The sequence below is a fragment of the Vulpes lagopus genome, chromosome 5 (assembly GCF_018345385.1).
Source record: "Vulpes lagopus strain Blue_001 chromosome 5, ASM1834538v1, whole genome shotgun sequence".
NCBI classification, from domain to species: Eukaryota; Metazoa; Chordata; class Mammalia; order Carnivora; family Canidae; genus Vulpes; species Vulpes lagopus.
The window spans coordinates 22,355,480-22,643,837 of record NC_054828.1 but is presented as its reverse complement, the minus strand read 5'-3'; the positions used below and the strand labels follow the sequence as shown (position 1 = coordinate 22,643,837).

Here is a 288,358-nt window from a genome sequence, read left to right as displayed (position 1 = left end):
GTGGTGATATCTGTTTACTCAAGGTTGTATTAAATTTAAAGAAAAAAAAAAGAAGTATTTATTCTGTTCTCTGAACTGGGCTTTGGGGAAGCTATGGGCTCTTGACACTCTCTACTTGCATCCTGTCACTCATGGCCATTTCAGAGAGGGGACCACAAAAAGCAAACCATCCCCAGAGCTGCAGGCCCTCTCGGATTCGTGGGTGTGCACTCTGGAGGGCCTGGGCCCTGCTGCTTCTAGAGAGCTGGGGAAGCCATGGCCATGACCTGTATGTGGCAAACCCACGAGCACATGCAGAGAAGCCCCTGCCAGCTTCCTGAGATGAGCTCCACCAGGTGACCATTTGTATGTGCCGTGTAGGGTGACACTCACACCTGACGATGTCTGGAAAATCCAGAAAATTAGCTTTACTCACTTTCCCAGCAGCAAACCAGTAAAGTATCTGCACAGCGCCTAGTCCTAGGACCCACAGCCTTAGTTAAGATGCCATCTGGGAAAGAAAAAGAAGGTAGGCTTTCACTGGATGAAAATATTTCATGAGGAAAAAAAAAAAAAAGAATTCTCTTGAGAGGAACTTTCTGAAGAGGACAGAGCATTTTCCAGTCGTCTATGGCTTGAAACCCTGTCTTGAGCCCTAAGACCTGCCTTGCAGCTCTGGGCCGGTCTGTCTTGGATTTGCTCAATCTCTTTGGTGTGTAAAAAGTGTTGAAATGAAACCTGCTCTGTAAAAACTGAAAAGGGAGGGGCAGGGAGGAGAAGCCTGGGTGATCTGAGTGAGCCTCTGACATTCTTTCTTCTGTTGGAATAAATTTTGCTTTCAAGTCTAGCAGGTTATAAATGAATGAACTACACTTTTAGAAGCAGGAAAAAATATTTGTGAAGAGAATTAAAGAGAAAACATGAAATAATAGGGCATCATCAAATTGCTCTCTGAATAACAAGCTACGGGGGGCTGATAAACAATGATAATATAATAATTTAACATCTTACTGACCACTGAATCCGGCAGACTCTCTTTGAAGTATGGATAAAGTAAAATCTCAATCCTGAAAGAAAATTTGATTTAATCAGAGAATTGGGACTAATTGACACAAGAAAGACAGCATAAAACGAAAACACCGTAAATACTCTGCAAATAGTTGGAAGTGGATGAGCATCTTTGAGTGTCTATGCCGGGAATCCCCAAAGATGTATAAGAAGAAAGTTGAGAAATATTAACCCAGACTCTTCTGAAGGCAGAAGAATAGACCAGATGTTTCTCAGCATCCCTCCCGGCTTTATGAGGCAGACTGCCCTGGGGCTCGAGCACCGAAGAAATCCGGAGGGTTCGGGACAGGTGGACTCTGCTTTCAAATCATGATGTGTGAAAATTCAACTATCGAAAAAGATAAGCCAGTGACTATTCACTCAACAGCGAAATTTTAATGTAAAAAAAGTCTGAAGTATAGCATCCCTTCAAAAACCCTCGAGTGCATTTTAAATATGATCTAATTTACAGAAATTTGAGTAGTTTTTAAACAAAGCCAACTATTCATGTGTATAAATTACAGTGTTTCTGCGTGTATGCTATTTTTACGGACGTGACAATGCTACACTTTGACATTGACTTTCCTTCTTGTGTGCTTCAGCTTGTTTGCGTATGAGCAAATGACTATCTGAGTACACTTACCTCCCGTAAATATGAATTTAAATATCAGGGATTCATATTTGACCCTATATTCAGTTATTATTACTGTTGTGGAAGGTCTGTTTCAACTCTTGGAGGGAAAGAGAGCTCTAAAAGAAAGTGTCTGTAAAAGAAAGTGTCTATTCGTTTCTGTGCTTTTTCCTCAAAACAACCAGGAAAGAAGCCAAGGGGTTTAAATGGTTTTCCTTCTACTTACTTCCTTTGCTTCTGAAAATAGTTGATGGAAAACTGTAAGCTAAAATAATTGTAAGCTGCAGGCTCACAGAGAAGCCATCATTCTCTCTTAGTGGCACAGGGAGTGAACCTGCTGAAGCTCCCAACAGCGATCTGGAGAATAGTTAAAACAGGGGAGGTGCCTAAGGAAATGCAACTATGGTTGCAATGGTTTTGTCCACAAATGAAGGGAAATGATGAGGTGAATGATCAGCTAACAAGCTTGATTCCTGCAAACAGGCCAGTTTATTCACATCCAGACTGTTGTCTTTGCTTATCAATGAAATTGCAAGACAAAAAAAAAAAAAAAAAAAGAATTCAATCATGGCTTCTGTCCCTGGATATTCAGTGATACCTTCATCCATCACTTCATTCCAAGAACTTGAAGTTGGAACTAAGCAGAACCCATTGTTATTGGATGGTTTTAGCTCCCAAGTGAAATGAGTGCTTAGTTTCCCAGCGGTAGATTTCAGGACGCCAAAAATTCTGCATAATGATGCCTCTCTGGTGCTAACACTGAGAGGTAAACCTGAAAAGAGGGAACCCAACTGTTTTGAAAGCTAGAGCATTGCTCAGAAATACAGTTTCCAACTGGGGGATCCAGTGGAAAATGCTAGGGAAGAAGGCTCTGGATGGGTGGCTACACCGAAAGAGAGGTGGAATTCCCAGCATTCCACACACCTGGCATGCCCTTCACCTGGTGCCCACCATGTGACACATGACAACACATCCTGTACCTGATGCTGCCTGTGGTGTGTGTGTGTGTGTGTGTGTGTGTGTGTCTGTCACATACATAAATTCTCCTGTTGTTTTATATTCTCCACCTCAGATGATATAATACGTTTTGGCAACCTTGGCTCCTTTTGGGGTGTGAAAACTGTGGCTCCAGTTGAAGTCACAGGTAGCATAATCTGCCATGCCAGTAAAACAGAAGCATCGGCCCTGAGGTGATCTCCTTCAAAAACGCCTGAGGGATGAAAACGTGGCATTTCTTTCACTGGGCATATGGCATTAGAACTCATGAGTAAAATTTGAAGATGTCAACGGATTTTGAGGCAATGTTTCTCTTTGGCAATTGCTTGCTTATAAAGTGATTCACTGAGAGTCAACAGCCTGCTAGGAAAACGCACTTGGCGTGAGAAACACATACATTAAGGATGAAAAATTAATTCTGCTTCTTTCTGATGCTATCCGACATTCATGTAGCATTGGATCTGACTAACACCCTTTGGGTTTCAATTCCATTTATTCTTACTAATTTTCTAATTTCTAAGGGGAAAAGCATGTTAAATAGGTACAGAGCATCCAGTGGAATTCATTGGTGATGCTTTGTTGAGTTCCATATAAATGGATTGGGGGCTCAGGGTCACATTTCCCTGTAAATCACTACACATAGTCAAAAAAAATAGCTTAAAACTTTATGGGCACTGCAGCTGGAAAAATAATTGAAGACATCTAATATTTACATTTTCTTCTCGTGACCAATTAGTATTTAGGATCCAATAATGCTTAAGTCATATCCTTTTGCTAACTAAACACTGTGATTTATGACAAGATATTTTAAACACATAGAAGACTTTTTCGTGGTATTTTTTGAATATTCTTTAGCTTATTTGTATGATGGTGTGTGTGTGTGTGTGTGTGTGTGTGTGTGTGTGTTGTTCCTGTGTTTATAAAGAAAATGAAAGTCCAAGGATAACTTCCAGGTTATGTCTATGAAAGTAACCTTCTGTGTCATATTAATTCAGTTTTGTATCTTGACACATTTAGTGATTTTTTTTTTTTACAGATCAAAGAAGCAACAATTTTGGCAAACTAACGCCCTCATTAAAAAGGAGTTAGAATAGGGTTATACAGATCATCAAAAGAAATTTTCACTTAAGAGTCAAAGTAGACCACGGAGTGAAGCCAAGCCCTTCTTTTCTTGAATCAGAGATGTATGCATGCCAAGCAACAGGAAATCTTGAAATGTGGAAAATCTTAAGGGTCTTCATAGCCTGTTTTTTGGAATTCTGCGTAAGGACAACCGCTTCAAAATGTGAGACCCAAAACCAAAAAAAGGATTTAGTATTTTCACTGGGACTTAGATCAAACTGACAGATCTAACCTCTACTTTCAAGCACAAATGGGTAATTTAAAAATAAACTTTCATGAGTCTATTTGCATATGCTAACTTGCCCATCCTGTTTTGTGGGAAGCATTATGTATTCTCAGGGCTCAAAGAGCAACAAACAGGATAGAGAATATCAGATCCTCCTGTCCCCTGGGTCCTGCCTCTCAGCCTTGATTCCAAACCCTTAGCAATGCCCAACTGTGATTATTTATGGGACGCTCTTTTGCTGTTTACTTCTCTGGAAAAATCAAGGCTGCTGGCTGCTAAATTTCAAAATGCTGCTTATAGACTAACAGGAAGCTGAGGCAAAGGGTCTCTATTGTACTCTCAAGGCTCAGAGTCCCTGAAATGGGTTTGGGCCAGCTTACTTTTACAATGCTAAGAAATCATTCTTTCTTCTTCTACTGGCACATGAGTTACTATAACTTGAAAGATGCTGGTGAAGGAGCCTGGGGAAAGCACCAACAGCTGACCGCGGTCAAGCTACATTTGATCAACTTTGTGAAGCCAGACTTCAACTTGAGTAGAGTTCTTACCATCTGTTACTTTAGAGAGAGGCAAAATGTTGTAACCTAGCACCATCTACTTTTAAGGTCTATCTCGGGGCTGATTTAACCTGAAATTTTACTCCTAATCATATGCCTTTATCTCTGTAATTAGCAGAATGTCTCTTCTTTGGCTTTGCTATTTACCCACAAGTATCATATCATCAGTACCTAAATAAAGCGTGATCGCCAAAGCATGATGCCTTAGGATTGCATGATCAGTGGTTCCGAAGACCAACTCCCATATTCCCCAACTCTGGACACTGTCCCCAGCCTTCTATCTATCTAAATATCTAAACCCAGAAATTTTTAAAATTTCTCATAGAAAAAAAGTCAAATAAGTTTCCCAAACCATTTGTGAATCTTCTATTATATATTAAGCACATTTATGATTGCTAGATGCCACCTGAGAAACCAGATCATTCGCAGTAGCCGACATAACTCATTTAATGACCTGAGTACTTCAGTGACAAACACAGGCTGAGCTCTATTTTTATAGTCATTTAATATTCAAGTATTGTTCTCAAACACAAGCTAATGGTTCTAATGATCCCCCTAAAAGAGCCAGCTGCCTCCCATACTTCTCACCTGGAACCCAAAAGTTCCCTTTCTCTATCTGGGCAATTCCATGAAGGACCTATCATCCTAATGTTTGACACTACGTTACTCTTTTTATCCAACTGCTGTATAAGCGCCATCCCATTAAACCTTGCAAAGGCCCCCTTCCAGAAACTCGAACACTTGCAATGTATGATGAAGAATTATCATAAATAACCAATATAAAAGGCTTTCCTATAAAAATAAGTGGAAGAGGACATTTTGTAGTACAGGACTGCTGATTTTTCGTATTTATTCATGTCCTTGCTAATTTGCAAAATTCTATAATTCACAATGGGTCCCCCTGTCATTAGTGCTAATTAGTGGGATTCTACTGTACTAATAAATCAACATTACCCAAGCACAGTGCATGGAGATAGAGGTTGTCATATATCCCTGCCTATGAATTTTTAAAAATTAGGTAGTGTTCACCCCTGGCAGTCCTAATTTTCACTGATATTTTAGCTGGGTCCCATTCTATAGCTGGATCTTTACAGAGAGAACATGAGCATTTTTAATGATTGTGTACTTGTAAGTGAGTGTCACACACTGGGTGCAAGGAAGGAAGGTGCTAAGGGCAGGAAGAGACCTCTGGTCTCCCATCATCTAAGGCATAAAGGTAAGAGCTGAGCGAGAAAGGAACTTCCCCAAAGTCTAATGGGAACTCAAACTGGCCATTCATATCAAAAATGTAAGCAGACAACTCTGCTAAAGAGTTATTTTCAGATGCCCTAAACTACTCATGATTCTCCTCCAGGCACATTCTCCTCCCAGCCTGCCAACTCACACCTTAACTGGTCCCAATTCTGCTGATCTTGCATTCTCCCTGCACTCCCCCCCACTTTTTTTTTTGCTTGGTTGTGAACTGTGTACTTCCTGTTCATATAATATCGTGTGTGTATGTGTGTGTGTGTGTGTGTGTATGTGTTTTCTCATGAGAACATTCAGTCGATTAAATTAGACTTCATGGTTGGTATGTACCTCTGCTCTTCTAAGGCATTTATCTGACCTTGGGATCCATTTATTGAACAGTATACTTTTCTTTCAACTTCACATCATCATTTAATTACAATAGACAAAAATGGTTTTCTTGGCCAGTCAGCACGATGGAAGGTCATATGGTCACTGACCCACATCTATACAGCTGTTTCTCAGCTCTCTGCATGGCCTAGCTCTCTGGTTGGCCAGTAATGGCCCATAGCCAATCAGTGCAAATGCTTTTTGATTGTGCTGCTATTTTACAATAAGTAACATTCAACAGTAGCTGTGCAAGACCTGGTATTTCTTGCCTCTTTCCAAGAAGATGGGTTTCAAAGGGAAGTTTCTTTGTTCTTTCTTTCTTTCTTTTTTGTATTTTTTTATCCACGAGAGACACAGAGAGAGGGAGAGAGACATAGGCAGAGAGAGAAGTAGGCTTCCTGTGGGGAACCCAACGCAAGACTCCATCCCAGGACCCCGGGATCATGCCCTGAGCGAGCCAAAGGCTGATGCTCAACCACTGAGCCACCCAGGTGCCACAGGGAAGTTTCTAGATCACAACAGCAGCATATCATCCAGTGTCACAGACAGGCGAGAGGCTAGTGGGTCTTCCTCTACAGAGAATCTCTCCAAAAAGCGCAGTTTTCCTTTGAAATGGGAGGGGGAATTTTCTAGGTGACCTTCCAAGGTGCTTTTAAGTTCCATGACTCTTTGATTCCCTCAGCAGTTGCTTTGAATTGTAATTCCTCCCAAATTTTTGTGATCTTATAACTGAATGTACATTTATATGCACAAATGAATATTCAACGTAGCTATGCACAGTACATTGAAAAAAAATTGAGGATAATTTTAGTATCCCCATACTATACAAAGGGTATTCAGAATCTTACTAATAAATACATTGGCATCCTTCGCTACCCTGTAATCCAAGATGAAGAAACTGTCTGGTTTTTGTTAAGGCTGGATGAATTAAAAAAGATTGCAAGATTGCATTTGGGCAAGTATCCTGAAGTTTGGCTGCTTATTCAAATCTTGTGCAAATTTCCGTAGACTGCTGAATTGGTCTGAAGCAAGAGGTTAGCCTGTAAATATTATGGACTTTGACATGTCTTTTCATCTGCTATTTTTTTTCTATCAGATTGTAAAATAAACTTGAGGTGGTTCAGTTAAGTGAGAAAGTATTGAGAGACACACCCCAAAGCAAAGCAGGAGGAAAGAATGATACAAAGACGGGTTATATTGGGTTTCAAATTAAGCATATCATAGTGGATATGCTAAATATCATATTTTACCATACGGGAAATATAATATGTTTTTCCAACCATTTAGTATTGAGGAGGCCTAGACCATATTTGCAGAAGGAAGTCTTTGATTTGAAAGAGATTCTGATTAGTTTTAAGGTCTCATCTGAAACTTCTAAAATACAATTTCTGTTGGAAATCACGATTGCGTGTGAGCATCAGTGTGTGTGCAGGAATGTAGGGCCCAGTAGGAGGGACTGTTGTATCTATTCACCACAGGTTTTCACATATCAATTTCCCACTTTATGATGAATTTTGAATAAACTGGAAATGGTGAGGCAACCATGGGAAAAAGAGAAATTCCTTTAGTGTACTAACAGTATATTTTCAAAAGCTGTTGCATTCAGTTGGATTTAGGTATAGACTTAGCCCTTATTTACAGAAATAATGGCCAAGACCTTGTTTTAGCAATAGAGCTGTAACATCCCAAACATTTCTCCATCACTGCATTTAGCTCTCTTGGAGTTTCATAAAGTGATAATCATATCATTGTGTATCGGTTATAAGTTGTCCCATTATAAACAATGTGATACAGAGAAATCTAATTTTCTAAAAATGAATGCAGAGGTAAAGTAAACCGTCATGGTGAGTAATCAGCACTGGATTTTCCCAGGTGACTCATGCAAATTCTAAAAATTAGTACTGACTTCACCTGCTTCATGAGCAACAACAAAAAGCGCAGACAGCTGGTTGTAGAGATTCGGGACATAATTACAATTAGTAATTGCTATGTTGTTTCTAAACAGGAAGTTCACAGGGAAGATCTTAGGATGCTATCACTGTTCTGCCGCAAGATTCTTTTCATCGTTTTAAGTTGTGAAAAGAGTCATCGATGGATTGCCTCACGAAAACCAAAACTCTTCAATGCCTTGCTGAGGAAGACATGGCTCCTCCAAATTCCCTGCAGGAGGGAGCAAAGAGAAAGCATTGCAAATAGAAAATGTGTGTGCAAATGTGCACAGGGGCCTGAATTTCTAAAATGTGAATATTTTGAATTTCCGAACAGGGATCCTCCTTTGTCGCTATTATATGGAACATACGGCGTCCTGGATGCAATTTGATCCTGGTTGTTACCGTGCAAAAATATTACAAGTAAATCCGTAACAGGTCATCTCTATCACTGTACTATAATACATACCGTTCGTCCATCGGGGCATATTCCAAGGGTGGGTAGTATGTTCCAGCAAGTTCAACTGGGGCAGTCGTCCTCCACCAGGGTCAGCGTTGTCCCCCATGGGACAGGTGGCAATGTCTGAAGACATTTTTGCTCTTAATGCCTGGGGAGCAGGAGGGCAGACACAGGCATCTTAGTGGATGGAGGAGATGCTAGCCATCCCGCAGCGCTCAGAACAGCTCCTACAACAAAGATTATCCGGCCCCAAAAGTCAACAAAGCCAAATTTGAGAAACCCTGAACTGGGACAGTTGCCAGGGTCTGGTAATATATTAAAGTGCCAATAGTCTAAAAGTCTATCACCTGGACGCTCAAAGATAATGTTCTAAATGTCTCGCCAGTGCGAGACCCTCATGGGTAACTGATTGCTCCTTACAGTAGGGTGCAGCTGGATGGAAATTTGCCCGAAGCAGAAATCCCTTTTGTCTCTCCCTATTTATCATCATCATCATTACTTTTTTTACTTTGGTTAGCAGATGTTTCTTTAGTGCTCTGACATCCTTTTTAATTTGCACATTTATTAATTTGGCTGGCGGAGAGCAGAGTGCTTTACCTGCCGAATCTTCCCTGTACCTTGGGGCTAGTGGGGTCACACATAAAGAGCTGCCCTGGCCCACCAGCCAGCATTAGGTAGCATTTTTAACTATCACATCTTTAAGTGGGATCATCGGGTGACTGGAGCAATTTTGGCTTTTCTCCTCTCTCACACTCCCAATGAAAGGGACTGATTGCCCCCAAGTCCATTTACCCATCCACTCTAGGGGGAATTGTTTGGATTCTAACATGTACCCTCACAACATCCCATTTATAGCTGTGACAAAGAAGTAAGCAATTAATCAGACATCCCTGCTAACAATACTGACCTGCCAGCATTCAAATGCTTTAATTAAAATCACAGCACAATATATGCCAGGGGTAACAGCCTAGCGATGTCTCCACAAGGCAGGAAGCGACTCTCCTTACCAGCCCTGAAGCAAACGCATATTACGGGGCAGCCCTGAGAAGCAAAGAAGGTCTCCAGGGATGGTTTGTGCACACGGCTGCTCCCCTACCAAAGTAGATTATGCCCATATCATGTTCATTCAGATGCTTGAGCATGAAAAGATGCACCCAATGGAGAGGTTTCTCCAGCTCCTTTCCTTTTCTTTCTTTCTTTCTTTCTTTCTTTCTTTCTTTCTTTCTTTCTTTCTTTCATTTTTTATTTTTTCTTTTTATTTTTTCTTTTTATTTTTTCCTTTCTTTTTTCTTTTCTTTTTCTTTCTTCCGTTTTCCTTTCTTCTTTCTTCCCCTTTCTTTCCTCCTTTTTCCTTCTTTCTTTCTCTCTCTCCCCCTCCTCCTCTCCCCTCCTTCCTCTTTCCCTCCCTCTCCCTCCCCGCTCTTTCAGGGGTGCTAGTGTGCTTACGCAGATGAGGAGGAGCTATATTACACCCAACAAGGTTAGCCTAAATTCACCTCTGCAGCTTCAAAAATAAGATGTCAGTGCAACTTGGAGATTTGGAAATTTTAAATATCAGTAAGCGCAGGAGCAGATTTTTTTCTTCCAATGTTAACTCACCCTTGTGACAGGTTTTAGCCTCTTGATGATATTCATGCCTGCTCCCCAATTCTTCCACTTTTCCTGTACATGGTAAAACCAAGATTTTAAGATTTTAAGATCATAAGGATTTATGATAAGCATTTAGAGATACATGATTTTGGAAGAATTTGGAAAAGATTGCCATCCACTTATTTTTTTTTTCTACTTATACATAGTTTTTCCTGAGACAGCATAGAGTTTCATCGAAACACATCAGCAGTCTTTGAAATAGTCACAAAACCCAGTATTCTCTTCTGGAGTTATACCACTTCCACATTTAATAATTGCCTGAATTGTTTATGTTTTACCCATGAATGCAGACACATTAACAGGTAATATATAACATGGGTTAATTACTTCTCAACTTGAGCTAGCTTAAAATGCCTCTAAACTCCTCAAGCCCTGTGGTCACTGTCTTACCCTTTGAGTTAAGCATTATTTTCTCTCTGGCTCCTAGCTAACATTCTCTGACACACCCCTGTGCAAAGGATTTTTTTAAAGAGTTGGTCTCAGGGCACCTGGGTGGCTCAATGGTTGAGCTTCTGCCTTCAGCTCAAGTGGTGATCCAGGGTCCTGGGATCGAGTTCTTCATCGGGTTCCCCCGCAGGGAGCCTGCTTCTCCCTCTGCCTGTGTCTCTGCCTCTCTCTTTCTGTCTCTTACAAATAAATAAATAAAACTCTAAAAATAAAAAATAATAATAATAATAAATAAAGTGTTGGTCTCCTTTGTCCACGTTTCCCCAGAGCGACCGTATTAACGCTGTCAATACCACTCCCCCAGCTCCTGGGGTGTCTGGTCCATGTGCAAACCCTACTTGCCTTTTTCTCCAGATCCAAACCCTTAATATCTTTATTTGTGTTTCTCCCCCAAGCGGCCCTCAAGACTTGTGACCTTTGTGGATTCAATGAGAAAGTGCTTTTAGAGCTTATCTTTCCTTCCACATGTGACTCGTCAATGTTTGGGGCATCTGTGGGAAGTCGCCTGCCCCCCTCAATGCCTCAGGAGCAGCCTTTGTGTTCCTCTTCCCAGCTGCCTTCCCTGGCCTCAGGTCTGGGTCCCCCCATTACTTCCGGAAGTGAGCCTGCCTCTCACTGTGTTTATCCACCCTTCCCTCAGGACGCTGCATATGGTGAGCTTCCTTCTGCACTCAGCAGCCCATTACACCCTCTCTTGTTCATATCCTGCCCCCTTTCAAGTGTGTATCCTTTTTCCTCTGAAGCACACTGATACTTCCCACAATGGTTTTCAAGTTGAAATATGAAACTTCAACCTTTCCTTCATTTTCCTCCTCCTCCCCCTCTGTACTTCCCTTCTGTGTTTATTAAAATAATATCTCTCCCCCCTCTCTCTTTCTCTCTCTCTCTCACATGCACACACACACACAATTCCTGAGCTGAGCTCAAGTTCAGAGAAAATGACAACCGTCTTTACTTCCCATCTGCCTAATCATCAGGTAAGACAATGAATGAGCAATCTCAACAGAGAGGACATGGATCCAAATACAATTTCATTATTTTAAAAGGAATTCAAAACATCATAAAGACTGACACAAAGACATCATTTCTTTAACCAAAGTTGGATTTTTGCCCCCCTCCCCCATCCTCTTCATTATTTTCTCTTAATCTCCTTTGGCCTGTTTTCCTAAAATGTTACCTGGAGATTGAATTCTTAGTCATGATTCTCCAGAGAAACAGAACCAAGAGGGCATATATAGGGAGAAAGAGAGATTTTTGTGGAATGGGCTCATGAGACTGTGGAGGTTGGCAACCTGGAGACCCAGAGGAAAGTTATGGTTTGAATCCAAAGAAAATTTGCTGGCAGGGTTCCTTCTTGCTCAGGGTTCCTTCTTGCTCAGTGGTTCTATTAAAGCCTTCCACTGATTTGGTGAGGCCCACTCACCATAATGTAGTGAAATGGGCTTTACTCAAAGTCTACTGACTTCAAAGTCCATTTCATCCATTAGAAAATACCTTTGTAGAGACATCCAGAATAATGTTTGGTCAAGTATATGGACACGATGGCCCAGCCATGTGAATACACAAAATTAACCATAGGGACTCCCAAAACATGTTCTGTGGAACATTGGCTCTTTGGATTAAACACTGGACAAAACTGATTTGTCTCCCAAGTATTTCCTTTTATTATGGAAAGGAGGGGAAATGAGTGTTAATATGGGCACTGAGGGGGGCACTTGATGGGATGAGCACTGGGTGTTATTCTGTATGTTGGTAAATTGAACACCAATAAAAAATAAATTTATTAAAAAAAAAAGTGGTGCTGGGCTTGACGGGATGAGTACTTGACGGGATGAGTATTTTGTATGTTGGCAAATTGAACACCAATAAAAAATAAATCTATTATTAAAAAATTATGGTAAACATCTCCTGGATGTCAGGTGCTTTCTCAGTCTTCATTATCTCATTTAATTCTTATAACAATATTATACAATAGATAATATTATCAGAATCCTTGATATGACAAACATCTTACAGAAAATAACATATTAATTAGAACTATCACTTTTTTTCAACCTCACACTTATGAAAAAAGATGATTCACACTCCATCAGAGTCTTTGCCATCATTATTCAAGTCACTTTGAATCATCTAAATCAGTATGGCTTTGCCTCTATGTACCTCTGATTTGCTTGAGATACAGAATTCTTAATCCATTATCTCAAGCCACAGAGTGGTAGAACAGTTGTTTATCCCATGGAAGTACCTTTACCTTAGATTTTCTGAAATATGATTTGAAAGTTCACAAGCTTACAAGATAATAATAGAAAGTCCCTAGCTTACCTCCATAAGTATCGAAAGCCAGAACTAATTGAAATGGTTTCAGGCTCTAAAGTTTTCCCCAAGTGGTACTTTGCTGAAAAAAAAAAAAAAGATTGACAGAACACCCAGTAGAAAAAGAAAGGTTAGCAAAGAGTCAAATATAAGGCAACTGCCTTTTTTTTTTTTTGAGTGATAATTTGGTGTTGATGTGGAGAAAAGAGGGCTTTTGCCTTATACTCTGACACACATGGCAACAGATTTGATCAAAGTCATGCAGCAGCTTAGCTGATATTGGGTCAACACACCCTTTAGCCTCAAGGGTCACAAGAAGTAAAGCAACGCCCAGAGTTTTCATGGCAGGAGCAGGGAGGGCCTGAAGATAAACAAGAGAAACGGATGTTGAGGGAGAGGGGAAGAGGAGAAATACTGCAAAGTCTCCTGATGTTGAGGAGAGTAGGTGATAAACTCCAAGGTCAAGGACATCTCTGCCATGTTAAATTCTCAAAAGCAGGATTCCAAAAACTAGGGCTGAAAGTCAAATCCAGCTCACTGCTTGTTTTTGCAAATAAAGTTTTATTGGGCTACAACCATGCCTGATCACTCATGTATTGTCTATGGCTGTTTTCCCTACAACCACGCAGTTGAGGAGTTATGACAGAGACCGTCCCTGGCTTCTGACAGAAAAGTCTTTCAGCCTCCAGTTAGTGCAAAGCCAGCACACTAAGGGAGCCCATCTTCATGGACAGGTTCACATCCCATGCCTGGACCTTTGCAGCCACAGGCCCTTATGAAGACAGCCCATATGCATTCTGCAGTAAATTTTTTTTTTTTTTTTTTTTGCAGTAAATTTTTTTTTAAACATCCTATTGGCTTCTGTGGAGCAATACTTGTTTCTCTTGATCTGAACCGGATGACTCCTGAGAAAATTATCTTTAAATTGCTTTGCTCAGATTAAAAAAAAAAAGAAGATTTTTATTGGGATAAAAACAAGAGATTTGATGCACTGGAGAATCTTTTAAAGGAAAAACACTGTAATGTTCTAAAGAACATGCAAGATGACATAAAACCCTAGTTAGGGTCAGTCAGCCCTGGCGTGAAAGAACCACTGCCTAGGTGCGACCCCTGAGACAAGTGCACATGCCTTGAGACCACTTCCTGATCTGTAAAGTGGGGCTGATGATACCCACCTTCCTATGTTTTTTTTTTTTAATGAGGATTATAGGAATATAACAAAACAGTGATTAAAAAAAATAATTTAGGGAGTCCTGGGTGGCTCAGCAGATGAGTGTCTGCCTTTGGCTCAGGTCATGATCCTGGGGTCCTGGGATCAATCCTGCATCAGGCCCTGCACAAGGAGCCTGCTTCTCCCTCTGCCTGTGTCTCTACTTCTCTCATGAATAAATAAACAAAAATCTTAAAAAAAATTATAATTTCTCACAATTGCATGGTTTTCTGGGTGCTTTGATGGGACTCACTTGAGTTGACACAGGCCCCCTCCATCAACTGCAGTGGGCTGAAGGCTGTGTCAGGCAGCTAGGCCTTTCTTCAGCATCGCCCATCCTGGGCTTCACTGTATGGTTGCTCAGGGGAGCCTCGGGGCCTGCATCACCAAGCTTCTGCTGATCCACATCAGCTGAATGGGATTATTTGGCCCAAATAAGCCATGTGGCCAACTGCTGGGGGTGATGCGGAAGCAACACCACACCTGCCTCCTCATGGGAGGAGAGGCTCAGCCATTTCCAATGCTCCACTATTCCTCAGGATGGTGTTAGTAAGATAATTTTGTGTTTCTCAATCTGTTATTTCTTGTTTCTGCTGTACCCCAGCCACTTTTGGGGTGTAGGAATGTTCTAATATGCTAGCATTATGTCACATACTGTGTTCCATCCTATGAATAGGTATGACTATTGGGCTGTTACTATCCTCATCTTTCAGATTGTAGGAAAGCTCATGAACTTGCCCATGATGGTGGCTAGGAAAGGGTGGAGAAGGATGTCAAACTCAGAGCCTAGCTCCCACACCCATCCCATTCCTACTGCAGCCCCTGCAGCTAGTTTTGTCCAACAGGGTCAGAGTGAGTTTGACAGATGCCCTCTTGCTTAGAGGACACCGGCCATGCAACAGCACTGGCGGCAAGCCCTGGAATCCAGCATGGTGGTGAGTGTTCTAGCCCATAGGGAGGTCAGTATAAAACCGGGCCCCCTTCTCACCTCTGCCTGTCAAGACTACAGCTAGGCCATTCAACAGCCTCGAATTTTCTTTTCTTTCTTTTCTTTTCTTTTCTTTTCTTTTCTTTTCTTTTCTTTTCTTTTCTTTTCTTTTTCAGCACTCCCAGGATGCCAAAGTGCTCAGAGAGGGCCTAATGGTGTGAACTGAACTGGAAATTAGGGCCAGGAAAACCCTGGGAAGTTGCCCTGAGAAACACCTAGGTCCTGGGCAAATGAAGATGGTCGATCACCTTGCTTACTGTACTAGCCTGCTCTCTGCTAGGAGTCTCAGAAAGCATTGGTCTCTCACTGAACAGCTGATGGAATGAGAAAAGGCCCCCTTGATTGCTTTCGTTCACTCGGTCTTCAGAGCCTAGTCTAGCGTTCAGCACCAAATTGGAACTCAAAAAGTACCTGTTGAATAAGTGGGTATGCGAACATATGAATGAGTGAATTTAGCTCAGATGTGGTGTCCCCTGCTTACTACTACCCAAGAGTATGGGTAACACCATGGGAACCCAGGAACATGTGACACAGCAATCACCCTAGAATCTGCAACAAAAAACTTTGTTTTTTTGGTTCCTTCTAAAACAAGCAGGAGAGGACAAAGTGACTCAATGATTCAAGTCAATCTAGTTTCACTCAAATAAACAAAGTTTCCTAGAATCATATATAGTCCCCTTGAACTTCCATTTGGTGGAATTCTAAGCCAACATTTTTACAAACCAAGAAAAATCGTATTTTGTACAATGGAACCATCTTAAATTCTGTGGATTTTTACACTTCAGAGAAGACATTTCATAAAAGAACAGCTATTTTAGACATCTATTAAAGCTATGAATAAGTCAAAGAGTTTCTTAGCTAGAGGGAAGGGAAGGGCTATGGGCTGAATGTTTGTGCTCCCCAAATTCATATATGGAAGCTCTAATCCCCAGCATGGTGGTATTTGGGAGGTGAATAGGGTTCCCAGGGTGGGGCCCTCAAAAATGGAATTAGTGTCATTAACACCATTAGTGGAGAGATACCAGAGAGATCATCTCCTTGAAGAAACAGCAAGAAGGTGGCTGTCTATAAACCCAGAGGAGGGCCCTCACAAGCAATCAAATAGTCTGGCACTTTGACTTTGATTTTCTTAGCCTCTGGAACTGTGAAAAATAAATTTCTGTTGTTCATATCATCTAGTTCATGATATTCCGTTATGACAGCTTGAGCTGACTAAGACACACAATGTAGTCCAAGTGGTTAAAGGCAAGCATATTGAAATAGAGCAAACTGGCAAACCATGGAAGGACCCTCAATGTCCTCTGAGATGAATGGACAAAGAAGATGTGGCCAATATATACAATGGAAAATTACTCAGCCATCAGAAAGGATGAATACCTACCGTTTACTTCAATATGGATAGAACTGGAGAGTATTAAGTTGAGTGAGGTAAGTCAATCAGAGAAGGACAATCATCATATGGTCTCACTCATTTGTGGAGTATAAGAAATAGCGAAAGGGACCATAAGGGAAGGGGAGAAACTGAGTGAGGAAAAATTAGAGAGGAAGACAAACCATAAGAGACTCTTAACTCTGGGAAACAAAGGGTTGCAGAAGGGGAAGAGGGTGGGGGGATGGGGTAACTGGGTGACGGCACTAAGAAGGGTGCATGATGAGGTGAGCACTGAGTGTTATATGTTATATGTTGGCAAATTGAATTTAAATAAAATATATTAAAAGAAAGAGCAAATTTGTCTTTGAATTCTGGCCTTGCCACAATGCTGGCTATGGGACCCTGAGCATAGCATGTGACTCTCTAAGGCCTTATTTGCTCACCTACAAATGGACATGGCACTGCCTGTCCTTTGGAGCTATAGTGACAATTCACCATGAAGCCATATCCCAGTTAGCCTGAGGATAGACAGGGGCAATTATCCATAGGCCTACTTTGTGCCCCAATTTCTGGGTTTGCATGGCACCCTCTATGTTCACCAATTACTAGAAGTGCTCAGCCTCAGTCCTGACACACAGTGAGTGCTTGTTAAGCACCATGGCTGAGCATACTGAATTTTCTTATACTTTGCATGAACTTTTAAATGTGTATACATTTCAAAGCTACTGTTAGCATGGTGAAAAAATTGATATTGAAGTTCAAGATTGTGCAGTGTTGCCGTGTCATACGGGCACCAGAACCTAAAAAATTAAATGGCATTTTGGAAAAAAGAAAACAGCAGTAATGCTACCCTACTTTCATGTGTATGGGAATAATGCACTACTAACACTCGCATTGGGCTATGTATATGCCTGGAGCTGTTTAGTGTGTTTCACATTTATCAACTTCTCCACAACCTCACACAACCCTCTGAGGCAGACTACAGTTCTCAACCCCATTTTACAGGAGGGGAAACTGAGACACATAGGGCACCCAGGAAGTAAGCAGCAAAGCTGAATTAGAATAGCCAGACTGGCTCCAGAGTCTGTGCCCTTGACCCTGCTGAGTGCACTGAGCACGTAACTCTTATCATATTGGTTGTCATGTTTGCTCTCTGTCTGGAGTTGGGAAACCAGATAAAATAGGAGATTTTGCTATGAAAGAAATGAGCTTTCCTGCCACTCAGACTATCTGACACTATTTTGGCCTCTTGGGGTCTTTTTTGTACTTCTTTCCAAGCACTCAACTGTGTTCCAAGATAGTTGAGGTTCTGGGTACATGGTCTGACTGGCTGGAAAAAAGGAGGGACTTTTCCACTTAAAAATCAGCATATTTTGGGCCACCTGGGTGGCTCAGTTGGTTAGGCATCTGACTCTTGTTTTTGGCTCAGGTCACGATCTCAGGGTCTTGAGATAAAGCCCCAGGTGGGCTCCATGCTCAGTGGGGAATCTGCTTGTCCCTCTCCCTCTGCTCCTCCCTTATTTGTGCATGCATGCATGGTCTCACTCTCACGCTCTCTCTCTCTCTCTCTCTCTCTCTCATATAAAGAAATGGGTAGGAAATATCAGGAAGGGAGACAGAACATAAAGACTCCTCACTCTGGGAAACGAACTAGGGGTGGTGGAAGGGGAGGAGGGCGTGGGGTGGGGGTGAATGCGTGACAGGCACTGAGGGGGGCACTTGACGGGATGAGCACTAAGTGTCATTCTGTATGTTGGCAAATTGAACACCAATAAAAAAATAAATTTATTATTAAAAAATAAATTAAATAAATAAATAAATGAAATCTTAAAATATAATTTAACATATTTTATCTATGAGAGGTTTTAGAATATCTTACCTCTCTATAAGGCTGATCATTTTTCTCAAAACTACCTGGGTTTTATTTTTCAGTCATACCTAGAGAAGACATGAGCTCCACTCTAAGATAATAGGAATGGCTCAGATTCTACTCTCATTAATATAATGATTCCATAACACAATGACAGATAAAAGAACTTTCTTTTTATTCTACTCAAGGCTGGTTTTACATAAAAATAGACCATAACTCAGAGTCTGTAATGTCTATGGAAAGGTTACACTCGTTACCATCCAAATAGGCTGAGCTAATAAAAATTATATTTGTTACAATCCAAATAGATTAACCGGCCTTAAGGGCTTAGCTATGTATTACACTTTTCAATTTTCTTATAATTAAATTAACATAAAATAGTCTTCACAAATAAATGGCTGTTTCAGAAATAGTTAAGCTCTGTTTAACAAAAATAGCCATTCTATTTACATGTACAGCCACTCAGGTAGATCTGGAAGTGGAAAGAGGCACTTCTCCATGGAGTGGACTCGTGATCAAGAGATTAGCAGAAATATCCCCTCTCTGGTTTGTCCTACTGAGGCCATGGGTGCTGGTGGCCCAGTACAAAGCCAGGACCAATGCAGGAGGCATATTCTCCTGTTCTTGCTGGGTGCTCCCGGCCATTAGCCAGTGGGCACGATGGTGAGATCCAGTCCTACACCAGGGTTTCCTACTGGTCTTGAAGCTGTCATTTTCTTGGCTTACCTTCTCCTTTCTTCTCCAGGAATCTCACCTCTAGATATTTGCCTCCAGCTAGAAATTCCATTTGAATGTTGCTTCTATTTGTAAAATTATTCTGGACTTGTATGTGTTCATTCAGGTGCCATTTTATTACTCTACCCCAGAAGTGCTCACCTCATTGAATAAATGATGATAAATAAATAATGATTTTAAGTCTCTCATCTGAAAAAGTCTTAGACAAAGGAATTGAAGCCCCTAAACTGGTTGAAGTTCCTAAGTGTTAGGATCCTCATCAAGCTAATTAATTTCAGATCAGTCTTTTGTTTTATTCTATAAATGTCTAAAGACGTGATAAAGAAATGGAATAAGTCGTGGAGCTGTTGCCATTTGAAACAATAAGAAGCTGAAGGTTTCTCGGTTCTAAAAGTCAAGAGGGAGACAGTACAAGGCAAAGAGATAAAAGCCCTTTTAACAGTGGCTATGAGCTTAGATGCTGGGGCTGGGGGCTATGCACCAGGTGCTATGAACATCTTCACGTGCTCCATCTTCTTTAATCCACACATATTTCTGAGTATTAGAAAAAAACTTTCCAATTTAGAAATGGAGAAATAGAGGTTGCAGAGCTTGTGTGAGCCAGAGCAAGCTTCACCAATCCAGAAGTAAGGAAAATCACTGAAAATGGTGAGATGCCAGGTATGGGTTTGCAAAAGTCCTGAGTTGGAGTATTACCAAAAGCTTGAAGCTGAATGGCCACCAATGGTCAAATTTGTATTCAAGGGTTTTGATGGGACTCTGAACTTGGCAAGATGGTCAGAGACCATCAATCATGAGTGCCCTCCTTTGAGCCCAGTGGTTGGACTGTAGTGAAATACAATCTAATATGACTCTATGACAATATAATACAAACTGTCACACCAGCAGCACCTGACACCCCTGCTTGTATATTATTGTAATTATCTCCTTGAAAATACATAGAGTTTAGAAAATATCTTGATAATGTCAGGGCTGAGGATACAGGATCTTTAAATCTCCACATGCCCCCTGCTGCTGCCCACCTTTTGGGTGACTTAATCCTCATTAGCACCTCCACAAAAGGTTGAGCAAGAAAAATAGAGATGAGGCTCAAATGAGTCAATTTTGCCACACATCAGCAGCTTTTGTTGAAGGTTTGATGAGGAAAGAGGTCAAAAGTAATGGTGCAATAAGAAAAATAAATTATCTGTGGAGCTCATCTATTTATGGCACCCCATCTCCATCATCATGGATAAGCAAGACTTGGCCATACACTTAAGGAGATTAAAAACACTTTAATTCAAAGTGTTCCAAGCAAGGTGAGTAGGTGAGAAACATTGTAATTTGCATTTTATAGCTCTCCCCCATCTGTAGTGGGCGTGAGAGTGACCGGATTCATTCACATCTCCCACATGCCTCACACAAAGTAGATGCTCAACAAATGTTACTTGGAAAGCACCACTTGTTTGCCATATTCTACACATTCAAAGTTGGTTGCACTTTGCAGCCACATGAAGAGCTTTAAGAAATACTGATGTCTTGGTCCTGGTGGGGTTTAGGAAATACCACCCCAAAATAAGGCACCTTGGCATGTTGGACGTTTCTCTACAATTATTTACTCTTTATCAAACCTACCATTAAAATACTTTGGTTGAACTGTTTGTCTTCATTTCCTTGTAAAGCCTCCCTTATCACGTAAAACTTATATTAAGTAATTGTGTATGCTCTTTTTCCCATTAATTTGTGTCAGAGGCCCTCACACTGGAGAATCGGAATGGCTTAGCGGCAAACGCATGGCTTTGAAGACCAAGTGGGCTCCAATTCCACCTCCACTTGGTAACCCTCAGAGCCCCACTGACTCATGAGTACACTAGGGGACTAGTGTTGGCTTCTGGGGTTGTGGGGAAGTTGATGAGGGTATAATGGACTCGCTGTTGTGTCTCCTCAGAATTGATATGTGGAGGCCATAACCCCAATGGGATGGAATTTAGAGAAGGGCCTTTAGGAGATAATTTGGGTTAGATGAGATCATATACGTGGGGCCCTTGTGATGGGATTACTAGTCTTATAAGTGGTCTTCTTTTAAAAGACGATCTCTCTCCCTCTCTGGCCTCCTCTCCTTCCTCCTCCCCCTTTCCTCCCCACTCCCTCTCTCTCCCCCTGTTCATGCACTGAGGAGAGGCCCTATGAGAAGTCAGCCATCTGCTCCTCAGGAAGAGAGCCCCCATCCGGAGCCCAATCAGCCAGCACCTTGATCCTGGACTTGCAAGTCTCCAGAACTTTGAGGAGCCAATGTCTGCTGTTTAAGCACCCCTGCATGTAGCACCCTTTTCTGGCGGCCTGAGGAGACTAGGCCAGAGGCCGAGTCCACAGGGGGAAGGGGCACATGGTGGGCACCCAGCCCAGGCAGCCTGGCTGACACAGACACACAGTGTATGGACATGGGTATACACGTCTGTACGTGCACCACCTTCCAAGCCTGTGGCAGCATGGAGTCTGAGAGATGATTTTGAGGGCGTCCTTGCCAAAACCACTTCCTATTTCCAGACACAAGTATAAAATTGTCTTCGCGGAAACTCAGGGAGAAAAGAATTGGTTCAGGGACCAGGGGGTGGGGGTTGCTTATGGTCCCTATCTTAGTTTTCTTGAGCCCCTACAACTAAAACATCATAAACTGAGTGTTTTATAACAACAGACTTATTTCTGATAGTTCTGGAGGCTGGGACGCCCAAGCCTGGGTGCCATCAGACTCAGCATCTGGTGAGATCCCTGTGTCCCCACGCGGTGGGAGGAACGAGTTATTTCTTTAGTCCCCTTTATAAGGACATCAATCCCATTCAGGATGGCTCTGCCCTTGTAACCTAATCACACCCCCAGGTCCATCTCCTAATACCATCTTTTTGGGGATTAGGTCTCAACAGATGAATTTTGGGGAAACACTAACATTCAGAGCAGATCATCCGTCGACAAAGCAGAACTTCCCCACCTTGTCCCTTGCCTCGTGTTGGCCATCAGCGCCACAGCCCCGCAGCACAGGACGGCAAGGCCTCTAAGAAGCCTCTAGCACCTTCCACCGGTACCCACCCGGAGCTTTCCCTTCCTGCCCCCCATTTTTCCCTTCTCCCCTCCTCTGCCGCTTGCCCAGTGGTCCTTTCATGCTGAGCTGACAGACACCTCCCTGGCCTAAAGGGTATCAGTTCATCCCACTGATCAAAAGCTAAATAGCTCCTACTCCCCCACCCCTTTCTTTTTGAAGCCTATTTTTAACCAGAGTGCAAATTCTCCATTTCAGCAGAGCCCAAGGCCTCTGGGAACGTAGCATTTAAAGTCTTCTTCTCATCCCCAGTGCCGAGATGGTTACGTCCATCCTGTCATATTGCGGGAGAATGGCTGCCTTCCCAGACCCACTCCTAACATGAAATTAGGCCACACTTAAAACAAACAGTGGCGCAGACAGAGTGGCAGGAAAACACTGGCCTACATATAAGAAACACTGGGGGCTTTCTATTTCAGATCCCAAAGCAGAATGAAATGCCTCCCCACACACCTGTGACACCTGTACTAAGAATACTGGGTAAAAAAATCAGTTGTCAGAGTTAAAAAAAAAAAGGGGGGGTGGGGGTGGGGGAGGCCCTGGAGACAATCTAGCCCAGGGATTTTTAAGTAGGGATGCACATCAAAAGGGTGACACCAATCAGAACCTTGGAGAGGGTTTTCAAAGCGGACAGGAGAACCTGATTCTCTTATTTGAGCTGAACTGGTAAGGAATTTAAATGGTGCCTGTTGATTCTGTTTGGCCATCACTGTTTGGGTGGACAGGGAGGGAGGGCTACTTTCATCCCTGTAATATTGTGCAAAATGTTAGAGCACAGATCATGCACAAATGCCGGCTCACCCTCTCACCTGGGCCTATGAATTTTTCTCCCTCCTCAGCATCTCTGATGAAGTAAAGAACGTAGAAAGTGGGGAATGGTGGGGCTCATAGAGGAACAAAGGAGATCCAATGAAGTTGAAATATTTGATCTTCTCTCCCTTTTCCTTGAGAGAAGCCCTGTCACATTTCCTCTCCTGCCGCTTCAATTGTTCATTCATGTCATTTCTTTGCTTCATTTGCCTTTCTCATCTTAGAGATTTTTTTTTTCTCCTTTACTCCTTCTTTTGGTCCCGTCTCCTTCTCACCTCCCCATTCCCCACCACCCCCACCCAGATCCTCCAGGGTAACAATGAAAATGACTTCACCATTACCTCCCACCTCTCACCTGTGTTTCATGAGGTGGAACAAGGGTCCAGGCTTCAGGGGACACACAAAAGTGGCTTTTTCCTGAGAGACCCTCTGTGCCACTCCACAGAGTGTAGCTCGGTGACTCTCAGACCCCTAAGAACCTGCCAAGTCACCTTGGATGGCTTGTGGGAATGCAGACTCCTGGGCCTTCCCTGCCAGACTTTAATTCAGCTCCTAAAACTTCACAAAGCAGAGCACAAAATGATTTTACCGCAGGTGGGTCCAGCAATCAATGTGCATCAAGAAGGCCAGGGAGATTAAGGGCTCTTCAGGTCCCTGTTTGCAGCCTCGGTCCAGACCAGCAACTCCCCACCCCGCTCTCACATCCCCTGTGATGAGACAGGAATTACATCGTGGGCACCACACACACAGTGGGTTGGGGACCAGAGGTCATCAGTCGGTCAAGTGCTGAGGCCCAGGTGTGCACACGGCAGCAGGCAGTGTTGTGGGTGCCTCGACCCCCACCTCAGGTCTCCTGCACAGGCTGGCAAAAATTGCAGGTGCTTCGGCTAAGTGCGGTTTTAAGAGAAAATGAAACTCTTGCAGAAATTCTGCTTTTGCCTTAACCTCAGAGGTCCTCCACATATAGCGTGTCCTGAACCTCAGGAACTTGAGACGAAGGAAATGGTTCCCTTTGGGTCCCCGCCTCTGTCATCACCATCTCCAATAACCCGCTGTGTGACAGGAGTCATCTCGGGGCAAAGACAACAGATTTGAATTCCCCCTTTCATTAGGATCCTCTCTGGGAGGAAGGAATGGACTCCTCCAAGAGAGGGCCCCACCTCATCTAGCCAAACTGGTCCCAGCCTTCCTCAGCAGGGAAGTCCCTTCCCACCGCACATCAGGCAACCTCTGGGTTCCGCCAGGAGCCAAGCTGATAACCCTGCTCCCCTGCTTCTTCCCCTTCAAATGCACTTCCCACCTCCACAGGATGCGCTGCTTGCTGCTCAGGTGCAGAGGGCTGGAGGCCTCTTGCAGAAGCGATCTTGATTGCTGGCATCCCTGCCTTTCTTTTGGATTTGTTTTTCAAATTCTATCCTTTTCTCTTTTTTTTTTTTTCTCAAGTTTTTATGTGCATCTCCAGCCCTGGCCCTGGTCCACTCTCCAGGCAAGAAAGATTGTCTTCAGCATCTCTGAATCCCCAGCTCCTCATCCAGAGTGTGATGGGCACTGAGTCTTCGGTGATAGGTAAACAAACCCTGATCTCTGGATTTCTTAGCATTAAAAAAAAATTGAGAAGATTATGGGAGAAACACCTAAAAATTGAATCAGGATATCTGATACATAAAGCAAAGACATGGGCCTCCCTTTCCAGCGTCCCTAACTCTTCTTCCTCCAAATTTTGGGACGATTCGTTCTTTCCCAAATGCACACTTGACTCTCTCTCGGGGGTTAGCAGTACAAATTGTGCCCCGTGCTTCAGGAAGAGGGATGTGGGGACAACCTCTCAGATTTATTTAGGCTTCCTGTGTACCTGTAACGTAAAATTGCAGTGCAATATAAAATTGTATATTGCTTAACCCATAGAGGGGACCCATAGACATTCATAAAAGGGACGACATTGCATTGTTGCCATTAGTGCCATTCTAAACTGTGATCTTTGTTGTATGGGGTTGCTTCAGAACTTTTACAATTGGGTTGGGGGGCCAGTGGATTTATACTAAGTTTTATTGTTTCAAAATATAAATCACTTGCACTTACAGTTTTATAGTTTTATAATACAGTTACTCTTCTTAAGCACTGCATTAGTTTCCTCGGACTGCAAATTATCACAAGCTGGGTGGCTTAAAACAACAGAAATGTATTGTCTCATTGTTCTGGAAGCTATAAGTTCAAAAGCCAGGTGTCAGCGAGGAAATGCTCCTCTCTCTGAAGGCTCTAAGGGAGAATCCTTCCTTGCCTCTTCTTGTATCTGGTGGTTGCTAGAAATTCCTGGTGTTCTTCGGCTTATAAAAACATCCAATCTCTGCCTCTGTTTTCGAGTGGCAGTCTCCCTTGTGCATCTGTGACCAAATGTCCCTCTTCTTCTAACATAGATTTAGGTCCCTATAGGGCCTCATCTTAAATTGATTACAGCTATCCTTCCCAGAGGGTCTCTCAAGCAAGGTCACATTCAAGATTCCAGGTCTTTGTGAATTTTGGTGGGGAGGGGGGAACAGTATTAAACCCAGTTCAGGCATTGGCTTGTCCTGAAAACTGCAAATATGTAACATTTACTGAAATTCTCCTTGGCTAGTTGTTTTGTGTAAAAAGCAAATGTGTATTTCCCTCAAGCCTTGACTTTCCCGGTTAGGTCAGAGCACAGAAGTTAGTGAGAGAACTATTCTAGAGGGTTGGCCATTTCCACTTGGACAAAGGGCCAGGCCTGTGTTTCTGGACTGAATCCCATCCCAGAGAGAAGATTCTCAAGTCCCAGAACTGGGCCCGTCAGGGAAAGAGAGAGGGTAGAAACTGCCCAGTTGCCACTTAAAACCTCAGAGTCAGATGTTGTCTTAGTCAGCTGGGGTTGCCATACAAAATACCACAAACTGGGTGGCTTCAACAACAGACATTTATTTTCTCGTAGTTTTAGAAGCTGGGCATTTAAGATCAAGGTTCCAACCAACTCGGTTTCCCTTGAGACCTCTTCCTGGCTCTCAGGAGGGTGGCTCCTCACTGTGTCCTCACATGGCCTTTCCTCCATGTGCATGGAGGCAGAGCAAGAAGGATCTTGAGCATCGCTTCCCCTTTGTAAGGACACCAATCCTGTAAGATCAGGGTCCCCCTTATTATGACCTAGCGTAACCTTAATTACCTCAGAAAGGCCCTATCTCCAAATACAGTCACATCAGAGTCGGGCTTGCGCATGTGAATTTGTGGGGACACCATCCAGTCTACAGCCGAAGGGACCCTGAAAATAATAGCCTAGATCTCCAATTTCAGAGACAAAGATCATTGTACAAGGTGGAAGAGTCTCAATAAAGGTCACCCAATTTGACAGGGCTGGCATATTCTTAACATTTGTCCACTCTACTGGAAACTCTAATCAAAGTCTTGAATTTTCTTATTTCTTTTTGTCAGAATACATAGATGATAGATGATAGATAGATGATAGATAGATAATTTCTTAAGTAAACAAACATGAATGGTATCCCCTTCATTTGACTTCTGTCCAAAGGCAATATGTAAAAAGCTTTATCTGAATACCCTTCTATGAATGATCACAAATAAAAGTGGGTAGCCATTTTGGATTTCCTATGAACCTAAAACTGTGTCTTGTACATAGTTGGCATACGTTAAACGTAGGTAATACTCATATTAATAGCTAACTTTGTATTTAGTACTTACACTATTCTAAGCACATCTATTAACTGATTTAATCCTCAGTAATGTGATGGATAGGTTCGATTATGAGTGGCATTTCACAGATAAAGAAGTTGAGGCATGGAGAAATTTATTAATTTATTCAAGGTTCATGAATGAATCAATCAATCAATCATAATATCTGAGGACTAATTCAAGCTCTGTGCTTAAACTCTGCCTAGCATTACTCCTCTCCTTCCAGCAAGCTCTCCCCTGAATTTACTTTGGAGGGTTTTGCTATTGTTTTGTTGCTGTTGAAGGTAAGAGGATGCAGACATCACTAATAACAAAACTACCAACTATAAATATTCAATACTCTATTATCAGTGTTCTTATGAACACTCATATACACACTTAGGCTAAAACATTTCCTGGAAATAAGACTTAACCTCACTATATACTGTAATGTATTCTGTTATTTACTATCCTGTTCCATTTCAGTTTAGTCTATTTTCTTCAATTTAATTTTTTAATGCAGATCATGACCAACAAAATTGATTTCATGAGCCACAATTGCGTCACGATCAGCTGTATGGAAAACAAAACTGCTTTATATAACAGGCTATCTTAATTAGTAAATTTTCCTTCTGCCTTCATTTGCTGAAGTTAGAATTATAAAGATTTGTAACATGTAAAATGTGTAATGTGTATATGCCTAAAAGCTCTCAGAGTGTTGTTTTTAATGAATGCTTTGCTGTTAGCCCGGAGTAAAAGGGACTAACAGATGTCAGAGATTTAGGCTCTGGAAACTCATTTAATTTTTCTCTGGTCATATCACCGTGTGTTTCCTTCATTTCAATGTGATCTTCTTAAGAGAAACACATTTCATAGTTAAAAAACAATTTAGATCAGACAGCAGATTGGAGTTCCATCTAAGTTCTAAATTGTGTAACCCCAAATTTTGGAGGTGAATTCAGGTTCTTCTGTGAATTGCCGGCACTGTAGTAACCCTATTTTCTTGACACATCGACTATGATGCAATCAAACCCCTCAGAGTATAAGATTCAAAGCTCATGTTCTGATCATTTGGTTTGATACACTGGGTCAGAGGCAACAGTAGTAACCTCCAATACTTCAGAGAGGAAAAACATCAAGGAATGAACTGAAATGCATTTTGGAATGATGCACTCAGGATGGTAAAAAGAGCTAATATATTTTAAAATGCTGATAAAAAGATAGGTTCGAAGTATTCCCTCTTTATCTATTCTATTTAAGTCATGCCATAGGAGGAGGGCAGGAGGGAGACAGTGCATACCCAATTGAATTGAAAAGTTTCCTGAAAATATTCCTATCTTATTTATAGGAGAAAAGGCATTATAAAGACCAAAAGGACATAAATGAATATGGCATCACTGTACTAAAAAGTTGTAGGAGTTAACTTTCAAAGAGATTTACTGATAAAAGTTTTCTTTCCCTCAAAAAATGCCAGTCCCCTTGCCCATCCCCTTCCTAAAGCAAGACTGAGTCATCTTAAAATAAGCCATGCCAAGAGATGATTCTAAATATACTGAGTAATCCAAAACAGTATTTGTATCTGGCATTGGAATGTACTTTGTCAGAGCAGTGTTTCTAAAGGCAGTCAAATTTGTGCTCGCTCCCTGAGGATCATGATGTGGCATATCCTCCCAGAAGTCTGCTAATTTGGGGGAGTGGGGGTTGGGGGGCAAGTCAAGGACACTGATATTGCAAATAGATCATTGGTTTGTAGTTCATCGAGACTATAGCCCAGCGATTCTCAAACTTGAACAGTCAGCTGGACCACCTGGGCCACTGACGCCCCCACTGCCGCCCCCTCACTTCTGACTTAGGGAGTGGGGCCAGAGAATTCACAGAGCCAACAAGTTCCCAAGGCATCCTGCTGCTGGTGGTCCGAAACACGCTTTGAGAACCAATGCTCTAGTCCTGTTTTATGGAATCAGAGCACTTCAACTTAATCCCAGTGGTAAAGCAGAGAGCCTTCCTGTTTTCTTTGGAGATATCAGCTGCAAGCTGGTGACCACATGGATTGAAAGCCAAAGAGCACCAAAGAAAATGATCCACCAACGAAAAGAGGAGGGCAACCTTTCTAACCACAAGAATGCCATCCCCAATCGCTAGAACCTCCAGATGGCTCAGCTCGGCCCAAGTCCTCAGGATTTTATCTTTCAAGAACGGGAAAGGAAAACAAGGTGGAATGATTATCCAAAGTAATGGAGCAGACCTGGAAGAGCTGACTTCTCATGCCACCAGACAGAGAAAGGGCAAGTGGGATAGGCCTGAGGATCACAGGAGTGAAGCCTGTCATCAGTGTGCAGGTAAAATAAGGATTTAGGAATGCACGTGCTGTGAAAGGCTGAGAGTGTTGAAAGTAGAAAGGAAGAAAGAAAGAAACAAACAAACAAAGGTAGAGAAAGAGAAAGAGAAAGAGAAAGAGAAGGAGAAAAAGAAAAGAAACAAAGAAGGAAGGAAGGAAGGGAAAAAAATAAAAGAAAGAGAAAGGAAGGAAGGAAGGAAGGAAGGAAGGAAGGAAGGAAGGAAGGAAGGAAGGAAAGAGAGAGAAAAGGAGCTAAACAGAAAGGGAAGGAGAGAAAGAAGGAAAGCATGGAAGGGAAGAAAGAAGAAAGAAAGAAAGAAAGAAGAAAGAAAGAAAGAAAGAAAGAAAGAAAGAAAGAAAGAAAGAAAGAAAGAAAGAAGGAAGAAAGGAAGGAAGGAAGAAAGAAAGGAAGAAAGGAAAGGAAGACTGAAAAAAAAAAAGCCAGAAAAATTGAGGGAAGCAGTGCCCTTGGTAACCATCACGCTGCAGCAGTTGAGCACCTGCCGAAGGACAGGGCAGGAGCCTGGCCCGAGCCTGAATGTGCTTCCATTTCCCACAGTCCCGCGGGGCGGCTGGAGCAGAACAAAGGTGCGGTTCTCTCCCTAAAGGGCCCAGGGAAGCCATCGAGCCCTGCCCCGGGGAGCAGGGCCCAGCAGGCTGCTTTAAGAGAAAAAAAGGCTTTATTAACATTCACACAAGAAGAAACAAATAAGCAGAGATGATTTAGAAAGCATTATGCATTTATTGAACAAACACTGCTAAAGACATTTCAGCAAAACCGTGTGTTTAAAAAGTAATAAATAGCTATTGTGCTTACTTCATAAACTTGTCAGACTGTCTTCATTTTATTTTCCTGAACAAACTGAATTTCTGTACTGCTCATCCCCAGCCAGTTAATAAATACATCACCCTAAAAAGTGCTGTGGTATTAAATTTACAGCAGATAAAATATGGATGAAGTTACGGCGCCTCAGGTACGTCAAGTGTGATTTAATATCTCACACTCCTCTGGTGAGGAGTAAAAGATTGCCGGGCTGCTGCAGCCGCCAGAGAGCGACCTTTGCCCCTGAGTAACAGCCACTCAGCAAATAGCACCAAATGAAGACGGAGAATAACATATAGATTTGCCATAAGAAAAAATTGATCTAAATCCACATATCAAATCTGCTGATCAGAGCTCAGGAGAACCGCCTCATCGTCTTTCCTATGCAAGTGGAGAAACTTCGGGCAGAGAGGGCCTGGGCCTGAAAGCCTCGAGGCTGTTTTCCGTTTTGTTGGTCAATTTGTCACCTGATGACTAGAATTATCATTTGCCTCTTAGGGCTCAGGAGCAAGATCTCCTTAGAAGAAGACACTTTTGACCTCCTGCCTTCCTGGGCAGTATTTTCCTCCCTCTGTGGGAACTGGAAGCTCTTAGAAGCATCTCGGTGATCAGGAGAATCTTACAAATGAAGGTGGCGTCCCCCAGGGAAATTTCCCAACAATCTGATTTAATTTATATCTTTTTAAAAAGTTCTGCCTAAATGATTTAAAAAAAAAAAAGTCTCAGAGGAAAACATTTGTTAGCACAGAAAATAAATTCCTATGATTAACATTTTGCCATCCAAAAAGGCTTGGTGACTAAGAGAGTTCTCTGCACTTCAAAGGTAGGAGAGAAATGAGTTTTAAAACAAGAGTCAAAAAGAAGCAAATTGCTGCTGAGCTATTTTTATTTCAAATATATAAAAGTAGAGTGGGTAACTGCCATGTATAAATCTTCAAAGTGCGGATTGCCAAGGGTCTTCCTCTAAAGTCTGCTGTGAAAAAATAAACTTTCACAATTAAAGCAGCTTTTTCCTTTCGCCACGGAAGTCAGGGAAGTGGCCCAGTGTCCCAGGGGCTCCTGGCATCCTCTCTGTTCCCAGGGAGCAGTGCGGGCCTTTGCTAATTTACAAAAAAAAAAAAAAAGAAAGAAAGAAAAGAAAGAAAGAAAGAAAGAAAGAAAAAAACCTCTCCAGCTCTGGGCCTTTGCAAATAAAAGCTTTTGTTGCCCTCCCCTGAAATGCGACTGACTGCTCCCTGTTTTGAGGGTTTGTTTGTTTGTTTGTTTTTCACTGAGCACTTTTATGCTCAATTGGTAATTGGTTTTACTGAGCCAGAGGAAGAGGGTGGGGACAAGGCTGTTTATTTCGAGTTTCTTCAATGGTGAATATGAGGGGTTGGCGCTAGGAGATAGGTTTACACAAAAGCTATGATTCTTATATGTGAACTGGGGGAAATATTCCAAAACGGGTGAGAGAGGGGATTGAGACAATGGGGTGGAGGGGTGTGTGTGTGCACATGTGTATGAAAGCGCATATTTACCATGGAAGCTCTCCTATTAGAAATGAAAAGTCTCTTTAAAGGAGATTTAAAGGTTGTGGGGGCAGGGGGAGGGCACCTGGGTGGTTCAGTGGATTAAGTGGCCAACTCTTGATTTTGGCTCAGGTCATAATGTCAGGGTCCTGGGTTCGAGCCCCAAATTGGTGGGCTCCCTGCTCAGCAGGGAGTCTGCTTGAGATTCTCTCTCTCCCTCTCCCTCTGTCCTTCCTCCCACTGACATATTCTCTCTCTCTTTAAAATAAATACATCTTTTTTAAAAAAAAAATGTCTTTAAAAAAAAGAGAGATTAGCTGGACAGAACTGCATCCTCCTTCCCAGATTGGTCCAGATCTCACTCAAATAGCTGTCTGTCTCTACACCTTTCTGAACCAGTGCTTTTTCTATTCCAATTGGCCAAGGCGGGGTAACATTTCTTGAGTGACAGATGTGCCTTCTGAGGGGGCTCCACGGCTCTCCTGCTTCCTTGGATCAGCTACTCCAGGAGGAGCCTGGGACTGGTCCCTTGGTCTGCTGGGAGATGATCTCCCCAGGGGATTTATGCTCACCTGGCCCTTTGATGGCAACAAGAACCTGGGCTGATTTCTAAAACAAATCTCTAGAGTTAAGAACATCTCATTTCCACTTAATAAATGTTGAAAAGATCTGCCCGCAAGCACTGTGGACTCGAGTTCTGAACCATATTTGCAAAACTAGCTTGTAGGGAGATAAACTTGACTAACTGGAAATGATCCCACCATAATTCATTAGCATTTCAAAACAACTAGTAAGTGGCCATTTATTTTCCAATTTTTTAAAAAGCTAACAATACCATTAATTATCCCTTTTATGAATCCTGGTAATGGCTGCTTACTTGCAATAAATTAATATTACACTGCCAGTGACATAGCAGTCTTGCATCCTACAGCATTTTTTGCTTTCAAAAGACCACAGCGTAGACCTCCACAATTCTCTCACGACAAAGCAGATTACAAGTGTCACTCAAAATCTCACAACTCTTGGTGCTTCCAGTCCCCGGAGCCACTTTTTTTGTTTTCTGCCTTCCCCTCTGCTAAGACTCTTCTGTAGAAGGTGCCCACTTGACATCAGGGCATAACTAACAAGAGATGGTTTTAGTGTTCACCTCTCCACTCCAAACACTTACTGACACTCCAGTCCTCATGCCAAATTTAATTGCAACTCATGTTTTGTTTTTAATCTAGTTTAATTTGTTTTTTTTTTTTTAAACTCAAATTAAAACCCACATCAGGTCCTCCTGTATTTTTTTTGAGACTACATTTTAGAAGAGTTTTCAATTCTTCCCAGTATTTTGTATTTTGTGGGATTGTTTTAAGATTTTATTTATTTATTTATTGAGAGAGAGAGAGTGTGGGTGCAGGAGGAGGGGGAAGGGGCAGAGAGGGAAAGCCAGAGAATCTCAAGCACAGTCCCTGCTGAGCGTGGAGCCAGACATGGGGCTCAATCCCCTGACCTGAGATCATGACATGAACGGAAATCAAGAGTCAGTTACTTAACTGATGGAGCCACCACTGATGTTTTTTTAATATTGTCTTTAAATTTGCTTTCTTCATTCAACAAACATCACTGAAAATATTTGAAAATTATAAACCATGGCTTTTGAGCAGCGTAGACTAGGATGTCTAGCCCCTAAAAGAATGGTAAAGCAGAAAATGTCATTCAGAATTGTTTTGATGCTATGACAAAAAATAAATTTGCTTGAAATGTTATAAAAAGAAAAAAGGATGGGGAGATAAAGGTCATTAGTATCTATAAAGGAACTAGATTGTTTATTTTGTCTCCCTTTGGAAGTCTTATAGATGAAATTGTTGGATTAAAGGAAAATACATCTTTAGAGTGCTTGCAATATGTACGCACAGCACATGCACATACATCGTTATTCCCTCCCCGAAAAGGTTGTACTAATTAATACTTTTCACATCCATTGAGGAGAAAATGCCCATTTTCCCAAAGATGAAAAATGCCACTTATTCTCATTCATTTTGTATATCTGTCATAAATTGTATCTTGTTTTGTTTTTTTTGTTTTTTTTTGCATTCATTGATTTCTTCAGTTTGAAATTTTTCATATGTTTTTTTCTCGGGCGAGTTTTTCACGACCTTGTCTCATTTATCTATTGGGACGTTCCCCAATTTTTCTTATGGCTCTAAGAACACTTTTTTATATTATTAAAAAGGTTAACCTTTACTGCTTAATGAGAATGTTCTTCAATTTTGTTATTTTCCATCTATTTTTAAAATGTATTTGTCGGGCAGCCCTGGTGGCCTCAGCCGTTTAGCGCCTGCCTTCAGCCCAGGGCATGATCCTGGAGACCCGGGATTGAGTCCCACGTCGGGCTCCCTGCATGGAGCCTGCTTCTCCCTCTGCCTGTGCCTCTGCCTCTCTCGCTCTCTCATTCTCTGTCTCTCATGAATAAATAAATAAAATATTTTTAAAAAATGTATTTATCTTGGTTAGTTCATTGTTATGTTACAGAAACTGAAAGTGGAGGTCCCTAAATTCTTGTTTCTTACAATATTGTAAAATGTATCCAATATCCCTTCACATCACCCCCTCCAGTGCAATGCCTAGAGAGGCTTTCGCAACCACCCTCAGGAATATATACATCTCTACCGTCCTTTTCATTACGTTCCAGGAGATCGGACTCTTGTCGTACTAGTGTCATATTGTCTTCCACTTTAGAGCATAGTGTCTGTTACAGCAAATCTTCCCTCATTTCTAATTCCAAAATTTTCCTAACCTTCCAGAGAGTTTAGCCTTCCTAATGGATTATTTAAAACAATGTAACATTCCAAATTCTCATTGTGGTTTTATTGAAATTTTATTAAATTGACTTTTTTTTTTAACTTTGGAAAATGTTAATGTTTTTATCATCACTGAGTCTTCCCACCCATGAACACTGCAGTCTTTTTATTCGTGCGAGCCTTTTTTATCTTGTCACTCAGTAGAATTTTAGCTTCTCATATATGACAAGTCTTCCCAAGCATATTGCTAGAGATAGGATTTTTGTACCATTTTTAATACTTTTTATAATTCTAGGAGAATGTTTTCACATTTTATTTTTATTTTCTTACCAGACATTTTCTTACTATTCCTGACAGCTGGTAGGTTGACTCCTTTTTCTTTTATAAGTCCATACTCCTGTCATCTACAAATAATCATCTTATTTCTCCTTTCTCAATATTTACATGACAAATTTTGACTTCCTGTCTAATGGCATTTGCTGATTCTTTCTGAAAAGCTAATAACAATGGTGATGGTGAGTAACCTTTCCCTCTCCCGTATTTAAAGAAATACTTTTTTACTACTTTATCCCAAAACATGAGATTGGGTTGGGATATTCTATGTCCATTTTGCCACAAGTTGTTATAATCAAGAACAGATGTTGAATTTTGCATTCATTATGCAATGACTTATTGGCCTCTATAAGATAATGTTTCTTCTTTTTCTATAGATATAATGTATTTTAGCAATATATTTGAAGACACTTTTACAATCCTAAAATAAACTGTAATTGGTCAGGGTGAATAAAATTTTAAGATACTGTTGAATTCATTCAAAGAATTCTTTCATTTATTTAAGGATTTTGTATTTATATTTAAATGTGACATGGATTTAGAGTTTTCTCTTTTTTTAGTCCAATTTTTGGCACAATGTCATATCAAGGTTATGCTACCTCGTTGAATAGAATTAACAAAATGTGCTTCATTTTTATTCTATATAACAGTGTGTGTAAACTGGGAAGTAATTATTTCTTGAAGTTTGGAAGGGAACCCTTGGGGCCTAGAGCTAGCTTTTGCTATTTTTTCCCACAGTTATTGGTCTATTCAATAATTCCATTTCTTATTGAATATTTTTTATAATTTGCACCCTACAAAAACACCTACTTTGTACAGTATATAAAATATGTTAGTATAAAGTTGCACATGTAGTCTCCTGTAGTTCTTTAATCTCCTTATAGTTCATTATGTATTACTTATTCCAAACAGCCAATTACTTGTCAATTTATTTTCTTTCTTTCTGTTTCTGTGATCTATGAGTGGGTCATTAGAGGTTTTAAAATTTGACTTCTTCTATAGCTAAATTAGTAGAAATTTATTTCAAAGATTCACAAATTATGGACCTTTAATTTTGGGGGCTGCTATCACTGTATTCCTTCTTTTTCTCTGTTTTTGTCTTTTAATAAGAAGGAAGAGGAGGGGACGCCCCGGAGGCTCAGTGGCTGAGCGTCTCCCTTCAGCTCAGGGCATGATCCTGGGGTTCTGGGATCAAGTCCCATATTGAGCTCCCTGCAGGAAGCCAGCTTCTCCGTCTGCCTGTGTCTCTGCCTCTCTCTGTGTGTCTCTCATGAATAAATAAATAAAATCTTAAAAAAAAAAGGAAGGAAGAGAACAAACATGACAGCTCAGTGAGCTTTAATTACAGCCTGCTTTTCTTATTCACTTAAAGTCATAAAAATTATTTTTAATATTTGACCAATATTTTGCTGTTATAACTTAAAATATTACTTTTACCCAATTCGTACATGTACATAATATATAAAACACATATGGTGAGCAAAGCTTATAAAAATCCTAAGAATATGAACCCAATAATTCCTAGTCACCACCCTGATACATTTACCCACCTTTCAGTCCAGAACAAACTCCTTTAAAGTCTCTTAACTATATCCAGTGTGTTCTTGGTGTTTCTAACTAATAGCATTCTGCTGTGTCTTGATTCAGCGTTTTAGGTTTCTATCTCCGTTCTCTTTTATCTCCACTACACTTAGCTCTTACCAAACCCCTCCAAAAAAAACAGTAACAACAATAAAAAAACAAAAATCGTGAGTTTTCCCATTTGCATTAAAGTCATGACAGCCAGGCTTGTCAAAAATGCTTATTACACCATATTTTGTGCTTTTAGTTTTCTTAATCCTTTCTTGATACTTTTTGAGCTTTCTGCCTTTTTCTCTTTTGGTCATTATTTTCATTGATTTCTCCCTCTTTTAACTTTGGACTTACATATCCTATCTTTAGTCATTGACACTTTAAAATTAAAAATTCATCTCTGCACCTAGGACCATTCTCTACAAAAATAAAATGAATACTATTAACTTCACCAGTGGACTTACCACCGCCCCCCACCACCACTTCACATATTTTTTTCTGAGATTTTTGTCCTGCTGTTTAGCTTCTATTATTCCATCTTTCTTCTTTCAAGCTTTATAACATTTATAGTCTTCCTAATCTCGAAATGATGACAGTTGTTACTTATTGAACTGTTTAAATGGTATTATGGGCACTACAGGCTTTTTTTACACCATGACTTTCCAATTCATGAGTTTCAAAATTTATTATATGTTTAAGGTCTCATCTGACTTTATCATAACTTCAAATATTTTTTTCAGAAATGAAATATAATTGATAAACCTCCTCCTATGTTCCTTCTATATCTGGTAATGCCTTTCTGCTCCTTTCACACATAAGCACAGTCTGGTTGGTATAGAATTTGGGCATCATACCACTTTTTCCCCTAGCTCTCTACAGACAAAACCCTATTATTTTCTGGCATCTAACTTTTGTACAACACTATGGCTGACCTGAGATTATTAGTGTTTTAAAACTACTTTTTCTGGGTGCATAGGTGACTCAGACAGTTAAGTGTCCAACTCTTGATTTTAACTCAGGTCACAGATTCAGGGTCATGAGATCCCTTCTTTCTGCTTCTCTCTCTTTCTCCTTCCCTCCCTCTGCCCCTCCCCCAGTCTCCCTCTCAAAAAAAACCCACTACTTTTTCATCATATTTTATAGTTTTCTCTGCCTGAGTGATGTCTATAGCCTTAAAATTCAATTTTTTCAGCAGAGTATTTGTTAATTTTGGTGTTTGCTTGGTACCAAGTGAACATTTTTAATCAAGGTGATTAAAAGACATGGAGGATGATACACAGGCCCTTTAAACCTCCTATACCTTTTCTAACATAGTTTCACTTTTACCATTTGATTCATGTTCGGGGGTTTTGTGTATTATTTCATTTGGGGGAAAATGTTGGCTGTGAAGAAAACTACATTTATTTTCCAATTGTAATTTTGAACAGTATTTCTCTTCCAAGTCTTCTGTTCCAATTCATTGATCAATCATTGATCAATTGATTCACTGATCAATTTTCTGCATTATCAATTTTCTTCACCTTTCTACACTCTGCTATGGCATAAATTTTAAAAATATATTTTTTTCATCTCAAATCATTTTTTGTTTCAAAGTTTTCTCATTCTCTCATCTTTCATTTCTTATTTTGTAGGAACTATCATTTTAAAATTGCTATTGTCATCCAAATTCTACCTGTTTTTTAGAGTAATCTTTCTTTTGTTCCAAAATATTCTCTTCAGCTATCTCTTGAATGCTCTGATTATCTTTTTCTTTGAGAATGCAAATTTGTTTTTTAACAGTCTGATTATTCATTTGTGATGTCTTTTTTTCTGAAACCACTTCTGATACCAAATGTGTAGGGATTTTTCAGACACCGATATTTGTTGTGTTGCCTTCCACCAACACTCATTGGGTGTTCATCAATTCTATTCAATTTTGGCACTAATTAGCTAGAGTTAATGCAGACCTCATAGATTAAGGGCTCGGTCCCACAAGACTGTCCCCACTTCAGATGTATATATAAAACAAACATAAGAAGAAACTGAAGGGTGGAGAGAAGAACGTAGAATGGCAAGGGACCTTAGATCCAGAGGAAAGACATAATGATGAGATCCCTGAATTTTCTTTTTGCTTCATATATCCTGTAGTTGGAGCTGAAAAGCTACCAATGTGGAAATCCAATAGGTTCAGACAAAAACTCCAACAAAAGCCTACTCTCTGTAGCCAAATGACCAGAAAATGTGAAGACTAGCAAGACAGAAAACTTTTAGACAATAACTATTCTATTCCAAACAAACATCATAGAAGAAACAGTCTCCAACCTTACCCATACCAGCAAAGGGTGAGTGAGGGGCAAGGGTCTATGCTTCTACTGTCACATTGTCATGAATGATCCAAACCTCCTTCAACGGTGGTCTCAGAAAAGGGCCACAGTGAGCTAGGACTATAAACTACACCAACAGATAACAAATCTAGAACCTGAACATCTACCTTTACCTAATGGTAATGAGGCACCTCTCTCCTGCTCCTCCAAAATGATATTAAGGAAAGTATAAAGAAGTATCAGGACTGACGTGATCAGTCAGCAGTAAGGAGGTTACTCCCACACAGTGTTTGTGGAGAGACCACATGCAAAGTGAGAACTCCCATACCTTCCCAGCAGTAACAAGGAGGCTACCCAGAGGCCAAATGGGAGACCTGGATTTCTACTTCCACCTGGGAATAACAAGGCAGCACTCTCTGCTCCCACTTCCCTTACCAGAGCAGTGTTACAGAACACCAGATGAACACCAGAATATTTAAACAAGAGTCTCATAACAGGACATGACCAGAAATGAGGAAGATCTCAAATGAATGAAAGAAAAATTGATAGAGCCCAAAAATAAAATAGTAGAGATGTTAGAATTATCTGCAGATGGTTTTAGAGCAATCATGTTAAAATGTTTTGATGAATATGGAAGCATTTGAAACAAATAGAAAACATAAAAAATGTCAGAAAAATAGAAGATATAAAGAAGAACTAAATGGAAACTTTAGGGGCATCTGGGTGGCTCAGTCAGGTGAGCAACCAGCTCTTGACTTCAGTTCAGGTTATGATCTCAGGGTCCTGGGACCAAGCCTTGTATCAGGCTCTGTGCTCAGTGGGGAGTCTACTTGGGGATTCCCTCTCTATCTCTCTCTCTCTCTCTCCCCCTCTCCTTGCTCACTGTTCTAAAATAAATAAATCAAAAAGAAGAAGAAGAACTAAATGGGAATTTTAGAACTGAAAAACACAGTAATTGAAATAAATGCACAGTGAATGGACTTAAAAGCAGAATGAAAAGGAATAAGCAAAGAATCAGTGAACTGGAAGACAGGACATGAGAAATTATCCAATTTGGGCAATGGAGAGAAAATAGACTGGAGGAAAAAAAACAGACTCTAAATGATCCGTATGAGTCTCACAAAATATCTAGTATTTAAGTCACCAAAGTTCTGGGAGGAAAAGCAAAAGAAGATAGAGCTGAAAAAATCTTTGAAGAAGTAACAATAGAAAACTTTCCAAATTTACCAAAACTCACATATCTACAGATTCAAGGAGATAAATGTACTACAAAGAGGATAAATCAAAGAAATCCACACTAAGATAAATCATAAATTTCTGAAAACTAAAGACAAAGAAAAATTACTGAAACCTCCCAGAGAAAGATGATTCTTAATATTTTAGGAGAAAAAGAATTAAGTTGGGAGCAGATTTTTTCCATTGAAACCACGGAGATCGGAAGGAAGTGGTGCAATATATTTCTAGTGCTGAAAGAAAAGAATCATCAACTCGGATTTCTAAACCCGACAAAAATATTCTTCAGGAATTAAGAGGGAAACAAAACATTTTATATGAAGGAAAAGTAAGATATTTGTCACCAACCAAGCTTCCCTAAAAGAATGGTTAAAGGAAGATTCTTAACCAGAAGAAAAGAAATAAAAGGAACTTTGGAATGTCATGAAGGAACAAAATACAGATAGGTAAAATTTGCAAAATATGTGTAAATATAATGGGCCTTTCTTCTCCCTGTAAGTTTTCTAAACAATGTTTAAGAATATTATGATATTTAAGAATATTACTAGTAAATGAAGAAAGTAAATAAAAAAGCAAAGGAAGTTATGATTTCTATAGTTTACATAAACTGGTAAAACGACAGTAATCTGTGATGTTATGTATTTATAATGTAATACCTAGAATAACCACCAAAAAAAGCAATATAGAAATAGATATACTCATAAACACTATAAAAAAATGGAAATCTAAAAAATATTCATGTAATCCATATGAAAACAGAGAAAAGTAAACAGAAAAGATAAAACAAAAAATACAAAAATGTAACATTTAAAACTACAAAACCTTTAAGAAAATTATCAGAGAAAAATATTCAGGATCTAGAACTAAGGTAAGTGTTCTTCCACTTGACACCAAAAGTACAATCTATAAAAGAAAAAATTGATAAACTGGACTTGATCAAAATTTAAAGCTTTTGCTTATAAAAGACTTTTTAAGAGGATGAAAGATAAAATACAGAGTGGGAAAAATATTTGTAAACCACATGCACACATAAAACTAGCATCTAGAATATATATATATATATACACACATATACACAGAATATATATATATATATATATATATATATATATATATATAGAGAGAGAGAGAGAGAGAGAGAGAGAGAGAGAACTCAGAACTCAACAAAGAAAAAAACTCCAATTAGATCCAGGGCAAAATACATGGAGACACATTTCACCAATGATACTCAGATGGTAGATAAGCATAATAAAATTATTCAACATCGGGACACCTGGGTGGTGTAGTCATTTAAGCATCTTGACTCCTGGTTTCAGCTCAGGTCAGCCCCACATTGGGCTCCGCACCCAATGTAGAGTCTGCTTGAGATTCTCTCTTCCTCTCCCTCTGCCTCTTCCCTCATGTGCGCTCTCTTGCTCTCTCTCCTTAAAATAAACAAATAAATCTTTAAAAAAATTATTCAACATCATTTGCCAAAAAATTAGAGAAAACCAAAAAATTAAAATCACAATGAGATACTACTGCACATCTATCAAAACAGGTAAATAAAAAATAGTGAAAATACCAAATTTTGGTAAGGACATAGAGAACTGCAGCACAGATACATTACTTCTAGGAATGTAAAATACTACAATCATTCTGGCAAATAGTTTTTCTGTTTCTCTAAAAATTGAACAAGACACCACCATAAGACCCAGCAATGGTACTTTGGGGCCTTTTTGCCAGAGAAATGAAGACCTATGTTCATAGAAAAACCTGCACAAGAGGTTTATGATGGTTATATCTCTAATAGCCAACAATTGGAAAGAATTCAAACATCTTCCAGTAGCTAAATAGTTAAGTAGATTTAGTACATCCATATCATGAAATACAACTGCACATTAAATAGAAGCAACAACTTGGATGAATCTCCAGAAAACGAGACTGAATACTGAATGAAACAAGCCAATCCCAAAAGATTATACACTGCATCGTCCCATTTATATAGCATTCTTTAAATGATGATATATGTAAAAACAGAAAAGAAATTAGTGATTACCAGGAGTTAAGAAGTGGGTGGGAATGGAATGAAAGGGATCATTGTGGTGAGAAACATTCTGTATCTCTATGTGCCAATGTCAATATCCCAGTTGTAAAATTGTACCGTATTTTTCCATGGTACCAGTGGGTGAACCTGGGTAAAGGATATACAATATCTCTCTGGTATTGTTTCTTACAACAGCAAAATTAATCTACAACTATCTCAAAATTCAATGTTTAATTTTTTATAAAAAAGGTAATGAGACCCAGCTACTTGATCAACACCTGAAAATAAGTCAGCTTGTGGAGAATACAAAAGGCAAAAGATAAAATCTTCCTCAAAAGTTCCAATTTCCTTCTTTCATCGCCCACTTTCTACCTTTCTTTACATCCAGTGGGTCTTGTCAACTTGCAAGGAGTCTAGTCTGAGACTTATTAAATGAAAAATCATCACATGGGAAGCAGAGTTCAGCTGACTCCTCCAACATGAGATTCACTTTTATCATTAACATTATCAACTATTCAAGCCTTCATTCATTTTCCATTAAGTTAAATGAAACAAGGTCTATGAGAGCTTGAGTTGAGCCAGATAATCTCCACGATTATTTTAAAGTCCTAAAACTAGTTGGCTTTGCATTTACCTGCTTTGGCAAAGGATCTCACTTGATTCTGAAGAACTGGGGAGAGTCCGAGATTTTACCCTGCTTGCAAGGTAGTTTGCTTTAGTTTCATGGGTGCTAAAATAAGACACAAGATTCCCAGGTCAGTGCAAGAGACAGCTCGTTACTCACAACACCAGAAGTAGTATCAACATTAGCACCAATTCCCCTAGCTCCAGTTCCCACAAGGTGTCCCCAAGAGGATAAGGTGACACCTGTATATACTGGGGGGCTAAGTGAACCCTCAGTTTGGAGAATGTGAATCTTTTATACTGGGCACTGAGCCCACTTCCTCTTTGCTCTAAATTAAAACATTATCTTCCTTAAATTACCAGGCTCCATAGTACTATGGTGAACTAACTTGTAAGCTTGCAAATGAGGTAAGATCTCTTTCTTTGCTCCAGATGGAAATACTCCCTCTACCTTCCAAGGCTGTTTGCTATACTATATCCTTTGAAAGTTAGTCAGTGCCTTTGTTCAAAAGATGTCCAGAGATACAAAAGGCTCATGGGGAACAGGCTCCCAAAACTGATCTTCTGAAAACCAGAACTTGGAATTAGAGTAGTTTTCCATGAGCTCTGAAATGTTTAAATTTGACCTTCTATGGGTCAAAAATACTGGTTTTACGAAAACCCAGATCAGGAAAATGATCACTTAGGTTTTGAGGTTTGTTGCTTGAGAATATATAGAGTAGAAATTTCATGGCATTTTGGAAGGAAAATAGGAAAAAGTTTATATATCACTCTTCCAGTTACGTATTGCTGCCAATCACAGAACCCATAACCTGGTGATTTCAAACAATTGATTGTTATCTCTCATGGTTCTTGGCCCAGCAGGGCTAGCGGTGCTCAGAGCCTTTCTCATGTCGTTGCTGCCACATGGTGGCAAGGGTGAGTTTTCTAGAGGCTTCTTCACTTCCATTTCTGATACTTGAGTTAGGACAGCTGAAACCGCATGTGGCCTCTTGATTAGCTAGGCTTCTTCCTAGCCTGGTAATCTGCATGTGGTCAAACTTCCTCTACAGTGGCTGGCTTGCTCCAGAGTGAGGTGTCCAAGGCACTAAGGCTGAAGCTGTGAGTCTTCCTAGAATGTTTACACATTACATCAATCAAGAATCAGAAACCCAAAGTTCAAATTCTGATTTTTGACACTTACCATGTCATCTTAAATAAGTCATTTGTCTTCAGATAGCCTGTTCCGCTGTCTTCAAAGTAGAAATAATATTACCTCATGCACAGGTAGACAGTGAAGAATGCTTAAAATGATATGAAAGCACTTTGCAAATCCAGCAAAAATATACAGGTTAATACTGTGACTTTATCCAGACCAAATTCTTCTTCTGACTTGCATATTTTTGAGATTGTAACTTTTGTTTTATACAGTGAAACCCACCCTTCCCCTCAACTCATCCAAATGTACCTCAGAAAGTGTAAGTAGGCATGGAGCTTGGTTGTGTTTCAACCAAGGCATGGAGCCTTGATTCTTGCCAGCCTTGATGTGTCCTAATACAATCAAGATCCACAGTGCCTCACTGAATGAGGAATGTTGCCTCTCTACATATCACAGGGTGACAAGAATACAAGATGGGTGGCCAGCTCCCAAGTTATACTCTTAAATTACAGTCTGTCCAAGGAGAGTGATCTCTTGTTGCAGCAGCAAGTACGAGTCCCAGAATCTATAAAAACCCCAAGCATTCTAAAATAGGCTGTCACATAGAACACCATAAATTATTACAGTCAAACATTCCATCATTCATTCATGCTAGAACTTCACACAAGGAAGGGTGGTCTGCCTGAGGGAGGAAAACACAAAATCAAAACCTTGTTTCTGATTTCTTTTCATTCCCTCTCTCACCCAATTCTAGGAGCAGCTAGAAGGCAGCTTTATTTAATTATGTAATACCTTTTTTAGTTTTACATATTTAAAAGCTTCGTGGAGCTGCTCAGGAGGGAAAAGAAAAGATTCTATTTCAGAAACAAGAGTGAGATAAGCATTCTTAGGTGCCACACAGCTGAATGTGTCAAAATAGTAAGGAAATTATACGCAAAACAAAATATAGAGAAACAAATATATTTTCACCTTGATCTCCATTATAATTTCAAATTTGAATACTCATGGGAAATTGATCTAAAATGTCATACAAATCACCTTTTAGAATCTTTTCCATCTATTCCAAGGAATGCCCTGCCTTTATTGGCATGCATTCTATGTGCATGCAATTCCCTTCAGTCAGCCTCTGCTAAAATAGCGAGTCAAATAAACAATCGGTCCCCGAGATCTTGACACACTCACTAATATATTACAGTGTACCACTCAGTGAATTGCCATTTGTTTAGAAGGTCTTAAACACTCTATCAGTCTTATGTGTAGGAGTTCACAGGAGCCACACCATTGTTTCAGATCTCCAACAGAATTTAGAGCCCAGCCAGCCACAGGGAGGTTACTTTAGGCTGAATATGGGCTAAACCACTTTATTTTCATCACACAGTTATCAAAAGATCGGTATGGAGTGAAAGAGTCTCATTATCTGTTTAGAAGGACTTCCTATCAGTGCCTTCTTAGCATCACCCATTAATATAGGTGTTAATTACAATGGCCTTTCTCAAATGAGGAGAGAAAAGAGACCAGAAAAGCATACCTGCAAAATCATTTCTATAATTTTATTGTAGTTTTTGTTTATCTCCAACCAGCAGAAAAGCCAAGATCACTGCCAGATTGACCTACAATTTATGTATAGATAGGTGATAGGTGGGTAGATAGGAAGATGATGATAGATAAACAGATGGATGACAGATAGAAATAGATAAGCCAATGAACTCCCATTATTTTTAACTGAACAAAATAGAAACTAGTCCAAGTCAAAATGTAGAGATCAAGGCTGACTTACTATCAGTGAGAAAGGAACTTCCAAGTTGATGGGATTTATTCACAATGACCTTGTCATTTGCCCATACACTTACTTGTTCATTAAACATTTTTTGTGTCAAAGACTAGGGAAAGGATCCAGGGATGAAAGCCGTAGTCCCTATTTTCAAGCAGCTCCCTCTCTAGAAGGGGAGAGAGGCATGCCCACATGCAATCGTTATCCAGTGCAATCAGAGGTATGTTGAGATCATAGGGATGGGGTGGTTCTAGAGAGTGCGACTTAGGTCCATGGCAAGGATGGGATGGAGAGGCTATGTGAAGGTGTAGGACCAGAAGAGACAGATACCACGAGACAGAAGAAAGCAGGGCTCTCCCAGGCTGAAGAGTCCACATGAGGGGCGTGGCAAGGTCAGAGTGGTGAGACAGCTCAGTGGGGGCAACTGAGAACCCCTGGGAAGACATGGGCAGAGGGGACAAAGCAGAAGGATGCCAAAGCGGAAGAGAAGTGATAAGGCACCTTTGGCACCATAGACACCTCCTGGGCCACCCAAAGCAGTTCAGACTTGCTGCCAGCAACAGGAGGTCATCCATGGAACAATTTCATCTAATTCTGCAAACACAATTTTCATGTCTGTTTGGATAAATAAATTTGATTTTTTTAAAAATATTTATTTAAACATGTATGTATGTCTGTATTTGAGAGAGAGAGAGAGAGAGAGCGCAGGGAGTGGAGAGAGGCAGAGAGAGAGAGAGAATCTCAAGCAGACTCCCCACTGAGCTCAGAGCCAACTCGAACTGATTTCATGACTCTAGGATCATGACCCAAGCTGAAACCGAGAGTCAGGCACTCAATCAACTGAGCCACCCAGGCTCCCCAAACTTTTTTTTTTTAAATAGCATTTTTTCCCAAGACCCAAAGTTTTATCACAATCCTGTCCACCCAGCTAACAAATTCACAGGTCTGGCCATCAGAGGTGAGATAAAAGGGTGTGAGAAGGTGCATGTGGCTGAACATTCCTGGCTGGTGGAGGGTGACAGGGATGCTCAGATGACGTGTGCTGCTAGGACAGGAAGAAGGGACATCAACTTCATAGCAGAAAAAAATTCAGAATTCCTGCCTTTTGTGGAGTGACTTCAACTTAGGAAAACAAAACACTTGACAATACACTGCAACGATGTCTAAAGATGTGAAGCTGCCTGTGTATTACAGAAGTCCTCAGACAACGTGATACCCGAAAGCCATTCATGTGCTGCAGATGGCACTAGTTCCATCAGAAAACAGCAATGAGCATGAAAGTCACTAATATGACGTGAAAAGCCAAGAGTCTTCAATTATATTAGAAGCACTAGTCCGTTATATTAATCTTTTACACAGTTCCTTTCTATCAAATCAGATTAGTAAATTTGGTTTAAACTAATGTGCTATATAAAAATCTTATCATTTTTATTAACTCTAAGACATTTGTGGTTTTGCTTATACTGAATGGTTGATCTCATTCATCCTTCCACGTCAGATTAGTAGTGATAAAGGAAACCCGTGCTGTTCTTTATTCCTTGTTTCTTAATGATGAAGACACCAACCTTACCACTCATGTTAGAGCAAGTTTGGACTAAGATAAAAAGAAATGACAACACGTTCCCCACCACACACACACACACACACACACACACTCGCACAAGCACACGCATATGCGCGCACACACACACACACACACACACACACACACTATAAGAGCCTAGAGTTTAAACAGAGGCTAGAGTTCCAGCTTCTGTGGAGCTGCCAACCAGCTTACTCATGGTGCTCACCTCCTATAGGATATGCTTCAACCTGAACATGGTGATACCACCCCAGGACAACCCTTATGAAGTATCATCTCCATTGAAAGAAGACAGAAAAAGTTTTCTTCTGGTGCTCACTAACTGGAGCACCTTGAAGGAGGTCTGTTGCTGTGGTTCCCTCCCCCTGTCCTCACTGTCATCCATGACCTCACTTCCTACTTCTCCAAGAAAATCGAAGCAGACAAGAACTTCCACGTCTACTGTCTAGGCTGTTAAACTCAATTGTCCAATAACTGTTCTCTTACTTGATGAAGCAACGTTTAACACCATTAATCAAAACAAACAAGCAAACAAACAAAAAAACACCATTAATCACTCTTTCCTCCCCGATGTGTTCACTTCTGGGGTGGGGGGAGGGTTGGGTCACCGTACTTCCTTGGGTTTTCTCCTGACTCCCTGGAGGCTCTTTCTCAGGAATTGCCGCCTCTCTCTTCCCCCAGATGTCTCAATGATGAACGTCTCCAGGGTCAGCCTTGCCCTTTCCTCTCTCTGCACTCTTTCCCATGGTGATCCCATCAGGACTTGCCCACCAGCAAGACGTCCCCATCACAGTTAACACCAATGACAGCACATCTCTCCAGCTGCTCAGCTGCTCAAGTGTTAGCCTTCCTTGACTGGTCCCTTCCTCTCACACCCACATCCAACCCATTAGGGGTTATACTGGCTTTGCCTTCAACATGGATCCAGAGTGCAGCTTCTCATCTCTTCCATGGTTGCCACTTTAGTCAAAGCCACCACTCTCTTGCCCAGATTACTGCATCAGCCTCCCAGCCAGCACCCTGCTTCTGCCCTTGCACCATCAAAAGCCCCACCACTGCCAGAGAAAGCCTTTAAAAGCAGCCATCATCCATCTTCTCAAAACCCTTTCATGGCTCTCCGTTTCACTCCCAGTAAAAACCAAAGTACGTCCAATGCCTACCAATGCCCCCCAGGGTCTGCCTGCCCCAGCTCTCTGGCAATTATCTCTCTGATCTCAGCTACTATTTTCTCCATGCCCCCAATTCTGCCCCAGCCTGCCAGTTCCCTGCTCTTCCTTCAGAGCAATTCCTTGTCCAGGGACTTTGGCACTAGTAGTTCTCTCTGCTTGGAATGGTCCTTTCCCGCCATTATCTACATGGTGAACTTCCTCATCTGCGAATATTTGCTCCTGCGTCACCTTCCTTCCCAAGGAGGCCTGATGTGACCATGTGGTTTAATACCTCAACCTGCCTGTCTCCCTAATCCTATTTTCTTCAGGGTCCTTGTCTTTTTTATTTTTAATTCCTCTTATCCTATTTTGCTTTTTATTTTCATCTAGCACTCTTACCACCATCCAACATACTGTATGACTCACTTATTTGATATATTTACTATTAATTTTCTGTTGCCCACTGCTCAAATGTAAGTCCTACATTGGACTGATATATTCTAAGCACCTGAAACAATGCCAGATATATAGTAAAAGTCAATAAATGTTGTATACATGAATTAATGTGCCAAGCACTCTGCCAGGTATAAAAATTATTTATGGGGCACCTGGGCAACTCTGTCCAGTTGAGCATCCGCCTCTTGATTTCAGCTCAGGTCATGATCTTAAGGTTGTGGGTTGGAGCCCAATCAGGCCCTGCACTCAGAGTAGAGTCTGCTTGAGATTCTCTATCTCCCTTTGCCTCTGCCCTTCCCCTGCTCTTGTGCTCTATTTCTCTCAAAATAAGTAAATCAATAAAATCTTTTTTTAAAATTGTGAATACGATGTTTTTATTTTGCATTTTTCTAGTGATTCGAGTAAAGCCAACTGATTTGGAAATTTTCAAAAATGCATCATACATAGTGTATAAAGATATAAATATAAAAATCATTAACAAGCCCATACATCAATGGAAAAAGTTAAATTTTTGCATATTTTCTATTATTGCTTACACATTAGATTATAGGCACCATTATGTATACTGCCTTTTTTGTTACATCTCAAAGCCATTCCATGAGAGAAGGACTGTATCAAGCCTTGTGTGATGGCAGTACTGTCACCAATGAGGTTTATCTGAGGCAGGATTCTTGCTAAAAGAATGTATCAAAAACAAATATTTTTTAAACAGTTGATTGATAGCCCATAATGTAGGTTACCATGTTCTGCTTAATTGTGACCATTAGTATTGTTTCTAAGTATTTTATATTATCTGCTACTAAAATGAAGATCTGTGTGCAGACATCTTGTCCACCTACCCAATTCTTACTTAGCACTAATTCACAGAGAAGGAGGAGGTCCTTGGACAAATGGCATAGATTTTTTTAAAAGATTTTATTTATTTATTCATGATAGACAGAGAGAGGTGGGGGTCAGAGACACAGGCAGAGGGAGAAGCAGGCTCCATGCAGGGAGCCCGACGTGGGACTCAATCCCGGGACTCCAGGATCAGGCCCTCGGCCAGAGGCAGGCGCTAAACCACTGAGCCACCCAGGGATCCCTGGCATAGATATCTTAAAGGGTTTTTAGCTACATTGCCATTTTGCCTCCCAGAAAGAGGATGCCAATTTATGCTGCCACCTACAGCATACCTGTACCAAAGAGAAATCATGACAGGATTAAGTATCTAGCATTCTCTAATCCTGCAAATATTATATGGTTAAAACCATAAGTTCATGATCATAGCAAAACTACACATTTTTTCACCTGCTATCGACTATTTCTATTTCTCTTTTGAAAGTTAGCTTTCATATCCTAAGCCAATTATCTACTAAAGTCTTTGTTTTTCTTACTGATTTGAATGCGCTCTTCATATATCAGAGGTGTTAAATTCTTATCCTTTATATATGTTACAAATATATTCTAGTGTGCTGTCTTTCCTTGAGATTTTTTTGGCATACGTGTTTCCACCTTTACATAGTTGCGTTTATTAATATTTTCCTTTGTGATCCTTTTCATGCTTTTAAGCCCTTATCCATTCAAAGATCAGGCAGGTGTTCATTACAGTTTTATTCCATTTTTATAGCTTTTTTTAAGGTTTTACTCTTAATTCCTAATTAATTTGGAGATATGAAAGGAGTTGAGACTGCAATGTCTTTTTCTCCCACAAGACAGCTAATTGTCCCAGCATCTCTTTAAAGCTTCTTTACCCATTGATTTGGAAAGCCATCTTTGTCATCAATCAAAGCCTCACATATAAGTGTCATTTTGCCATGCTATGCTTGTTACATAAGATCTTAGCATTTTCATCTGATTTTATTGGAGCATTTATTATTCTGTATTGTAATCCTTTGCTTATTCCCCTCTCTCCCCTACTAGGTTATGAGCTTTCTAATTCTTTCCCAGGATCCAACATGGTGCCTGGTTCACAAAAGCTGGTAAATAGATTTTGATGAATTGGTGGCAAGTCAAGAGGCCAGGTGGACAGGGTGAGGGGGTTGAAGCCAGAGTCTTTTAGCCTCTCTCTGCCTTCAGGAATGTGTACTGATTTTGGAAACAAAAACGGATCTCAGACTGAGGAGGAATATTAAAAAGGGTAGTCAGTCTTTCTACAGAGCCTGTCTTAGAAGGAGGTGCAATATTTAGATGTTAGGAAGGCTCCCTGGCTCTAAAATAAAATTTCTAGCATCCAAGTCCCCAAAGCCTTAATTTCCATAGCTATACAAGCATTCTTTGGTTTCAGAATCTGACCTGAACAAATCCAATCACTTAGTTAGCTCTGTTCCCCCTAGGCTGTAAGTCCCCACAGGACTGGCGGAAATCCTAACTAGCTTATAGATTGCTATATTCCTATAGTGATTTGCATAGTGATTAGCACATAGCACACAATAAATCCATATTTTTCTGAGTGAATCAACAATCAGTAGAGATCAAAACAGTACATCTCAGCAGCCATTTTCACTTATTGTATGTCTATGAGATACTTTCCTCAAAAACAGTTTTCATGGAAGTGAAAATACACATACACAAATTAATGAACTAAGACATAGTAGATTAATGTATTAAGATAAAAGAAGATAAAAGAGCAGGAATGGAGGATAGGCTACCATCTTAGGTCATTAATGTTTTATCCAAATTACCCCAGAAAAGAAAAATCCCCACCTTAACTGTTTAAGTCAGAAGTGTTGTTACTCATCATCATAATCTTCAAGTAAGGATATTTCACAATGCCCCTTCCAAGATATTTTTTCCTGAGTTTTAAAAGTGCTGCTGTTCTAGTTATCTAATGCATAACAAACCACCACAAATTTGGGTGGCTCAAAACATCAGTTCAGGAGTGACAGGCTCAGCGAGTCTCCATGCGTCTCTCCATGTGGTTGGCTTGGGCTTCCTCACAGCATGGTGGCTTCAGGATAATCAGACTTTGGGAGCCCCACACTCCAAAATGATGCTTCTCAGAGGCCCAGGAAGAAGGTACAAGGCTTTTTACCCCTCAGCCTCAGAAGTTTGAAAATGTCATTTCTGCTACATTCTTTTTGTCAATCAGGCCAATGTGGATTCTTGAGGAAGGGAATTAGACTCTGCTCTCTGTAGGAAGAATGTTTAATAGTTCTTACCCATTTTCAGTCCTTCACATTGTTTTTTAAAGATTTTGTTTATTTATTCATGAAAGACACACAGAGAGAGGCAGAGACATAGGCAGAGGGAGAAGCAGGCTCCATGTAGGGAGCCCAATGTGGGACTCAACCCCAGGACCCAGAGATCACACTCTGAGCTGAAGGCAGATGCTCAACCCTGAGCCCCCAAGTGCCCCCTTCACATTTTTCTCTAAGAAAAAAAAAAAAAATGTCTTGGGCAGCCCGGGTGGCTCAGAGGCTTAGCATGGCCTTCAGCCCAGGGCATGATCCTGGAGACCCGGGATTGAGTCCCACGTCAGGCTTCCTGTATGGAGCCTGCTTCTCCTTCTGCCTGGTCTCTGTCTCTCTCTATCTGTTTCTCGAATAAATAAATGATATCTTAAAAAAAAAAAGAAAAAAGAAAGAAAGAAAGAAAGAAAGAAAGAAAGAAAGAAAGAAAGAAAAAGAAAAAATAACAAAACCTTTCTTATTATAATTTAAGGCCATTTTCCTTATTCTGTCTTCATGGAGTTAGTCACCAGGTGACTGGAAAGCCTTTGTTTGACAGCCTGAGTGTCTATAATTAAAGAAATTTACATCTTTTCTGGAACTGGATTGTCCCTATCTGCACCATGAGTGGCTAACACGTATATGGTGTTTTCTGACTCCAAGTTTTGGGAGTCTATCTGGGACTCGTTACTCATCCTCTGATCTTGTACAGAAAGTCTAAAAGTGGCTTTATGGGGAATACTTATTTTAGATGACTGAACTCTAGACACTCAAATAACTGACAGAAATTCCTTTCTCTCAGTTACTAACGACTGCTGAATTATTATTGTCCAGATAGATACAGTTCTGAATTTACACATAAAAGATAAAGTTATTACAACATTTTGAAGAAAATCTTTGAAGCTAATTATCTAAAGATTAGAGAAAGAATATCTTTTAATTAATTTCAAACCCTGGATTGAGTACTAAGAAAAACACGAAAGAATGATTTCCAATAGGAAATGGTGGTTATGGAAGAGTCTCCCTCCCCTTGAGGATTACCATTTAATTTTCAACATCGATTTGAAATAAATGCTGGTATGATCTCCAAGGAAAGACTGTTTTAGTTATAAACCTAATGAAGAAGCATACAGTTTAGCAAGCAAAATATATGTTGTGCTTCTTTGTTAACCTAACTTCCACACTCTCGGCTTTGGTTTGAATGAGGGTATTTATTTTTACGCATTCACTGTTCTCTTCAGTAAATAGCGTAGAGGGTGAGTCTCCAAGGAGTGTACCTCAGGCCTTTACTGATCTTTTCTCTTTATTCTCTCTCTACATAGCATCCAACCCACTGCTTGGCACTTGGAGTTTTGATTAAGTGAATTGCCACAAATATTCTTGCTTTTCCTTGTATTAATGAACAAACTTAAAATTTAATGTTATCTGATTTATGATATGGTGTGCACTGTGTCAAACGAAGCTTAAAATGACCTACAAGTTTACTCCTCCAGCTTAATAGCAAAAAGCTAACAATCCAATTAAAACATGAGCTAAGGACTTGATTAGATATCCCTCTGAAGAAAACATACAACCAGCAAACATGTACATAAAAAGATGCTCAACATCACTCATTTAGGGAAATGCACCTCAAAACCACAATGGGATACCACTGCACACCTCTTAGGATGATTATCTTTAAGGAAAAAAGATGACGAATATTAGGGAAGATACGGAGGAACTGGAGCTCTTGCGCACTGCACTGTTGGTGGGAATAAAGACTGGGGCAGCCACTCTGGAAAGCAACGTCAAGGTTCCTTAAAAAATTAAACACAGAACTACTCTATGATCCAGTAGTTCCATTTTGAGGTATTTATCCAAAAGAATTGATTATCAGGATCTCAAAGAGATATTAGCTCCCCTATGTTCATTTCAGCACTATTTACAATAGCCAAGATATGGAAACAATCTAAATGTCCATCAATGGGTAGATGGCTAAGAAAATGTGGAATATATATACAACAAAACACTCTTTAGTCATAAAACAAGGAGGAAATCCTGGTGAACAACACTGGTAAACCCAGAGGTCACTGTGCTAAGTGAAATAAGTCAGTCCCAGAAAGACAAACACCACATGATTCCATTTATAAGAGGTATCTAGAATAAATTCATAGACTCAAAGAGTAGAATGGTGATCAACAGGGGTTGGAGAAAAAGGGAGGTAGGGAGTTATCAATCAATAGGCATAAAATTTCAGTTGAGCAATATGAATACACTCTGCCCTACTACATTGTACCTATAACCTACAATATTGTAGAAATAAATTTATTAAGAGAACTCATGTTAAGCGTTCTTGCCACAATAAAATAACTTTTTTAAAAAATTGTATGCAAACCATACAATCAAATCAAATACCCATCAAATAATGCACTATTCTCTGAGTTTTTATTTATTTTAATATTTTGGTGGTTTTTTAAAAAAATGTTTACAAAGTACCTACAGGACAGCAGACAACAAGTGTGTGCTGAGGATACAAGCTCATGTGAAAAAACAGTGAGAGAGTAGGGAGTTTCCATGAGTTTCCCAAGATTCCTCGGGCTTTTAGAAGCCAAAATTAATTTTCCAAACTAGTCTACATGGATGCAACCATCTCTTCCTAGCTCCCATTATAGTGTTCTACTTCCAAGATTCGTTGTTAAATTACCTCCAAATACAATTATTTTATCTTTGGAATTGTAGTCTGATGTATAATCTATGCTCTTTCAAACATGCTGCTTAAATTTAACAGCAACGACTAAAAAGAGCCCTTCACTTCTTCTGTACCACTGGCTTTCTGCTAAATTCACCTTAACCTCCCCAGATCACTACCTTTGTGTTCCACAGTCTAATGATAGCCTCTCTAGCCTGCAACAGCATGCTCCTCACAAAGGGTGTAAATCTTTCCGTTCACCTCATAACACCATCCTATCGAATCCAACAGCATATGGATAGGTAAAGACAAATTTCAAATGGTAGAGCCATTCCCGGATTGATCAACAAGAAATTTTCCAATCCTAATTAAGACCCACTTTAATTTAATGTCAATTTATTGACACAAATTAAATGCAGTCCTCATTCTTTCTCTTTTAGACTATTAAGTAGCTCCCAGCTGGATTCTCCTCTGTCATTAATGCCTTCATTCATTCATCCATTCATTTGTTCATTCATTCATCATTTACATTTTATATTTTTAACAACAATCTTGCCATCATTTATTTATTCATTTTTTAAATCAGTTGACCTTCTATTTCCCAGGCATGGGTAGCTTACATTTTGATGAGGATAATTTGGATTCAGGAACATTTTGACTCTTCATAAGAAACAAATGACTAGGGATACCTGGGTGGCTCAGTTGGTTAAGCATCCAACTCTTGGTTTGCACTTAGGTTGTGATCTCAGTGTCCTGAGATCGAGATCGGGATCTGCACTCAGCAGGGAGTCTGTTTAAAGAGTCTCTCCCTCAGTCCACCCTGAAATAAATAAATAATCCTTTTAAAAATGACTAACTCATGTTTACTGCCACATAATGTAATAGTAGAAACCCTTTCCTTATCTGTGGTCCTTGCTTCACCTGAGCAAGAGTTCTAGTACCTTGACACGGGCAGAGCAAAAGCTAGTATTGGAGAGGTTTGACAGGTGTGAAATTATGGGAGACTGTGAATATCTATTGGAACTGTAAATTGTGGAGATCCACTGAAAGGTTTGGGTGGGAGGATCACATGATCAGACAGGAGTTCTGGGGAGCTCTCTCAGCATCAGGGAGGATGGATAGGGGAAAGTAGTGTGGAGGTAGAAACCAATAATAAGTATATTATACCCACCTAGACAGGAAGGTGGGACTGAGTGGTATTGGGGATGGAGAGAAGTCAGCAAAATAATATATTTAGGAGTTAGAAGCAACACCCCTAAGGTGTGAATAAGAAGGAATCTAAGATGACCACCAATTTTCTCACTAGGGATGATCCAATGGAATGTGGAACATTAAACAAGTTAGGGAACATTAGACTATCATGCTTGAGGGAAGAGATAATGAGGACACATTAACTTTAAGATGTACACGAGACATTCAAGAGGTCATTTCCAGTTGATACTTCAATGCTTTCCAAGGCTTTTTAATAATAGCACCATCTAAGAAGAATTAGAAAATGCAGATACCAAGTCACTCTTCCCATACTCACCTCAAACTTAATAAACCAGGTTATCTGGGGTTGGACCCTGGGATTCCAATCATCTGGATGAAAATCACTGAGGTAATATAAAATACAAGTCTAAGGCTTAAGATTTACATTTTTAAATCTAGATTTGAGAATCATTACTGTTCAGGTGGTAGTTGGGGTCCTGGATGTGAGTGAGATCATCCAGATATATTGAGAAGAATGAGAGAAAAGCAGAAGAAAGATAGAACATGCATGCCATCCCAGCATTACAGCGGAACGAGGGGAAATGGAGCCCACTGAGGGGGACAAGAAGGAGTCACTTGTCAGTTGGACCAAGCTGTGACGTGGTTGAGAATGTCATGAAAATACAAGGTAGAACTGATAGAGATGCTTGAAGACAGACGTGAGAGAAGAGAGAATCAGTGGCCTAATCATTTAAGAAACTCAGTGGTAAGACTGGGAGTCATTTATGAGGGATTCATCTTGAATTCCAGGAGAAGACAGAAAGAACAAGAAGGCCAATGAGGACTGAGGTAGCTAAGTTGATAATGAAGGTCATGATTGAAGGAAAATGGATGCATTCTGCAACAAATAGCCTCATTTTCCTCTGTGAATTATGAGAAGAAACTTCCTGAAAGTGGGCAGTCCTTGAGAGTCAGAGACAGCAAAGAGGTTGGATGATGCAGTTTTTTGCAAAGTTCCCCACATCTGTGGTTCAGCAGCAGGAAAAGCAAACAATTGGTTAAAGCAGGTGTGAGGATGCAGGGGGCAGGGGTGAGCAAGGCAGTGAGAAATTTGAACAACTGCCATGAAGGAGGTCAAACCTTGGAGTGCAGGCTCAACTGGAAAGAAAATGAACCCATAGATGGTGATGGGTAGAGATGATAGGGAAGAGCTGAAATAGTAAGCGTGATGCCAGCTCAAGAGCAAGCTGGAGAAGGGAGGGCTTCCAAAAACAGTCCATGGGGTTAAGATTCCAGAGGTAGAGCCAGTTTCAAATGGCTACAGGAGTCAGCTGCTGCATACAGTAAGGTCAAAGCATTTTGAGCTTGGATTGATGGGAGGGATGTTTAATAACATGGTTGCTAAAATCCCCCAGGATCAGTGGATGAACAGGGATGGAAAGGAAGGCAGTGAGCCAGGCTGCCATCCTCAATGAACAAGGGGGAAAGGACACTAAAGAGAAGGGACAGAGAGGGCCGAGCTGATGGTGTGATTTTTTAAAAACATGGAGTTTTTTTTTTAAAAAAAACATATTTTATTTATTCACTCATGAGAGACAGGGAGAGGCAGAGGCACAGGCAGAGGGAGAAGCAGGCTCCCCACGGTGACCCCGATGCGGGACTCGATCCCAGGACCCCGGGATCACGACCTGTGTCAAAGGCAGGTGCTCAACCACTGAACCACCTGGGTGCCCCCAAAACATGGGTTTTTACACTAATCTAAAAGTAAGGGTTTGGCAGCATCAGGAAACTGCCCTCATTCTACCCTGGGTTCTCCCTGCTGAAGCTGCCGGGAGCTCTCTGACACATGCATCTATGGATCTCATTCCTCTTTTTAAAACGTGCCATGGCTGCCTCACCCTCTGAATAAACACAGCCTCTGAGGTCATGGTGATCGGTCTTGCCTTTGTTTCCCTCTCCCACCCGAAGGATCATGGTGACTGCTTGATGCAGCCCCAGCACCTGCTGCTCTGTGCCACTGTGCCTGCACGCATCCTACTCTTTTTGTCTGTGACCTCGTCTCCTGGGCTGACCTTCTATTTCCCAGGCATGTGACCCGCATGTGACCTCCTGGAAGCCCATCCTGTTGGATGCCGGACGCGTTGTCTGCTGTCTATGCTCTTCTAGCACCCACTCAACTCTCATCCAGCAATTTTCACATTGTGTCGTGATTAATGTCATAACGCTCTCTTCCTCTATGGGACTGAGCACTTTGAGACCAACTATGGTTTTCCATCCGTTCTCCATCTTCAGTCCATAGCATTCTGCCTGAAATGTAGCAAGTGCTCAGTGTGCATTGACCTCCGCGATATTTGCCTGCCAAGCTAGAGTTGGTTCTTATCATAGGAAGCCTTTGGTTTGTACATAATTCATAATCTCACAGAGTCACCACAAACTCACACAGAGTTGGCAGGAATGATTGTAACAATCTAGTTCTCAAATTGACATACATAAATAGCATAAATGTTCATTAGGGCCTCATCCTAACATTTGTATGAAGGCGACAAAATTACATTGTTCCAGAAGCAAAAGAAAGAAATTCCTCCTCTCCTGCTCCTCTTAAGTGGCCTTTGCCACCCCCCGCAAACTACAGCAAAGAACTTTGTTTTTCTTGCAACTTCTATATTAGGCTGATCATGCCTCTGAGGGGTGTTGGTCACCTTCCATGAGGTCTCTAGTGCTGTTCTTGATGATTATGGCCCTTGAACTCTGCTGGAGGCACATTCCTTTGTGGACAGGCCAGAGGCAGGACAGTTGGAACACTTAAGCGTAAACATCCAGAAGGAGGTAGATGAGATCTTTCCCTGTCCTCCACCTTCGTTATTTGTTATCTACATATTCCACGCAGGGTGAGCCATTGCCAATCCATTTTTGTATGTGCTTATTCTGCACCTGCCTTGACTCTTCTTCTCATCTCCTTGTCCAGTTGTGCTCAGCTACCAAAATTGCTACCGACTGATTGCTCCTGGTAAAGGTAGAAATCTTCTCTTGGCCGTGGTAACAGAGAAAGTCATTACCAGAAAAATTGCCATTTCCTGAAACCTCTAATAATCCTGGTATATAGGTCTATAAATTCCACATCAAGATTATGCACCACTTTAGTAAAAATGTAATATAATAAAAACAGCTGCTGGACAGCAATGCCTCAATTGTTCTATTTTATAATACAAAGATAATCTTTGAAACTGCCCTTCATGTTTTGACAACTGTATTGAAAGAAAAGTATTAGCCCATAAAAAGCAAGATCAATGCTAATCCTTTCTTCATATCCCTAAATGTAGTGCTCTAATTATTTGTTTTTAAAAGCATAGCCATTTTTAAGGCACCTGGGTGACTCAGTCAGTTGAGGGATCAACTCTTGATTTTGACTTAGGCCATGATCGAGGTCCCTGGTCAGCGCAGAGTCTTCTTCCCTCCTTCTTCCTCTGCCCCTTCCCCTTGCTCTCACACACTTTCTCTCTCTAAAATAAATAAAAAAATCTTAAAATATATATATATATATATATATATATATATATATAGCCATTTTCACTCTTTCATTGGCAGCAACGTTGGCTACTTTATTATGTTGAGCAGCCAAAAAGTTGTCTTCCTTTCAATTTCTAAGCTGAAAGTCCAATCCAAACTTTTGAAGAGAGGCATCTGAGGCAAGTGGCACCAAAGATTTTATTAATATCTGTGCAAAATTAAAAAAAAAAAAGATTTTATTAATATCCGTGCAACCTCCTGTGCTCTCCCCTCACTTTGAAACTTTAATAACAGAGTTTTGAAATGGGTTGTTTGGCCAAAGTTTTTCACTGGGCTAGCCACTGTCCCTCTGGCCAGAAGTCTGTGAAAAGGGGCACTGGAGAGAGTAGGCTCATCAGAGCCCCCAGACATCCTTGTGGAAAAACCTCTCTCCCCAAGGAATTTGGTCCCTGCCCTTGAGCATTCCAAAGTCTGCAACTTTCCATGGCTACATATGGCCCATTGACAGTTAGCAGCTGTCAAGCGGACAGGCCGTGCAAACCCAGCTGGCCAATTGAGGCCACGTCTAGACAAAATGAATGGACACAGCTCATCAGTTCCATTTGGCCATCCCAGCAATTGATGCAGATCAGCCCTGGGGCTCATTGCAACTGCAGAGATGAGCGTGGGAGCGTGGAGCTCACCAGGGTGGAGCAGACAGTCACACAGTGGCCCTGGCTGCCCGGGGTGAGCCCCGTACACCATGCTGCCAAAGGGGACAGACCTGCTCCACAACTGTTGTCCATGTTCATTCCAGTCAGTGGCTCGTTCTAATCTCGAGTCTCACCACCAAGCCGTCCATCTCAAGAAGCATTTTCTAAAATCACTTCGCTGAGTGTTCTGTGAAGCAGAAGAAACCAACTCAGTGCTCCCAAGCCAGGCCTCCCTCCCCTTACCAAAGATAGGCCGTGGTGGAAAGGAATATTTTTAAAAAATTAAGGGAGTGGTGAGATTTCCCCCCAACTGCCATCACACCACATCTGTTGATGAAAGAAACTGCAAAGCGTAACATAGTCACAAAAATAAAATGTCATCATCGAACTGACCGTTCCATCTTCAGCCTCAACTTTACGATCTTTTTAAAAATCTTTTCTGAAGAATTTCAAAAAAATCATCACAAAATCCTCCCTTAGACATAAAATATTTCTCTGTAAACTTAGTAGCAATTCCAGCGAGAGGCTAGCCTTTGCGATGGCAAAAGAAAGCTGGTCATCAAAGTAGTCCCGGCACGCCTCAAAAGACAAACAAGAAAGATAGAAGATGCCCCAAAATCCACTTGAGGAAACGAAAGTTGTATGGCCTCCAGCAACTCCGGGGCTGAGGCGATGAGCTCCAAGCTTCTCACCAAACGTGTGGCCTCATGCAGGAATATGCCAAAACAACACAGTTTGGGCTCATTGTATCCCAATTAATGCTATAATGAGCTTCCTTAGATAGCCAAATCTTTAATCAGCCCTATCAAAACTATGTCTGCTCAGCAAAAGACTCCTGTTAATTCTGCTTAATGCCTGACAGTGGTTAAGCACCATTAATACTCCATAATTTCATTGTATGTTATTGTAATCATATCAGCTTATATCTCAGTGGCTTCGCAAGGCTCAATAGGCTGCCGTGAATTACAGGTCACGTGACTCTGCTTCAGTAAGAGACTATCCTCCATCACAGCCAGACCTCCTTTGCCCTCCCCGCAGTCAGTAGCCTAAGCAGGTATTAATAAAGGTCTCCTTTTTTAAATTGCATAGCTCTAAATGGTCTTTAAGGGACCCAGCAGTAATCTCAAGATCCCTATATTTTAGCAGGAAAGCAGGACAGAGGAATTAATAAGAGCCCTTTCTGTGTAAACTGCTCCCTGCTCTAAGGCTATAGCGTGATGTCAGGGCGCTAAGAGAATTTTAAATGCACAGGATGGATTGTTTGTGTTGCAAAAGCGAAACAGAGGCCAAAGGCTAAGAGACTTGAGAAAATTGAAAGACTGCCAGGGATGCTGGGATGCAAATAGCAACAAAACAGGGATAAATGCTCCTACTCACATATGCAGGAGTCCTGCAGAAGGGGAAAAAAAAAAAAAGGTTATTAATTTTCACCAGGCTGTATCTTACAGCTGGTGGCTCAGCATCAGTTTTTGGTGTAATGAAAATGGTCTGAGCAGAAGATAAATGGTTCATAAAGTGGACCATTTAGATGCAATCGAGGCTCAATCTGCCCAGTGACTAATCACGTCCCCCCAGTAAAGCTGAATTCCACTAACAGACTTTTTTTTTTTTTTTCCGGCTGTACCAGTGAATTGTAGCCGGGTCTAAGTTCAAGGCAGGCAGAGAATTATCTTGATTTATTAGCGCACTCCCTGGCCGTGCCACTCGCTCGGCTGTGCCTTTGTGGGCTTCTGCCCTGTTGCTGTCGGAGTATAATTTTTACCGTTCCCCTGTGACTAGTACACAGCATCATTTTCAGCTGCTAGAAAAATGGGCTGCTTTTGCACCTGTAATTTTTCTTCTTTTGCTGCTGAAGGTATATAATATATCTCTAAAGTGCGTAATAAGTTTCTGAAAAACGTGTTTTTAAAAGAAATTGATTCCAGTGGTTTATAAGCCTGAGCAAGGCCACATAAGGAAATGCGCCAGATTGCAAAGGTATGCCTGGTTGGCAAGGAAGCCATTTCTACCCTTCCATTTAGTAAATCCTGACTCCTGGTCCAGAGTGTAATTCCAGAGATTTTTCTATACCGTAGTTGCTTCTCATAATGAACTCTGATCAAATAAAAATGTTGTTTATGTGGAGACTTTACAAGTCCTGATTACGTAGAAAATAGAGTAGAATCCCTCATAATGACATTTAATTGTGAGAAAGAAAAGATCCCAATAGAAGAGCGTTCAGCTGCATTTGTTCAGGGCTCCTCTGCAAAATGCCGTTTATAGATCGTTCAATTATGACATTATTATGAGCTGCGTAAGAGTAACTCACTGGTTCTCCATATTTTTAGACCTATGGAAAATAAACGTGGGTGTGATTTGCATTATTTTGACTGGGAGTGATTCACAAAAGGCCCTTCATGTTTATGAGGATTGACTGTCCCATTTGGCTAATGAATTCTGACGCTTCACCCATAATCTTGTGAGCATCTTCAGAAAGGCAATTCGCGATGCTGAGGCCACTAGGAGAAGCCAAGTCTCCTCCTCTTTGAGGCTCTGAAGATTCTAACCGAATGTTATTAATAACCCAACACAGGGCAGCAAGAGGGGGTCTGAGCTGGTTTACTCTGAGCCCTCCGATGTGATTTTTCCATTTTCCTAGGGACCTGACAGATGTGATAGGTAAACTATCAGGCTATAAGCAGGCGGAAATGCTGCTGCAAACCTCAGTGATCATACATCTTCTAGAAAAGGAGCCCAAGTTCTCAGGTAACCTGCCTCTGTGGTTTCATTCCTTCAGGAACACCCAGTTTTCAGAAGGCTGCAGAAGGTGTAGACCCATTACCTCCCAAGTAGCCTCTCAGACCTGCTTCTGTCTATTTGGCAGGGTAAGTGTTCAACCTTCTTCTTCTCTCTTCTGCAGGGTTTTGTCCAACACAACTGCGAACTGACTTTTGCAATAGGACAAATGGGCCTGTGCAAAGCCGACCATGCCTACAGTTTGGGCAGCAAAAAAAGATGGAGGAGCTTCTCAGTCACCATTTGCAGCCAAGTGTATCAGCGGAACATGCCTGTAATGACACAAGCAGAACAACCAGTGCTTCTGTCATTCATGTAGCAAACATTCATTGCATACTTATTATGTGTCAAATACTATGATGGGTCTGCAGAACACACAGATAAATGAGGCAGAGCCCTTCTCCGACGAACTTGCAATCTTGAATGACTAATGACTAAATGAATGAATGGATGGGTGTCTCTGGCTTGGATGATGCTCAATAAATCTGAAGGAATAAGGCCAAAGGTCAGTTACCTCCACTAATCAGAGTCAGCTAGGATCAGTGTGGCTTTGAGGAAGTCACTTAACTTCTCTGTACGTTGATCTCATAACAATAAAGTAAGAATAAATATCTTTGCCTCATTCATCACCCCAACCAATTTGGGGAATTAATGAGATGGCATTTGTGCAATTGCATTGATGGGCCTTAAGAATACCGGCGATTATTACTATCGCCTAACAGGTCAGGGACTGTCATAAAGTCATGAACACCACGTCCTGCCAAAGGGCGCCTGGTAGAGCTGAGATGGGTGAGCTGAAATACAGCCCACTCTTGGGGCACCAAGCCATGTGGTTGGACATGGGGCTGGATCTATCATGAAGAAAGGGAGACGTTTTCCTAATTTGCACAAATGCACCAGATGAGCTAGCAACCGTGTGTACAAATGTGCAAAGTATGTCAAAACAGCTCTTGGACCCATTCCATCACTAAGCATTTCCATAAATCGTAAGTACTTGAGCTTTCACTTGCTTCTGTTACATTTGACATTGGCCTTTGACACAAAGCTATAATATCTTGAAAATTTACATCTTGCCTAAGAAAATGATTTTTAAAACTTATTTAGTCCATGAAAACATGGACTGAATTTTTAATTCACAAGACTATAAATGTGCACGGGGAGAGAAAGTTTTCAAATGGAAACCATAGGTTATACAGTGAATGAATCAAACTCTTTAGAAATATTCCCTGACCGAACTCCCCAGCTGAAAGTTCTGTCTGACATGACCCCAACACAGGACTCATTCAACTGCAAGCCAGAATGATCCTTTATGTGTTCTAAGCCTTCCCCAACAATCCAAACTAAATAGCCCCATCCCTATCACTGACTCTGCCTTGGCGTGTCTTATCTTTATAGCATTAGTCAATCCTGGAGTTCTATTTTGGGTTTTGTTTACTACTTTATTTCCTATTTCGCCATCTAGAGGACCTTGAGTGAGCTTCAAACCTCAGTTTCTTCGCCAGTCAAATGGTGACACTAACACCTTTCAGGGCTATTAGTTGATAATGAAGATAAAGAATCCAATGAGGGATCCCTGGGTGGCTCAGTGGCTTGGCGCCTGCCTTCGGCCCAGGGCATGATCCTGGGGTCCCAGGATCGGGTCCCGTGTCAGGATCCCTGCATGGAGCCTACTTCTCCCTCTTCCTGTCTCTCTCTCTCTCTCTCTCTCTCTCTCTCTCTCTCTCTCTCTCATGAATAGATCAATAAAATCTTAAAAAAACAAAAAAGAAAAAAGAATCCGATGAAAGCTACAATGAGCCAAGTACGAGTACTAGTCCAAGAGCCTCCAGAATGCTGGAACCCCTGCCCAAAATGCAGCCGTCCTTCTACACCAAGTCCCTGAAGGATATGTTCTAGTGGTGGCAGGAAGTAAAATTAGATAACCCTTCTCCTGTGAGGCCACAGCAGTGACAGGCCCAAACCAATCTGTCTAACCTGCCTCCAAGTAGAGTAATGGATACACTAGAGGAAGGAGGAAGTTAAACCAGGTTCCCCCTTTTCTCTTTCTCTATCTGTGGTGTGTGTGTGTGTGTGTGTGTGTGTGTGTGTGTGTGTGTAATGGAGGGAAGCAGAGTTGTTGGAAGAGAAAGGTAGATAAGCAGCTTGATTTCCCCTACTGCAGCCAGCAGGAGAGAAAGAACAGAGCACCAGACAGAAGGACATCCATGGGTCTGAAATTAAACTTGCAGTGGCCTCACCTGCTGCAAAAATTGCATTTTGCCATATGATCCACAAATAGCCGCTCTTTCTTGAAAGTTGGTGAGTCAGGGGCAGGGCAGCTGGCAGCTGAAGCAGGTAGTGAACACTTTACCACCCACACCGAGGTTTCAAGCACCTGACACCTACTGGGTACTCAGGACTGGACAGTAAACAAGATGATGATCCATAACAGACCATTTTCCAAATAAAATGCAATAAAGAGAATTCGCTCCTTTTTGAATGACCGAAATGAGAGCAACCTCCAGGATTTCTACATAGCAGGGTTATTCCCTGTCTTAGTTGGCTTGGGCTGCTGCAGCAAACTACCACAGACAGGGTGGCCTAAACAACAAAAGTACTTCTCCCAGTTCTGGAAGCTGGAAGAATCCAAAACCAGGGTGGCGACAGATTCAGTTCCTGTTTGCAGACATCTTTCTTCATATTGGATCGTCACAGAGTAGGAAAGGAGAGGTCATCTCTCGCCCCTGTCTTCTTATAGGGGCACTAATCCCTGATGAGCTAATTACCCCTCAAAAGCCCCACCTCCAGATACCATCACATTGAGGATTAAGTTGAGGATTAAGTTTCAGTGTATAATTTTTTTCCTTTGGGGAGTCAGGTGGGGACCCAAACAATCACTCCATTGCATTCACACTGGGATGTTTTGTTTTCTAATTGGAATAACAAAAGATAAATTTACACTATTCCAGAACTTCTGCCATTCTTTTTAAGGAATGCGTAAAACATAGAGTGTCTCACGTTTATGTGGGAAAACAAGTGCTTATTGTTTCTACTAAGTTTTAGAAAACGGAATGCCTTGCTAGTTCTGTGTCGCAAATAAAATCAACACTTCTCTCTATAATTTATCAGCTTGTCTCTAAAAACACTTGGATTAATCTAGTATCTACTTGTCTCCATGTTAAGATAATCATGACAACTGGGTAAAATATTTATCAATAGAAAACTGAATCCAACTACACTAACACACTCACTGAGCCACTTTTCCAAGCTGGTAGGAATTAGGCATAAGACCTACATTCAAGGTAGTATCTTCCTATGTTATAAATATTGGAGCCTAGATTGGTAAACTGGGTCTGAGAACAAAAATAGGAATGAAGAATTCACATCGTCAGAAGCTGTCCTGTCAATGCCTTACACATTCACAGGTTCTATATGTTTTTGTGAACCTCTTTATATATATAGGTGTGACAATATATTTGTCCTGGCAGTAGGCAGGCGTGGGGTTGTGAGGTGGGGGATGGGCAAAGGAGTATCCGTTATTCATGCTGGGACACAAGTATACTAATTGGCTAATTATTTATTGATTAGAAAACTAAAGATGATTTTTAAAGCCCAATTGGCTGCAAATTATTGACTTTTTCCCCCGCTGCTTGGGAAAACTGTTCTTTTAAGTGGAAAATTGCATTAACAGTAATAATAAAAATAATTAGCATCATTTTCCAAAAGCTGATATCTCAATTTTGTCTTCATGTAGTGCCATGTCCTATTACCGTCACATTCCTTGAAAAATGATCGTATGCACTTGCACAGCTTTCCAGCTCGGAAAATGACATGGTTTAGCCAAAGCCTTGTGGGCTCCATCCTCTCCTTACCTAGAATCAACACTAAACATGGGAACTAAGTGGACAACCGGCAAGAACTTAGGAAAGCCTCCAGCTTCAGGTTCTACTTCTGTTTGAGCTTCCTACCAGAGGATGGCTGGCGATTCTCCAGGAGATCATGTGTGGGGTATGGAAGCGGGCAGACCTGGGGGATTTACATCAGAGGTGCCAGCGCTCATGGGAGGCACCTGAACCTGCTACAGCCTGAGCCGGGAGCAATAATCAAAACTCCTCTGGTCCCCCTTTCCTCAGAACCAACTTTGGATTTGGGGGCAGAATCATACCTGGCAGCTGCAATTTCCTCTTCTGCCTCTCCGCCAGTCCCAGGCTGTGCAGGAGAGCCTTCCTGGCAGTTTCAGGAGCCAAGGTGGGTTCCTCTTGTCCCTAGTTGTCCTTGTCTGGGATTTCCATCTCCTGCTATGCAGCAGAAAAGGCAGACCAGACATCTGGTTCTTCTACTGAGATCGCCAAGCACTGACTCGGCCCCTACCCCACACATGATGATCACCCATGCAAGAACAGTTGAGGATTTTTTAAAAATCACTGCATTCATGCTCTTTGTTCATATCTCAAAAGAAAGCATCTGGATAGGAGAGGCACTGCAAGCCCTCAGGTTGGGGAAAGGTCACATGATATTTTGAGACCTTCAGGATCCAGTCCCTGGGCACTCCTTCTGGGTTTGAGAGGGTGCATTCTTCACTCGCTAACTACCTCATCAGCAACCTGAAGTCTACAGTGTTCAGGATAAATTTTTATTCTAACCAAAGCATTCAAATGATGTGTGGGAAGGAAGTACAAATTCTCAACTCTCTGAGTTGTGGTGATATTTTTGTGAACATGGTTGCTATAACCTCATAAAGAAGCACCAGCCTAGGAATCCAAGTTGAGTATCTGAGCAGTTGCAAATATCAATTCCCAAAATGTTCACAGTCAGAAAGAAGAGAAGTCTTCTTGTTACCACTTGATTCTCCACAAGAGAGAACATATCAAATACTGGCCTGATACTCCAGCGACTGGCAGAACCTGCTCCTCTGAGAGAATATTTTATATAGGCAGGGTCAAAATAGGATATGCCTGCATTGGGCCAAGTTTCCTTTTAGGGGCAAGAAGAGGCTCAACTACTCTAAAGCATTAAACCAGAAGCCTTAAATTTCTAGTGCAATTGAGTAATTGGAATGCTCATAGCTTTGAGGTTGAAAAATCACTGTTTCAAACAAATGATCGGTGCCTTCAGTCAACAGATCTTTGCTGAGCACATGCTATGGGCCAGCCACTGTTTCAGATGCTTAAAATATGTCCACCAACAAAACAGACAAAAATCCTCGCTCTCTTGGGGCAAAAAAATAAATAAATAAAATCTTGGTTATTTGATTTGATAATAACATTCTCAACCTTTGGACTTGACAAAGATTTTTACCAAGACTACCTGATTCCTTTTTGTGCGCAGTGTTAGTTTCCAAGCTTTGCTTGTAATCAAAGGCACTTTAATACACACTTGGAAGTGGTGATTAAAAAAAAAAAAAATGGCAGCAGTGACCTAGAACACTGGTCCTCTGTTTCTGCAGGGCTGAAATTGTCAACTCAGTGAACTCGTGAAAATCCCAAATGTTATGTTTGGAGTTTAATTCAGCCAAACCTACCATGAACCAGTTCCAGGAATGAAGGGTACACGTGAGAGTCAAAAACTCTTCAGTTGGTCTTCACGTCGGTACCCGTTCGTTCCATCCCTCCTGGTATGTGACCTGAGACCACCAACTCACCCCCACAGACCATGCCCACACGGGCGTGGAAATTGGCCTTTGGGGGTCTTTTTGGGCTGTGGTTGGATGTCAGCCAGGCATTCAGAAATGAAAACGGTCTAGCCTCTGACCAAACCCTCCTCCCCCAGCCACTCAGTTCTCCGAGACATAGAATGGCTTGCCTATGCTCACATTTCTTTTTTCCACCTTCATTTCCATTTATCTTTATCAGTGGATGTCTGGAAAACCTAATTGCTGTTATTTCCATCTTGAACAGGCTAATAGGTATCAGAAAGGGAAAAGCTTTCTTCCCCCATTTTTTTTTTGAATTTACCAAAAAAATAATAATAATAATAAAGCAATAAGATAAAAAGCCCTTATTGATAAGGGAAATATAACTGGGTTTTTCGTCTTAACGAAATTTGCTTTCATTAAAACAGAATCTGCAGCATGGCTCCTTGATTACTTTGGTGTGTTGCATTCACCAGCATAAATAAACCTCCTGCTTTCGAGCCGGGAAGCCCTGCTATTTTAAAGATGAAAAAATTTCAGCTTCTGGATGGCTGCTTTCATTTAACACAGCTTCAAATGAATTTATGAACTGTTCTATAATGTTTTCTGCATACACCAAATGGCAGACTTTAGGCAGAAACCCAATATATGTTTAGTTAGTATATAATAAACATAATATTTACATGGGCTATGCACTGTGTTAAGAATCAAGAGCAGTTGCTCTATAAACTGTTATTGAATTCTCTAACATAGAGCCCTAACCAAGTAGTCCATCAAGATTCCAGAAGAATTTTGGGGAAGAGACCCTGACCTATTCGAAGTGCACACACACATGTGTGTGTTTGTGGGCACGCATGTGGGGGCACGCTAAACCTGGGTCTCTTTCATTTAAAAAAAAATCTCCCTAATCAAAACCTTGACAACAATCTCATTTTTCTCTGCTGGCTAGGATGACAATGTAGTTTAAGACATTGTTTTTAACTTTAAAGGTGTCTCTGTGGTTTTGAAGAATGTTTCAGGAACTTAAAAAAATTTTTTTTTAAATCCCAGTAGATAGAAAAGGCAGTTCATTTCTTAAGCAATAAACAGAAAGCCAGGGGAGGGGTGCTGAATAAGCATGCTTATATAGAATTTTTCTTTGAAAAGCCTACTAGTTAGGCACTATAACACTTCAGTTGATATTTCTACAGTGCAAACACGATAGTGGAAATTAAGTTGCCCCAGCAAATTCAGTTTAGGGGGAATTTGTTATGAATAAAATGCTGCTGTTGGCTCTAGAACATTGAATTTATCCACCAAATAATATCTTAGAAATACCACTTCAGAAGAAATCAGCTCTAAATAATTGATAAATTTGGTTTGTTTAGAAACCTTTTGACCTCTGTAATAGAAAGTAAAAACACATTTCAGTTATTAAAGTCACATATATTCCCTCTGGTAGGGGGAGCTTTTAATTTTAAGCTGGGCTCTGTAGGGGCCATTTGATAAAGCTTAGAGAAATTTTTCAACTGCTGCTGTTGGATTTGGGTCAGCCTCCTTTGGGAAAATGGAAAAAGATAAATTTGTTGCTTTTCATAACACACAAGAAAACTTCAGAGATTTTAAACATGAAGACCTATTGGAAGTGAAAGATGGTTTTTTTTTTTTTTTGGTAGCCCCTTCTGCCTGCCTCCCATCCCCAAACTCTCCCTTTCTCCCTTTTCTCTGGGAAGAAGTCTTCAATGCTTGTGCTATTAAAATAAAGGAAAAGAGAATCAGCATTTCCTACTAACGTAAGACATTCCTTTTTAGATAAGTACTGTAGCTCTTGTTGGCCGTCTTTAGAGCAATTCTGTTTTATAGAAAAAATAGCAAGAGACTACATAAAGTGATTTCTAACTGCAACATTTTTTGTTCAAATACACTTATTTAACAAATAATTTTATTAGCTATTTTTCTTTTGCGATCCAGCATCTCTTAGTGAATGCTCTCTGACGTGGCTTTCCACATTGAAAAAAATGTGCAAGTAATGCAAAGGATTTACATCTTACAACATTATTATCGATATCATTAATACATATTTGAAAGCGCAACTCCTCTCTATAATGAAAAAATGAAAGTAAAGAATTCATCTCTATTGTCGTATTTATGTAAGACATGTGCTCAAATTACATTGCGCAAGTAAGTGGATTTTTATGAGTTCTTTATAAATGCTACGTTTTAAGAAGGTGCATTGAAATTGTTTCTACAACCCACGTACACCAAGCACAGCTGCAATGGTGTTTGGACATTATTTTATTATACTGTGGGCTTGGGAAGGCAAAGGATCGTATCTGATCTCTATTATGTTCTTTAGGTTCTTTTTAGGAACCTAATTTACCCTTTTTTTGCCTAATAGATTATCGAAATGCACTGGCCTTCAACAAAGAGCTCATCCCTCACCTTGACTTTGAAGCCGCCTGACAGAAAGAGTATTTGGAATCCATATGGAATGACGCAAGGAAAAAATACATGTAAATAAGAAGTAACTTTCTTATTTCTCCAGTGATTATAAAGAGGTGGAAGATTTGGGAGGCAAAAGGAAGAGAAATAGCTGAAGAAATCAGGGTGAGCACATATCTCAGTGTCCAAGGAAAGAGTTCAACGAGTGCCAGAAAATGGGGCCATCCACAAAAATAAATATCCTCATATCCCTGGGTTTAAAAGAGGTACTCCAAGAAGCTCTGGTACTCGGTAACACCATAAGACTCTAGTGTATCAATGCCTTCAAGGCAATGGACAACCTTGCCCATCAGCAACTTCCTCCGTGCACTATTACATGAAAACATAATGGTTGCATGATTGCATCCCAGTCCCTCAAAAAGAAAAGAATCGTGCTTTGTCTTTATCATCTGGGATGAATGCTTCCTCAGCATACATATATTTAGATTTTTATCTTTAGGAACCAATTGGCTAAAACTAAATGATGTGTGTCCCAATTCACATGGAAAGCGGATTCTGAAGGACCAGTGCCCACACTGATTAAGACGGTGATTACCCAAGAAAAAAACAAAAACAACAACAACAAAAAAAAAACACCAGAAAGTCAGAAAATAAGTATTGGTGAGCATGTGGAGAAATAAGAAGCTTTGTGCAACATAAAGGGTGCAGCCACTGTGAGAAATACTATGATGTTTCCTCAAAAATATTAAACAAAATTACCATAAAATCAGCAATTCCACTTCTTGGTATATGCCCAAAGGAATTGAAAGCAAAGACTCAATACATTCATCTTCTTATTAACATTATGGACAAGAGCCAAAAGGTGGAAGCAACCTAACTGTCCTGTCAACAGATGAATGATGAAATAATATGTGGTCTATACATATAGTGGAATATTATTCAGCCTTAAAAAGGAAAGAAATTCTGGCACGTGCTACCACATGAATGGACCTTGAAGACACTCTGACATTAAGACATTATGTGAAGTGAAAGAAATCAGACACAAAGGGACAAATAGTGTATGATTCTATGCATATGAGGTACATAGAATAGCCAAATTCATAGAGCCAAAAGGGAGAATGGTGGCTATGAGGGGCTGAGGTGAGAGGTTGGGGAGGTTAATGTTTAACAGGAACAGAGTTTCAGTTTGGGAAGATGGTTTGTGGTTCTCGAGTTGAATGGGGATGATGGTCACACAACAATGTGAACTGTGCATATAAACATGGCTAAAATTCTAAATTTTAAAATTCTAAAATTCTAAATTGTGTTATGTAGGTTTTGTCATGGTAAAAAACACACAGTGCCACTGTTCATCAAAATCTCATGATAAAAATCAAGAAATCAAATGTGAGCAGATCTTTCTGTTCAAACCAATTTTAAAAAGCATGTCCAAAACAATAATCCCTGTTTAATATTTTTGCTACTTATTCTTCTGTTTCATATTCTCTTTCGTGTTAGACCGGTCATGTCGCCATGTCTAGATCTTGCCACGTGCGAGGGCTTCTGGTCTTCTTCTTGACTCTAAAGATGTCTCTGTAAGTCCTTGGGCTTGGGTTTAACAAGTCCTCCTTAAGTTTGGGACACTTTCATCTGTTCTCAATTTACTAAAAATTCTTATTATGCAGGAAGAGTTTATTCTACCAAACTGATGACTCAAATGTATTTGTTTCTCTTCAAGGACATCAGTGTTCTTTGGTTTCACGTAATGTTGTTTTTGATTACAAAGATTTTTAGGATATTCACGTGACCTAGTTTTCTCGCACTTAAAATGAGTTGTAGGTTTAGTCATAGGAACATCCTTCCAGTTAATTTCAGCAGGTTGGATATCCTCATCTCTGGTGCCAAAGTTTTCAAGGAGCCCTGAGCATTTATCACAAATATACTTCTTCTTCCTTTTTTTCTCTTCATTCTTGTACCTATGTTCATTAGGGCATGCCTATCATAACCTTCATTTCCTTCGTATTAATTCACAAATGTCTGGACGTTCTGTTACCCAGGGTCAGATCAAGCCTTCTGGGAAAGAGGATACTGGCACTTCTAACTCAATGCATTTGTTTTTTAAAGGGTTTCAAAGTGAAATTTTATAACTAGTTTGTTCATATGTCTCAGTTATTATGTTCAACCAACATCACTTAGGTCTATCTTGCGTGGTGTCGATTTGAGTTGAAATTAAAATACCCTTTATGTGATCAGAAAATAATTTCATAATATGAAATACTATCAATAATACTATCAACAATTAAATTCATCGCTATTCAAATGCTTACTCCATAAGTAATTTATTTTTTTTCTATTTTCTACAGCTAATTCTGGCAAAGATCAGATTAAAGGTACTATTTAAGAAAAACCTTCATGGTTCTCCTAAACAAACCAGCCTTTGATGAGCGCCCTGGTGCCCAGTTACATGCTTGAAATTTGTTGCCTGATCATTTGACCCTGAGTCCTGCTTTTATTACATCAATCACTCACTCAACAACTCCTTTTCCCTCAAAAGATTTTTTTTCTGTGTTCACAAACTCCTGGTTGTGAAACATGAGTTCAGTGTGGAGAGCTTCCATTCATATGGCACTTTGTTTAGCGGGAAGAGAGGTTGCATGTTTCATGTTTCTCCACACACACATCTTTATGTTTTATCACACACACAAAAAGCCAGAATAGAATGCATTCTTTACGTTCAAAAATATAACAAGAGAGCATAGTTCCATCTAAAGTGATTTTATTTGACTTCTCTTAAATGACATACATTATATTTGTGTGCTATTTCCATTCTACTGTATTTGTATGCTATTCTATTCTACTGTAATCTGCAAAGTGTGTGGTGAAAGGTATCCCATCGCTCTTCAAGCATGTAGATGAAGCCTCCATTTGTGACTTGTTAGATCTATGGATTCATAGACAATCCTCATGACGGCACATGTGGACCTACTCCTTCAACCAATGCCTAGTCTAACTTTCCATTGGGTGTTTTATTTGAAATGGTTATCATTTTTTCCCTATATATACCCCAAGCCATGTATTTCTTCCCTAAGCAAATCAGGAAGCCTATTCCTGCCAGCAGAAAGACCATGATCCTGGTCCCCCTTGCTGGTTCCATCTTGGATTTATTCATTACCTTCAATGTTAGTTCAATGACATCATTCTATCATCAATTCTGTACTGACTGTCTAGTAGGTGCAGGCTTTTTTCTCTCTGATGTATCCAAAACCATCCCTTTATTTTCCTGTACCCCCCAGGTTCAGGTTCTCATCACCTCTCTCTTTGATGACTGCAGATTATCTTGCAGTTGTCTCTTCTGTCCCAGGCACCCCCTCAACCACCACACACACATACCAGCAGACACCAAGCCCACCAATATCTAAGCAATATCTCAAAAGGCTATCTTTCATTAAGTCATGCTACTACACAGAAGCACTCACTGATTCACATTATACCACCTCAAATCTAAGCTCATTTACTAATTTACTGTAAATTTATCAAGTGTCTGATCTATCTATCAAGACTCTTCATACCCTGGCTTCTTATCTTCCTAACCTGCTTACTGTCACTACCATAGATAATACAGACTCTGTCTAATGGTCTCCATCATAATACGGACTCCAGACCAGGCTGGACTCATTCCTGCCTCCACACCATCTCTTATGTTCTTTCTCCACCTCCACTCTCCTTTATTCTTCCTGCCTTCAAACCAAATCATTTCTATCTTGGAAAGCTCTCCTAATAAATCCAAACTTTATTGATGTCACATTCCCCTGGAAGACACCTTGTCAGTTCAATCCAATTTCATATTTACTCTTTGTCATTGAATACAATTTCTTGCCCACCAACTGATAGGCTCATTCAGATAAGACTCTACCTCACATTCTTCTGTAACTCCTTTGGGGGTGCCCAAAGTGCTTTGCATGTAGAAAAAATATGTAGTTGATTAATTACTGAGTTCTCTCCCACTTGTCCTACTGTATGCACTAGGAGACTTTATTCATAACTGTAAGTCCTTTACTCCAGGAAAAGCAGGGGGACCAAATAATATTAATGATTATTGAATAAGAACTGATAGTCTTCAGGAGAGATAATGCAGCTGGATAGCTGCTATAGAAAGTCATTTGGTAGAAGTTGGGCCATATTTCTAGATAGTTTGACCCCCTCCCAAGATAAGGCACACTCCGGTAGACAACTATGTCTGGTATGAAAATACATTTTGGAACTGTTGAACTTGGGCTCTTCTGATCATTTGCCTATTCAAGACTGGAAATATCCACTAATATTCGAATTAAAAGGGTGGGTAGGGGTGTCCGCAACTTTCCCCTGACTGAGATCTCAGCCCCAGTTCCCCAAATGATTTGCATGTGCAGACCTTGTCAATATGTTTCTGGAGAGTCTGGTGAAAAATGCAGGAATAAAGATCAGAAATTGCATTTCCTGCTTGGCTTAAACGAGGGGAGACTTGAAGGGTGGGAGTTGCCTTCCCCCTTGGCCATGAGACAATTGTATCAGAGTGTTCTGTTTTGTTCTGGCTGGATAGTGTCTACTTATCAAAAGCAGGAAATTGCATTTTAACTTGGATCTGCGGGATCCTGCCGGGGAGGGGTTGATCTGGTTAGGAGGGTGGAAGTGGGAGGAGGGCTAGGGCAGAGAACAGTCAGTACCAGACCTTTGCGGGGCCTGCGGCCATCAGGAGCTTGGCAGGAACAGAAACTGCATTAAAACAAAACGAAAGAAAACAAAAGACATGGGTTGAAGATATGAGCAAGCATGTCCTCTCCAGATGTGAAGATACCGAGGAGCTATTTTTCTGATCTAGAGAGGATCAGTGCTCTCACCGTAAAGTTGGCGCATCCTCACCAGCTACGTAATATGCGCACTGATTCATTTATAGCCCTGAAGAGGGAAGAAGCAGCAAAGTTGTCTGATGCCAGATTACAGGCATCATTGATATCAAGATAGGAATATCTACACACCCGTGAAGGAGCTTGGCGGCGGGGGGCCGGGGGGGGGGGGGCGGTGGTGAAGGGAAGGCAGATTTTGTGAGCAGCCTTTTGTTTGTGTTCAGTTTATAATGAATGTGGTAAGAGATGTGAGGATGAATTTTAGCTAATGAAAAGACAATGAGAGCTATTAAGGAATTTTAATATACAGGAATATGAAAGCAAAATCACATTTACTCACTCTTCTGTAAACAAAAGCAAGTAAATACTAATTGGACGTTCAGCAATTAAAATTTGATCTAATAGAATGCAAAGAACTGGTTGATTCTTACCTTTTAAATAGGTGTTTGGAAAGCATGAGATTCATCCACTTTCCTAGTGAAAGATGTAAGTGTGTGTGTGTGTGTGTGTGTTGCAAAAATGCCAAAAAAAAAACCAAAAGCAGACTTCAGATACTCAATAAATATATATGTATATATGTATAAACATATATATACACATACACACATCCAGAGAGACATAAGGAACTGTGGAATCTGTTAGAAGACAAAACAGCATGAAAGAACATTACTAAAATTATAGCTAAAATCTAAGCTGGAAGAATGTAATAATATGTCTTCTTAGACTTCTCATTCTTTTATACTCCTGTAACTCGGGCCACATTATAAGTACCACTCTGACACTACGTGCAAGTACAAATGATAAATTAAGTACACAGAAACACCATTATACTTTCCTAAATCTAGGTTGCTTGCTCTCTATTGGCCCTTCGATAAGGAAGTCACTGGAGTGGACGTTTCTTGCTGCCGTTCTATACCTCGACGTAACTGATATTCCATCTTCTCTAATAATGTTAAAGAATTGCAAATCAGAAAATAAACCAATTCCACTAAGATTTATCTTCATTTGAAAACGTTCTGTATTTGAGACTGGTGTACACAGACGAGGAACCAGATATTTGCTAGGGAGATCTTCCATAGCATATTTCATACTAAACTATACAGGCAGAGGATATTTTGAAGGTAGAATCAAAAGAGAGAGAGAGAGAGAGAACTTCCTCAGACTGAAAGTGATCTCAAAGTCATTTTTAAAAATGCTAATGCTTGTAAATCTATTTAATTAAAATGTTAAAGGCCTGGACTCCATTCCGTATTGTGATACTTACAGCCAGAAAGACTGAGATTAAACCCTTTAACATTTTTTTCTTCATTGCTGCGGCACTTTGCCTTCCCCCTGGAAGAGCCTGGGCTTTATTTTTTTATTTACTTACATCCCCAACAGCTCTGGTTAAAACATAGTTAATGTACCAACTGCAATTAGCCAACTGTCAAAGTCTCAACTCCCAACCGTTGATAAGCTTCATTTAACTAATTTGAGAAGTGGAAGTTTGATTTTTTTTTTTTTCCAGGAAGGTAGCTTGTTTCCTTATTTCCCGTCAAGAGAGCCAAGTCCTGTGACCTATGGTTAAAAGGGCTCTTTGTAATTAAGACAGGGAGTCTCCAAGTGAACAGTTCTCACAGTAGGAGGGAAAAAATTAAAAAGAGAGAGAGACAGAGACAGAGACAGGGGAGGAAGCATGACACCGCTTAACGAAGTAATGGGAGCGCAGCCAATGCCTGGTCCCCTCGGCCGCTGAGCCCCGGGTCCCCGCCACCTTCAGCTCCATTGGTTCTGGGTCCATTTCTTGGAAGCGCCGAGTCTATTAAGACCTTGGCCAGCGGGCCCCTGGCAGGATATACTCCCTCCGCGGCGCCTGTGCATAGACAACCAGAAACTGATCAACCGTGTTATATCAATAACATTCTCACACCAGGTTGTGTAAATTGATCTTTTACAATTTCTCTCGGTGACAGTCTCTGTAACCAACAAGATAAATCATTCCTCCTGTGGCTTTTTTATTGATTGCTGAGACCTGTATAAAAATTACACTGCTCAAGCTGTGAAGTGAACATCCTCATAAAAGAAGACTTTTTATTTACAATCAAAATATGTTTGGGCCCAGATCAAGTGCAGATTTACTAGCTCAGAACTTACAAGAACAGTGAAATTTAACAGACTTAGGGAAAACTAGAAATTCAAAAGAAACACGCCCCCCCATCACCAAAAAGCAACCATCACCAACTGCAAGAACACACACAACGTGCCTCAAATTAAGACCACTCTTTTTTTTTTAAAGAAAAACTTTACACATTTGATTTTAAGCTCAACAGTGAGCAGAAAGCCATCTGCTAAAAAAAACGGAAGAAAGAAAGAAAAGAAAAGTGCCACAATCAAATTAATCTTTGCAATGAATTTTATAAACTACACAAATTGCCTTGTGATAACACCTCCACCCAGCTCTTGTTATAAGACTGAAAACAAGAGCCTAGAGCCCCTTTTGTCTGGTCAAAAAAGCTTTGGTAGCACAGACAAAAATCATAGAACAAGATGCACTTCAGAGATGAGACTTCATCTTTTTTTAAAAAGTTTCACTCCCATGATTTTGCAATCATGAAAATATCTTCAGTTCTACTGCAAGAGTAATTTAAAATTCTGGAGGACTTAGAATTTTTAAACGTCGTTGCAATACAGACAATTGATATCCTTGAATACACATTTTACACAAATAGCATCTTGGAATGTAAACTTTCTTTTCAATTCTATATTCTACTAAAGACATGAACACAATTGCAGTTTGAAAGCACTGTGCTGAGGAGAGTTTTAAAGTGACAACTACTCTGTGCACAGTTTTCCTGAAACTTCTTGCAGTCAGCTTTCCTCCGGGTGCGCAATGTTGAATCACCTGCTAAAAAATACGGTGCCTCCCGAGGCCGAGGCAGAGCTCTAGCTCCAGAATCCACTTTTTTGAAAAGTGCAAAAGCAAAATGTTCACTATTTTTGCATCATCTCAGAGTATGAGTTAATGATGTTTATAAACTAGAGAGAATCACCCTAAGTTATGGCTGCCTGAAATAGCTTTCCATGCATGCCCTGTGAGGCGGGTATTGTGTTCAATTCAAATAGCATTTCACAGACCTAAGAATCTGAGCATAGCCTTTTGTATACATCTAAGAGGGGAGGACAGAGATGGTTCTCTTTGTCCCTTCCCCTTGAGCCTTTGCCTGGTTTCTCTGAAGCTGGGCTCTTTATTTGCAGTTTTAGAGAAGGCCTTTTCAATGGAACAGGCCAAAGAGGCTGGCGGGCGGGCGGGGGAGCGGGAAGGGGTGTTTGGGCTCCGTTCCCCACTTTGCTGGCCAGGAGGAAAAGTGACAGTGTGACAGTCTGGAGGTGAGGCTCCCTCACCTCCCTGGGAGACACCCTCACTGGGGAAGGGGCAGCAGCAACGCACACCCTCCGGACAGACCAGAGGACACCAAAGAGGAGAGGGAGCAACCGGCTCAGGAGGCCAGGCCAGGAAGGGGCTTGCTGCACACAGCGGATGTGCCCTCTGGCCAAAGGAACCCTTGCACGAGCTCATCTCCTAGCGACTGGCAGCCCGCTCGGCCCTGCTCCTGCCTCCCTCCCCGCGGCCACCGGCCCGGCTCCTGGCAGGCGGGGCTCAGCCTCCTGTTTACATCTGGGCAGTCCTTGCCCCCGCGCACAAAGACCCACTGTGCCCAGGTTCACCGACTGTCTTTTGGTTCTTTGTGACTCTTGACGGAGTCCAGTGGGAGGCGATCCCGCAGCTCCGCCGCAGCACACTCCCGGGCGCCCCCGCCCGCGCCCCGCGCCCCCGCCCGCGCCCCCGCCCGCGCCCCCGCCCGCGCCCCGCGGCATCAGCGCAGCCCCAGGGCCGTGGGAAGCGGGGCCGGGAGCCCAGTGCGGGCACATCCTCTCCATTTCTCCTCGCCTGCGAGAGTGACCCGTCTGCGGCCGCACATTGTCGCCGATTGTGGGAAAGGTTCCGCCAGCCTTTCCGCCGCGCGGGCCGCCCTAATGAGGGAACAATCGGGCTCCCCGGAGCTGCCGGCGGGGTCAGGCCCGGCGCCCCAGCCCCTGACAGCGCCATAAATTGGCCGTGCAAAGCCGAGCGCTAGGTGGTCCCGGGAGGAAAGAGCCGCCGCCGGGAGCGCGAAAAGGCGAGTCCGGGAGCCCGCCGGGAGCCGGTGGCGTTCCCCGCGGATCACCTTGTCGGACCTCAGGAGTAGCGGAGGTCAGGCAGGAGGGACAAGGGCAGGGCGCAGGGGTGACCCCGGCGGGGGGCGGGGCGAGCCCGGCTCCGGGGCGAGCGGGACCAAAGGGGTGGGCGCTGCGGGCGGGGCCCGAGGGGCCCGAGTCGGGGGTCGCAGGGCCGGGCCGGCCCGACCCCGCAGCCCCTCCCTCCCTCCCTCCCCACCCCTGAGAAAGGAGCAGCCCAGACCGCAGGAGAGATTGCTGCCGCTCACAAAGCCTTGTCTTTTTCTTTTCTTTTCGCTTTTTTCTTTGGAAGATATTATCGGATAAGGACAAGATGAAAAAAAAAAAGAAAATCAGGAGGTGTGGACTTTTTTTTTTTTTTTGTCCCAGACCCTGTACGATAATGCAAAGTGTCTTTTATTTTCAACCAGAACAATTTTTCCAAGAAGAGCAATAATTTTTGTACAGTTCCCAGAGAAGTGAATGACATAAGGTTGCTCTTTCTGGTTTTTATTTAGCATCAGTATGGGGTGAGTTTTTTTGTTTTTTTGGTTTTTTTTTTTTTTTTTTAGTTTGTTTTTTGTTTTTTATCTCTCCAGGGAGCAGAGGGAGAAAAAGAAGGGGAGCTAGTAGGGGGAGAGAGGGAAGCTTATATGAGCAGGATTAAGTCAACTTTTAACTTGAAAAAATTGTATCAAAAAAAAAAAAAATGTTTGTCAAACTAACATCAACAAATGTGGCCAGATATCTGGTTTTAATGGGATGATTCAGGAGTTTCTGCCTGTTGCAGGCCTGGGGCTGCCAAAATCCTCCACCAATCATGACCTCCCCAACCTCACAAGTTTCAATCAAATGAGCCCAAAGGGTTGATTGCTAGACATGATAGCTGCGAAGAAATTACGTTGACACAGGCTGTGGTTGTTGGGGGTTTCCCCTCTTTTTCTCAATTCTTTTGGAGGTGAGACTATGACCCTTGAGAGGACAAAGGGTCAGTGGAATCCTGGGCAGGTGATGACTCTGTAAGTCTACCCCTCTCCTGAGTGAGAAGGGACTCAGCCCAACCCTGAGCGCTTCAGGTCCCTCCCCACCTGCCCAAGCCCCTATCTTCTCCCTTCAAAGATCTAACTCACATCCCATAAGAACTTCACTAGCCCCAATCAGCTATGCTGATCTATTTTTTCCTGGTATAGGAGGAGCACGGTGGCATAAGGAAGAAGAAAACGTAGGTAGCCTCTCCAGGAAGCAATGTGACCTCACATTCTTCATACAGAACCACAGAATTTGATAAATACGCATGTAAATGTTATCCCTGAAAGTCTGAAAGAGAAAACTTACTTCTAAAGCAAATCGGATTGAGTTTCCCTCTTAATCTGATTACCTTGGAATAGGTGGCTTGCTTCCTGAGGGTTGGTAATTATTGATAACTTCTTAGAGCAGAGAGTTACTGAAAAACCATTTGGAGGCAAAAAGCAAGGTGTATGCATGTTCTAAACTAGAGCTCCAAATTAAATTGGACAACAATTTTGTTTACATTCTTCAGGTGCTTTCTCCAAAGATTCCTATTAAAATCACATTTTCTCATAATTTATCTAGAAAGAAGAAGCCAAAAGCTTATCGTTCAAAGTGTGGAAAAACTAGTCACAAGCAGTATTCTGAATAAGACAAACACAAATTTTCTTTCAACTAGAAATGGGGCTTTGGGGGAATGGGAGATATTCATTTCTAAGTTACAACCTGTTTTTCTTTATGAATACAATACTGATCCTCAGAAGCACACCCAAGTGAAGAATACCCTAACTGTTCCCAAAGTCTCATGTTGAAAACAATACTAAGTCAACACTTTAGCAAGACATTTCAAAGGGTTCTATTCCCTGAGACCTGAAGTTGAAAAACCCTTTTCCATTAACAACCTGTTGTTTTAACAGTTTAACAGTGTTGCTTTTACCTGGAGGGGTTAAAAAAAAAAGCTTGAATGGAAAATAAACTTGAGAGATAAGTTGATATTAATAGTCCTACGGCTTTCCGTTGTACGTTGTTCATCAACTGAGACAATTAAAAAAGACCTTTGAAACGGCAGCACTTATTTGTGATACTACTAATATCTATTCTTCACCTCTTATTATTGAAACATATGTGATATAGGAAAGAGCGTGGTTATCTTTTTGGCTTGACTGCATTTTCCAGCCCCTACGGGAAAAGCCCAAATACAGTTCTGGATTCTTCAATGGTGCCCCTCAGTTGTTCCATGCAAAAAGCTTGAATGATTTCTTCTTTCCCATCTACTTCCAGGTTGCTGAAATAATACATTAAAAGGAGAAAGACCAATTCCAAAAATGGAATGAGGGATATTGTCATTCCAACCTTGTATTATAAGCCTGTCATGTGTTCTAGAAGAATTGTTCATGTAGTGAAGGAATAATAAGAAAGAAAACACAGCCAAGAGGCCCTGTTGCTGAGTGTTCTTGACAACAGACAACCCCTAAGGATTCTTGCCTGCAATCCTGGCTCTGCCATCAATTCACCGTATGCCTTTGGGTAAGTCACTTAACCTTTCTGGGTCTCACTTTCCCTGTGGGCAAAATGGCGGTTATTGTACTAACCCTCTTACCAGTATTTTGCAAAGAACAATGATTACAAATGAATGCAAATCATCTTGTGTGTGTGTTAAGAATGACATACAAGTGCTAAGAAATAGCATAAGCTTGTAGTTCACAGTACACTTTTCCAAGAACAACAGGCGGATATTGTAAGCATGGAATGATAACAGGGACCACCAAGCAGATTAGAACCAAGAGAATCCTTTAGAAAGAATTTGTGATGACTCACTGGACCAAAATGGGAAAGTGGGAAAGGATAACCAATTCTCATTTTTTCATATGAATTTTGTCAAAAGTGATTTGGACGTTAACAAACCAGAAGATGCGCTCAGTATAGTTAATCTAAAATTGTTGTAGAAATAATAGATGTTGTATATTTTACATGTAGAAAAAAGATACACAATTTAGAGAGGGGATTTACTTACTTATAGGCAACTCAGAGATTTAGTATTTATAACGCATGTCTTGTTCTGTGATCCAGGAGGATTTTACATGTGGCTTTGTAAGAGGATGGCAGATAATAATGATTAACTAAATGTTTGGTAATGCTTTTTTAGTTTGTTTCTGAAGAACAACAATTACCAGATTTAAAGACAAATTATATTTAAAAACACATTTCAAGTCTTTTTTCTATTTTTTAAAATCTCAAAATTGGAGAAAAATGTCAAATGAGGAACATACAGAATATTTATGGTAACAAAAGGTTAATATTATTAACAGAATTATTACGAATCAATTTTAAAAAATGAACAACCAGAGGAAAAAAGAATTGATATGAGCAAGCAATTAGCAAAATAATAAATACAATTGTCCAACTCACAAAGAGGTGTTTAACCGCAGTAAGAAACTCAAGTTAAAATACCCTGTGCCTTGTTTCATTAATTAGTAAGCACTATAAAAAGTGCTGTGCCCTTTATCCCAGCTACTTCACTTTAGGAGTTTGTGTTAAAAAAAAAATCATCATTGTTCCCTAAGTCTTAACCATAAGGATGATGATGACAGCATTGCTTGTTACAGTGTATAATTGCAAACAACTCTAAATACGCAACAATAGGACAACCAGTTCAATACACTGTGGTATGTGCATGAAATGCATTATGATATAACTAAGAGAAAAGATGTTGTGGTGGCTATGAATGCATACTAAGTAGAAAGATACCTAGATACAAAAGTAGGTGAGAAACAATATAAAGGGTCTGATCCTATTTTGAGGACAGAAGAAACAGGCTGGATGGCTAGTTGATGCAGTGATAATACAAACACTTCAGGATTTAAGTGGCTTATAATAACAAATGCTTAATCCTCACTTGTATTTCAGGTTCTTCCTGGAGCACCTGTGGGCTCTGCTCCACATGTCCTCACTCTGTGATTTGGGGTGAAGGGGCCACCATCTGAAATATGGCAGGTCACCGTGGCATAGGGATAGAGCGCCACTGTCCAAAACAGTAGCCACTATCCACATGCAGCTTTGAGAACATGAAAAGGGGCCTGTGTAAATTGAGATGGTTCTAAGTCTAAAATATGCACCTGGTTTCAAAAACATTGTAGAAATTATAATAATAAAAGAATGTAAAATATCTCAATAACTTTAGGTTGACTGCATGTCGAATCTATTTTGAATAGCTTAGGCTAAAGAAAATAGCTTGTAAAAATTCATTTCACCTGTTTCTTTTACTTTTTTAATGTAGCTACTAGAAAATTTGAAATTACACAGGTGCCTGAGAGTCGTGTGAGCCACAGTGTTCTAGAATGCCTTGAACTAGCAATTCTATCACCTCATTGGCTACAATCAATCACATGAACCCACACAATCCAAAGAAGGCCAGAGAGTGCAATCCCACAATGCACCCAGAAGGCAGCAAACTGGAAATATTTGGTGAGTAGTCTTAATAAGTGCCACAGAAAGAGAGAAAGTGAGAGAGAATGCACAAATTCTGAAGAGTAGTTTGAGACAATCTGCATTAAACACAGGCTACTTGCTATAAGAAAATTTTCCCCCAAGATGTAAGTGGCCAGCCTCTAGAGCAACTAAAAAGGTTATTTGATGGCCTTGTAACAGCTGATGGGGAGAAAAATGTTATATATATTAGGACACTGCAGGCAGAGAAGACAAAGGACCAGCAACAATTTGAAGAAGGAAAAAGTCAGCACTACTCGCATACACACACAAGGGCAGACATTTGCAGAGATGACATGTGAACTCACTTTTGAGCTGTTCACTGTGCAAGTCCCCAAGAAGAGAAGCAATAAGGATTGGCTGAGCCCTGGATACTTGTCTCCCAAGGAAAGCTGAGGACTCAGCAAATGTGTGTGTGCGTGCAGATATGTCCATACTTATTGGAAAACCTTGAATTCCATTCTCCAAAAGCTTTGCCATCTTCATCGCTTGGGAATAGGATCCCATGTGATTTCAAATTCATTCTCTTTGCTTGTTTCTGTTGTCAGGTCATTCTCAATAAACTAATGATATTCAAAATTACTTGTCAAACTCTTTGCTCAGGGCTCAAAGCAATATGCAGTCATACTGATTGCAATAGGGCAAGACAAGATAACGTATTGTGTGTTCTAGAGCAGTTCTGGATTCTTCAATGGTGCCCCTAGTACCAAGAATAGTAGCCAAGAAGCAGAAGACGGAGGATGAGGTATTAACAAGTAAAGGTGACGCATGGGCCAAGTACATGGCAGAGGTGAAAAAGTACAAAGCCCATCAGTGTGGCGATGACGATAAAACTCGGCCCCTGGTGAAATGACCCCCTTCCCTGCCTGCCTACGGCCTGGGACTCTCTGCGATGTACATAACTATTTAATGCAGCGGCAGCGGCGGCAGCCTTTCCCCCCCAAGGACTTCTACACAGAAGGAAATCGAGATGCTTCTCGATTCTAGAGACCCGTTCTAGAGACCGGCTGCCTGGGGTCAAATTGCTAGCTGCACAACCCCTCGCAGTTGCATAACTGCCCTCTTCCTCCATCAATCTATCTGTAAAATGGGGATAATATCTGTATTTATTTCATAGGATTGTGAGCAAAGATCCAAATGTGTAAAGAAGTGAACACCCAGCTAGATTCTGCTACCAAATTTCAGTTTTCAAATTTATAATAAAAACTAAAATCAGCCGAGCTGTACTCCACTCTGCAGCTGGTATTTGGAGAAGCATTAGCAGAATTCCCTTCATCCTTGCTCATCCTTTCCCTTAAAAGATCTCCAGTCTGGAAATGTGATTTTCCTCCTTACATCTGCACAAGCCACTGACTTGTCAGGATTAAAATACAAAAGACTTTCACATTTTTGCATCTTTGTCTCCTGAATTAGCACTCCACTTCTGAATTTAAGGAACCATAGCACCGTTCAGTGTTTTAAGAGTGAGTAAAATATAAAAAAATTAGAATGGCTTTGACAAGTTAACATCAATTTGAATGAGACCCGAAAAATGAAATTCTGTAGATGAGTGCTTTCATTTCAAATGGCTTTACCGGTTTTCAAATGATTACACAATTTTGTCTCATTCCCTTCAAATTTACAAATTAATATTTTTAAGAGACGGAGTTAATAACCAGTTGAGTTAAAACGTATTAAAAACTATAAAGGTTTCTTCAATTGAAGTTCGGAGTTTTGCTATATAAAACTTAGAGTTACCATAAAAATAGCAATATCATGCAATACCATGTTTATATTTCTCAGTTCAATTGCTTTTTATTTTCAGAGTGTAGGCCACTAAGACATGCCTGAATGAAATTAGCTAGGAGCCAAATAATTAATCCAACATTCATCCAAAATGCTGAACTAACTTACATAATTCTTCAAATGAATATCATACCTTGATGGTGATATACAAATTGTTTTGAACCTTAGGCTTAAAACGGTATTCTGATTAATCAAAAAGAACACCTTGTAAATTGTTACATGTGTAATGTAGCTACCCAACTCCCTGAATATTTTAGCAAAATACTTGTAAAATTGCACCACCAAAACCATACCTCCACCAACCAAGAGTGAAAGATGGTGCCAACACCAACAGAAGGTAAGAGAAGGATAAATTTCAAAAGATTCTAGCTGTTTCTGTACCCTCCACACCCTCAAAGTGAAATCAAGAATTGAAAGGGATTTTAGGCTTCAAGTTCAATTAAAATAAACACTTTAGACTTAATTATTTTACTATTTAGAGTGAAAAATAGAATTTTTGCGTCAAGTGTTTTGGTTCTTCGCCTCCTCTTTACTTTTTTGGTATGTGTGGTCTTATTTTAAAGTTCCATTGAGGCAATACACATATGCCAACCAGAAAATGCAGATATTAAGGGATTTTATTCATAACAGGCTAATTTGTCTCTTGTGAAAGATAAAAGCACTTTGAAGTTGATGAGTCTATGATTTTAAGTAAAATCCTCATTCAAATGTGATTGCTTTATAGGTTTCACTCTGGTCAGAGTAATTTGTGTTCTTCCTATATATTACTCCAACTATAATAAAGCTGTTTATGCAAATGTGAAATTGTTGCTATTGCAAAATTTCTCCGACCATGTAAGGTTGCAATGTTAAATTCCCATTCAAGATCAAAATTCCACATATTCACAACCTGCAAACATCCAAAATTCACACTTCGACATCTGTGTGGCTGCCAACTTCCACTGCAATCTATATCATGCTTTTTCAGAAGTGAAAGGAAAAAAAAACAAAACAAAACAAAAACCTTGAGGTAAGTACAATTCAATAGTTATAGTAAATATTTACCAAATGTTTGTGATGCCATATATTTTATTAATTGATAGCACTTAGAAAGTGCATTATGGATGCGAAAGCCATCAAAGTTTGCGAAATGCTATGAAACAACTGTGGCTCATGTGTGCCTGACAAAACCCACCAAGTGCCCAATTCTGACACAAACCTTAAAGATTTTTTCATCTGCAATTTTGAAAGTTCTTTGCATTCCTTTTGTTATCTCAACTATGGAAATCTTCCAACCATGTGTATTTTTGCATCCTTAATGAAACCATTCTTTTTCCATATTCCCTCTCATTGAAAAGTCAGAAGTTTCTATCACGTCAACTACACCAAATACCTTCAAAACAAACAACTTAAAATGATTACATGTGTAAACAATTATTTCTCAGACCTCTTAAAGGGTGTTTAACCAATATGTCATGCTTTTGCACCAACGTATGTTAGCCTAATCACGAATTGCTAAAACTCAGACCATAGTACCCATGAGCAACCAGATTTCTCTGCTGACTGCCTTTATCACCCCTGTTATTCCTGCAGCTATACTCTAGGCCCTCTTAATTTGGAGATGAACAAGGATAGCAATGAGGATTTCAGAAACAGTAAAATTGCAGGCTGTTCAGATACATGGGCCGATTGCTGAGGTCTGGGGAAGAAGGAATTTCAAGCTAGGTAAGAAAAACAGCTCTGGGGGTGCCTGGGTGGCTCAGTGGGTTGACTGCCCCACTCTTGGTTTAGATTCATGATCTCAGGGTTGTGGGATCAAGCCCCACATCAGACTCTGCACTCAGTGGGGAGTCAGATTCTCTCCCTTTCCCTGTCTCTCTGACCCCTCCCCCCTCAAAATAAATAAATAAATTTTTAAGGAAGAAAAGAAAAATAGCTCTGCGCCGTACATCTGGTCACTCTCAGGCATCCCAGTTTCCTTCAAGGCTTGACCCTTATCATTCTCAGTTACTATGGTTCTGCACCGCAAAATTCTATTTTCTAGTATGTTCACTTCCAGATACATTGCATGAGGCCACTTCTATAAAGTTTCCTCACCTGACATTTTCTACTCACCATTGTATCCCCAGAATCTCATTTATTTCCACATATAGTGGGCCATAGGCTTATTTCTGCCATTAAATCTCTGTGCTGACCTTAAGTGTGAAGCCTCTCTGAGCCTCAGTTGGCTCATATGGAAAATATGACACCTCATTTGCTGTCTTAGCGAGCTGGTCACTGCACTCTATTGATGTACAGTTTAGTCTTGTTTTATTTTTGTTTTCTTTTCTGGCTCTATCTTCCAATAAAGTAACAATAAACACCACTGAGAAGTTGAGGCCCAAAAAGCAAAATGCAGAAGGAATAAATATGAAGCCACACATTGAAGTTTGGAAATCAGTGCCAGAAGTGGAGGGTTTATACATTTGACAGTCACTTTTATTAGGCACCCACACCATCCAGGCAGTGTTCTCTTGATAATGCAAACATTAAAAAAAAAAAAAGTCTTCATATTTAATAAGTTCACATGCTCCAAGTATTGGCAAGTAGAGGAAGAGAGATGACAGACACTTAAACAAATATCTAGAATGCACGTTGAAATAAATATTATGATAGAACTGGAGTACTTATTCTATAAAAGCACAACAAAGAGAGACACGAATTTCAGTGCAGTGGGGTACAGATCAGGGATGCCAGAGAACATTCTGAAGGAGGAAACACCACCAGGTATTTGGGCAGCAGTGGCTGTTAACATTGATTTACCCAGCTTCTCACTAAGACAACTATGGAGACTGACAAAATAAGAATTCATACTATCACCAACTAATAAGTTGCAGCTAATAAGTTGCAGAGCTGAGCCATAAAGCCAGGGGCATCCTATGGCTAGCCACTAAACTATGCTGCCTCTCAGTCTAATAAATGATCAAGTTCCATTCCAGCTAAGCTTATTACACAATTGAGACACCAGGACTATTAAATTAAAAATGCATTTTTTCTTCCATGCTATCTGTAAATAAAATAATATAGTGAGCATTTTTATTGCCCAAAACTTGAGTAATGATTTATGGTATCTTTACCAGAATGACCTAAACCATGTGGGATTTTTTTTCTTTCTTTTAATTGGTAAAGACTGCTGAGGCACCCAGGACAACCGTAATCTGTTGTCAAACTCCCCTCAACATACTCTTTTACATGGAACCTGTGAATCCCCCTGCGCCAAGTGATTCTCAAAAATTTGAGCATATAGTATGCTTTCTATATATGCATAGAATAAAAGGGTTCTAAGGAAATACACTGAAATGCAGGGTGAGATTCTAGGATATTCCCACTCTCTGGGCTTTTCTACATTTTTCATACATTCTCCAAAGAGCACACACGTTTTTAAGTCAAATAAATAGCACATATACTTAGGGTTTTTTTATTCTATAGGATTTTGAATTTGCTTCTAAAATTCATAGAAAAAAATGAAACTAACCAAAATGACACATAGAACTATGGTGATTTTTGTTTTATTGCATGATTTATTTTTTCATATTTTCTGAAATGAACTTCTTAAAGTATTAATTTGCATATTAAGAGCAAACATCCATGAGCAATAATAGGCAAGCAAAAGGGGAAGGAAGTTCTGGAAGAGTTCTCCATGCAGAGGAGTGGACGTCTGAACAGCCCTGGCCACATGCGGGGGTACAGCCTATCCAGAGAATGGCTTGGAGCCCAATGAGATTAGAGAGAGAGAGAGAGAGAGAGAGCCTACACCCTTGCTGGGTGGGAGAAAATGGGCCTGACATCCCAGGTGAAGGTACATCCCTCAGAAAAAAAAAATAGAGCTGCTCCTCCTGGAGAAAAAAAACTCATCCAGATTGGTGAAGATACTCTGCTTACAGGCACAGGGTGAGGGAGTAGCAGAAATGTGTCTGCCCTAAGCTAAGAGACATGGGGGAGGGCCTGTGGATCAGGAGCCCAGCACTGTAGAGCAGTGCTGCCGTTATAAATGGAAAAGTGGACCAGCAGAGGGGATGAGATGAGCAATCTTTGGGAAAGGCTTGAGGTGGCCAGGTTGGTGAATGGATGCAGAATGGGAGGCAGCATCTGGACTCAGGGCCTGAGCTGGACCACTGACCAGCTGTGCACATGTGGTCAAGACCCAGCCTCTCTGTGTTCTAACTTCTTCCTGAAGAAGAGAAGGTGTTGTTTTTCCAAGCACACTCTTTTCTCCCTTCCTCAAATCTGTCTAGTTACCCACTGAACAACCCAAACGTTTGCTGTGGACTGTGTACCGGGCTGAGTGACTGGCACGCACAGGGAGGCAGGCCACCCCGGCATCTCAAACAGATGTGTATTGGTGAACTCTGACCAAATCAGAGTTGATGTAGCCTGGGCCTAGGGCACAACCACAAGAAGAGCCTTTAATTAATTCCAAGGTCATTCTCACAGAGGAAGTTTCATTCATTTCTTCTCCCCCTTTGGGAAGATCGTTTCTGAGTCTCATCCACAAATTTACGTTCTCTTGTTTTGTTTTGTTTTGTTTTGTTTTTTAGTCAAAGAAATAGCTCACTCCATTTCTTGAAGTAAACTGCTTATTCTAAATGAACTCTAATTTTCAAAACCCTCTCTAAGTGAAAACTCCCCTGGAGCCTGGTAGGAACGGGACTCCCTAAGAGCCTTGCCAGGAGTGCTTGGCCTCAGACAGACCGGGACTACCATAGTGCCCTTTATTACTGGGTTTCAGTATTTCCATTTTAAGCCCTGGTAAATACAGGGCTATGAGAGAAAAAAAATTAATGGGAATACTTTCAAACCTTCGGAAAACTCAGGATTTGATATTTGGCAGGAAGGCTAAGAGGGTGGTTAAAGAAAAAAAGTGCAAATACTCAAAACTTTCTTTAAGGTTGAGTCTGAGTCCAATTGACTCTGCTCTTTTTTCACACTGGCCTGAGCAAGAGTGCATTTTTCCCCCTGCTAACAACTCTTCCCTTATTCTATGGAATGTTTAATTTGCCCTTTGAAAGAAAGTATGATTTGTCCTATTTTTCCATGTGCAATTTCTGTGCTATTTACAGACTAAGATAAGAATCAAGAAGGATTCATGTGCCAAAAGCACAAATTCAAGGCTGAGAGAGGAAATCAGAGTCCTACGTCCCAACTTGGACTGACTTGCTGGAATTCTAGTTACAGAGCCCACTCCATGATGTGTTCTCCTGCACCTCCCGTGGTGCATCTCTGCTCACAGAGATCCCTGTCCCAAGCCCCCGGGGGGAATCGAAGCGCCGTCCCCTTCAGAACCCAAGTGTGTGTTTGGCAAAGCAGCACATCTGGAGGATTTGCTGAACAAAGCTACCAAAGATTTAAAAAAATTACAGTGTTAATCTAGTCAATCCTTATACCTCAGCAGTAACAGCGTGATATGGAATCACCAGTTACTATCTACAACTACAGCACCCCTATCACCAAAGGATCTAACTTAAAATTAATCCCTATTGCTAGAACAGATGATATCTAACTGGGACCTTTTAAAAAATATATTTTTTAAAGATTTTATTTATTTATTATTTATTCATTCACAGAGAGAGAGGCAGAGACACAGGCAGAGGGAGAAGCAAGCTCCATGCAGGGAGCCCAATGTGGGACTCGATCCGGGGTCCCCAGGATCACGCCCTGTGCCGAAGGCAGGTGCCAAACCTCTGAGCCACCCAGGCTGCCCTAAAAAATATTTTTAATAAAAAGATACGTACTGGGGTACCTGGGTGGCTCAGTGGTTGATTGCCTGCCTTTGGCTCAGGGTGTGACCCTGGGATCAGGCCGGCATCGGGCTCCCTGCAGGGAGCCTGCTTCTCCCTCTGACTCTGTCTCTGTGTCTCATGAATAAATAAATTAAATCTTTTTAAAAATAAATAAATAAAAAGGTACATACTAAGCAAACTCAAACCTGTGGCCAAAACAATGTGATTAACAAGTTACACAGGTTATGAAGAAAACCAGTTAAATCCAATTAAAAATCATCATTTTGTAAAAACCAGTCTGTTACTGAGCTCTATTTACATAAGCTCTGTCTTTTTCTCGACATCTTGGCTATGGGTTGTCTCACGGATTTTCACCGTCCTGAGTGGTTTGCTTTCTGTTCCAGTCTTTTCTCAGCTGTCTGACCCAACACAAGGGCTGGCAGTGCTTACTCACACCCACTTTCCCACTCTCCAACCCGCTTTTCACTCTGAGCATGCCTTGCTCCGATCAGCTCCCCAGAGCACAGAGAAACTGCTTCTCATTTGTTCAGACAAACGTGGTAATTGCCACCACACTCACAGGCAAAATGAAAGAAAGACTTTCTCTTTTGCTCAACTCAGTACACACGACAAGCAACACATACTACAACCCCCATCTCCTGGAGGCAAGAATCAGTCCCTTCCTTTCTAAATAGCACATATTCCTCCAAACAAGCAAAAAACTATAGTTTGAACACCATGTGCATGCACACACACACACACACACACACACACACACACACACACTTCACATTACAGTGGTGGATATAGCTTATTGTATTGACCTTACTGGTTACAGAACAAGTGAGAAAAAGGACTCAAAAACTATTAGGGCATCTAGAAGTAGTGACTCCTGCATCTTCTGAACTCATTTACCCCACCTAATCCCATCACCCATGCTTCTCCACCATGGATTGTCAGGAAGCAGTGTATTATGAATAAAAAAGATTTCCCTTTGATCCCTCTTTAAATGTCAAGAGCAAGCCCTTAGGCATACCCAATGGCATGTACCCAGAGTTGATCTCGCTGTGGGAGAAGCCACCGCTCACTCTCAGGACGCACTGTTATCCCATAAATTATGGGAACAATAAAACTGCTATGGTCAAGCACCACAGATTAATTCTCAAATAAATAACATTAGTCTTATAGACATTTAAAAATAAGTTTAAGATTCCTCTGCAAAATAATTTGTAATTGATTAACGGTTGATTATTGTTAATTAAGCTGCACTTAATTTATCTTAAACTCTTAGAGTTTCACTTTAGCACTCTGGGAGGAAATGCCTAATAGAAATCTACCCTATAGGTCTGTTCTCCTAACATCACCAAAAACTCACTCCTATAACTGAAGCTGATGAAATGAATAGTAGTACTCTAAGGTTTCCTGTTACCAAACAGGCCAGCAGTCTCCAAAATGGATATTGTGCATTACTCATCATTGGTCAAGGTGTGATTGAAATAAAAACTCCTACATATTGCTACAGAGAACACGAATTAGGGCAAACTTCCTAGAGAGCAGATTGGCCCCACGGATCAAGATTCTTACAAATGCTCTGGTCCTTTGACCTAATAATTACACTTCTTGGAATTTATCCCAAGGAAATTATCAGAGAAACAAACAAAGGATTATGTACAAGGATGTTCACTGCAATGCTATTTATAATAGCAAAAAATTGCCGCTGCCTAATTAACCAACAATAGAGATTTAGTTAAGTAAAATTATAGTAAATCCATAGAACAGAATGCTATTCGGCCATTAAAAATCATGTGTCCAAAGAATGCAAAATAGCTCAGGGAAATGCTGACAAGATAATGTCAAGTTAAAAAGTAGGCCATAGCACATTAAATGCAATGGGATCCCAGTTTCGTAAATACTTGTACATGTGTGCAATGTAATGTGCATGTTTGTATATACATTGGAAGAAAGAATAAAATCTACATTGATTGAGTTCTCCTAAATGCCGAGGACTGTGATTAAACTTTAATTATTTTATTTAATCACCAAAATAATTCACAGAAAGTAAACTATTTTGATCCCTATTGTAACAGTGATGTGACCAGAGCAGAGAGATTCAATTACCTGAAATCATTCACCTAATAAGTAGCCAGTGTTTAATCCCAGACGAGTTGGTCCTACATAACCCTGTCCACTGTGTTTTTCCATGGGTTATTTTTTCCTTCACATTATTTTTGTAGTTTTCCAGATTTTTGCAATACATGTTTTACTTTTGCAACCAGATTCTAAAAGGTTTTCGATATTGTGCAAGATGCGATTGCCATAATGATTGAAATTCAGCATCGTATTCTTGCTGACCCGAACTGGGTACTTCTTATTTGTCAAAAGCAGAAGGAGGCTTTTTGTTTTAGTTTGGGTTTTTTGCCGATTCATTCATTATTTCGATTTTGAAAATGAACCACTTGTTTCATCTTTTATATTTTGGCACTTCTCTATTTCATGGGGCGTTTCCTGAAGCAGGAGAGAAGCACTGATCCAGGGACATGTTTAAAGGGTGAGGAAAAATACAAAAAGCGATCTTTCTAGGTGTTTTCAGTCTTCTTAATAGAAGATAAAGTAAGCTTCTCTGAGTGAGTCAGGCAGAGGTGAAAATTGGCGTTAAAGAGAGTAACAGATCTGGAATAATTACCATGGTCTGAGCCAATTCGAAGTAAATAAGGATGAAATATCATCACTAGTAATAAAGATGACAAAGGATAAGTGAACAGGGAGAAAGAAGGTGATGCAGAATTTGGGCACATGACATTACGCCACTGGCCCCAGGAGCCCCAGCTAGGCAGTGACAAGCCACTAGCAGGAGCATAACTGCTGCTAGAGGGAGTCACCTTGATTTCAGGTGCCCAAGCCTAGAAGTCCGCAGTTTCTGATGTCCTCCGGGAAGCTGGCTGTGGTCCAGGAGGCCTCGGTGGCCGTGAGTTGCCTTGAGTTTTAATCAAGTGGCGTGAATTGCTAATAATGAAAAGGAGGAAAGTGAGGTTTAATTATGATGTCTTATGAAAACAAAGGTTTCATATGTACAATGCGCAATCCCCTTTTACAACTTTAGCGCTGACTGGTAGTACTGCATCAATAGGTCACCCTACAGAAAGGGAGAAGGGGATAGTAACTGGGGATATTGTAGAGCCATTAAGAGTATATCGATTGAATTTTAAAAACAAATACAAGGGCATTTATACAAAGTTTTATAAAAAATAATTCAGAACATTAATATGACGTTGTTGTTTTTCTAAAATTTGTAGAGGAAATAAGCAGGAAACCCCATAAATTTCAGCAGTTGTTTCCCTTTAGGCGGGAAAGTTATGAGCGATATTTTTCTTCCTTATGCTTCTCTGTAATTTCTAAGTTTTTTCAGAAAATGAGATATTTGGAAAACCCTTTGGTGGCTCAGACTGAGATCATAGACGCTATGCAGGTCTGCCACAATCATCCCCACCCAGCACACCGGCCCATCCCTCACTACCCTCCCTCTCCCATGCAGTGTCCCCCTCCCCTACACAGGAAATCAGGACGTGCCCACGTGCCTCATCCTACTCATTTCTGATTCCTGGACTTTGTGCCTCTGGCATCGCCCCTGACTCTAAAATCCCAGCCCTAGTTTAAGGCCCATCAGCACGGCAAACTTCTCTCTCAAGCTTTCCTCCACTCTTTCTTTTGTTCTTTCTTTCTTTCTTTATTTCTTTTTTTTTTTTTTTTTTTTTTTTTAGATTTCACTTATTTATTTGACACAGAGAGCACAAGCAGGGAGAACAGCAGAGAGAGGCAGGGGGAGAAGCAGGCTCTCCACTGAGCAGGGAGCTCAACCTGGAACACGATCTTGGGATCCTGGCATCATGACCTGAGCTGAAGGCAGATGCTTAACCCACTGAGCCACCCAGCCCCCTCTTTCCTTCATCCTTCCACTGAGAAGATGTAGCTACCAATTTGGTAACTCCAGCACTTCACATCTCTTTTCTATTCTGCATTCTTTTCTGTTTTCTTTTCTTTTTTTTTTTTTAAGAGAAACAGAGGGGAAGGGCAGAGGGAGAGAGAGAGAGAAAAAGAAAGAGAGAATCTTAGGCAGGCTCCACACCCAGCAGGGAGCCTGACATGGGGATCAATCTGACCACCCTGATCACAACCTGAGCCAAAATCAAGAATCGAACACTTAACCGACTGAGCCACCCAGGCACCCCCCGCATTCTACGTCATACACATGTGCAAATAGCTTTCCTCTACCAATCCTTGTCAATGACTGGACCTTTCCCATTTGTATTTCTGGATCTACTCTCCCTGCCCATCCCCGCCAATGGCACCTAGTATCTGGAATATGGTAAGTACACCATCAGATTTATTGAACTGATTTGAAAGTATTCCTTGGGGAGCAAGAAGTTTGATGTCTTTCTTTCAGCTCACCCCCTGTGCTCTTGGGTGTGGAGGGTGCAACTTCCACAGGAGGAGTGGGAAGTTAAGATCTTTGGAGAAAGACAAGGCCCAGTCATGTCAAGAATGTGAAAGAAGAGATATGAATTGTGTTTCCAATATATAGGCTCTGCCCACTGTGGAGCACAGAGATCACAGAAAACAGACCAAGGGTTCTGGCAGGGGACAGTAAGACATACCACTTGGCAATAACAAGTGGGAGAAAATGAATAAGAGGTTGAAGGGAGAGGTCTCTGTAGAGTTTTAGGGGATGACCAAGTCACTGAGAAGAAAGAAAAATAAGTGCTGTGAACACGGAGCCCTAAGTCAACATATGTACATGTACATGGGGAGGGGCCCCCAGAACACAGTGGAATGCATTATTGAATCCAGAATGCTCCTCTCTTAACCAGTATGATTTTAATCAACATTTCTGGCAAAGAATTTAAATCCAAAGACTTAGTCTTATTTTCCCACAACCATTTCCAAGTTGGTCTCTTCACAATCAGATCACAAGCAACCTGTAGTCGTGTTCGCAGAGATTTCAAGTGGGAAAATTTCATGGAGCAATTTTCTTCACCTACTATTTAAGGCACGCAGAAACGAAGCCCTAACAGTAATATCTTACATTGTCCTGCAGCTGGTACTGGGGAGACTTAACCACACTCACATCTTCCTAGAAAGCTACAGTTTTACTAGGGAATACTTCATCATGTTCATTATCGCCTATTTATACTCATGTAAACTGACGCTCCAAGAGTAACCAAACTTCAAAATGTTAATATAAACATTATACCTCTTTTAATTGCAATAGACACATTCTTAAGTAATTTAATTCCAACAAGATCCATTACCAATAAACAAAAAACACATTTTTGGCAGCTTCCCTGCATAACACAAAGTAGGAAGGAAAGTAAAGGGTTTCCACAGCAAGGACCAGCAAACAGCCTCTCACTCTTTGTGTCTGGAGATGGAAGCTGTGGGCAAAATGTCTGGTTCAAGGTCAATCACATACTAGGTGGAGGAACATCGAGAGACTAAGGGATGTATTTGAACTTGGCTACTACCTCTGGGCTGGTGGGCGAGACAAGTTCGAAGAAGCTGTAAGTGTAAAGGGTATCCAGTGTTGACCTTGCCAGAATTCATCATGTTGAAGGAGGAAGAGTCCAAGACATTCTCGAAGGTAAGTGACTGAAGCCACCAGCTCCCCATGACCCAGCTGGCACCCAGACACCTGCCCACAGAGCAGCTTCATTGAGGATTCCGTTGTCCCTGGGAACCACCAAACTCAGATTGAGGTGATGCCGTTAATTTGGGCCACTTTCATAATAAGCAATTACAAAAAAATTTGTTTTTATTAACTAGTTGGATAATTTGATGTAACATGATTGCATTTGCACACAGAAGACTGAGAAGAATTCTTGCTGCCAGTTGAAGAGCCTAACTATTTATCGTAATGGATTTCCTTTCTCAGAAGCTCAGAATCATTCAAATGTACTTCTGGGTCCCCACATTCCAATTTGAATTTTAGTTTACTAATAACCAGTTACATGTATTGGTTTCTTCCCTTTCAGTCTTGATACAAGTGTCACGGAGCCTAGTTGCACCCTGGCACCCACTCTTAACTGCTCAGTTTTCAAGTGGCAGATATCTTGAAAAATATAGGGTTCAATTAATATCATTTTAATCAATTTTTCCAGCATAACAGTTATGGCTCAACATATAGCAGTTCGATTCTCCTAGAAATGGATAGAGTCTATGTGTTTGATTTTTTTTAAGACTTTATTTATTTATTCATGAGAGGCAGAGAGAGAGGCAGAGACACAGACAGAGGGAGAAGCAGGCTCCCTGCAGGGAGACCAATGCAGGACTTAATCCCAGGACCCAGGGATCATGACTTGAGTCACCCAGGTGTCCCTAAGTGTTTGGTTTTTTGTTCGGTTTTTGTCTTCTGCTTCGGGCACCCAAGCTTTCAAGCACTTTTGTTTTGTTTTGTTTTGTTTTGTTTTAGAAAGTGCACGTGAACAACTCGGGACATGTGTTCAGCACTTGGAGATCTGTATATTTCAACATGCAGTTGAATTACTGGGGCAGATCAACTTTCAGACTTTGAGTATGGATTTGGAAAGTTTGTGTGGCCTCGCTCTCTTTCCAAATCCATCTGAGCAGCGATTTCCCCCAGCCCCTGTGGCGGGAAGAATTTGAGTTATTTGTCCACATGATATTTATGTCATTGCATCAAAATCACACTGAGCATAAATGAGATTTTTAATGTGTATCTACACACATTGGGAAAGAACAACAGAAACCATAAGCATGGACTCCTTAGACACTTCAGTGTGGTCTTCAGTTAACTCCCTAAGGTAATAGATTTCTTTAGGTCTGCAGAGTCCATTAAAATGTGATTTTTTTTATACTGTGTTTAATACATAGAAATTGTTCCTTTTCATAAAGCAGCCTGGATAGAGAATGTAAACGCTGTTAAGAGATACAGTTTTTGCATTTAGGAGATTCATCAAAGAACAAAATTCTATTGCCTTACCAAGGTACCTTTCTCATGAAGGCAAATAGAGACACAGCTAATGTTAGGGCTGAGATTTTACCGAGTGGCTCTAGAGGGACAAACAAGGCTTCGCTTGGGATTTGTGGCAGCATGCCATCCTCGAGACTCCTCCGTTCTTCTGTGGTTGCCATAGGTACCTGGTGTTTGCCACTAAGCAATTTCGAGAGAAGGCAAAATGAACATTCAGGCCCACTCCCAAGGGCTGAAGAGCTGATGTCGAAATCCCTGGGTTAGAATTCAGAAAAGTGGCATCAGGTACTTGCTCGGGCCCCATTTTCCACACGGTTCATCTCAGTCCTTTGTCTCAACGGTTCAGTGTAAGTTTGGTAGTAAGAACAAGTGCTTGGCTGGTGGGGGCGGGCAGGGGGCTAATAGAAGCAGGTCAGAGGCTCTCTGGGCCCGTTTCCTTTCACCGAGCACCTGCAGCCCAGAGTCTTCAAGCTCTGCCCTGCAGTGCAGTCTTGGCTGGGCCTCAACCCTCCGCAGAACATGGGGGGCCGGGGGTGCACACCCTAGATGTGCTTCAGACGGCTTGCAAGACGGAGAGGGAAGCGAAGAGACAACCAGCCTAACCCCCAAAGGGGAGGTCGATGGAAGGGGATGGGATGCTGAAAATAAGGAGAGAAAGGAGTCTTTCAAGATTCAGGGCCTCGGAGTGCCATGAAGTAAGTGCAGAATGAGAAAAATCACCAGTAAAATAGGAGAATCACGACAGAACTATTGTCCTCCATCTGTTGTTGTCTAAGTGTCTGTATTTAGATATCATTGCTGATGGTAATGATTAATTCAGGCCGTGCTATTTTCCCCATAGGCAGTACATTCTCTTTACTCAAAAGAAAGTGTCCCTCTGAGACTGAGTTTGACTATACTCATTAAGATTTAAATTTATATATACCTTTTAATATAATAATGGCAACAGCAACAACAATAAGCATTTTTGAGCACTTGTTCTGTCCCAGGAATTGCTTTCAATGTTTCCCATGTACGAACCCTCACAACTCTATGCGTGAGCTCTGTCTGTAGTAACCTCGTCTTGTAGAAGCATAGAGAGGGTCAGTAACTCGCCCAGTGTTGTCCAGCTGCTGAGGGATGCAGCCGGGATGGAGACACAGGCAGGTGAACGTTACAGCTTGAATGTTTTCACAGTTCAGTCTTTGTCCACATATATCTGCTTATATTTGACTCCTAACTGAATCCTGGATGTAAGGGAAGTTTTAACATATGCAGATCCTTTTTTTAAATTTATTTTTTTATTTAAATTCAATTTGCCAACAGTGCTCATCTCATCACGAACATACGCAGATACTTTTAAAATAATACAAGAATTAAAAATGTAAAACATGGCCTGTGAATCAATTAAGAAAAAATTTGAGGAAGAAGTGAAATTATTTTTTTAAATGTACTAGCTGGTAAATTTTAAATCACATATAAAATATCCAAGAATCCTCACCATGGGTATAGCTCATAGACTATTGCTAACCAAGTAAGATCAACTCTCTCAACTCAGGTTACATTGATTCTCACCTCTGGGTTTTATTCAGTAATAAATGGACCATATGTCTGGCCAGGAAACTGTGTGCTATTGTTAGGTATAAAGAGAAAAGATTAAGACATTGAACTATGGCCTTTCAACCCAGTGAGGTGTCTTAGGGCCTTCACTCATGCACTCTTCACAGTGACACGTGATACCATGCCCTATGAAAAACATCTTAGCATTCTCTCTAAAAAAAGACCATTTCTACAACTCAAGGTTAATATTTTTCTTTTAAAAAAGATTTATTATTTACTTGAGGGGGGCAGGGGAGGAGCAGAGGGAGAGAGAGAAATCTCCAGCAGACTCACCACAGCACGGAGCCCAATGCGGGCTCCCTCTCCCGACCCATGAAACCTTGACCTGACACAGAAACCAAGAGCCGGTCACTTAAACAACTGAGCCACCCAGGTGCCCCTTGAGTTTAATATTTTTCAATGACACTAGGTTAATGTTGGTACTAAGACATACACTATTTACTGGAATGATGTGCCAAGGAATTTCATTTGGATACATGTTTTTCCTTTCATCATGTATCACATAGCCAACATTCAGTAAATATTGGATACATTGTATAATTTGATAAACAAATGCCAAGTCAAATATGAGTAAAGAAGCATTTCCTAAGGAATTATTATCCACAGACTTCAAGTGAGTTTTAAAGTTCTTTCTCAGTCTGTTTTTCTCTATTTTCCAAAATTGATATCTATTATTGCTTACTAATTCTGTAGCTATAGATATATCAAATTATTGAAATTTGGAGGCCATTGGCAACACAAGCCCAGATTTTTAGCCCATAAGAGAACTTCCTATGGGTACTGATGTATTTTTAAAGAGGTCAATTTAACGAAAAAAAAAATCAAAATTCTGATTTCAGAAAGAAGAGCCAGAATGACCATTCTCTTAGGTTAAAAAAGAATTTCACTCAGCCATCAAAAAGAACAAAATCTTGCCATTTGCATTGACATGGATGGAACTAGAAGGTATGATGCAAAATGAAATAAGTCAGAGAAAGACAAATTCCATAGGATTTCATTCATCTGTGGAATTTAAGCAACAAATGAGCATAGGGGAAGGAAAAGAAGAATAAAATAAGATGAAAATAGAGACAGAGGCAAACCATAAGGGACTCTTGACAATAGGGAACAAAATGAGGGTGGCTAGAGGAGAGATGGATAGGAATGGGGTAACTGCATGATGGGCATTAAGGAAAGCATGTGATGTGATGAGCATCGGGTGTTGCATACAACTGATGAATCACTAAATTCTACCCCTGAAACTAATAATTCACCATATGTTAACCAAATTGAATTTAAGTAAAAAATTTTAAAAAAGAATATTACAAATGAAATATTCATTCATTGATGTCAGTACAAAAGAAGGAAGGAAAGAAAGAGAAGGAGAGAGAAGACATGTAAAAGGGAAACAGGGGCATCTGGGTGGCTCAGTCGGTTAAGCATCTGCCTTCAGCTCAGATCATGATCTCCGGGTCCTGGGATCCAGCCCTGAGTGGGGCTCCCTGCTTAGTGGGGAGTCAGCTTTTCTCTCTCAAATAAATAAATTAAATCTTTTAAAAAGTGGGGGGGCGGTGGAGGAGCTAGCAACAGAGAGAGGAAAGCAGCAAAGAAGGAAGGAGGTGTCCTGAGAGCACTGATTATGTTGATGTGTGCTGAACTGTTTTCATTTTTCACTTGTCTTCCCACTACAGTGGAAAAACCCATGCCAAAATTTCATCTGGTGTTAATTCGAGTCCACGTAAAGAATCTCAGAACCTCATTATCAATGTAAGATGGGTCATTTAAAATTGAAATCACACCTTAAAAAGCCATATTCGAGAGTGGGAGCTAGCAGAGAGAAATCACTTCCAAGACCCCAATACAAATCTTGAATTTACAGAAGAAATACACTCCAGTACTTTTTCATTGTCTTATTTCAGACTAAGTATTTTTCCTAACTCACCTTTGCTTTCTGATAAAATTTGTACATTGGTACTCCTAATTCCCAAAAGTGAGATTGGACTTGCTAGGTTGCCCTGTTATCAAGTTTCATAGGTTTTTAGTCACCATGCCCTTTTCAGATCCACAAAAAATCCTATATTAAGTAACAAAGAAATATGCCTGTTGAATAGATGATTTTCTAAAACAGGAGAATTTGATACCAATTCAGTAAAAAAACAAAACTTGACTAAAATGTTGGGTGTTGAACAATGGTTACCCAAAACTAAGCAGATTGAACATGGAATGCAGAAAGAAAAGCATGGCTCCCCCTCTAGAAATTTCCATTGGCTAGAATGTTCCTTAGCTTAGCATCTCTGTGTATGGTCTCCAGAGTTAATGTACCATATTTTCCATGGTTTGATGAAGACTCCAGAGCCCTTAAGATATGAATTGCTATAATTCCTAAATCAAACAGCATTCAATTCAGTTCCAGACCACTGCAGGGTAATAAGACCGGTATTTCTTATTTTAATTAGTCACTTTATACTTCTAACAACTTCTTTGACAATCTTGGATTACTTGTTTGTTTATATGTGATAAAAGCTATGTTTGGCTAAAAATATGAATGCTACATTTGAATGTCCATTTACATTTTAGTAGTTTAGAAATAAACTTTCTAGGCCTTTAGATTATAGCTTTTTATAGACACTGAATTACAATCACCTAATCTATTTTAATATTATCCCTTTCAGCTGTCTCATGAGTATCTCTTAACACAGCAGAGATATCAAGTTGATAATATGAATTCAAGACAAAATGCTTGAACACTCATCAGAAACTGTCTCGTACTTTGCTGAGAAATTTGCTTCTGACATTTGAAATTTTCAAGATAAATAAAAAAGTCGTGTGGCTACAAAGAAGTATTGTGTGTTGTTACTAGATTAGAAGTAAAGTATAAAGATTCACTTATCTTTGTATGCTGGATATGGTGTCTTTAGGTATGATACTTGATCAATAAATATTTAATAAAAAATATGAATAAAAGTCATATCATGATTTAAAACTATTTTTTCTCAAAATGTATATGCCAAATAGTGTGAGTATCCCTCAAGCTAATATAATATGGAAAATTATATAAGTATATATGTGTGCGGGGAGATAGATAAATATTCATCCTTTGATCATGGACAGACCTATATTTCTATATTTCGCATGCTTTATATTTCACATAATGTTTTTTAATGTCTTAGCATAAACATACAAAAGGCATTCAATTCTGCATATTCCAGAAGAAATAAAGCAACATGGACTAATGACATAGCTAAATGCCCCCAGTCAGGGTTCCTGTGTGCCTCTGACTTCAAAGTCTTCCCGTTGACCAGCACTGCCTCATCTTTATTGATTTTAGGAAATGCAAAAACAGTTTTTGCTTCAATAGAAAACGAACTCAGGAAATACATTTCTTGGGAATGTGGTCCTGACAATCGACAAGGTCATCCCAAAAGATTTGAGGATCTGTAAGAAGGATAGCTGTGTCCCTATGCTTTACCCACCAAGCTTCAGGTATGACAGTAGATCATTTCAGCCCTTGGCAAAAGAACACTGAACTATCTCTGACCTTGTATGCAAGTTCCAGGACCCTGGAAGCCATACCTGTTAAAGAGCCCTGATACTGATCCAGTGTGCCCAGGTGATTTCATGTTTGCTCAAAGGCCATTAAAAACTATGAGACAAAAAAAAAAAAACAAACAAACAACAACAACAACAACAAAAACTGTGAGACCTGGGATCCCTAGGTGGCTCAGCAGTTTAGCATCTGCCTTCGGCTCAGGGCATAATCCTGGAGTCCCAGGATTGAGTCCTACGTCAGGCTCCCTGCATGGAGCCTGCTTCTCCCTCTGCCTATGTCTCAGCCTCTCTCTCTCTCTTTCTCTGTGTCTTATGAATAAATAAATAAATAATCTTAAAAAAAAAAAACTGTGAGACCAAAACACCTACAAATATACATGCTCCTCAAAATTAGAAATGGTGAAAAGAGAAATGAAAGCTTAATTTCCCAAACTCAAAATGATTTTCAGTATTACAGAGTTGTATGTGTTTATGTCTGTGTGTGCGTGTATACATGTTTGTACATACATATGAGTGTATCTTCACATGTATGTACGTAGAGTTGGGGCTATTCTCAAGCCCTCCCTTGAACAAACTGCAATTGGAATCAAAGCTCTAGTCCGGGCCCCTCCATTCATCAGCGTGTAGCTGTAGCAATTTACTTGTTTCCTTGACTACAGTGGTCTCTCCTCTGATGAAATCATATATGAAATTAAAACACAGAAAATAAATGCAGAGGAACTTGCTAGAACTACCCAGTCTCCCACTGCACCTCAAGGGACAGCCCCAGGACCTCACAATGACATTCTGGGACCCTGAGAGACACTCAGGCTCCTTCCAGCCCTAACCCATATACTCCTGAGACTCCTGACTATATCTTCAATTAAAACCATTTTCCAGAATTCTTTTTAAAAAAAAAAAGCCAACTTACAAAAGAGAATCAATGAGCCATTACCTGACTATATTGGACACCAAGAAATATAAATTCCAGAATGTATCCTTGATTTCTGTAACTGCAAAAATCCTGAAAAGGTTGAACTTAATTCCAGACACAAAGAATAGAATAATAGTTGTTGCTTCACAAGCAGAGGGACCACATAATGCAATCCCAAACACCTTAAAGTCAGTTATGACGAACTAAATGTGGAGCTTTCAGAGGAGCTTGCCAATGTAGGGGTCATATGTGTAAAGTGGTGTCTGATCCAAGAAGATGAATGAGAACATCCCTGGGAGAGAGGGCCCGTGAGAAAACATGAACCTAGCTTGGAGTCCCAGAAGTGAGGCCAGCATGGAACCCAGGGGTGAACCCAGCATGGAACCCCAGGGGTGAGGCCAGCATGGAACCCAGGGGTGAGGCCAGCATGAAACCCAGGGTTATGCCCAGGATGCAGCTTGGGTTCACTCCAGAGCAGCCAGGGTGATCCAGGTAAGAACCATGAGTTCTAGGAAAGAGCTTCTAGAGCTTCCAGAGCTCCTGACCCAACTGCCCTGAGTGAGGTATCAGTGGAGAACAGGGCACCCCTGCTTTTGGCAAACCTGAGAAGACCACCAGCACAGTGGGAAGCAGGAGCCTGGCTGGAGGAAGAAAGGGAGACAACATGTGACCAGTGCAGCCGTGCTTGGAATGGAATGCCCTGTGGTCACCCTCTTGAAATTAACTCTATCTTTGAATTTGGGTTTTATAAGTGAAATCTTATGGGACAACAGGATAGTAAAGTATGTGTGGTGGGGGGCTTGGCTCACCCTTCCTGGGATGGGCTCTCAGTCTCCTGCCTCCAGCACACACCCCCACTGCCCCCATCTGACCCCCAACCCTGCACCCCAGACCTCTCCCTTCTGCCTCCATCACATTGGCGATGAGGAGGAAAACTGAATTCCATCATCACTCTCCACCTAAACTGGGGCCTGAGGGAGTTCAAAGGCTGGTTGGAGTCAATCATCAGGCCTGGGCCTCTCAGGATAGGACAAGTGCTGGCTGTCCACCCCATGGATCATTGGGTGGGTGTCTCAGTGGGATCACCTTGCCCACCTCCACGCAGGTCTGTAGCATGTCTCGGCACACAGGCTGCAATCCCTGAAGGACTGGCTTCCCCAATGGTTGAAGCAGTTACCTTAGGAAGGGGACAATGACTTCCCTGCTTCTGACCGGGCCATATATTTTTATTTTACACAAGGCCTGCAGATTTACGTAGCCAGCCCTTAGTGAGGGCAGTTCCTTTACACCATCTGACTTTGACAAGGAACAGAGAAGTGTGGCCAAGATCAACAGAAGACGTAGGTGGAAGAGGGTTTAAAAAGGTATAGAGAAGCCGCAGGTCCCCGGAGAGAGCTGGAAGGTGTGGTACAAGGGATGCTTTCCTGCACACCACTTGACTGCAGTGTGGGTGTTTGCTATATTTACCTGTTTATTTGTGTTTCCCCTCTCATCCCGTGAGGATGTGGGCTGTATTCCCTCCCCAGACACTGGGTCTGGCTCATGGTGGGATGTATAAACAGTTGTCAGAAGCAAAAGCAAACAAGAGTCAAACAAGAGGGATGATGGTCTCATGAAATCACTATTCATCTTTAGTCTGTGTCTCCTAGATAAAGAAAAAAAAAAAAAAGGTGCACCTGGCCAGATAATCAGAACGCAGTTTGCACCTTTATTAGTTGATATGACCGTACAGTGGCCTTATGTTCTGGATGCACTAAATGGGACTCCACTCCATCCAGGCAAGACCAAACCTGCTTTCCTAGTCAACTACTTTTGTCTTCTTACCCCTCCAGCACATGGGTTGTGTTCTGTTTTAGACCATCCTCTTCTCTGGCTTTGCAGCTCTAACTTCCCTTAGGGTAAAGTGGTCCTGAAGCCATTTGTCTTCTCCCTGGAGAGCTAAGCCCTTCTAACGGGGTTGGGGGTGGATTGCAATTCCTTCCAGAGGTTCCATGAGAGCACGCTAAAAATTGAGTCAGAGGAAGAGGTCATTGCTATGAATAAGTTCAGGCTCTCTCCAAAATCATATCTGCATGAGTGGGTGAGTTGCTCCTCAGGAGGAAGTACTGGTGTCTGGGCACACCAGGGGAAAGGTTAAGCAGACATGCACCAGAGCAGTGTCAACCAAGACCCATGGGCAGGGGAGCCCCTCAGCATCCCCACCGGAAAAGATTTAAAACCCTGCCTCCAGGAGCTCCTGGGAGGTTCAGTGGTCCAGCATCTGCCTTCGACTCAGGTCGTGAACCCAGGGTCCTGGGATCAAGTCCCACACTGGGGTCCCCGCAGGGAGCCTGCTTCTCCCTCTGCCTGTGTCTCTATCTCTCTGTGTCTCTCAAAAATAAATAAATAAAATCTTTAAAAAAATAAAAAACCTGCCTCTGATGGGCTAAATGCAAGTGTTCTGCTCTTGAGCTGAGTATTTAGATCCAACATACATTTCTGGGGTGTTCTAACTAGAGCCTATCTTCTATATAACAACATGCAGATAAAGGCAATCGCTTAGCAATGACTTACAACCATAGGGAGCTTTTATGTCTTCAGCACACTTCCTCATGCTGACCAGTCTTCTCTACAAAGCACTCCTCTGAACTAAACTGGAGGTCAGGTCCATCCTCCTCATTTGACCTGTAAAGGCATTGTGTGCAAAGTGACTCACAGATCCTCCTGTGGGAGAGTACTTCCCAAATTTACATGTTCACACCTGTTATTTCATTTGATTGCCATAACAACCACAGAAGATGACCTGGACTCATATGATTGTGAGAGCTAATGTTGCAGTTGGGAAGTGGTAAATTCAGAATTAGAACGAACACAAGTCATTGAGTTGCTACTTTAGTGGCCTTCAATCCCTCTCCTCTTTCACAACCAGGTACAGGCCGAAGATAGTCGAGTTCTCTGTCAGCTGCTCCAGATGCCAAAAGGAATTATCCGTTAGTTCCCTGGGGACTGGGAATCCCTTTATTCCTCTCTCAGAAAAGAGGGTCTACCCCTCCCACTACAGGCCAAATAGTTGGATGGAAATGAGATTATTGGCCTCCAAGGGAAAGAAACTCAAACACATTCATAGAACTAAACCTCACAGGTAAGTGGTCAAAATCCAAATTCCCCTTATTCCATGTCAGTCTCCTATATAGAATCAGCGAATGCAAACAGACATATGGCTAAGGGACGTCACTCACCTCCCCGGGGCTCCTTCCAAGATTTAGATGTCAGTAGAGGCACTGGGATGGATGGCATGGAACCACATGCCAATACAGCACCCAGAACCTTATTATGGCCTTTGTGAGCCCCAGCCTCTCTTGCCCTCCATGGGACCTTTCCTCCATAAAAATAACATTAAAAATTACCTCTTCCAACTGTGTTGATATAAAGATGTCACATATTAAAACATATTCTTTGACCCAAAATTCGTTTATTTTTCTTCTTCTGAGTTTAAAAGAAATGCAAACATTTCTGTGAACCCCTGAAAGCAATCTGGACCATCTGTGGCCAGCTCCTACCACATCCCCAGCCCCACCACCCTTACCTAGGGATTCAGCCCATCCCAGCCCTTGGCAAGTTACATGCTCTAGGGGCACTCTCCCTTGTTCTTTGCTGTTGTGTTTCAGTTTCCATAACTGATAACTGATCACACTGGTGTCATGTATCAGATCAAAGAAGAAAACTTCTATTTCTTCTCTATGATGTCAGAGAATTCTCAAATCTCTAGCTATGATTTTAATCTCTCTGCTTTTGCTCAGCTTCCAACAGTTGAGTTGTCACCAAATATGTGAGTACTACAAAATATCGTTAAGTCAGCTGAGCTCACCCTTCCAGCTGTTACAATAAATGGACAAACTAAAGGAAAACCAAAACCCCAAGCGATTTTAACGACGCGATGATGGATGATTGGTTTCTATTTCTCTTTCCTCCTTCTCTGTATTTGGCTGCAAACTACTTCCCTACCTCCCCAGTGTTTTTGGCCCTTGAGTAGGAGTATGCCCTTGCCAACATGGAGAAATTGAGCTAGGTTTTCATGCCTTGGAATCCACTATGTACTCAACCCCCAAGCCTTTTGAGCTTCAGCCATAATTAGTTGTAATGTGTTTATGAGGCCAAGAGAATTTAAAACATGCAAGACATGAGTCAGGAAAGGATGATATCAAAATCCTTATTTATTCTGGGTTTTAGTCTAATCTCATTGGGTTTCACACACATCATTGTTTTTCTTGAATATTAGCAATGTAGAGAGAGACAGGAAAATCCCCCCAGAATTTATACATTCAGGCCTGTACCCAACTGATGCAGATTTCCATGTGGAGGAGTTTATGTTCCTGAAACTCACATTCTAGATATGGGCTCAGGCCGAGAAGGTCATGTTTTGTTTTCTTTTCATTTGGCTAATAACCCAGTAAATATTTGCTCTCAAGACCAAAAATTATCTTGAAATATATGTAAGCATGTTGAATGCCAAGAAAACATGGCACACGGTGAAAAGCCGTGATGTAGAAAGCAAGTGTGACATTGGGAGGCTGTCTTCAGTCTCCGCAGCCACTAGAACAGTCTTGAATGAACTCTGGATACAGTGGTTCCAAATCTACGCTGTTTCAAGGACCCCTTGTAAATTCTTCCCATTTCCAAGGCTCATAAATTCTGTGAACACTTTTTTTATGAAAAACCAAGTTTGGACTGGCTTCAGAGAGCAGCAAAATAGGCAACAAATTCCACAGTGTAATTTAAAAACCTTTGAGAAAGTGTTCTTTCCGCATACAGATACTCGCCTACACTCCTCTATGTCTCCACCCCACAGACTTACCAACCTATCAAGACTCCATCATTTAGAATATTATCCAGACTCAAGAAAGAAGGAAATTTTTTCAACACGAAAGAGATGCCACAACACGAGTGAACCTCGAAGATGTTGCGCTAAATGAAATAGGCTGGTCACAAAAAGACAAACACTGTATGATGCCACTCACATGAGGTCCTGAGTATAGTCCCATTTATGAAGACTGTACCATAGTGGCTGCCAGGGCTAGTGGGGGTTGGGGGTAGAAGAATGAGGAGCTAGTGCAGAATGGGGACAGGATTTTAGCTGGGGGTTCTGTGAATGGTGATGCTGATGGAGGCACAACAATGTGAATGTCCTTAATGTCACTGAATTGTACACTTAAATACAGTTAAAATGGTAAGTTTTATGTTATGTATATTTCACCACTATTAAAAAAAAGAAAGAAAGAAAGAAGATTCCACCATCATGTCATCCTTTGTGTAATGGCTTCTTCTCCATTACAATACAAGCACTTTCCCCATGGTAGCTTGTGCTTGCCGTCACTAATGCATGACAGCAGGGATTCTTAGCCAGAGGTCTGTGGATTTTGCTGTGGAAGGGAAGTCTATCAAATGTGTGCAAAATGGTTATGTGAAGCAGGGTCATGAGAAGGAGAGAGGCTTCATAATTTTCATTAGGTTCTCTGATGAGTCTGAGCCCACCCTCCAAAAGTCCCAATCTTACAATGCATTAGTTTGTTAAGTTAATAATGCCTTGCTTTGGAGTGGAAGGAAAGTAATAGTAATAAACTTCATAATGTCATAGTTGCCACTTATGGAGCACTCGCTATGTGTAAGACATTCATCTACATATTTCCACTCTGTTACTGCCAATGATTCTTTCTTTTATTTTTTTTTTAAGAGAAAGAGAGAGGCTGTGGCATTAAGTACATTCACATCATTGTGCAACCATCACTACAGTCTATCTCCAGAACACTTTTATCTTTCAAACTGAAACTCTGCCCATTAAACACTAACTCCTGACCATCACCCCTCCTCAAACCCCTGGCAACTATCATTCTACTTTACAAACTATTCCAGGTAGCTCACATTAAATAAAATTATTCAGTTAATAACTAATAGTTATTGTGAATAATGCTGCTATGAGCTTGGGTCTATAAATGGATTTGATGGCGTTCTCTTTATTTTACAAATGAGGACACAGACACAAAGAAGGAAATCATGCTAAAGGTCACATGACTGACAGTGGTGCAGCCAGGATTTGAACCCAAGATGAGCTCCAGTGCCCATATCACACATCATATTGCACTTTGATCCAGCTATTAAAAGCAAGCTAAGTCAGGTTGCCCAATACTGATGTTTACATCAAATTTCTTTCTTCGTACCCTATTGACATCCAAGAAGCACTTACAACTTACTAAATAATTAACTAGATAACACATAATACCAAACCAGTAAAACAAAAATGAGCAAAGACCAAGTAAGAGGAGATATGTGTTACAGGATAAAGGTATAAGAAGCTTTAGTTTCTTACTGAGTGTAAGGGGTAGCAGGTGTTTCTGGAAGGTCAGTTTTACTTAGCTATGTAAATATTTGGGAAGAAACATTAGGTTATTTCACTGGTAATTTGAAGCCAAATTCTAGAAGGATTGGGTTCAAGATGGTGGTGTAGGAGAATCCTGAACTCACCTCTTCCCACAGACACACCAAATCTGCAGCTACACATAGATCAATTGATTGTGAAAAAGACCTGAAAACTAGCTGAGCAGCTCCTCCACCAGGACAAAAGCACCACATCAGAGAGGTAGAAGAGGCAGAGACGTGGTCTCACCAAAAACCCCACCTCTGGTGCAGACGCCCCCACTCAGGAGGTATCTCACAAATACAAAGCACCTCCTGAGGAGCAAGGGGTCCATGCCCCATATCTGGCATCCGAACCCTTGGAACCTTCACCAGACAGATGAGCCCCCAAAATATCTGACTTTGAAAATGAATGTGGTTTATGTGTAGAAGCATGGGCTGAAGGGAATGGGAAGGTCACCCTTAAAGGGTCCGCATACAGACTCACTCATCTACATCATATGTGAAGATGATTAATTAGTTCATCTTAAAGTATCTGCCAGAGACAAAGAGGTCTATTGGGTCTTTCTCTAGGGATGGAAAGGAGGGAGGGCACCATTTGCACTCCCTCTACCTTGCTCACACCAGCAGATTGCCCTGCACATGTACTCTCCCATGGCCCCACTGCAGCCAGCAGGTGTGCCCCTGCCTGGAGCTCCCCCACAGCCCTGGCAACACCAGTAGATGTCCACAATCCATGCAGCAGATATTCCATGAGTGCTGGCTCCGGTGGCCAGGGGGTACTGCACTGCTGGGCCCTATGGGACTGAAACAATTGGAGAGACAGTTCTTGGAAGGTTCCCACCCCCCAAAGCATGGCACAGAAAGCAGTCTTCCTGGGAAAAATGCCTATTTACTTGTCCAGAAGGGCAGCTTCAGGTTTGCCACACACCTAGAGGTTATGTAGGAGCTCTCTAGGAATATAGATCAGGAGACACCATCTTGGCTTTCCCTTGGCCTCTTTATCCTTACAGCTCCCTGGTACCTCTTAGGAAGAAGCTTACGTACTCACCTGGAGTCTCAATTTTTGCAACTGTCACCAAGGGATGCCTCCAAATCACCTTCTCTAGAGGCTAGCAGAAGTTACAATTATGGTCTCACAGGACTATATATGTACGCATACCTTTAAACCCATTGACTGAGAATGTGACTTCCAATCAGACTTTGAGCTGCCTGCCTCAGATGGACTAAATGCAAGTCTCCATCAATAGACTAATGGATAAAAAAGATGGGGTATATCTATAATAAAAACTACTCGGCCATAAAAAGAAGGAAATTTTGCCATTTACAACCAGTAGATGGATCTAGAGGATATTATGCTAAATAAGTCAGATAGGGAAAGACAAATATAGCATGATTTCACTTATATGTGGAACCTAAAAAGCAAAACAGATGAACAAACAAAACAAGATTCATAGGTATGGAGAATAGATTGGTGGCTGAGAGGAAGATGGTTGGGGGTGGGTGAAATGAGTAAAGGAGAGCAATTGTATGGTGACAGATGGTAACCAGACTTGTCACTTTGTAGTGTATATAAAGATGAAGTTATTATGTTGTACACCTGAAACTGATGTAGTGTCATATGCCAATTTTACCTGGATCAAAAAGAATAAATAAAAATAAATTTTTCTTTGGAGGAAAAAAGTTCTAGATTCAAACAAATACTGATAGTTTAAGTTACAGTATAAAAGATATATAAATTCTCATATTTTGTAGACTTTCATTATGCAAATCTTATTGTGAAAAATTTCACACATAAGCAAAAGTAGAGAGATTTTTGATATCAGGAGTTTTTGTATTTCCTCACCAGACTTAACTATTATCAAGACTTTGTATCATTTATTCCCTATTCTCTTTCTTCCTCCCTTCCTAATTCTTCAACAGGTAAAAAATTATAAAATAAATGTCAACCTTCATGTCATTTCACCTCTCCATAGTGAGCACATATCACTTTAACAAAAAAAAAAAAGAAGAAAGAAAGAAAGAAAGAAAGAAGGAAGGAAGGAAGAAAGAAAGAAAGAAAGAAAGAAAGAAAAAGAAAGAAAGAGAGCACATATCACTTTAACAAAAAAAAAGAAGAAAGAAAGAAGAAAGAGAAAGAAAGAAAGAAAGAAAGAAAGAAAGAAAGAAAGAAAGAAAGAGAAACAAAGGGAAAAAAAGGAAATCAGACATTTTCTCACATAACTACCATGCCATTATCACATCCTTAAAAAATTAAAAATAATTTCTTGGTGTCATGCAACACCCATTCCATATTCAGATATCACTGAATATCTCTGTTTGTTTGTCTCCTGCCACGTGGCACAAATGAATCGGGATCACAACAAGACTTATGTATTCTATGGCTGATAGTCTTTTAAGTCTCTTTTAATCTAGAGTTGCCACTTGTCTTTTTCACTTTTTTTAATGTTACTGACTCTTTGGAGATAAGCCAGGTCTGTTGTCCTGTACAAATCTCTCTCTCCCTGGATTCATCTGTTCATCTCTTCTCATTGCCATTTAACTTGCAGTTCTATCTCTATATTTTCTGTAAATTGGCGTTCACTCAAGATAATCCATTAGATTCAAGTTCAATGCTAAGTCTTCTGCATTTTTCCTTTCTTACAAAAATATTTCCCAAAAGAAGAAGAAAGATGATGGTGAGGAGGAGAAGGGTGTGGAAGAGAAGAGGAGGAGATTTCCCAAGCTGTGTACTCCCTCTTGCATCACATTAAGAGGCACCTACTATCTGGCTCTCCCATCCATGGAGATGTTCCAATGGTGGCAGCCTGCTCTTTCCAATGTGAAAATTTCTACCAAACTCATTTATTGATTTCCTCGTTAATAAGCTGTGCCTGAATTGGATACTTCATTGTAGGTCACAGAACAGTGACTTTCTAATTATGTTGTTGCCATTACATAACAAACTACCCCAAAACTTAAAGGCTTAAACCAATGACCATTTCATTTGCTCACAATTCCACACATAAGGGTTGCTCAGAGCTTGACTGGGCAGTTTTTCCTGATCATTCATACAGCACTGGCTGAGATCATTCATTCTACAGCATTCAGCTGGCAGCTGGGCTAGGCTGGTAAGTTCAACAAGGTTTCCTGTTTGGCTCCTCAGCTCTCATCCATGCGGCCTATCTTTTCACATGGCTAGCTTGGGCTTCCTTATGGCACGGTGGTCTCTGGGTAGTCTTATGAGACAATTGGATTTGAAGAGGGAGTGTCCCAAGTGATAAAGACAGAAGTTGCAGGTCTCTGAAGGCCCAACCTTAGAAGGTACATAGCATGACTTCTACCTCATTCCATTGGTCAAAACAAGCCATAAGGTCAGCTTAGATCAAAATTATTGGGAAGACACTCTATCTCTTGATGAGCAATCACAGGTCACACTAGGAAAGAAGAGGGGAGATGTCACTGGGGCCATCTTTGGAAGCACAATCAATCATAATTACAGATGATGAATCAGGTGGTGACAGCCTGATCTTTCCACCATGAAGCTGCCATCATACTTCCATTTAATGGTTTTCCTCCCCTGATGACCTTTGCTTTAGTCAGATCACTCATTACATGCTATAAAAAGTGACATTCTAGGTGCGCCTGGATGGCTCAGTCGGGTAAACATCAGACTTTTTTTTTAAAGATTTTATTCGGGATCCCTGGGTGGCGCAGCGGTTTGGCGCCTGCCTTTGGCCCAGGGCGCGATCCCGGAGACCCGGGATCGAATCCCACATCAGGCTCCCGGTGCATGGAGCCTGCTTCTCCCTCCGTCTGTGTCTCTGCCTCTCTCTCTCTCTCTGTGACTATCATAAATAAATAAAAAAAAAAATTTAAAAAAAAAAAAAAAAAGATTTTATTCATTTATTCATGAGAAACACACACACACAGAGAGAGAGAGAGAGAGAGAGAGAGAGAGAGGCAGAGGAAGAAGCAGGCTCTCTGCAGGGAACTCAATGCAGGACTCTGTCCCAGGACCCCGGGATCATGACCTGAGCCAAAGGTAGACACTCAATCACTGAGCCACTGAGGTGTCCCTAAGCATTGGATTCTTGATTTCAGCTCCAGTCACGACCTCAGGATCCTGGGATCTAGTCAAGCGTCAGACTCTGAGCTCAGTGGGTTGTCTGATCCCTTCCTTCTCTTTCTCTTCCTTGCTCACAAACACACTCTGTCTCTCTGAAATAATAAAAATAAATAAATATATATATATTTTTTTAAAAGTGACATTCTAATTGAGTTGAATTTTCCAAATTTTTAAACACGTTATTTATTTATTTAATAGAATGTGTGTACAAGCAGGAGGAGGGGCAGAGAGAGAGAAGGTGAAGCAGACTCCCTCACTGAGCAGGGAGCCCAACTGGGACTCGATTCCAGGACCCTGAGACCATGACCTTAGCTGAAATCAGACATTAAACTGACTGAGCCACCCGGGTGCCCTCCTGCCCCACATTTTTTGTAAAAAAAATTTTCCTTCATCAACTAGCGCTGCCACATCTGTACACAAAAAAAATAGGATAAATGTTCAGTTCTTTTTCTTTAGTTGCCAGGGTCCCAATGATTTGATTTTTAGTTATCTGGAATGGTTACTAACGAATTGTTCTGTTTTATATGTACATGAGCATTGTTTGGTTTGTTGTCTTTAGCCACTTACTGTTAGGATCACTGAGAGCTTACATTTTTCGTATTTCTTGTATTTCAATTAATTAGTCACCATTTTTTGATGCTCAGATTCATTCTACTGTGCATTAGATCGCTATGGTTTATTTACTACTCATTGCAAGCCTGTACCCTGAAACATCATCAATTTGATCTCTCCACCCCCGACATCTATAATTTAATTGAGTAAATACTGAAATATTCAATGTGCCTTGCAGGAGCTTTGCTTATCTCCTTTGAATTTATACTCATATGTCTTTGTTCTTACTCCAAAAATATTGGCTTCAAGTTACTCATTTGCTTTAGCCTACAAAATACGTAAAACAAGCACAAAGTGATATTACCAATATTACTACTAACAATGAGATTACTGATTGAATTTGAACATTGTATTGCAGCTCTATTGACCCTATAAAATATTCCACTATGGATGTGCAAGTTAAATAATGTCGTCTAAAGTTACTTGAAATCATTCTTTTCTCTGTGTGATAATGTCACCAAACGAGGACAGAGTGGGTTCATTCATTTCAGTGTGTTTTGAAATTTAAATTGTGTGGTTTTTTTCAAGCTGCAAAATATTGACATGATTCAGAGAAATCTCGTTTCCCTCTTGTCCTGTGTGCCCTCTCCTTTAGGTAATGATTTGTATTTATTTTTGGTTTATCTCTCCAGTTTGCTTTTTGAAAATAAACATTAGCAAATTGGTAAATATATTTATATTGCTTCTTTTATGCAAACGGTTTGTGTTTGCTGCTTTCTCTCTATGTATAGAGATCTTTCTCATTCCTATTTTTTGGGCCATGCAAAATTTCTTTGTAAATTGGATGCTCTGTTGTTTATTCCCACAGTCCCAGATAAATGGAGACACCTGGGTTATTTACAATCTTTCACTAATACTAATACATCAGAGTGAAATATTTCGTGCATATGCCTATTTTTGGCAGTCTATCTATGGGACAGCTCCAGAGAAGTGAGATTTCTGGACCAAAGGATAAAAGCATATATAATTTTTCTAAACATTTCCTAATTCCTCCCCCTAGATGTACCATATTACATCTTCACCAGCAATAAATGAGAGGGCCTGTTTCCTCACAGTCTCACCCACAGATTATGCTAATTTCATTTTTTTCTGTCAACCACCTGCTTATATCTTTTGTCCATTTTGCCATCAGATTGTTCACCTCAAATTTCCATCTCAAATTTACAAAGCTCTTTCTATTAATGGTATTCACCGTTTATGGCATAAGTGTTTCAGTGTTTTTCTTTTGAATTTATATATGACAGGTTTTGCCCACACTGGTTTTGGGGATGGCACCTGATGTTTTGAAGACATTCCATGGTTAGGGGTCTCATAAGGTCAAGGCTGCACACAAGCAAAGTTCTATGGAGAAGTCCAAGAAGCTGCCATTTAGACTCACTTATGCCACTGCAACTGGTAAGGGATTCAGCTCTGAGCCTCTTATGTTTCCATTTCATAAGCCAATGCAGCCAGAAGTGTCTTGGCAAAAGGAAGGCTAGGGCCTGGTCCCTTTGCCTGAGATGCAATGGAAACATCTATCCTCAGGGAGCCCTCTGGTCAGGGGGCTTTTTCAGAGACCTTCAGTAACAGGCTAGGACAGACAAGGTGCCCCCATTCCCACCTACATCTACTCATCTTACATGGGAGCAATGGCTGTGGTTTCCAACAAGGGAAATCCTACACTTATGTCACAGGGCATTTCCTTGACTGCATCTGAGGAAAGAATGTTCTTCTGACTTAGTGAGGGCTCAACAGGAGTGCATGATGTTTGTGCTACGAGGGTTCTGAAAAATGGCTCAGAAGGACTTCGTTATGTTATGCCCGGACACACATGTCAACTCAGGATGACAAGTTCTTGGTAGCTAACTTACTCCCAGGCCCCAATGACTAGTGAGAGTGGGAACCTAAGACAGTAGGCAGAAGGCAGTTGTTGGGTTTTGTTTCATGGGGAAACCAGATGGTGTATTCATGTGATCCGAATCCCACGGAGGCTGGAGGAATAGCGAGTCACTGTAAGGCAGGGAAGGAAAAGTGAAGACTGCATTGGGTTACATCATAATTTTATGCATTCCCAGCCCTTGATCACAAGCCCATGATGAAAAAATAGTAACATAATTGCAAGACAGAACATAGTTTTATATCATGCTTTAAAATTTGCAAAGTGCTTTCACCTTGTAAGCTCACAGCAAGTGTGAGGGAAAGCATGTTTAAGGACCCCACTGGAAAGACCAGGAAACCCAAGCTAAATGAGGTTAACTTAGTCAATAGCACACAGATGGTGAAGGCGTGGGGATTTGAATCCCACTGAGGCCAACCCTAGGCCAATCTCAGGTGAGTTACTCCATGCATTCAGACAGGGTGCTGAGCTTAGAAGGGCCCATGCTTGGATCAACACTCTGCTCTTGCCATTTTATGGTTCTTAAATTTTTGTACAGAAGCCCTGCATTTCATTTTGCCCAGGATCTTGCGAATCGTATAGCCAGGCCCGCCCAGATTCCTTTATTTTTTCTTCTAAGAATTAAAGTATTCAATCAAACTTACCGAAACAAGACTCCTTGACCATCTTTTTGTTTCAGATAGACCTAATCATTTAGGTTTTCTTTAAATAAAATGGCAGATTATGAAGATCCTAACATCCACCAGATCCAGCTCCAGTTGCTTCATCAGACTTAGCCACCAGCATGAGGCCATGTGTAGATAGGGACCTGGTGACCACCTCTGATACCATTTTTTTGTTCCTAAATCACATAGAAAAAAACTGCTTTATTAGTTGAATCAGAGTATCTTTCAAAACAAACAAACATAGCACAAAGATTTGTAGAAAGTAAGAACGAGAGAGAGAGGGAGGAAGGGAGAGAGGGAGAAGGGAAGAAGGGAGGGATGGAGAAAAAAAGAAAGAAGGAAAATTATTATTTTCATAGAATTTTGTCTGATTCAATATGGATACTGTGATGTGAGGCTCCAAATTTTTTCTTTTTGTAAAGAGATATATGTGAGAGCTCTGTTTGTGTGAATAAGATTTAATCAGCAAACCCCTAGTGAGCTGGGAGCCTTTTGCCCCTTGCAAAAATACCTGACGTGACAATAAGACCCATAGAGGTCTTATTTATGGTGTCACTCGAGGATCACAAAAGCCTTCCGCTTGAAATGCATATTTAATTTTTCTACAGAAATGTCTATAGGTTGCTATCTAACACTTGAAAATTCACAATGTAATTAATATAAGGCATGTTAAATGGCAAGAAAAGAGAAAATGAGCAGTGATAGCTAAAGATAAAGAAAGCCCAATCGATGTCTAGCCGCTTATTCAAAAAAGCATTTTATAGGGACCCTTACTATTTCTGAGTTCCTTACTAAGCACTGGGCTTCCAAAAAATAATAATAATAATAATACAAATAGAAAACATTTTCTGGTAAATATAATTACATGGGCCACAATTACTTAGGGAATATATAAAAGATCCATTTCGTTCTTTACTATCATGGGCAATAGGTTAAAATGCTATATAAACTAACATCCATTAGTTGGAATAGCAAGATGGCCAGTTTAACCAGTTTCTTAAACAAGTCGATTAGAGAAGATCTTTGAGATATCCAATTTGATTTATTATTCACTTGGGAATTAACACAGAATGGATCTTGATATAAATTCCTCTGTAGGTTTCATTATATTGACATTTCGGTGGATAGATAATATATAGAACCCCTGGGTATATTACTATCAAGGATGCTATTGATTCTATCAGCAGCATTATCCTGCAATTTTCCCTCATAACTATTTATGCAACTCTCTGTGATTTGTAATTCAGCAGTAATCATTTTCTGTGGCTGCTGTGATTTTCTTTCCACGGGGTCCCTGGGCTGCGTACTGAAACAAGGCTTGATTTTTAAGCCCGAAGATTTGGGGTTTAGTTTTAGGATAATGGAGAGGAGATCAAAGAAGTTTTAAAATTGGCATTAATTGTTCAGGATGAGAAGGAAACATTAGTCTTTTATTTTATTAGTTTCGTGAGGTGGATCAGAGATAAGCTGGGGCAAAGTGGGCGAATACAGATAAAATCAGAGACGTTTCCATAAGGGCTGCAGGAGAGGAAATGAGCAGGAACCTGATGCTTGAACAAAGTTGCCTCTCCTTCTCCTTGATCTGGGTCCCCGCTGGCTCCTCTGGGAGCTGCTTCTGAGTGCTTCACAGGCCAGAACTGGGGGACACCAGCAAGGTCTGGAGTTTGGGGGGTGGGTGTGCAAGGTGGGGGTGGCCATTGGCTTTTCTTTGAGTGAAGGATGGCAACATCAAGGTGGTTAGGCAAAACGTTCTGGTTCTCCCTTCTCTGTTCGTGGTGTCTTGGTGAGGACGAAACAAGGGAGGGAAATGGGCCTGGCCAGACACCCCAGGGCGAGGCATCCAGGTTCCCCGTCCTAATTAGAGAAGTGCCTTCGCAACTCCAAGGTGATGGGTACCCAGGCCTTCTTGGGGGAGCTCTAGGGAACTGGGACATGACAACTCCTCTGATCGGGTCTCTTCGACGGAGGGTAACCAGAAGCCCAGAACTGGCTCGCAGTCTCCAAAGCAACAGGCTGTGGGTGGCAGGACGGACAGTCCGTGCATTGCTCGAGGGCCCCGGGCAGCCCGGCCCGCAGCGGCCCGCAGGCTGCAGGTGTCCAACCGCTGAGCCGGTCCCCGCCCCCCGGGATGCCCCCCTCCCAGCTCAGTCCCCCGGGGTCGGGGCTCTTGCACGCCCCGCGTCTTTACACTGGGACTCCGACTCCGGGGAGGGACTCTCTGGCCAAGGCTGGCGGGCGACGTTATTCCCCTTCCCTCCACCGCAGCACTGGCACCGAGACGCAAGGCTCCCTCCACACTGGCTTTCTTCATCTAGGAAATCCACGGAGCCTCTCGCCTTGTAATACACAGTCTGTCTCATTCATAAAGTCTTGTCCTGGAAAATGCCTCATTCATTCCTGCAGAAGACCCACAGTTGGGAGAGCAGGGGCATTCAAAACCTTGGGAGGTGGGAGACAATAGTGGAGTGCTTGGCAGCCGCTTCCAGGCTGCTTTAGCAACGCGCACCGACGCCAGGGAGAGGATAAAACGCTGCAGTTGTTTACTTGTCTCTCTGGAGCAAAAGGGTCTCTTCGCCTATCCTGGGGATGCCAAGTCCTCGGGACCTGAGCAAGGACATGATGAGTTTCGCCGTGGATTGGCATGAAGTCGTGCACTCCAGAACAGCCAGGCACTTTGCTTGAAAGCGTTGGTTGTGCAAAGAGAAAACGCGCATTGTGGGATCCCGTTGTCAATCAGGGGTGAGCCCGCTTCCTCTCCCCCTGGCCGCTGCGCAGGATGCCCACCGTGCTCCCCCTGCACCCCCAGCCCGGGCCGGGCCAGGGAGCCGGGTGGGCCCTCGGCCCTGCCACCCCACGCCCATTCTGCCGTTCCAGGATCTGATCACAGGCCAACTTAAATCTTCCCAACGTTCCCCCACATTAGTAATTGCGAAATAATAAACATGACCAAATTCAGATTAATAGAGCATCCAGTGCAAGTCCTTTTGCAGAGAGAGCCCTCTGGAATCCTAAGCATAATAGGGCTGTGTTTACTCCTCCACCAGCCGCATAATGTGACTGATTTACAAGAGTTTAACTCAAGTGTTAATCTGACAGTGACGAAGAGCTCCTCACTGGTACCGTCACTGACACTATCATATTAGTTGCCTCCTCTATTAAAGCAGTGTGGTCGATAATTGGAATGCTTTTATGTCTAGTGGTTCTGACAAGCCTCTCTTCAAGTCACATATGGGCGGTCTAGCTCTCCGCTCAGACCAACGGTGGCAAATAATTTAAGCCGAGAAAGTATTGTTCTCCTCGTATTGTGGAGCAAGGGCAGTTCAAGGAAAGTGAGCCTGTGTGCATGGCTACCTGCTGGTGTGTAGTAAAATAAGATGGACATGATACCGGGTTGGGAGTACAATTAAATCTATTTTGCACCAATGTGTTGCTGGACAGATGAGTTTCCACATGGCAGAGCTTTATGATCTTTAAGGTAGACTGAACTAATAGATTGGTGTGGAACGCACTGAAGTTACCAAGGATGAGAAAGCAGGCAGTAGTACATTTGAACTACAGGTTTCTCATATGCTCCACGTCATGCTGAGTTTTTATAGCTCCTGGCTTTCAAAAAGCCTGTTTCAAAGAGGTTTGCGCTAGACTGGGCATGCAGTTTTGCTCTGCAGATATTGTCGCTACCGATTTAGTGGAATGCAATTAGGAAGCCTAAATTAAGTGGTAATGGAGAACCAGCTCTTGAAACTGGGGTTTCCACGGCAACCACTGCTTACAATACAGCCTTCAGTTAGTTTTCCCACTTTATCTGCAAAATGCACAATTGAGCTTTAAAACAGCTCGGCGCTGAAAAACGCACTGTAAACAACTGTTTGCAACGAGAGTTTTACACTGTCTTTAAATACAACAAACTATCACATAAAATTCACTTGTCCTCACTAATAAAGCAAAATCTGAGTTGCCAATCAGTGAGTGATCTTAAAATTTATTATCCCTTTCCCATTTGGGGGTTTTATTTTTAAGGGAGGATGTCACGAGTCATTAGGTCTCTTAACTTTGGTCATTCTTGCTCCATTTTCAGCTCCCCTGACGATCTGTACATCCTTCCAGTCCCTCGCTGAAATGCATTTTTCATTTCAGCAAACACACAGTTGCCTTGAATAAACACACAGTGCGCTTCTTTTCAGGGTTCTTTTCATATTTTGATAACACTTTGCAGATTATTCTTTTATTTCCTCTTTGTAGCATGTCATGGACTTGCAAGACTTTTATATTTACTTATTTGTATTTATCCTCTCTCCAGATTACTACCCCTTTGAGTCTTTGAAACCTTGCGTTCCCTTTCTCTATACATCCAACGGTAAACCAACTGGGAACTTTTGTGCCAACACACGTAGACAAGACAAGACAAGAGTTCAAAGACGCTGTCGAAATAGGTGTATTTTTTAACATACAGTTGTTTAAAAGAACCGTGGAGAGTTTGTACTTTTGCAAAAAGCATTTTCTTTCATGGTAGGGAATCCATATTTGATTATTTCAAAATTCTCACTTTTGTTTAGGTGCATCAGGAATGCACACACACACACACACACACACACAGATGAACAATATGTGTGTATGCATTTTTTTTTTTTTAGTGGCAAAAAATCAAATTGGGCTCCGCAAAGAGAAGAGGATGGAATCAAATTTGGGGTCTTGTAGCTATCACACTCTGTTTAATTGCCAGTCTTAACGGGATGAGCACTGGAACATGTCCGGGCAGATTCAGGCAGCTGGTGGAAACTCATGAATCCTCCGCAGCACAGAAGGTAACATTTCCCTACAGTTTGTGCTCTCTCAAGGTTGTCGTATTATACGTGTGCTATTTTCACTGCGAGAACACACAGAGAGAGGGGCAGAAAGCATGTGTGTGTGTCATTACAGTAACTCCCACTTACATGGCTTTGGGCAACACAACTAGATTCCAAGGTCAGTGGTCATGTCTGCGTCTCCACTGGATGTGTTCGCTGTAGACTTGGTAGCCCAGGTGGGGATGGCGCCCTCCCTTACTCAGCCTGTACCTTCAGCCCTATGGCCTGGCTCCCTGCATTCCGACTTACTGCAAAGTCTTCAGTTTTGACCCACAGTCAGCAGGTTGAGGTGGTGCTAGTACTTTATGGAAAACCTTTTTTTCTCAAAGCCACTCGGTGATACCATCAACGTGGCTTCCGCAATTTTCCCAATTCTGAGAATATAAATATTGGGGAAAAAGAAAAACAAAGAATCACATAAAAAAATGTTGGCTGATATTTTAATAAGGCTGGTCGTATTTTGAAAAACGTCTTTGTGGCATATCTTGACATTGCTGTAAACTCAACTGAAGCTTGGTTATAAGCTCTTTGTTACCAAAATATGTCTGTCCATGTAAAATCTTTAAGAATGTAAACTTTGGAGCAATTCTATCTATCCTTTCATTCAGTAATTGATAAACTCGAGACATATTATCCAATCGCATCCCAGCTACTGAGGAAACATGCAGTGTATTTTCCCCATGCCTCAAAATAAAATATTAATTCAGGGGGTTCTAAATTTAAATCTTCTATGGGAAGAAGCCTGGAGTAGTAATGTGCTCACAATTTTTTGGTTAGCGTCTCTTTCAACATGGTTGGCATTTCCTCCACTGTACAGGGCACACTGAAATGAACCTACTCTCGAAAGAAGGTGCACATGGATGTGTACCTCTGTTTAAGCCCATTTGACAAATCTTTGGGGCAAAGAGAAAGTTCTAGTGTGAGGAAGTATCTTAGCATATTCTATAACTACATTTTTTGAAAGCTACAGTTTTAGAGTAAACACAAGTTCTATGATTTTCCCTCTCCAGACAGCAGATTCTAACACAGCCCCCTGATGGTTTGGAGGCTGTGTCACGGTGAAGGTCATGAAGTGTCAAAAATGGGTCCCCTTGGTACTCTGTGGTGGAGCTGTCCCCCCAACTGTACAAAGAACCCCACGCATCAGGGGGTCAGCAAATCAGCCACCACCAGGGACAGACTCTCTGCCAAGCGCCTACCTCTGTGCACACGCCCCCCCTCCCTGCACAGAAAGGTGTCCACACCACCCAACTCCCACCGGCTTTTGGCCTTGGTAAGCCATTCTCCAAAAAGAAATGCATCACCGCCGAGTTCTTACAAACTTACAATTACCCTTAACTCCTTTAATTTCCGTCTTCTTCTACTTAAACTTTAATTTCAGGTATCTTCTACATAACACAGAAGTCACGTTCCAGATAGAATTAAAAGAAAATTAACTGGGGGTATAGGATGGAAGATTTTTTTGCCTTATATTCCATCTTAATAACTCAGAGTCAACCTGAATAATAGGAATATTATTAATCCATCTTCACTTTCTACTTTAAGTCACAACTTACATTTTGGTTCTAATTGGTGTTATTTTAATTGCGGTAATGAATATTCCACGTTTCATTATGAGGGCAGCATGTACAAAATGGTGCTGGGAAAGTTCTTTTGGATCTCTGCGGTTCATTTCAGTTTTGAGTATTAACTGCATGTTTCATCTTTTAATGAATATATAAGTGTTGAATTCCTTTCTCAGAGAGAAACTATGGTTAAATTATTGTGTCAAATTATTATATTTCACTCCATCTCCAGTGGGGGGAAGGGAGAAGGTGGATATGTGTGGGTTTTTTTCCTCGAGCAAGGTTAGTTTCAGACATGTGAGGAGCCCAAAGGTTAAAGTGGATTAAAATGCTGCCTGCCATGAACTTTAGAAATTGAAATAAATATGGTCGGTAAAAGATGATCTTTGTTTTGATTACACGGAAATGCCTTTGTGATCCTTTTCTTTCAGGCGAAATAAACATCTTTGGAATAAGCACAGTAAATATGTTTCTAAGCACGGTGTATTGTGATTGTAATTAGCTCGTCCCCCTTTATGAAGTGGCAGGCATCAGTTTGTATCTAATTACCTCTGAGCAGTTTGCTGCTTTCCTATTTTGGTGAAAAGTCTCACAATACATCTTTACAGCCATAAAGACACTCATTTGCTTATACTGAGGGCTTTATAGGCACCTTGCTTTCTTTTTTATTTGAGGGGAAAAATTAAAGGTGAGCTCCTTTACGGATCTCCCTTTAAGCCCAGCAAATCTGTGCACACTGAAGAATCAATGGCCGATAGGCTGGCTGATATTCCGTAATAAATTCTTGCGTTTATAGACTTTTCCTTGACTAGGTAGCTGTAATGCCACAGAAATTGATTATTTGTGATGTTCTTATCACTGCTTAAAATACCTAATTACTTTTCCGGCACAGATTTGGATTTGGCTTGCTGGATGCCTGGTGACTAATGAAGGAAGCCCCTTCGCTGGACAGACTGTCCCGGGGCACAAGGTGGTGTCGATAGCAAATCTGATCGGAATGAATTATGTCAGAGTTGACTTCTATGGAATTTAAGATCTCAGAAATGAAGATGCAGCTGAGTTTTCTGTGCTTTCAAAGTCTCTTTTAATAAGTCTTCACAGCCTGTAGAAAGTGCATATTGCTTTACTTAAAACATCAGGACATTTATAAATCTATCTTCTATAGATATATCCTATAATTTCTTCTGATTAACCGATGGGGACATGTGACTTGGAATTCTACAGATAATCTTCAATGCCTAATATATAGGTTAATACAACTAAAAACTAAATTAAAATAAAAAACAAAATAGATGCAAAAGACTAATCTTCCAGGAAAAAAACCCCCACAATTATAGAGCAATGATCTTCTAGTAGCTACACTTAATTCTATGCATGCAGTTATCAAATTTAACCGTTCTGGATATTACTTGGTCTCCTGATTAAATAAAGATATATCAATTCATAACCAACTATTGTTTCAAAATAGTTTGTGCCTGTACACAATCTTCTTAGAGCAGCATACACTAAATATGTATTGGACACATCTAAATTCTAAACCGATAGCCAAACAATAGGTACTTTGACTTTGAGTCATAACTTTGACTTATAATGCCCTAACAATTTTGGGTTAGTCAAAAAAACTGCACTTCTGTCCTAATTGGAAATAGCCCCTTTGATCTCTCAGCTTGTGCACATCCGCCTTTGGTAAACTCAGGTGGAAATTTTGTTCTTGCTAAAAACTACATAGACCAATTCCTTAGGTGAGCTTTCCTAAAATGCTGCACTGTGTCTCAGGCTCGGCCAGTTTTGCCCTAAAGAAAAGGTCAAATCTGCCGGCATCTGCATCCGCAAGTCTCTTTTGCATTTAATTTAAAGGTATTGAATAAAGGAGCTTAATAATGATCACATGACATATTATGCTATCTCGTAATTATCTGCTAAGGTAACTGTCTCCAGACCACACCGCAAGCCCTTCAAGAACAGGAATTCTGTCTTATTTATCTTAATATCAGTAAAGTTGAAATAAGAATCTCATGTGATGATGCTGGGTCTGACTTTGAGGGATGTGTGCGTGGGTGCACAAGCGTGTGCTGGCTCACTACTAGTCTGGTCCGTACCAGGAACAGAACAGGAGAGTGTTCATTACACTAGACATTGCATCAACAAGATGAAACTATGATAAATTGAGAATGAATAATTTTAAGAGCTAAATATAATTTTCGAACAGCCCCATGAGAATGAACATCATTTGTTAAAAATACACTTCACCTCTCGAAGAAAATAGGACAAGTTCAAGGCTTCACTCCAGCACCTTCCAACCCTGTGATCCAGGGAAAGCTACTCATCCTTTCCAATCTTCTGTTTTCTCCTCCTAAGTGAGGAAAACAAAATTCTCCTTGGACTTGAATGTAAAGACTCAATGAGATTCATCACGGACAGTTCTTAGATTATAAACTCATATATGACTTAATTCTTTTTTCTCCTCTCCTGATTTCTGATGATTGTAATCCCTGATTTATATGCTGAGATATCAGGAGCACTGGACTTCATTAAAGGTTTCATTTGAATTGGCAATAAATTTTCAGTCTTTTGTATTTTTCAATTGTTGGTTTTAATTATTCTTCCAGGATTATTTTTTGTCTGCCTGGCTTTCATTCCCCATCATCTGTTATTTCATCTCTATAGTAAAATATCCTAAATCTTAGCATCTGGTAACAACCCAGAAACCTGGGTATTTTTTATGACACAAAATACAACATATTTTTGTTCATCACACATCTTCATATCATTTAGGAGTATGTAATTTTGATTTTTACCTCATCTCATTTTAAATTTTTAATTTTTTTCCAGAATCTTTCTTTATGGTGTCAGTTCCAACATCTGATAAGTTGCTTATAAAAAGTCTGAGGCACCAAATTTTGATTTTGGTTTTCAGAAATCTTTGAGGAGCACAGGAATCTTTGTCTTCCTAGAACAGTGCCTGCCTGACACATAATTGGCACTCAGTAAACTTTACGTGTGGAACAAAAGATGGATGAATGTAAGGGCATTTAAAAAATTAAATAAAATCATCTGTTAATTTATTATGAAATTCATATTTTCAGCATGTAACCATGAGCAAAGCTTAAATCTCAAGTGACCAAATTTCACAGAAAAGTTAAAAAGGAGCCCAGTGTCAATTCATTTGGATATATAAAAAGCCCTTATGTAATCATAACTGTATACTGATGTAGACCACAAAATTAATGGAAATTATGATGCATTATCTATCTACACATTGCCTAAGAAGAACAGCAAAGAGCTACATGAGCTCAGTGCTTTAGAAATATTACTCATTTAATCCATGGTATAGCCCTGATTTCACAGTCCCATTGCACCGGTGAGAAAACAGAGACAGAGAGATCCAGTAACCTGTCCAAGGAAGAAGTGGGGCCAGGCTTTGAAACCTGCAGTCAGGCTCCATATGTATGCAATACAGTATGGTACCTCGCAGCCAAATAGTTGTAACAGCAATAAGTTTTTGAGCTTATTTTCCCGTCTTCACTGCACGAGACTACATATGTATAGGCCACACCTGTATGTGTTTTGTGGGCTTATTCATCCAATCTTAAGAGTAAAAATTGAGAATACTAACCCATTCACAGGCCTCATTTGCCTCCCTTAAGCTCTTCATCCCACCATCTTTGTTATTTTGGTTATTCTGCCCACATAAGACCCTCTCAGCATCGTCTTCTCTTCTAATGCTGCCATCAACAGTGCCAGATACCTGCCCCAAAGTACTGTCTCCTTTGCAATGTACCCCAAAATACACAACTACACTATGTAGTGTAGCAGGAGGAGCACTGCTATTCTTTCTCCTATGTCTCTAAAATAACTTATTATTTGTCACTGAGATTTTTTTCCATAGACTTCTTTAACCCATTTCTTCACTTCTATTGGGAAAGGGGATGTTTCAAAATTAACAAAATTACACGTTAGGTTGTCTTGCTCTTGAAAACCTTGTCAAAAAACTGAGGTTATATTTAATGAGCCATGTAAACTCCATTGATGTGTTTCAGGAAATGAAATACTATCCCTATTTTCATGACTTAATTAAAAGAAAACTATATATAGTGTATCATGATGCTTATCTTCTGAATCTACCAGATGAAAGTGACAAAGCAGATTACCAGAACAACCCTTCAGTGCCACCTCAAGTTTTTTTGGCTCCTCCATCCATCCACCCTTTCCTTTCAAAGAATTTTGTCCTTTGCATAATTAGTCCACATTCTTCCAATATAGAAATTATTTACTTAAGATTTAAACTATGTCTAAAAACATTCTGTTTGAAATTTAGGCTTTTCAACAAGACAGTACTATCATTGGAAACCAGGAGTTGTCCTTTCTTCCCACTGGCAACTGGGAGGAACAATTGTCCAGGAGTTTGTGCAGAAAGAATCCTGATTGTTTTGCAGCTAGAAGAAAACAGAAAAGTGTGATTTGGGCAATGTTCACCCCCATCTGAACCAGGAAAATGTATTTTCCCTGTTCTCCCCCAAATGAAGGGCAACTGAGCCTCATGCTTTCATTCTACCTTTACTGAACATCTGCGTACCAGAAACTGCTGGGCAGAGTCTGCATGGGAAGGAAGATGTGTGCACATATAAACAAGGTTTAAAATAATAAGGATTACTCTAAGAGCAAATGCAGAATGCTATTGGAGCCTGAGTGAGAGAGCTGTTCACACTGCCCATGAACCTTCTGGAAAGGTTTCTTGCAAGAAGTCTACATGACACTTTCCCATTGACAGAAAGGTAGGAAGACATGACAGCAATAAAAAAATTTTTTTAAAGCATGTGAAAGGTATGGAGGAATAAATATCCTGGAGTATTCAGTGAAGAGGAAGAAGTTTGATACAGCTGGAAGCTTGAAAACGTGGGGAGGAAGAAGCAAATAAGATGCTTTAAAGACATCTACAGGTAAAGCCATTTATTTGTTCAAGCAACAAATACTTATTGAGCATATCCTAGAGCCAGGCACATGATAGGGATCTAGCAGTGAACAAGCAGACTTCACTCTGGCCCTCAGGGAAACCTGAAGTCTAGTGCGAGAATCAGGCTTTGAAGGAAACACTGACCAGGGAGCTGAATTGTGAACAGCATTGCCATGCCCTGTTACTTTAAGGTATCATAGTACGGGAAAAGTCAAACCTCAAATTTTCCAAACCAAAAAAGTTGGCACAACCCAGCTTGGCAAATTTTTACTGTGTTATGTCTTCTCATGTGTAGAATTTTTTTTGCCACTTGACAATAGCAACAATACTGTTTTTGAACAGTAAAATACCAAAAATCCATGTAATAAGAATTGCTTGTCACCTAAATGGAGAAAGATGCAAAAGTCTATTGCATGGCTTCAAAAGAAATATCGTCACCATCATCATCATCTCCAACATCATTACCATAATCACCATCATCATCACCATCACCATCATCACCATCATCACTGTTATCATCATCATCATCATCATCATCATCATCATAATCAAGAATCCTGGTTAGTACTAGTATTTTCAGTGTGAACCTTGTTCCAGGTGCTCCACTGAGAGTTTTGCTTTTCCTCTCATTAATCCTCAAGAGAAATGTTTTAGTAGTTGCAGTATTCCTCTCTCTGTTACAGAAGAAGAAACTGAGAATCAGAGATGAAAGAAAAATACCCATATTTTTGGAGATTACTAGACACTGACTCTGAGTGAATGTCAATTCCTGGGGAAAAAGAACACCACTGTGGTCCACCAGTCAAGTGCCAAGTTAGAAAGATAAGTTTTGAGATCTGTGAACCCATCCTGTGGTTAGTGCCTCCTTCCTAAGCTGGATAAGATGTGGTTGGAAATTGAGCCATAGCATGAGGAAGGCCAAGTGGAAATCTTTGGGACTGTATTCCCATACCATTATCTTCACACAAAATAGTAAACCAAAAGCAATACCACACATCACAGGTGGAATCATGGAGTTAAGAATCACCACTGAAGACCTGAAAAGATTCAGGACAATTCATTCACATCCCAAGCTTACTGAACTCAATCATTTAGTGTATGTAAAAGTAAAGGGGGTCTTGCAAAATGTTGGATTTTCAAAAACTTTGTTAGATTGTGATATTAAAGACTCTGCTGTTCCTAAAGTAATCTCATTATTGAAACAAATCAACAGATCATGATACCCGGTACTGATAGTTCACCTATCAGTCTGATGAAATTCTTTTATTTCCCATTAACAAAAATTCACTACAAATAATTTGCCTTCACCTGGAAAAAGTACACAGCATCCTCTTATCTGACTCTGTCATGATTGATTCCACAGAGACATTAACCATCTCGCATTGATTAAGGCAGAAGTTGATAACAGTACCCTAGATTTCTTGGTGAGACACAGGAACACCAGGATAGGAGATAAAAAATTCAAAGACTTGGCCCTACATCAGAAGTTCAGCAGTTCCAGTTGTCTGGAACATACTAGGAAATCCTCTTCAAAGTGCAAGTAATATACTACATCATAAACCACTACAACTGAGAAAGTGACTTCTTTGAACTTTGGAGGTAATATATACTACATTCGCTGCTGTTGCTTCCATCCATTTATCAAAAAACCAAAGGGGCACCACACTTTAGGGTGGCCCAGGACTAGAGAAGGCTTTCCAGAGGGCCCTGGTAACCGCAAACATTCAGACCTTGAGATGCAGAAGATCCAGTTGTGTTCAAAGCATCTGTGGCAGGGTTGGATACTGTACCGACCCAAATTAAGACAATAATAATCCAAACTCATAAGACTTTGAAGCAAAGTTATGTTCCCAACAATATAATTATTCCCCTTCTGAGAAACAGACCTTGGGTTACTGCTGGATCCTGGTAGACTGAATATTTGACTATGGGACAATGAGTAACCATGTGTCCTTAACTGACCATCAGAACTGGGTGTTATCTGAGTCACCAAGCCATGAAGTTGGATGTACCCAGCACTCAAGCATGTCAAGTTCAAGTCCCATGGGGAGTTCTTTATGGAAAGTTGCTTTAAAAATTAAAAAATGGAGCCTGATTTATGGACTGTCCTACATGATAATACTGGTAATAGCCATGAGTAGACTTTAAACACATCACATCAGCACTCCCTGAAAGTCAATGGAAAAAGGAACCCCCCCCCCTTTTTCAGCAGAACTTCAAGTGGTGCATCTGGTTGGTTTGTTTCTGTCTTATTTTGTCTTGTTTTTTCCTTTGTCTAAAAAGAGAAACAGGTACAGATCTGCACTAATCACAGGACACAGGTTATGGTTTAGCTGTATGACAAAAAGTTTGGAAAAACCAAAAGCAAAGGATTAGTAACAAGATGGTTTGGAGGACAGGTATATGAATGAATATGCTAGAATGGTCTCAAGGTGGGATGTGAATGCTCACCAAAAGGTCTCTTTGTGGAATAAGTTCTCAACAATCAGAGGAACAAGACAGGATTCTCTGGACATCCGTCAGCCTCATTCTCCAATTACCCAAATGCTTTCTTAATGGACTCAAGAATTAAGTAGCTAGGGTAGCAAAAATGGGTGCCATCATGGATTTCTGGTCTAGCTGTTAAGTCTCATAAGTCAAAGTGCAGCCAGCCACCAGGTAGCAGATTAGTTATAACTGAACCCCTTCCCAAATGGCAGGTGCCTCGGTGTCCTCTCTGGCATGGAAACATCTGGAAATGAAGGTTTTCTTTGCTTCTCACCTTCCTTCTACCAACTAATCCCAGGAATTATTGAAGGCAATATTGACATAGTATCCAATTCATCGCTTCTGACTAAGGAACCGAGTTTATAGCAAAGAAAGTGAGAAGATAGGATGGCACTCAAAGGATTCACCAAGTTTACCATGTCTTATATTCCCAGAAGCAGCTGGCCTTAAAGAACACCAGAATAGCCCACCGAAGCCTTGGTTGTGGCATCAACTGAGAAACAATGACCTTGTTTGTATACAGTTGCAGTACATGCTCTGAACCAGCAACCAACACGCAGTGCTGTTTCTTTCTTGCTGGGAAATGTCAGTCCAGCATGCAAGGGAAGGGAGTAAGGCTCACGTTTTTCACTTTTCCACTTAATAATGCACCTTCAACAGGATAGGGAATATAGTCAAGGACCTATAATAGTGTTGCATGGTGACAGATGGTAGCAACACTTGTGGTGAGCATGGCATGACACATAGAGTTGTTGTCAGATGTACACCTGGGACAGATGTAAAACCCTAGGTCAACTATACTCAAATTAAAAACAAAACAAAACAAAATCACACCCTCATAATTATCTGTTTCCTGGGCCTGCATCTGTGGGCTGCCTCTCCGCAACTCCAAGGACACCTGTTGACCATTGTCGGTTAACATGATGAGACATCCTTTCGACAGCATAGATGTTAGTGGAGGCAGTTAGGACTTACGTCCAGCAGCCTCCTGATTCAGCAACTTCCCACCACAGCACGGGCTGCTTTCTTAATCACGGCACAGGTAACAAGATTCCAAGACCTAGTTGTTTCCCTATAGGCTCAATCTAGGAATGGATCCTCCAGGCCTCCAATGATTCTAAGCACCAAATAACTGGTAATAAATCCCTTTTTGTTTAAACTAGCTAGGTAGGTTTTGGTTGTTTGGTCAGTAACTGGTCAAGCAGTAGAAGTGCATTTTGGTAACATGTCAAGTACCCCTTGAATATCTGTGCTCTGCATCACAGAACTCTCTCCTAAGGGAATGATCTGAAGAAAATAAATGGACAAGAGAACAAAAATATCTTTTCCAACTGGGAAATGTTGACATTAACCCCAATCTCTAACAAATGATGTGATTGATAAATGAACACGAGCAATCTACATAATCAAAATCATCCCAGAATTTGGAAATAATGGTTTATTCCAAGAACCTATTATTTTCTCTACTAAGGAACCCAATGTAGAACTTGCACTGACATTTTTTTACTGCCTTTATAAAAATCTATAGGTAGCTAACTGTTAAGGCATGTGTGATCTTTGATAAAATATTCTTTTATCTTTTCAGATTAAAGTTGTGTAAAAGTTTCAATATCTTGCCTCAAATTGGTTAACTATTCTTTCTAGGATTCAAGTATTGTGGTATTTTAAAAAATATATCCAATTTTGATACTTAGACTTCAGTTCAAAATGGACTAAAAGCCCCACTACCATAATCCATGGATTTACTTACATACTGTTTGATTAGCAGTGCAAATATGAATGAATACAGTAGTCTCATCTATAAGAACCAAATACTTTAATTATATTAAGTATACAGTTACTGTATATACAGTATATACAATTAGCCAAGATGTATACTATTTTAATTAATACCTTGAATATATTCAGTGGATTGAATGTGACTTTATAACTGTACTATGATTGTATTAAAATATTTCTGGAATAAAAAAAATCAAATCATCCCAGAAATTTCAGGATTATAGTCTACCTTTCAATAGAGAAGAAAAATCTCCTAGAATTTAGAGTGAATATATGTGTCTCAAAGAAAACACAATCCCAGGATACACGTAGCTTAGTATTCAACTTCCCATAGATGCTTATTGGTTGGTTTGTTTGTTGTTTTATGTAGTTGGGGAAAAGGGGAAGGAATAAGGAATAGTAGATAAGACTCTAAAGTGCTTTGTATATTTTGGTAGATGTCCTATTAAGAAGTAATACATGCATTTTTTGTCATTTAAATGATCAGAATAAAGTCCTAGTGTACATTTTGGTCATCATTTACCTCATAGCTGTTTATTGAATGCTAAGAAGACCAAGATGAAAAAGACACAAGCCTGCCCTACAGAAGTTTCGATTGAGTAGGAGGGACTGGACTTGATGATTAATTTCAAAAGTTGGTCCTTGTTACACTGGTGCTCCCTCTTGATTGTCACCCTTTCTTGCTCCTTCCACACATCATGAGGGAGCGGCTAGTGACATCAGAAGTTGGTCACAGTTCAACTGTAATGTATGACAAGTGTCTTCGATCACTTCCTTCTGCTATTTTAGGGAAGTTGTCACATAAGAACTTTAAAATATTTTCCAGATCTTTATTCTTTCTTTTTAGAATTATGGATTTTATTTCTAACACACTAGCTGCCACCTTATCTAACGTCAAACACTGGCTTCCTTGGCACAGAGCAAATGCTGGTGCAGTCAGCAGCACATCATTGCCAGGTTGTCGTGCCTTGGCCTGAGTAAGTTCCCTTCAAGTGATTGACACCTCCCCTGTTGTATTCCATGGCACACATTCTCGACTTCCTGCCATGCCTGGAGCTGAGCCAAGAGACGCTGAAATCCGCGGATGTGTTTGATGGATAGAGGACCACTATAAATAAGCCTTCCTTTGCCCGATTGCCATGTTCAGGTATTAAAAACTTCCTGAGCCTGATGTCTCTAGTCATTGCTTCACAAATTTTTATGAGATGGAGAAAAGAGCAATGTCATCGACTGTGCTTTTGGGTTTTTAAAAATCAACACTCAACTGCTGGGATGTATCAGGAAATTCACTAGTGCAACCCTCCACACACTGCCCATAGGAATTTGGGTGCTGCGTGAAATAAAAGTATTTCCTTTACAGTCAGAGCTCCCTTTTTAAAAACCAACCAGTATTTATTTTTCACATAGCCTAAGTCCTACCACATCCAAGACAAGATCCTGATACTCAAAAGCACTCTAGCAGCATGGAGAGGAGGAAGAGATAAATTCAAACAGTGTATATAATCATTACATTCTAGGCTAGCAGAGCTTACGGTAGGCATGAACAAAGATAGAGATGAAGAGATAGGGAAAGAGATTGAGAAATCAATAGAGATTGGAGGGAAGGGAAAGATAGATAAGATGGAGATGAGCAAAGAGAAGATGAAAGATGTCCCAGGTAGAAGGGGGCAGCAACCCTAAGAGGAGCCCACGCTGAGAGCGAACGACTTTGAAAAGTTTGTTCAAACCATTTGTCATCCGCATGCATTATACAAAAACCAGCCAGGGTGCTGTAATGATGCCTGTCCTTGGGTTCTATCTTACATTTATCCAAATTAATCCTCTGTATGACCCTAGCAAGTTAGCATGATTAAGAGACAAAGACACTGAAGCTCAGAGATCATAAGCAGGTTGGACAAGGTCAATAAACCAAAAAAGGCTACCATTATAACCAAAGTCCAGATTGGTCTGGCTCCAAACCCTGTGCTCTTTCCCCCTCTCCCTACTGCCTCACCAACAGCAGCCTAACTTCTCATGCCATAAAATCCACATGCAGGAGGAATCCCTTTCAGCTGACAGGTGAAATCAGGTCCATCCTAATTCCTAGAATGGCCCAGTTCTGCCCACATGGTGGAACCCTGCTCACCATCCAGGTTGTCTGAAGGCAAACCTTGTAGGCAGCACATTTGCGGATGAGGGAGCTGATTGGTTTCTAGGCCTGTCCCCTGAGGGCACGCTGGGGAAGTTGGGGTCACAATAGCCCTACACCAGCCTTCAGAGACACCTCCTTTCTGCCCTGGAAGAATCACTCTTACCGGATTCCCCCAGGGCACTTAAGGAAGCAAAGAAACTCATTAATTATCATCACCATGGTGAATACTGTTATAGTAGGTGCTGGACCCTCAACCACCACTCTGAAAACTAATGGTGTCTGCCTAGAAATTCTGCAAATCCAGGGGAGCCTTGTCTCTCACCACACAGGCATCAGGAGGGAAAATATTATTGCACAGAAGAGATAATGGCATGTTCAGTCATTCCATCGAAAGTGAGCTCAAGCCCATGCCAAAAAAAAAAAAAAAAATCTGCAAAAGGAGAAGACTAAGATAAATTGATGAGCTTTCTGCTTTTAGCTAGCATGGCTATATGACTTGTCCAAACATGGACATTTCTAACAGTGAAGAGGAGTGTCGCTAATAAATATACTGCAATTACAGGTGGAAAATCATTTTCCTTCTACTTCTCAGATGCCCTGTGAAAACTAGATTAAAAAAAAAAAACTGTATTACTTGTTCCTCTAATAACTGCTATTAAATGCATTATTTGTGACCTTGAAAAGAGGTAGGGTTTGGCTAAAGAAAAGCAGAGAGGATGATATATCAGCCAGATACAAAATCAAGCTGAAGTAATAGTTGATGTATAATTACGTATGACATGTTGAAATAGTAGTAACCCTAACAAGTGCTAAGGATATTTGTACACACAAAATGATCAATAGTATCATACAAAGGAGTATAATTTTGCCCATAGTGCTTTACAAAAAAAAACCTGTTTTCTTAGAGAATAGTAATGGCTATGCTTCTGAGTTGTCATTATTTGAAAACAATTCAGCAAGAGGTTTTAATTCTATCAGTTAGCTATTGCTCCATAACAAACTTCCCCAAAACACAAACATCATCTTACAGTTTCTAAGTGTCAGGAAGCCAGGGTTGATTTAGTGTGTGGTGTGGGGAGGGGGAAGGGGCAGGTTCTGGCCCAGGCTGTCCCATGAAGTGCAGTTGCTCCATCAGCTGGGGCTACAGTCATCTGAAGGCTTGCCTGGGGATGAAGGACCTTCTTCCGTGCCCACCTGTGGCTGTTGGTGGTAGACTGTATTTCTTTCCTGTCTGTTCTTAACACCCAGCCTTCTTTATGGGACTGTTCACAATATGGCAGCTGATTTCCCCCAGATCCACAATCCAAGAAAAATAAGCAACCAAAATTGAAAGCACAGTGTCGTTTAGAAACTAATTTCAGAACTGACTGATGTCACTTCTGCTGTATTCTGTTGTTCACATAGAGCAACCCTGACACCAGTCTTCTTCAAATGTGTGAGTATGGCTACATAGGGATCGTGGGAGGCAATCTTGGGAGCCTGACTAGCACACCAACTTTTCACTTCACTATTTTTTAATTACTATCTGATGTCACAATTATTTCATAAATATAAATGAAATTTTAATTCTAAAATTCTAAGGATACATAATATTGGTACATAGGCAATATTTTAACTTAAATTCATATGACCGTATGACAAACATACTACATTCTCCTTATATTTTTTTAAAGATTTATTTCTTTATTTATGATAGACACACACACACAGAGAGAGAGAGAGAGAGAGAGACAGGCAGAGGGAGAAGCAGGCTCCATGACGGGACCCCGACATGGGACTCGATCCTGGGACTCCAGGATCACGTCCTGGGCCAAAGGCAGGTGCCAAACCACTGAGCCACCCAAGGATTCCCTCTCCTTATATTTTTTTAAGATTTTTTTTTCATGAGAGACACACAGAGAGGCAGAGACATATAGGCAGAGGGAGAATCAGGCTTCCTGCAAGGATCCCATTGCAGGACTCAATATCAGGACCCCAGGATCATGACTGAGCCAAAGGCAGATGCTTGATCACTAAGCCACCCAGGCATCCCCTACATTCTCCCTATTTTTTCTTATTCTGCCAACAAGAATTCTATTTTTGTTTGCTTTATGCACTCTGGCCTATGCACTATGGCCCCAATGAGGACAGGTATTTCGTGTCTCATTTGACTGCTGTATAACCAGTGTTGACAACAGTGGGTAACATCAAGTAGGAGAGAGAAACTTTCCTTGAATAAATGAATGACAGACACTTTACCCTGGATTGGTGATTGGCAGCAGACCAAAGCTTGGGAACAGCGACCTTGGGCCTCAATTCTAAAATTATTCTTTCTGCCCAAAAGGACAGAATGGGTCCAGTCCAATGCACACACTATGCGCCAAATCATGGAATCACAGGGCCCCTAGTTGGAGACAAGTGGCACAGGCAGAAAGACAAGACCTTGTAGATACAAGGTCTCAAGAGGCATAAATTTGTCTATGACTTCAAAAGATCAACCTCCTGAGGAATAATATTTGGTCTTTAAATGGAACTTAGATCTATTATAGGTATAGACACTAAGAATAGCAGTCTTAAAGGGAAGAGTTTCCCATCATTAGCTGAATCCCCATGTCCTTTTAAGGGGTGGTGCCACTATGGCTAAGAGGTGGCTAAACCTTTACTCAGGGTCACAGAACCAGGTTCCAATCAAGGGCAATAGTTTCTCCTCCTGTTCTTCACTAATCTTCACTTTCTGGGATCACCTCTACCCATTCCCACCACCCCCAAGAAAGGAACGCTCAGCCCAGGACACCTCTGGAGCTCCATAAAATATCTACCTTCCCCTCAGAGCGAAGCCTGAATTGAATGCCATGGAAGTTTCTACCACCAGGACGAACCTGGAAGCCCCAGACCACCCAATTCCCAGAGGCTTGAACGTCTGAGTTCAGTAGTGACTTGGAGGTTTGTTTCTGAAAGATCCCTCCTCCCAAACGGAGGCAACCTGGTACATATGAGTTATAACGCAATCTTAAAAATGAGTTTAACATGGAGAAAAACCATTCAGCTCTTCTTAATTTGGACACAGCTTGCTTTATGCAACAGGTGTGTTTCTTTAAATTAAAAAAAAAAAAAAGGAATCAATTTTAAGACATACACACACCAGCAATTTAAATTCACTAGAGAGTTAGCTATTTAGAGGAACCCTGTTGTAAATCCTTTCACAAACTGAAGAACATTTAAGTAATTACCCTCTAATTTATGTGCTCTGTAAGGTCAACTATTTAAATGTCTGACTTTCTTAATTCGAGGCACACCCGCGTTTATAGAAGCTCTTTAAAACTCATTATGGCTGACAAACGTATTTTTCTTTCCGTTAGCAATAACAACAAAAAAACAATATTTTGGTGAAATAGGTGGAAGATATTTATTATCCTGGCAACTGTTATAACATTCACTTATTGCAAAAGGATTTCTGTTGAATTGATCTAGGCTTAATGTGATCTAGAATCAAACTGTCTTGTATTTAAGACCATTTTGTGAGCACATACATCTTAAATCCCTGTCATTTATCTTTAAGCTTTAAATTCCTGTAATTTGTTTTCCACCCAGTCATAATGTATTTGGTGTTTAACCATGATGTCTTTTCATTTCTCTGGAAACTTAACCAAAAAAAAAAAAAAAAAAAGCTATATCAACTGGTATAAGTTCATAATAGGGATATGAGAAAGTATTTGAAATACTCTTTACAGGCTTGGAGTATTTGTAAACATCCTTAAAAACATTTCTTTAACCAATAAACTGCCTTTTATATGTCATGAAACCAAGATAAAAAGGCTCAATGAGAGTTGTGCTCCTTTTTTGTGACAATGTAGCCTTCTAAACCTGGTCTTCAGCTGGTGGAAGCGAGCCCCTGCCCGGGAGGCCAGAACTTACACACCCCGAGGGAACAAAATTCTGGGTATCCCTGGGGGTTGGGGGAGCCCCTCACCCTTCAAAGTGAGCAGCTTGAAAACACAAAAGCAGGCAACGGAGGCGGACTGCTGAGGCCTGTGGGCAAGACCAGACGTACCCAGGAGATGTCAAATCTCCCTTGTGCCCTGGCCCAGGAGGAGCAGAGCCACCGCCACCCCAGCAGGCAGGTCTTCACACCTTCCAGGGCCCCGGGTCCCACGGAGTGTGGTGTGAATGGCGCCCCCTGGAGCACAGTTTAGGAACAGCTTGTCCCTTAGGGGACCCGTGCCACCCCCTCTGCCTCGCAGCTATCCGTGCCCCCACCCACCTGTCCTGCCCCCCCCCACTCAGATTCAGTTCCACGAGGAAGATTGTCCCCACCCGCCGTGCCCCTGGCCATACTCAGAATACGACGGTGGCAAACCCGGACAATGGAAGCTCTTAATGTCTACACTACCAGCAACGACTCGGAGCACACCAACGTCAGCACTGACTAGAGGATGTCGCCTTCCAGGGTGACCCCGGGGAGAGCGGAGGGACTGGAGCACGAGGCACCTTGGCTGGGTAAGACGGGGCGGCTCCTCCCTGGCGCCGTTCAAAGGCATGTACTTTAAACATCTGAATCGTGCAGGAAACCGGATTCAGACTGCCCAGAACTGTTGACGTCAGGGAGCATCAGGGACCCTTCTAGGGTATATGACAGCTTCCCAGGAGAGAGAGGAGCACGCTCAGGGAGTACACTGGTTCTTTTTTTCTCCATGTGATAATGATGTTGATGTTGATGATGGTATCGTCACCACCATCACCAGGCCATCATCGTCATGGTCATTGTCGTCACCACCAGAGCCAACGTTTCTTTAGAGCTCTCCATACACCAGCAACATTCTGGGTACTTGACATAACTTCGTGGTGCCTTCACACCACCCTGTGAGCGCTACAACCTCAGATGCTCCCACCCCCACCCACTCCCAACCCAGCACAACTGCAGGATCGCTCCCATGGGGGCTCCAAGTTCAGGTGCCACAGGGCACGGCTTCTGCTCCCTGCACCCCCTAACCCCGGTTCCCGGGTTCCTCTGATGCCGCAGGTGGGCCCACAGAACCAGACTCAGCACTCCCACACACGCACCCAGAAGTGCAAGGCTGCTGGCTCGTCTGGCCCCAAAGGTGCGTGGATCTGAGGCACGTCTTCCAAGCCCCCAGGACCGAGCAGTCAGCCACCACCACAGCCTCCTCGGGGACCCGTCAGTACAGGCTCTCCCTGCCTCCAGGCCTCTATCCCCCAGCTCCCTACTCCTGTTCCCATAAACTGCTCACACCTGGGCCTTGTCTTTGGCCTCCACTTTAAGGCCACTGAGCTGGGATGCTTGGTACCAGGATGGTTCTAGTAAGCAGTTGCTCCAAATAAGGTATGGGAACAGGACCACTGGCCATCAGATAGCAGAAGGATGCCATCGCTGGGGGGTGCCTGAGGTGAGTTGATGACAGTCCCAGGGACCATTGCCTGAGACTGACTGGGAGGAGGGACGCAAGAGGTGGTGAAGCAGAGGTTAGCAGTAGTGTGGCACTTCAGTGGGGCAGGCCAATGGTGGCTGTAATTATTGCAGAGGGAGTTTTGTTCATTGCTTTGGAAATCTTAAAAAAAGAAAACAAATGTCATTGTGCATTTGGCAAAACCGATAGAATGTACAACACAAAGAGTGAAGCCTGATGTAAACCATGGACTGTAGTTATATAATTTTATTGGTATTGTTGAGAGTGCATATTGTGAGCCAATCAACACCGGCCCATCTCGTGGGAACGATGTGCCACACTAATACAAATGTTGCTGACAGAGGGGGCAGATGTTGCTGTAGATAGAGGGGGTACAGGGGAACTCTCTACAGTCCCCACTCCATTTATCCATAAACCTAAAATGGCCCTAAAAATGAAGTGTTAATTTTTTAAAAAATGGGTATGAGAAAGTCCCAAATCAAAGAATAAAACAACAGACTCTGAAGGTCAGCTCTTACCTCAAGATGGGCCTAAAAGCAAGAGACTTTTTATGGCAGCTGATTAGGAGGAAAAGCTGCAAGCAGACCTCTAAGAATCAGACTCACAGTCAAATTAAGGGTTGTGGGAACCCGGAGGAGATGCGAGTGCACAGCCAGGGCAGGTCTCCTGCGTCCAAGTCCAGGAAGGGGGCTTGGGGTTTGGCCTCTGGGCCTGAGAACCTTCTACACTGCCAGGAGCAATGTCCTTCTCCTTGCCAGAGGACGGCAGCCTTCGTCTTCCCCGTAGATCTGCAAAGATCTCATCCAGGGTGTCTTCTCATACCACCACCATCTGGCTCAAACCCATCCCACACCAGGAGCGCACAGCACAGGCCCTGTGGTCACTTGTGCACGCCGCAAAGATATCATGAGGATATAAAATCTTTACAACAGACAGACCTTAGTTATTTCCTGTGGAATAAAGGCCACTGTGGTAAGAAGAGCAGGGGACACCTCTGAAACTACCCCCCCAACACACACACACTCACGATCTAGGAGAACCAGAAACAATCCTGCTTCCAGAAGGAAGTGCAAAATCAGCACCACTGTCCAAGATGAAAGACGGCCAGGTGGTGGTTCCCACCATCTCCTCACTCAATCCACATTTCTGGGTCCTGCAAAAACCAGATGGACTTGGCCAGTGACCAGGGACTGCTGCAAATTCACCAACAACAGTTGCCATGCCACTGGTGGTGTCTTTCCTAGACAGATGGAGTCCCCAACATTGGAGTAACCTGCCACCCACAGTGGTGGCTGTCCCAACAAGTACATCCTCCGATTGGTCCTCCTCTGTCCCCATATATCACTCCCCCTGTCCTCCTTGCTATCCGGGATCCCATTCTCATATAAACACCTCAGACAGATCCCCTTGTTCACACTCGGCCTCTAAGAACATCCAGGCTAGGACTGTCTATCATTATCCCATTTTGCAGGTGAAGAAACATTTGCAGCTTGACCAAGATCACACAGTGAGTGAGCAGAGCTGAGCAGGGATATGAGCCCAAGCAAGCTGACTCCAAAGCTATCCCCCTTCACTGCTACAATTAGTTAATCACAGGAGACAGGACAATTTGGAGGAACTGACTTAATTTCTGGAAACCCTTACCCATAGACCCGGAAATCCCGAATCAATTTTCTGAATAATCCGAGTCTAAAGTTGTCCATTCATCTAAAAATGTTCAGGTAATTAAGAAAAATTACTTTTTTTGGCTTGAAGTATTCAAGCCATTGCCTCAATGCTCCTCTTTTCTCTGACTCTCAAGAAGCGGTCTTTTTCATCCCTGATCCTTTATCACCTTCTGTTTGACAATGATAAAGCTGTTAGAATGATGATAGAAGGCCAGGGTTTGCACCTAGCCTGGACAAAGCACCATTTGAAGAGGAGGAGAAAGTATTTGGAGCAAGTGGGCCTTCGTGGAGAGCGCTAGGCTCCTGCTATGGCTATTGGTTGGTCTAAACCAAGTTTTGGGATCCAAGAATAAACTAGCTATTTTTTTCTTCATTGAATTCTTTTTGAAATTTTCTTATAAGAATAATTCTTACAGAACAAAAAGGAAAAAAGCAAAGCATCATCTCATCTCAGAGAATAAAGAAATACAGCGGCAAATGTGTATGCTGATTGGCAACTTCTTCCTTGGTTCTATGAAACCAGTGTGTCCTCCCCCTTATATTCCTGGTTTCTTTTGCTCCCTACACTTTCTCTGGCCATCCCCCAAATGTTAGTCTGCCCTGAGAATCTAGCCAAGGTACCATTCTCTCTTGCTCAATATGAGGTCTCTAGTCATCCAAGACTCCCAGACCTGGTCCCCACTCCCTTTCACACACACACACACACACACACTCACACACACACACACACACACACACTCACACACACACACATTAATTTCCACCAAACCCAACTGCTTGCCATCCTCCAGAAACACCAAGCAGCTCATGTCTCCATGACTTTGTACCTGCAGTCCTCTATCAACTTACACTTCAAGGTCAAGTTTCTATATGACCCACAATTCAAAGTTTTTGCTTCCAGTGTTTTCTCCATAGTAATGCTTGGCAGGGCTTATCTTACATTGCTCATCATCTTGTGCTTTAGTTTGTGTGGTTTGGGCATGGTCTGTAGGACCATATGAGCTGCCTCCACTATTTAGCAAAAGGCGAAGGCATGACTATGTACATGTAAATAGGCATATGATATTTTAGTGGCTTACACGTGGCAATAGACTAAATAATGGCACCGAAGATGTGCACATCTTAATCCCTGGAACCTATGGATATATTCCCTCACAGGGAAAAGGGAACATTGCAGATGTGTCTAAGTTAAGGATCTTGAGATGGGGAGATTATCCTTGCTAATCCAGGTGGGTTCAATGTAACCACAAAAAGAGTCCTTCCATGAGGATGGCAGGGTCAGAGTCAAAAGGGAGGTGAGAGGACAAAAGGGGAGATCACAGTGATGAAGCCATGAAGCAACAATGCGAGAGCCTCTAGAAGCTGGAGAAGACAATGAGTGGATTCTTCCCCTAGAAACTTCAGAAGAAACACGGCTTTCTGGCTCCTTGCTTTTAGCCCTATGAGACCCATTTCAGACACCCTTCTGTCAAAACTGTAAGATAACAAATGTGTGCTGTTTTCAGTAAACCACCAAGTTTGTGGTCATTTGTTACAGCAGCCATAGAAAACATAGAAGACCCATGTCTCTCACACAGGAGGCTGATTTCTCAAAAGCAAAGATAAGCTATGGCCATTTTTTTTAATCCCTGCTACTCTCTCGGTATCTGGCAAAGAGCGAGTACTTCAGAAAGGTTTACTGGAAACCACAACAAGTCATCACCTCGTGCCTGTTAGGATGGCTATTATCAAAGAAATAAAAGTTACAAGCTGTTGAGGTTGTCGAGAAAAGGGAACCCTGGTACATTGTTGGCAGGAACATAAACTGGTACAGCCGTTATGGAAAACAGTATGGAGGATCCTCAAAAAACTAAAAATAGAACTGTTATATACTCTGGCAATCCCTCGTTGGGGTACATACCCAAGGTAAATGAAATAAGTACCTCAAAGAGATATCTGCACCCCCATGTCTATTGTACGATTATTCACAATAGCCAAGATATGGAAATTACCTAAGTCTATGTATGTTGACATTGACAGATGAATGAATAAATTGTGATATATATATATACCTATCACAATTATATTATCATATATATTATGATATATATATATAACATGTATATATAATTCCATTAGGAGATCTTGCCATTTGCAAAAACATTGATGAACCTGGAAGCCATAACACTAATTAAAATAAGCCAGACACAGAAAGAAAAAAAGTGCACAATCTCATTTATAGATGGAACCTAAAACAGTCAAATATATAGACGCAGAGACTAGAACAATGGTTACCAGGGGCAGGGAGGTGGGGGAAATGGGGAGATGTTGTCCAAAAAGTGCAAAGTCGCAGTTATGTAGGATGCACAAGTCCAGAGATCTAATAGAGAGGGTGATGACTAATACCTTATTGAGCACTGAAAATTTTCTAAGGGAGTGGATTTCAGGTGGCCTCATCACACGCAAACACACAAAATGATCACCATGTAAGAAGATAATATGTTAGAGGTGATGGGTGGCCAGTTGGTTAAGACTCCAACTCTTGATTTCAGCTCAGGTCATGATCTCAGATAGGTGAGACTGAGTTCCCGTTAGGGCTCTGCACTTAGTCGGGAGTCTACTTGAGATTCTCTCTCTACCTCTGCACCTCCCATTCACACACTTTCTCTCTCTCTCTCAATAAATAAATCTTTGGGAAAAAAAAGTTTTATCCATATGAAAAAATATGTTAATTAGCTTGACTCTGGTAATCTTTACACTATATTATGTATATCAGATCGTCACATCATACATCTTAAATATACACAATCTTTAAGAAATATAAACATATATTTAAAAAGAAATGTCTGCTGAATTGAACTCAAGTGAACATAATGGTACAAATTATTTTTATTGCTTTCACTGCATACCTCACTTTAAATACAGACATAGCCTTAACTGGGGGTAAAGATAGGTCTCCATGGGATGCCTGGGTGGCTCAGTGGTTGAGCATCTGCCTTCAGCTCAAGGCATGATCCTGGAGTCCTGGAATCGAGTCCCACATCAGGCTTCCTGCATGGAGCCTGCTTCTCCCTCTGCCTATGTCTCTGCCTCTCTCTGTGTGTGTGTCTCTTGTGAATAAATAAATAAAATCTTGAAAAAAAAAAGAAGATAGGTCTCCAGTATACAGAAAATCAGCAATGACCAAGTGGTAGGTTAACAATACTTGCTTTTTAAAAAAAGATTTATTTATTTATTTATTTATTTATTTATTTATTTATTTATTTATTTATGAGAGAGAGCACATGTACAATCTGGGGGAGGAGCAGAGGGAGAGGGACAAGCAGACTCCAGGCTGAGCATAGAGCCTGACACCCAGCTCTATCCCACAGTCCTGAGATCATGACCTGAGCAGAAATCAAGAGTCCAATGCTCAACTAACTGAGCCACCCAGGTGCCCAGCTTCTTTTTAAATTAAGTGTTTTTAAATTCTCTGACCTTTGGGTTTATATATCTCTGGACTTTTAGATTTAGGTATTTTTATTCATTAATAACTAGAAAAATTCTGATACGTTACTCACAAAGCACAAATACTATCTATCTTCAACTTACCTGAAAAGTACCTGAAATGTGTTAGCTGTTGATTTCCTAAAAAAACTGTTTTAGTTTGGGTTGTGACTAAGCATGGAAATTTTAATTAAGTGGCACAATTTTTTGAAAGTTACCAATAAATGAAAATAAGAGTTCTGCTGCATATTACTTTAAATTTAAATATTAACCCGGCTCAAGCTGCTCTAAAAATTACCCTGGGTACCAAAAAGAGAAAATTATCACTGAAAATCCAATTCTAATTAAGTTGTATGAAATTTTTTTTAAAAGAGGGGGAGGAGGACCAAGACAACAGGCAGTTCTGTGATTGGCCAGAATTAGAAGTTAAGAATTAGAATGATCATCAAAATTAAGATCTATATTCACCCAAAGTACCAAAGAATTTTACCATTTCCATAGAGCAACCACATCCCAGTAAAACGAAGTCAGGGAACTCCATCACACAGTAATGTCACTACGGAACAATTTAGATCACAAATCACTCAGACTATAACGAGCGATAACATCGCTAAGCTCTTCATCACTGTCTTTGTGTGATTGCTGTATATTTTTTATCCATTCTCCACCTCCACTCCTCCTTCCTCATTGTGCACTTACCATTCTCTCTCACTCCCTCACCCTCTCTCTTATTAATTATTGAAGTGAGGGTCCTGGGAGGAGAGGATTAGGAAGATCCAGTTAGATTGAGAAGAAGCCCTTTACAGGGCTCAGTGACACAAAGTGGCCATGTGTCTACACTAGTCTTAGCTCACCATCATTCTGAGACAGACCTGGGCTGTGAAACCACCATGCTCCTGGTGCTTTGAGCTACACATCCATCTGTCATTCACTTAGTAACATGTATTGATCATCTACTTTTTCCCAGGTGCTGGACTCTATCCTCAAGGGTACAGTAGAGAGAAAGAGACATAACAGATCAGTGTTATCACTCAGGGTGTGGTGATATATGCAAATTACTGCAAAGGCACTAAGCAGGCTCATGAACCATCTTGGAGGGTCACAAAAAAATTCCTGTCAAGTGACATCTAAGTCAAGACCTGGAGGATGAGGAGGAGTTAGCAAAACTAGGAGGATTGGGGAGCAGAAGAAAATGGGGATGGGAGACAGGAAGGAGGCAAGCAGCAAAAATAGAAGAAATGCAGGGCGTCTGAGTGGCTTGGTCAGTTGGGCATCCAACTCCTGATTTCTGTTCAGGTCATGATCTGGGGGTCCTGGGATTGAGCCCCGCATCAGGCTCCATACTCAGTAGAGAGTCTGCTTGGGGAATCTCTCTCTCTCTCTCTCTCTCTCTCTCCTTCTGCCCCTCTCCCTGCTCAAGTACTCTCTCTTACTCTCTCACTATCTCTCTCTCTCTCTCAAATAATTAAATCTTTAAATAATAATAATAATAATAAAAGTAAATGAAATGGGACTTGAGATATTGGTGGGGATGAATCATTAAAGTTTAAGGCATATGGAGAGGCTCAGACTTTATCATTCATTGAAGGATGATATGGAGGGGCATGACATAATTAGATGTGCTTTAAAATGTTTTGCAAGATGGTAAGGAAAATATCTAAGATCAAGACCAAAGAGAGAGAGTATGATAAGGCTATTGCAAGAAGCCAGATTAATTCAATTATTCATTCAACAAATATCAAATATGAACTAAACTTCTACCATCTACTAGGTAACCAGACAAGGCAAACCAAAATGAGCCCAGTCCATGTTCTCTTGGAGCCCACACTTCTAGACAGAGAGAAGCATCACATAGTCCCACACATTTATGATTGCAAACCAAGATAAGTGCTGTGAAGGAAAAGCATGGGCAGGGGAATGGCATGGATCCTCCAGCAGGAAGAAACCAGAAGTCTGAAAGAAATGCCAGGTGAGAAATGATGGGGACCTGAAATAAGGGAATGCCTGGGAACATGCCAGTTTGATCCCCAATGAATTGATGGATTGATGGATGGTGGGTTGGAGTTGAGGGAAAGGGCATCCTGGGCAACTAGATAAAGAGGGAGCACCAGTGGAGACAGAGATGTAGAAGGAAGTATAAAGATGAAGTGATAAAGTGAGATTTAGATATTTTGAATTTGAGGGGTGGTGAGACAGATGGGCATGTTGATAAGTAAGTGAGGCTGAAGATGCATCTGAAGTTTGGTAGAAAACTCTGCTCTGAAGGGTGCAGGTATGGAGTAGAAAGGAAACTAAAACCAGCGATGGATGAGATGTCCCAGGACCAGAGTCGAGTGAAAAAATTGTGATGGCCTGTAAGGTGCCATGAAGAAATCCTCATTTAAGAAACAAAGAGCCCCAGAAGCGGCAGCCCAAGATGTAGGAGGAAAACAGGAGATGTAGCCTTCAAATAGGTCCATGGCATTCTTTTTTTATTGAAGTAGAGCTGACATACAGTAATATATTAGTTTCGGGCATACAACATAGTGATTCAACAATTCTCAACCTGACTCAGTGTTCACCATAATAAGTGTAGGCACCATCTGTCACCATACAACGTTATTGTAATATTATTGCCTATATTCCTTATGGACTTTCCATCTCTGTGATTATCGATTTTATAACTGAAGTTCGTACCTCTTCATCACAAGCGTTATATTGAGTTGCCTTACCTGGAATGATAACAGCAATCCAGCAATCCACACCTCTCTCTCATGCCTGTTCATCCTTGCAGCCTAATGATAGACATGGGCAACATGGTTGGTCAGGTTTTGGATGCAGACAGTAGGCCACAAGGCCAAAGAAACCATGCTCCATGGTTGACAAATCAACAACATTTGCCTTAATCTTATAAAATGAACAAATCAGTCACTGATTGCACAGTACCTCCTTGTAGATTGTAAACCCATGTGTACTTGTTCCTGTACTCAAACTTTTCAGCACTCAATTTTTATTTAATATTCTAAACATTTAATATATAGTATTCAATTGATTGGTAAACAGGGGCAGTTTGGATTCTATGAAAAATTGCTTCAACCACTTACATTTTATATACAAACACAACTATATAAATTCATGAAAACAACCAGCCACAGAGGTAAAAGCATCTACATATGACCAACAAACTGGGCGCTGGTGTCCATTCATTTTGTTCAACTTTTTAATTGACTCTGATCACTGTAGTAAATCAATCATGAACTTTTCTTCCTTGATCACTGCACTGCCAAAATCGATTCTTGAACTCACTATGTTCTGAGAATGCTCATTGCAACTATAACCACATCTTTTTGATCAACTGATTTTCTAAAACAGTACCTGACACCATTCCAGGCCAAACGTGTGATTCTTGAATTCTTAGATGAATGAGAGACTGTGATTGAAAACCACTCTTAATGCAGCTTTAAGATAGACATAAGCCTGGTCATGATGATTTGTCTTCAAAACCAAAGTTCATGGAAGACTGAATAGAATTGCATCACATACCATCTCACACTGGTCAGAATGGCTAAAATCAACAAGTCATGAAACAACAGATGTTGGCAAGGATGTGGAGAAAGAGAAACCCTCTTATACTGTTGGCGGGAATACAAACTGGTACAGCTGCGTTGGAAAATAGTACTAGGGCTCCTTAAAAAGTTAAAAATAGAGCTATTCTATGACCCAGCAATGGTACTATTAGGTATTTATCCAAAACATACAAATGTAGTGATTCGAAGGAGAACATATACCTCAATGTTTATAGCAGCAATGTCCACGATAGCTAAAATATGGAAGAGCACGGGAGTCCATTGACAGATGAATGGATAAAGAAGATGGGGTATATATAGACAATGAAATATTACTCAGCCATCAAAAAATGGAATATTACCACTTACAATAATGTGGGTGGAACTAGAGGGTATTATGCCAAGCGAAATAAGTCAATAAGAGAAACAATTATTATATGATTTCACTCATATGTGGGATTTAAAAAACAAAACAGATGAACACAGGGGAAGGGAGGGAAAAATAAAATAAGATGAAATCAGAGAGGGATACAAATCATAAGAGACCCTTGACTTTAGGAAACAAACAGGGTCACTGGAGGGATTGGGTTGGGGGATAGGGAAACTGGGTGATGGGCATTAAGGAGGGCACGTGAAAGAATGAGCACTGGGTGGTATATGCAACTGTTGAATCACTGAAATCTACCTCTGAAACTGATAATAGACTGCATGTTAATTAACTGATTTTAAATAAAATAAAAAAGAAATTGCATCATAGCCCTCAGTGTCTTTACATCAGAGCTTACACTGTTGATTCTTACCACTTACTACATTTTCATAAAGCCTCCACTGTACCATCTGATTAAACAATACAATGCAAAAAAAAAAAACAAGCCACGTGACACCTGTCTACAAAACACCCAGACAGTGCTTTTTTTAATATACACAATACCATTATAAACATCACACAAGCACTAATGACAGTCCCATTGAACGATGTGTTTGTGTATTCAAACATTCCCTTGGACTCCACCCTGTCAATCAAATATGATGTAACAAGTCAAATGCAAATCCTGAAATGCTATGAAAAATGAAAACTATATAACATATTTTCAAAGATTTATTTATTTAGTTTAGGGGAGAGTACATGAGTAGGGGGAGAGGCAGAAAGAGAGAATCCTCAAGCAGACTCCCTGCTGAGTGCAAAGCCAGACGAGGTGGGCTCTATCTCAAAACTCACAAGATCTTGATCTGAGCAAAAACCAAGAGTCAGTCACTTAACCATCTAAGCTACCCAGGTGGGCCTACACAGCATAATTTTTATGTTTAAAAACATCTTAATTTTTTGAGATCTTTAAAAGGCTTGGCACAATTTGGTTCTTAAAATCTTGAATAAATCATAAGGAAGCCAATCTAGAAGTCCATCCCCTCCTTAATCTCATGAAAACACGGATCTTTGTCCTTGCCTTCACATCCTATACCAGGTAACCACCATCAGCAATGGGAACCTGTGAGAAGTTGCCCTGAACCTCCAAACATCGTTTATTAAACACAGGATATGTGTCAGATACCATAGAAATATTACTGAAGATGATCTACCAACTGTAAAAATGAATGAGATTGGCGTCATCATTGCCATGTTATAGTTTAGGGACTTGAGGATAAGTCAGGTAAAATCATAGACTGAGGTGCCACTAGATTTCACCTGCCAAAGCCCAAGAGCTGTCCACCAAAGCCTGACCCTGGAGAGGTGAGCTACCAAGAGAGGTTTTCCCATTTTCTTCCCTCAGGAAAATCTTACACACTTTGCTTTTCATTCTTGTTGATAAAGATTTTATTTATTTATTTGTTCGTTTGTTTGTTTATTTATTTATTTATTTGAGAGAAAGAGAGCACAGAAGGAGAAAGAGAAGCAGACTCTCTGCAGAGCAGAGAGCCTGACATGGGGCTCCATCCCAGGACCCCGGGATCATGACCTGAAGGCAGAGGCTTGGGCAACTGAGCCATTCTTATGTCTGCACCCTTTCACTAAAGAGGTGTTTTAGTAATTGGTAACAACAGTTGCGCCCATCATTAACTCAATTGTTAAAAATTTTATGAGTAAAGTTTTGAGTGACCAACCAACAAAGAAAAATGAAGTCCTGTGTTGGATAAACAACCCTTCTGATCTCAATACTATCAGGCCAAATAACCAGACTGGCTATTTCTTCCCAAATGGATCTATAAATGTTTTGTTCAGAGAACTGATTATCTGTTGAATCCATGTCCCCACAGCCTAAGAATCTCTCTTGGTTCTATGCAGAAAAGGATACCTTTTCCTTTAATTATGATGCATAAGCCCTAAGGTCTACACATGATTTTAGGGTAAAAGCTACTTTTAAGGACAAAGAAGCTTTTTTCCTGCCAATCCAGCAGTAGGGTAAGTCAGCAGGTGGCTCTGCTCCTTGCAGAAATTAGAAGAGTTCAGTTCTTTCCATTGCATGTGTCCATCAACGCCCCAGGATATTGCTATCATCTGCATTTGAAGCTGGTCTTAGACTATTCTGTATTTCAGTATCCACCAAAGGGAAAGGCAATGTGTTTGGACACAGGCCTTAAAATGTCTCCTATCCCTATTGCTCACATTTCATCGGTAAGAATTTCAACACATGCCTACCAGTGAGGTTTGGAAGACAGTCCCTAGCTGAGAGGCTACATGCCCAGCTACAACATTCATTAATTCAAAAGAATGGGGAAATAGATTTGGGGGTCAGCCAACCATCTTCACACTGGGATATGCCCACAATCCTTGGGTATGTGTCCAGTAGAAATGGAAGTCCACACGACACAAAAGAAACAGTGAGTGAAGGAAAAAAGAAGTCCTAATGAATTTACATAAACAACAAACAATACTATTTCATCCAGGTATAAGACTATGAACTTGATTTTTTCCATATATTTACTTCAATTCTGTTTACCTTAGAACAATCTTTTGAGAACGAAAGGCCATAACACCTTTCCAAGCATATGGAAAAGGGAATCCTCTAAGAAGAAGAAGAATGGATAACAAAAATATTGCCACATGACACGGAGGGTCAAGGACATACCCAGATGCCTCCAAATCTGAAAATGATGCTGAGTTGGAAATCAAAACAAAATCTAAGACTCTCCAAGCCCTAACATATGGGCCTTAGACACACATATGGTTTCCATCTCTAGCTGAAAGAGTTGGATCTAAATGGAGTTTCAAAGCACATATGCAGTTTCATAAATAGAATTAGGTAGATCAGGATACCTTCCAACCCAGAAGTTTAGCAATGTCCTTTGCACAACGAGAGATCTGCTGTTCTAAAATTTAGTCTTTGTTAAAATTTCCTGGCTGGTCCTGGATCCTCGTAAAGTTTGGTTTTTACATGTGTTGGGGAAGCTTTAAAGGTTTGCTTTGGGAGAAGGCTAATGAGAATCCCAGAATTTTCATTTTGGGGTAAAGGATATGAACTAAACCACCCACAGTTTGAACCTCTGAAGAGTAGACCTCAATACCAGAATTTGAGGGACTGACCTTTCAATAGAATGTATATCCCACCCAAAGGGCTTAACCAATGAGAGACAGCAATCAAAGTTAAAACTAAGACTTTTTATGATCAAGCAGCATTTACAGAATCTAGAATTGTAGCTCTTTCAGATTCCACTGTCAAAACATAGTACTCAGCCTCCTCCAGGGACTGTAAACATAAAAATATAAATGAAAAATCCAAAATAATGAACCTAAAGTGAATAAAGGAGGCATGAGGATGTACCCTAAGGACCTAATTGTCACTATTTGCTTTAAATTTATAAAGCCACTGGCCAACTCCCAACCCTATCAAGGTAATGGAGACATTTGTAAGAGAAGTCCTTGTTGAGGGGTTGTGTATATGAAAATTTTATATCCTGCCTATTTCATTTTATAAGCTTTGCTCTAGTTATACATTGCTTCCCAAGAGGCCTCTGTTTGACTGGAAGAGGGTTCTAATGGTTTGCTTTTCAACTACTTTTGCGCAGGGATTGACTAATTTATTTGCCCAATATCACAATATAATTTCTTCAATTGCTATAATTCTAGAAAGAAAAAAGAAAAGGTAGAATGATGTTTATCCTTTTCATTGGTAAATTGACCCAAACTGCATAGTTTTAATAGATTTCTACTCAACCAGCACTATCTAAACATAATAGCAACTGAAATAATTAATTTAAATGTTCCATTTGAGGTTTTGCAAATTAACCATATCAGCTGTACAACTACCACATTTCTCAGAGAATGCCCAACCTTGCTCCTCTGCTTGACAGTAATTGACTGGATTAATTAATACACTTTGTTAGGAAAAGGATGGATGTCAGCCAGTGTACAAGTCTTATGGTTATGTTACCAGAATTATCTTCAATATGAAATTAAGATAGTGCTAATACTAGGTGATTCAGAGCTCTCTCAAACCAGTCTACAGAAGCATGGCGGAAGAGTGAATAAATACACGTTTGTTGGTGTATTTATTTGGTGGTGTTTTCTCCTCTGGAGCACATTTTTTAGGTCTTATAGGCTTTAGTAATTAGAAGCATTTTAATCCACCCTCTAATCTAGAGTTGATGAAACCAAGTTTCAGTGAGGTGAAGTAACCTGCCCCAGTTTACAACAGCTCTGGACTCCTATTTCAGGGCTCCTCCCTCACGATGAAGCTTGCTACCAAACTTTTCCCAATATTCATCTTGAGGAAAACTAGTTATAAGAACTTGAGACCACACAATCAATGCTCGAATAACTAGAAAACTGATTTAGTTTCTAAATCAACCATTTGAAAAGCTGATAGAAAGAGAAGGGGAAGACATGACCATCACAAGATACTACAAAAAGAAGATCAAATTCTCGAGGACAACAGGTTCATGCACAGACTGTTGTTCTTCTGAGTCAGGTTCACAGGAATCTTCCTGGAAAGCATCCTGGAAAGAAAAAAATAGAAAAGTTTCACTTGCTCAGTCTCTCTTTTCTCAATAAGACAAGTAAACGTTGGCAGCCCATCCACCTGGAGAACTTGAGAATTCACCATCAGAGACAGGGTCACTGAACAGAGGGACAGTACCCAAAGTGCCTTGTTGAGTCAAGACAAACCTTTCTCTCTCTGAGAGGTATTAAACTCAAGAGACCCTTTTCCATATTCTAAGGTGAAACTGCAAAAGTTAGAAAGGAAGTGTTCAGTTAGACGGAACCTCTGGCTCTGTCTGGGAGTTAGAAGGAGATTTCCCCTTTAAGGAAGTATATCCTCTTATATCCTTGTGTTAGTTCAGTACCTCTTTTTGTAAAAAAGGGTTTTCTAGAAGCTGCACTGATAATACACAGGAGTGGGATCGCTCATGTGCAATCCTTTCGCCAACGGTTTGGTGTCATCACTAGAAGGAAGGATTGCAGATGTTGCCAGCTTTGATTATATGTGGCTAGAGTGTCCCCATCCCCAGGAATAGCATCAGAGAATATAGGACAGAGAGTTAAACTTGGCTCATCATGGGGAGGCATGCACACCGTATGTAGGTTGAGCTGTCCCAGCCCTTGCCTTTCTCTGTGCTGGAGAAGATAATATGGACAGGGATTCACATACTATTTCTGCACAACAGAATGCATTTTTAAACAATTTCTACTACTAATTAACCCATTTATTCTTAACTGAGAGTCACCATTGAATAATTAAATATTCACTTTGTGCCGTATTAAGCACTATATTTGGCACTCTTTGGGCTTCCAGGAGCAGAACGTGTGAATTCTCTGCTACCTTAATCATCTTTAGGGTTGCCGTCCCCTCTCCCACCTCTCTAACCACTTGTGCCACTTTGCCAGTATTTGCAACAGATTTTAGACTTGAACAGAATGGACGCAGAGTATCCTCCTGGGGTTTTCTAGTCTGGTGTGATACGCGTTTAATTGTTATGTTTGGTAATTACTAATGGAAACAGAGCCTGGATTCTCGGCTGCTGTGTAAGGTGCAATGGCAGCATATGGATTGAGCACCACATTCTCCTTTTTACTAACCTGCAGGAGCACCATGTCAGACAGAATTGTTCCAGGACAGCATATCAATTAGGTAAGCAGAGGCTTGAAGGGGTTTTCGGGAACTATCCTGCCAAGTGCTTCTCTCCAATTCTCCGTTGCTGTTGCTATTTAGTAGCTGCCACCTTATCACCCGGTGTCTTTGAAATTATGGCCACTTAAGGGGGAAAAAACCCCAGAAATAATAAAGAATGCAGAAAATCCTTCCTTCTTCCAATCCCAAAACATCCCTTGACCATCAAAACTTTGGAATCTGTTAGACGTCCAGGAATAGGTCACTGGTAGAGCTGAGCACAATCTCTATAAATTCCACATTATCTGTATTTGACACATATTATGCCATGCTATGGTAACCAAGGCCAAAATAGCAGGAGCTCTTCTGTCTGTTGGTGTTTCTCTCAATACCTATCACTTGCAAGAAGTTTCTATGTTGTGCATGCCCAGTCCAAAGCAGGTGAGCAGGGCTCATCCATCTACTGTCTCAGGGATCCAGGCTCCTCTTACCTTTCTATGCTATTATTTCAACACATGGCTCACAGGGAAGAGAATGGAAAACTCTTAACTGCCTCAGACCAAAAATGTCATGTCTCTTCACGCAAAGGCCATGGGGCAATTCTAGCCTTTCCATGTGTTAGGAATGAAGGGAGACCAGATAAGGAAAGCACTAGTCATCTATACCACTTCCACCAATGGCCAAACTCATACACCAGGGAACAGATGTTTTCATGGCAACCATCTGCAAAATTGTTAGCAACTGCCACATCCAAAGACTGCAGCAAGTCCCCCTGCATCAGGGACAATGAACTCAGTATAATCCCGAGACCCTGCCTTCAAGCCCACATGATGAGCCAAGGCTCTTTCATCACCAACATCCACGAGCGTCGTGTCATCTCTTTCTTACCTGAAGATATATATATATATATAGATTAATTCCTGCTGTATGGATCCAGCCACCAAAACATCAAGAGTAACAAAAGAAGGAACCTTTCATTCTCCAGAATCTCTTATAGCATAAGGAATCAGTTTTTGTGAGGAAAACACTTTAATCAGTGGTTGGATATAAATTCACAAATGCTGGGGAAGCGTGTGTTTAGCAGATAAAATTGAAGTGACTCCAGAGGTGGGAGAAAAAAAGGCAGGAAGGTGGTTCCAGAGAAGACTTCACCCCAGAATAATATTTCCCTGGAAATCCTTCTAGTCTCCGACAAATCTACTAAACTCAGAAAAAAAAAAATGGGTAAGAGTGACCTTTGATGAAAAACAGTGATGTAGGAAAAGTAGCATCTGGGTATTGAAGCAAAGACATAAGGGAGCAAATACTAAGAAAAAGACATAGAATAAGGATTCTAGTCCATTCTGACCAAACCCCAAAGGGTGAGAGCCCCACTGACAGCTGGTTCCCACAGGGATGTGACCTTAAGGTCCTCCTGTGCGGGAATATGGGCTGGTAAAGGCCTCCAGCTACCCCATAGGAAAGGAGAGGCAGCTGGAAGAAAGCAATTACCTCTTCTTTTTTTTTTTTTAGTGTCCCTTCTAGTGCCTTAACAATATGTCTCCTGAATACTTACAGCAAAAATACACCTGCGTTCACCTCTTAGGGAACTTACCAACCTGCCTTCCATTCACTTGGGTATTTAGAATAGCTTCTTTCACTTCACTTCCACTCTTCATGTTTGCACACTGAGAACCAGGACCCAGAAAAATATGCCTCCTCCTCTAGAACCAATAGAGTCCCTGGCCCGACCTGGAGATCAGACAGGATAGAGGAGAGGCCATGTGGCATAATGATGAGCACTGGGCTAGGCAGTACACAGTGCTAGTGTCGATCCTGGCTTTAAGTCCGCATCTCTATGAAGAGAACTTATCTCCTGGGGCTTTGCTGGGAAGAATGAGAAAAAAAAAAAAAAACCCTAAAGCTGTGAGTATAAGAGCTGATGTGTCGTAAGTGCCAGCTGCTGTAATAGCTACTTGCCCTCTACTTATATGGAAGCAGAAAGACATGGTATGACCATGATACCAGCTCAGCTGGGCTGGAGGATTGCTGACAGGGAAAGAACTAGCACCAGAAACCCTACAAGTGACCTGGGAAAGGCCACAGCATAAGAAGGTCCACTTTGTCTTCATGAAAGACTCAATGCTGTTGAGAAAACTTAGGCATCAGCTAAGTGGAAGGGAAGGCACAGGGCACATTCCAGAAGCCCTGAAATCACATGATTGGCAGAGATCACAAGCATTCCCCCCACCCCATGCCAGTGTGTTCTCCACTTCTTCCATAGCACTTCTTCTTTGCAGGGCACTGGCAAAAGGACAGAGCTAGCTAGGGGTGGCCACGTGACTATGGCCTGGGCAGGGATGTGTAGATGAAGGTACTATGTAGGAGCTTCTGGGAACCTTCCATATGATGACAGCAGGCATCTGTCCTTTTCCACATCCTCCCCATCCCTCTTTCTTGCTGGCAGAAATGCAGGTGTGTTAGACAGCTCTGGAGCAGTTACCTTGGACCAAGAGATATCCTTGGGAATGGAAGCCCACATGTAAGCACAAGAAAGAAACAGCAAGAGATGGAGGATATGTATCCTGGAGCCTAGTGTCTAGACAAGCAAAGCCATCATCACCCCAGAGGAGAGACACAAAAGAGTGGAGGGTAAGACTAGCAGAGTCTTGACTATCCAGGTCCAGACTTTCATGCAAAAGAAAAATAAACTCTATCTTGCTGAGGCTACAGTTACTCTGGATCCCATTTTATGCGATGGTAGTAACTTTCTCCACCTATGTGGCTACCGATGACATTTCCACGTAACCAGCCTAGGCCATTCATTATATTTCTTTCCATCGTCAGGGCTGTTAGCATTTACGATGCCATTAATCTTATTTTAACAGTATTATCATCTCACTCCCATTTAAAAGCGCTTCAAGATGAGGATGGAATGCCAGTCTGACTATTGTCCATCATGCCTGGACATTGTAACAGTTTTCATAGATTTAATTTAAAAAACAAACAAACAATGGAACAACAAAGCTTCAAAGCTTTGCAATATTTGCCTAGCGCTGGTCCAAGAAACATCTTCTGCAGCCATGGGAAGATATATGAAAGGTAATGATTACTCAAAAAAGGCTCCTGGGCTGCTTCTATGCAGAAGAGTCGTCCCATATGTGAACTCCGCATTGTCTAAGACTCACCCAGTGTAAAATGGTATTCCTTCGGAGTGATTGCTGAATGCGGGCAGCACCCACCCCGCACATTCAGATGGCTCCTCCACCCCAGACGCCAAGTCTTGGAGATAACCGTCTGCTGGCACAGTGGCTCGTGCTACCGACAGGAGCCAGAAGGGGAGAATGGCAGTGAGAAGCAGCTCCAGCCAGGTGGCACCTGGAACCCTGGCCGTTCCGCACGCCAGTATCCTCCACGACTGATGACAGGTCACCTGACAGGGTCAAGCCACCACCCCACCTCCTATGACTACCACCAGTGGCCACACAGAGTTTGGCCATGGGGTTCTAACTCATCTGTTATTCAGTTGGCAGGGATTCCTTTTTAACACCTGTGTATTTATGCTGTTTTACCCTTTTATGAACACCATCAGGTATTATTCCATTTCATCTTCTTAACAAATTTTGCAAAGTAGGCATGGGTAGTCTTGTTCTTGGTAGCTCAAATTGAGGAAATGAGGTCCTGAGAGCTGCCAACCACACCTCTATGACTGAAGCACCTGCCAAGTAGTAGGGAGATTCAGGCTGAGACTGGCCCAGGGCGGGGAAGGGGGGGTGCTGGGGATCTAGGAGGGTGGGCTCGGAAGACTGCCATGAATACATACAGGGAGGAGGCCAGAGGAAGGTTTCCCCGGGCTCCTCCCTCCACTCTGCCTTCCCCACCCACCTACCACCTAGGTCCCTGGTGCCCTTCCCCCTCCCCCCCCACTCAGAGTCTCCCCCTAGCAGGATAGGAGTTCCCAGCAGGCAACCACTCAACCTTACACAAAACAGAAATCCCTGGGCCTGACACATCAGCCCCTGTGTGAGCCCAGAAATGACTCGAGAATCAAATGGTATCTTTCTTACTTCCACAGTTTGACCACTTTTTCATTAGAGATGGGAAACAGATGCATTTTGTGGTTGTTGGTCTTTTACTACAGTCCGAATGCTAAATGCCAAATACTGCCCAAAGCGCAGGAGGCTGCTCTGTCTGCCTTTTACAGAGTAAGGGGACATCTGAACTGAAGTACAAAGTGTGTCGTTGAGAACTAATGAGTAAAGGGGGGCGGGCCTTGGTTTGAAAAATAAGTCAAGATTTTAATGCTCTCGAGCACAAGCCTTTCCATCAAGCAATACGATGTGCTGTGCGGGTTAATGGGCTTAATAGATGGATGGGCAGCTCTCGGATTGATTGGGGGACTGTCTGAACACCGTGGAAGGAAGGGCCTGGACACCCGGGGCATACTAGTTGTTCTTTTCACACGGGCGTAAATGAGCAATGTGCTCATCGAGCTGCGTGTTTTCTGTTATGCTTTCACCACCAAAGAGCTGGGGGTAGGCTGTGATGGAACTAACACAGCAGAGTGACCTGTGACGGGGGTTAACCTGCCGGGGCAGAGGCCGCCGGAAATCAGCATCCTGGCTTCACACACTCCCCGCAGAAGGGAAGCGTGCAAGGGGGCTCCGAGGCAGCCAAATGAAACAGCACCACTATATCTAGACAGTGTTTTCTTTTCTAGAAACTAGAAAGGTCTTAGAGACAGATGGACTTTTGGTTTCCGAAAACTGTAAAACAGGGAGATGAGATGCAATATGCACAGAGAATTGATGTCAGTTGTATTTATGCTTTTTCTTTTTCCTTGCCAGAAAAATAGTAGACTCTGTTTTATTATGTGATGAAGTTCTGTGCTCTGTTTTCTCTAAAGCCTAATAATACTTTTGGTGGCAAAATAGAAAAATCTGGACTTTCCTTCTTTTTCTTGAGAATTGATCAGAACTCATTTATGAACAGGCCTTAATTTCTCATGAAGTTAAAAATCATCAGTTGAATGCCTACCATGTGCCAGGTGTTTGCATACCTTTGGCGTTTAATTTTTTTTCACAATATCCCCTCCGAGGTAGGTTGCTTTGGAACCACCCTGCAAATGATGAAACTAAGGTTGGGGAAAATGAAATAATTTTTCCAACATCATGCAACTAATAAGTATTAGAACCAGAATTCAAAAATCCAGAGGACAAACTTCAGGTTTTGAACTCAGAGAACTGAGGTTGTTTTGACATGTGTGCCCTGACTACCCCACATTGGCATCGGTAAGAATTTTGCTTAGGGTAAAGGTAACCCCATAATAAAATGTTTATTCTTGATGGTTGATTCTATGCCAACCATTTTATTTGCATTGTTTGAGAAGGTCAGGGTTAATTCCTTAATACACTATCTTCCTCATAGTCCACACTTCATACATGTGGTTGGTGTCACTTCATGCATTCCCATTAACTCCCCTGACACCGATATATTTCTATCCCCATTGTAGAGGTAAAGAAAGTAGTAAGACATGGACAGATGACCTAACTTATTCAACATCTCACAAAAATAAGCATTAGTGCCTTAACCAGTGGAGACATCTCAGATTCTCTTGACTTCTAAAACCCATGTCTCTCCATGACTTCTCATAGATCCCATTCATAATTCAAGATAGAGGAGACCTTGAGACTCAGCATTCCAAACCCCTTTATTTACTTATTAAAAAAATAAAGCTCCTATGAGGGGGAGTTGGCCAAGGTCAGAGGTAGGCAGAGAGGGGGAGCCCGACAGGAGATTTCCCCCGATTAACCGAATATCCAGGTGTACCGCTGCAAAGAAGCGGGGCCCATACATCAGCACCAGGGGCTCAAAAGGAATACGTACTATTTCATTTCGAAAACTACACAAGGATTCAGGGAAAGAAGATTTGGATAAAAAAGGAATGGACCTTTTACGTGAAATATGAGCTCAGAAATGCTCACAAGTGACCAATGTTACTAAATAATTAATCAAGAGCAGGCAGGAGGCGGTTTGAAATGTAAATGGATGGATGAAGGTGTGATGCTGTCATCCAGGGGAGGGTGATGTGACCGGAATTGTGAACCAGCCTCACCTGCCCCCACTAAGGGCACAGCCACAGACGAAGGGAGGCTATCAGACCAGACCACCCCAGAACCCTGAATTCCGGACTCTGACCTGCTGTTCACTTTCATGTCTTGTTCCCAAAGAGATGTTAAAAAAATGATGAAGAACCAGCTAGGCACGAGGGAGGGGAAGAAGAAGCCATCTAAAGAAATGTTCCCTGACAAGGCTGCAGGCGACACACTTGAGAACACCTTTATTTTCCCTATGTCTTCCTGCTTCTTGAAAAACAACGCACCTTTTGTCTCTCCTCCCCACCCCCCTTCTCCCCAAATTCTCTAGAGCTCTTCCTGCAAGTGGTTCAGGAGACTCAAAGACAGACAACAGCTGCAAGCAAAGGAACAAAAAAGATTGACAATGAGGGAAGAGGCAGACAGAGAAACTCCTTTACCTTATCACACCAGATAAAAAACAAACTAACAAAGTCTGCAGAAGACAGAATGTCTCTCCTCTAACTAAACACTGATCAAAAAATCTCTATTCTAGAAAAATGTGACAGCTTGGCATTCGTGTTGCAGCATCTTAGATTGGGAAGACACATCCACGCTGGCACAGCCCTGGTACACAGTAGGCGCTAAATGTATGCTAGTTCTTTTTTTCGTCTCTCTCTTTCCTTGTCTAATAGGTGTTCCCACAGAGGCAAGATGCCCCTCGGCCCATGAAGCCCTCTAGGCCTCAGTTTACTCCTCTGGAACAGTGGAGACGATCCCGGTGCCTCTCTCAAAGGGTGAAAGGCTAGCCCACGCCTGCGCTCACGTGAACTCCCCCAGGGGTGGTGGTTCTGATTCCAGATTGAAGGCACAGCATGTGCAAGGCTGTGAGGAAGAGCGTGGCTGGCCTGGGGGAGCCACCAATCCTTCTGGGTGGCAGAAGCACCAGGTCCAAGGTTGGGGGTGGGAGAGGCAGCTGGCAAGGCAGGAGCAAACTAGAAGCCAGAGCATGGCTGTCTGGGGTGCTGCTGTGAGCCAGGGGAGCTGCCCGGGCTCTAGGATGGGGGTGCGGCCAGATAGTGGGAAGCCTGGGGAGGCCCTGAACTAGTTGTTAGATGGGAGTGGAGAGAGAGCAGGGAAGTTGTCAAGGACACATTAAGTGCAGCCTTCCCAATGTGACCCTATTATCACCCCTGGGGCCTAGGGGTGGGTGGCAGAGAGGCAGGGGTGCTGAGCTGCCAGATGGTTGGGGGGCCAAATCCGAGGAGCAAGTTTTGAGCAGTCCTGAGGCTGCTGCACCTTGAGGTGTCACGGTTACTTGCGGCTTCTCTTCCCAGACACCGACAGCTGTTTCCTTGCCTCTCCCTCCCCTTCCCCTGGCACCTTCCCTCCCCCTCTTCTCCTCCTCCTTCCCTCCACCGCACTCCCCCTTTCTCTCTTTCTTTTTATCATTCTTACCTTCTGTCCTTTGCAGCAAAAGCAGAAGCGGTCCCCTGTCCCCCAAGAAATTTGCACCCACATTGTGGGCCTCTCCAAACATCTTCCGGGGTTCCTCTCGTTTCTGTGTGTTGCTGGTGGCTGCGATAGTAAAGGGCAGTGTCAGGAGTGGAAAGGAGGGCCAAGAAGAGGCAAGAAGGTCTTGTTTTGTCCCCATGTCTTCCACCATTGTCCCAGTGCCCTCTCTTCACTCCCCGCCCCCCTCCCCCCAGGCCTTGCTTCTAGTGTGGTCCAACTGGAAGCCAACCGGCTACCTGGCTGTTCCTGGCTCCTCTATCAATAGAATCTCATCAAAATACCTAAAGTAACCCATAATGGAAATAAAAATAGAGCAGAGCCAAGCACTGAGGCTTCTCCTCTTACACAGTACAAGCTGCTGTGGCACATACATTTTTCCAAATTTAAAAACCTAGTTCCTGATGCCGTAAGTTTCAGGGAGACAATATCACACAAACCCTTAAGTTCATGGACACTTTCATTCCAAGAATTTATTATTTATGACATGTCTTTCCATGGGAAGACTTCTAGTTCATATTTTCAAAGTTTATTGGCAAGACTTCTAAAACTCCATAACTTAAGAATTCCCTATTTTCCTATACAACATATGTATGGAAATGGTATCAGCTAGGACATATTATTTTCGAGAAATTGAAAGTTATTTTATATTTAATCTGGGGAATATTTTCCAGAGGGGAGAATGTAATCCTAAAGGTAGAACTCTGAGCTTTCTGGGGTGTGCATGTGTGTGTGTGTATGTTCATTTCTCCAAGAACTGTGGATTTACACACAGAAGATTGTAACCAGCTGCTCCTCATCCCCATCTAGTAGGGAGTGAGGAACTAGTGGCTTGAACTTGAGTGAGAAGAATTTTAGTTCAAAGGCAGAAAGGAGGTCCTGACAATGAGGATTGTTAGGACATTAGGGGTGGTTTGCCAAAGAGGGCTGTACCATCCTTCCCTAGAGGGCTTTACCATTTCTGTAGCTTCTCATCTCTGTGGGCGGGCTTAGGCTTGCCATCCTCCCAAAGGAGTCAGCTTAAGAGGAAAGCAATGAGACAATCCCCCAAGATCCCTCATCCCACGCATCTTCCCCAGGACCACCTCAATGTCCTCATGAGAGGGAAATTAGAGAGACTGTCCTCAAAGGCTAAAAGCCAGCTCGGCCACTTGCCTGTTGTGGGATATTAGGAGAGTCACTTACTCACACTGTGTCAATGTTTCAGTCACCCAATAAACGTGACAATTGCCATCCCTCCCTCCTAGGCTTATGGTAAAGGTAAAAGTAGGTGTGAAGATGCCTCTCAGGGTGGAGCTTCCTACGAATGTTGGCCCTCACTAGATGCTACATGAAACACAGAGACTGAAGGTCAAGATCCTGTGGAGGTGCTAATAATAAAGTTTCCAGGTCTTTGTGTCTCAGTTGCAGCTTTTTCTTCATATAGGAAATGCATTAAATTGGACAAATAAGCAGTGGAAAGGCCAGAGCAGCACACAAGCCCATCATGAGTGACCATGAGTCATGACAATTCCCTTCAGCCCAAGCTCTTATTAAGAAAGGCCATGGCATCCATTTGAGCAGTGATCCTCAGTTAGCTACAGACTCGGTGTCTGTCATTCTGTTATACAGAGGGCCAAAGACCCCAAGCGTCATTCACCCCAACCACATCAATGAACTTCACTTGACCAGCAATTCCATGGCTGGAATTGCGCAGTAGCATTTCCTCAGGGAGAAAGCCCAACAGACTCATCATGGTCTTCAAGCCCAGAAAAGGTGAGGCAGAGTGATCTCCTGGCTCACGTGGCAAATTCCAATGCAACAGCCTCTCAAAATCTAAATTCAGATAAGGCTAATCCAGCAACCTGGACCTCACAAGTGAACATCACCACCAATTTCCCTTTTAAACGCTTTTTAGATTCCTTCCCAGTCACCTCTCAGTAAACTGAATGCCACACACAGTGAGAACACAGTGAGAACAAGATCTGGCTGTCTCTCGTCATCTGTGACTTTCCTTTGAATTTGACTTGATAACATCAGGTCCAGATTATTAACCTACAGTTGTCAGAAATGGTAGAAGGTGGCAGGGGTTTGTTCTCTAACAATATTTTCTGTATATAATCTTAGAGCTAAGATTGTATCTAGAAGAGATACAGAAGAGAGAGGGTGGAGAAACCTGTTGCTGCCTTTCTGGGGATGGAACCCAGGAAGAAGTTGGTCTGGGTCGCTTCAATTGACCATCACGGTCCCCACCACTAGAGTCTTCTGGTCCCATGAGGCCCAGGACCCTGAGATGACAAAGAACCATTTCCCATTGGCAGGAACACAAGACACACCTCCATGCTGGGTGGAGGAAGCAGCCCTCGCAATACCTCCTATACCATGTACAGAGACAGGCTTTGGTTTCTAGAATCCACAACCTACCAACTTCCACAAAACCTGGTGGCCATTTGAAGTGACCTTTTCTTCATAGGTAGCTCTTTTTATTCCTGAGCTTTTTGCATGAAATACAATGCAGACGCATGTATGGTCTGCATATTTTTATGGATTACAAATATAAACACACATATATAGAATACTTTTTAGTATCTATGAATATGTCCAAGCTTCAAACACTCCTTTACTGTTGCCCTATGCATGAAGGACTTGTTGACTGCTTTGCTGGGGGAAGGGATAGCAGGCAAATGGAGAGAAACCTTGGCTAAAAGCAGCAAGAAATGCAGAATCTAAACATTTTCATGTTTTAAACACATTTTTGTGCACTAAGAACTGGTGGAGGGGGAGGGCAGACAGGAGGATTTTAGAGAAGAATGATCTCTCACTCAGTAAGTATCAAGGAATAAACAAAGCAGAGATGGGTAAGCACCAAAGTCCAACCCCAGAGCAGGAACTCAAAGCAGAGATCCATGGTGGGCTTCTAGTTTCTAGAGAAGGGGAGGAAGTGGTGGGGATTTATCACTTGGCTGAGGATTTAAGGGCATCCCAAGGAGTATGACACCACAGCGAAGGAGGACTAGCAACATAATTTCTAAGCAGGATTTCCTCCTCCACTAACCTATCAAATAGTGAAAAGGGAACATCTTGCTTAACCCTTCCTTGAGGATGTGTAAGAACAGGAGAGAAGTCTGTGCCTCTGACTCATTCCTGGGGCACTAGCTGCATGCACATGGCCTCAGATGTCACAGCTCTAGGGTGAGCTTCTTCTAGAGCTCATCCTGGGCCCCAGGCTGCCAGGGTCAGCCCCAGCTGGAAGGCCAGCTCACCTCCAAAGGAGTATGTGTTCCAAAGGATTCAACCTGAAATTATTAGACGAAGAGTTGTCTTGCTAAAGCTTGAGGACTGTGTGGGCTCGTCACTGTCTTAGAGAAAAGATATTCCAGGTGCATGGAGTATGCCCACTTGAATGCAAGAAGAGGGCTCATTTGATTTACAAATAGCCCAGGAAGTTAGCACTAGCCTCTCCCTCTACCCAGTACTGCCTTCCTTGAGCTTCTCCCAAACTCCTATTCCTCTGCTGAAGTGCCCAACAAGAGCGGAAGATAAAATCATTGAAAATCAAGAAATATGGAAGAGGCAATAGACTGTAATATAATGAATTCTGTTCTCAGAATCCCAAGATCAGAGTTCAAAAACCATCTCCCGGGGCGTCTGGGTGGCTCAGTCAGTTAAGAGCCTGACACTTGATTTCGCCTCAGGTCATGATCTCTAGGTAATGAGATGGAGCCCCACTTGGGCTCTGTGCTTAGCCTGGAACCTGCTTAAGATTCTCTCGCTCCTTCTCCCTCTGCCCCTGCCCCCACCCTTGCTCTCCAGCACTCACCCTTGCTCGCTAACGCTCTCTCGCCCTCTCTAAAAAAAAAAAAAAAAATTCCAGCCATGACTAGCTGTGTGATGTAACTGGGAACCAGTTATTTAACCTCTCTGAATTCCAGTTGCCCCTGCCTACACCACAGAGACTCTCAAACCCAGGCAGGCATGGGGGAACCTGCCTCCCAGCAGTGGAAAATCCTTGCGTAACCTTTGACTCCCCAAAATCTTAACTACTGATGGCCTACTGCTGACGGGAAGCCTTCCTGATTACCTACACGGTGGACTGACACATATTTTGTGTATCATACATATTATATACTGCGGTCTTACAATAATACCTCTTCCTTAATTTTTTTTTTCTGTATTTCTAGGCTATGTAGTTGTCTATGACTTTTTTCAAACTGCTGGAAATCTCCAAAAAACTTCCAATACATTTATTGAAAGCAATCCACATGTCAGTTCAATTTTGTGTTAGTCAAGGGTCCGCTGGACTCCCTGCCCTCATAGGACTTCGTGGCGGGGCTTACATGAGGTGAGGACGCATTTGACCCCTGGGCCCAGGCCCTACCCCCACACGAGGTGCTCCCGGAGGCGCATCTACTGAACCCACAGTGCTCATCTCGGAAATAGCGGGTTAGACCCCTAAAGAGTCGGCCCGGTCTGTGGAAGAGCAGGCAATATCCTCATCTCTTCTTTGAGGCCACACTCTGCATTTCCCCAGGAACATGTTTTTTGTGGGAGAACCTGGAGCTGCTCCCCTGAAAACAGCTCCTTGGGGCCTCTGAAGCCAAGGCCGAGGGAAGCGCTACCAGAAGGCAGAGCAGCTGTGGCTTCAAAGTGGGAGGATGAGCCCCTGGTTCTCAAATCACAACCTGCTGCCTGCCTGGAATTCTCTCGCTAGAGAGTAAACCCCTCAGGCCGCGGTGGTCGGAGGACAGGATGAGAACACCACGCTCCCGTCCTGACCAGAGCCCAGAGGGGCAGACCCCGCCGCTTGGAGCATCGCGCTGCCCTGTGCCCGACGCAGAGCCCGGCACCCGGAGGCACCCCCAGGGCACAGAGGAATGTGTGTGGCCCAGAGGAACCAGGCTGGTGGCACCTGCGAGCCCCGGGCACCGAGGCAAGCAGCAGGTGCAGTGGGGGCGCCGCATGGGGCTGAGGGCGAGCCCCGCAGTCTGAAAGGAGCACCTGCTGCTGAGCGCTCCATCCCCTGCCTCAGTTCAGCCCCAAACCACGCAGTGCCCGTCCTCTGCCCTGCGGATTGCTCCCTGTTCGCACCCATCTGGGTGCCCCGTGCAGGAGCGAGTGGTTGCTGAGAGCTCGTCAGCCTTGGGAAGCTGGGAATGTGCTGGAACAGGCAGTCGGGAACCGCCTGAGCCGGGACTTTCTGGACTGGGGGTAAGCCAAGTGCTCACACATACTTGTGCACCGTTAGGGGGCGGCTCCTGTTCTGGATGAGGGGGTGACCTCCTCCCCACACTCTTTCCACTCCATGTCCTCCCTACTGTCCTCTCAATCTTGGGGTCCTGGCCCTCAGCCTCATCACCAGAATCTCCCCCAAGCACCCCCCGTCTCTCTTTCCACACATCTCTCTTTTTGTTTATCTCTCTCTGTCTCTGTCCCTGTCTCTCTCTTGGTACCCCTCGCCCCTATCCACCTCCTCCCATCTTCCCCTCCCCCCCCTTGTCTCTCGCTCTCTCTTCCTCCATTTCTCTGCCTCTCTATATCTCTGTGTCTCTCTGCGTACGTCTGTCTCTGTGTCTCTCATTTTCTCCTGCCTCTCCCTCCCCTCTTCCCCTCTCTGTCTCTCTCCCTGGTCCCTCCTATTTCACTTTCCAAGTGTGTCCCTATTTGGGTCCTACCCCACCCACCAGGACAGGCTTCACAACACCTTGTCCAGCTGCCTTGCACCCTCCATACGGGTCTTCTGATCACAGCTCAGCACCCTCCACCTCTCCTCCTCCTAACTCATGTACGGAAATGTCTCCAAAGTGTTCCTTCCAAGAACAAACCCAAGAGCATCTTCCCCCTGCTGTGAACTTACCCATAGAGACCCCACCGCCCCCAGGGCTGCCTCTCCAGGCCCTGCTTCCACACACACACACACACACACACACACACACACACACCGGTTACAGGGCCCTACCACTGTCCGAGCGCTCACAACCACCAGGGCCTCACGAAGCTCCTTCCATAAAAATCCCCAGCGAAGCCTCAGCACATCGGCAGGCAGGGGGCCCTGCCATCGCTGTCTCATGAGTGAGAAAGCCAAGATTTGGACGTCTCTCTCATGTGTAGACAGTTAGGAAGTAGCAGAGCAGGGGTCTCTACCCAATGGGCAGGTCCAAGGGGCACTGCCCTCCTCTCCTGTCCTCAGCAGGTGGGGTCACTCAGAAGGTCTTAGTCCCTCCCAGGCCCCCGGAACCAAGGGGAAGGGGCTCGTCAAGGCATCCTCACACCTGAGGCTTTCTTAGGAGTAGCTGTCCTTCTCACAAGACTGGATGTCCTGAAGATAAAGATCATTTTGCGTCCCCAGTGCTGAGCAAGAGCTGGGGCTCTTGGAGGCTTAACTGAATCAAGCAATGGTCAGATCAATGAATGAGTGGATTTATGAATGTCTTGCTTGCACGTGGTCACATTTCTCTGTCTCTCCCATAACAAAATTCAATTTATGTGCCTGGCCATGTTAGAAATTTTGGCAGTGAATTTGCTGGTTATGGAACATCATCAGAACGAGTCTAGACGCCCATCATTTAAGGACAGGATCACCGTTACAATAGCAGAGTGCGTTTTCATCATTGTTGTTGGCCATTGTTGTTTCCTGTGGAATGCCACTGTGCCTGAATTTTAAGCAGATGGGTCTGGGCTCCATTCATAATGTCCCTGATTTAGGAAAAATCGTTTTCACAGACGGGGACAGTACACCTGCCAACTGCCAGAGCCCAACAGCAGCTTTGGTCTTGGCACACGTGGATGCGATTTTACTTCACTGGTGATGTCTCCACGAGCTGCTTATGCTCTTGGTCCCGATGACAACGGGGCAGAGGATGAAGCCGGGGCTCACCCTTCTTGGGGCGGGGGGCCACTGAGATTCCTGGGCATCGTACCAACTCAGCCATATGTCACCACAGAAAGTAACTGCTTTTTCCATATATGATCATAACTAATGTTGCAAAGCCTGTTTTGCCTGGATCCTTTTACAGGACCTATGCAAAATATGCTGTGAGCTTTCACTCCAGATTTCTTCCCTAGAATGAATGGCTCTGCACACACACGGAAACAGGCTCTTATTCCGTTCATCAGGAGTGATAATTATTCCATAGGCTAATTCCCCAAGTGTTAGTTCTGTGGGGTGAGGTTCTGGCTCATAAACAGGAGCCGATGGAAACAGGGATCCTAATGGCCAAATACATCCTAATGTTCTCCTTTTAATTCTTTCGGTTTTCTTCCCCCCTGTCTTTACCTTTTAGAAAATGTTAATGTATTCCTGATGAATTCAGTGTGAAAAAAAATATGTTTATCAGCTTGGGTTTCAAATTTTTATTCATAATAAGAATATAGTAGCACCACCAACACTTTCCAAAGTCAGTCCTGGCAACTCTGCCAGCTTTTCAGGGCATCCTAAACGAGATGACCGCCCGGAAGAGTCACAAGTCAGGAATTCCGATGCCAAGACGATACGCAAGTGTATCTTAATCAGGTATGGGCGCTTTGTTCTTGCCAGGCGTGGAGTCAAGGAAAGCGTGCTCTGGTGGCAGATAACCCTGCAAGATGTCATTTGGTAATTACGTAAGTTGTGCCTTTAGCCAGGGCCAAATGGATGATAAGGTTGTCACTGTTAACAGGTGCTAGCTATTTGGAGCAAACCATACTTCTGCTTGTGCAATCCAGCCACTGAATTTCCTGCTCACATTTCTTACTCACTCCCGTCTATCAACCGCAGTGAGGGAAGGTGAGCTTTGCGGCCCAGTCAGCCTCTGATCCTCAGTACCCCAATATCCATCAGGCCCTCAGTTTGGTCAGAAGGCCGAGCCCCAGCCACCTGCCCCCCAGCCAGGCTGGCACTGTATTTTACACGGAGCCCACCTGAGCAGCTGAACCCGCTCCATAAATGAATGCACGCAGAAGCCCGCAGCTTCCAGGGCTGCATCCAGAGCCACAGCTGGGTGCTTTAGTTTGTTGTGAAAAGCATTCCAGCATGACACAGCTCCTCTCAGTACAAAGAAGTGCTGGAGCACCAGAGAGACAAAAAAAATAAAATAATAATAATGCCCCTGAAAGCACTGAGCAGCCCGGCCCTGGTCTGCTCCCCTCCACGGTAAACAGACCGTGCGGGAACTACCGGCCCCAGGACGCGGGTCCTGGCCACAGGGGCGCCTCCACCGCCTCCCGGGCGTCTGGAGCAAACAGTGCCACTTGCTCTGTGGTCAGATCAGGGACAGCCAGTCCTCCCGTTGTTTGATTTCTAAACTTGCCTCCACCTCCCCGAGGCCTCTGAGAGCTCAGGGCTTGCAAATCAACACAACATTTAATTAACTGCACATTAAAGTTTCCATCTTTCAAGGAAGGGAATTAGGGACAGTACACTTTCTGAAGCATTCATTAATGAAAATATAAATTCTAAAGCCTCCCGAGTTCCGGGTGGTCCCCCCCCCACCCTAGGTGGCTGCCCACCCGAATTCTCAGGGCTGGGCCAGATCCTTGGAGTAAGCTGCAGTGTCCAAGGTCCCCTTCCAGGCAAGCACTGTTAACCCTCGGAGCTCCAGGCTTGGCTTTGACTCACCCCAGAGGCCTCGGAATTGTCCTCAAGAGTTTTCAGGAAATACTCCAAAATGTTGCTATTGGTACTGAGTTGTGAGTGCTTTCTTATCAAAATGAAAGGTGTGTAGAAAGCACTGTTAAGAGAGGCAAGAGGCATGAATAATACAATTAAATACTGTCTGCTGCCCGCGGAATGAGTGTGAGCTACTGTCACTCCCCGAGGACGACAGAGACACATGGACCACCAGAGAGGAGGGACATAGCACAACCAGCCTGACTTTAGGGAGATGAGACAGAAACACAATGAGACAGACCAGAAGATAGATATCTAGGACAACTTCCCCCCAACAGGCTGGACCCTCCACGACACCAAAATCACCTGATGATTCAGGCTGAGGCCACACACACACACACACACACACACACTGACCAGAAACCACAGTGAGTGAGAAGTGCATTGTTCAGGAGTCGGGGATGCGTGCCCCGTTTCTACCATGAGCCCTGGGCCACAAGCCCCCCCTGCTTCTCCGCTTACCCTTCTCAGCTGCAGAACAACTCACACCTCGCGCAAGATCACCGGCCGCACTTCCTACCAGAATTCATCGCCACGTCTCTCTAAAAGGGGATGGTCTTGCAATGCATTTTGTTACTTCCCAGAATATACGTCTCCTCCCGATGTTATGAAGTCTTTGAGAAAAAAAGGAGTGGATCTTATTTAATTTTCAACTACGCATTCTGCATATTTATTTGGTTTTGCTCGTTCTATGCGCACCTACTTCTATGAAGCACCCGGGACTGCTAGCGCCGGGATATACACGCTGACTTTGCCCTTCTAGAGGAGGCAAACAAATAAGTAAACAGGTAAATGAACTAATTGTAAATTATAATTAGCGTTAGGCAGGGAAAATAACCAGGAAGGGTCTAAGATAGCAAATGACGGAGAAGAGCAACTTCGGAGTGAGTGTTTAGGACGGCTTCTGTGGAGGGGACGTTCGAGGTAAGCCGCAGAAGGAAGGGCGAGAGCAGGCTGTGCAGCCAGGCTTCGCGATTTGTTGGCCAATGTGTATAAATCAGACCTAATAAATTCAAATTCTAAGAACATCTAGTCAAGGGGCACCTGGGTGGCTCAGTGGTTGGGCGTCTGGCCTTTGGCTCAGGTCGTGATCCCGGGGTCCTGGGATCGAGTCCCACACCGGGCTCCCGCAGGGAGCCTGCTTCTCCCTCTGCCTGTGTCTCTGCCTCTCTCTGTGTGTCTCATGAATAAATTAAAAAAAATCTTTCAAAAGAAAACCTAGTCAAAATATACTTTTGGAGAGACAAAGCAACCAGAGTGTGAGTTCTTCACTCTCCAGAAGGAGGTAGAGCACAGTACAGCCAAGGGGCTCCTTTTCACTCACGGGCTCCCCGAAGCCAGCAAAATACACTCCAGACTCCACGCTTGCCTACCCTCTGCCTCGTCCTCTACTTCATATTCCAGGCCCCTGGGCAGCACTGGCACGGTGACCAATACACCAGAGAATTCTAGTTTCTGATCCACAATTACTTTAATCGCGTCATTTCTCTCTGGTCTTTGGGTTTTCTCACCAGTGTGACATCACACACAGCATGTTAATTCCTTACATTTTGTTCCTGGGATGTCGCCTGTGATATCTACTAGGAGAAGGGGAGAGAGGTGGACATGGTCATCGGACCCCACAGCAGGTGCAGCAGGTTCTGGATCACTTAAGTGTGTCCCACCTCAGGATGCCAGAGTGAACTGGACTCTTGCAGACACTCGGCCACTTGGCTCTCACAGTGCCATCACCAAGCCCCACTCCTCTTTCCCTGTTTCATGGTCCTGGGGCTGGGACACATTCTCCTGCTCCCCTTAGGCTCTCTCTGTCCAAAGATGACCTTAGGTGGAGATTCCAAGATAAGATATACCTTGTGAGGTAGATTTTTCCTACCAGACCTTGAATGATAGACTCACCCCACTCTCCTATTACTTCACCAAGAATTACTGCCCATGTGCCCAGAGGTACCTGTAATGTGTGCCCAGAGGTGGAGGAGGAGAGGCGAAAACATCTGTTCTCTGTTACCTGATGTCCACAGGCAACGTCTGGCTGAAAGATGTACCCACCCACCCCTTGAAATTGTCCCATCCATTGGCTGCCTTCCCCTACCTTTCTTCCCTCTGCCCTTCATCATTTGGGGAGGGGGGGCGGGCAGCCCTACATTACACCAGTAGGGCCACACATATGATGACAAACCCAGTCCTGACTCTCGAAATCTCAGTCTATTGGGAATCCGCAAGCAGACGGCACCACAACAGGGACAGAGTGGTCACTACCATGATCAAAATAAAGGTGGCAGAGGGTATGGAGGGAACACGGCCGATGGCCCCATGACCAGCCCCATGGAGGAGGCAGGTGGAAGGCTTCTAGGAAGAGCAAAAGGCAGAGTCACCTTTTGAGCCAGTGGAGAATGACCAGTTATTGGAAAACAACAGGAAAATTCAGGAGATGCTACACCAGGAAGCACATTCTGAGCATATGGTCCTTTTTGAAGGTCTATGGATTGGTGAAACGGATTCTGACAAGTGAGCCAAGACCAAAGAAGGCCCTCACCTCCATCCTGAGTGTCTAATCAGCAGGTCTGTGTTATGGATCCAGACTCCAGTTGTTTGTCTCACTCCTCTGATGGGGTATGTAGTAGGCATCTGATGATTTCATTCTTGCAACATATTTTCAAGAATCCATTAAAACCATGAGCAAGGATCAACCACTAATACAAGTATGGAGCCTTTAGGTCATTCAGACCCAGGAAGTGAACCCCAGGGGTTGGCCAAATGTTTTCTGCTGCAAAATTTTGATGGATGTTGCTTCCATAGCCTGAGCCAACATTTAATTTGTGTTGCGATGGAACACTTTCAATTGTCAATGACAAAAGGCAATATTTCCAATATTCCTTGAGAATAGGCTTCAAAGGTTTCAGCTCTTTTTTAAAAAGCTTTTCAGCTTTATTTTGACGTGGCAGAAAAGTTTTGCATGCATCCTCGCATCCACTGTTGTGACAGCTGCATTTAATGAGTGCAAAATGATCAGAAAAACATCCTTTGCTGTGGGTTGCCAGTTGGTGACAGGGGAGAGGTGATGCTGTAATCAGAGCAGTGAAGTCATGCACACATCTGCTGAGGCAAAATTTCTGCCTGTCTGGTCTATAGCAGGCAGCTCAATCCATGGCCTCGAAGCCAAATAGGACCTTGCAGACCTACATCCAACCGGCCCCATCTTCAAACAGCAGGGTAAGACTCAATTGGGCCACATTAGGCCATTGTTGCTGGAGGTTCACTCACATATCCTTCTAAATCGTCCTCATATTTATCTTACTGAAAGATCTTTCTGGCTAATCTAACATATTTATAATTAACAAATTCAGAGGGGGGAAAAAGGCAAGCTTTACGTAATTCATGTGTAAAGACCCAAATCAGAAAATGAAGGTCTTCCTTTAAATACAGATAGTCATAATAGATTAAATTTTTTTCTCAGCAAATTTTCACTTCCCTGCCCTCCAACACACACACACTGACCTCCATGGGAAGGATTTACTGCCTTATCCCACTGGTATTGAGCTTGACAATGGGACTTCCTTTGGCCAATGAAAGGTGGGCAGACATGACCCTAGGCCTATTTAGAAGCTAGGTTGTAAGGCACTGAACATTTACACTCACTCCACTGAGAGCCTCCACTCTACTTTGAAAAGATCATGAGATAATTGTCAGATGACCCTTACAGAATGAGAGGCAGGTGAAACTGTTGTTCCAGCGACTCCAGGCACCTGCAGAGCACACCCACAGGAAGAGTCGCCTACCTGACCCCAGCCTGGATCAATCAACCAGGCCACAGCTGACCTGCAGCCCAGGAAGCATGAGCATAAATGGTGGTGAATCTAAGTCCTTGAGATTTGGAGCTGTTTGTTATTCAGCATCATTGTGTTGTTTCGTAAGCTTTTCAGAGAGATCACCAACAATGTATGCCTGATTGTGTGCTAGAAAAAATATTCCAGCTGTGCTAGATGCCTATCGCTCCACTGACATGGTGTAAGGGAAAGCAGATGGAGCAAATACCCAAGCCAATCAATCCTATTTATGCAAGGCACGATGAATAACAACACCACGCTTAACTGTGTTTTTCACCTTTCGGTTCCATGTTGGGGTCATGGAGTTGTACTTAATATTAATGGAGGTACAACTTTGTAGGGTTTCCCAAGGTTTCCCTTGACCCCAACACTCTTTATTGGTTGTTACCTTCTCACACCTTACAGGGGAAAATTAAAAGTACCTACTTGTGTCAATATCTTCATCTGGAGTCCCTGTTTCCTTTCCACATGGCTCCATTTCCAATCTTCACTCTTTCCTCAATAATAAACCGTCACACTGAACCATTATGACAATTTACTCTTGAGGGGAGAATCCTGTGGGTGTCTAAAAGCTTACTGTAAGTTATATTTACTTAATTTATGCTTCTACTGACAAATAATTAGGGCAGCAATTAATTTTAAAATGCAAATGCGCAATGGGTCTCACTGTTTTGTTTTGTTTTGTTTTAAATACTCTTTGTCCTCCATCCTACTTGTGTTGGAGTCTTAATGGATTTAGTTTAGCAAAGGAATGAAATTATTTTTTCTAATGCTTTATTTACTTGATTGAATCGGACTTTTTATCAAATATTGACTACAAATGTTTGTTCAAGATCATATGCCGTAGAATTTAATAGAAATAAAAACCCGTGGTACAGACCATCATTTTTTACGTGTCTTGTATATAATCTATCTGAATGATGAATCAATGACAGGCAGGAGACGTTTCTAGCAATCTACCTCTCTATATGGACCAGCTGCTGTTTTCTGGTAAGCGGGAAAAATTTCTTATTATCTCTGAAAAGGTCACAAAGATATTCTTTAAGAAAAGAAAACTTTTCACCTGTAAACACGAGTAAAATTTGCTTTCATTTATCTTACATCCTGCAGTGCTGGGAAGATTGGGAACATAGGTATAGGTCCACTGAATGCTCCTTTCCTTTGTTCATTTATTCGATATTTCCTGACACCTCATGTATGTGAATACTCCACTCCATGCTAGATTCACCAGCACCTGCTCTGGTTCACAGTAAGCTGGGAAAGTCAGACAGGAAAAAAAAAAAAAACAAAAACAAAAAACCTCTGTATATTTTGTCATCAGACTACCTAGTGTCATTTTATATTCCTGTTTATTCTCTTTCTCCTCAACTAGAATGTGGGCTCTGTGAGGGCAAGGACCAGATCTATATTCTCACCATACGAACAGGGCCTACTTCAGGGGAGACCCTCAGTAAATATCTGGGCATATTAAAAGAAAAAATGTGATACTGTAGAACCATGAAGAGGATGACATGGGAGGCCGAACGAGAGATGCCTTCTCAGCATAGAGCATGGTAGAAAGTAGATTGACCAGAAAGGTATCAAAGAGGAGGTGAGCATGGAAGCAGGGGGGTCTCCAAGAGAAGATATTCAGGAGGTTGCCCAACGAGCAAAGTCAGGAGCACACAGCAGGTGTAAAGTCACATAGGAAGAAGTGATCTGGGCAGGTGTGGGAATACAGCAGTTTCCCTGAAGCATAGGATCCCTTGGGGAATGTCAGGAACTGGGGCGAGACAGGTAGGAAGTCCTAAGCAGACATCGTCTTATACCCAGAGGAAGAGCCTTCATCTTTCTCTGTAATCAGTGTTGATTGCTGATTGATTGGAACTTTGAGATACCAAATTACTAATTAGGGTGAGCATGCAAGAAACACAGTTGTCCACTTTGGGCAGAAAACTGAGCCCTCTTTGATGATGAATCTATAATGCTTCTCCATTGATATGTGACTTGGCTTAGGATACAGCCAAGACCTAATCAACTCACTCGAAAAGAGTACTTGGTCATGAACCACACAAGGCAGATGTAGCTAGATTTTTCTGCCATTATCTAAACATTTAAAGGGAAACCAGCATTTTGGTCTAAATGACAATGCTCTTTGTCCTTTTGGTACACATTCAAGTCAAGGTAAATTTAAAAATAAGTTCCACTTAGACTAAACATTATTCATGTATAAAAGTCTGTTTTAAAACACCATCAAAGTTATTTGCCTCTCTTTTCGCCCATGTGAAAAAATATTTCATCCACTGAAAACTAATGAAAGACCATCACACAGCCTGGTTTTATGGATTGCTTTCTTTTGTTTCATGGACTTTTCTGGTTTATTAGGGGAAACCCCATTAAATGGAGCCCGTATGCAGACACAATCACTTGCCTTCTGTGTGCTGCAGGTTGAGGTCATCAGTAAGTGGTAGCAGGCCACTTCTAATCTAATTGTGAATTCCTGTCATGTACAGACTTCAGCCCAGGGATGACAAGGATTTTTGAACTTCAAAAAAAGAAAAAAAAAGGAATCACAATAAATATTTCATTGTCTAGTCAACCCAATTTGCTAAGCCTGATTATCTCGTTCAGCCTCCAGAGATTGCTACAGGAAGCCTCCCCAGATGTTCTCCTTCCAGCCAAAATTACCACTGTATGTCAGGGAGGTGGCCCAGCAACTGCATTCTGGAAACCCAGCTGTCAAGGAAGGGAGAGGAGAGAGAAGGTCGCACCCACTGCGGGAGAGCCCTGCAAGTCACTTGCCACCCTGCCAGGCCACTTAACCAGGGCCTGAATTGGGTTAATTGACCAATGATCCACCAAACCTTTTGGCTCAGATTTATACTCTGTTCCAAATTGCGATGGTCAGAGAACATGTGCATGGAGAGTTCCTGAAGCAGCGGGGAGCTAATTACCCCCACTTCCCTAAGTCAACAGAAATCCCGAAAGGATGATGCTGAGCAAACAAATATTGAGCAAGAGCCTGACAAGCCCTTTGGCTTGGGCCCGACTCTCTCACTTCTCTTTCCAAGCAACACAGCCCCTGGTTTTCAGTAACAATGGGGCCCCATGTGCTTGTGTTATTTATTATCAGCATATCTTTTTAAATTCATTTTACTTATTATAATTCTTCAGATACTGGCACTTGTAGTAGGAGTATATTTAGGACTTTAGTTTGTCCTTCTATCTACTACCCTTAAACCCCGTCCATTCCTTGGACGTGATCATGGTGGCTGTAGTCACACATAATCTGTTGCTAGAAAAGAGCTTGGATGTAACAGGGAAGAAGACAGGACCTAATACCTTATGAAAGATCATCCTGTCACAAACTAGCCCCTGGGAGCCGAACCAGCCAAGTAAAGATTACTGAAGGAGCTATTCCAGAAGAATTCCTGCTTGGGGTTTGGGGAAGTTACAAAGCCAAGATTTTGAAGGTAAACGTGATACTCCTACAGCTTGGCTACATGAAACAAGGAGTACAGTAAGCTCATGACAAAGAATGTCGTGCTGGCAGCGACTCCATCTGCAGGGCACAAAACCTGAGTTCACACAGGAGATTAGAATGAGTTAAACATCACACTTCAGAGAACTCAGACAATTCCCCCCTCGCTTGGTGATTTCACAAAAGACATGATTTTGGGGTGCCTTGCATATTTCACTTTCTCAGCCCAATTTTCAAGGGATGAAGAGTTTCTAGGGCTGTAGGTAATGATAAATCATGTATTACATACTGACTGAGGCTTAATGGTACCACTTGTGTCTGCTAATGATCTAGTTTTACTAAAAATCAAATTAAAGCATGAATGAAATATAAATCATTTTGTAAGATACTGGCTATCTATATATGTTTTTCACAAGAAACTCTATGTAGGTCCTATAAGTGAATTATTAAAACCAGAATTTTATAATACTGGTACAACAACTGAACTATTTTACCCATAAAACAACAGTTATAGACAGACATTGGTTTCTTTGACATTAATGAGGGACCAAAAGCTTTTGATCCTTAAAAAAAAAAAAAAAAAAAAAAAAGCTCTCAAAAAGGTGAAATAAAATCTAAAATCCAATTACCAATTACCTAATTAAAAAATATCCAAACTGCAGTACTAAAATTTTTTTAAGCTGGCTTTTATGGGCCTAAAATATAAAGCTTTATGTAAACTGTCCCTTTTAGACATGACATTTTCATTAACATCACTGTGATATATAACTAATAAAAGTAAGTGTAATTATAGCAGTATTTAGAAAATAATTTCGAGGGGCACCTGGGTGGCTCAGTTGGTTGAGCATCCCTTAGGCTCAGGTAGTGATCCCAGGGTCCTGGGATCGAGTCCTGCATTCAGCTCCCCGCTCAGCAGGAAGTCTGTTTCTCCCTCTCCCTCTCCCCCTGCCACCCCCCTGCTTGTGTGCTCTCCCTCTCCTTCTCTCTCTCTCTCTCTCTCTCTCAAATAAATAAGTAAAACCTTTTAAAAAATATAAAATAATTATAAGACAGCATTTTGTGATTGAGCTTGTGCTACACCCTTTTATTCTCATGTCTACCTACTTGTAGCTTCTCAAAAAAAAAAATGGGGATCACAAATACCAGAGAGCACAAGATAATTCTCATGCTTTATATTTGTACATTATGTTCCATGTTGTTTTTCGTTCATTTATGACTAGCTCTTTAGGCATGTCTCTAGGCATGTCATATTAGGAATGGAATTGATTACATCTATAAACAAAGCATAAAATGATAAAAATGACCTTAAGTTTTAAAATATGCTTGACTTTAAAAATAAAATTTCTATCTTACCAAATGTCTGCTAGGCCCTGTTATAATCCTGTTTTGTCTTATTGTTTGATTTTTTCTTTTGCCCCAGTAACTATGGATATGCTTAACACCTGCATCTAAGTCCATGGACTCAGAAAATACCCAAAATGAGAAGTTAATATCGGCATCCAGGGGAATGTCTAGTTCCAGTTACTGTTGTTTTAATATTGTCTCAGTGGTAAGTCGCCATACTGAGCAGTTTAACAGAAAAGAAAAAGATTTCAGAATGAGGTTTTTGGGGAATTCACAGGAGGTTACTTAGGGATTTGAGAAGAGATTAAAAAAAATAGGGAAGAATCCAAAGGAAAATCAGAGAGAAGTTCTATAAATAGAGAGCTAGGTGAACACATAAGAATAGAGTCATGTTCTCTTAAACAAAACTCAGAATAATGAGTGCTAGAGGATCCAATATGTTTTAAATATTACTATATCACAATATATAACATATTGACTAAAGTCTTCACCCACAGTTTTGCTGAAGACTCGTTTTTGTCAGAGAGCTGAATATTGGGAAGAAATATTTAACAAGATCCAGGAACTATATAAAGAAGGGCATAAATACACCACATTAACAAAATACAGGACAAAAATTAATGATTTTTCTCAGTTGATACAGAGAAGCATTTGGAAAAAAAAAATCAGCATACTTTCCTGATGAAAAAATTAAATTAGCAAAGAAAGAAACTACCCTAACATAATAAAGTCCATATATGAAAAGCTGTGTCCATTGAGCCACAGCTCAATGGTTAAAGACTGAAAACATTTCATCTAACATTAGGAACAAGAGAAGGATACCCTGTCTCACAATTTCTATTCAACATAGTACTGGAAGTGCTACCCAGAGCAATCAGGCAAGAAAAAAAAATAAAAGCATTTAAATTAGAAAAGAAAAGTAAAATTATCTCTGTTCACAGATGACATGTTCTTACATGTAAAACACTTTAAAGATGGGACACCTGGGTGGTTCAGCAGTTGAGAGTCTGCCTTTGGCTCACGACGCAATCTGGGGTCCAGAGATCAAGTCCCACATTAGATTCCCTGCAAGGAGCCTGCTTCTCCCTCTGCCTATGTCTCTGCCTATCTCTCTGTGTCTTTCATGAATAAATAAATAAAATCTTTTAAAAAAAGAAAACCTTAAAGACTACACACACACATACACACACACACACACACTCAGACTATTAGGACCAATAAACAAATTCAGCAAAGTGGTGGGATACAAAATCAACACACAAAAATCAGTTGTGTTTCTATACACTAACAATGAACTACCCAAAAAAGAAATTAAGAAGACAATCTCATCTATAATAGAATCAAAAAGAATAAAATACTTAGGAATAAGCTCAATCAAGGAGGTTAAAGACTTGTACACTGAAAACTATAAAACACTGTTGAAAGAAATTAAAAACACAAATAAATGAAAAGATATCCCACATTCATGAATTGGAATATTGGTAAGAGGTCAATACTATCCAAAACAATCTACCAATTCAACCCAATTCCTACCAAATCCCAAAAGCATTACTTAAATTTTTAGAAATCCTATAATCCAAATGGAAATTCAATGAATCTCAAATAGCCTAAACCAACAAAGTTGGTGGATTCACATTTCCTGATTTCAAAACTATTACAAAGCTATAGTAATAGTGTGGTACTGGCAAAAAGACCGACATATAGAAAAATGGAATAGAATAAAAGCCCAGAAATAAACTCTGTGTACATGGTCAAATGATCTTTAACAAGGGTGCCTAGAGCACTCATTGTAGAAATAAGTTTCTTCAACAAATGGTGATGGGAAAACTGGATATCCAAACGCAAAATTAGGAAGTTGGACCCTTGTTTTACAACATTTACAAAAATTAGCCCAAGATGGATTAAAGACCTAAATCTAAGAGCTCAAACTATAAGACTACCAGAATAAAACATAGAGGAAAAGCTTTATGACATTGGATTTCACAATGATTCCTTGGATATGACACCAAAAACATAGATAACAAAAACAAAAATAGACAAGTGGGACTACATTTAGCATTGGGACTACATCAAACTTTAAAACTTCTCCACATTAAAGGAAACAATCAACAGAGTGAAAAGTAAGACTAAAGATGGGAAAAAATATTTATAAATCATAAATATCTGATAAGGAGTTAATAGCTAGAATACATAAGGAACTCAACAACAATTATATTGTACACCTGAAATTAATATTACACTGTATATTAGTTAACTAACTGGATTTGCTTGGATGGCTCAGTTGATTGTCAGACTTGTGATTTTGGCTCAGCCCATGATCTCAGGGTTGTGGGATGGAGCCCCACATCAGGCTCTGTGCTCAGTGGATGGAGTCTATTTCTCTCCCTCTGTTCTTCCCCCAACTTGCATGAGTGCGTGCTCATGCTCTCTCTCTCTCTCTCCCTCTCTCTCTTTCTCTCTCTCTCTCTTTCTCTCTCTCTCTCTCAAATAAATAAATCTTAAAAAAATAACCCAAATAAAAAATGAACAAGGACTTAAATAAACATTTCTTTGAAGAAGGCTTGCAAATGGCCAACCAAGCATACGAAAAAATGTTTAACACTATGCATCTTCAGAGAAATGTGAATCAAAACTGCAATGGGATATTGTCTCATGCCCCATAGGATGGCCACTATCAAAACAAAGCAAAATCAAACAAAAAGTACAGAAAATAGCAAGGATTGGTGAAGATGTGGAGAAATTGGGATCCTTGTGTATTAGTAATGGGATTATAGAACAGACCGATCACTATGGAAAAGAGTATGGAGGTGCCTCAAAAAATTAACACTACAATGAGATATCACCTCACACCCACTAAGTGGGCTACTATCAAGAAAAGAGAAATTAATAAGTGATGGCAAAGAACTCCTGTGCACTCTTGATGAGACTATAAAATGGTCCAGACATAATGGAAAACAATATGGCAGTTCCTCAAAAAATTATATAATCTAACTATCCCACTTCCAGGTATAAATTCAAAAGACTGCAAAGCAGGATCTCAAAGAGATATTTGCACACCCATGTTCATGGCAACATTATTCACAATAGCCAACAGGTGGAAGAAACCCACGTGTCTATCAAAAGATGAATAGATAAAGAAAATATGATATGTACATACAATGAAATATTATTATTCAACCTTATAAAAGGAGGAAATCCTGTCACATGCTACAACATAGGTAAACCTTGAGGACATGACACCAGGTGAAATAAGCCAGTCACAAAAAGACAAATACTGTATGACTCCACTTATATGAGGGACCTAAAGTAATCAAATTCATAGAAACAGATATTAAAATGGCAGTTACTAGGGGACTGGCAAAGGGGGGGAAATGGAGTTATCGCTTAATGGGTATAGAGTTTCAGATTTTCAAGTTCTGGAGATCTGTTTCACAATAATGTGAATATACTTAACGCTACTGAATTATCTGATTAAAAATGGTTGAAGGTAAATCTTACATTATGTTTTCTACCATAATAAAAAATGTGCTTACTTTTTAATTCCTTTAGAAAGAGGAGGGGAGGTGCAGTAGAAAGCAAGCCCAAAACAAAAGTTCATTTGTGAGGATACATGGGGGACAGGATAAATGGGGAACTAAGAGATTTTTGAGACAGGGAGGAAAGTCAGCAGGACAAAAAAAAAAATGTGTCCAGAGATACAGAAGAAAAAAAAAAAAGCATATTGATGAAATTAAGTCTCAGAGCAAGCCATGACTCCCAGTGGGGACTAGCTGAGCTGACTAGAGAAACTGCTGGACATGACATTAAAACTTTTCTTACCCAATAGTCTCAGTTGCCTATTTGAACAAGTCAGTGAGATTATCCTCCAAAGCAGAACCCTGGCTCCCCTCATCACTTCTCCCAGTTGGGAAGAGAAACAACCTGCATATGAATTGAGATGTTTCTTTAGATCCCAAACCAAAGCAAGCAATGGAAGAGTTCTCCTGATTGATACTACTCCAAGATATCATTCATGTCATTCATTCACTCAACAAGTCTTTCCTCTGTGCTGGGCACTATTCTAGGAGCTGAGGACAGAAGAGATAGAACAGTGTCAGGATAACTGTCTGCGCCCAAGAGACTTGCATCTCAGAGGCACCCATCAGTTGTGCTCTGTGCATCACACAGATCCAGCTCGAGTTGTGTGTCTCTGCATCCTTGCTTTTCCAACTCCTCGAGACGTTGGACCAATCCTATAAGACCATCCACCCATGGATCCATCCATCTGCCCATGCCAGCGTTTGTCCAGATGTAACAAGTCCAAGTCCAAGATGGGTAAGGAAGCAGGGTACTTCCAAACCGGGGCTGTGACCACAAAGCAGAGGAGAGGAGCTGGATCTGCCCACGTGGCTTAGGAATTGGTTGGCCAAGTACGAGTTCTAATTGAGAAACAGCACTTGAGAGAGAACACAAGTATAGCTTCAAGAGCGGGGGAAGACTTAGAAGTAAGGGGAGGGTGTAAAAGAAACTCCAAGAGACAAGCTCGTTCAAGTCACTTTCAGCAGCACCTTGTTTCCTGGGCTCACAGCACCCCAGTGGGCAGTTTGGACCCGACGGAGCACTAGGGAAAGAAGCCTTGCCCGGAACACGTGTTTGCAGTGCCCCTGAGGCCCCTCAAAGTTAGACTTTTCCCCTGTGGTCTACCAGTCATGGGACATGACAAGCAAATATTGGCACTTCTGTTTTTTAATCCCATCATTTTGAATTTTCACATTTATGTAAATTTTATAAAGTATATCATCTATTAGTATAATCACAGAGGCACACAACAGATAGGTAGGTAAGTAGATGGCTGGATAGATAGGTAGGTAGGTAGATAGATAGATAGATAGATAGATAGATAGATAGATAGATAGATAGACAGGTATGTATTGGAAGCCTAAACTCAAACTATTTTCATGATAAGGATAAGCAATTGAAAAGCTCGCTGGTCACTGCTCTCAGGCAACCCCTCCTATATAAGTAGGACGTAGAGCACCATGCATCTTTTGTATCAGACCAACTGGACAGAAGGAGTGGGGAGAAAAAGTGAAGAGTGGGCAGGTAGGGACATATTTACCAAATGACACTAATTCCAAAGGACCATAAGAGGTGGACAAGCCCTAGAAGAACTCAAAAAGGAAGGTAAGAATTTCCAAAGGGTTGAGTAATGATTATCAAGCTTGATGCCAAACCGCAAGTTTTATCAGATGTCTCTGCAGTTGCCCCTGGCATCCACAGCCATGCTGCTCCAGTTGGAAGATAAAAGAGTCCTACAGGTAGAAAGGTTTTATCCTCAGAGGGATGGTTTCTGTCTTCACTTGGTTTATTAATTCCCCGAATCTGTCTTAAAAGGGAACAGAACCCCTCTAGGTAGCTGGGGCGTGGGACTATCCTCAGCTAGATGCTAGGCTCTCTGTACTGCACACTCACAGGCACAAACAGATGCATGCATACATGCATACAGGAGTGCACACACACACACACACACACACACACACACAAGTCCACAGTCCTAAAACATGGATTTGTATATTTCAAGTTACATGTTAAATGTAATGTCTCTGGTAGAAATAAATACGTAACATGTTTAAAGGTATGTAATAGCCATCACGTTTACAAGGTTGGCAATGGGGTGCATTGTTTTACACCGTAATGGATGGGTTAAGAAGATGGGTTTCTTAAGAAAAGATGAAAACAACCATAAATACAGGCTTGATTTTAAAAAGAATACTTAGAATCTATAGCAATGTCGAAAATGCTACCTTACCTACAGTGGCTCCTTGAAAAAACATCATATGGATATATCACACCTTATTTTATCAAATCCTACTGGGTGGAGGAACTAGGGAGCTGATGGGCAAGGGTACAAAGTTTCAGTTTTGCAGGATAAATTCTGGAGATCTACCATACAGCACAATGCCTACAGCTAACAATTCTCTATTGCACACTTAAAGCTTATTAAGAGGGTAGATATTACTTTAAGTGATCTCACCACAAAAAAATAAAATAATAATAATAATAAAGGGTTTGGGAGGAAACTATAGGTTGTGGCTGTGGCCACGATCCTAATGTCGATAATGGCTTCATGGGTATACTTGTCCTCAAACTCATCAAGTTGTATAAACCAAATATGCAAAGATTTTATATGTCAGCTTCCATAAAGTGGGCTTAAAAAAGCCTGCTTAATGAACACAGGGTGGTGTATGGTAATGTTGAATCACTTTATTGTACACCTGAAACTAATATACTGTATGTTAACTAACTGGAATTTAAATAAAAACCTTTAAATTGTTTAAATCAAATAAATTTAAAAATAAAATAAAATAAAATAATAAAATAAAATAAAATAAAATAACCTGCTGCTGAGAACTAAGATGGTCTCCAAGTTTTCACTGCAGCAAAGACCATCTTTTATTTTTTCTATTTCTGTTGTTTACATGCTAATTTTGACTCATGGGATCCACAAAGAACTTCTTTATGTTGTTCTTCTATATTCTAAATGTCCAGGATGTCAGGTTACTGACATTATTTACAAAAGGTATTTACATTTACAAATGTGATCTATTCCACCAGGTTTCCCTCCAAAAATACTGACCCCAAGAAGGTATCACAAAGCCTTTTTCCCCTCACCCTTATCTTTGTCAGTCAGATAAATACCAACAAAAATGACATCTTATTTACACCAATGTTGCACTGACATTAATTATTTGCAGAGTTCAACACTCATAGTATCATGTTTACTGCCCATTTGCATTCACTGCATTATTACTAGTTTGTATATTTCCCCCTTATTTATTTTGTTCTGTTCAGATTCTCATTCATTTCTTTGTACTCTTAGAGACATGAACCATTTGTCTATAACAAAAAAAAAAAAACTTTTCCAAGGTTAATTTTGTTCTATCTTTCAAGCTTTACTTACATTACTTTTCTAACACAGAAGTCATACATTTTAGCCAAAGTTATCAAAATTTAGCTAAGTTAATCAATTTTTTACCTTCTAGTGTCCCTTTTCAAAGCTTAAAAGGGACTTTGTGCTACAAACTTACTAAGGTAGTTACCAACTTTTTTTCTGATACTTTTATATATTTTTATTCATTTAAATATTTTATTCCTCTGGAATTTATTTCAAAGAAGTAGAAGGTGATTCAGTTTCATGATTTCTACGTGGTTGGTCTCAATGAGACATGCTCAACACCCTCTATGGGCTAATTCATCTCCTCCCAGCTGACCTGAAAAGCCACCTTGATCATATGTTTATGTCCCTCTTTTAGTTTCCAGGCTTTTCCATGACCTGCTTATTTCTGCACTAGCACTACTATATCTTATGTCCCTTTCTTAGCTTCCAGGCTTTTCCATGACCTGCTTATTTCTGCACTAGCACTACTATATCTTATGGCTAATATAGCTCCAGGACATATGTACTATGTTGTAGGGCAAGTCTTCCCCCACAACCCACCTTTTCCACAATAGTCATAGCCTTTCTATTTGTTCATCCAGCTGAACTTGTGAATTATGTCATGAGAAAAAATAAACTATGTTGAAACTTCAGAATTTCCATATGCAGGACTAATAACAAAGTTTCCCCCAAAATATTATTTAGAACAGGAATCAGCAAATTTTTTTTCTGCAAAGGGTGAAAGAGTGAAAATTTTAGTCTTTGCAGGCCGTACGGTCTGTCATGATTACTCGACTCTGGTGTGAAAGTGCAAAAGCAGCCACAGATAATCTGTAAGTCAAGGGATGGGACTGTGCCTGTGAAAACTCCATTCCAAAAACAGGCAGAGATACAGTGGAATATTACTCAGTCATCAAAAGGAATGAACTATTAAAACCTGCTACTGCATAGAAGAGCCCTAAAAATAATGTGAAATGAAAGAAGCCAGACACAAAAGGTCACATATTTTATGATTCCATCGATATGAAATATTCAGAATAAGCATCCATGTGGACAGAAATCAGATTAGCTGTTGCCAGGCACTAGAGAGGGAGAGGGAACTGGGGAGTAATTGATAGGTATGGTGTGTTTTTCTGGGGTAATAAAAAAGGTTTTGAAATTAGAGACAGGTAGTGGTTGTATATCACTGTTTACTCCAACACCACTGAGTAAACGCTACTGAGTCTTACACTTTAAAATGGTTAATTTCATGTTATGTAAATTTCACCAATAAACAAAACACTATACACTAAGAAAAGCCCCTCTCCCAGGTCAGCATGCGGGTATGTACAGCAAAGGGAAAACGCGAGAGACAGGCAGACGCTCCTCCTACTTGGTGCTAAGGGGGTCCACTGCTGAGAAGTGCCTGTGAGATGAGAGGGGACTCCCTAGCAGATGTGGGGGTGATTAAAGACACAAGGAGCAGCAGGGCTGAGGGACGGGCTGTAGGGTTCATCCCTGAAACTCCTATCCACACAGATTCCAAGCTCTGCTGCACGTTGGGATCACCTGGCATCTTTAAAAAAAACTCCTGATGCCGGGCTCCTACCCCCCAAAATTCTGACTTAATTGATATGAAATGCATCAGGATTTTGAAAAGGTGCCTGGACATGTGGTCACGTTAGGGAATCACTGGCCTACAGGCAAGGTGATGGGCTCCCCGGACTCTCCCTTGCGCTATGCGACCAAGTCAGAAACCTACCAGACTTCACTTGCAAATCCCCTGGGGGATAGTAGACATCACCGATGCCTGGCCCCATCCCCCGACTTTCTGATCTGGGGTGTCACCTGGACTCAGGGGCTTTTGAAATCTTCCCAGGTGATCCGAAAGGCAGCCATGCCAGGTACCCTGCACTAAACACTGTTTCCAAAACATCTCTGAAAATAAGAATCTGTTGGAACCCTTTTTAAAAACAGAAAAAAAGAGAACAGGATGGAAGGATGGATTCCCACCACCCACCCCAGACCTGCTGACTCAGGGAAGCTCCCTGGCAATGAAGGAGTTTAACAAGGGTCCAGGTTGATTCTTAACAGTAAAATTTGGGGAATCCTGCACTAAGAATAGAAGAGAGGGGGAAAAGGGAGGGAGAGAGAACCTCCTTCTCTACGTTCACACCTGAGAGAGCCTGGGGTAGCAAAGGAAGTCTGAGGCACGATCTCCGGCCCCCACAGAGGACTCTCCCTGGTACAGCAGCCTGAAAACTCAAACTCACATTACCCTACACACTGTGGATTCCTTACGGTCTTCACAAGCATTATCTCCTGCGAACAGTTAGGCTGGAAAGGCTCCTCCTACTCCAGAGCTCAGAGCACCTGACGGACTATCATTCGCTGCCCTGGTTAGTGGGGCACCCAGAATGATACCCATTTAATTTTGCCTCCCACACCAGTGCTCTTTCCATAAACGGTGATTCTTGGAGCCAGAGTCCACTGCATGGAACCCTGCACTCCTTCTAAATAATTTGTGGGCTTGAAATGGGCATCAAAGAGAAACCAACAGGGGGGAAAGAAAGCACCTAAGAGTAGATGCTTGAGAGCGGTGGCCTCTGGGTGATGATCAGGAGACAGACGGGAAGCAGAGGGACCCGCCCCTCCCCACCCGGGCCTCCCCTAAGTGTCTGCCTTCCTCCTGCTCCCCCACACAGCACAGCACCCACTGAGGCATCCAGCCTATTTAGGTGAAAGTAAAATGTGAGATGGGAAGGATGAGATCTGAGCCCAGGGTCAGCAGTCTGAGGCTTACCCTGCTCTCTGAAGGCCCCCCACCACTACCACCCAGCATTCACTTATTCAAACACTGCAGAACCATGCACCCTGAGCTGGGCTGTGCTGGGTACCCAGTGCTGAGCAAACCAGACCAGTCCCTGAGCCTCACTTAGCCTACTGTCTGAGGCCTTACCGTTCCAAGTCGCTGCATCACCTGAGAGCTGTCAGAAAAGCGAGGTCGCAACACCACTATCCCCTCAACCTCCTGAACTAGTCTCTATTTTAAATGTGATTCCAGGCGATATGATGGCCATTGCCAGGAATGGGAGCCAGGCCGGGGACTTCAAGAAATGCAGTGTGGGCTCCCTTCCCTTGGCTTCCATGGAAGTCGGTACTGGAGAGAAGAGCTCTCCAGCTCCAAGGGATGTTAGAATCCACTTCAAAAGATCTCCTCCTTTGGTAAGCAATGAACTCGGAACCCAAAGAGGTCACATGACTTCTAAGGAAAGAGCCGGGACCTGAACTGAGGATTCTACTCTCAGGTGCCATGTGCCTGTCACATGGCTAAAGAAAGCAAGCCAGGCAACAGTGTCTGTAGGAGGAAAGGGGACAAAAACAAAACAGGATGGCAGGGAGCCATACCATGGCAGATTCTGAGGGGTCTCTCAAAAACAGTTAGGAGGCAGATCATTTCTGTAGCCCATTTTCAAGTCCGCTTTTCATCCAAATAAAGGAACACTGACCTCCTTTGGCTTCCCAGCATGAATGCGCTTTTTTTATTTTAAGGTGATGCTCTGGTCCATGACACCTACCAAGGCACAAGAAGATGGCCATCAGGTATTACCCCATCTGTGTTCTTCCAGCAGGGCTCAATAGGGGAACCCCCCGAGTCTCAGACACCCTCACAATACCTGCACCAAGGTCCTCATCACCTTTGGCTAGATTGCATGAAACAAGCAATATGCTCTCTGTTAGGATGTGTGTAAATGAACGCACCCTACACGGAGGTGTGCTACCCAAACAAGCTTACCCACCGGAAGCCCCTGTGACATCTAAGCAGCTGAACAAAGATCATAAAGGAAGCTGACAGCTCCCTACTCCTCCTCTCCACTCACTGGAAGCATCCGGCCCTGGGCCACTCTAAAACTCAAACTTAAATCAACTTGAAAGACACCCCCCTGCCCAAGAACCAGAACATTTTGTCAAAAAACAGAGAGATGAAAAATGAACACACATAGCCACCACCCCTCGAGTATCATAGCACAGCTTTCTGAGCCGGGGGAGCGGAAGACTGGCAGATCTGAGTGAGGGGCATGTGATGGGCCTGTTGCTTCTTTTTCTTCCCATCCCAGTGATAAATAATCGATTTGAGAGAGCTGATACGAAGAGACAAGAGTGAAAAGTGGGCATGACACATTTACCAGAAGGATTTTTCCTGGGCTTCTTAAGTATAGTGTCTGGAGTTTTTTCAATCATATTAAAAGTAGAAGGGAACACCTGCTTCATGTTACCCGACCACAGTTCGGAAGTATGATTAGGTGGCTCATGCACTATCAGGAAGAAAAAATGTATATATCATGGGAGAGAATGGCTTGACAAGTTAACAAAAATTTTATATTGTTTCCAATTTAGAAACAGAGAGACAGACACCAAATCGCAGGAGGATAGAAACACTCCTTTTCTAGTTGAATTCTCAATAAAAGGCTCCAGAATGCAGTTATTGACATCAGAACAGAAAAGTATTTTTAGGATGGATTTTTTTAACCCTCTCCCTGAAAGACGAGATTTTTGTAATCACAACTTAACTGCATGCCTGCCAATCATGATGACTTAAGTAGAAATAGTATTTGCTGGCTTCACGAGCTGGTGTTTCCATTGAAGCAAATGGAGTTGAGGATTTGTGACTTGATCTAATGGCAATGGCTTTCCAATAGACATGCACGGAATCATTGATCAGTGTGCCCTCTCCTTGTTTGCACTGGAACACCGTTCAATTTACACCAATTAAAGAATGCTTGGTTTGGGTATTGAAGAATAATTAAGGGATGCAAATCCCCAAGGGCTTCTAAAGATGACATCTGACCAGAATGTTGATTACGGCATGAAGGCAGCGTTAGTATTTGAATAGTTTGACTGATATACAAAATCATTACAACGTCTCTCCAGGAAGAGTGACATTAGGTCAATGTATGTACTTGCCTGGTCACCCTAAACAAATTTGACAAGTCTAATTTTAAGTAATTGCTCAGAGTTGAGTGGCCGCCTCTGTCCCCACAAGGGCAGCTGTCTGGACCACATCTTGTAATTGAGATGTGTCTTTAAACTATATGTGTCAACCCAACATGCAAATGTGCTCTCGAGAAAGGTCAAGGGTTGGTGAGGCTCCGGTGAATCATTTTCCAGTCAAATTTCACCGTGAAAACTTTACTGTAGTTATTAGTCAACTCATCGGCTAATTCTACTTCACTCCCTATAGGAGAGATTATATGTCCTCATGGTGTTGGACTCTATAGTTCAGGTGGAGACCATCTCAGAATGTGTCCTCTAGACCAGCCGCAGCAGCAGCTGACAACTTGTCAGTAATGCAAAGTCTTGGGCCCAACCCCAGGCCTGCTGGATCACGGACCGTGGGGGTGAGGTCCTGTCATAAATGCTTTAATAAGATCATGGTGGTCTAAAGCCCGCTAGGGTTTGAGAACCACTGACCGAGCCCACCAATTCACCCTATCAATGATGAGAGTTAGGTAAGTTGCCTAAGGTTGCACAGCTAAAATGACAATGGAGGCTAGAGTGGATCATCTTGTGTTTGACACATTTAATTTCTGACTTTTACCATTCAGGGAAAGTTTTGCAAATGGCTTGCTGCCCTGTTCTTTGTTCTCTTATGTAGCCCTCCACTGATTCCTGAGAATGTGGGCAGGATCTGTCCTGGCGGATGACTGGTTCTCCTCCTTCTCTTGGACACAAGAGAGGGAGCCTCGTGGCCCCAACAGTAGCGTACAGCCATTGGACTTAGTTATTAGGAGGAGCACTGTCTGAGCCAGAAATTTAATTGCCAGTGTGAGAGCCTTGAGAGGTACCTACTTCTGTCCATGGAGATCACGGATGGACGTATAGATGCTGAGCCTCCACCGCCCCACGTCCCTGAACAACTATGATGAGCAGAGCTCCCTGCTGACCCCCACTGGATGTATAGTGAGAGCAAGAAACTAATGTGTCAAGCTGCTGATACTTGGGGGATGTTTGTTACTACTTTATAACTCAGCATATCACAGGACCCTTTGGGACTGCAGAGCAGCCCCCTTGCACTCAAAGTGAGCCATGGGGAGGACAGAGAAGCAGACAAAAAAAAAAGGCATCTTCTCTGCTTAGAATATAATTAAATATAGTGATATTTCCAAGAGGATACAAGGTGGGAATCAAATTTGAGTTACTACCCAGAAAACAGATTTCCAGATTCGATTGTCTCTTTTACAAAGCATTGTGTCCTTTGCCATTTTATCCCAATCTGACCACCCTCGAGCTGCAAGGAGCTTATTTACTTAACTGCCAGCAAGTTACCCAGAGCAAAACTGAATCTGGAGGGCGGTTTGGTTCACAGGGGCTCCTTCTCCCAGTGCCTCGCCCAGCAGCTCAGCAAGTGCAAAGCAAAAGGTCTCTCCAGTGTGTGCAGGCTCCCGGCAGACAGATAAAGCCCGTTCACGTTGCACGCAGCCCTCCCTCTCCCGCTCCCTGTTCTTTTCTTCCCCGACAGCCTCACCACCCAGGTGAGCCTGTGCACCCAGCTCCCCACCTGCCCCTTCCCCTCCACCCCCCTTTGCCTTTCCGCCTGGGTCGCTCCGCAGCAGCAGCAGCAGCAGCAGCAGCAGCAGCAGCGGCAACGCTGAGCCTTTCAGGCCTGCGTCCCGGGGCTCCCGTGCGGGGCGGGGGTAAGATGTGCCTCTGAATGGGGAGGAGTAGACAGGGTGGATTAATGGCAGCGGCAGAAGAGTGATACAGCCCGAGCAGAACAAAACGAGGGCGACCCGGACAAAACAAAGCGCCACAATAGATCATTTCTGAAAAGTCATCCGGGCAGCTTTGAAACCCAGGGCTGTGTGTTCCAGGGCAGTTTCACATCCACGGGCTTTCAAGACACATGAATGGAAGAGGAACAGTAACTCTTTTTCATACCTCTTTTCAGGGGTCTTGTCGGCGCAGAAGGATTTACCATTCAATTCCCATACTTTTATGTGGGAAATTAGGAATTTGCCCCTTAAAAAAGAAATTGCCTTTTAAACTCTCATAAATTGTGGCGACTTTATAGATTTACCAAAATTTCTTCCTCTTTCTCCTCCTTTTGCTTCTATTTCACTTTTAAAAATACTCATAAACACACACACACACACACACACCACAAACATTTCCATCCTCTCCACCTTTCTCAGGGACACTTTATTCAGAAAATCTCCAACCAAAGGACAGTTCCTCTTTCCGGGCCCCATATGGCGCGGGGGTTTCGTTCTCAACTAGGTCTTCATTTGGCCACATTTCATCACAGACCCAACTGCTGTTCGGAATAAAAGGACCCATCCCGGAAATATTAATCACTGTACGTTTGCAAAGGTGGCAAGGGTTGGGCCAAGTTGGTGAAAAGGTCAGAAGCGAAATAAAATAAAATAAGACGTCCGCTCATTCACGGACCCAGCAGGCATTTACTGGGCAGCCACTGGTGCGACCAGCCCCACTGAATTGTCAGTGCAATTGATTGTGTTTGCAATTGATGCAAAACAATCCAGTTTTACTGGAGGAGAGCTCAAGAAAATGTCCCCAAAGGGAACGGCCCCACCGCGATTTTCACAGTGGCCACATGGATCTGGCTCCTTTTCTCAGAAGCCCGCAGTGTTTGGCCACGTTAATCTCATTAACCTTCCCTATCAGTTTCAACAGGACAGAAATGAAGACTTGAGAACGAGTCCCTGGTCTGAGACTCAGGCTGGGACAAGTCAAGCTTTGGCTATGAGCCAGTACATTTGATCTGACTCCCCAGGCCTCTTCCAGGGGCCCCCTTTTTTTGGAGCAGAGGAAGAAAGCACCCGCAAGGAAGCCTTGCCATAGGAAATCCAGCCATGTCTGACCCTGCATCCCTCTTCCCTCCTCCTGCCCCCAGGAGAGCCCGGTTCCAAGGCCGATTCTGGGAGCAGCTGTACAGACAGCAGCCATTCTCCAGGGGCATTCAAGCGTACCCCGGTTCCCTCGGAGAATCCTTTGGGGTAAGAGATGGGAAGGGATGGGGGGCAGGGAAGAGAAAGGAAGGTTTTTCTCCCCAGCAGGTCTGTAAGGCGAGCCTGGGACACACTAACCATTTCCTGATGTGCAGAAGCTGAAACTTGCACTTCTTTTCTTGTTAGATTTCTTAGATACGCACACACAAAATAAAAAAACCTCACCCAACAAAAGAGGGCCTCACAATATGCTTAATTTGGTCCCTTTCAGACTCCAATATCACTTGTCTGTCCCCCTCCCCCTTCAAAAACAGGATAAACAATGATGTCCTATTTCTGAAGATAATTGTTAAAAAACTCAGAAATGTGCAGTATGTAAGTGTGTCAAATCCACACACTGTATATCTGAACTTACACAATGTTATAAGCCAGTTATATCTCCATGAGGCTGGGGAAAAATAAAACCTGAGAAAGAACACCCAGTAATAACTGCATTGACATCTGCAAGTCTGGGAACTGTATCATTTCCTTCCTGAAAGAACCTGCTTGTGAATAGTTATTTCAAAAGGAGTCAGGATATTGCTCTTTAAGAGGCAAAATCTCACTCAGAAAAATTAATATTTGAAGGAAATGATGGATCTTAAATCCAGCCTTCACTGGCTTGAGAAAAAACAGGTAGCTTTAATGGTCTACAAAGTTTTATAAATTAAAATGTGCCGATTTCCTTCTTTACTGTCTCTAAACCAGGAGTAGAAATTCCAAAGACCAGGATACAGAAGCTCTCAAAAGTCCCACCATGATAACAACTCCTACACCCCCCAGAAACGGCAAAGTTCAGTATCTCTGGGGGGACTCCCTTTTCAACAACCTTACCCACACCCCCAAACTACAAATATTGAGAGGATGACAGTGCCTCTAAACTCAAAACCAGCATTTCCCAGCCTGTTTGGAATTGACAGCATATTGCTTACGAAATCCTCTTCCAACTTAATGCTTAAAACTACTGGCTTGTACTTATTTTTTTTAAGGAGTCTCCGCAATCAGCATGGAGCCCAAACTCACAACCTCAACATCAAGAGTCACATGCTCTACTGGCTGAGCCAGGCAGGCGCCCCTGTACTTATTATTTTTCCTGATTTCAAATATTATATGATTAAAAAAGTTCTTTTGTGATTTTTTTAAATATCCTCTGTGCTGCATTTTTCATCAATGTGAATGCAATTTTTTCTTTTATAACCAGTCTCCATCCCCACTGCTAGGACCATTATAGGCTGTGCCAGCTGTAGGAATTCTTACCTTTTCACAGTCTTTTGTCTATAAAGCACTAAAAGATGATCTTAAACAGCAATCGGGTGCACTCCCCCTCCTCCCACACACACACACAGACACCTCTCATTAAAACTTTTCAATAGGCAGTGATACCCCAGCCTCCAGCCATGCTGCCGATAGGAATTGTGTCTGTCTGTCGTCCACTCTCATTCTTGTCTCCCGTTCCTTGTGCTTATAAAGTTCTTCCCTATCTGGGGCCTTTGCACATGCTCCCATCCACTCAGAAGGCTGCGCCCCCACTTTCTGCATGCCCAGCTTCCTGTCTTCCTTTTGGGCTCCGCCGAAACACTCCCTCCACGTGGTGGCTTCCCCTGAACATGCTGTCTGGGGTGGCTTTCTCTTGCCCACTCACCTGTATTCCAAACCCAAGTGTATGTCCTTCACAACACATATTCCATCTGTAGATGTTTTAATTTTAAACCTGTCTATGTGCTTTGTCTCTCTTCCCTACTAGAACGGAGGCTCCCACATGACAGGAACACAACTCTTTTGCTACTTGAGCATTGCTGGTAGAGAATTGGTGCTCAGTAATATTTGTGGGAGGAAGGAAAGAAGGAGAAAAGGAGGAAAGACAAGATATTGACTTGAAATCATTTCCCTGCACTCTAGCCCCAAAATGTTCTATATTATTCAGGGTGCAAAACCTTAGTTCTCCTGTTAAACAGACCCCTGAATACAATGGCTCCTAGGATCGAACTGTACTCTCTTTCACGTTCTGGAGTTGGACAGTCCAGGCTGACAGGATGTTCTGTTTCACACAGTGACGAAGAGATCCAGATTTTTCCCTTTTTTTGTCCCAATCCCACAGGGCCCTGAACATCTGCTTGGTTTAACGGGGTTGCCAGCACATCCAGGTTCCAGCCCATGGGAAGGGAGAGAGAGAGGAAGCCCAGGAAGAGCCAGTTGCAATGAAGACGTGAAACAAGTTGTGCACATCGCTTCTGCTCACATTTCATAGGCAATAAGTTAGTCTTAAGTCCAGAAAGGGAGGTTAAGAAGTAGAGACTCTAGCTGAATGACTTCCATGTCCAGGGAGAAAAGAACAGACTTAGGGAAAACTAGCCATCTGCCACATGTTCTTCGACTCTTTTCTGAGTAGAAAACTTTCTGGGTCCTATCCCCAGGTAGCAGAACCTGTGGGTAGCCTGCCTTTGATTGGAGGAAGGAGAGCTCAGCCCCGTCCCCCAGGACCCCCACTGCCACGAGGGAGCTGGTGGAGGGGGTTGCACGAACCCCAGGGTGGCAGGCGTTGCAGCCACCTTGAGCACTGAGATGCCAACATGCTCAATCCTTCCCTTCTTCTTTGACTCCAAAGCTCAGCGAACATCCAGATGGGTTTTTGTTTTCAAAAGCAAAAATTTCCCATCCATTTCCTCACTCCCTGTGCCAGAAGATGCAAAATGCAATTGACCAGAGTACGTGCTGCTCTAACAGGAAGCAAGGGAAATAAAATAGGCAGACCTCTTTGGTGTCCCTGGGACAATTCTAGTGTGGCAGCTTCCTTCAATGTAATTTTGAGTAAATCATTCAATATCCGTAAGACTCATTTTGCTCGTGTCCAAAATGGGAGCTACAATACCTTGTCATGGGGTTATTGTTAGAATTAGCTCATGAATGTAAAGATCTTAGTTCTTCTTAAGAAATATCTGGCACCCGGGTGTTTATTTGTCCTTCATTCATTGGCTTTTCTCTTGCTAAATCTCAGCCTGATGAACTATCTCTCTTCCTCAATGGATATCTCGGACCCACAGCCTTGTCTTAACAGTCCAGTACACTTTGTCTCTCGTTCTCTCTCAATTCCTGCCCCACGCTTATACACATTTTTAATTTAATGCCTTGTGATATCCACTGATTGTTTCATCAGTATTTGTCCAGTCTCGCTGGCTGGATTGCAAGCTCCCTGAAAGCAGTAGATCCCAATATAAGTTCCCGCAGCTCATGACATCTAACACAATGAGGGGATCACATAACATCAGTCACACAAACACTCAACAAACGCTCCACTGGGTTGCCGAAATAAAGATACCAGCAGATTGACGCTAGATCTACATGACCTTAGAAAAATAAATTAATTCAGCATATTAGTCCCAAATGTTAGTTGATTCGGGATTTCTTTTTCAAATAGTAAAACGTTCTGCTTCTGTGAACTGAATGACTAACTTAGTATCCTTGTGTGGAAGAAGCTGAAAGTGTTGCCGAAAATTTTATTGCACCCTGAAACTTCTGGTAACTCAGGATGCTGCCTTCTGGGTGGTGTTTATTCTCTGCCACAAACACCTGAATTACTGAAATTGAAATCCATCCAGATTCTGTTTGGGGTTCCAGCATTTTGTGGACTGGCACATGTGCCTGACAAAAATCTGGGGAATGCTTGGCCTTTCATTCCTCTGAGAATTATGCCATTTTCCAAGAAAAGCTAAATAGCTCATTCATGTTTCACCCTCTGTTCTTCCAGGCTGGTTTCCTGAGGATATTTTTTAGCCAGACTGGTGTGTGTGTGTGTGTGTGTGTGTGCACGCGCGCGCACACGCATGTTTTAAATAGGCTGCTAGAAACTGGGAATTTTAAACTAAAACTTATATTGAATGATTCTTGAGTGCATTATCAGATGAAGAATATTATCCTTATTTCATCTATTTTAGACTTTAAAAAAAAGGGAACATATGAATGGCATTCAATCAGTGGCTTTTGTTGACGAATTCCCCCAGAGTATAACTTAAATCCACATGAAATCTCTCAGTACTGTTTCTGAGGGAAGCTAACTAATAAGTACCATCAGGTAACAAAGCTGTTATGCTTTTCTTTCTGCATCACGTTTATCAAGAGAAGCAGGGAACTTCTTATTTCAAGGGCTTTTTGTACAAGGAAACCTAATGTGGCCTTAACACGCACTGAAGTCTCTAGGGGGAGAAGTTACAAAGAAGCAAAGCTCCCTGGCCGGACAGCATCCTTCAGGGTTTTCCAGCAGGACCGTGATAAGTATATAAACCACCCACAAACGCGGGGCACACTCCAGGCTATCTGAAGCCCTGGACCCTGCTTTCAAAAAGAGGAGGTGCCATGAACTGTGAAACACGGAGCCCAGACTCACTCCCCAAACCTGAGCAATAAGCTTAAATGAAGGCAAGGAAAATACTTGGTTTGGCTGAAGTGGACAGTTCAGACCAGTGTGAACTGGGCTGGCCAAAGAGTCCAAAAATCTATAAAAGTTCTTTAGAAAACAAAAAGGCATTGGTCAACAGAGGTGGCCTGGCAATGTGTAAATGTGTTCCCCTCAAAGCTAAAGTTGAAGCATCCCTGAGTGTATCCAAAATGTTTGTTATACCTCCATATAAGACTAAGGTGAATTTTCCTAACTCCTCGGTTTTGTCTTCTCTAGGGTCAGCGTGAGCTTTTTCCTTAATTAGGAAATTTCATTGAATTACAAGCTTTAAATATATGTGTATTATATATATTTATATATGTATTTCTTTCCTCAAAATGATGAAACCAGCAAGGCCTTCTAAGAGGACTCCCGAAGGAGCTCTTTATCACAGAGGAATAAAAGTACATGGTAGGCGAGGGCACAGAGCAAGGGGTAGGGCTATCAAGGATTCAAGTACCCCATCACAGGGACCTATACTTTCCTGTAGGTTCTCAGGGGCTTGCTGAACTGGTCTAAGAGTGAGCGGGTCACTGTGGCCCCCTCACACTACAGGCGGTGCTGAGTCATAGGGGAGCAACACAACCCAAAGTCTGAGGACATTTAGTCCAAAAGTGTGCAGGTGACAGCAAGCAATATAGCTGATGAATGGCATTGTTCCACGGCATTGTGTTCTAACCTACCCTGGCAGTCAGGGTCCCGGAGAGAAACAGAGGGCTCATTCAAATGGGGGCCTCTGGAGAGGCTACTGAAGGGTCTGTTTACAGAGGTGGCATTTGGGTCAAGAAAACCAAACCTTGGTGAGCAGATAACACCCCTGGGCTTGAAGCAGCACTGGGGAGGGGTGACTCCCACCAGACAGAAAAAAAACAATTGTGTCACTCTCGGGCCAGCAGGGGGCCTGACTGGCCATTAGTACCCTGACCTCACTCTCCTGTGCCTCAGTTGCCAGCTCCAGAACCCGCCAGACTGTGGGGGCAAAGAAGCCACTGATGCCACCTTCAGTGACCTACTTTCCCAGGACTCTCCACAGAGCAGGGTGGGAAAGGGAAGAGAGGTCTAGAGGGCAGATGGGAAACGTCTAACCCACATACTGGCTACTTTATTTTTAAATACTCATTTCCTACCATCGACCTTCCCCCACTGGAACGTAAGCTCCCAGAGGGCAGGGATTTTAGCCGGTCTGTCCTCTCCCAAGTACCTGCACACAACTCAGGCACTTAGAGAGTATTTGTTGAATGGCTGAATAGAAGCAAAGAAGAAAAACCATCTGCCCAGTATTTAACAGCAAGTAAGTAATAAGACAAGCAGCATTTTATATAAGGTAAAAATAGTTCTTAACGGGGTGTTTCCCTACGGTAAACTGGTTCTTATTTTGGCCATTCTGCCCAAAGCAAAATATAGCCAACATACATAAGAAGGAAAATATGGTGGGGTATAAGATTTGCTGAAAAGATTATATTTATGCTTTGCTTGGAGTGAAGAAAAGTTTTGGGAAGCGGACCGAAGAATTTTAAATTGCCTTAAAGAAACACAAGAAATACATCTTTCCCCTAACTTTCAGACCTGTGGTCTAGGAAAGAGGGGACAGTTGCCAGAATTCTTAAAGAAACTCAGTGTTAAACAGTGAAAAGATGTCAGGTTGTGGGTTTCTTTGCCACGGGAGGCTTTAGAGACCAACATTGTCTGGATTTGATGACAGGTAATGACATTAACTAATTACAAAACTAATCACATTTGGAGCGGTGGAAGCTGAGATCATGATAAGCATAATCAAATCCCTGACTTCAGGGCTTCGGGAATCAGAGGATAAGTTTTCTCCCCTCGCAAAGCTTGACCAGATGCCTCTTGGAGGAGGCCTTTGTCTGAGTATTTTGGAAGACACTGATGTGAGTCGAAACCAGTATTCTGGATCGCAAAGCCCCAGTGGCTCGACTGGCACTAAGCGAGCGCACTACAGGGATGCCGTGTGTGTCCCCACTGGCTGAAGGGGAGACTTGTCCACCCCGTCATTGTCAGGAGCTCCATCAAGGTAAGGGGATGACCGGTTGGGTCGCCGTGGACAAATTCCAATCTGTGGGAGTCCTGGTGTCTTCCTCCACAAAGCAGAGGTTAAAATAGCAATCACCTTTGCCTCTGCAAATTGCCATGAGAATCCAGCAAAAGGGTTTACTCTGTGGATTATAAGCTGTTTTAAACATAACAAGTATTGCTAGCATTAATCCAAATTACGGGCCTGAATCTCTATAATGTGAATATCTCAATCATCAGTAAGGTGGAGAATCTTTAAAATAAAGAAGCGGACCGCCTTCTGGTGGCAGGAAGGCCTCCACCACTCTCTCGCGCCCCTCTTGCTCTCTCTGGCCCCGTGGGAGGAAAGGGAAGAGGCGGGCCTCCATCAAAGCATTTCCAGTCCTCTAAGGAGACAACAGAGCAGTGGCCCTGGTCATTCTTCTCATCTGGTAACATTCCTTAAGCCCCAGTGTAAAACTTGAAAGGAAATAAAATCCTAAATGCAAACACTATCTCTCCGTCTCCTGGAAAACGTTCTACCTCCACGTTCCCTCTCCTACCAATTCACTCACCCTCAGTTAAAGCCGCCCTTTGAGTTAAACCTCACTTTTCAGAAACCAAGACATCACTTAAGAAAGAGAAAAACATTAAGAGATCCAGATTTCAATTAACTTTGCCATTGATTTTTGCGTAATTCTGGGGGAGGCATTATTCTTTTGGTAAAGCAGGGGCAAAGAACTCTGAGATGAATGGAGGCTCTGATGACGCCAGCAGACTAAAACACACGAAGTCCCGACCCCCAGGCCCAGCTGACCAGCAAAATTATTCAGAAAATGGCCCAGAAGAGAGACCTGCCGAGTTGCCCACAACAATGGAGACTCTGACACTCTGGTAAATAGCCTTTCCTTGAACATTTCCATTTTCATGTAATTTATGTTTGATGTTCCCACAACGGTGCAATTTTTCTAACCAATCAATAAAACAGATGATCCAACCTTGCTCTTTTCAAAGCTGCAACTGTTTGGTAATTGTGGAATACACACCGATCATAACAGGAGACCACTGGGTTCACACTGCTCACACCTGTGAACACACATGTGCACGTGCTACATAAATACAATAGAGTAAACCACTGATACAGATATAATTTTTAATGTGTTTTGTCATTGAATGTCTATCAGAGGAAAAAAGTCTGTGAAAATAGATTTAAAACAACAGGCAGTTTAATCAGATAAGTACACAGCATTTATCTCTGTCCTCTAGAAATATGATTTCGGCATAATGAATGAAGGGAAGGAGCTCATTGGAATACAGTCCTTCTGAGCAACAGAGTGAAACCAAATATCATGGAGAACCCATTCCCAGGGGGGCACTAGGGGGGTTTGCTGGGATGAGGAGCAAGGCATCATCATCAGCCAAAGCAGGGAAACTGTTAGACTTGAGCAAAGGAAATATGGTGTAACCATAAATGATGCAATTAGGAATTTCATTTTTAAAGGTTTATTCCAATTCTACTTGACTTTCCAATGGGGAGTTCAAGCCTGCAATAGAACTCGGCAATCTCTGGAAGCCCCTACAGGGGTAGAACAGAAGGTTCTCTGCAGTGATACAGAAACCACTTTTCTTGGGGGCACCCGGAAGCCTCAGGCAGTTGAGCATCTGACTCCTGATTTTGGCACAAGTCATGATCTCAGGGTCTGGAGACTGAGCCCCACGTTGAGCTCTGTGCTCAGCAGAGAATCTGTTTGGAGTTTCTCTCCCCCTCTGCCCCTGCTGCATGCATGAAGAAGAAAAAGAAGAAGAGGAGGAGGAGGAAGAAGGAAGAAGAAGAAGAAGAAGAAGAAGAAGAAGAAGAAGAAGAAGAAGAAGAAGAAGAAGAAGAAGAAGAAGAAGAAGGAGAAGAAGAGAGAATCACCTTTCCAGGAAGTACAAGGGAGTGAACTGAAGCAAACGTCCTCCTCTCAAGCAAAATGCAGAGTAATACTATTCAGTAGCCACGTAGGCAGAGCTATAAACGTGAACTTGCTGCTCTCTGCTCTTGTCGGAAGGGAAGCATTAGATTTACATCTGATGATGTGGCTCTTCCCTAGGGATGCCGAGCGCCCGCGGTCTCCTGGGGAACGAGGGGGCTTCAGGTGAGGAAGCCCGAGCCCGGGGCAGGGCAGATGGCAGCCCAGCAAGCTGATGCTCAGGGACTCACTGACTGTGTGCTATGCATCAGCCGGGTTCCCAGGGCTTCACCCCTCACCCAACCCTGTGAGCAGGTCCTGTCACCCACTGAGTTTTACAGATGATGCAGGGATACCTGAAGTGACTTGCCCAAGGTCACATGGTTACTAGGTGCTGGAGAAGCGCTCAACCAGCCAGCCGGCTCTGAGCGAACCGAGTAACCGCAGTGCTGCTGCTGCTCAAATGAGCTGCATTTAATTGAATGGAAAGTTGGAAAAGTGGCAGCCTTGAAAAGAGGCAGGAAACGATTTGGCTTAATTATAATCATCTCCAAAATCAAAACCGATTTGCTGAATTCTCCCCCTCCACCTCACAAGCCGTGCTCGGCAACACTTCCATGAGGACAGAGAGACGACAACATCGTCTCTCTGTAGCCCCTGCCTGAACCTCCAGGCTGAATCCACCTGCCAGGTGGAACCGGACCCAGCACTGAGAAGCACTTCAGAGACTGTGAGAGATAACCAGGGGCCCATCACAGACGTCAGCTCGAGATGCCGGGAACTCTGAACTCCACCACTCGGCCTTGTGGTGTCACCCTATCCTGGGCCCCCCTGGAGGAACGGAGGCAGGCTGACCCCAGGGTTCACCCAGTGTGACTCATCCATTTCAACCTTGCAGAGGGTTGCTACACCTTATCATGGGGCTGGTGCTAATCTCCATCCACAACTCAGGCATTAAAAAGAGAAGTTTTTAATAACTTAATATCATGTCTATTTGGAGGCCTCATTCTTCCAAAGTGGCAGAAACTGAGTGGTGGGATATCCCCTTCACCTAAACCATGGCCACATTCTGGGGATTCTCAGTTCTAAGATGTGGTAGGGGAGAGGCTGGCAGTGTCTGATGGCAGGAGTCTATGCAGGCAGCCTCTGATACTCTGATATGTCACTCAGTCCCCCTTCCTCATCCTCACACATCTTTGGCCCAAGCTGTCCTGGACACCCTTGTGTTCCACCCTCCCAGCGCCTTTCAGGTGTCCAAGAGACCAAGGACAGATCTTCTCCTCCATGCCCCTTCCCCCACCATCATGGGTGTGAAATGTCCCCCAAGACTTGTTCTCTCCACTCTTTAGCTGGGCCCTACAGGTTTCTGCTCCCCCAAGGCTGTAGCAAAACAAAACAATATGCAGGGTAAGCCTTACATCTAGAAGGACTTCACAGAAACCCAACAACAGAGGCATGGCCAAATAGAAATTTATTGTCAGACACAACAAAACAATTGGGCTCAAAGGTGCAGTCAAGGAATGGGGGCAGGCTCTTGCTGGCCTCCAGCCGGGCCCTTGTTTCACAATGGCAGCTGTCCCCTGGGCATCACATGCCGGGCGAGCAGGACAAAGTCCTCCAAGAAAGAAGTGGCTACAATAGACTGTGGCCCGTGTTTCACACTGAGCAAGGGAGGCATCTGCCCATTCCAATCTGCAGCATGGTGGGAAGGTGAGCTTTTGGTGTCCTCCATTACAGGAGAAGCCAGTTAGGAGGAGCTTGAAGGTGTCAGCCCAAAGAATCCACCATGACCAGGGAAGACTCATTTTTTCACTGTCGCTGCCCTCTTGCCGAAACAAGTAGGCACTGGCCTCATTGCTTGGATGAGGGAAAAGTGGAAAGAAAAATACTAGTGGCCAAAGGTTGCTAATGCTTTAGAAGCTATTTCCCACCTCATAGGTTAAAGAGCACTTGGGTCTGGGTAGATGCCCAGAGGAAGTTCAATGCTACCGGCTCCCCCGCAGGACCAGATTCGGTGACCTAGACATCTGAGACCTTCATTCAAACCCCTACACTCCCAGGCTGCATGACGTCAGCCACAGCCTCTGTGCCTCCATCCCCACCCTGGCCTGGTGCAAGAGACCCAGAAGGCACCTGGTGAATGGATAGTGGGTAAAGAAAGGCTCAAATCTGTGAACTGGGAAGCCTGGGTCAGAATGTGGCAGGGGTGATTCCTAACACGTACGATACAAGACCCAGTTGCTGAGGGAGAACCACAGAGGCTGAGCCATTTAAAGCCAACTGTGTGCTACCCAGCTCCTTCCGGTGGCCTGGAAGGGTCAGTTCAGGGCTCAATGCACCTGTAGAAGCCCAAGGACCCCCTCCCCCTCGAGTACAGCTTCAAAATCATTTTAACCACTACACAGAACAGCTGACCCTCCTGAGTCTCAACCTTAGGTCTGCTACGCTACAACTTCAGGAAAGTTCTTTCGAACCAAACCTTCACCGTCTATCAGTAAAACGAAGACTGTAGGGCTACTGTGAAGATGGCAGATAATGGATGTAAAGCCCCTGTCCACTGGCCTTCTTAACCCATGGTAATAGCTCTTCTTGCAGAAGATGCTGGAGTCTTGGATTGCACCAGGAGCAGAACTCTACCTGCCCACCCGGGGCAGATCTCCTCCAAGCCAGGAGGTGCTCCAGAATTGGGTTTGGTGGGTTGGCTGTTGAGGAAGAAGGATGGTGTGAGGCAGGTTGGCTAACAACACCCTCCATTATCGCATGGCCAAATGGTATGGACCTGTAGGAATTCTCATCTGACCTCAATTCTGTATAAAACTGTGGATACTCAGGTGCCATGTGATCTCTAACACAGTAACACCACTTGCAAACTGATTAATTCTTTGGAGCTCTTGGTTGGGCCCCCTTAGGACTAACACGTGCTTCCACCCAGTCATCCATACACAAGTGTAAGAAGCGCTATAATCAACGCTGTTTGGTACAACTAAAAATGATATGCTTGGCAAAAAATAAAATAAAATAAAAACAATCTCTGGCTACGTTAAGTGACATAAGAACCAAGGAGGAAAGACCCATAGCCAGAGGAGGGCTGGGTGTGGCCACCAGCCACAGAGAGAAAGCCAGAGTCGAGGAAACAGGACGTGCTCTGCTTGGCAGAGGGGAAAAGGTGAAAACTGTCTTCAGATATTTGGAGAGAGCTTTCATGGGCAAGAATGAGCTTTATTGTATGTGCCTCAAGAAGTAAAACGAGAGCCCCTCATGGAAAGGATTTCAGTCACTGCATTTGAAGATGAGACGGGCAACCCTGAGTGGACAGTGAGCTTCAGAAGCTAACGGTCTTTAAGACTGGAGGATGAGTGCTTGCTGAGGAGATCACACCAGACCTGCCTCGTGGGGGCTATGGTGAGAATCAAGATCATTAATTCCAACCCCCCTATATGCCACCTCTCAGGTGGTGACTCAGGTGGTGACAGGCTCTGGCCTGTCAGCAGCTTGCTTCCCCCAGCTTCCAGGCTTTCCATAGACTTTATTATGCACAACCCAATGGAGCCTCTCTCATGCCCACTTAGCTGGAAGGAAGTTGGCCCTGCCCTCCCTTCCTGGAGCTTCCCCATTACCCCTGAAGCATGAGACACTCCAGTGAAACTCCCAACTGTGATCAACCCAGAGGTCAGAGGGGAAAGTAGAGTGACGTTAATATCATGAGGAAAACTATTCACCAATCGGAAGTGGCAAACAAATTCTATTATTTGCTTACTGCCATCCTTTCTCTATTAATCTATCCTGAAATCTAACCAATTCTGCTCTGGGAGGACAGTCTCTGTATTCGTTTCCCATGGCTGCTATCACAAATCACCACAAACTTGGTGACTGAAAACAACAGAGATGTATTACTGCAGAAGTCTGCAGGCAGCATGGTGGAGGTGCCAGGGGAGGCTCCCATCCTCACCTCTTACAGCTTCCAGTGACAGCCCACACTCCTTAGCTTGTGACCACATGACTCCAAATCCTACCTCCATGGTCCCCCTGCCCTCTCTTGTGTCACTCCACCTCCACCCATGCCTCCATCTTCTAAAGACATCTGCAACTGGATTTCCAACCTACCCAGATAATCCCAGGCCATCTCTCCATCCCAAGATCCTTAATCACATCTGCAAAGACTTTGGCACAGAAGCTTGCATCCTCAGGTTCTAGGAATTAAGATGCAGACATTTTTTTGGAGGGCTGATGTCTAGCCTACCACCAACCCAAGGACAGAGCAGTCGCTTACAACTCACGCCAAGTTGGGGCCAAATCCATAACGCGCTATTGTTATTTGCTCCTTTGGCCTCAGCCTGACCATCATTCTCCCCAACTCCCTACTCTGGGACTGAACTCCGCAAAAGAGACAGCGCCTGAGCTTTTCCTACAGTTCTCCTTTCTAGGAAACCCAAAGTAATACCTGTAAGCCATCGAGAACACTGCCCACAGTAGTGGCAGTAACAGTGGCTGGAATAATGCAAAAGTTCCCAGAGTTTTCAAGGAGATTTCACTTTTTTTTTTTTTCCCAGAGCATTGTCTAATCACTTAAAAATAGGCTCTCCACTGAGGAAATGGAGGTCATCTATTTCGGTGAAATTTTACACTGTGTTGAAAGATTTATTTCCCCTCTACAAAACATTTCCAGCACGGTGACAAGGCTTCAGGAGAATACCTGCTAAAAGATTAGAATTAGAAAAGGAAGGGTTTTCCCACAGCAAACCGAAGAAGATTCGCTCAATTACAGGGAAGTTAAATAAATTAGTTAATGCTTACAAATTTCTTACAGATGAAAAGTGTTATCTGTATCACCACTAAGACCTGCTGTGAACAGGCTTTCTCGGTGCTAAACCAAATTATGTTTCTTAAAACAGCAGCGTCCTGGGTCCTGGGAATATCCGAGAAGTAACATGGCTTTATTAATGAATTGCACAATCGGACAGCAGCACCTCCAAATTCAGCTGACTGACTTGTTGTAAGGGAGGCAGAGGAGCTTAAGGCAGAATTTTCTACTGTACCTCTCAGAGGTCTTTGCAGGTGATAATTCTCCGATGGAAGATTCTGGAAGGTCTGCTTGTTTATGAGGCAAATTCACTGGCACCTTTGCTTCGGAGAATCATAGACTTACACTCACAGATAAACCTGGAAAAAAAAGTAGCCAACAACGCTGAATATGAAGAAAATATTGGCAAGCTTCCCTGTTAAAATAACAAGTGTCAAACACAAAAACTTTCAAGTTTTTCACTTCTCCTACCATGACAAGGCAAATTTAATATTTTGGTGGAAGCTGCTCCCTCCAGGCACATTTGATAATCATCATTTCAAAACTTACAGGACACATTATTGAACGAATACAATCTGAATGAAGGCTGTATTTAACAGTGTGGTAAGTAAAATAAGTCCACATCTTGTATGTTTAATTTATGCCATTTAATTGGACAATCCATATTTGAAAATTCCTAGGATATGGATTCCCTTGAACTTTATTTATACACAAAATCCTAACTTGCAAATCCTTGCAATCCAGACCTAGATTGTCTCCATCCTTTAGTTGCTGGTACAATCTGCCATCAACACTTTAGCATCCCTCTTTCTCTTTGCTCTCATGGTATGTACACACACATAAACAGTACACACAAACACACACACACTACATAAAACAACATGGCAGGCAACACTGTTGGGTGACAGGATTGCTCTCTCTTTCCCATCCCATCTATTCTCTTGTTCTCCATATCACAAATAAGGGCTAACTCCTTGGGCAGGATGGGGGAAATCAATATCGTTGATATAGATCCAGAATCTATGTTGTTCTGGAGGATTCCAGCCACAGGGGTCCAAAAACAAAATTACTCTATTTTCCAACTCTTCCTCACACAGCCCTCACTCTCCCTGAGACATTCTGCTCCTTTTACATTCATAGCAGGCTCTTAAATAATGTTCAGTAATGAATGAGTGAACAAAAAATGAACTAAAGAACTGAGCATTTCTGAAACCGTGGAAGGAAGCGTGATGTAAAGAAGCATATGGTATACTGGAAAAGAATGGTGGCTTAAAGCAGGAGAGCTAGCCTCCAGCTCTTCTGCTGGCTGACTACTTGATCTTGGGTAAGCTGTCTCATTTCTTCACGTGCCAAAGAGAACACTTATCCTGATGTTTTCATATGTCACAAATATAGCATCTGATGCTTTAGAGAACACTTGGGACTCATGTTCTCTTACTTGATCCATCCAACTACCAACTGGTGACAAAGGATGCCCATCTTTTGGCATGGAAGCAGACGTCCACAATGTTGACCATAAGGTCTTAAGGTAGTAAGTCGAGGTGCGCGCCAAGTCAGAAGTCTTGGCACCTTCTCCTCTGTATAGTTGACAAAAGAAGACCCGAGCCACAACCAGTGATTTCCACTGAGACAGTAATGGCAGAGCCTCTTTCTCACGCCATGATCTCCTGCACCCGATCCGCCTCACCTCCTGCTGTCTATACACCAGTCCTGAACACCCATTACGTAAGTACATTACCAAAAGCCCTCAGCATCTCACCAAATGTGGACTGTCATCGAAATTCCCATAAATACATTTCTCAGCAGGAAGTAGTTATTTCATAGATACTCCGTGAATGAGATAGGCTCTATCAAGAGTCAGCACACTTTCTCTGCTAAAAAACTAGTTGGTAAATCTTTCAGATTTTGTAGGCATATGGTCTCTGTCGCTACTGCTCCACACTGCAACGCAAAAGCAGCAGCAGACAACCCATCCACAAATGGGTGTGGCTGTGTTCCAATAAATCTTTATTTACAAAAACAGGCAATAGATCGGACTTAGCCTGAAGGCCTGTGTTTGCCAAACTCTTGAACTGCATCAACTTCCAGAAACATCTTGATGTCAAAAACATTATTTTAAAACTTCCTTTCAGAACCAGGGTCCTGATGACTCTTGATGAACACATACATCCAGGCACCTTTGTCCCTCTTCTTCCAATGTCCTCTGATAAACACCGACTGGCAGAGAGGACATGGAGCATTTATCCTTCGACTGCAGTTATTCTGGAAGACAAAGCAAGGGCAGAGATTAAAACCAGCCCCCCGGTCTTTGTGCCATACCCAGCATATCAAGTGCCCCTCTTCAAATTGTACTGAGTTCACTGTCTACCTAATGGAGAAAATAGAACCATTCTTTCACTTAATAGTCTTTTAGTAAGGGTATGGGGGTAGGGGTGGGAGGGGAGGCCAGGTTTACTAAAGGCCCTTATAAAATGCCGGCTGAAAGGAATAATGCTCCTTGGCACCACAGAATCTTTTTCATGTGAAGCTACATGATCACTTTTCATTTTGTTTCTCAAGCACCCCATGGCACCCATCCATGTATTAGGCTAATAACTGCATGAATCTAGTTAAAAGGAACCAAGCAATTATTTTAATTAGAAGAGAACAAAAGTAACACTCCTGGATTCTGTCTTAAGGGGGCAAGAAGGAAGTAGTCGGGGTTCAAAAAGATCCCACAAAATATTTTTGTGAAAGGAAAAATAATTAAGGCCAAATTTAGAATGTACTTGCAATAAATGGGCCAAATAAAATGAATGGCACCACTGTGCAACTAAAACCCATTCATATATAAGAGCCCCAGAAAGTCTATTTTTATGTGATACCATTTTGAGGGTACAGCCAATTTTACAAAGTGAAAGTGAATGTCTAGTAGAGACTTTAATGATCCTTGTGAATCTCTTACACAACTTCTTATAGGGTTTCTGTGTAAACTCTTTTATTAATAAGAGAAAAGGGGAAGGATATTGGTCAATTTGCCTTTTAAGGAGGATTATTTTTCTCATTTAAATTCTTGGAGTAAGGTGTCCAAATTTGTTTCTCTGGAAAAAAAAAATCTATCTTCATAGAAAATCCTTATAACTAATCCATTCTACAAAAAGTGAATCCCATCGTAAGGGTTTTAATCATTTGAACCGAACTGTCATTAAGGAAGAGATTGCTATCTGCAGGTTTTCCGTAGTCTTTGCCTTCCTTCCTCCCTTCTGGTCACAGCATTTGGGCTGTGTCACTCCCTCTCAGGCTTCCAAAAAAAAAAAAAAAAAGATGAAATGAAACCCAAACTAGTCAACTCCTAAGTGTTGTTCCTTCTGTTTAAGTCTATACATGTTTTATTGAACACCTGTTATCCTTGAGTACACAGCAAGTTATAGATGTAGGTATGACCAAGATCTGAACCAGCCTTCAAGAAGTTCAGAATCTAATCATCAGACACCGAGGCATGGATGCAAAGGAGACCATGCCACCCCAGCTGGGTGGGATGGAGGGTCTCTGGCCTGAGTTGATTGTTAAAGAATGGATTGCCCAGGAGAAAGACATGGAGAGTCCCTTCCCAGGGGAAAGATCAGCATACAAAAAGCTGAGACATAAAGAACCCCAGAGGAAACACTGGGGACTGCAAGCAGATGGAGTTACTAGAGTGTGAAGCAGAGACCCAAGAGGAGCAAGAGAGCTGCCGGAAAGGTAAGCGAGAGCCAGGTGGTGGGAGAATTCGTGTTCCATGTTTAAGAGCCTGGACTGCCTCTCATAAAACAATGGAGAGCCACCAAGCAGTTTTCAACAGAGACTATGATGGCCAGCTGCCCATTCTAGAGTGAACACTTGGATGGCTGGGAAGGGGATGAAATGGACACCAAGTGTCCCACAAATGCCATAGCCCAAGCAAGAGGTGGTAAGGCCTTGTACTATGGAGAGATGGAGATAGTACTGAAGGGGATTTGAGTTTAAAAAAAAAAAAAACACTCTATGGAACAGTACCTGAAGGGTCAAAGTGGATGAAGTTGGCTTTGAAGTTTCTCAGTGGGGAGCAGGTGTTTTATCTGAGTGCTTGTCATGTATGTCCAGAAAGCTTCTCATCTTACAGGTCCTCCTTTAAATCCAGGATGAGCCCTGATCATGGTTCCAGGATTGAGATGCAGTAACAAATGTCAGCCTTGGGCACACAAGCAGATTGTGAGTCCCGGAAGGTAGTGTAACTTCCCTTCTCTTCCCCAGGCAAACACAGAAACCAGTCTCCTGCCACAAGTCTCCATTAAAATTCATTTCAGAAGCCTGGAATGAAAGAAATTGTAATGAATACTTACAGTGCTGGTTACTTTTATGTGTCAGCTTGACTGGGCCAAGGGACACCCAGATCACTGGTAAAACATCATTTCTGGAAGTGTCTGTGAAAGTGTTTCAGGAAGGGATTAGATTTTGAACCAGTAGATGACTAAGGAAGACCACCCTCACCAAAGCAGTGGGCATCATCCAATCCATTGAGGGCCTGAATAGAACATAAAGTCAGACGAAGGGTGAGTTTTCTCTATGCCTCAGCTGAGACATCTATCTTCTCCTGCCCTCAGGCTTCAGAGCTTCTGGTTCTTGGGCCTTCAGAATCCACCTAGAATTTACACAATTGCTCCCCACAAACGCTGTGTGATTCTGAGATCTTCAGACTTGAAGTGAGTTATGTGACCAGCTTTCCTGGGTCTCCAGCTTGCAGAGAGCAGACTGTGGAACTTCTTGGCCTCCATAATTGTGCTAGTCAGTTCCTATAATGAATAAATACACACACACATGCTTACACTTGGTTCTGCTTCTCTGGAGAACCTTGACTAATAATATACTTAAGGCAAACTACATATATTTTAAATAACTATATTAGATTAGACTTATTTATGTTTTAATGTATTAAATAAGATACAGAGGACACTTCTCCAACTCATTTTATGAGCCAGCTAAACCTTGATAACTCACCTGACAAGGACATTACACTAAAAGAAAGCTACAGGTGAGTTTCATGCATATGCCTTTAAAAACTATCAAAACACACTGCAATACTTCAAAGAAATAATATAACCAGGTTGGGTTTAGTCCAGAAATGGAAGATTGGTTTAACATTTAAAAACCTATTAAATAACTCACCGTACTAACAGAATAAAGTGTGTGTGTGTGGGGGGTGTCTACAGGATCATTCTATAAATAAGTACCTATTTTATGACAAATATATCCCTTCAGAGGCCTGGAGAAAGAAATCTTTTTCATTCATGGTATAGGGTAAGTAGATATTGTGGAGAAAAAAAACAAATTTGATCCCAACTTCACACCATATGCAAAAAATCAATGACTTTTGATTGATTTTGATTATAACTCTGAATACGAAAGGTAAAACAATAAAGCTTCCAGAAGACAATATGAAAGGATATTTTTCATGGCCTTGGGATAAGCAAATCTCTCTTAAATAAGACACAGAAAGCACTAGCTACAAAGGAAAATATTGCAAAATTAGGCTACATAAAAATCAAAATGTTCTATCCATCCAAAGATACCATAAAGGGAGTAAAAAGTCAAATTCAGAGTGGTATATGATATTTCCAATATATAAATCAAAAAAGGATCCTATCCTTCGGGCATCTGGGTTGCTCAGTCAGGTAAGCATCCAGCTCTTGGTTTTGGCTCAGGTCATGATCTCAGGATCGTGAAATAGAGCCCTGCATTGGGCTCCGCTCTGGGCATGGAGCCTGCTTTGGATTCTCTCTCTCCCTCTTATCCTTACCCCCTTGCCCCTACATACACATTCTTGCTCTTTCTCTCTTAAAAAAAAAAAAGGATCATATCCAAAATATATAAATATTTCCTACAAGACAATAAGAAAAGATGATCAGTGCATTGGAAACATTAGCAAGACCCTTGAAAAGTCCATTCACAAACTATCCAAATGGCCAATGTACATGAAAAGATGCTCAACTTCTTAATAATCTGGGGAATCAAAACCATAATGAGATTCAACTACATATCAGAATGACCAAAATTAAAAAGATGAAGAATACCAAATGTTAACAAGCGTTCTCTCTCACCCACCGCTGGTGGGACTAGAAACTAATACAACCTCTTTGGAAAGTGACGTCATTAAAGCTCAGCATGGTCATGCCCTACACCTCAGTAACTTCCCTCTTGGTCTACATACGCAACAGATATGCATGCACACCCACCAAGATGTGCATGAGCAAGCGTATGGCAGTTCTCCGAAATAGCCAAAAATCAACAACAACCCCGATGTGCATCAGGGGCAAAATGGTTAACTGTGGTATATTATTGATACAGTGGAATGAGATAAAACAAGGAGAATATAATTGCACCGCAGCAACACAGACACAGCTCACAGACACTATGTTGAAAGGATGAAACCAGATGCAAAAGAACACTTACCAAAGGAGTCCATTCATATGAAGCTGAGACAAAAACAAAAACAAAAAAAATAAAAAACAGTCAGCAGAGTGGTTATTTTTGAGGAGAAAAAGGAGAGTCTCAGCCTAGGGGCAGGCAGGAATGTTGGCTATATTCTCTTTCGTGTCCCAGGAGGTGGTTACAGGACGTGTTCTCTCCAGGAGAACACACTCCGGGATAACACACTGAGTCCCATGCTCTGCTCTTTGTAATCTTCGATAGATGGAACTCCAATAAAGATTCCCCCCCCCCAAAATTTCAAGTGTTGATTTCCATTTTCAGATGCAGTAAATGAAAGCACTAAATATTATAGAATATTTTGATCAAAATCCATCAGTGGCTTATTCTCACCTATGTCAGTGTGCTCTCCGGATGTCAGCTACAGAGCAGAAAACAGGACGAACCAATGAACCACACCTACAATCACAAATCAGCTAGATCAAGAAGAACAGAATGCCTTCCCCTGGAGGAAAAATGAATAAAACCAGGTCCTTGGCAGTTTCGCTAAAAGGTAAGTAGTGCGTGAGGAGAACAAAAAGTTAAAGCCCCAGTATGTAAAATAAGGACACACTGAAGGTCCTCCTGGAGGCTCATACACTGCTAGCCTTCTGTACAGCGGGATTAAAAGGTAACAAATTTAGGCTGGCTACAAGGCAATGCTTTCTTACGAAATGTGTAATTAACCTGTAGCCAATGGTTTACTAAAATCCAACTCCTCTCAAAAAAAAAAAAAAAAAAAGAGAGAGAAAGAAAGAAAGATTAGCTATTTATAGCAGCCAAACCAGCATCTGTAGTTTCACTGACTAATATCGTATTACAAAGACTCCCCTGCTTCCAGGCAAAAACTGATAGCCAGCCAGGGTCAGGAAGAAAATTGCCCCTTTGGTGTAGTATTGCACAGCTCTGTTATCTAATATTGGACAATTCGAGGGGCTGCGCAGTATTCGCACCCCTGTTCAGGGCGCCCGGCTCCGGGATCCAGGATGTGGCCCTGAAACAGGCTATTGTTTTAGTTCTGGATGGCAACACCTGTAGAGCTGTATTTAGGCAACACCTTGTGTTTCCAAAAGGTAAACACAATGAATATAATCAAAATTGTTTCAACACTACTGTTTTTACATCAACAATCTATAAATATATGGAAGAACTCAATATACGTGTGAAATAAACAGAGCACGCGTACCTACACCAAGGTAATTCCGAAGACAGCTCTATAATTTAACAGCTTGGATTGCAATTGTTGCGTTTTTAGGTACGAAAAACACAGATATTATTCATCAAAGTGATTGTCCTGCGCACTTGTATACCTTATATAATTTATTTTTTCAGGGCTTTTTACTTCAAAGGAATCACTAGCTAATGACATTTCAGACTTAAGAAATTTTTCTGATAGCATGCTGGAATTCCCTCAGGGACAGGATTGTGAATAAGTGGATTTTTTTAAAGATCATTAACAGATATTACAAACCAATTCAAACTGAGCGTTTTCTTTGCAAATTACCTTTAACTTTTAAAGCCATTGAAAAAAAAGACAGTGAGTGATTTAATTTACTTAACCTGTCTACAAATTGCAGCTTTGTGCTACATCGGTGACTGCATTTCCAACCAAAAAATATCTCTAACTATCTCTAATAGAGATATTTTTCTAAATTATCGCACTCGATGAGTGATATTTCAAAAGATAGTAATTTTTTTTTCATTTAGCAAGTTGCCCTGGAATTGAGAATTTTATTTTATTGATATGTTTAAAGTAAAAACAGAGCCCAGCACTGTCTATATCTGTTACTTAATTAAAACTCTCGGGTAATTAGCAGGTTTATCATTTCCTGAGAGAATGGATATGGTGGAGCTTTGGTGATAGATTCTGGGTTTTTTTGGGGGGGGGAGCTGATTTTTCTATTTAATGATCAAACCATAGTTTCTGGGCTAAAGAGCTAATATTTGGTGTGAGAAGCACCTTTATTCCCCCACGTACATCAGGTCTGATGCTTATTTGCATCAACACCCCGTTGTGTATGTTTTCCATTCAAAGAGCTCCCGGGGACTTCAAAGGGAGTTGCCTGCAAGGACAGTCTACGTGGGAGTCCTGAAAGACTCCAGAACAGGCCCAGAGCAGGGAGAAACCATGCCAAGACTAGCTCACACTGGAGCCCCCAAACCATGTCACAAAATTAAAGGGTCTCCCCTGCCTACGCCATCCCACAGCGCACGTGGGAAATGTCCCCAGGCTTGCCAAGCACTGCGCTGGCTTCTCAGGCTACTACTTATAAATATTTGATGAGTAGCGTCCCATTTATAAGAAAGTATGTTAATAAGAATATTCTTTGAAATTGGAGTCCAATGCAGGTTTTAAAAAGGCTCATTGTTTGAGATACTACAGATTTCCTTCTTTTCCCTTTTAAAGTGCAAAGTCAGCTTACCACAAACCCAACTACAACAACAAGAAAACTAACATCCTTTCGGACGTCCCGTCAATAACAAAAACAAAAAAGAAATGGGTAAGGTTCTATTCTAAAGGATGGTCTATTTTTTTGGACGGATTCGTGGATTTTTTGCAGGTAAAGGAACAAAGAAACTAATATTCCTTGAGCGTCTCTTGTGTGCCAGATGTTCTAATTCTTCTCTTTTAATCCACACCAATATATTAGGAGGTAAATTGTATTACCCCCATTTTAAAAATGGAAAATGAGCCACACAGAGATCGGATGTAGGGTGTCTATTCCAAAGTCCCACAACGGTTGAGTGCAGAGAGGGTCTGGAAACCAGATCTACCCAACCTCAAAGTCCATGTCTGGTCTCTACCTCACACTAACTCCAGGTGCCTGCTGGTTTTAGAGGGATACAGCCCTGCCCGGTCTTTTCTCACCTCTCTGAGCTGGTCTCCTCATCTGGAGATACCACGGAGACAGCAGGAGCACCTGCGCAGCCCAGCATGCTGGAGGATGACAAAGACGGAGGGCATCCGAGTGTGGAAGAGTTTCGTACACTCCACACTCTGGAGACAGTGTCTCATTCACCTTGCCTTCGATTTCAGGCACACTCTGCAGCATCAAACTGTATTCGCATCACTGTAGCTTGGTCTTTTTGTGAAAATAAATCTAAATGGGAGTGATTTTTCATGTAATATACAAGTCAAAACCATAGCTTAAAAATAAAATACAATAAAATATATAACATAAATAATGATATAAAATAAAAGAAACACGGGACATTTTCTGACCCCAGAATATCAATCCGTTGATTTAGTTTATACTCATTCAACAAATCTTTACATACGGTGAGTTGAAGCTTAGATGTTGCATCATCATGTCAGATTTTACCTTGCCTTTGCACTGAGGGTAAAAACAAACATCCAGATAGGACCCACCTACGGGGCCAGGTGTGATGTGATCTGATGCCTGCTGGCCTCTCAAGCCTCCTCCTGAGCAGCTCCCTGCACTCGCTGCTCTCCAGACACAGGGCCAACAGGCTGAGCTGGAGTCCTGCCTCCTGGGTCCCCCTTCTGCCGGCTGGCTACTCACCTGCTGCCCCCTTCTCTTTGTTCCTGACTCAATTTAAACATCCTCTCCTCCAAAAGACCTTCCATTGCCTTTGGATCCAAAGTAGCCCAGCCCTGATCTTCCCACCTCTTTTGGTTTCCTTCAGAGCAATCTTACCACGCTCTCTGGTCGGTCCCTTGTATGCCATCCATCCATCCATCTCCCCAAATCGAGTGTAACTCCAGGAAGTCAGAGACCAGCTCAGGCTTGTTCCCCCGACAATGTCTCCAGACCATGGGACAGCCAGACATAAAGGACATGAGAAACTGTGTTGCCTTAAAGCAGCTGCACCTGATGTAAAATCACAAAAAGTCCCAGTCAGATACTCTGTTTCATGGCTGGGGTGACAGTCCTTGAACTGAAGGAGAAAAGCTCTCACGTTTCCTCCTGCACCAAGCTCAAGTTCTCTTCCCTGCAATGAACCCAGGCCTCCTCCCTGCCAGGTGGCAATGCTTGCCCAATCTGGAAACAGGCGGCCTATGTTGACTCCCAGCCTGGAAACGTCTTACCTGTTGGCTAGAGTCCTGCCTGCCAAGAAGGCACGGCTTCTCCTGTCATCTCAGTGTGACATGCCAACGAGCCCGGTGCCCTGAGGGGCCCAGGTATGACTCTCAGGTGCTTCCAGGGGTTCCTCCATCTGAGTTAGCAGGGGCTCTGGTGACAGCCCTGGGACCTCAGCTTCTGCTGCCCTAACCAATCCCCGCCCACGCTGTCACAGGGACAGTGGCAGGCCACCCTCACAGCACACCTCTTCCTAGCCTGAACCATTTTTTTCTTTACCCAATCATTTACAAATTAGAGAATACATATTTGTTGTAATAAGTGAAATGACACTGAAACAAGTGAGGACAAGCAAAGGTAATTCCCTCTCCCTGGAGATGACCATGGGCAAGCATGCATATGCCTATATCCATGTATTTTATGTATATAGTAATGGAGAGAGACACACGCTATATATAGTAAATACGTATCACGTTTATTACATAGTACATATCTTTATTTATACTTTTATATACCTGGGGTCCCATACTTGCTGGGGCAATTTTAGTGTGGGATTTTATTTAATTACCACTGCTTTATGCATTTCTTTTCCCCTCCCAGGTGTGGTCATTCCCAGGATTGACAGGAAAGCACAGGTGTGCTCCAGCCAGGTGACCACACCTGTGTGCAGTGGCACCGGTCTCACTGTCTGCTCTTAAACACACCTGCCTTGGTCACACTGGGCTTCAGACCAGTCTTCAGAGAAGCGGGCTCTGCTGGTGTTTTCTCTTTTCCGTGGCTGGTTTAGGGACATGTGAGAAGACGCCTTCACCTCACCCCCCAGAGAGATCACAGACCACCCTCAGCACGATCCCATTTGTTTCCTATCACTCCTTGGCCCATCTTGCTCCCCTCTGTGCCTACTCAGCTCCTGTCTGGAGCTGCCAGCCCCTGTGCTATCTCTGACCTTGTCTCTTTTCCAGTGACCTTCTCAAAGTAACAGATCTTCAGGGCATGTCCTCTTTCCCTTTCTTCACAGGTGTCTCTCCCCATACCTCCTCCGGCAAAGCTCACCCAGGTCTTTGCTTGGAACCCATTTACTCAGCCCATTTGCCCTCAGGTGACGATTCCTTCTGACCCTCGCCCTACCAGATCACAAATTCGATCAACACATTGGTGTATTGCTTTGTAGCTTGCAAACTTATTCAAATAGGTTGCATCAACTAATTCTTACAATAACCCTATGAAACAGAGTGAATCTACTGGTCCTCAGAATACCTGGGTCTTCAAAGAAGTTAGCAGGCACCTTGCAAAGCAGGTATCAATATAGCCACACACAAAATATTCAGCCTCACTACTGTTACAGGAAATGCACGCTGATATCTTCTGGCCTAGGAGTTAGCAAATATACAAAAGAATGATTAATACCGTCCAGCAAGGGAGGACATGGTTGCAGGCAGGAGTTCAGATCAGTGGCACCTCTCTGACCCATAACTTGCCAACACATAGTGAATTAGAAAACCGTGGGACCATGCAATTCTTCCTGCCGGAATTTGTCCCAAGGAAAGAAACAAAACTATGCAGAAAGTTTAAGCTACGAGGCGGTTTTAATATGTGACTGATTAAGCTGAAGCTCAGTCATGCAATAAAATGCTCTGAAAAAAAAAAATTAAAGATACTAAGGTAGAAGAATATATAATATCAATATATAATACCATGCGAAGATTTTTATGTAAATAAAAAATGATTGCATAATAATATGAATTGTCGGAGTCCCGTACAAATGATAGATATGCATACAGATGTAAATATCATGCACCCCAAAATGTCAAGAAAGGCTATCTCCAAGTGATGACATTATGGGTGATATTTATTCTCTATTTTCTAATTTTTTTCCAGTAAGCACATATAATTCTGTAAAGAGAAAAATAAGGTGATAACATTTAAAAAATTGCCTTTGTCTAAACGGAACCAGTTCCACAATTGAATATTCAACAAATATTTATTGAACTTCTATACACAAAGCAATATGCTAGGTGATAAGGACGCAGTGGTTAAAGTTTTTTTAAAAAGAGAGAGAGAGAGAGAGAGAGAGAGAGAGAGAGAGAGAGAGAGGTGGCTGCTGCCCTGAAGAAGGTATTCTTGGAAAATGGAAGAAAGCCAGTGGGGGTTGCTGGTTGCAACAGGGAATGCCACCGGGCACAGCTGGAGCTCATTAGGCATTATTCTTCCCGAAACCCAAGAAATGGCCTCAGAGGATATTAATGCATCCGGTCATGCTTGGGTGAGATTGAGCCTCAGAACTGGACCTGGCTCTGAAAAAAAAGTGGTTTCTGAGAGTGGAAAATGGAGAGAAAGCAAGAGAGTGAGAACCTCTCCTGCTCTTCAAGCTCTCAGCTACTGTGTCTCCTGCCAGCCTGAGAAAAATGGCTGGAGTGGCCTGGCTGGGGAAGAAATGGTCCCATGGGTTGCATGACTGCTGACATTTATAAAGAGAAGGCCCAGAATGATCTGTCTTTTAAATAAGTGATTAGTGAAAGTTGAACAAAACTCCCCGCACGAGACTCCCTTTGAGTCTGCCCTACAGAGAAACATCCAGCCTCCTACTGTTCCTAGATGACACTCCCCCTTTCACTGTGCAAGACTGGAGCCTTGTACACACATCAGATCTGTTTTCCCAGCCCGGAAGCCATCCCCAGGAAGTGTGGCACTTCCACAGTCTGCTAGAAGTCTTTGCAGCCTCGTGGGTACCATTTCGTTACCCCCACGGGATCACTGTCATACTCTAAGTTAACGCAGGGCATCTGCTTTGGGTTGGTTTTTTTTCCCCCCACACATGATGAAGAATTTGTGTTGATTCTTCCCCCAAAAGGCCACTTGTGAGCAGTGTTCATTTGGAGGCCTGGCTGAGGTTCAGAGAGGGACCACGGTGAAGGGAACCAGCCCTCCTGAGGACTGAACTCGTGATCTCATTAGCACAGGGTTCTAATCAACTGAGCCACCAGGCACATACCTCATTTAAGGCAGTAATTTGCTAAATGTTAATTCTTAGATTAACTACAGATGAGTAGAGTTCCATGGGGGGAAAAATGAGAGAGAATTTGTTAATTCTTGAAAGGAAATTTGGGTCATCAGTAGATGATTCCTCTGGTTAGTTTTAAGATCCAATTCCAGCATCTGAAGATGATATTCATTGGGATCTATGCCACTATCATTTTTTTTTTATCAATACCGTGATCAGGAGAACTTCAAGGAAAAAGCAAATGGTGTCACTTCTGCATGTGCAGAACACTACATAGATCCCTCAGAGTTTCTGTTTCAAACTTCAGGAACAAACCTTCGGTAGGAATAAGAAGGAAAGGTTTCCGTAACTGAGGCAGAGATGGTCCTCTTGGAAGGGCTGGACCCCAGTCCCTTTGCCTCCACTCCCTGCCCCTGCCCAGAACCCTGATTCCTGTGGAGAAAAGACCTACCCTCTGTGGGAAAGGGAGCCCCGGACCCGCAGCCCTGTCTCAGGGCATGCTGTAATCCATTTGCCCTCTCATCCCCCAGCCGGGCTCTGAGGAGCCAGTTTTACAAACAGCAAATATGGTTTGGAACAAAGTTTTGACACTGACTCGGTATCCTGTGCTCGTATTACATTTCTATGAATATTCCACCGACTTTTCAACTCTGAAGAACAAAGTTTCCGCTCTCAGGCTACATTTAGCATTCAGGCCATTTCAACTTCAGTTGCTCCCACCCTGACAGCGATCTTTGAAACTGATATGGCCCTAAAAGAAACCAGAATAACTTTTAAAAATTATTAATAATAATAGGCTAGGTTCCCAGTCTTTGTAATCTTGTGGAAGAACCTCTGTGAGAAAGCACAGTGGGAATTGAATTGAACGTGTGCCCACTCTAGCTTTTCCATGGAAAAGCTGGCCTGCAAATGCATGCTTGTTCTGCAAGAGAATGTCTACGAACTGGAAGGGGATGGGAATGAAGCCCTGCTTTTGCATTTATCAGTTTTTGCCCCAAGAGCTTGAAAAGACCATCTTTAAACACCTGGGTCTCTGCCATTGTAAGAGAAGCCCCACAACACCTGGTGGGGAGTCAACAGGGCACGTACCAGGAGCACCCTACCTCTGGCACTTGCCCGCTAGGGGCTCCTGAGAAAGTGAGGTATCCTCTCTGAGAGGTCAATTTCCTCACCTGGAAAATAATGATAATTATAGTTACTGCAAAACAGTAACTGTCTCCACAAGAAATAAGGGACATAAATTCTTTGGTCTATTGCCTGGAACATAGTAACTACTGATGGAAGCTTAACTATTGTAGCTACTATCTGCCACTCAAGCAAACATGCATGTGACATGCCTGCTTTCCATATATCTCTTCCCTTATAAATCTAAAATAAAAAGTCCTGCAGTTGTCCATCCAAGAAGAAGACCTGACCACAGCCAGGCTTAAATAGGATGTTCAGATCCAATAACTAAGAGTTAACACTTTGAAATGAAAATAGCTAGCCCTGATTCCTAAATAATGCCATATATATATATATATTAGAGAGACAGAGCACGCACAAGAGGGAGGAGCAGAGGAAGGAGAGAGAATCTCAAGCAGACTCCAAGCTGATTGTGGAATTGACGCAGGGCTTAACCCCAGGACCCTGAGATCATGACCTGAGCTTAAGCCACCAATCTTACACCTAACCGACCATGCCACTGACAGGCCCCCTAAATATAGCTTTTAAAAATGTTTTTTGAAATCCATAATAAAATGGCATGAGAAACATTCCAAACTTGCACAATCATGAAATCATAATTCTCTACAACACAGCAAAATTGTAGTCAACCTAAAGAAAACCAGGAATTTCACATTCTGAACATATAAAAAAATTCACCAATTCAAGTGAAATCAAACTACACATATTTTTATCCAAAAATACAATCTCAGACTACCCCATTTTATATACAAGGAACACTCTTATAAGCACTTAGTAAATTACAATTTAAAACTTCTACTCAAGTTCAGGTTGACAGTTAGGAACAAAACAAATAGAAACTAAATGGGCGGATAGCATCCACCTTACAGTTGTGGGCTCCATTTGCTACTTTAATCTCCAGCTGGGAATATTAGTTCAATAAAATAAATATTTTTAATTTCCTCTATGCGTTTCCTCAAACCATGCCAATGCACTTATCTAGGGCTCACTTGAAAGATTTGTTAAACAACCCCCCACTTCCTTAAAAGAGGATGTTTGATTTTCTTATGAAAATGAAGGAATGGACGTGAGTACTCATTGTTTTAATGCACTGAGCCCTTAATCACTTCCAGCTCTGATTCATCAGAAAAGTAGTGCTCTTGAGGGAATTTTTTTTTTTGGCCACTAAATATTGTCTTTCATTTTGAGATATTTATTTCTTGCCAGAAAATGATACTGTATTTTTCTCCTAATGATGAAGGATGAAAGATGGAGAGAATTCCATTTGGTGATTATTGGACCACGAAGAAGTAAACTGACTCAGAAAACAAATCCCCAAAAGAAAAATAAAATGTATTATGTGAGGTGGAAACGTGGAATTCTTGGCAAATAGTCAACTGCGGCCCAGATTGGTAATGTGATAACGTCCTTGTTTTGTTAATATTTGGGGGTGGGGGTAAGGGTTTAGTAAAGCTCTAGGGTGTTATCTTTGGGCCAGAACCTCTCTACCCTCCATCATTACCTCTGCTGGCAAGGGTATTTAAAGACACAAATGCCTTAGGCCTTGCAGAAGGTTGCTAACATTACACACACTATGGGCAAGAGTCCAAGATGCCATCCTTCCCCACACTAGCCAACAGGCTAATACAGAACCTTTATCTCCATAGTTCAGCGGCCAATGAAAACCACCTCCAAAGAAAGCCCACTCTGAACTCTGCTGCAGAGGCCTGAAGCATCACATTCAAATCAGAGCAAACAGGTGAATTCATGAAGTGAGACCTGCTGATTGCAATGACTCTGCCAAACCCCTCTGATGCACTGGGCAGTAGTGCCACGTCACTTGGGACAGCTCCTTCCAGTTTCCTCATGCTGGTTTCTAAGCAGAGTTTAGCAGGAAAAAAAATAGCCCCAGCTTTGATGATCCTGGCCACATATGTGCTCCTCAAAGGGCTATATTTAAGTGGTGTATGTGATAAAGGAGCTAAAGTAAGTGCTACCGTAATACACCACCCCTTTCTGGGACCCAAGTGTGGCATTTTTTTTAGCGCTGGTTCTCTTCCAGGTTTAAAGGAGGGAGAAAAAGTACTCCAGGAAGAAAATTAAAAAAAAAAAAAAAGAAAAGGACAAATTCAAGAGGGAGAAAGATAAGTTTAGTCCAAACCCAGTCCCCAAGGTAGTTCTGAGTTGCTAATCCTCTTCCATGACCTTTTTAATTCCTGGATTATGAAATGTATAGGGAAAAAAACATAATTGCTAAAAATCTTACCTAATTTTATGGTTCCCCTGATGGGCCTGAAAAGAAACATGATTTGGGTCATACGGTTTGTGTTCTAACATTAAATGGTGATAGTAGCGGTAGTGGTGAGGTGGTGGTGATGGTGGTGGTGGGGACGGTGGTGGTGTTGGCGTGGGGGGTGGTCTGTAGTGAGCGTGGCGTTGTAGGTGGTTTTGGTGATTACAGTAAAATCCCCCAACATGAATTCAACACTTCAAACTTCTATCTTAGAGACCTGAGAAGTCTACTCTATCTTCTCTGATCCTTAACTTCCTTATCCATCAAATGTTGATTAATTTGGTTATGAAGATGTTGTCCTTTGATTAAGACTTGAAAGGTACTTTCAAAAGAAAGAACTGAGTTAAAGCACTGTTTAAGGGGTAGATTTCTCTCTGTGGGCAAGTTTTTACTCTTCACTATTATTTTCATCATAATCATTGTCACCGAAAGCATTTCAAAGTATCAATAGTCCTTGAAGCTGCTGTATTATAAGCTTCCAAGGATGCAGAACGTTCATTTCATGGGACTACTGTGGAAATATGTGACAACACTTTTTTAACCAATGCTCAGAAATGTCCGGGGCAGAGAAATTAGCATTGGCAGTGCTAATTACCATAAACACAAGACAAATCCCTTCCCTGTGTGATGATGTCTAATGGCTGATGAGGTAGTCATAGGCAGGTTATTAATTTCTCTTCTCCTCCTAGGCTCAGCGTAGGATTGAATGTCCCTTCCACTGCTTTGAAGTTAAACATGATCGTGTACAACTTTTTGACCAATGAAATGTGAGAAGTGGCAGGTGTCACCTCTGAGCAGAAGCCTTAGCCAGGGCAAACCTCACCGTGTCCCCTTCCTCCTGCTACAGTGTGTGTGGAAACAGGTGCAGAGAGGAGCTTCCATCATTCGGAGTCCCTAATTGTCTGCAGCTGGCAGGCTCCCCTTCTGTCCCACGATGGACATGCAATGGGATCAAGAACTAAACTTCTGGGGGTGGGGGGATAGATGACAAGGATTAAGGAGTGCACTTGTCGTCATGAGCATGGGGCGATGGAGAGAAGTGTCGAATCACTGTATCGTACACCTGAAACTAATGTAACACTGCACGTTAACTACAGTGCAATTAAAATTTTAGAAATTACGCTGGAATTAAAGGTAAAATAAATAAATAATATAGCAAAGACACAGAACCAACAAAAACAGAAAAAGAAACAAACTTCTGTAGTTTTAAGCCACTGAGGTTTTGATGGGTATTTTCTACCATAACATAACATTCTCTATCCTAACAGTCGTCAACAGCAGACAAAACGAGGGAGTTTAAAGTTACCGGGTTGGGGGAAGGGGGTGTCACATCAGAAAGAAGGAATCTAAGCAATCTTTCTGAGAATACACCGAACTTTCCAGGCTTTCTGTTATCAAATCACTAACTCTGAGCCATTTAATCATTCCCTAGTGAAGGTCCACTTGAGACAAAAAGTGCCTAGGTTTTAAAAAGGCATGGCATGCCCTGTACGCAACTGCAAGTCACTAGTCCAGCCCACACAAACTGTGTCTCTCATTTGTCTTGGTTCAATTTCAAACAATACACCACCACCTTCTTACCACTGTCCAGGCAGACAGGCACAGATCCCCTATCATTTTCAGAACTGTTCATTTAAAGACTACACTGCTCTAGATACATGCCTGCTTAAGGAACTCTACTTTTAAGAAAACCAAATCTCACAAAATTAGTACATTTACACATTCAAAGTGAGGTGGCAAATGTGAAAAACCCATCTGTGCCCACCCTCCCCTCCACCCCACAAGCTCTACCACCACCCAGAGCTGTAGCTATGCATGAAAAATCTAACACATGCAAAGTATAGAGGCTCTTTGAAAAGTTGGCCCAGTGTGTCTTATATGTGAGTTGCAGTCTTACAGAGTCTTGCCAACAACAACAAGGAGGAAAAGAAAAGGAAAGGTTTTCTTTTCTCTGAACTTGGGAATGAAACATAAAACTCCTCTTTTCTACAGGCTGAATGGCTCCAATTTTCCACACTCAGGATGATCTCTTACTAGCCATTACCTTCATAATTTCCACGTGGCTTTTTAGTGGGCCTTTCTTCCCTCGCAAATTAATCACGCGGCAGCTGTGGCCCAAAGAGATGCCCAGTTCCCTGCTGAGGGGCCAGGGAGCTTCACCAGACTTCGGGGTCATTGTAAAGATAAAAGGAAATGGACAATAATACCGCGTTGACACACTGAGAGTGCTATGGTAATGGTATTATTTCCACCACGCCTAGCTTCTGCAACATCTAACGTGCCTACTGTGTGTAACTTGTATTGCCTGGAGTTTTCTGAGGTCTCAACCACAGGTGAGTACAGAGAGAATTAAAACTTACTGGAAATATGCCAAGCACGAAATTCACACAAAAACACTTATCTCCAAGAATGCAGAGGGGTGCAGGGAATCCAGTGGCTTACCCAGGGTGACACACACACAGTGTAAGGGGAGAGCCCCGGTCAGAACCCTGTCTGTCTGGCCATTGACTCACATGCAGGCTGTGCCACCTTTCATCCAAGGGCTCTTCTTGCTACCAGCCAGGTCTGTTCCAAAAAAAGGTTGGGTGTGGATGTAGCATGTATTTAGCTGATGAGAAGAAGGTACTAAAATGCCTGTTTACTGTACATCTGAAACTAATATAACATGTTAACTAACAGGAATTAAAATATAAACTTCTTTATTTTATTTTTATTTTTTAAAGATTTTTATTTATTCATGAGAGGCAGAGAGAGAGAGAGAGAGGCAGAGACACAGGCAGAGACACAGACAGAGGGAGAAGCAGGCTCCATGCAGGGAGCCTGACGTGGGACCCCATCCGGGTCTCTAGGATCAGGCCCTAGGTTGAAGGCGGCACTAAACCACTGAGCCACCAGGCTGCCCAAACTTTAAAAAAAAAAAAAAAAAAAAAAAAAGAATGATCTACAAAAATAACAATAAAGTAAAATGCCCATGTTAAGCTGGCTAAAGCAGAACTTTCCACCTAAAGGTTCTCAGATGTGACCAAAGTCTGCCAGACAAAGGAGGATTCCAACATGCAAGTGAAGAAGGCAGGGCTGGCATCCATTAGGAGGAGATAGAACAAGCTGGCGCAACTGTGGACAAGAAGTTACAGAGGAAGACCAATTAGAAATTCAATACTGTATGAAAAATCAGTTGTCCGTCAACTTATATTGGTTCAAAATTTCCAGTAGCTGGAGGGATCCCCATAGAAAGAAGATAACATGTTATGTCCATAAAAGTAAAAAGAACAGGGACAGATAAGGATTCTACATGATAAAAGATAGTCAATAGATGTATAAATAGATAATTGAAAAAGAAACTCGATAGTGGAGCAGAGAAATTCCAGCAATATCACTCAGAAAGAAGTGAACCACAGAGGAAAACAAGAAGAAAAAAAAGTGGAAATGGGAGATTAATTTTAAACTTTAAGAGGGAGGATAAAAGGCAAAGGGGAAGAAAATCCCAGGAACAAAATGAAAAATACTAAACCCAGGAGTTTGAAAGGCTCCAAATTATTTCTGCAAAATCTAAATACACACTGTCTCCTTAGAAAACAAGTGGAAATAGGTATCAGAGGCACTAGAAAAATCACTAAGGGGCCAAGTCATCTGACTCAGGTGAAGAATACTAATAAATCCATTAGTTATTTAAAAAGGCAAAACCAAAATAAGAGAAAGGAAACCTTTTAATATTCAAAATATATGCAGGTTTTTAAAAAATATTTTTTGTTGTAAACCTCTAGATTTTTATTCAAGTGTTTTTCCCTATTTCCCTACTTTACATACTCAAAAAGTTACACATTCATCTCAAATAATCACAAAATACGTTTGTCGTCTCTTCCTTCTTTAGAAGTGGCAACACAAGAAATTTCGCATTTTGGAGGATATGTGCATATTCCTTTATAGTATTCCTTGATTTTGATCTATCTACTTTAATCATTCAATCTATTTTTTAAAATTTATCCCACTTAATTTGCTTACTGTGTTAACTGGTTCACCAACTTAACTGGAATTTGTATCTAAATTATCACTCATTTCAGTCCAAACAGGCCAGCCATTTAAGGATATAAATACATTACATACTTTCCTCAATTTTAATGAATTTGCACTGCTTCCTCACAGCATATTAGTGGCAAAATGGTTTTTTTAAAAAATTCTGGATCTTCAGTATGAACATTCAGTATTGTATGTGAATGTTCACCCCTAAATTCCCAACACTGAAGGGCTAATTTAATAGCCCATGCCACTTTATTTGGATAATTTAGTAGTCTATGCTTTTTCTTATGGAGAATTATACCTTGAAAAAGCACATTTCCTGATCTCTTTGTAATCCTCTCCATGAAAAAAAAAATCTTCCTGGTTGATAATATGAGGAAAAGAGGAAATTTCTGATAGTGTATAGTATTCTTAGAACAAATAGTAAAAAAAAAAAAAAAAAAAAAGTTTCAATATTTTAAATGATAACACTTTACAGCTTACAAAACTGTCCTGGGTAATTTTTGCAATGTCATGGTCATGTTTTCTACATAATGTCTATAAAAGAATCATTTAGATTTCTGGTTTCAGTGTTTTCACTGCAGGTGACTGAACATCTATCAGTGTTTTGTTTTGTTTTCATCCAGATGCCTGTTTCATATTTACTTAGCAGAACTGCCCTGACAGAGCCAATCTCTTGCAGAAAAAAGCCAGTGACCTTGTTCGGTCAGGGAACTTGGGGTGCCGAATGGCTTGAGTTGAGACAACAAAGAGCTTTACCAGCTTTAGAGCTGCTGCTCCTGCTGCACCGGGGTAGGGAATCTAGCTCATAGCCCCACTCATAGCCCCACTCATCACTGAAAACAGCCTTCAACCTTTTCGACCGAGGAAACTAACCAAAGCAAACAGGAAGCAGCAGGGTCCATTCAGCAGCCCAACCTAGGGTGGCACTTGTATAGAAGGCAGAGTCTTGGCTTCCCCTCTCAGCAGAGCAAAACTGGTGGCCCCACATTCCCAGGGAGGTCCCGTACATTCTAACCTGCTTTGGGCACCCAAATAACGAATGATACAGGCTCTAGGTTCAGTTCTGCTTCCCTGCCAGTGCAGGGAAGCTAATTCATAGTCTGATCTGTTACTGAATACAGTCTTGACCATCTAATAAACCTGACCTGAGAATCCTAACAACCATGAAGCTCATCCTACAGCCTCACTTGAGTAGGAAATGGAGATAACAGACCTAGACAACTGTTCTTAGCCAGGGGCATACAACCTCATCCATTTCCTAAGAGCTTGCACAATTGTGCCACCCAAAAATAGATCATAATAGCATGCCCCTAAGGGGGCATTCCCCCTTCCAAGGACATTACCAGTAAACACATCCAGAAACTCAAACTGAGCTAACTAGTGGAGAACCATGTCTACCAAAGCAAACCTGTAAAATCTGAAACAAGAGCATAATTACTCAAAAGTCTGGAATAATAGCACAATCGCTTAATGTGATGATCCCAACCTAAGGAACCAAGGATCATGAAGAATTGAGTAAATAATCTCACCAAAAAAAAAAAAAAAAAAAAAAAAAAAACCTAAATCAAGTTCCAATAACTGACCCTAAAGAAATAGAGATCTATGAACTGTCTCACAAAGAATTCAGAATAACCCTCTTAAGGAAGTTTAGTGAACTACAAGAAATCACAGGCATACAACTAAACAAAATTAGGAACACAAAGCATGAAGAAAAAAAGTAGTCCAATAGGAAATAGCAACTATCGAAAGAGAGAGAGAGAAACTCTAGAGTTGAAAAAACAATAACAACTAAAGAATTTAATAGAGAGTTTCAAAAGCAGACTTGATCTTACAGAAGAATCAGTGACCTGGAGGATAAGACACCGGCTATTACCCATCAGAGGAGAAAAAGATAAAAGAATAAAAAAGAATGAGGAAAGTCTACGTGAATTATGGAACACAATGAAAAGAAACCATTCCCATTATGGGAATTCTGAAGGATTAGTGAAGGAGAAAGGGACAGAAAGTGTAATTAAAGCAATGATGTCTAAAAACTTCCCAAACCTGGGTAGAGAAAAGGACATCCAGCTCCATGAGGCCCAAAGGATCCCAAGTAGGTTGAACCTAAATAGGGCTACCCTAAGACATGTTATAAGTAAAGTGTTAAAATTCAAAGACAAAAAAAAAAGAATTTTAAGAGCAACAAAGAAGAGAGAGAGGTTACATACAAGGAAACCCCCATTAGACTATCAGTAGATTTCTCAACAAAAACTTTTCACACCAGGACAGAACAGAATGACATTCAAAATACTGAAAAAAAAAACTGTCAACCAAGAATTCTATGCCAAATAAAGCTGTTCTTCAGAAACAAAAGAGAGATAAAGACTTTTCTAAACAAACAAAAGCTGCAGTCAAATGCTTTCCAATGTTTATAGCAGCAATGTCCACAATAGCCAAACTATGGAAGGAGCCTCGGTGTCCATTGAAAGATGAATGGATAAAGAAGATGTGGTTATATGTATAGGATGGAATATTACTCAGCCATTAAAAACGACAAATACCCACCATTTTCTTTGATGTGGAGGGACCTGGAGGGTATTATGCTGAGTGAAATAAGTCAATTGGAAAAGGACAAACATTATATGGTCTCATTCATTTGGAGAATATAAAAATTAGTGAAAGGGAATAAAGGGAAAGGAGAGAAAAGGAGTGAAAATATCAGTGAGGGTGACAAAACAATGAGAAACATCTAACTCTGGGAAATGAACAAGGGGTAGTGGAAGGGGAAGTGGGAGGGGGTTGGGGTGATTGGGTGATGGGAACTGAGGGGGGCACTTGGCAGGATGAGCACTGGGTGTTATGCTATATGTTGACAAATTGAACTCCAATAAATAAAAAGAAAAAATAAAGAAACCGAAAAAAACAAAAAAGCTGAAGGAATTCATCACCACCAAACCTGCCTTACAATAAATACTAAAGGGAGTTCTTTGAGTGGAAGTGAAAGAACACTAACAACATAAAAACATAAAAAGGTATTGTAAATATCACTGGTAATTGTAAACATATAGTCATAGTTAGATTCTGCAATATGGTAATAGTGGTGCATTATTTACTTACAACTGTAGGTTAGGGACACCTGGGTGGTTCAGTTGGTTAAGTATCCAACTCTTTCTTCATTTTGGCTCAGGTCATGATCTCAGGGTTGTGAGATCAAGCCCTACAATAGTGCTCCATGCCTAGCATGCTTAAGATCTTCTACTCCTTCTCTCCCTACCCCTCCCTACAAAAAAATGTAGGTTAAAAGTTTTAAAAAAAAAGAATATAGTAAAAGTGACCATAACTCCAGTATGTTATTAGTTATACAATATAAAAAAAAACACATAAATTATGACAGCAATATGTAAGGGAGAGGAAAATAAAACTATGAAGTTTACCAATTCCGTCAAAGTTAAGTTGTTATGAGTTTATTTTTTTATATATTTACTTACTTATTTGAGAGAGAGAGAGAGAGAGAGAGAGATCATAGCAGGGGGAGGGGCAGAGGGAAAGGGAGAGAGAGAATCTCAAGCAGACTCTGCACTGAGCACAGAGCTCAACATGGAGCTCAATCTCATGACCTTGAGATCATGACCTGAGCTGAAACCAAGAATGGAACATTTAACCAGCTCAGCCACCCAGGCACCCCTAAGCTGTTATAAGTTTAAAATAAGGTGTTATATAAGTTTAATGTATTATATGTAAGCATCATGTAACCACTAGGAAAAATCCTGACATAACTACACAAAGGAACACAGTAAAAAAGTCAAAGCATGATCTAAAAGACATCAAAACACAAATAAGACTGCAGGATAGGGGCACCTGGGTGGCTCAGTTCATTCAGGGCCTGCCTTCAGCTCAGGACATGATCCTGGGGTCCTGGGATTGAGCCCTGTGTCAGGCTCCCTACTCAGCAGGGAGTCTGCTTCTCCCTCTCCCTCTCTCCCTGCTGTACTCTCTCTTCACTCATTCTGTCTAATAAAGTAAATATTTTTTTAAAGGACAGGAGGGACTCTTGCTAAAATAAATTAAATTAAATTAAATTAAATTAAATTAAATTAAATTAAATTAAATTAAATTAAATTAAAAAATAAAAGACAGCAGGATAGAGGCAGCCCTGGTGGCTCAGCGGTTTAGCGCCACCTTCCATCCAGGGTGTGATCCTGGACACCGGGGATTGAGTCCCACGTCGGACTCCCTGCAGGGAGCCTGTTTCTCCCTCTATCTGTGTCTCTGCCTCTCTCTCTCTCTCTCTCTCTCTCTCTCCCCCCCCATGTCTCTCATGAATAAATAAATAAAATCTTAAAGAAAAAAAGACAGCAGGATAAATACAAAAAACAACAGATCTAAAAAACATCCAGAAAATATTTAACAAAATGGCAATACTAAGTCTTTATTTATCAATACAATTGGTTCTTGACCAACACAGGTTGAACTTCAAGGATCCACTTATACATAATTTTTTTCAATAAATACAATACTGTAAGTGTATTTTCTCTTCCTTATGATTTTCTTAACAGCATATTCTTTTCTCTAGCTTACTGTATAGTAAGAATACACTATGTAATACATATAACATATGAAGTATGTGTTCACCAAATGCTTACATCATCAGCAAGATTTCTAGATAATAGTGGCTGTTAGTAAAGTTTGGAGGATTCTAAAATTATTCGCTAACCTTCAACTGCTCAGAGGGCCAGTGCCCCAACCCCTCCATTGTTCAAACAACAGCTGTAATTACTCTAAATATAAATATATGAAATAAAATGCATAGAATGGCTTAGAGCATAAAGAGAAACAAGATCCAACAATATGCTGCCTACAAGAGACTCACTTTAGCCTTAAGCTAGAGTGAGATTGAGAGTGAAGGGATAGAAAAAGTCATTTCAAATAATGACAACCCCCCCACACACAAAAAAAAGCAGGGCAGCTATACTTATAGAAGACAAAATATACTTTAAACTACAAATGGCAAAAAGAGATAAAGAAGGTTATTACATAATAAGGGAGTCAATATCAAAGAGGATATAAAAATTATAAATATATATGCACCCAACATATATTTAGAAGCATCTAAATATATAAGGCAAAAAGTAACAGAATTAAAAGTAGAAATAAATAGTAATACAGTAACATTTAGAAACTTTAATAGCCCACTCTGAATAATAGATCATCGAGACTGAGAATCAATAAGAAAACAGAGGATTTGAACAATAATACAAAACAAATGGACCGAATGGACATATACAGAACATTTTATCCAACAATAGTACAATACACATTCTTCTCAACCTTATATGGAACATTTTCTTTTTTTTCTTTTTTTTTATTTATGATAGTCACACAGAGAGAGAGAGAGAGAGAGAGGCAGAGGGAGAAGCAGGCTCCATGCACCGGGAGCCCGACGTGGGATTCAATCCCGGGTCTCCAGGATCGCGCCCTGGGCCAAAGGCAGGCGCTAAACCACTGTGCCACCCAGGGATCCCTATGGAACATTTTCTATGACAGACCATGCGTTAGGCCAAAAAACAAATCTTAGCAAAAGCAATAAGACTGAAATCATATGAAGCATCTCCTCTGACCACAATGGCATAAAACTAGAAACCAAGAACAAGAAGAGAACTAAAAAATTCATGAGCACATGAACACTAAACAACACTCTCCTGATCAACCAATGGGCCAAAAAAGAATTAAAGGGGAAATAACAAAGTTTCTTGAGGCAAATGAAAATGGAAGCACAACATGTCAGAACTTGTGGGATATAGCAAAAGCAGTTCTAAGAGGGAAGTTCATAGCAATAAACACCTACACTAAGAAACAAGAAAGATCCCAAATAGGGACCCCTGAGTGGCTCAGTGGTTGAGCGAGTGCCTGCCTTGGCTCAGGGGTGATCCCAGATTCCCAGATTTGAGTCCTTCATCGGGCTCCCTGCATGGAGCCTGCTTCTCCCTCTGCCTGTGTCTCTGCCTTTCTCTCTTTCTGTGTGTCTCTCATTAATAAACACATAAAATCTTTAAAAATAAAAATAAAAAGATCCCAAATTAACCTAACTCTCTGTCTTAAGAAAAAGAAAAACAAACTCAGCCCAAAGTTAGCAAAAGACAGGAAATAATAACAATTATAGCAGGAATAAATAAAATAGAGAACCGAAAAACAGTACAAAAGATTAATGAACTAAAACTCTGTTCTTTGAAAAGATAAACAAAATTGGCAAGTCCTTAGCTAGACTAACCAAGAAGAAGAGAGAAAAGACCCAAATCAACAAAATCATAAATGAAAAAGGAGGCATTATAAATGATAGCTCAGAAATTCAAAGGATCATAAGAGGCTGCTATGAACAACTATATGCCAGCAAACCAAACAACCTAAAAGAAATAGAAAAAGTCTTAGGAACATACAACTTACCAAGACTGAATCAGGAGAAATAGTAAATCTGAACGGATCAATTACTAGTAATGAGAGTGAATCAGTAATAAAAAATCTCTCAACAAAAAGTCCAGGACTAGATGGCTTCACTGGTGATTTATACCAAGCATTTAAAGAAGAATTAACATCAATATTTGTCAGCCTTTTCCAAAAATTTCAAAAAGGAGAGAACACTCCCAAATTCATTTTATGAGGCCAGTATGATCATAATTCCAAAACCAGAAAAGGATACAACTACAAAAGAAAATGACAGGCCAATATCCTTGGTGAATATAAATGCAAAATTCTCAGTAAAATACTAGGAAACCGAATTTAGCAGCACCTTCACCATGGTCAAGTAGGATTTACGTCTAGGATGCAGGAATGGTTCAACATACACAAATCAATTAATGCAATTCATCACATTTATAAGATGAAAGAAAAGAATCATATGATCATCTGAATAGATGCGAAAAAAAAGCATTTGACAAAATTCAACATCCATTCATGATAAAAACTCTTAATTAGGTATAAAAGAAATATCTCTCATTATACTAAAGGCCACATATGACAAGCCCACAGCTAACATCATACACAACAGTAAAATGTTGAGAGCTTTTCCTCTAAGATGTGAAACAATACAAGAGTACCCACTCCCTCTACTCGTGTTGAAGTGCCTAGAGCACTTTGGCAAGAAAAAGAAATAAAAGGTATCAAAGGAGCAAAAGTGTCTGTATTTACAGATGACATAATTTTATATATAGAAAATCTTGAGTCAACCAAAAAACTGTTAGATCTAGTCAGTGAATTCAGTAAAGTTACAGGATATAAAATTAACATACAAAAATCTGTAGCATTTCTATACACTGGCAATGAATTTTCCAGGAGAGAAATAAGGAAATCAATTCCATTAACAATAACATTGAAAACAATAATATATTCCACAGTAAGTTTCACTGGGGAGGTAAAATATCTCTACTCTGAAAACTGTCAGACATTGATGAAAGAAATCAAAGACACGAATAAATAAAAAGGTATCCTATATTCACGGATTGGAAGAATTAATATTGTTACAATGTCAATACTACCAAAAGCTATCTATAGATCCAATGTGATCTCTATCAAGATTACGAAGGCATCTTTTACATCAGTAGAAAAAAACATTCCTAAAATTTTTATGGAGGGGGATCCCTGGGTAGCTCAGTGGTTCAGTGCCTGCCTTTGGCCCAGGGCATGATCCTGGAGACCCGGGATCAAGTCCCATATCGGGCTCCCTGCATGGAGTCTGCTTCTCCCTCTGCCTGTGTCTCTACCCCTCTCTCTCTCTCTTTCTATGTCTATCATGAATAAATAAATAAAATGTTTAAAAAATTAAATTAAATTAAATTAAATTTGTATGGTACCATGAAAGATCCCAGGTAGCAACAACAAAATTCTGAGAATGAAGAACAAAGTAGGGGGGCATAATACTACCTAATTTCAAGCTATACTTTAGAACTATAGTCATCAAAACAGTACGGTACTATCACAAAAACGAAGTAGACCAGTAGGATAGATTAGAGAGCCCAGAAATAAACCCAAACATATACAGTCAACTAAAATTTGACAAAAGGGCCAAGAATAGTCCATTGGAAAAAGGCAGTCTCTTCAATAAATGGTGCCAGAGAGAGTGGATATTCACATGTCCTGAAACTGGACCCGTATTTTATGTCATCCACAAAAATTTATTCAAAATAAGTTAAAAACATAAAATGTAAGATCTGAAACCATGAGGTTCCTAACAGAAAACATAGGAACAAAGCTCCTTGACATGGGTCTTGGCAAGGATTTTTGGCATATGACACCAAAAGCACAAGCAACAAAATCAAAAATAAACAAGCGGGACTACATCAAACTAAAAAGCTTCTGCACAGCAAAAGAGGCCATAACAAAGTGAAAAGACAACCTATGGAGTGGGGGAAAAAACATTGATAAACCATATATCTGATAAAGGGTTAATATCCACAATATATAAAGAACTCATACAACTCAACAAAACCAAGCAAACAAAAAAAAATTTTTTTTGTAATGGGCAGAGGATCTGAATAGACATTTCTCCAAAGAAGATACATAAAAGGCCAACAAGTGCACAAAAAATGCTCAATAAAAAAAAAAAAAAAAAAAAAAATGCTCAATATTTTGAGCATTTCCCTAATTGTCATTAGGGAAATGCAAATTAAAACCACAAGGAGATATCACCTCATGCTTATTAGAATGGCCATCATCTAAAAGACAAAAGATAACAAATGCTAGCATTGATGTGGAACAAAGGGAACCTCTGTACACTGCTGGTATGATTGTAAATTGGTGCAGCCACTCTGGGAAACAGTATGGAGCATCCTCAGAAAATTAAAAACAGAACTACCATATGATCCAGCAATTCTACTTCTGAGAATACACCCAAAGGAAACAAGAATGCTAACTCAAAAAGATATCTGCACCCCCACACACACCATGCTCATAGCAGCATTATGTACAATAGTTCAGACATGGAAACAACCTGTGTCCGTTGACGGATTAATGCATAAAGAAATTCTGGGATATAGACACAATGGAATATTATTCAGACATAAAAAAAATTGAGGAAATCCTACCACTTGTGACAACGTGAATGGATCCTGAGGGCATTATGCTAAGTGAAGGACGTCAGGCAGAGAATGACAAATACTCTACAATCTCCCTTACCTGTGGAATCTAAAAGGGGGAAGAAAAGCACTCATAGAAAAAAAGATCCTACTGGTGGTTACCGCAGGCTGGTGGGGGGGCACAGGGATCAGATGAGGTGGTCAAAGGCAGACTTCCAGTTATAAGACAAATAAGTACTAAGGATGGAATGCACAACAAGGTGACTACAGCTAACACTGCTGTAGGATGTGTAAGAAAGGTAAGAGAGTAGATCCTAAGAGTTCTCAGCACAAAGAGAAAAAACATGTTTTCCCTTTTTCCTTCTTTTTTCCTTTTTATTGTATCTATATGAGAAAATGGATGTTAGCTGAAGCGATTGTGATAGTCATTTTACCATGTACGTAAATCAAAGCGTCATGCTGTATGCCTTAAACTTAGACACGGATGCGTGGCAATTACTTCCCAATAAAACTGGAGGGGGAGATGAGGAAAAAAACTGCCCTGTGAGCCATGTCATCAATTAATTAAATGAATATAAAGTTCAAGAGACATAAGAAAATATTCTCTAGGTGGACACTAATCTATGAAATCCGAGTTGAAGGATTTCAAGTCTCACCTTTGCAAATCATAACCTCTCCAAGATGGAATTACATCCCCCTGAATAATTCTATTCTGAAAAATATCCAATAAAATATCCAATAATTCTATTCTGAATAATATCCAATAAAAAAAATCGTGATAAACCAATGGTGTTTCCAAATCAAAATAATGTATGTTAATTACATACACACTTACATACAGGGAACGGACTTGAAAAAGTGAGTGGCGAAAGAGTGCCAGAGATCTTTTTTTCTGTTTGCTTCTCTGTCACTTTCCATTTCATAGGATGTCTTATGACCTCCTGCTGCACAGTGACACCGAGTCACTGTAAGGTAAGGATACTTTTGACCTGTAAAGCAGCTTTTCGTAAGGTGCTGTGGACACACTTCATTTCATCTCCCAAGGTCCTTATGACACTGAAGTAAAATACTATTTACCCTGTGTGTATGCACACGAATAAACAGGTATTTTACTGATTGAATGAGTTACAGTTAAACCTAAACCAGCTAATATTATCAAAAGCATGTCATTCGATTTTATTGTGGTTGCTTTACCGATATGCTCAAAGAGGCTCCCAGGATAAGAGTCCTAGGTTGAGAGCTCAAGTGTCATTTACCAAACCACAGAGTTGCTGTACCAGGCTGGGGACAGGGCTGGGGACAAGCAGAGAGGAGAGAATACAGAGCTCTTGGTCAGCACAGCTTCAGTCATTCAGATCTCTTCCAGTGGAGACAAATTGGCATCAGTAGTAAGCATCACTCTTTTATTTCCCTTCCTTCCAAAGATGAAAACACAACATCATTAGCCAAATTTACTCTGACCTCCCTCCCACCTTGCAGGGTTGCCTGGTACTCAGGTTGAGTCAATGCATCTTCCCACCAAGGTAAATAACCATAAGAGGCAGATCAATAACTTAATTGCTTAAGGAAACATTCAGTGCAGGATGTATTTCTGGTTTTGACAAGGCTTGGAGCATTAGAGTTATGGTCCGTTAGAAAAACAACATATTTTTGTTTCCTTCCCCGACAAAATTTGGTCTGTGATATTTCAATCCTTCATCACATCTTTTTTTTTTTTTTTTTTTTTTTTTTTTTTTTGTCATTTCAACTGGTCGTGAAAAGTTCTGTCAACCAGTAGAACTACAAATTAATAATAACTAAATGTCCGGTTTCCGTGTCATCAGGATACATCATAATGTATATGACCTAAATCAGACTTCATATGAAGTTCATGACAGCAGACATCTCGGTTCTCTCAGGCCCTTTCAGGCCTTCCTCCCAGAAAAACAGTTCCCGTAAGGCTTTGAACTCAGGAAAAGTTATATTGCTCCTTGTTATACTGAAAGAGTTTTAATAGATCGGCGATAGAGAAAAATATCTGAGGAAAGAGACAAGGAAAAAAAGGCTGGAGTGAGTGCTTGCCTCTGAGATTAGAATCCGGTTCATGGTGTGCCTGTGGAGTTAGTCTACACACACAGCTGCCACGCTGACACGCCTGATCTTAAGGGCTCAACAAAATAATAATGTGAGAGGATTTGTCCAATCAATACCTCTCAAATTAAGAAATTTTGCACAATAGACCACATCAGCTTTGGAGGTTTGGTCTATGTAACACCATAATAACTAACTGTAAAGTGAAAAATTTTGAAAGCTTTCTAGATGTTGGAGATGCAGCAAGTCAAATATATAAAAATGTAGAGATGCCTTCTAGCCTGAGGCTAGCAGTGGCCCACTACAGCCTTGCACTTAGGAAAGATGGGTCTCTCCTCGCCAGCCACGTCCCCAAAGCTGGCTGAGGTGATATTCTCCCAAGGGCTACAACTACAGATTCCCTTCCACATTTGCTATTCTCCCTTTGCCCACTCCAAGAATCCTCTCTGACCTCTGGGGTTGAAATATCAAGCTGAACCTTTTGGAATTTATCATCAGCCTGGCATCTGTGCTTAGCAGTAGAGCCTCTGAATTCAAAACAGGACTGTTTCCTGGCTCAGAACTCCAGCTCCAAATTCCTTAGGCTCAAAATTGATGGGAAAATAGATCTTCAGCATTCTTCTGATTTAGAAATCATTCAAACTGACAACAGATAAGAAATTGACAAGGAGATATGCAATCCTTAATTTACATAGCTGTCTCTTTTTTCCTTCTACATAGTAAAGAACAGAGCGTCCTTAACCTTGATTTTCGCACTTCTCTCCGTTTAAAGCACAGCCCATAACATTAATTAAAGTGTGTGTGAGCTGGAGGGTACAAGTTATATTTCATATGCTGTACCACATGGCATTCCAGAAAAGCAGTACAATCTAGGTGTTCTTTTTTCCCAACTTGATATGTATGCGGCCCTGCATACTATTCAGCATAACTCACCTTTACTCCACCCAGAAACTCCACAGTAACAATCTAAAAATAAGTGCACAGGGTAGAAGAAATGCTGATGGCATTAGAGCCTAAGTATTTAGGTGGATGGAGGTAACTTTCCCACTTAGAACTATAGAATGTGGGTGCTGAGTCCCAAAAAGGGCATCCGAGATTATCTAGTGCAACTCTTTTATTTTACAGATAAGACCTACAGAAGACAGGTGGCTAAGATGGTAGGTTAAACAACTAGTAAGAGGTAACCTCAAGTATTCCTTATGAGTTCAAGTCTTTCCCCTACACCAGGATCATAGACTTCTTTAAGATACTATTTTGAATTAGGCTTTTACCAGGAAAAAAAAATCATATGCATCTACACACACATACAAATATTTGCAAATAAATTCAGGAGGTTGAGAGAGCCCTGAAGCTTATCTCTGGATGTTGAACTTGTCCATGGTTCCCAAATTAAGAATTTCTGCCCCTGAAGAAGCAACTTTTCTAAGTAGAAAGTGCTGCTTTTAACCCCTTTCAAAACTCATCTTCTCTGGAATATAAACTAGATTCAATGATGTGATCTGTAAATTCAAGGGAAAAGCAATTCCAGCAACTCAAATAGATGAATTAAGCCCTATTTTTAACACGTGTCAAGTAAAAAAAAAAAAAAAAAAGCGTAAGAGAAATTTAAACCTACATGTATTTTACTACCGATTTCACATATGGACATGGAATATCTTTTCTCCTAATATGGAGATGGCTCAGCAGTATTTAAATGATTCCTTATTCCAAGTCATATAAATATGCACCAGATGTATCTTTTGTAAATGTTATGTTTTTCAACTTCTCAGCATTTGCAAGTAGTTGAAAGCTATGTCAAGCATGCTTTAATGGGGCATAAAAGTGTATTGTATTCAAAGAGATGGCACAGCTCTGTAATAGGTGAAAATACAAACGTTGTCAATGGATACATTTTCATTTTATTGATTTACACCACATAATAGAATGCCCTGTATTCTTCTTTACATGCAAGTTCTATAGCAATTGAAATATAACTAGATATTTAAAAATCACGCTTACATTAATAGATTCTCTAGATGACAGAAAATTCAAAACAACAGAATCTTATGACTAGAGAAGGCGAGTAAAGACCAACTAAATCCCTTACCCTGGTTTAACAGATGAGAAATCAGAGAGCAAAGGAGTTACGTGAGGCAACCAAATCTCTAAACTAGTTGTGGCTTAGTACATGAATTTAGATATTCCAAAATCTAAGGAACTTCACTGAGCTCTTTTTACTATCTGCCTCTTGACCACCTAAACAAAAATAAATAAATAAATAAATAAATAAATAAATAATAAATAAATAAAACAAACTAAAACAAAACAAAAAAAAAACAGAAGAAACAGTAAAACATATCTCATTCATTGATTCCCTGGAATTCACTGGGAAGAAGCAGACATGATCTGTATTTTGCAAACTGTCACATTATCTTATGGGAAGTAAATATAGGAAAGAAGATGCCAATTGCTAACATCAGAAGTTGCCAGAGGAGTATCATAATGCTATTTCTCCAATATAAATTTCGAATGGACTCAAGATTCGCTTTTTTGTTTTTGAACACAAAAGCGATCGTCGTAAATTCCTCCCAAAACACTGTCTTTGAGGTTAAACACAGCAAAGATGTTTAGGAAATATATTCTAGTCATATGTAATTGATCGTTGATCTTGAAAGCAGTATCTTTTTGAATAAAAGTTAACATAGATTGATAGCTTATTGTAAAATGCGCTTTTTTTTTCTTTTTCTTTTTTTCTTTATTTTTTTTTCCTTTTTTGCTATGGAGAAAGCAAGCCCTACCTCTAGCTCATGTCATTTTATGTGACTTTCAAGCATCTCTAAGCGGAGCACAGAATTAGAGGGTATACGTTAGTTTGTGTGGACTTTCTCCCAGCTCACTTTTCTGACCTTAGTTTCCACCTGCCCTGTATTTTTACAAATTGCGTCAAACTCTTTCTGAGAATGAGGCAGAATATTAACTAACTAATAGATAATTAATTAATTGGTGAAAGTCATTTTCCAACAGCCAAGTAACCTTTTCACTCTGACCTTTAGAGATAGCATTTTGCCCTTTGGGGGCCAGTGGCAGCAATGAGGATTTCATTTAGGACGAAATCATTATTGAGGGTTTTTTTTTTTTCAACCTTTTATGTCACTGTTGCTGTGAGGAGAGCACGGGTGCTTCTCAAAGTTCCACAGCTGACGGGTCTTCCTCTTCGACCCTGTACCAAAGCATGCACTTCCCTCCCGCCAGGAGCCAGCATCTGCACACCCTGCTCCCTGGTCAGTGTTATGAGGATCAATGCCCAGATTCACAGCACTGCCTTGAGGGGCACACAGTCCAGCACCGCCCCCCTGCCCAGCCCCAATTTATCCTGGGCTCATCTGCAACAGTTCCACTGTCTCCCAAACGATGCCAAGACCAGTGAGGAGGCTTAAGGCAGGGGCTCTGCCTGGGGCAGCGAGGCATCCACCCCGTCCCCACGAAGGTGTTGGTGAGCTGTGCACAGTGAAGAACAGACAAGCCAAAACAGCCCAATGGGCTCTTCCATCAGCCTGGAAGCAGAGACAGTCTCCAGAGTCATAGGCAGCATCGTGTTTGGGTACAGGCCTCCCATCAGCAGGTTTTCTTCCCCAGGGTGTTCATACACAGAGAAGCTGATACATCACTCCATGTATATCCAGCGCAGGAATTTATAGCAGACACACGCACTTTCTGAGACCCTCATCGTAACTAGCTATACTTCGGTGTAAATGGACGATCCAAACCACATTGGGATCATCATCCCAGGTTAACAGGCTGAGCCTTACTCTGTTCCCATACGACACAGGGCTGGGAGATGTGGTTGAGTGTCCCATGCTGTGTTAGGAGACCTTAAGAGCCTTCACCAGCCTTGTTTTGATATGAGCCTGCAGGGCAGGAGTGGGGGTGGTAAGTTGCACTCAAAAATGTCACAGGAACGCTCTGCCAGCAGGGACATCTGGGGAGCTCCAAAAAGGGGACAAAGCAGCAAGGTCCCCCAGAATTTGGAAAGCAGTAAAGCACTGCTGTTAAAAACACTCTGTCTCTAAGAGACAGGACCCAAACCGGGTACTATCAGCACGTGACCTTGGGCAGGTGATCTAGCCCCCCTTCATGCCCCCCTCAGCTCCTCTGTCAAACCTGAATACAAACAGGCACTTAGACGCGTAAGTAGGACAACACACATTGGGCTTGTGTTAAGTCCTTAGTAAAATTGGGTCATTATTATTATTGCTGCTCATTCAAAGAGTGAGCACAGGCTGCTGAATTCTGGTGGATCATTCTCCCTCCAGCCCATTTAGAGGAGTTGAAAATAGAAGAGAGGACTCAGTGCCCAGGGCCTCCTGTCAGCAACGGCTCTGGAGTGCAGCCACTTCCATCCCTGGACATGGCGACCTTGTTCCCACGACAAAGGTCCAGGCTAAGGGGACTTAGGGTGGCAAGAACGTTCTCTGTAGGAGCCAGAGGAAAATCTCAGGTTGACACCTTCCCTGGTTCCCCATCCAGTTCATTGTGAGGACAGTGGAATCCCTTGTTTCAGTTTCCTGAGGGCAAAAAAGGGAAGATCCCATCAAACTGGAAATGATGATAAAGAGGCATCTGTTGGGGGCTTGGGGAAGAGGAGGGTCTGTACAAAACACTCTCTCTCCCCTCCAGTGGGTTAGCATCCCATCCCATCACGCATTCTCCACAAACAATAAGCTCACACTCAAACTAAGAGCTGAAGAGGATGGTTGACAAACACGTTGCTTCTTTGCAAAATCACCTACCCCTTCACCATCCCACCCTTCTCAAAGTTTCTCCAGCGTCGCAGGGGAGCCAAGTCAATGCTTTCTCAACGCCCGCCACACAGACCTATCACATCTCTACCACGTAAGGCTTGGCACAGGAAAACTTTAAAATAGACAATAAATCAATATTGCCTAATGCTTAAGGTACCTTGGGAAAACGTACATAGAATTCTCTTTTCATCTCCACAAAAACGAATCTAGCTGTTACCCGGTGCCATTGACTGCAAGCTAAAAATCAACTCCTTGGCAGAGCCAAGACTGTCCTGTGTTGGCTTATAAGACCCAGAGTGCAGAGAGAATGGATGGCAAGGGGCTTGTGTGGACTTCTCTGTGAGCATGAGGAATGTGCTGTACCCAGGCAGCCTCCCCACCCCACCCAACACACACACACACACACACACACACACACACACACACACAAGCTGTTGGAGCTAGGCCTGCTGAGCTGGTCCTGTTTAACAGAAGAGTGAGAGAATGGGCTCTGTGTAACCTGAGGAAGGGGAATAAGAGAAACATGGCCTTGCCTGTGCTCTTTGAAGGGTTATTCATGTTGTTGCAATTTATTTTTTGTTGTCCACTGATTTTACTTCAAGGGCGCCTCATCACCCTGGGTCTAGGGCCTCCCAAATGAGACCTCTACTTCCGGCTAGCACAATGGCTGCTAATGTATCCAATTCACCAAAGTCAGTTTTGGAAAACAGCATTATTTTTCAAGATGCTTTTATGTTTATTATAGAAGTGTATTTTTTATAAAACCATGACAAAACAGTTTTGATGTCATGAGGTTTGGGGTTTTTTTCTCCTTTCTTTAAGGACTCTGCATTTTGGTCTAAGGGCCGTTAATAGTAGCCAGTCCTGATTGGCCAACATCTGTTTCTTTATAGGAACCTTTCTTGCCAAGTAGCTGGACAGCAAAACCCATTTGGTATTCATGGGAAGTACTTGCTGAACAATAATGACAATAATTGCCTCTGATTCTTGTGTTTACAACACTGCCAAAGTATCATTAGGGCCTTATTTATAGATAATAATGCTTATTAATCACAAGTATTTGAATTTTGGAATGTATTAGATTAATATTCTTTTGTACCTCAGTTCTGTACTAATGCCGTGAAAGACATTTACTGAATGCAACTCATTGGGAATGCTTATTTTGAGCTGCAAAATAATGTGTGTAATTTGCAGGTGAAAGATAAAGAAATTACATGCCTACCTCGCAACAGCCTCCACCGTGATCAACGGCCAACATGGAGCATTGGGCCCTAACTCTTAAATGAGAAAGGAAAGAAGCAAAATAAATGTCCCTACAGGTATTATTTCCAAAAAAATCTTGTAAATTCTTATGACAGGAGAGCTCCCTAATAATAAGTTCATCATCCTGTTTTGCCATAAGTCTTTAGCGGATAGCATCATTTTATTGAAAAGGGTCTGAGGTGAGGAATAATTAGTGATTCTGTAATAATTTCACATTATGTAAGTTCTTGGAGGCTCAAGGGAACAAAATAGGGTAGGATGATTAATAGCTGTAAACAACAAAAGTACAATCTTAGGTCTAACTGCCCAGCTATTAAACATCATTCATTTACTTGCTAAATCTTTCTATATGCTTAATTTCCGTGCAAGCAAACATGAAAGCTATTGTTTCCCTCTTTTTATGTGAATTAGAAATAGGAATCATTAAAAAATTTCAAAAGATGATCTCACTTTTCTAAGAGTAAAACAAAGAGTATCATTTCAGTCAGGGTAATAAAACTTTATGAATAAATATAAAGCACTATTAGCCCATAATATTTACCTGGCCAGTCCGTCCCTCCCACTCCCTTTCATATACCAAATATGAAATCAGCAATATTTTACTATTTTCTAGCCTACATTTTTATTTGTTCTTGGAGTATTCATGCCTTATGTGTTAGAACAATACTTCAGTGTGTTTAATTACATGAATGCAAAATGTAGTGACATAATTTTCCAGAAATTTTTGAGACAGCAAAGCTAATTAATAGAGATTCTTAGGTGCTATTTTTAAAATCATATTTGCAACCAGATATCTTTTCTTAAATTACCAGTAATTAATGTTTATTAATGTTCTTTAGATTAAACCCAAATCCATGTCCATCTTAGCCTACTCGACCAAAGACTACTTTAAAATAGTCTGTGGACCTAATTACCACCTACATTACCAATACATAACATTGCCCTGTCGTATTCTCTCGATTTTTGTCCCCCATCTCCCCTCGAATAAGTAAGAAAGTAAAAGGGGACCACCTTTCAAATGACACCGAGAAAATTGCCCTCCCTTCAAGACCTTTGAAAATGCGTTCAGCAAATATTTCCAAGGAGGAGACTAAGATTCTAGTTCATTACATGTATAATGCTAACATTTTAATCCATTGCTAGATGTAAATAACTTTAGCGATCCCAGTTGGACTATTTAACATTAATTTAAAGTATCTTATAATATGTGTGTGTGGCTCCTCTCGTGGGGCTAAGTAGAAAGGTGAACAATTATCCAATCAATGTACTCAGCCAAACCTGGCAAGTCAGCCCCCCCAACAATTTTTATTTAAATCCTGTAAGTATCTCAACCAGAGATCCGTTCAGGTGTGCAATGCATCTCTCGTTACATTGGTAGGATGAAGCAGCAAGCAGTATCTCACAGCATTAGCTGCGATCTCACAAATTTAATCACTACAGATAGCCAATCTAGATTGCTGAAATTTCGCTATGTCTTCTCTCTTTTTTTTCTTACTAGCTAGGCAGAAGGGAGGGCAGCCTGAATTCTCTAGATAATTAATTCAACTCTCTGATTTATTTTGCCTTCGGTAGACCTCGCCTGGTTCTCTCTTGAAAAGACGCTGGTAGTTGGAGGAGGAAAAAAAATTAAATGTTTTGAGGGAGCAGGAATACATCTCCCCTCGCTGTGTGTCACTGGTAACGTCTAAACACTGAGGCTGACTACCTGAAATTCCTCTCGGGTGTCTCTCAGAACCTTTACTGAATTAGCTGCACCCAAAGGCTTGCAGGCTCGAGAAGGGGAAAGAGAGAGGGAAAGGGGGACGGAGAGAGAGAAAATGATTAGTCTGTGAAGTAGAGTTTAAATTTGAGGGCACCGAAAAGGTGATTTGCTGGGGAAAATGGTTCGACTGAACAACTTGTAGTCCACCAACATCCTGGCTGTTTCCTAAGAGCCTCGTTGGATATGAAACTTGAGATCTGTCAACATTTTATAGTTGCCCCGATGTAATAAGCATTTTTCCTTCTTTTCTTTAACTGCCAAATTTTTTAATAAAATTGAATCTTGGATGCCTACATTCTGGGGAGTTTTATTTGCTATATTATAGTTCTGTCTGCTGTTAGGCCACAGAATGCCAAAGTATTTATTCTTACAAATCTTTCTATATGTGTAACTTGAGCCTACTAAAATAGTCCTTTACCCACTTCATTAATTAAGTCGACAGAAAAGATTCTTTTACATTTTGGTAGTGAATGACTCTTGGTCCAAATTTTTGAATGAATGTTGCGCATTTTAAAATCACTACGTAGCCTGTGTCTACTTATATCACGCCACACCATCACACAGAAAACTTTCTAAAATAAAAGACTAACTTATTTTTGCAGTTGATTCAAAACCCCATCTAGAGTAAAATGTTTTTGCCTCTTCCCAACCAATATTCCTTTTTAAAAATTTTCACTTGTGGTATTTCCATCATTTCAACTGGAAACTTTTTAATAAAGAGATTAAGAAACAAACCTGGCAAAGCAGCTTGCTAAACTGATTTTTTGTTTTCACAAGCTCACCACTAATATTTAGATACCACTGATGAGTTACCAGTCTTTGAAATACTCTCTCTGAAATAAATACGTAATAACAAATTACACATGGGAACACCACCATCAATGTTTTTCAGTAAAGAAATACACATTTAAATAAACATAGAAAAACCAAAATAATATTTTATAATATCAGTAAAAGCAACTCTCATTATGTGAGAAAGCTCCTCCTATCGTGGTCTGCAAGAAAGTTTCAAAACTTTACCATTTTGATTCCTTTATTAACTAGGACAAATAGCTTTTAAAGCATAACATTCGGGCATCACATTTCTTTACATTTGCTCGGCACAAAAGTGTATTTGGATTCTTGCCAATGTAGTCATTTTAACTGTAATTCTTATTTTAAGCAGAAAAACACACACACCTCCAAAAAAACTTTTGAAAATGCCAAGGTTCAGAATATTATCAAGCAAGAAGCAAATAGGTAACATGTCATCCCATGTTATACAAATCATTTCAAGTATAAATATATGTTTCAAATTTCCTGTTTACACTCTGAGCTATCACTAGACTACTGAAAGGCTTTTGATAATAAAAAGGCCCATAAAATTAAAATACTTAAAAATGTTTTCCTTACAGTAGGATGGAAAAATAAACGAATGCTCTTTTTCATTGCATCCAGAATGTAATTTTTGTTCTAAAACAACAGTATTTAATTGCAGGGAAAAAAATACCTGAATTTAGATAGAATATTTATGTTTTAAATATGCATTCTAAAGTACGATGCCTCTTTATTTTACATAAAACAAGTTAAGTTCACAGTACTTTTAAATGGAGTGTGCTTAAAATATTAATACCACGCATGTATTATTTACTGATTTCCGTGGTGTCATCTACAGTTAGCACAATTCAGATTTCAAAATAAATTCTGAACTTTTTTTTCAATGGGAATACGGTTTACCCACTCTCCCAGCTATTTTAAGACTATCTGTTGTAGAATGTATTGTTAATCGTACAAGTTTGCTATATTACACATGGACATGTTATATGCAAATGTATTCAGTTGGGGTATGTATATATGTTGTTATGTTATGTACATAAACATCTACCCATGTGCATATGTATATTTACATCATGTATAAATATGTGTATATTACCAAAGGGTACTATACTGAAGGAGGAGGAGGAGCTTCTAAGGATTGCCAAACAATATTTTAGTTAACTGTTAACTGAGTGCTGTTTTCTATGGAAGTAATTAGGTTTTCCTTTTTTTCACAGTCCCAAAGGTGGGTGTTTATAGACATGGTTTAGATATTTACTGTTTTCCAAAAGGCTAGTTGGATAATCGTATGTCAACATGAGCTTTAAATAAATTAGTGATACCCTCCCCTGCACCTTCCCCTTCTCTTAGAAAAGCCTATGGGCAAACAGCTCGATAAAAAATTCAAAGAAGAGCTAAATTCTGATTTTTCCAAAAACAAAAACTCATCTCATTAAACATTAACATCTCACCATGAACGTTCTTGATTAAAATTTAGCTGTCTATAAATCATCCTGTGATAAGGAGCGATGGAAATTCTATCATGACACTAGCCGGTTAGGTCTATTGAGTTGAGCATCTGTAAATTTTACTTACAGCCTTTCCCAGGACAGAAGGTCTTATAATTAGAACTGTGGTTAATAGTAAAAACATCTAATATTAATAATTACAAGAAATTATTTTACATATATATATATATATATATATATATATATATATATATATATATATCTCACTGGTATCTCCAAAATCCTGAAAATCCTCAGATGCAAACATGAGGGCAAAAAGAGGACAATCAAAAGTATTTACAAAGTTTCTCTTTAGGGTCCTCTGAATCTCATGCTATTAAAATACAGTATGGCGATTGGGTTCATATTCTCAGTAATGGAGAGAATATTTAGCCTTTTCCTGGATTCTCTCTGCCCTGTCTTCCCTTTGAGAGCTGAACAATCTGGATGGGACTGGTTGTTTTCAGAAGGAGGGAGTGCATCTGGCCCAAGTTTTCTTCTGCTAGTCTGCTCTTCTCTTCTCTAATGAGAGATAACTGACAGCCCTGTTTTGTATGAAATTATGGAAATCACAGGCTGCAGGAAAGGAGAGCCATTATTTCAGAACTGAAAAGGTGTGGGTGTCTTCAACTCCCCCCCCCCCAAAAAAAAATTGCCCATCACTGGAAAGGAGCCAGTAAACTGCAAAGGGGCTGAGGACAGTGGCACATAACAGGAGCACAAGTCAGCCAAGGAGACAGCCAGAAAGCGCTTTTCAATTGATTGCTACCTCCTTGCTAAACGTCCAAAAATAAAAACCACCTCCAAGCAGTTTTTAAGGCCGAGACAGAGAGGAAGCAGATACACAGAACCCTGCGAAACGTGGCTTCCCGGTGAGTGAACTCCAGGGTTGGGAGCAGGCTGGAGGATGGATGCGAGGGCTCTGGCGGCACTGCTCAGCCAACACTGTCCCTTTCCGCCGTACCCTCGCTCACGTGAGTCCGGGCGTCCTCGAGTATCCCCGGCCCCCAGGAGGGATCTCTCGGGGAGTCAGACGGGACCAAGGCGAGAGGAGGAGACGCACGTGTAAAGGCGGGGTGTGTGTCGGGGCGGGGGAGTTGCGGGTGCATTCCAGGCTCGCTGATTTAGATCTCAAGGCTCAGGAGGTCACGCTTGCACCGGAGCCTCCCGTACCGCCCCCTGCCCTGCCCTGCCCTGCCCTGCCCTGCCCTGCCCTGCGCGCACCCCGCACTCACACGCACGCCCTCGCACACGCACACGGCTCCGAGCCGCTGCGCTCGCCGGGCCGCCCAGGTGGCGCCCCTCCGAGGCGCGCTCGCCGGGGGTGAGGCGGCCCAGCCGGGCACTGCCCCCGCCGGCGCCCCGCGCGGTTCTCGGGGCTCCGGCGCCCGCGGGGCCCGGAACGAGGCGCGGCCGGGCGCGGACCGGAGAGGGGGCGGGAGCAGGCCGCGGAGGGGTGACGCCGGCCGCCTCCCTCCCCGCGCCTCCTGCGCGCCCTCGCCCCCTCCCGCCGCGCCGCGCCGCGCCGCGCCGCGCCGCTCCTCCGCCGCAGGGAGCGGGCGCTCCAGGGAGGCGCTGGCGCCGCGGGTGCGCGCGCGGGTGGGCGTGGCCGTGGGCAGCGCGGGGAACCCACGCGGCCCGGGCGCCCCCGCGAGCGACGCGCCGGCTCCACCCGGCGCTGGCCTGCAGGGGGCGCCGCGCCTTCGGCACCCGGGGCTGCGGGCGGAGGGGCGCTGCGAGCCTCCCGGCGCAGGGGAGGGGAGGGGCGGGCCGGAGGACCCCGACGGAAGCGGGCTCCCCCGCGCCTGGCGGGAACGGTCGCGCGGAGTCCCGAGGCCGGGGCTCACCTGCCGCCGGCCGGGCCGGGGTTTGCGCGCCGATCTCCAGCGAGAGGCCGCGGGGCTTGTGTCCGCCCCCCGCTCGCCGCGGCCGCGGGAGGCCACGAGCTGGCAGGGGGAGCTCGCCACCTGGCCCGTTTGCTTGGCGCGACTTAGTCCTCACTCTGGGGTAGGGAGGGGGCGCCTTTCTTTTCTCTCCTCGCACAGCCGCGCCAAGCGGCGCAAAGTTTCCTGCTACTCGGGGAACGGAGGCGGATCAAGTTCGAGCCTCGCTTCCTGGCTGGGCCGCCCCGAAAGTGCCAGAAGTCTGGCCGGCGAGCTGCGCCCTGGGCTTCCCCAGCAGCCACCCTCAAATGCACGCCCCTTCCCCTGGCCGAGCGCGGATGCGGCGGGTCCCGCGCTGGGGGACCCGGAGACCCGGGAATCTGCCGCCGGCGCCGCGCCCGCCCCTGCCCCTGCCCCTGCCCCTGCCCCTGCCCCTGCCCCTGCCCCTGCCCCTGCCCCAGCTCGCGGCGGGCCATGCCCTCTTTCCCGCCCGGCGGGGCTCTGCGCCCCCGCCCCCCGGGGACATGCCCACCTTGCAGCATCGCGGGAAGAGAGTAGGGGCCACGCTCCCCAGGTATAGAGTTCGAGTCCTCACAGGCCACCGACCGGGGTTTGATCCGTCCCAGGGCCTCCACACACACCTCACGGGGGCGCCCAGGGTCAAAAGTACCTTTGGAGTAAACCTGACTTGGTGAAACCTCGAACTCTAGGGGTATCTACGTCCCTTTCTCATTCCAGAACTTCATCTGATCTTTGGGTAGTGACTGTCCCCCGTCCTGATGGGGACCCAGCAGGCAAGCCAGGGCCAGAGGTGTGCGAATTTTTTTATTTTAAAGACCCACGTCTTATAAGTGTGAGATTTTTTTTTTTTATCAGGCAGTACAGATTACTTAAAGCGTACCATTTCTTCGCGATCCAATTTTATTAGGATTTACTCTCATTTGTGCTCCACTTCTCTAGGGAAATAATGCTTTGATTAATGTAATCCTGGCCCGGGATCCGCCACATGCCCCTCGCCCCTCTCCCAAGAGAAAGGGCCTGTTTGACAAACAATAACAGAGCAGTAACTCTTGCAATCTGCCCACACCTTTGGGGGTGGCGGGGGAGAGGGTGACACACGTTCAAATGCCGTTTGCTAAATGCAATGGTGAGAGAAGGGAGCGGGCTCTGCAAGGAGCGAACTTTCTAGACGCAAAGCCCTGGGCATCGAGGCGCGGGGGCTCATGGGGAGGGCCTCCCGGTGGGGTGCGCGCGTGGGTGCATGTGCGCGCCTGCCCTCTCCTCGCTCCCAGTGTCTGCCTCTTTGTCCCCCGCCACAGGCCTCCGCCACAGGGATCTGCGCGCTCTGCGTGGGCAGTCCCCGGACCCAGGGCGCGTCCACAGCGCCCACCCGCGGCCCCAAAGCACCTCGAGAGCAGATCTTAGGAGATAAGCAGGAGCCGACCTGAGGTGCCCTGCAGCTGCCAAAACCTCGGCTAGAAACCTAGAAGGTGGGACCAAATTCAGTGGTTCTCCTCATGCACACATGCATGCTTCCATGCATCCATGCATCCATGCATCCATGCATACCAGACAAATCTGCGGACGCAGGCACGGAGAGCTGCACCTCGCCCCGGCTTCGGGTTGAGAACAGGCGCCCCCTTTCCCGCTCTCCCTCCTCCCGCGCAGCCCTGGCCCCCTCCCGAAGGGAGAACAACAGCTCAATTACGGAAAGAAGCGAAGGAAAGAAGTCCCAGGCTCGGAGGCGCCCGCTGCTGCTCCTTCGGTCCCCTTCCCTGACGCCCCGTCCCCACCCCCACCGTCCCCAGCTCGGGGAGGGCGGGGATGCGGCGGTGCGAAGGGGTCCTGCCCTGCTCCGCCGGAACAAAGCCCACCGCGGGAGCCCGCGGCCGCGCACCGAGCCGGTGACAAAGGCGGGCGGGCGCGCCGAGCTCCGAGTCTTCGCTCCTGCGGCGGAGCGGGAAGGAGGCCTGGAAGGTGGGGAGCGATTTGCACCCAGTCTTTCCTGGGCTGCTCCCACTTGCTCTTGTACCCAGTGACCTTCTAGGGTGACTCAGCGTTCACCTCTTCGTTGTCCCGCACCCCTCTCTCCCTCTTGTCCCCTTCGGTCCCCAGTCTCCCTGCCTTTCTCTCCACCTGACTCTTTTTACCTTTTCTCCTTCTCCTTTTGCCTTTTTTTTTAAATCTCTTTCCATTTCTCTTTTCCATAGAAAAGCAATGCTAATTTGACTTCTGAAAGCCGCTGTGGGCGTTCAAACAACAGTTTGAAAGACCTTCCAGGGCAGTGCTTAGGGAGAAAAGGAGTAATGGGATCCTCTTAATTTTATTACGCAAACTGTGATCTAAATAAAATAAAATGCAGCCTAAGAAAGCGGATCTTGGCCCTGGGACCCCCACAAGTCGCCACCTATTTGGGAGAAGTCGCTTCTGACAGCCACAAATGGGGGGGGGGGGTCACGAGGGTGCGAGACCTCATGGCTGTGGAATTGAGCCCTTGAGCGTTTGGTGTGCCCCAAGGCAAACCCACTTTCTAGGGAAAGTTCCAGTCGGACTTTATAACCCTGGCAAGGAATCGCCTATCAGCCCTCTGCAGTGAAGTCGCAGTGTTTTTGAACTTACGATACTTCAATCGTCAGTGTTTGTCCAAGTGAAGTTTTACTTGTTTGTTTTGCAATGTGAGCGGAAAAATAAAGAGAACAGCCTAGGCCATTTGAACAATATGTACCAGGACTTATGGGGATTTTTGCACCCTGATATAATACTAAATTAGGATGTGAGGTCTGCCAAGCATCACTGTAAGCCTGGGATCCTCCCCTTGGGCTTTATTGAGTAAGCAGTCTCCCTACAGAAAATTGGAGAGAAGGAGAGCCTTCAAAGCGATAGGGGATATGTAACTTTCAACTTGGGACTAACCCCAGGACAAGAAGCTATGGTGAGCAGGGTCACTTAGTTCTCCTATCAAAGTCTCTTTCCCAGATAGAGGGCTGAAATTATATTGCTGCAAACCATGGTTGAAGTATCAAATATCAATAAAAATTGGTAATGTATTTTAAAGGTGAGCGAAATAGCCACACTTTCTTGAAGACTCTCTGTGGCTGACGGGTCCAGGGTGGGCCTAAGGAGGGAGCCAGACAAGGAGTGAGAAACTTAGCATTCACAGAAGAGACACCTCATAGAAGCACCATTTGGAGGACATGTCCGAAAGAGCAGCCTTCAGCCTGGTAAGCTGCAGCCTGCACCCAGACAATAGCGGAGTTCAAATGCCAAAAAAAAAAAAAAAAAAAGAAAAGAAAAGAAAAGAAAAGAAAAGAAAGAAAGAAAGAAAGAAAAAAGAAAAAAAGAAAGAAAAAGAAAAGAAAAGAAGCTAATAATAAAAAACAGAGACACCAAAGTGCAAGAATTGTTTTCTGGTGTGCCACAATGACTCTTATCCATTACAAAACTACCCAGTTCCAAGCCAGAAAGGAGACGCTTGTATAACGACGTATGGGGAACGGTTTGGATAGTGTGTCTCCAAAGGAGGAGTTCAATTCTGTTAGAACCACAAGCATCAAAAATCCAACCAGCCCTCTGGCAGGGCTGAGTTAATATTTCTGGGTTTTGTTTTTTAAAACACAGACACAAATACATACGCACACGCGTGCATGTGTGCGCATGCACATACACACACACACACACACACACACACACACCAAGTTGACCTTGGAATATTTTTTCTAGCTAGGACATACCCACATGTTTTGGTTAATAAATCATCATCATCACTCTGGTCAATCAGCTGGGTTCTATGTTACCTAGCCCTGTGAATTTAAATTCGAAGAAGACCATTGTGTTGGGGGCTGGGGTGGGGAGGTGAGGGGGGCAGGCAAGAATAGTCCATCACATTGTGTCAGCTGCGGCTTCCCTAGCGATTGGTAGTTTTCATTACCAGACTTGTCAGGTGCATACACGCAGCTAGAGTGGGCAAACACTTGGAAATGGGTTGTTTTAAAAGCATACTCTCGATAACCAACTTATTGTGCCTTTTTCATTTAGATTCCACGATCCGAAATGGCCTGTAGTTTAAAGCAGTCCTACGAGCATCAGAGTGAAGCTTCTTACTATTTAGGGTGAGAATTTATTGTCTGAATTTATAATTGCTCCTCCAAACCCATCTTAAAAAAAAAAAAAAGCTAAGTGTTTGCTCCTTTCCTACAGATCAGATAAATCAGTTATCAAAGTGGTACAAAGAACTGGGCTGGGTAGGGGGGTATCCGCAGGCTTCAAAAAAACTTCGCAAGACCAAGAAATAACTCATCCACTGCCAAGACGACAAACGCTCATTTCCACCCAAAAGCTGCTGTTGAAGAGCCCTTTCCTTTGTATATGGCACACAGTGTGGGCTGTATGTTTAACATTTTAATTTGTAAATAGTAATGGCAAATGTGCTTCTACACCGCTAAGGTATCAAAGCACCTTACCATTCTCAAATGGAAGCAAATGAGTAAATACCCATTTTGTGTTTTGTACGTTTGACCCAGGTAATGTTCTTCATTCTCTTTTGGCAAAAGCAATTTCACCATCCCCAACAATTAAAAGTCTGTAGCTTTGCCCAGCACTTGGGATCTTAATTCATACTCAGTTTGATCGTTTCCACCTCCAAATCATTATAGAATCCTAATAGGATTCTATATGTCAGTTTTCAAATTAACTTGTTGCTTTACCCAGAATTATTATTTTGTTTCTTTTACTTTAGGTAACCTAAGACTATAGATTTCATGAGGAGCAAGCATTCTCTTTCATTAGGGGTGTGCGTGTGTGTGTGTGTGTGTGTGTGTGTGTGTGTCTTTAAGTACCTTTGCAAGAAAGGAAAGTAAGTAGCAGCCAAGATAGTTACAATCACATATCTCCTGACACACACACACACACAAAAAATCAAGCTCTAAATATGTACAATTATTGCTTAACTAGTGTTCCCCCCCCCCTTCAAACTCTCTGGCTAAAGAGGAAAAAGTTTCCTTTCTCCTTAATAATTTTTAAATGCATTTAGCGACCCTGGGCACACAGAGTAAACTAGAGCTTTGAGGCAATCGTCCAGTTCACGTGAATCTCCCCCAGAAGTCTTTTGTCTGAAAAGTCCGGAGAGCTGAAGAAAAAGCAATGTTTGGACTCAGATTACACAGTTTCCTCAAATTTCCACCTTGTTTTATTAGCACAAACCTGACAGTACATTTCCTGACTCTAGATGTGAGAGCTCTCGATCGAAAATCGTGGAACCAGAAATGTTGTTCAGAGTATGCTTTGCTTATATGATTCCCATAATCTCTCAGCTCTCCTGGAATTAAATGCCATTTGTACATGCAAACCTCGACCCTTTCAAGTTAGTTTCAAAGAGAAACTTCTCGGGGCTGAAACCTGGTTGACTTGGAGTTGAGTCTGAAAGAATACGGTGTCTTTCCCCCTCTTCCAGAGGGACATTAGAGCTCTCACGAGACGTGTCCCCTTCCTAACAGGCTCTGTGACACATTCACAGGTGTGCTGAACCACTGAACCGTGGAAGCCAGCTTCTCACTTCCAGTCACTCATGGCTTCCCTTCCTTAGTCATGGTCTCTAAATCTCCTTGGGAAAATTGTTAGTGACAAACTAATTCCTCGGAACCGGTCAGGATTTGCCCTTCACCATTTTAGGAAGTTTTCCGCACATCTTTTTCATCCTTTGCCACAATAAAGTCCAGTCTTCATTGGCAGTATCGAAAACTCTCTGAGGCGGAAAGCTGGTGCTCTGTTAAAACTTCTCTTCAACTGTGTTAATATTGTCCTAAAAAAGTTTCAAGCCCACAGTTACCTCTCACCTCTGGCTATTTTATATTTTCTTTTTCCTAACAGGGCTTTCCAGGGTAAATCCAAAAATCTGTCTACAACTGTAGGAAGTCCCAAGAATTGAAGTAGCCATTAAGTGTCAAATGGACTAAAAGAGAGATCCTGGTAGCCTTGACTAAATCTCCAAGAGCTTGGGTTTTACTTAGAAGTCAAGGCATGTATCAAGTTGAAGAACGTTTATTATTTAACAGATAATGCCTTAGAACGCATTTTTGCTCTCTTGCCTGCTTCCCCCAAAAATACAACCCGAAACGTGGCTTCTTAAGTGACTTATTCTGTACCCTTGATAATTTTTTTTTAATGTTTTTGCTTTCGCAGCCTAATTTCTGCTTTCCAGCCCTACATACACATCACTGAGAGGAATGGACAATTTCTTTTTTTCTTTTTTCTTTTTTCTTTTTTTTTTTTTTAACTGTATTTCCTTCAGGGCCATTTCACAGACGGGGATGGGTGGGAGACGGAGAGGTCAGGGTCCTCATATTTAAAACCCCGCGTTGTGTAATGAATTCGCTCCTCATTGTGAATATGAATAGAAAGGTAGGGGTGTTTGTTCCTTTGGCAAGTTTGGAGGAGCAGATTTGCTTTTGAAACAGCTACATTTTACTCAGTACCTGCTAAGACGAGTCAGTGCGCCCCCTGCTGACAAGTCAATAGTGGGACTCCTGAGCACTTCCAAAGTTTATTTTGTTCAGTAAACCGTGTCATATAAAATTAACAACAACCAATAAAATTAGCTTATATGTTTCAACTGTAAAAGTCCAAAACAAAATAAAGCTAGTTTTAGTGGCGCTAGAAATCTCTAGTTTGGCTTCTTCTCTTTGGCTGAACCAAGGTCCTTTTATCTAAAGCCCAGTGCACAAACATATAGCTTAATGTGACTAGTGTTCTTCCTTTTATTTCTTTCTCTATGGCAACCAATATGCTCTGCTCAGAAATGTTCCCCATCAAGGAAACAAATGATCTTCAGGGAGCAGCTCTATATGGCATCTGGTCCAATGGAGCACAGAGAGTTAACCCCAGTCAAAAGCAAGGCTGCCAAGCACGTAAACAAGGAGTGGAAAACTGGCGATTCTTACCCCCCTCCCCAACTGAAACCTCTTCCTCCCTCCTTACAAACCATTTCACTGATTTGGCATCAACTGTTTCCAAAGAAATTACAAATTTTAAATTGCAAGGTGTTCCGGATGCGAAAGTGCAATAAAATTCTGGCCATTCGATTCTACCCCTCATCACACCAGACGCGGCTTCCTTTAAAAAGAACAAAACCAAGACGCTTTTACAATCCTCTCCAGCCTATTTCACGAAGGTAAGGTGCCCACACAGGCTTGGCCTTGGCCTAGCTATTTCCTCCAGCCAGATTTATCTAATTAACTGCACCTAGCAAGTAACTTCCCCCTCAATTTTTACAAAACCCAGGGACAGTGGCGGTGGGGGGTAGGGTGGGGGGGGGCAAGACCGGCTGTCAAAATGGACAACAAAGTAAAAATCTAGTTTTCAATAATAAAGCTCCAACGTCCTTTGGGAATAAAGTGTAGGATGTCCTGGTTAGTTTTGATTGATCACCCTCTTTTCTGATGGACTTTCACTCCCGAGCTGGGAGGCAGGAACTAAGGCTGCTCCCCAGACTCCGCATTAACCAGGGGTGCACTGACTTCCTGCCTCCTCTTCCTCCCCTGCTTCCTTCCACTGCGGTCGCTCAGCCCTTCCTTTGCCAAGCCCACCCCACCCCCCTGCTCCCAGCAGGAATCCCCCCCCCCCTCACACTGCAATCCCAGACAAGCACACACGGGTCACCACATCAGTTCTGGCTACAGAAAGGGGGTGTCTTCCCCTCTAGTTATGATTCTCTAGGAAAAAAAAAAGAAATATGTATAATACTGCGTGCTTTATAATCATTTTTCTAGGGCTTCCCCCCACCTCACAATCAACAATTAAAATTAATAGCACTCTCCTCCCCCACCCCAAAAAAGTGAAATGCCTCACTGTGGGGAGCTTTGGAGTGAGTCCATCTTTTTATGTAATATTTTAGCAGGGTTGGGTTTTTTTACTCTCCCCCAGCACACTTTCCCTTCCTTCCTTCAAAACAGTTGCTCTGTGAACCCTCTCTTGTCCCAAGCAATGAAAATAAGCTCCCAAACCTACAAGAGCATAAATAAACCGGAAAGGAGGGGGGAAAAAGGGAGAAAGCAGGTAAAGAAAATGAAAAAGGACTTACCGAGCAAACTTCCCGGCTTAGATTTTAAAATAAAAGAAGATGTTTTATTATTTTTTTAAAGGTGCCTGGGGGGGGGAAGGCATATTCTCAACTCCCCAGAACCGATGCATCCTTAGTCTTCCCTTTACACTGACTCCTCTAAACCCAGCTCTCCACCAGTCTATTATTTTCACCAAAATATATGAAAATGTATGCAAATGAAAATCAGCACTAACTGTTCTCCCCTTGTTATATACTTTGGATTTTTTTTTTTTTCCAGACAAAACAATCACACTAGGCAAAGGGAGGGGGCGGATGGGGTGGGGCTGGGTGGGGGGAGGCTGGGGAGCTACTCGAGAACTAAGTACGCGGAGAGGGGGGAGGACAGACCTCGGAACAGAACTGTATTTCTGTTATCGAGGAGCACAGCGTTTTGGGGGGCTTCCCATACGCGCACACACACCCTCCTTGAAAAGAAAGAAAGTGGATCTGTTTGCAGAGGCGCTATCACGTTTCATCAGGCCACCTGAGACTGCTTTTGAAAGCGTGTACTGTGAAATTCATAGCAGTAATTTAGACAAAATCCTCACTGTATATTAATGAAAGGCGGCCCCATGGCTCTGTTCCTATCCTCCCCATTCAGTGTAAACAAAACCACGAGACTCTCTCGGTTTTTGAGCCGGATCCAAGCAAAATCGGCAGGAAAGGAAAACACGGGGTGCTGGCACCGACTATTCAAACGTCTGCACCTGGAGATCTCAGATTTATTCAATGAAATCTGTGTTCCATCTTTTCTATATACATATACACATACATAAATATAAAAAGGAACCTTAGGGGGACGTCGAGGGAAAAAAAAAAATCCGTTCTGTTTGGGGTTTGGTTACGGCTGCCTCTCAGAGCTGCACCTTAGCAATAATGGCTTTGCTAAAAACCTACCTAACGGCGGTATCTCTCAGCCGGCAAGCAGGAGCTGGACCAGATCCTACATAAATCCTACGCGTCTACCGTTAATCTTGAGATCACGCAAAGGCGTAGCTTGCGGCTGGGCTCTGGCTTAAATTGAGTTCACCTAACTGCGTCCAGCCGGAGGAATTATTCATCGGGAGCGGGCGGCGGGGTCCGCGGGCTACCCGGAGCACCCCGGCGGCTCCGCATCTACCTCCGGGGCCGCTGGAGCTCAGGACTGCCGGCTGCAGGAGCGGGCTGGGGCGGCGGGCTGGGGCGGGCGCGGGGCGGGCGCGGGGCGGGCGCACCCGCGGCCGGGGTGCGGGCTGCACGCCCACGCACACTCATTAGGAACCTTGCATTTATTGAATGTCCGAGTTGGGTTAGTTCATTGGAAATCCCCGAGGAGGGTTCAATTTGCCCTTGTTTTCGTTGCCACTTTCTCTTTTTTCTTGGTTCGCTGAGGTTCCTCTGTGCAGCGTTTCCGCTTGGCCGCGTCCCCCCACCCCCGCTTCTCCCGCCTACCCTGCGCGCGCCCCCTCCCGTCCCCCTTAACTCTTTCAGCCGGGCTGGGGCTGAGAATGCGTTTGTCGCCTCCAGCCCATCCACTACGCAAAGCCATCTGAAAACAGAAAAGAAAGAAAAAGCACCACTGTGTCTAAGAATAGCGAGCAGGCAAAACCCCACTAATAACCACAGAGGAGAAAAAATAAATATATATATATATACACACATACATACACACACATATGCACACACACGCACAATATAAACGGTGGAGGGCGCGGCTAGGCTAGTGGATCCTGGTCCTGGTCCTCTAGGCCGGCTCCCGCTGCAATGGGAATTCCTGGAGCCAGTGGGGCGGAATACACTTACGATGGATCTATGGGGAAAGGTCGAGCTGATTGCTTTTCAAATACATCGCAGGGCTCCGCTGGCCGGCACCCTCCAAACACACAAGGACACGCTCGCTACTCGCTCGAATCCCAGCGGAGGGGGGAGAGAGGAGGGAGGGAGAGCGCGGAGGCAGGGGGGTGGGGAGCGAGCGAGCCGCGGCGGCGAGCGGTCCGTCTCGCACGCGCGGGCACCGCGCAGGTCCTGGGCTGCAGGTTTCCCAGATGATGGCATCCGAGAACTTAAACAAAGGGGGCCGCCGCCGGCGCGCGGCGGCTGCGGAAAGTTGCGGTGGCGGATTTCCAGGGAGCGCGGCCGCGACCCGAGCCCTCGGCGAGGCGAGCTCTCCCTTTCCACCCCCGCCGAGGCAGAGGCGGGGGCCGGCGGGCGAAGGAAGGGGGAAACTTTGAATCCACTGGGGATCCGTCTGCCTATAGGTATTAGCGTGAAGGGTGCATCCGCGCCGCGCGCTCTACAAACCTCGGGTGGGGGTGGGGCGGGGCGGGCGGCCACGCGACGCAGCACTAGGTGAAGTGGGTAGGTGGCTATTTTTCATGCTTTTTTTTTTTTTTTTTTTTTTTTCCTCTTTCCTCTCTCCTCTCTCTCCTCTCTTCATTTCCCTCCTGGTCCTAACCCCCCCTCCCCCTCCCCCTCCCCCCTTCCCTCCCTCCCTCCCCGTCCTCTCCCCTCCCCTCCTCTCCTCTCCCCTTTCATCCCCGCTTCTCAGACTGGTAGCGAACGCCGGGAGCCGCGGAGAGAACGCCAACCCCTCGGCCGGACGCTAAGAGTTAAGATGTGGCGGAGGGGGTGGCGGGGGAGGGGCGGAGAGGAGAAAGTGGCGAGGGGGAGGGAGGCCGGGCGGGGGCGCGGGGCGGGGGGCGGGGGGCGGGGGGACGACAGATTTCCAGCTTCTACGACGCTCTGCCTAAATTAAAAAGCAACCAATCGGAACGGCCGGAAGGGGGGCCGCGCGCCCTGAGCCAGTCATTCCGGGCCTGCCAATCACCCAGCGGGTAGCCAATCAGCGGGGGCCCTGGTGCTCGACTTCCTTGTATTTGGGAAAGTGTGGTGGTGGGTGCGCGCTCGCGGCGGAGGGTAAACATTCGACAGTCCCTGCTCAGAGAGGGAGGGACAGAGAGCGAACTGTCAGATCCCGGCGAGAGCGGGCGGGCGAGCGAGGGAGAGGGAGTGAGAGAGAGAGAGAGAGAGGGAGAGAGGGAGAGAGAGAGGGAGGGAGAGGGAAAGTGAGCGAGGGAGCGAGAGCGCGAACGAGGGCGCAGAGCGAGCTCCCGCTGCAACTCCGCTCCGGCTCGGCCAGCGCCAGCGCCGTCGGTGCACCCTGCGAGCCGTGCAACGTGCCCACTGGAGTGGGTTGTGTATCAAGGATCCCCTATATGCACACACACACCTCCACCTCCACCAATGCACTCTTCTTCCTCCTCCTCCTCCAGACAACTGCTGGGAAAAAAATAAAACACCAGCCCCAACCGCCAGCAACAAGGTAACAGAGCCATTCGACCTCATTTTTCTCCTGTTCAATTTTCTTCCTTGTTATATTTGTTTCCTAATTTCTGCCCAAAAGGAAAGATGTCGCATCAGACTGTGACTGTTGCGAGGAGAATGAAAGAGGACTCTTGTTTCAGAGGCAACCAAGAGCTCCGGCAATAGCAACTTCAGAGAAATGCACCATCGCAAGAAGTTTTCCTAGGACAGAGCAAAACTTGAAACGCAAGGACCAGAGGAGGAGGAGGAGAGCAGGAGCCAGCCTCTCCTCTCCGCACACGCGAGCAGCCAGCATCACCACGCCTTCAAGGACGACAAAAAGTTTTGCTACTCCGGAGGAAAACGAGAGAAATGTGTTCCTGAGGAGGAGAGCAGCGAGCGGGCGAGGCGAGGAGCGCTCCGGCTGCTGGGCCCCCGCGGTCTGGTCGAGGAAGAAAGGAGCGGCCGCTTTCTTTGTTGTCTCCCGTGAAACCTCCGCTTAGCAGGTGGACTGAGCCCCGCGCCCGGGCCGAGGATAGCGGGAGCCGCGGGAGCCGCGGGAGCCGCGGGGAGCCGCGGGAGCCGGCGCGCCCCGCCGCAGAGCCCGGAGCGCAGGCCCGCGCCCCGCCCGGCGAGCCCCGCTGGAGCGAGCGGAACGCGCCGGGGCTGGGGGGCGGCCACGACCCCCCCTGACGGGGGCGGCCACGGAGCGCGCCCCGAGAGGCGAGCCCCCCTCCCCGGAGCGCTGCTCCTGCTGCTGCTGCTGCTGCTGCTGCTGCTGCTGCTGCTGACCGAGGCCGGCCGGCGACCCCCGCGCCCTGCCGAGCGGCCTTGCAGCTGCAGCCGGGGGCCGCGGCGGCGGCGGCGGCGGCGGGGGCGGAGGCGGCGGAGGAGGCGGCGGCGGCGGCGCAGGCGGCGGGGCCGGCCGGGGCCCGGGGCGGGGGCGGGGGAGGAGGGGGGGGAGGCGGGGGGGGGGGGAGGAGGAGGCGGCGGGAGGCGGGGGGGCGCGGCGGCGGCGGCGGCGGCGGCCGCGGCTGCTGCTGCGGCGGCGGCGGTGGTGGCGGCGGTGGGGTGGCGGGAGCGGAGCGGCATGGCCACGGCGGCTTCTAACCCCTACCTGCCGGGGAACAGCCTGCTGGCGGCCGGCTCCATCGTGCACTCGGACGCGGCGGGAGCCGGCGGCGGCGGGGGCGGCGGCGGGGGCGGCGGCGGCGGCGGCGCGGGCGGCGGCGGGGGCGGCATGCAGCCCGGCAGCGCCGCCGTGACCTCGGGCGCCTACCGGGGGGACCCGGCCTCCGTCAAGATGGTCCAGAGCGACTTCATGCAGGGGGCCATGGCCGCCAGCAACGGCGGCCATATGCTGAGCCACGCGCACCAGTGGGTCACGGCCCTGCCCCACGCCGCCGCCGCCGCCGCCGCCGCCGCCGCCGCCGCCGTGGAGGCGAGCTCGCCGTGGTCCGGCAGCGCCGTGGGCATGGCCGGCAGCCCCCAGCAGCCGCCGCAGCCGCCGCCGCCGCCGCCGCCGCAGGGCCCCGACGTGAAGGGCGGCTCCGGGCGCGACGACCTGCACGCGGGCACCGCGCTGCACCACCGCGGGCCGCCGCACCTCGGGCCGCCGCCGCCGCCCCCGCACCAGGGCCACCCGGGGGGCTGGGGCGCCGCCGCCGCAGCCGCCGCCGCCGCCGCCGCCGCCGCCGCCGCCGCGCACCTCCCGTCCATGGCCGGGGGCCAGCAGCCGCCGCCCCAGAGCCTGCTGTACTCGCAGCCCGGGGGCTTCACGGTGAACGGCATGCTGAGCGCGCCCCCGGGCCCGGGCGGCGGCGGCGGCGGCGCGGGCGGCGGCGCCCAGAGCCTGGTGCACCCGGGGCTGGTGCGCGGGGACACGCCCGAGCTGGCCGAGCACCACCACCACCACCACCACCACGCGCACCCGCACCCGCCGCACCCGCACCACGCGCAGGGCCCCCCGCACCACGGCGGCGGCGGCGCGGGGCCCGGACTCAACAGCCACGACCCGCACTCGGACGAGGACACGCCGACGTCGGACGACCTGGAGCAGTTCGCCAAGCAGTTCAAGCAGCGGCGCATCAAGCTGGGCTTCACGCAGGCCGACGTGGGGCTGGCGCTGGGCACGCTGTACGGCAACGTGTTCTCGCAGACCACCATCTGCCGCTTCGAGGCCCTGCAGCTGAGCTTCAAGAACATGTGCAAGCTCAAGCCGCTGCTGAACAAGTGGCTGGAGGAGGCGGACTCGAGCACCGGCAGCCCCACGAGCATCGACAAGATCGCGGCGCAGGGCCGCAAGCGCAAGAAGCGGACCTCCATCGAGGTGAGCGTCAAGGGCGCGCTCGAGAGCCACTTCCTCAAGTGCCCCAAGCCCTCGGCGCAGGAGATCACCAACCTGGCCGACAGCCTGCAGCTCGAGAAGGAGGTGGTGCGGGTGTGGTTCTGCAACCGGCGCCAGAAGGAGAAGCGCATGACGCCGCCCGGCATCCAACAGCAGACGCCCGACGACGTGTACTCGCAGGTGGGCACCGTGAGCGCAGACACGCCGCCGCCGCACCACGGGCTGCAGACGAGCGTGCAGTGAGGGCGAGGGGCGCCGCGCTCCGAGGGCCGCCCCCCGCCGCCCCCGCCGCCGCCGCCGCCGCCGCCGCCGCCGCAGCCGCAGCCGCCTGCACCGCCACCCACCCCGCCGCCGCCGCCGCCGCCGCCGCCGCCGCAGCCGCAGCCGCGCAGACCCCACCCCGGGGCCGCTCCGGGCCCGGGCCGCGCCGCCGCCCTCCCCTCCGCCCAGAGACGAGCACGCCCGCCCTCGGAGGGAAACGGGAGAGAGACGCGGGCCAAGGAGACGTTGCTGCAGTCCGAGGAAGGAGGGGCGACACAAAGCAAAAGCGTGACAAATACCCAGACTGTTTTATATGCGTATATGTAACACACAAAACCGCAAGAGAGAAAGGAGGCGATCATGAGATCTCGTTTATACTGTGGTGGTGTTTCCTTTTTGTTTCTCTTTTTCTTTCTCAAGAAGGGTGAAGATGCCTAGCGCACCGAAACTGCACTCGCGAGGGTTTTCCCACCCTAGGAAGTCCTACACGGCAACGGTGGACAGCACCCAGCACCTGCCTCGTCCTCTCCTCTTAAAAAAAGAAAAGAAAAAAGAAAAAAAAAACAGCACTCCTCTCTCCTTTTCACTACCCCCTCCAAAGGGCTGCCTAAAGTGATCTATCGAAACTTTCTTTCCTGGGAGCGACCTGAAAGAAAGCAGAGGCACCGGGTTTAAATCAGGGGTGGACTCTGTGCTCCGGGGCCCTGTGTTTTCTTGGCCATGTTAAAGTCATTTGGGGACAAATTGACTATGAAATGGGAAGGAGAACACAAAGAACGGTCTTCAGGAAATAAAAAATAAATAAAAAGGAAATATTCACAGCTTCTGAAATTAACAGACTGAATAGCAAAGCCAAAAGTCAAAGTATCCTCAAAGTAACCTTGGAAATAGAGCATCACGAAAGAGCAGAGGGATGGGCGAGGGAGGAAGGGATGTCCTCCGAGGAGTGGGAGAGGGCCCGGCAGGCCAAGTCGGGCAGGGCGGGCGGACTGGGCGCGGAGCGAGGCCCTGCCACCAACCCCGGCTTTAACGGCGGTCACTCGGGTGGATGAGGCCTAAAGATTCCACCGCTAATATTTTTTTTATTAATATTTTTTATTTTTTATTTCTGGACTGACTCAGATAAAGAGATTTAGAAGGACTGAGCACCAGCCGATGCACTTCTCTGGACTTCTCTCCTCAATCCGTTGCCAACTTTGATTGAATGGGTGCTGTGGATGTGATTATATAATACTGCCATTTCCAAGCAGTGTTTTTGGTAGGTTTTAATAAACAGACTTTTCAAAAGACGGCAATATAGAATTGTTAGATCCGTTGTTGATCTAAAAATATTTGCTTTATATTTTCATTAAATGACTTCTTTTAATATTTTATTCAGAATACTTATGAACTGCTGCAAAACGGTAATTTATTTTTCCCCAGATCTTGTATTACGTGTTTTTTTCAGACGAGCACAAATCAAAATGAAATGAAAATATGGACAGTTGCTAGGTAGTAAGGGTATCTTTTGATGTGATCATTTGATTGTAATTTAATTTGAGTAGTGATTCCGTAAGAGCTGATCGAGAAAATAAATTTGTTAGAATGAAATAGTCTGTGTCTGATGCATAAACGCTATGTGGGAAGACAAGAGTTCTTTAGAAAATATTTTTTTACTAATGCCAATCCTTAAATGATAGCACTGAGGAAGGAGAGTCTGCTCCACCTAAGGTATATTTGGAAATATAGAGTAAAGGACAGTCATGACAGAAAGTGCTAGTACTTTAACAGAGTTGTCACTCCTTGTTAATCCATAAAGCTCACAACATTATTCTCTCCCTTGGTTTCAGTGGGTGTTTTTAGTGTGTTTATAGGTGAGATTGCCTAAAGACTAGTCCTTTTCTTGGAGATACCTGTGTCCTTTATCATCTTTACCAGAAGATTGGACTACATCACCAGTAAAAAATGTGCCACCTGGTTATTAATGGTTAATACAGAGCTTCCCCCCTAAGTTTAGCCTCTCTTTCCCTTCCCGTCAACCTCGCCATACTGCTAAGTTTCTTTCCTCTTTTTCTGAAGACTAATACTTGTAAAGAATAGCTGTCAAGTCTATAAAATATTTTTGTATTAATTACTGCCCATTAATAACTATATGCAATTCAGTTTAAATTATTAAGCTGTTCTGGTGTTTTGTTTTGTTTTGTTTGTTTTTCTTGTGCTGAAAGAATGCAGTTCTGAAATCCTGATGCTGGGCCACACACTACATTACCCTCAGTGTGATGACCAGCTCAGACTTAAGATTCTATTCTACATTTCTATGTTCCGGTCTTTCCCCAGTATGATTCCATATCTTCTTTACTGGTGCTGGGGCTTTGAGTTGTTTTGGTTTGTTTTTTTTTTTACTATTGGTTTTTGTTTTTGTTTTTGTTTTGTTTTTTTTGATCACTCTAGATACACCCTGCAGAGCGGTCACATTTATCAAGTTAATGTATCAATATTTACAATGTGGGAAAATGAAAGTATAATGCCTCAGGTTGTGAGTACTACAGATGCAAAAAGCTCTGCTCAGTAGAGTCCTTTCGTATTGTACTTAAAAAAAAGTATTTGGGAGTGATAAAGCAATGATTTTATGGATTAATTTAATCTCATTTAGCTGTCACACTTTCTACCTTCTCTCATCTTCCTCTCTCTTCCTCTGACATCGATGCAGGGGTTAAAAAATCCGGAAAACTGTGAGATCAACAAGGAACAGTCATTTCTTCTAGACAGACCCTGTGTCACTTTCATAAATCAAGCCCAGCCAGATGGCCATGTATTGGGTTGCATTATTTTAAACACCAAATCGTACTAAAAATCACAATCATTTTGATTTGTGAAATCTGAAAAAGGCCATATTTATTAAACAGAGAGAAGGAAAAAATGAAAACAAGAAACCACAATTTACTTTTCTTTGCCTTCTTGTTTCCTATTTCTCTTGCTATTGTAATCTCTCTGCCCAGCAGATTTACAACCTGGAGTGGGGGCCGGGGGTGGGGACAAGCTTCATCATTTTTTTGAAGGTCTACAGGGGCAAGCAAAGAAGGCCTTATGAGAAAGCTGAGGATTGGGTGTGGTGGTTTTTATATGGTGGATACTACTGGCACGTGAGATGAAATCCTATTTTCCCTACAGGAATGGCAGTGGTTGATTAGACAGAGAATGGGTCTATTTAAAATTTTAGGAGGTATTTGCTTACTTGATTTGGCTGACGACAAAAGAACTAACATTAGATTTCACACTGTTTTCTACTAAAAAGCAACCTTTGCTGATTACTTTGGAAGAAGCCCAGATTTAGGGGTAGCAGAGTAACTTTTCACTGGAGAAGATGGGAAAGAAAGCCCATTTTATTTCATCATTTTGCATTTTTAAAAGTGAGCTGGTGCTTGCACTCCATATTTTTTTTTTAAAAATCAACCCTTTGAATGTATTTACAAAATGAAATTCATGGTTGAAAAACAAAAGAGGGCAGCTATAACTGAGAGGTTTTGTGCTAAGGCTTATATTGTTACACATGTAAATAATGAAAATATTGTTATATATCACCAGATCTTTTTAATGAATTTGGTCATTGTGTTCCTTTGCAGCGCAAGTGTCTTGTGCTTCGTAAAGTGCCCATTTGTTTCCTCCATTTCAATCCACCCCCTCCTCCCCTTCCAACCCAAAGGAAAGTGACAAAGTTCTGTTCCATCAATCTGGCTAATCCCGAGCTGGGCCCATTTATAGTTTGCAGTGTCCTGTGGCTTCCTGATCAGTCGTCCAAGCCCCTGTCACCTCATTCACCCAACCATCTTCCCCTGCAAGTCTGGGCGATAAATCATTCAAGGTGTATTTAAAATAGTCACTTTGCTGTTGTTGCTCTGCCTTTTTTTTTTTTTTTTTAAGTACTTAGCCAAGGACTACTTCTTTGTTCCAAAATAGAACTGTTCGTTATTGATCTTAGAGATTCCCTCTGCTTCCCTGTAGCCTCCAGTGTTTGCTTATTACCATGCTCATAATCTGTTTTGTATGAACGGTTTTCAACATTCAGAGAATAATTGGTTCTAATATTAAATGCAGTATATACTATTGATAGTTTTATCGATAAGTGTAATATTTTAAATAATTTTAACAATTAAATTTGTTTTTTAAATTATATATTTGTAAAGTATTTATCCTGTTGGAAGCAACAATATATTGTTGTATTTATTCGTTTATTTTTGTAATAAATGATCAACCTCTTCAAGCTAAATCAAAAATGACACTTTTATATATTTATACAAAATGCATTTTAAGATATGGGCATATTTGCACCAATTTGTATGTAAATAGAGTCAGAGCCATCAATAACTTGTAGCTTTCAGAACTAAATTGAAGGAAGAAACATTCTCTCCACATGGAGTTTAGTTTGCCCAAGTTCCAGGGTAATTAATCAAACTCTAAAATGGATGCAACAAGTATTGGCACTGGATGCAGACTTGAAATTAATTATTTAGGAGGTGGACCTGGTTTTTTTCAAGGCAGAAGGATAGAAATGAAAGAATTCTCTTCTTTCATGAAATGCACGTGGCTGACTGGACTGATTAGAACAGATGCTATGTATCGGTGATAAAAACCTAATACCTGGCTGTGCTCAGACATCTATGCTGGGGGAAAGGTGTTGAGAGTTAAGACTTGGAGGCTCTCAGTGACTCAGAAGCAAGGTGATTGGAAAAAAAAAAGAGTTGTGTTATGTTTGCTTTTTAAAAATAGTCCTTGAAATGGCTGTGAGTGAAGAACCTTTCTCTGCTAGTCCTCTTACTGACAGCATGAGCAATCAGTACAGGTGTTGCTGTTGCTGATGTTGGTAAGAGTGAGGCGCGTCAGAGGTGTGGGGGCCACCTCTCCAGCTTTCAGAGTTCTGTAGGTCACTTGGTCATCTCAGTTCCTCAGGGCGGCTGTTGTTCCGAGGGCCTGAAGGTCACCCACGTGACCTCCCGACTGCAGGAGCCCCACCGTGGGCTTGATCTTGATTTCAGTAAGGAAATCAGAGGGCTCTGGGTTTGCCTGAACTTTCCAGTCTAGGAAAGGAAATAGTGCAGAGGCTGGGAGACCTGGGTGGGGGTGGGGGAGCGGAGATAGCAAGAGGGGTACTTGTGTAATCAGATTCTTTGATTTTGTTAGCCTGGCTCATGGCCTATTAATTAGATTACTCTCTCTTTCATTCTTGATTTCACATCCGTGTTTGTTCCTGTATCCTAAAATGTGGGCGCGAGCGTGGCTAGCAGGAGCCTATGATGTCACTGCCGGCCAGCGGCGGCCGCCTGGCCTTCTGGAGAGCTGTGGGCTGCGTTCTTTATGAGTCTTACGAGTCGGGTCTTCCTCGAGGAAGAGTTGGCTCTGGAAGTGACCTCAGAGGGGTCTGGGAAGAGGGCAACTGGCATTCTTGCGGCCGCCCGGTGTGCGCGCTAGTGTGTGTTTGTGTGTCTGTGTCTGTGCGCGCGCGTGTGCGCGCGCGCGCGCGCCTGGGTGCCGGGGAGGGGAGGGGGCTGCAGATATTCGCGGCCTGGACTCTCCAGCCCCAGGGATGCAGATGGCTTGCTCAGGTGCAGGGCCTGCCTCGAGTGCCATGGGGACCCGAGGAGCGGAGCAGGACAGCGCCGGGGCAGCGGGCGGCGGCAACCCAGCCTCTCCCCGGGACGCAGGGCCGGCCGGGCACCGAGGCGGGGCGGTGGCGGTCGCGGCGGGGTGGCCTCTCCCTGCCCGGCCCGGCCCGGCCGGCGGCCCGGCCCTAACAGCTGCTGCCAGTCCCACAAGTTGTTTTCCTCGTGGCGACCATTCAGCAAAACGCACGATCCTTTCTCAAAGATTTAAATTTCGCGGATGAATTACCATACACCGGTTGCTTAGCAACTAAATTCAAGCAGGCCTAAGAATATGCAAGCTTTTTGTATTCTCATTAATAAAATGCCACTCTGACACAGCAACCCGACTTTGGATCACTGCAACTTCTGTAAAAGCCGTAGGAGAATACAAACCGATCCTGCCATTTAATTACAGATCAAAATGGCTTGAAACGCGATGTTTTGTTCATCTATCTTCCTAAAAGCGATGTAAAAAAATAACGGCTTTTCAAGAGCAGTAGTAATTTTTTTTTTCTTTAATGGAGTTGTCTATCGGGGTTACTGATAATTGTCAACTGAAACTTTTTTGAAACACAGGTTGAGATACTCCTTTTCATCAGCATCTCTGCTCTCCCCCTCAGTGCCCCGTGCTCTGATCCTGCGCTCCTTCCCCAGCCAGTAACAGTTCTTATCCTAATTCTGGAAGTACTCGGGCCTTGGGAGCCCTAGAGACTACAGGGCAGCTGGTGGAGCAATCGACAAGGCCGGTGGCTGGAGAAACACTAAGACGTTGAGGAGAGAGAGAGAGATTGAGAAATGAAAACTTGCGAAAGTTTCCTTGGAAGGTCGGTCGGCTCAGGTTCCAGAGGTTCCGGCGAACACTTTGTGGCACGCAGAGGGGAATGAAAGGTAGAGATGCCTGTCGACCTCTGTGGCACGTTTGCGGATTTTCCGTGCTGGGGCCCAGCCTCCTCTCCCCGGAATTCGGTTGCCACCTCCCCTTCCGCGGACCGCAGAGTTCAGAGGGGCTGGGTTCAGGGCCTGCTGACTCCGGCTCTCCCGGAGACCCACCTCCCTGCTGCCCCAAGCCCTGGAGCCCCGGAGGAGACGTACAGACGGAGCGGGACCCCCTGGGTCTTCAAAGACTCTGGCCCAGCCCGGAGCCTGGGATTTACAGAAGGCGGGCACTTTGTGTGTCCTCCCGAAGGGTGCGGCGCAGGGACCGGGACGCGCGGGCTCAGAATGAGGGGCTAACCCTTTGCTCTACGCTGCCCGCCCGTGGGGGGAGCAGGGGTCAGAGAGGACTGGCCTCGTGCGCGGGGAGGTCGCATTGTTCGGGAGTGCGCCGAGATCTAGGAGGCCGGAGCTGTGCAGCGGGGGCAGGGAGGAGGAGGCCGGCGGCTTTGTGAAGTTTGGGGCCTCCAGGCCCTGCGCGCCGCACTCGGGAGTGCAGTGCTCGGGGAGCCCCGCGCACTCGGCTTCCGCGGGTGGGGGAGCTCGAGCCCCGGGGGGAACCCCGGAGGAAGGAGCCTGCGTGTGCCCGGCCCCGGCCTGGCCACCTCCCCGCGCCCCGGCCCCGGCGCCCCGGGCCTGCGCGGCGACACAGAGCCCGCTGCGGACGGGCGCGGGCCGCGGGGAAGGCAGGGGTGCCAGCGGCAGCGCGGGGCCGGTCCCCCGCGGGGATGACCGCGTGCCCGCCCGGCTCTTGGAGCGGTCACAGGAGGCCGCGGTCCGCTCTAGAAAGATCCAGGGGCAAAACTGAAACTCTCCAGATGGGTTCCAGTAACCTTCCCAGGGAGCCAAGCCCCTTCCTTTGCACTTTGGCAAACGTGAGAACTTTAGAGGTGGCTCTTCCCCCCCCCACCCCGGGGTCAGTCTGGACGCTCAAGGATACGATATCCAACCCGCCCCCCCCCATCAACTGCCTCAATTTTATCCGATTTCTTTATAGTGAACAGGAAAAAAAAAAGTGGAAATCATACCATAAGTTGAAATATTTGCTGTATTAAGTGCTCAGAGGCATTCGAGTTCGTTTTTCAGTAAAATGTACATAATAAACAGGAAGCCATTTATTTACAAATACAATTGCCCCAGACAAGCCACATTCCATGTACGTAATTCATTAATAGAATTCGTTCCTTTTCCTCCCTTTGGAAAGAGAAATTTTAGCTTTTAAAAATAGCTGGGTCTTGGGGGGGAGGGGAAACAGCGTGGTTACCTGTTCCTAGAAAAAGAAGCAGGGATGTCTAGCCAATTCTTGTCTGTGGGGGTGTTAAACAGTATAAAATAACCATTTACGAGGCGTGGAGAACTTTTTTTTTCTTCTTTTTCACTCTTCAGAAAATGAGTTTGTTGGTCCATGGTTGCTGTCACTGGAGTTGACCAGTGGAAATGTGCTGGGAATGTAATCCTAGTTGGCGTGTGTGCGCCTATACATGTGAACAAAGCTAAAATTTAAATAACTTGAGCTGGCTGGGAATATACCAGAATTTTACCCATAAAAGTCATTAGTTGCCATAGTTTTAGAAATGTCTGTGGAAACGTGCCTGTCATTCTCTCTCCTTCTTGAGAGGCGTGATCCTGGGGAGATGCTAGCACAGGGCTCCCTAGTCACCAGTATAGGCCAGTACCAGTTACCTAGAGAACCTGAGTGTGGTCTTCCCTAATCTGAGAAGCTACCTTGAAGTGAATCCCCTGTCCTTGCAAGTTGGGAAGAGGGACCTTGTTTGGGAGAGAACCATCTGGGGAAAGGCAGAATGAAGTGTGGGTCTCTGGGTGACCTGGTGAGTAGCAAGTAAACATCAGAAGCACGGGACATGCCGAGGTGTGTCTGGGGCTTTGTGACATCCCAAGACATGACATGTTTACAAAGGACAAAAAGAGTGATAAACTGTTCGTGTTTCATTGTTGTAGCTACAAAATAACAGGCCGGACGCTGAGAGGAAAGCAAAAACATCTTTTTAATACAAAAACAAAAACAAAAGGACAAGGGATGTTCTGATGAAGAGCTTCCTGGGAGATTGCACATTAGTTGTGTCCTCCAGGACTGCCTCCCGGCAGAAGGCAAGCCCATTTAGTCGGCTGGAACACTGCACACTGAAATAGAATAGATATTCATTTCAAAGAGCTCACTTTGTGCCAGCACTGAAATAAAAGGTGCCAAAACCTGCTACCCTCACTCTACCCGGGGTTCAGGCAGGGCAACTTGGAGGTGTGAGCTGGGGCTGGGCAGGTTTGTTCTACTCCTCCACCCCTGTAAGAATCTGGGAGGCAGAGAGTCTATTTTTCATTTACACTTCCGAGGTTGAAAACTCCCCAGCAGAGTTTTTTAAAAATAAATTAAAAAGCCTAATCAGAGGACTAGTATCACCCAGAAACTAACACAATGAAAATAAATGCCTTCCTAGCTTGGTCTGGAGAATCTGTAGGTTACAATGTGGGAAAAACCCATTAGTGAACACAATAACGTCTACAAAGTATTTTTAATTAACATTTTGGAGGGGGAAGAAGTCTTTCAAACTTGCTCAGGCGGCCCTACTGATTATACTTTGTACTCCTTGAAGATTCTTCCCGAGGTTTAGAAACGTCTCCACCCGAGAAATGTCCTTAATTCTTCCAAGAACTATTTAATAGTTGTCCTGGATGTTTTCAACAACAGAAGGATGCAGAGTAAGTAGTCTTGGGTCCAACGAAGCCTGGGGGAGTGGAGGTGGTGGTACTGAGCAACCTGCACCTGAGATGGAGCTTTTCAATGAGGAGGGGCCCCCAGGGTCCGCACTATTTACATATGTACCTGATCCCACCGGCTTTCCTCTATTTATCAAAGAGGGGGACCTTGCTAGCCAGGCGAGGCCGTAAAAGGGAAGGGAGAGACCAAAGGACAGATCAGTTACTTGCCCACTTTGTTCCTGGGCCTTGAACTGGGCTTCAAGGAGGGGAATAAAAGTCTCCAGGGAATGAAGCCCCCCGCCTCTATTAGCATCACCCTGACACTCTCACCCCCACCTCGTGGCCAGAAAACCCGTGTGCCGGCTGATTTGCAGCAAAATGGTAACTTGAGGAACCCCGTGTGAGTGTTACATAACATACAGAACTTTCTACAGGGAGAGGTGCTTCCGTCTGATTTTTCTCCCAGTGACTCTACACAGGCATTAAGGCCTAGAAAGGAGGAACGAAGACAAATTAGATAGGAAGTCTATGGGGAAATGCATAGCCATATATGGCGAAGCATGTAAGTTTACTTGCATCTCTTCTGTGCCCCAGCGTCCTTTAAACACCCTACCTAGAGCTGTGCTTTGACCAAAAGAGGAGTCATGTCTAATTTGGGCTTTGGAGGGGAGGACAAATCATATTCAAGGATTGCTGGGACCTGGTGGCCCTAAAGCCAGTAGAAGCCAAGTTAGTTCCGAGCTCTGTATTATCCTCACCCAGCTCTTTCTGAAGGAATCCTCAAACCCTTACTCTGGGAGGGAAAGTTACCCCTTCCTCCATGCACCCCGCTGTGCCCATCGCAGTCCCAGGTGCTGGTGGCAGGTGAGCCACTCATTCACCAGCAGCAGGAGTCCACCACTGCAGCAGTCCGAGGTCACATTCAGAAAGCCTGTTCTTCCAGAAGAGCCTCCCAAGGCAAAGGCAGTTGGAACCGTGTTCATTTGCCCCAAGCACGTAGGGGAGATTGGAACCAAGGGACAAGCCTTTCACAGGAGGGGATCTGGAGCAGGGCAGTTGATCTGGGCAGATCCCCAGCGCCAGGCCCTCTTTGCAGGGGGACAGGGTTGGGGGGGGTGAGGGGGAGGGTCCAGGAGAGGGAGCTGCTAAAGGCGCGCAGGCTGACAAAGCTATAACAAAGGATTCCTGCAAAAGTAGTACCAAGGATCTTTAAATTATCACACACCTTATAGGCGTGTCCCCCGCTTCCGGGACACAGAGTCCGTTGGTTGTTCCCCGGGGCTCGGCAGACGTGCCCCAGCTATCAATGGTGTGGAGCTGGCTGCCTGGCCTCACAGCCTGGGCCCCTGCACTACTGCAGGCCACCCGGGCACGGGTGGGGGGCTGTGCCTGGATCCCCTGGGCCTGTCGGTGGCCGTTCCCTGGCGGCCGGGTGACGCAGTGGTCTTGTTGGACAATATCCCTCGCCCTGGATTGGCCCCTGGAAGGTGACGGGCTGCAGTCCAGCAATCCCTATGCCTCCCTGCTGGGCAAGAAGAGCGCTGGAGAAAAGGGGAGCTCCTGGGAGTGGCAGCTATCTGAGTCACCTTGGCCTTTGCAAGGAGAGCCAGCAGGACACGGTGGAAAAGATACACCCAGGACATGCTTTTGGTGTGCTCACAGAGCCTAGGCTTGGGCGCCCCGGCCCTCCCACCACCCCCCACCAGGTGGCGGCGGGGGAGGGGAACCTGATGTCCTCTGGCCCCTCTATCACCACTGCCTCCAGGCCTCCTGCTTCCGCCACCGGAACCTGGTAGGCACCCAGCACCATCGGTGGATAAGCACTGAAGCCCTAGCATCTGGGGAGGAAAAACTTAACAGCAAAGCCTGAGAGTGATTGTGAGTGGTGAGAGGGTACAGCCTAAGGACCCCAAAACTTCACCCTCAGTGCCTCCAGCCAGGATCCCTAGGCACCCAGAGCAGCTCCCACATGCCTCTGGGAGCTGAAGTGAGGAGCATTTTTCAGGGATTGCTGGGCCCAGGAGCAGAGCTCAGGGAGACAAGAGAAATGAGAGAAGCCCTCAGCCTCTGAGGTCAAGAGGAGGAGGAAGTGAAGGAACCGCTGAGATCCAGGCACCCCTCCACGTATGACAGAGGAGGGAATGAGAACAAAACCCGGGGAGAGAGGTAGAGATGGGTACAAACTGTGCTCAGTGACCATCTCTCTCCTTCATGGTATCCCCTTTCTTCCATTCAACTCAGAGGGAGCCCCTCAGAATGGCTGCAGACATGGGGCATCCAGCTGCCTGTGCCCACCCAGTTGGGCCTCTCAGCTGCCACGGCCCTCCCAGCAGCCCCAAGACGAAGGTCGGCCCAAGCTGGCTCCAGCCCTCAGGCCAGGACTCCAGAGGCCTCTGCCTCCCCAACTTGCCCCCCCACACCCTTGGCTGGCCTGGGCAGGCGGGGGCTCCGACCTCACAAATGGCCTCGGCAGTGGGGCCCGCTAGGAAATTCCAGCCAGGCAGCCCCGCAGTGCGGGGAGGGCTGGAGGCCGTGAGTGACACCGGCTCCTGCCCCTGGCTCCGTACAAGTGCAAATGAGATGCTTTCTGGCTGATCAGTCCACTGTATTTTATGTAACTTAATGTCTATGTCTTGTCAACTCTTCCAGTCAAGAAGAATAGCAGAAAATTTTAACGAGAACTTGTGTGTGCGTGTGGTTTCCGACTACAATTCCATGCGGGGAGATGGGGTGAGGCTGGAGACAGGGAGGCTTGCTGACGTGAGCAGCGCTAGAGAAAGCCCCCTAAAATGCAACCTTAGGCCACAGAGAAAGAAAAAAGAGGCAGGATGGGATATGGCTGCGGACAAGAGACCCTGATGAAACAAGGTGGGTTTCTGGCTGGGAAATGTTTAAAGTTCTAATCTTTCTTTTTAAGGAACAAAATTTATTTGTGTTTACTGGGGTGCCGGGGACAGATCAAACTCCTTCTGCCAGCTTACCTCACATCTTGAACAACTGCCTCCACCTCTGACCAGACTCCCCCACCAGGTTGCCAGGTTTTCTGAGAAAGCAAGTCTGGCCAGACCTAGGTGATGTGAGCTTCCTGTAGCGTAAATTGGGGGGGGGGGGGTGCAGGGCAGGTCGGAGGGACCAAAGGGCCCTCTGGTATCTGGCCCCAGGCCACCTCAAATAGTTCACATGGGAACTTGGGAAGAGCTCTGGTCTTTTTCTTTTTTCTTTTTCTTTTTTCTTTCTCTCTCTCTTTCTTTTTTCCTAGCATAGAGCCCTAGAACTCCTGGTAGTACAGCCACAGAGGACCAGAGGGCCAGCTCCACCTTCCACCCCCACCCCTCCTCATAGGAATTGTGTCTCTGGCTTGTCTGCAGCTGACCCAAGGCCCGGGAACAATGGGTTTTCTTAGCCCTGTTCCCAAGCCCTGCCCCTCTCCCCCCTGCCAGGCTCAGTGGTAGGCAGGGCCCAAATGGCTGAGAGTAAGGGGAGCTTCATGCCAGCTCTTGCCCCCTCTTTCATGGTGTTCCCAGGGTCAGCAGGGAATTTGTTGCTGACATATGAAGCTGTCCTGTGAAGATCTGCCTCTGGGGTTCGGCTGCCCACTCAAGGAAGCTAGGGTAGTTTTACTCTGAGGCCTCAGGCTCTTCTGAAGTTGCTCGCAGCTGGGGCCAGGCAGAAGAGGCAAGTACCCAGGGGCCAGAGGAAGGAGACTAGCCCAGGCCCATTTCATTCAGGTGAGGGGTTTGGACCTTTCGGGCATCCTGGATGGTTCCAGCCTCTCCTGTTACCTATGGAGGAGTCCTCCTCTGCTGTGTTCCTTGGCTGAGGTGTGAGATCCCTCTCTGCTGGGCAATTAACTCTAACAAAATAGAACGGGGAGGGGGTGATCATGTGCTTCACATCAGGAGAAGGGGCCACCCGGCACTCTGAAACCATCCAAACTTTCACGCCGCTTAGCAGAGGAGTTTGCTTCTCACAAGCAGCTCAGATTTCTGCCAGCCAGAGCCCGGGCATCTCCATACCAGCCTGGTAAACACATCAGAACCAGATGCACGCTGCTGCTCTGGGCCTCCACCCGGGAGCCAAGGTGCGGGGCAAAGTCCCAAACCAGAGGGACTTGACACTCACTGCCCCCGACTCACTCAGCGTCCTGACGGGCCCATATGAAGGGCTGAACTCTGGGGCACGGAGGGGAGGTGACCTGCACCAAAATGAACTGCTGGCTCATCCAACTGTCTGGCTGCTTAGCCCACCTGCTTCGTGGGCACTTGGGAAGAGCTCTGGTCTTTTTCTTTTTTCTTTTTCTTTTTTCTTTCTTTCTTTCTTTTTTCCTAGCATAGAGCCCTAGAACTCCTGGTAGTACAGCCAGAGAGGACCAGAGGGCCAGCTCCACCTTCCACCCCCTGCAAGGACCAGAGCCCCTGCAAGCTGCCCCATCTTCTCTTCTTGCTACGGAATCCCCACCAGCAGTCCATTCTCTTGTGCCCTCCACGCTGCCTCCTCCCATCCCAGAACCTATCCATTGGGGATAGAAAGGGTGTCAATAAAGAGGCAAGCAGGAGTGACAAACCATCTTCAGAAATAAAGAAACCCAGCCACAGCAGCCTTTGCACCAACAGAGGCTTCTCACTAACCTTTACTTTTCAAACAGTCGCTCAGCTTTTGACAGGCCCACACCATTTCACCCCAGGAGCAAAAAGAAAATGTAAAACCTAGGCCAATTTCCTTCTTCCTCCTTTGCTCCCTGAGCTCACCATTCCTCACTTCCTCACCTCCCAGCCATCTCGATATCCACTACTCTCCATCTGAAGGTTTATAGACACTCGCTCCTTAAAATTTTCTAGGGCTTAAGTATTCCCAGAGTAACCGGTGAGAGAACACACCCTGCTCACCCCACCTCTGCCTCCAAACCTTGTAACTACCATCAGCAGTTATACATCGCATAACTCGATGCCTGGTGGAAACGTGGACTCCATTATTTATCAGAAGTAGCAATAAACTTTACTGAAAGAAATAGAGTCAGCACTGACTATGGGCTACCTACTGGAGAACTCTTTGGAAACATCCCCTCTACCTTCTTACCTCCTTTATTGGGGTGGAGTGCTGTAAAAATCTTAGGTAGCAGACTTCTCAAAACAGCTTGATTACCTTGAGCAGGTTTGGAGTCCTCCACTCCAATCATGAGTAATAAAGTCACTAATAGTCGTAATTGGTTTTTAATTGCTTGATCTGATTGGTGGCTTTCTTCCTGACCCCATTTGGTTTCTTGGGGGGGGGGGGGGAAAGTACAGGTGGTCCAGAAGCAGTAAGGGGAAGCCATTTGCAGGCAACTTTTTCAAGCAGAAGGGAAAGTACTTTTGTTATATTTGCAGACATGTGTCTCACACATTTTTTTCCCTGCTTTTTGTAAACTATCTAAGAATAAACATTACAGATCTGGGTTTTAATTCCTCCAGATGGGATCATAAAGTACCTAGGAGAGATTATATATATATATATATATATATATATATATATATATATATATATATATATTAGAATTGAGGACACATGGCTGTTGTTCACATTGAAAGCCGAATAGAGAGACTCCAGGCAAAAGCAAGAACAGCTGAACTGTCCGTGGAATCCAGTATCTGGGCAAGTTCACTTTATTCCTTCTCAGGAAGAGGGTCTGCGGCGGCGAGGAAAAGTTTGCCCAGGTCTTTGAAGCGGGACACCGCGCGGGGCGGGCCAGACCTTCCCACTAGCCAGGCGGTTGGGCTGGGGGCTTGGCGACCCTTCTTGGCAGACCATGCCCCCCATGCCACCCCCCTCCTCTCTCTCTCTGTCTCTCCTGTCCCCGGGGCCTTCGATCGCCCAGGCTCTCCTCTTGAGGACCCCACCGGAGAACTTGCTCTGCGCCTCGGGGCCGCCCGCCCTCTCCTCCTGCCCGCTCCGCCGCGCTCCGGACTCACCCCGCGCGGTCCTTCCACTCCGCACAGGCAGGAAACCGGCCTCAGTCCGGGCAACATTGGAAACCACGTTTTATCAATACCATCAAAGGCCGGCTCGCACGCGGAGGGCTCTGAGCTCCCGAGCCCGCTTCTTGCAGAAACCCGGGTATAGAGGGAGGGCGGTAGGGGCGAGAAATCCTCCCTCCAACCGCGATTTCAGCTTTCTTATGGAAATGAACGCGACGGCCCGCTCGCCCCGCGCCCAGCTCCCGGCCCCAGCCCCCTTGCTCCCAGCCCTTTGCTCTCTTCAGCCCCCGCCCTCCCAGCCCCGGGTTCTCGCCGGGGCCCGCGGGTGTGGACGCGCTCGCCGTGCGCCTGGGCCCTGCGCGCGCGGGGACCCTGGCCGCTGGGCTCCCCTCCGCCCGGCCGGCCGCCCCAGGCCTGGAATATTCCGAGATCGCGACTTTCTTCAAGGAGAACCGACCGCGCGGCAAAGTTCGCCGCCGCGGGGAGGCACAAAGGAGGGTCTGGGCTCCCGTGTGCTCCTGAGGTTGGGGCGACGCGTCGCCCGTCCGCCGCGGGGTCCGCTCTGGCTGCGGTGAAGGAGACGATCAGGGGACGGCAGCGCCTTCTCGTCCAGCCACTTTTCTCGCAGGGCAGGGAAGGAGAGATGCACTTGGTGGCGGAGACAAAGCTCCCACCTGGATCCCTGATCGCTGCTTTTAAGATCAGCGATCGCATCTTACGTCCTAGGGTACTTAGGGGCTTTTGAAAAAAGGAGGCTGTTAGACTGCACCCCTCGGGCTCAACCTGCGTTGGGGTCAGCAAGAAAGTTTGCCCCTGGTTGCTGGAGACGCACGCACGCGCGCACCAAGTTTATTAAACCTTGCACTCAGCAGTTTTCTTTGAACGGTTAAGGCAACAAACCCCGCACCTGCCCCTCACCTCCCCTGAGCCCAGGCGGAGGGAGCGGTGGCGGTGAGCGCGTCCCGGGGCCGGTGTCTGCGCCCCAGGACGCGGCCCGCTCGGACCCTCTCCATGCGCGCACCCAGGCCCGGGGCTCCCCCGCCGGCCGCGCGGGCCTCCCCAGGCTGCGGCCGGGCGCCCGCCTCCTCCGGGGAGCGCAGCCGGGGGCCGGGCAGCGAACCCAAGTGCTCCCCACTCGGGCGAGGAGAAAGGCCAAAGTTCTCGGCGGGCGGTGCGGGGGCCCCCCCGGGAGCGCGCTCCCGTCCGGCCCGGCTGACCCGCGACGGGGCCCCGCCAGGTGCCAGGGCGACGCCCGCGCCTGTGCCCGGCCTCGCGCGCGCCCTCCCGGTCACACTCGCTCACACTCACACTCACACCCCGCGGTGCTTTTTGTTCCGGGCCAGGCTCACTTTCACAAGTGGTTAGAAAGTCTCGAGCGCCATCTAACGGGAGCAGCAAAAAGTGGGCGCTGGGTGGAGGTTAGGACCCACGAGGCGCGGGCGCCCGGCGGTGGAGGGTGCTGTGCCCCGCCCTCCCCGTGCAGCGGGGCCACGCGTCCCCACCGCATCCCCGGCACGCACGGACGGACACGCCCTGGAACTCGGGAGCCCCCCTCCGAAGGCCACTTTCCCAGGAAAGCGGTGGCCGCTTCCCTGCCCGCCGCCCGCCGCCCGCCGCCCGCCTGCCGCCTGGGACTGCCCCAGGCGCCCTGCCCTCGCCTCCCTTCCGGGTTCCCCCAGGCCACGGAGGAGGACGCATCGCCCTGCACCTGCCTTGACAGGGTCCTGCTGTTGCTCGAGTTCTCTCTTTTTCCTTTTGGGCCGTGATGGAAAGTCCCAAGAAGCCCTGGGAGAGCACACCTGTTTTCCAAAGGGAACGACCATATAATGAAGAGCGGCCAGAGACGCTTCCAGGGGGATCGGGAAAGGAGGTGAAAGAGGATAACGATAAGGAAACAGAAAAGAAAAGAAAAAAGAAAGAAAGAAAGTAACAGAAAAGAAGTGCTCAACTGAGGAGAGTTTAGTCCTGCGGTGGCCTCAGGAGAGCTTTAATGTCCCCAGGGAGGGAGGGATTGGGTTCTGAAGAGCAGTCCTGGTAAGTGCGTGGAATTTGCAAATGGTGAAGTCCAGGACGGAAGGGTCTCTGAAGAGGGCAAAGGAGGGGAATGGGAGAGAGGGACCCACCTCCGTTTGAGGAGTTCCAGGCCTCTCCTAAAGGTTCCAGGACACTGCGAGGCACTTGGTCACAGGAGATAGAAACTGGGACAATGCACTCCTGTCAGGTCAGGAGATCTGCAGGGCCTGGGAAGGCAGGAGAGAGGCTGGTATCTCTGACCTGCTATGAATCAAGGCCGAGGAGGAGGAGAGGTGCGGGTCAGGCCTAATCACCTGGGATCTCAGGAGATCCCAGGGCTGCCAGCTGTCCTTCCGGTTAACAGTGGGGGTGACCAGTCTCCGATGCCTCCCAGTAAAGGGCCAGGGGCAGGAAGGCCTGTGGACAGCCTTTGGGCAGGGGGGTGGGGGGTTGAAGCTGGCCATGTGATCAGAGGTGGCCAGGCTGGAGTCCAGATTCCAGGAGGAAGTGTTGGATCTCGGTGATGACCCTCTGTCCTCCCTTCCTCGGGGTTATAGAATGGAGATCAGAAAGCCATTTCCTCCCTCAAATGTTATGAGGCTAGAACATGCTGTCAGATGGACTAATATTTTTTGTTGTGGTACAATACACATACGTTTATCATGTTAACCATTTTGAGGTGTGTCAGTGGCATTAAGGACATTCCCATTGTGTACAACCATCACCACCATCCATCTGCAGAACATTTTCATCTTTTAAGCTGAAACTCTCTACCCATGAAACACGAACTCCACATTCCCCTTTCCCCCAGGCTCTGGGGGAACCATCCTACTTTCTGTCTCTATGGATTTAACTACTCTAGGTACCTTATGGAAGTGGAATCATCCACTGTTTATCCTTTTGTGACTGGCTTACTTCACTCAGTTCAGTATCCTCCAGGTTCATCGGTGTCGTAGCATGTGTCAGAATTTACTTCCTTTTTAAGGCTGAATAGTATTCTGTTGTATGGGAAGACCACGTTTTGTTTATCCATTCATCCATCTGTGGACACTTGAGCTGTGTCCACCCTTTGCTTTTTTTGAATAAAGCTATGAACTTGGGCCTACAAATAGCTCTTTGAGAATCCGGGGTAATCCGCGAGTGGGTGCTGGCCGCGCGCTCCCCTGTTGCCATGCCTCGCAAAATCGAGGAAATCAAGGACTTCTTGCTGATGGCCCGGCCAAAAGGACACCAAATCCATCAAGATCAAGAAGAATAAGGTTAATGTGAAGTTTAAAGTTCGATGCAGCCAATATCTTTATACTTTGGTCATCACAGACAAAGAGAAGGCAGAGAAACTCAAGCAGTCTCTGCCCCCAGGTTTGGCAGTGAAGGAGCTAAAATGAACCTGGCCCACTGATTTGAACTATATTAAAATTTTTTAAATTCTAAAAAAAAAAAACCAAACAAACAAATAGCTCTTTGAGCTCTTCACTTTTGATTCTTTGGGGTCTATACCTAAAAGTGGAATTGCTGGATCATCTGGTAAGTCTACATCTAATTTTCTGAGGAGCAGTCATGCCATTCTCCATAGTAGCTGCACCATTTTTCATTCCTGCCAGCAGTGAATAAGCATTCCGATTTCTCCACATCCTCACCAGCACTTGCTGTGTTCTGGGTTTTTCTTCTTCCTCCTCCTCCTCTTCTTCTTTTTTATACTAGCCATCCTAATGGGCATGAAGTGGTAACTCACTGTAGTTTTAAATCTTTGTTTCAAGTGTAAATGTACAAACATAATGAAATAATAACTAATAAGGCGATTTAACCACAGATTTTTAGCAGAGTGGAGATATCCTGGTAAGTAGTTCAAATCTCTGCTCTTTTGTATTGCATCCAGTTCTAGAAAGAGAGGAAGAAGAGAAATGGCCAAGAGAGAGGAGCACACAAAACTAACACTGCTTGATGACCATGTTTTGGCACCACTTTCTAACCACGAGCTGGAACATGGAGTGGATTTGGATTAATAAGCCTTGTTCCTCTCTTTGTTTCCAGAAGGAGACCAGAGATTCACCCTCTCTTAGCGGGGGTGGGGTGGGGAATGGTGCTTGTCTTCTTCCTGGATTCTTTGATTTGTTTGGATTGAAAGACATGCTAGTGTCCCAGACATCGGCCATGTGGACTTCTGGAAATCTTTGAAGTCCTTTTTTTCTAGGAGGGGAGAAAAAAAAAAGCAAGTGTGCAAGCAGGGGGGTGGGCTGCCATTGTACTCCCAGAATCCCTTGCTGGGACACTCTGTCTCGTACAAAGCATCCTTCCACTTCCTTCCATGGCCCTGTCTGCCAGTAACCTCATGCCAGTCTTATTTAGTACTTATGTGTAGTGTATTTACAAAGCGCTCTATTATCCTTTCTTCTTTTTTTTACAGTAGTGCCTGGGGATACAGGCTAGTGGTTTTGTTTTGGCTTGTTTTTTTTTTTTTTTAAGTGAACTCTACCTCTCCCCCCTCCCCTGTGTGGGGCTCAAGCTTAGGACCCTGAGATGAAGAGCCGTCTGCTCTACCAACTGAGCCAGCCTGGAACTCCCAGGTTAGTGTTTTTATTGCCTACATTTTCAGTTGAAATATCTAGAGCAGGCCCAAGAGGCTACACGGAGAGGATGGTGGTGGCCGAAGCTCTTAGCCTGAAATTTCCTTGGCCCACTGAAGCACGCTCTTCCTTCCATCTGACAGGAGGGTTGGCACAGGATGGAGATGAGAGAAACCAGAGCAGCAAGCCTTGGCAGGGACCTCGACCTCCCTTCTGCCACCAGGCCAACTTTGCCGCTTGCTGAACAGCTAGGGCTCGGCGGTGGCGGCGGTGCGGTAGCTCTCCGGGGCTCAGGGGGTGCAGGGAAGGGGGCTGGGCACCCCTTGGGGAAGGGTGCTGCCAAGGCAGTTCCCAGCACCACAGCTCCAGCCTTCGTCTGGCCCTCCCCTTTAATTGCTGTGTCTGCTCCCCAGAGAGAAGGATGTGCTGCACATCAGGAGCTCCGTAACTTAAGACAAAAGAAAAAAATCCTGACCGTGACACATGCGCGCGCGCACACACACACACACACACACAATTATTTCCTCTTCCCTTGTTAAAGCTACTTCCCTGGGAAAGGGATGAGGCAGAGGGATTACGTCCTGGGGGCGCTGGGACCAGGAGACCCCTCAGCGTTCTGAAAGGGCTTTGTAGTGTTTGGATCCAAGCCATTTGTTTCTAGAGAGAATCACATTGGGTAGGAGCCGGCTTTTTCCATTTGCAATGGCTTATTAAGTATAAGCATCTCTCTTCTCTCTGTTTACTGAGTGATTAGCTCTCCCTCCAACTGACCCTGCCAGGGGAGATAGCCAAAGTATATCCTTAACACACAGTTACCCTGCGAAATGTCCTGCCCATAAACCCGGAGACCACAGACAGGACCCTGGGGTTAATCTCAGTGTCTTCCTTTTATAGCCGGCAAGGAGGCTCTCCCTGATGGTGTGGTGTGTGCTAAGGCCACCCAGATTCCCACGGTTCCATTCTGGTCACAGGAGGAAGAAGTAGGATCAGAGGCAAGCTGGTGTGGGCCCTCTGTGTGTGGCTTGGCCGGGAGGCCCCAGCCTCAGGGCTTACTCGCTGTCCGTGAGTCTTCCCTAAGCTGTACAGCGACCCTTCCCATGCAAGACTGTCCCTCACGTCCTCGTGCGGCAGGACAAAGGCGAGAGGGAAAAGCTCCTTCACACACCTGAATTCAGGCAGTTGGAAAAATCTGGGAACTCGTAATCAGTAAAGATTAACCAGAAACTGGATGATTAGTAGCTGGTTGCCGGGTCTCTAGTGGGTCAGTTTTGTATAAGGACAGACCAGCTGCACTTGCAGACTGAGCCTTAATCAGCCAGATTCCAAAGGTCAGAGTGGAAACGAAATCATGCAATTTACCCAAATTTCAGAGACTGAATTCAATTGTAGGGTTTGGTCTGGAAATAAGGATGAGTTATTTCCAACTAAGTGGATTCTTTTTCCTCTCTGCCTTTTTTTTTACTGTGATATAAGGAAAGCCTAAGAAATATCATCAATATTGTTATATAAATATTGTGCCCGTGCATATTCCATGGTACAGACTGTAATGAAATAATTAAGTCAAACGATTCTCAAC

At 43.1% G+C, this 288,358-nt stretch overlaps 2 protein-coding genes, 5 long non-coding RNA genes and 1 pseudogene across 10 annotated transcripts; 4 read left to right on the top strand and 4 right to left on the bottom strand.

Annotated features, from left to right (window-relative positions):
* Nucleotides 1-78,894: 78,894 nt before the first annotated feature.
* Nucleotides 78,895-85,574, top strand: LOC121490526. The gene is made up of 3 exons (XR_005987707.1): nt 78,895-79,454; nt 81,707-81,952; nt 83,333-85,574. It is a non-coding gene; the product is annotated as an uncharacterized LOC121490526 (long non-coding RNA).
* Nucleotides 85,575-154,718: 69,144 nt separating this feature from the next.
* On the bottom strand, nt 154,719-261,180 carry LOC121491299. Of its 4 annotated transcripts, none has more exons than XR_005987924.1 (11): nt 261,075-261,180; nt 219,033-219,206; nt 218,243-218,474; nt 215,728-215,839; nt 215,359-215,381; nt 213,400-213,701; nt 212,926-213,219; nt 210,671-211,173; nt 209,147-209,270; nt 163,508-163,627; nt 154,719-154,884 (listed from the first exon to the last, which is right to left on the bottom strand). It is a non-coding gene; the product is annotated as an uncharacterized LOC121491299 (long non-coding RNA). The 4 variants fall into 4 exon arrangements; XR_005987926.1 differs by having other exon boundaries at nt 215,728-215,793; XR_005987925.1 differs by lacking the exons at nt 154,719-154,884; nt 163,508-163,627 and adding exons at nt 205,567-206,812; nt 208,215-208,300 and having other exon boundaries at nt 215,728-216,093.
* Nucleotides 170,876-178,406, bottom strand: LOC121491300. Its single transcript, XR_005987928.1, has 4 exons — nt 174,718-178,406; nt 172,672-172,798; nt 172,134-172,245; nt 170,876-171,114 (listed from the first exon to the last, which is right to left on the bottom strand). It is a non-coding gene; the product is annotated as an uncharacterized LOC121491300 (long non-coding RNA).
* Nucleotides 261,181-263,688: 2,508 nt separating the features above from the next.
* On the top strand, nt 263,689-265,299 carry LOC121491744. Its single transcript, XM_041756936.1, has 4 exons — nt 263,689-263,730; nt 263,834-263,990; nt 264,089-264,396; nt 264,539-265,299. Exons 1-4 carry the CDS (start codon nt 263,689-263,691, stop codon nt 264,878-264,880), a joined length of 849 nt encoding a protein of 282 aa, XP_041612870.1. The 3' UTR covers nt 264,881-265,299.
* Nucleotides 265,300-265,372: 73 nt separating this feature from the next.
* POU3F3 (POU class 3 homeobox 3) lies at nt 265,373-267,076 on the top strand. The gene has a single exon (XM_041756654.1). It carries the CDS (start codon nt 265,468-265,470, stop codon nt 266,965-266,967), a length of 1,500 nt encoding a protein of 499 aa, XP_041612588.1. The 5' UTR covers nt 265,373-265,467; the 3' UTR covers nt 266,968-267,076.
* Nucleotides 267,077-275,524: 8,448 nt separating this feature from the next.
* LOC121491593 lies at nt 275,525-277,034 on the bottom strand. Its single transcript, XR_005988009.1, has 2 exons — nt 276,672-277,034; nt 275,525-275,678 (listed from the first exon to the last, which is right to left on the bottom strand). It is a non-coding gene; the product is annotated as an uncharacterized LOC121491593 (long non-coding RNA).
* A 6,922-nt stretch (nt 277,035-283,956) lies between these two features.
* On the bottom strand, nt 283,957-284,519 carry LOC121491592. The gene is made up of 2 exons (XR_005988008.1): nt 284,329-284,519; nt 283,957-284,004 (listed from the first exon to the last, which is right to left on the bottom strand). It is a non-coding gene; the product is annotated as an uncharacterized LOC121491592 (long non-coding RNA).
* An 855-nt stretch (nt 284,520-285,374) lies between these two features.
* Nucleotides 285,375-285,681, top strand: LOC121491591 (annotated as a pseudogene).
* The last annotated feature ends 2,677 nt before the right edge of the window (nt 285,682-288,358 follow it).

Bases quoted from the DNA above. Each gene is read 5' to 3' on its own strand.
- POU3F3 (XM_041756654.1), top strand. From the start codon at position 265,468: ATGGCCACGGCGGCTTCTAACCCCTACCTGCCGGGGAACAGCCTGCTG.
- LOC121491744 (XM_041756936.1), top strand. From the start codon at position 263,689: ATGTGGCGGAGGGGGTGGCGGGGGAGGGGCGGAGAGGAGAAA. The intron at 263,731-263,833 runs GTGGCGAGGGGG...TAAATTAAAAAG, and splicing joins GGAGGGGCGGAGAGGAGAAA to CAACCAATCGGAACGGCCGG. The intron at 263,991-264,088 runs GTAAACATTCGA...AGAGGGAGTGAG, and splicing joins GTGCGCGCTCGCGGCGGAGG to AGAGAGAGAGAGAGAGGGAG.